This window comes from Pelodiscus sinensis, chromosome 1, assembly GCF_052426305.1.
Source record: "Pelodiscus sinensis isolate ZL-2025 chromosome 1, ASM5242630v1, whole genome shotgun sequence".
NCBI classification, from domain to species: domain Eukaryota; kingdom Metazoa; phylum Chordata; order Testudines; family Trionychidae; genus Pelodiscus; species Pelodiscus sinensis.
Window position 1 is genome coordinate 210,374,148 of NC_143052.1, and position 287,623 is coordinate 210,661,770.

The following is a 287,623-nucleotide window of genomic DNA, read 5'->3' on the forward strand; positions in this document are numbered from 1 at the left end:
TTGGACTCGCCTGGCACTGGTATAGAGGGAAGGTTGGGCAGACCGTCGACCAGATTTTCAAATGTGCTGCCTAGAGACCTGAGTCACAGAAGAGCGTGTGTTTGGGGCTCTTCTGGATTGATTTTGTGGTCAGAAGCGGTTTTGTTCAAATGGTTGATACTGCTGTTGTCTGTTAAAGGTTGTATCCTTGTGTCTTTGATAGGGTGCGTAGTGCTTCCTTCAGTAGGGGGGAGTGTACATCCCCAATGTGTGTAAGGTGGTGCATCTGTCTTTGCTGGAATGCAAGGCTTCATCTGTCCCTGCAGCAAACAATTTGGCCTTATCAAATGGTAGGTCATCTACTTTGGCCTGGAGATCCCTAGGAACACCTGCTGCTTGAAGCCAAGATGCACATCTCATTACTACAGACGTTGCGGTAGCTTTTGCCGCAGTGTCTGCAGCATCTAGGGCCATTTGTAGAGCTGTACGGGATATAGTATAATTCCTCTTTAACGAGGGCTTTAAGGATAGGTCTCTCGTCATCTGGGAGATGTTGCATGAGTTCTGTTAGTTTCTCACAGTTGTCAAAGTCATGATTGGCAAGTAGGGCAGGGTAGTTGGCTATGCGAAGCAGAAGGGTTGAGGAGGAGTACATTTTCCTCCCAAACACATCCAGGCATTTGTGATCTTTGTCTTGTGTATGTGTTTTTTGTTGATGATTTTTAGACCTTTGATTCACAGCATCAGCCACTAAAGAATTGGGTTTAGGATGTAAGCATAGAAAGTCCATACCTTTTGATAGGACAAAGTACTTCTATCAGCCCTTTCGTTAGTTGGTGGGGGGGAATATGGCTGGCGTTTGCCATACTTCATCGGTTGCTTCAAGTATTACTTCATCTAGAGGCAGCGTGATTTTGTAGAGGGCTGAAGATTCTTTAAAAGCCTATAGTGTTTTTCCTGCCCCTCTGATAACACAATCTCTTGTATGACAGCCACTCTTTTGAATAAATCCTGGAATTGTTTGAGGTCATCACTAGGTGTTGGGTCATTTGGGATAACTGCTTCATCAGGAGCAAAGGAGGAGTTATCATTTGGTGACGTGTTATTGTTGGATGGTTGGCTCATTCTCAATCTGCTCTTCCTCAAGTTCTGTGCCCTCAGACAGAGAATGTGATGGATCTGTATGTACAGAGGGCAGCGATCTCTGGGAAAGTGTAGGAGAGGCAGAGGTGGTGTGTTGCGGTGCCCAGTAGTGATAGAGAGACCATTGGCTATTTTGCTAGGAATAAAACTGCCAGTCGGGCTGTCACAGGGGAGGAGATGTTGATAATGCAGTAGGCTGTATGCCCCGTATGATGCATGCACTCTGCCTGGGGAGAAGTGTTGTGAGGAGAAAACACTCCTTGTGTCCCCAGTTGTGATACAACAGGTGAGCGTGGTGAGGGCAGAGAGCCTCTCATTGATAATGAGTGAGAGCAGTGTCGTGCCAAAGATTCAGCAGGAGATCTGGTTCTAGTTCTCCTGTCACGTATTGGCAGAACATGGGTTTTGTGCCTTGGGGAACAGTGGTAGGTTGATGACTTGTGCCCCACTGACGAGTCCACCAGTGCCTGCGGAGGAGGCATAGGTGCAGTTCATACCCCAAGAGATCTGAGGTTAGTGTGAGGCATGGGAGGGCAGTTAGAACTAGTCCTATCATTTCTTGGCATCTGAGGTGAAAGCTGTGCCAGGAGCTTGCACTGTGCCAGGGATATTGACCATGCCAGTTGCATCATGGGTGTCAGTAGTGGCGGTGGTGTGTCTGTTAATTCGGGGCCCTTAGGGCCATTTTTGATGGCTGAGTTGCTGGTTTCGCAGCCTGTTTACAGCACACTTGAGAGTTAGAGAGTGAGGAGGCTCGAGATTTTGCCAGGCCCGAGCTGCCAGGTTCATCTCCTTTACTCATTCATGGTAGGAGGGCTTGTGAGGGTTTGGTTTTTGAGCACACTAAGTCAAGGGCGTGAGAGGCCCCCGAGGGGACATCGCACCTGAGCCCTTATTGCCCCCTTTTTAGCTATGGCGGGGGGGGGGGGCGCGGGTAGGGCTCTGTCAATGGATGATATGTTTATTCTGAGCTCCCTTTCCTTGCAAGCATACGCTGCAAGCTGTCAGACTGTGACAATGGGCACTTTTTGTGAAACATGCGTATCCCCCAAATAGCATAGGCATTCACTGAGACCATCAGAGGTTGGTATAGTCTTGACCAGTGGTCCCCAACCTTTTGGGACTGTCAGGCGCCCGGGGCGGGGCTGCTCACACGCTAGACACCCGGGGGCGGGGCCACACATGCGCCTGGGAGCAGGGCCACCCATACACTGCGTGCCCGGAGCTGGCGCCACCAATGCACCGCTCCCCTGGGGCTGGTGCCGCAACTGTGCTGCACACCCAGGAGTGGGGCTGCCCACATGCCCAGGGATGGAATAGCCCATGTCTCGTGCTTCCAGGGGTGGGGCCGTCACCGCCCCCGCCCATGCACTGCGTGTCTGGAGCCAGCGCCTGTGCCATGCATTCATGAGCTGGCAGCGCCCATGCACCACGCGGCGGGGCCACCCATGTGCTGCGCGCCCGGGGCCGGCGCCACCCATACGCTGCAAGCCTGGGGCTGGCACAGCCCTCGTGCTGCACACCCGGGGGTGGGGACACTTAGCCGCTCCACGCCTGGAGCCGCACCAACCATGTGCTGCGCAGCCGGGGCCGGGGCCGCCTATGTTCCCAGGGGCTGGCACTGCCCATGTGCCACGCACCCAGAGACGGGGCCGGCCCCAATCTCTTGGTGGGCACACAAAAATGGCCCGACAGGTGCCGTGGCGCCTGCGGGCACCGCTTTGGGGACCACTGGTCTTGACAGTTGTTGCATCTTTTGATTTTAGAAAAGCCTGGCAGACTATGCCACTTGTAACTGTAGTTATGGGTTAAGCTGTCTGTTTGGTTTCTGTTTGTTTGTAGTTTGCTATGATTTGCTGCTGCGTAGTAATAAACTGTTAATCTAACTAAGCTATAAACAAGCTGAAGAAAGAAGTTTTTTTTTTTTTTAAAGTTTAAACTGTATTAACATGGAAATAATTAGTGGGTAAGTCAACACTATCCATCTAACTTTCTCTTCCTTGTTTTTCAGAAGTGCGCTGAGGAGGAGAGGGTTGGAACTCTGTCTGTAGCCAAGAGCAGCAAAGGAGAATTGGGCTGCGGCTGCTAACTTCAAAGAGGGGAAATGCCGCGCACCACTCACGCATGTGCAGCCCGACTGAACACCGCTTTAAAAGTCCCCAATCCGTGGCACCAGGATGAGCCCAAAACCAACAGTGGTGCACCTACAGTGACATCACTCGAAGAAGAAATAAATTTCCATTATCAGCATGGTACCTTATTGCTTTCAAAATGTAATGTCCCCAAGAGTTCCAATATCCTTCCACCAAATCTTCTACATTTAATACCTTTCTAGGAGTCACAAGGCACCCAGAAAAACAAGCATTGCTTAAAACCTGCATCACTATATGCATACTTGAATTGGCATATTTTCAGTATCACCAGAACCAATTAAATAAAAAGACTATGGCTAGGTCTACACTGCAGGCTTCTTGCGCAAGACGACTTTTGCGCAAAAACTTATTGCGCAAGAGCACATCCACACTTCAAAGTATATTGCAAAAATGATGTGCTTTTGCACAAGACAGCATCCACACAAGATGAGATCATGAGATCGTCAGTGCTTTTCCGGAAATTCAAGCAGCCAGTGAAGACAGCTGGCACGTTTTTCCGCAAAATCAGATGATTTTGCGGAAAAACTTGCCAGTCTAGACACAGCCCACAGGTTTTTGTGCAAAAATGGCCATTTTTGCACAAAAACCTTGCAGTGTAGATAGAGCCTAAGATATTAAATCCAAATGTAAGGTGAGAGCTACATTATCTCTACTTACATTAGGCACAGCCTCAGTACTGCAAACTGGTGAGCTCATCTTATTTGCAAGCTAGTGTCTCATGAAAATAGTTTCACCTTCTCCATTCCATCCTGTTCCTATCCATGCAAATCACAAATGATTACAGTACTTAGTTTCTTTACAGCCATAGGTAAGGGAAAATAAAAACTCATCAGTACTATGGAAGTTAATAAGCAATTTGTTAGAAGTAAAATGCAGTATTAGCAGGAATGTCAAGAAACATAGATCTAAAATCTGCAGCACTGACCTAAAGAAAAAATACATGTATTTAAGTAGAGCTAACCAGTGATTATAGTATCTGAAAAATGCCAATATTCTGCATTTATCTACATAAACATTAGGCAGTATTATGCTGCAACATCCTGAAGATCTAGTTATTAATGTAAAAATAATTTAAAATAGTTGTTTTTTAAATTGAAGTGTTTAGACATGTTAATGTTGCTTTTATAGAATAGTCTTTTAGTCATCTGGGTATCTACAGTTTTTGTTTGTATTTTTCAGGTAGTGGGGGAGAGAATGAGAAAACCATCAGGGATCAGGTAAAGTTACTAAAACGGCCAGATTTGTAAAAATTTTCACATGTGCCTATGCATCTTACTCCCAGTGAAATCAATTGGTAAGTCATCTAGGGGCTTTTGAAAATCCCACTGCACTCTTATCTGTATTGTTGGATTCCCAAATACCATTACAAATCTGGCCCAGAACTTTTTTTCCAACAGTGCTGAATTAATATTATCAGGGATATACTGTATTTACAGTGCCAGTAGCCAATTCCACTTTTTGATGTTTCTCTTCCCCATACCAACAACCAAATTTCAATACTTTGATTGCAGAAATAACTCCCAGAGGTGAAAAATGCTGTGTCAGTCTTTGAAACAGCCAGAAATGGTGACTGTTGCTTTTGTATAGAACCACATGTTGGGCAAGAACATGGAAATCAAGTAATACTTAACACTCATCCTGTGTTCGAGGCTCTCAAAATATTGTATAAAATTAGTAAATTTAGTTTCAACAACCAGTGAGGTAGAGGAATATTTACAACATCTGAAACAAAGTAAAAAATATTCAATTATTTGGGCTAATGCTACAACCAGGTTTTTGGCACACTAGGCATAGAGCCCAAATTGCATTCTCACAGTCTAGTTTAACTAGTAAAAGTGATTACTTTTTTCAAACACAAAGGTATAAAAACCAGAAAGCAAATAAAATAGGTTCTGGAAGCGAACACAGCATTTCATAACATGAGAAAGGCTATTATTAGATCTAACTTACCTAGCTAATACAGTAGATGCTCATTTGCAGCAACACCTTGTGAGAGTTGTCTCTTACGAGCAACATTTCCACTGGCCCATTTGATCATGGATTGTCCACTTGGAAACAGCAACATAGCCATCCCATGAGAGCGACATTTGTGCTGTTATGATGTCACATCAAAGGGCAGAGATTTGAGGGGGAAGAATGCAGGGCTGCTGCCCCCCAAATTGCATGATTCTACTCCCTTCCCACCCCAGACTCTTCTGCACAGTTCTAGAGCACAGAGCCCTGTCCACTTGCACTGTGAGACAGAGCCTGAGTGGAGTGCAAATGGACTGGTGTGTTTGAGAGGGAGGGTCTGAAAGAGGGATTTTTTTTTCTAGGAGGGGGAAAACGTGGGGTTGGAGAAGCAGCAGGGTGCAGATGGAAGTTGTCCTCTTCCTTTCCTCAGCATCTGGCTTGCAGGTGGGTGTGGGGGATTGCTATTTCGCAGTGGTATGGGAACCTGCCTCACACACCAGTGCATTGAGCTGTGTACTCCACCTCGGTTGCTGGCAGCGGGGTGTAGGTGTGCTATTTAGACATGTTAGACCAGCCTCCCTGCCTTCAGTCTCCCCGGGAAGGCACTGATCTGTTCCCCCTCCACTGTAGGTTTCCCTGATACCAGCACCAGGCATCCATCTCTTGCCAGCAGAGCATGAAGCTGCCAGTGGGAGCAATCTCAGCCAGTCCCAGGTAGCCAGGCTCAATCAGATGTTCTGCCAGCTGAGAACTGCCCTGCCAAACAGAGTTCCCCTGCCCACTACCCCAAGCTTTGGGTAACCCCACCCCGCAACTCCTTGCCACACAACATTGCTGCCCCACCCCTGCCAGAACATCTGTTACTCTTAATATGTCTTTGGATAGAAGACATTCCCCATTACAGCAATAGTCATGTGGGAGCAATATAGCATAAGGGCACTCATATGCTGCTAACAAGTGTTTACTGTATTATAGAAATCTTACACCTACCATTATGCACTTTATCACATATCACAAGTGAAATTGAAATAAAGAAAAGCAATACCACCTAAATGGATGAAGTGTTGTAAGAACTGTTTGGTGTCTCGAAGAATCAGACTAACCAACTTTAAACTGAAATACACAATGTGCTTTCTTCTTAATTTGTCAATATTCAACAGGCTAATTGAGAAAGTGATTTTACACTTACCATTCAATTAATATTTACAACAGTATCTGCATCAACCTGATATTTTCTAAACAAACATCCACTTCTACCACCCTTCCTAGGCATTTCTAATATCAGCTCACCCACATAAAATACTTACCTAATCAACTAGCCTATTCTAATAGTTAAATAAGTTAGAACAATGGTTTTCAACCTGTTGTTCATGGATCCCTGGGGTCCAAAGACTATCTTAGGTGTCATTATGCTGTGTCAAACATCTTACCAAGCACGTGCAACATTTTTAATTGAATTCTGTTCAGTCAGTTTTCAGTCTAAGACTTCAATGGTGGGATCTACAGACTTCAGGTTGAATTTCCAAAGGAGTCTGCACCTCCATTCAAAATTTTTAGGGGTCCGCATATGAAAAATGGTTGAAAATCACTGTGTTAAGAGGTAAGCAGTTCATTCTTCCATGTGTCAACCTACATATAGCTTTCTTTGAATTTCTGTCTTCCAGGACTAATGAGTCACTGTTAGCAGCCTAATACAAAATAAAGCACCATTCACGAAGAAAGAATTAAGACACATTAAGAAAGTGTCTGCCATAAAAAGCTAGACAAACATAACTAGGTGCAGGGTAGAAACAGGGAATTGGTCTTCAAAGAGATTTTATTTTCTTTGTAAATTCTTGTACTGGTTGAACAATCTTTGCAGCCTTTCACTATCAAAGGATAAGAATTAATGAAAAAATAAGAAGCAATATTTTATTTCAAAACAGGTTTTGTGGTTTGTGTTGTACATTGGGGTGGCTTGAATGATATTCAACAGATCTTTGCAAACAAATTAACATAAATTAGATATGGCATGAGACAAAATTAGTTTCTGCTAAAATGTGGATAGTTAGATCCACCTCTATGCCAATTTTTACCCTTTAATTGGATACTGACAAGTATTTTAGTAAGAGGGTAACTTTTCAGTAAAATATCTGGGACAATGGGAGCTGAGAGATAAATTTCACTCAAAAAATGTACTCCCCCTAAATATATGGAAGTAGGCATTCCCATCTCTCAAAATGAAGCTCTTATTTTATTTTTCAGTCATCATCTATTGTTGGCTTGATTGTCACTCCTCTTCTTATTTGACCCCAGCCAATTAAACTGCAAAATGAAAAACAAGTTGAAGTTACCTGTAATTGTGTTTAAAAATATCCAGAATACTCACATAGGTTTCTGATATTCCTGAACTTCCCCTCCCCTCCCCGACACTGCAAAATCTTAAAAGACTGGCTGCTGGAAGCATAGGATTGAGGAGAGTAATGGAGAGAGCACAAGTAAGAAAAAGTCCTGTTTAAGCTCTGAGTCTTTTAAAAATGTGATATTAAACATAAGCACACACTAAGGTTTTACGTTTCCATAACTGTCTAGTTGAAGTGAAAATACGTTGATAGTTTGCTTGCTTTCCAGCCTGCATAAAGGTTTGCATTTTTTAAAGGGAAATCAGAACATCTTAAAGGAATACAACAGTTAAATATTTGAGGTCACAGCATTTCTCAGAGTGTAACCTGAACACTGAGCTGACACTCACATAGTTTATACCACTTGTACAAGGTTATGCAAAATCTTCCCTCTTCCACTTCCCTTTACACACCCACTGCTTTATTAAAAATCCACTCTTTCCATTAGCTTAAGGTGCAGAGAAAGTTTTTAAAAAGACTGCAACATCACATTTTCAGCCAAGAGGTGATGCATATAATTGATGCAACTGCCTTTAAGATTCTCTCAACTCCTTGAAGGGAGCCATGTAAGAATTGGATATTAATCCTGAACTTGTCTGCCACAACTCTAGGCTCTCACACCTTTCAAAATAAGTCCCAGAAAAATAGTAAAACTGATAAAAATGGAATTGAAGTAATTAATCCATCATTTCTAGCAGTTGTAGGCTGAAGCCCAGTTATAGCAGAGCCATACTCAGGCCCTATATGTCCCTAGTGTGGGGTTGCTGCATTATGCCTATTTGTCCATTGTCCTTGTTTTGACCCATGTCTCTTGCTGTACAGGATTTTACTTTTATATCCCAACTGCCACGCCCTCTGTGCTCTCATTCACTGCCCTAGAAAGCCTGAAGGGAATGTCAGAGGCAGAGTTCTCTTCCCCTTTCTCCATACCAGCTGTGTCATTCTCTTCTTCCTAATTAGATCGACCCAGTTTCTTTGTTCTTTACCCCTCCCCTCTATTTCTTCCCTCTTTCAGTTCCTTCCTTGCCTGGTTGTTTTTTCTCCTTCCCCTACTACTACAGTACAGTTGGCAACACATGAAAAAATATGCTACAAACAATTCTAGTAAAAGGGCACCTGAGAGTGCCAGCACCAACAAGACGACATCTGTGAGCATTTTGGTGAAATAGTTTTGTTTCAGAGGGAAGAAAAACAAAGGAAAGATGCACCAAATGCATATAAAATCTAATGGCTAACAAGCCACAAATTTCACAATTCATTGCTGGAAAATGTTACTTATCTTCTACTCACATAGCCCTCTTTCAGCTTCCTCTATTTCTATCTTGGTGCACATTCTTTTCTTGTCTGCTTAGAAAGTGTTTGCTCCTCCGCTAACTACTTAGTAGCTACTTCAATAGTCTCTACTAGCTACCTCTCTACTGAAGGCATGTGGTTCCCATCTCTGCCTGCTGCGGAGCTCACCTGCAGGGACCATTACAGAAAGGGGTAGCTGCCAGCCACAGGGATACAGAAAACTATCTGACTTTCTCAGGTGTTCAAAGCCCAGTATTCCCTAGCCAGATGAGTACCAGGAAGTATGTGACCATACCTTTATTCTACTTCCTTCAATAGGAAGTCTACACAGAAGATATAGGGGACAGGACTGCAGTGTTTCTAGGCTAGCTTTATTCTCTTACTAAAATATTTACCCAGCATTGCTCAGGTCCTTAATTTTTGTTTTCCTTCATTTGAGTCATTGCTCTGGGGTGGGGCTGGGGATGAGGGGTTCAGCATGCAGGCTTCCCTAGGGAGAGAGAACTATGCCAGCTCTCTTTCACCATAGCAGCTTGGGACCAGGTGAGAAGTGCCTCTTCATTGCCACTGCAGATACAGTGGGCATAGCTGAGGGAGGAATACATGTCCTCCAGCTGGGGCAGGTTCAGGTTCATCTGCCCCCTGTTCTCCTCAGATTGAAGAATGGAGAAAACTATGCATTTTCTCCTCGCTCCCAGATGAAGGGGCAACAGCCAGCAATATTCCCATATGAATGTGGAGGGAGACTCGGGACTGGATGCCCCCAGCGAGCCCCTTTCATCTGCCTGGTGATTGTCTCTCTTTTCTGTATGGTTTTATGCATTCGCATACGCATGGGAAGGGGAGCTTCACCTCCACTCAACCAAACCCTTACCATGCTTCTTATGATAAGGAGCTGTATGCTACGTTTGGTGGTCCTAGCGCTTACCATTTTGGAGGAGTTCTTGAACAAACAGATGGGTGGACAGACTAGCTCGCTTGCTCACTAACTCTCTCAAATATATATAATAGATGGGATCACAGAATATACATTCTAGGAGGCCAGTTGCTTGAAGAGAAGCCAGGCAATAAGCTTAACTAAGACCCATCAGACATATAGCTCCCCAATTCCTGGGATCCTATTACAGGATGCTTTTGGTGCCCCACCAGCCATATTATTCTTATCTGTGATGGCCAATAAAATTGATACCTCCAGAGAAAAAGTTCCTTGGAAGAAGTCAGTGTCTCTTTGTTTCCTTGTCCTGTCCACCACACACACTTTGCGAAGTGGCAGTAGTAGTCACAGGCAGCTGAAACTGCTGAGCCCACATCAGCAGACTGAGAATTACTGCTTTAAGACAGACCCAGTCTTACAAGGTACTGTATCCTTAACTTTAATTTGGTCTTTGGCATCACTGGGTTAAGAGTCCCCGCTGTTAGTATTACTGTAGTATGACATCAAGTCACAATTCACAGCATCCGAAAGTTTGAGCTTAACATTAAGCAACACACAGTCTATGAAGTACTGAATTTTTCTTACTCCCCTTAACATTTTTGAAAAAAAGTGGTGTCCCATAGAAATTGACTAGGTGCTTTGAGAATTTACAGGAATAAAAATGAATTCTACAGCAGAGACGGACAGTATTGGTATCAGTGCAACACAGTAGCATCAAGGGTTATTTTGTCATTATATTGCGAACTTACCGCCAGTGTTTCTCAACTCTTCTACTAAGGGCAATTTTTTCTCCTACTTCTGTGCACACGGGGTTAGTCAGCACTATCTTGCCCAAATCAGCCTTCACTGCGCTAACTCTTCCTCCAGTAGACAAGGATCCTATATTTACCATTAGAACTTCATTCTTGGATAGTTTTTGCACCTAAAGCAAGATATAAAAAATTCTGTAAATTTTATTTTAAATATGTAAGTAGCTTAAGATGTTAATAGCGTTTTGCAGATAATACTTTAAACGAGAAAAAAAAAACAAAAACATGTTCTCTCACTGCTACTGCCTGATTACCAAAGAAAAATACCAACAGAAAGGAAGGCAAATATCAAAATGTCAAGCACTATGTCCCACAAGGGGCTGAGGCTCAGGGATTCCTCCAACAGCAGAACAAACCGACACTTGCACTCCAGCCCCATGGAGGGGCGCCAATGCTCAAAGACTTGCTAAGGGGCTGAAGCACGAACACCACCTTCACCCCGCTGCCGGGAGAAGATCCGAGATTTGGTGACCCCCCTTTCCCCCAAGGGGAGATCCAGCACCTCAAGTTGTGATAGTGGGGAACAGGTCAGTGAGAGTTTATTTGGGGGGTGGGGGGAGGGAAGAGAAGAGAGAGTTCTCACTCGTTCGTGGGCCCTCACCTGCTTTTTCTGTGAGTCAGGGTAAGGATGTAAGCAACTACTCAACTACCTGATAAGCACAGGCTTATCAGCTAGTTGAGTCACTACTCAACTAGTTGTTCTCCCCCCACTGCCACCTCTGTACTGGAGGCAGCAAGGGGCGGGGGGGAGGAGGGAGGAAGGGAGAAGAGGGGGAGAGAGAGCAGGAGCTGGTTCCCCCCAGCACCATTTCTGCAGGAGAGCAGGGAAGGCAGAGGTCCAGTAGGGGAAAATGGCACAAGGACTGAAGCACTTGCACCAGGTCCCAACTGCTGCGCCTCTGCCTTTTAAATGTAGTAAGAGCCACACAGGGCTGCTTCAGTCCTCGCTTGCCCCAGGTTCCCTGTTGCACCTCTGCCTTTTAAATGGCAGAGGCACAGAGGGGATGGCAAGTGCCCCACCCCCTTATCCACTAATCAATTAGTTGATAGAAATTAGTAGATGAATTTAACATTCCTAGGTCAGGGACTCCTGACTGAAGAAAGGTTCCCCTTCCCCAGTTTTAAAATAGGTAGAAATAGACTAACCTTTGCAGCTTTCTTGTCTCCCTCAGTGCGCACACCTAGCAGTCGCCTAAGCAAGAAATAGGAAATTTCTAGCTCTGTGAATATTTCAGGGAGTGCTCCAACTGCACCAAGAACCTGTCCCACCATTCGATCAGCCCGACATAAAGTTGGGTCAATTTTAGTGCCCACACCTATTAGAGAACAAGATAACTTCTGAGGAATAATTGAAAATTAAATATCAAATTTACATGCAAATATATTTAAAGGAGACCTATACATGCAATTAACCATTATTCTTAGCAACATACTGAACAACCCCATTTCCCAGCTGAAGATGGACGTTAAGAACATTAGGAACTGAACTACCTTGTGTATACTATTTAACAGCATAATTCTAACCAGCTCTAATATAGTGTCCCAGGATTCATCATGCTGGTGGCAGCACAGACAACAGAGTTTGATGAAGCTCAACCAATGTAATTTAGATAAATAGCTAAATTGTACACTGTTTGGCACTATTTTATAAAGCTTCATTACATACATATATATGTAATTACATTTTATTTATTTTTATATATATAATATAAAAAGACATATTACATACATATATATATAAATAAAAGTACACAACTGTTGTGGGAATCACACATTAGGATTTAATGTACATTTTAATATTTTTTTTAATTTTTCCCCTCTTTTTAGGAAACGTACTGTTATCAGAAACTCTCCAAGTTTTCAAAAAATTAGCAAGAGGAGAAAAATGTCTTCATTAAACAAACACTCTTACCAATTAGGCCTCCTGGAGCAGCATACTGTAAATCATTATGTTCTGCAAAAAGTGATACAATTTTGGAAAAGATTGGCTTGCACATGAGTTTTCCTTCACTGTCCTTGGAGACAATACCAGGTCTGACTTCAAGTTCCTGGCCTACCTAAGTATAATGGAGAAAAGGTGGTCAGATATTTCTGTTTTACCAGAGTACAAAACTAGCTGTGGTGAGAGAGAAGAGTTATTTTTCCAAGAGTCACATGAATATTAACAGCAGTGGGCTGTTGGATCATACAATTACAAGTACTACCTGGAATATCAACACAACTTTTAAAAAGCTGTTACACCCAGGTAAAAAAAAGGCAGCTATTCTCCCTTCAAATGTTAAATAGGATGACAACTTAAAATTTAAATGTTGGGCCTAAAACTAATTTATTTTAAATTTAAAATGTTTTCTTGCAATCCGAAACACTTAGGTCACTGAACTAGTGTACCAAAAAAACAGAGCAACTAAGAAATTGTGTAAGAGGTGTATGAACTTTATCATTTTAGTTTTCCAGCTTAATAATCAAGGAATACGGATGTTATTTTTAATATACAGAAGAGACCTGAAAACTTGTTTTGTTGATAGTACTCCATGCCAAAGCAGAGCATTCAATCATGCGTACTTTTAATGTGGAGATTGAGTGCATAGCTAACACACACTCCTTATCTTCATTTAGATTTATCAGCACCTCTCTAACTCCACCTTTTTAAATAATTTACTAAACAAGTATGCACATGCAAGATGGAGAAACTGCACCCTCATATTCATTGTAAGGCTTAGATATCAACTCTGAAAAAAAAAATCTCTTGTGTCAATTTAAAAAAATATATTACTAGTAAAAAAACTAGGCATGTTAACTATAACAGAGATAGAAAACTTTTTTGGGGGGGGAGGAGGAGAGGCATTGGGCATGGTCAGTGTCATTGCTTCAGCTTCCAAATAGCAACAAGGCAAAAGGAAAACATTTTAGAACAGGACTGTAAAACCCAGTGGTTTAGCTAGGACAGGAAAAGTGAGTGGACCCAACTTTCAGGAGGGTAGGCAATGATAGGGGGCAGAGGAGGAAGGGATGGAGGGCCCAGAGAGGGCAGGAAGGATCAGGGACCCTAGCCAGAGGGAACAAGGCTGAGTGGGGCTAGCGCTGGGGCTACAGTGGTGAATTGGGGGATAGGGCAACCTCTGAACCCCCAGGTAATCCCCAGGCTCGAGGTGCTCAGGGGAGAAGACTTCGGGCAAGGGGGTGGATTCAGGATGGGGGGAGTGAGGGCCTGCAGCAGAGGGGATTGCCCCAGACTCCATGTCCCTCTGGGAAAAGTCTTGGGAGCAGCAGTGCATGGCACTGGTGGGGAAAGCGATGTGGTCAGGCTGATGGACACACAGCCAGGGTCAAGAATCCCAGCCTGTGGGTTGGGGGAGCTCTAGTCCTGATTTGGGTGGGCCAGGATACTAAATGGGTGGCCACAGCCCACTAAAGGCCACCTGTAGCTACACCCTTGGTGAAACCACAACCAAAGTCAGGGCAACTTAGGAGCAGGAAGTACTTGAAGTTATTTTTAATTTTTTTTTTTTTAAACCACTATATACCTTTAAGTTGCTTTGTATTGTCCATGACCTATTATGCACCTATACCAGGGGTGGCCAACCTATTAAACAAAGAAAGCTGAAACAGCGGCCGAAAAAATGCGAAGAGCTGCACCAAAATTGTTGAGCAAAAAAAGAGCTCCCCACATCAGGCTCCCGCCAGCCAACACCATCTTGCCAATGCCATTTTGCTGTGCCGCACGGCTCCCCTGCGCCTAGTGAGGAGCTGGGAGCCGTCTGTAGGGGCGCATGGGGCGGCTTAGCGAGCCACACTTTCAGGGGTGAAGAGCCACATGGGGATCGTGAGCTGTGGGTTGGCCACCCCGACCTATATGATTATTACTATAATGAGGAGTTTGGCGGAAAGCAGGGGGGAGGAGTAACTGTTACCTTTAATACACCTTTTAGAATACTACCACCAGCTACACCTCCCTTAAGATCATCTACTTCACATCCAGGCTTGTTGACGTCAAAAGATCTAATTACTGAAAAGAAAAAACAAACACCATTATAAAGATATACATATGCTTAACTAGTGATACTTGATATGATGTTTACAATTCTTGTCTATTTTTTAAATCTACTTGCATCAAATAATGATGAATATTCTGCCCTGTATTCACCATGCTATTCAATCTGTTATATGCAATTATACAGATTAACACTACATGAAGTATGGGTCAAGTTAAACTGGTTACACCCAAAATATGTTAACACATCCTGTCAAGGAATATCTACTGTACTTTAAATACAATTGTAATTAATTTAGTTGTCAGACACATTTCTCAAACTAATTCATATTTAAAGATTATTCCCTGCGCCATATAATTATTAGAAATATCAGTGCATAAGGGAGGAAATAATGATACATCCAACGTTACTGGAAAGCAAACTATTCACCAAGTGGAAGAAGATTAAACCAGAGAAATATTATTTGCAAGTTTCTAAGAAAGCATTACAAACAAAATAAAGCAAAAGTAGTATTCCAGAGGTGGCCAACCCGCAGCTCTTCACCCCTGAAAGTGAGGCTCGCGAAGCAGCCCCATGTGTTCCTACAAACAGCCCCTGGTTCCCTGTGCTCACCAGGTGCAGGGGAGCACTCTGGTGTGGCAAGATGGCAGCAGCCGGCGGGAGTCTGATGTGGCCAAAAAGCCTAACCCGTGGGGCAGCAGTCTTTTCTTTGAGAAGGAGGAGCGCGCTCAACTCTAGCTGGTGGGGGGGCTCTTCTTTTTTTTTGGCTCAATTCTGGTGTGGCTCTTCACATTTTTCTGTGATTGTTTTGGCTCTCTTCATTTAATGTGTTGGCCACCTCTGTAGTAGTCTATAAGCACTATGCTACAATTTATAGTGTTCAGAAGTGAAAGGACAATATTTAAATTCCTGCACGCTTACAGTTTAAGTAAAAGTAATGGAAGAAATGCATGCTTTAAATTAAAAATCTAAACACAGTCCCATTGATATAGGAGTTTTGCCGCTGACTTCAGCAGGAAAACTCTTTTCTAAATGTTTTCTATTACATACTTGCCTGGTTTAATCCAGATTTTTTTTCCAGGAACTGTATTCTATCAGATCCTTTTAAAAATGCTGAACACTTAGAGACTTGTAAAAGACAACGACTGTTGTTTTTAGCATGATTTCTAACAGACTGACTTGAAGTTCCATATCTATACAGACTCTAGATTTCAGTATTTCATGTAAAAGACAGCTAAAATGGATGAACTGAATAGGAAGATGTTCTAGACATGAACAAAACCCAGTACTTAAACATTTATGCCCAAGTGACATGACATAATATTGAAGTGTGCCACTTAGAAAACAGACTGGAAAAAATGGATGCCAACTTATCCCACTTCTTGTGGCCTTCAAGTATACCTGTTTATTTTCAAGAGTTAACACTGCAACAGAATACAGCTCAATTTTCAGACACCACAAGTTTGTCAGTGCTTAACAGAATAATCAAATGTATGAAGAGCAAACCTGATTTTAAAAAAATTACTGCTTCCTTCCCCAGCCTGAAGAGCACTGTACAGAGCTTGAAAGTTTATATCTTCCATGAACTGAAGTTAAGGGTGTTAAATTTAGACTAACTAATTGAATAGTCAATGGGATTTCCATTGACTATTTGATTAGTCTATAAGGGCGCCTCCGTCTTTGAACTGTAGCAAAAGCCCTGCCGGGATAAGAGTGTGCTCTGTAGGGCTTCCACTTTTGAACTGTTCAAGAGCCCCATTAGGGCTCTTGTACATTTCAAAGGCTGAGGCGATGCAAGAGCCCCAGTGGAGCTCTTGTACATTGCAGAAGCAGCATCACAGCAGCAGTGGCGTGAGCAGAGACCGCTTCAGTCTCCACTCACGCCAGTTCCTGCCCCCTGCACGGACAGTGCTGGGGGGAAACCGGCTTTTGAGCCAGCTCCCGCTCTTCCCTCCCTTGCTGCCTCTCTCTGTAAGGGGCAGCAAGGAGGGGAGGGGAAGATTATCGGATAGTTGACCAGTTAGGAATGTAAGAGACTAAAGTTCTTCAAAAGAGATTACCTCAACTATCTTGTTTCTAAATACCTCATTTTCACTGCTGTTTCCACATTATATCCACATTTAAAATGCCCAAATAAAATATAATTACATAAATGAACTGGTTTAAGAAAGAGAGAAGCTTGAAATTGAAACTGTGCTAAACATTCTTCGTACATTCTTTAGAGCATTCCCCCAATAACAGCATTGTAATGAAAGGATGCTTAAATGTACAGGTGAACTTTAAACATTTACATACCAATAAGCCTTGGTTCTGATGTGAAGTCTCGCAATGGGACTGGAATTTTCTTTACTATATACTCACAAACCACCTCAATGTTGTATTTCAGCTGTGCTGAGATTGGAATAATAGGAGCTCCTTCTGCAACTGTACCTACAGAAAAATAAATAAATACAGGTTGAATCTCTTTAGTCTGGCACCCTTGGGACCTGACCTGTTGTGAACCAGAGAATTTTCTGGACCATGTGAGGCAGCATTACCAACACTTCCACTGCTTATTAGGCTGTTACAGGACATTTAGGGGTAAATTAGAGCTAACAGCACTGAACACAGAGCTAGGACTGGTGTCTGTAAACAAACTATATGGGACTGTGGGAAACTCAGCCACACCCCAAAACAGTGGACATCCGGCTAACTCAATTCATTCTGGATTGATGTTTCCAGACCAAAGAGTTCTGGACTAGAGAGGTTCAATCTGTAGTTTTACATCAGGTTTTATGGTAGCATATACCAAACTGTATGAGTGGTCATTCCATATTACAATCGCAAATGAAATTTCAGGGACAATTTCTATATATTTGTCCAAAACATAAAAGTCCATAAAAATGACAAGAGTCAGGGTCACCATTTTTTCTATTTTTTACTCTCCAAGGTAGTACAATATGGCATGTACATTGCCTATGTGTAATTCTGTGTATTTTAAATGGGAGGCCTATATAGTTTGTTCTCCAAGTCAGCTTTGGAGACAGCATTTTTCTCGGCTTCTCGTTTGATGATCAGAAGTGGTATGACATGAGTTTCAACTAGGGCTATCAAGTGATTAAAAAAATTAATCACGATTAATTGCATGTGCTGCCCATTCGAAACGCTGCAGCGACGTTTCAAAGGGGCAGCACCGCAGAAGCCCAGGATCAACTGGGCTCCCCAGCTGACCCAGACTCAGTGCAGCGCTTCCCCTTGGAAAGGCTGCACTAGGTTTCCAAGGGGCAGCACTGTGGGACCCCAGGGTCAGCTGGGGACTCCAAATTATCGCCGGCTCCACATTCCACTGCCCTTCTGAACTACCGGAGTGGCACTTCAAAGGGGCAGGGCAGCATTAACGCTTGTAATTAACGCGTTAATCCTGTCCTATGTTAATTGCAGGCGCTAACACAAATAAATCGACAGCCCTAGTTTCAACCCCTTAACCGGAGATGAACAGCGTATGTACTGAATGGGAGAAATAAAGTTGTTTATGCATGTAACGAACAGGCAGTTACCACAAAGAGGTACAAAGCAGACCCTTTGAGAAAACAGATTTGGACTTAAGATCTTAGCCCCTTGCCAACTAGACTATAAGGGCTAGTCTAAACTAGAGTCAATACAACAGTGCAGCTAGTGTGCACACTTTATACCAAAGGGAAAGAGCTTTCCTATCAGCATAATTATTCCAGCTCTCCAAGTGGTGGTAGTTATACTGGCCAGAGACCTTCTCCTGCTGACAGTACTTTCTACACTGGTGCTTAGGTCAGTGTAACTTGTGTTGCTTGGTGGTAGCTTTTCCACACCCTTGAGCAACTAAAGTTATACTGAAGTAAGCACTAGTGTGTACAAGCCTCAGGTTTTAAATTCTACAATGTGGCCAAACTGCATTGTAACCGAAATGTGGCATCTATATCTGGATGAGGGTTGTGAAAAGTGAGAGGAAACAGAGCAGACAACACGAAGACGCAATGACAGGAAAAAACTGAGATAGCCTAAAGAGAATGAAAGATTGAAAGTATTTGATGCATCAGTAGTGATTACATAGTTAAGATTGCAATGAGATTTGCATTTAAAGACAGACTAAAATGCTTTATTCATACTTTATGAATTTAATTTAACTTTCAAATCTGGCACAATAATTCCTCAGACCAATGTATGTTCTACAGTTTTTAATGAAATATTACATTTGAAAAAGATTTAAAAATTCCTCCTTTATTGAAGTTTCTTCCTGGCTTAATCACATTTGTTTGTTTCTCTAACTTCAGTTTCCACTAATTTCAAAATTCCCACAAAAGTACCTTAGACTTAGGCCACTTATGAAATTTTAAATACATGAGAAGTTGTCTCTCTTACGCAAGCCAACAATTCTGAGCTACGCAAAGGTTATATAACAGGACTTCTCAGACCTGTCAATCACATCCATTTTCTGATTCTGTTAGCCTGCTTCTACAGCTGGGCTTTGCATATACCCCTGCTGTGCCAGGGAGCAAGGCAAAGTGGGAAAGACTCTGGGGAGATGGGAAATAAAAATAAGAAGGGGTATTAGGAAAGCAGAGGGATAGGGCAGTTTGCAGGGGTACGTGGAGTTTGGGTCCAAGGCACATGGGGTGAAAGTCCAATATTCCTGAACCCAGGTTTCTACACCTGAGAAGACTCCCTTACACCTGCTGTCTTGGTCCCAGTGTGCCACAGCAACAGCATGATAGGAAGCCCACAGTATTGAGAAGATGCATGGGAATAAGGTGGGGTTTACAAAAGTGAGGATAAGCCAGAGACCGTGAAGTTCACTAGAGACTCAGATCATGTCTATACTTACTGCGCCAGAGATCAATCTCCTGGTATTTGATTTAGTGGGTCTAGTAAAGATTTAGTGGGTGCCCTCAGTTAGTGCCAGTACTTCTCAATTCACAAGGGAAGTCAACGGGAACATTTACTCCTGTCTACGTCCTACTGTGGAGACGGTGCGAAGTTCGGCTTAAGGTACATCAACTCCAGCTATGTTATTAACGTAGCTGGAATTGCGTGCCTTAAGCCAACCTTTCATGTCTAGAATAGATCTTGCCTTAGCTATTGCTATTGGTTCAGGTATTACAGTGATAGGTAGCAGTACAAATCCCTAAGATATATAGTTTGAGCTTGGTGGGCCTTGAGTGGAAGAGTAGCCGAACTCTGACAAGTCATTTGGCACTAAATGGACTATGTGTAAAGGGAAACCCAAGGAAATCTGCGAGAAAGAATATATGGGGAAGAACTAAGGACTGGCTAGAATTCAAGGTGCCTACTGGTTGAGGTAGTGAGAGTGGAAATAAGTGCCTATCAACAGGAAAAGCATCCGCAGTAATGAGAAGGGGTACTGATGACTAGAGCTCGCAAAAAAACAATTGGTGGGAGCACTTAACTGGGATACGGAAGACTAAAGTTTAAGTCCTTGCTCTGCCTGATCCTGGAGCTGTTTAATTATTATATATTCAGAAAGAGACAGACAGACTCTCTAGCCTAGTGTTTAGGTCATTCAGGTACAAGTCAAGCCATTTTATACCCAGTGAGGAGGGTCCCCCAATCTGTATGTATCTAGGAACAATTCTTAAAATCCACTCATTGTAGCACTGTGGAAACAAAATATAATGCTACTAAATCTGAAAGACAAATCTTTTTGAAATAACTAAACAACACTACATTATATTTTAAAAAGCTACAAAAGCCTGACTCATCTGCTAATTCTCTAACTGGAAGTCAGGTTGTCCTAGCCAAATAGTCTGTCATGAAATATTTTAACCCCCAGGTTGAAAAAGTTACATAGACCTGCTAGCAAAGACTGTATTTCTGTTTCTGAAAACTTACCTTGTACAAAGGCAAGAATCTGTTCATACTGTTCTTTGGCCTGGCTCTCCTTTACCAAGTCAATCTTATTCTGTAGAATTAGAATGTGTTTCAATTTCATTATTTCTATAGCAGCTAGATGTTCAGAGGTCTGGGGCTGAGGACATGACTCATTACCAGCTAGAAAGGGAGGGGAAAAAGTGATTATGTACAGTTTAATAAAAATACATAAAACCTTCAACTGAGAGCATCTACCACCTCATTGTGTGCTTTAAAAAAATTACTTGCTAATTTTTTTAATTGTTTAATGAAGAGCATGCACTAAATGCATAAAGACAAATGCCAAAAACCATAAACTTTAACGATAAGCCAAAAATTCAGGAAGCACTATTAAAGTTATTAATATTGTTTGGGTTCTACTCCCTAGGTAGTCACATTCCCCCCAACATGCTGTTACAATATTAAAACTCACTGGGGATTTGATCTATTAATATTGGGGAAGGCATTAGTGGAGGGCTCTGACAACTAGCCATTACCTTTCCTATCCCTTTGGTTTGAAAGTATTAGCACATTGGCGTTCAGGGGTGTCTAGATATCTATCCATTCAGGTTTTTTTCAGAAGTGGTGACTGAGAACTATGTTTAAATTTAGATCTCAACTTTACATTTCAGTTGCGTGTAGTTTGACACTGGGCAGTTTCATCTGGCAGTTTGTTACAAACACAGATGCAAGTTTGAGTACGTTCTAAAAAAAATATACAGTAGAGGCCCCTTTATCCAATCCTCCATTATTCGGCTTTCTAAATTAACCAAACAACTAGGGCGCACAGGTCTAGAAGCAAGCAATCTCTTGTGTGGCCACTAGAGGGTATTACGACAGTGCACTTTCCCATTCTCCAGATCATCTGAAATTCTGAGTATCCAATCTGGCCCCAGTCCAAATCAGAGATGTTAGGAAGCGAGTAATCAGCTAATCGTGTAGTCATTAGAAATTCTACCACCATCACAATCCGATACTGCAGGATTAACACTACCCCCCACTGCAGCTTTGCAGTTTAAAAGGTGAGCAGGCAGCCTGGCTCTTACTACATTTAAATTGCAGAGCTGGGGTGGAGGCAACTGCTGGACCTGGAACGAGCCAGGCTTGCTCAGTTCCAGTTTGCGCTGGGTTCAGAAGCCCCCGTCCACAGGTGTCCCAGCAGCCAGCCCGGGCTGCTGTGAACAGAGGCTGTTTCAGAGTGAGAAGTGCGGGTGAGGTGGAAGGGAAAGATGCAGTACCACAGAGACAGTGCTGGGGGGGAACTGGCTTACTCCTCCCTCCCTTTGCTGCCTCACTTACATCCCTAGTCCAAATTAGATAGAGCAGAACCCTGTTTATTCAATCTACTTCTGCCATTAATTTGCTGTATAACCATGGGAAAGTCACTTAACCTCTTAACCTAGGCTTACTGGTTAATCCAAATGACTACTCACAACCCCCACCTTCCTGCCTCTCTATCAGAGGCAGCGAGGAGGAGGGGAGAGGAGAACACACTGCTGGTGCCTGTGAGGAGCTGGCTTTTAAGCTGGGTCCCCATGATTACTGGCTCACACAGAGCTGCCTCCTCCTGCCCCTGCTTAAAGGCTGATACAGAGGCAACAGGGGGGAAGCGGGGAGCTGTCTGTGGGGAGTTCAGGCCCCCATGGACAGGGGCTGCTGCTGCCTCTGTATCAGCAGTATCAGTGTGGAGCAGCAGGGGGCTCACCGGGAGTGGGGCTGGAAGCGCACAGGCTACGTCCCCACCTCTAGGGAGTATTTTAGCAACTTTTTTGCGGCTACACTAAAATAAACATTATCTAACATCCTTATTATAGACTGTGTAAAAAGACAGTCAAGCGTCTGTACACTCTATTTTGTCAAGTGTCTTGGTGATCTATAGATGAAAGACTAATTAATTAATACATAATTATGTCTGATAAAACCACATCATAATACACAGTTGAATTTATTTGGTGTTACACTAATCTGATTTGAGAGCAGGTGCGTAAGTTCTCCCTAAATCAATCTATCAACAGAAAGACAGGCCCAGATGGAGTCCTTTAATTCTGTTCACATCACAATCGTTTTATCATCACTTCCCACCTCACCCCATCCTATCCCCTCCTCTCTTGGACATTGATACTACATATTTATACTAATAGCAACGGCAGGTAAAATAGCTGAGAGAAAAGCCTGCTCAAATAAGCCTAAGCATCTAGATTTATCATACAAGTAAGAACAGTCCCAAAATTTCATCTCAACCCACCACTTGCTTGCCATCATACCAATAGCTAAATATCGCTTCAGCTATTGAACTAGTGAAGGTGCTAAAATTCTGTTGCACAATTTCAAACCTATCTATTAAGATGGTACGATATTCTCTTCATAACAGCTTTTCACAAGATTTAATGACAATCACAATTTTTCTAATAGCTGGTCCTCATTACCTTTTGTATTTTATTTTCAATATTAAGTTATTTATAACATAATACAACATGAAGCTCAAATTCTATGCCCAAATTTTACCTATCAAAAGTAGCGCTGCATCCATGACTGCCGCACCGTTCAGCATAGTAGCCATCAAGATATCATGGCCCGGACAATCAACAAAAGAGACGTGTCTATTGCATAAGAATGGCAAACACAAAAGCCAGTTACCACCAATTGAACTGACTGGTTTGCATGAAATGATGTGTAAGCACACCATTAAAGTATGTACAAAAACTGTACAATTGAATTAGAACAATTAGATCAGTCACCTGACTAGTTTAAAATTCCCTTTGGTCCCAGGAATGTCTGTAGTGAACTCATCTGGCGTATTACTTCCACAGGACCGATAACACTCTGGTCGGGAGCAACTGGGGTCATCAAGTTTGTAGATCTGTAAGTATAAAAAAAGGTGGAAAAGAGGCTTAACCCAACAGTGGTCAAATAAGTACTTTCACACAGAACAGCCAAACTAGGTACTGTACATTTAGTTTCATAGTAATGACGACTAACCTTAGCGTTGGCATAACCCAGCTTGATAGTGATATTTCTTTCCAGTTCATTTTTGAATCTAACAGTGTGAACTCCAGAAATAGCTTTTACTACCGTTGACTTTCCATGGGCCACATGACCAATTGTGCCTACATTTTAAAAAGCAAAAATTAATCAACGCACAGTTTGTGCAACATTCTTCTACAAATAACACACAGAGAATTGTCAATCTTTCAACATCAAGGTTTGCAGTTTGCACAGGACGCTTGTAAGCATAGTCCTGCAGGGTATAAAATTTGTATCCATATCCGCATCTGTATGCACAAAAACGAGCTGTGGATATTAGCATCCACATCCACAGATGTGAATACCCACAGATATCCGCATATTTGCAGGGTTCTGGGTACAAAATCTGTATCCGCATTCGTATCTGCAAAAATTAGTCATGGATATCTGCATACACATCTGTGGATGCGGATATTCGTGGATGTAAAGTGGATAACCGCAGATCTGCAGGGCTCTATCTGCAAACCTTTGGATCCTATGAGTCCAGAGCTTCTATTGTAAGCATGTACAGATCTCTTAACTAGCTTTTTACAGCAACTTAACACAGTAACCTACTGATCTTGAAATGAGCTGTGTGGACAGAGCTGTACATTCACATGGAGATCATTTCAAGATCAGGACTTTACTCAGGCAAAACACCTTTCACTTAAGAGCACTCCTACCAAAACCCCCAACAAAATGCCACCTCCGCTTTAACTAAAAAATGTCATTCCCAAGATCTTATACTGCCTTAGTCACCTTGTTCTGTAGTGGCCTTCCTTCAATGTAAGAACTTGACAGGTTTCCTTTGGCAGGCTGTTAACACTCATATTTAAAAGAACACTGCCTATTAGTGTAGGCCTAATGATCATTTTTATAAAAATAAATGTCAATACAAGTGTTTATTAATTTTCTGTTTTATTAAAACAGTTTTTCTGTTTGGATTTTCCTGAGTAGAATTTTTAATTAAAACTTTCCAGGTCTATGCACAACAGTAGGTATGCGTTATACTAATATTTGTGATCAACTTTACTTTTCTTACCTATGTTAATTGTAGCTTGTCGGCTGATGACTTCTGGCGAAAGAGGCGTGAGCTTGGAAACATTCTACATAGAACAGATTTCATAATTTATTTTCAACACACCTAAGTGTTCAGAGACTGCCCAAAAGGCAGACACAACATTTATCTAGTAATTATTCTGTTTAAAGTATTTATAATATCTCTAAGAATTCATAATATTAGGGATTCCCCTCCCCTTTTTTTAAAAGGGTGAAAGGAAGAAACTTCAAAAAAGGGTAAATATATGCTACCCAGCATATACAAATTGAAGAGGACAAAATTAGCAAGCAAACTTTTAGTCTACAAGAAAAAACAAACCAATGTGGATTGTTTAAAATAGCAGTTTTTCCTCAATCTGCTTATTCCCATCTGATGTAGCATAGACAAGTTTTGTCATCCAAAAATGTCCTATCTTATAGAATGCTTATACGGTCCAAAAAAACATATATAGCTTTGCAATATATATGAATTATATCATGAAAGTGCTGGCATCTATATGAGTGTCCTCTTATTTTACCTTTGAAACTATTCATAACTCATGAGGTCCTGATCTTATACCATGTTCCATGGGGGTGAATCCTTGGACCTCCTAGTGTACTCTTGTAGCCATCCAGAGCCCTACTCAAGTCAACAGAGCTCTGTATGAGCCAATGTCAATGCAGGATTGAAGCCTCTGTTTGTACGTTAGTGGGATGTGCAGGTAGAAGCAGGTGGGAGCCAGTGCTTGAGGAAGCCAGCTTTCTCCCTGGCTGTGTCTAGACTGGCAAATTTTTCCGCAAAATCATCTGCTTTTGTGGAAAAATTTGCCAGTTGTCTACACTGGCCGCTTGAATTTCCGGAAAAGCACTGACGATCTCATGTAAGATCGTCAGTGCTTTTCCGGAAATACTATGCTGCTCCTGTTCAGGCAAAAGTCTTTTTCCGAAAGACTTTTGCGCAAAAGGGCCAGTGTAGACAGCACAGTAGTGTTTTCTGCAAAAAAGCCCCGATCACGAAAATGGCGATTGGGGCTTTTTTGCAGAAAACCGCGTCTAGATTGGCCACGCACGCTTTTCCGCAAAAAGTGCTTTTGCGGAAGAGCATCCTGCCAATCTAGACGTGCTTTTCCAAAAATGCTTTTAACGGAAAACTTTTCCGTTAAAAGCATTTTCGGAAAATCATGCCAGTGTAGACGTAGACCCTGTGAGTACTTTCTCCCCTGTGAATACTGTCCTCTGATACACAGGCAGGAGGAGGCTCTGTAGAATCGGTACATGCAGGTAGCTGGCTTCCTGTATGTACTGTCTGCCCTCCACCCTCTGCACTGCTGCCTCTCTGGGAGGTAGCAAGAGGGAAGGGAGACAAGGGGCTCCATGGGAGGTGGCATGCACAGAGAGGCATTTTAAAAGCTGGCTACTCGTACATGTCAGCTCCCGCTTGCTGCCTCCCTGCACTGCTGCCTCCGTGGGAGAAGTGGCAGGCAGCTCCACAGGAGCCAGCACGTGCTGAAGCTGGCTCCTCTTCTCCCCCGCCACCTCCGATACGGAGGCAGCAAGAGTGTTATGTGTGCATGTAGTAGTAAGGATTAACTGATAAACCCAAATGTATCAGTTAATTGTGTAAACGATTACATGATAACATCCCTAATGGACACATACATTCACATATAAGGCTGCTGATGTGGACTGCACATCGCAGGCACTAATGATGTTTATTTGGGAAGGTATGGAAAGTTCTATGTAGAGTATGAAAATAAGTTTACACTTAACATCAGTTGCACAAGAGCCTGAGATTATTCATGACGTTTTAAAGGAAGCCACCCATTTAGTAAGTTCTTTTCTTTACTGTAAAATAGATTTTGTCCATTTAATGAGCCTGTTCAAAGAAACACATGCTTACTTAACCTGCCATGATTAGTCAGTCTCTAAGTGTAGGAAGTGTCCTGCAAATGGCACTGTGCAGGAAGATGACAAGTTGAAGAGAGGTAAATTTTGTAGTTATTGAGACTATTCACAGAACATTAAGTTAAGCATGTGTGTACATTTTGCCAACAGTGGCACTTAGAACTGGACTTAAACTAGCCCTTTATAAATCTGAATACAAGTATGAAACAAATTTGGGAAAGGACTTGAAATTTCAGATATTTCCAATCTGACTTCCTAGCTACACACATCATCTCTCTTCACTTCACAGGAGCATTATCAGCGAGGCCTGGGGAAAATTTAAGATCCCCCACAAAAGAATCATGACTACACTCGCATTTTATTATTTGTTAACATTAAGCATACTTGGGATGTTGTACAACATAAGAGTCCTTACCCCAAAGATCTTATGAATATTAATTTATGAACTACTGAAGACTATTATATAATGGAGACTAGCTCAAGAAATAAACAAGGACACCACCAGTTCAATTAAAGCCCACATAGGTAGCAATTGAAAGGTCTTCTGATATATTTGAACCTCTTTAACCTGGGATACAGTGTATGCCAGATTGAAGAATTTGCCAGGCCAGGGAGGGGTCTGCACATGAGGGGGACAGAAGTGAGGCTCCCTGACACTCCCAGGCACCACACTGCCCATGCTATGGGAGCAGAGGGGAAAGGCCTCAAGGGAAACGCATCCCTGCACTGCCATTCCCCCAGCTGAGGGGGAGAAGCAGGAGAGCAGTGGTAGCATGCAGAGCCACTTCCTCCTCCATAATAAGGGTGTTCCCAGATTAGGGACACCCAGTGTATGGAGATTTGTGTGTGTGTCTATTACAACCTATATGACAGATTGCCACATTGAAATTAGACTAAAATTGTTCATTTTGGTGGCCTCAGTGGTGTCCCAAACGGTTGAACAGACTCCATGAGTTTCCCCAGTACATTAGGGTAAAGGATAACTTTTAATCATCACTAAATACTGTATTTTCTGCGGGTTAGAGGACTTCCACTCTTGCTACTGTCAAATCAGCACTAAGAGCACCACTCGCACACACAGGTTGGAAGATAAAAAGGTGCGGACACTAATGAGGGTCCCATAAGACAAAACGCGCTCTCAGCACCATGCAGCCTTCCTCGTTACGGATGGGCTCTGTCACGACTAAACCCTGGCGTCAGGCCTCGCATCACGCCTCAAACACCCCAAACTGCAGATTTCTCCCGGGCAGCCTGGGCGCTGACACCCCCCCCCACCCCCACCGCCCCTCCGATGTTATTACCAGCCCCACCCGCCCCCGCCATGATTCGTCAGCCGCAGGATCCGCGCTCCCCTCATCCACCCACCCCTCGCCGCCCCCCGCCCCCACCATTCGGTGGCATAACCCCCCCCCCCCCCGCGGCCCCCGCCCCACACCCCGGCGGCGCGACACGGGGCCGGCTCCTCGCCCACCCCCAGACGGGCCTCGCGGCGGCAGCTCCGCTCCCAGAGCGCGCGCTGGACCCCCCCCGCCCCGCTCCTGCCCCCGGCGAACAGGACCCCGCACCCGCGGGCCCGGCTCTCACCAGGGTGGCCAGGTCCTGCCGGGAGAGGTGCGGCTGCCCCAGAGTCACTCCCGCCTCGTCCCCCGCCATCTTGCCCAAGAGGAAGTGAGGAGCCGGGCGCGACCGCCTGAGCCCGGCGCTCTGGGGGCTGGAAGCGCCGCCCGCTCCGAGTTCGGCGCGGCGCGCTACGCGGGAAGCTCCTGGTCCCGGCCTCGGCCCGCTCGGCCCTTCGCTGTACCACGGCAGGAGCGGACCGGCGCGGTAGTGGCGCAGGCGGGCGGCGGGGCAGCCCCGAGAAGGCCCCCGAAGCCGGGTGATGCAACCGGCGCCGGGAAAGCGAGCAGCCCCACGTGCGCGCGTCGCGAGATCGCTAGACGCCGCAGACCGGGCGCGTGCGCTGCCTCAGTGCGCAGGCGTCGCTAGCCCAAGCTCCTCAGCTGAGCGCTAGGGAAAGCGCATTGATGGCCAAGTGGCGCCTTGCCACGCGCGTCCCGAGAGCAACGTGACTCCTAGGGACAGCTTTGCACCCCAAGGGGTGGCCGGGGGACCGTGTAGTTGAACTCTGTGTATTTGAAGCTCACAAGTTGGGTTCCTCTCTCCCTCCAAAAACATTAGCCCAATTTAAAAATCGTTTAAAATAATAATAAATTGTGTGGGCTATATACATAGTGGTCTTCTGGTTTTCGAGCCTGTTGGGTTCGCGTTTTTAGTCTTCTAAGCAACCCTGGTGGGATGTCAGACAGGTGGGTAGACATTAGGCCTGGTCTTCACAAGCAAGTTAGATCAATTCAACTATATAGGTCAGCCATGGTCAACCTGCGGCTCAGGAGCCACATGCGGCTCTTCCACGCCCCCCTTTAAAGTGCAGCTCGCGAAGCCTCTCCCGTGACTCGCAAAGCCACCCCTAGAAATGGCCCCCCGTTCCCTGAGCTTTTTTTTTTTTTTGCTCATCTTTTTTCCTCTGGCTCTTTGCCTAAAATGGGTTGGGCACCCCAATATGGGTCAAGAGTGTAAAAAATCCATACACACTCCCATCAACTTTATTAAGCTTGTCTCTAAGGATACGTCTATACTACAACACTATTTTGAAATAACAAGCACTATTCTGTGTAGACTATTAAGTGTATTCTGTGTAGACTAATAGTCTACTGTGTAGGCTATACAGTAGGCAAGTTAAGTCTATACAGTAGGCAAGTTATTTTGAAATACAGGCAGTCCCCGCGTTACGCGGATCCGACTTATGTCGGATCCGCAGATACGAACGGGGATTTTCTCGCCCCAGAGGACTGGAGCAGCGGGACGCCTGGTCCCGCCGCCCACCTCCTCCGGGGCGAGAAAAGCTGCTCCCCGTCTCCCTGGTCTGCTGCGGGAGACAGCAGACCAGGGAGACGGGGAGCAAAGCCGCGCAGGACCCGGGCCGGACCCGCGGCCGCTTCCAGATCAGCTGGAAGCACCGCGGGTCCGGCCCCGGGTCCTGCGCGGCTTTGCTCAGCGTCTCCCTGGTCTGCAGCTGGTTCTGCAGCGTCTCCCTGGTTCAGCTGATCTGGAAGCGGCCACAGGTCCGGCCCCGGGTCCTGCGCCGCTTTGCTCAGCGTCTCTCTGGTCTGCAGACCAGGGAGACACTGAGCAAAGCCGCACAGGACCCAGCCGGACCCGCCCTGATCAGAGTTAGAAGTGCAGTGGAGAACAAACCTACAGTCCCTATCTTGTACGTAACCCGGGGACTGCCTGTAGTGTGAAAATACTGACAAGCTGGAGGACTTTTCTAACTCCTGTAACCCTTATTGTATGAGGAATAAGGGAAGTCAGAGGAAGAGTGCTCTATTTTGAAGTAAGTGCTGTGTGGATGCTCCTTATTTTGAAATAAGCTTTTGAAATAAGATATTCAATTGACGTAGCTCAATTTGCATTGCTTATTTTGAGTTAAGCCCTGCAGTGTAGACGCACTGTTAGGGTATGTCTACACTTGCACCCTCTTTTGAGAGAGGGATGCAAATGAAGACATTTGAAATTGAAAATGAAACCAGGATTTAAATATTCCACACTTCATTTGCATATTTGCATTATGGCGATATTTTGAAATAAAAGATGCTGTTAAGATGTGGTTATTTCGAGAGAAAATCCCTTCTCTCGAAATAACCCTTATTCTTCATATAATGAAGTTTACCAGTTATTTCGAGAAGGGATTTTCTCTCACAATAACCGTGTCTTAAGAGCGTCTTATTTCGAAATAGCGCTATTTTGAAATAGCATCATAACGTGAATATGCAAATGAAGCACGGGATATTTAAATCCCAGCTTCATTTGCAATTTCAAAAGTCCTCATTTGCATCCCTCTCTCGAAAGAGGGGACAAGTGTAGACATACCCTAAATCCCAGTGGAGACAGTGTTAAGTTGATGGAATACTTCTGTTGACTTAGCTACTGCTCCAGTATGCCAATGGGAAAGCCTCTCCAGTTGGCAGATGTAGATCTACACATAAGCACTACAGTGGTGCAGCTTCTGCTGTTGTAGCTTTTTCAGTATAAGACCTCCCTCCACCCTTATTTAAAGTTGCGATTCTCACCTGATTTCTACAGGAAGAATATTAAGTACTGTTATTTACAGTATTGCTGTAGATGTGTTGATCTCGGACTACCTTTTGCACACCTGAAGAAGAGCTTTGTATAAGGGCAAAAGTTAATCTCTTTTCTTTAAGTTGGTTCAAGAAAATATGCTACCTTGCCCTCCTTGTCTTCCAAATATGAAATTTGGTATAAATTCATGCTTATCTGTAGTGAAGCTTTTTCAAAGTGAACACATTTATATGTGGTAGCAACCAGGGACCTCAGAGCAGGATCACATATTGTACTAGGTGCTGCACAAATATATACATGAGAATCCTTGTCCCAAGGAATTTACCATGTAAGTATGTAATGTGACTTTTTTAAAACAGCAATTGCAATGAAGTGTGTCAAATTTGTATTAAAAATTGCATATAATAAAAGAATAAATATAGTACAGGGACTGCTCTTGACAGGATATAAACTATTATACAGTAAATTAAGATATATGGTTTTTAGCTTGGTTCTATACATAGGATACATTACATTACAAAACTGATGCTTGCTAAATGAGCATTGTTAAACATTCCAGTTATAAATACTGTTATTTCACAGGTGAGTCTTTTGTATCTGATTTCTTGTTGATTGGGCACTATATTCTTCATTTTTATTACTTCAGCACCCACAGGATTAGAGGCCCATTTTTCTGTGTCCATCAGATCAAACCTGGTGCTATAGTCTGTCAGAGTATCTCTACACTGCCACCCTAGTTCGAACTAGGGTGGCTAATGTAGGCATTCGAACTTGCAAATGAAGCCCGGGATTTAAATATCCCGGGCTTCATTTGCATGTTCCCGGGCAGGCGCCATTTTTAAATGCCCGTAGTTTGAACTACCTGCCCGTGGCTACACGTGGCACGGACTAGGTAGTTCAAATTAAAGCTGCTAATTCGAACTACCATTATTCCTCCTGCAAGGAGGCAATGTAGACATTGGCAATGTAGACTAGGGTGGCAGTGTAGACATACCCTGCGTGAAGATGTAGCTGTGGCAGGCTTAAGGGCTGGGCCTAGTCTAAGGCAAGATTCAATAGATGAGTGTAACAAACAATAGGATGAACTATTGGTGGGAGCATGAGGATAAAAATTATAGCAACAGTTGGTTACATACATTATAGCTATGAGCACATCTGGACTGAATCATGTAATTTAATTTATGGTATTTATAAAATAATAATTACACAAATATATATTAGTAATTTCTGATGGCCATCTATCTGATGTCACTTTTAAATATCAACTTTTTTCTTTTACTATTTCAATTATTACTTATTACAGTATTATTACTACTGTGGTTGGCCATGTATAGAACATAAAAGAAGACATGGTCCCTGCCCCAGTTTACATAATAATATGGAATATTTAAAATCAATCTAAAACAACCAGATGCTGAAAAAAGAAAAACAAACTAACACCTTTGTGATGCGATTCCTGGGATGAAGCCAGGAGCTGTGGGACTGCTTGTGCCTGCTTCACTATCCAGGCTAGGCTGTCTCTCACAATGCTTTGCTTTGCTTTGCTAATGACAAACACCACACCCCTCCAGGAACTTTTATCACTGAGCACAACAGCATGTGGAACCCCACATTCCTCAAGAGGAGCACTGCAAGTTTATGAATTGGTTCACTATTTCATCAATGGAAAATGGTCTTTGTAAACCTGAACAGATTTACCAAATGCTTCAGGCAAACACAATAGGAAAGATAAACAGTAAAACAATGTTGTTGATTAAAAAAAAATAAAAAAAGATTTAAGTGATTACTAGGAGGCTACACCCTCTGCTTGCTATGCATGCCTATCCCCCTCTCTCTGATTGCTTTCCCTTTGCTAAGAGAGCCTGTTGATGCTGATGACATCATTCTATCGTCTGGCAGGAAAAGCTTTTTTATATATATAGTGAGAGATAAGTGATAGGTCAAAAGTCAGAACAATTACCAAAAGAAAAGGAAATATAAGTGCGCACACAGTCTAAACTCTCAACCCTATTAGACTGGGTAACAATTAAATTAAGCCGTTTTTCTCACCCTACTGAATATTGCAGTTCATAGAACACAGGTTTCACTCTTGAAACCTGTGCCAGTCTCCTCTGTCGGCTCCTTCAATCTTCTCAGTGCTTTTGTTGCTTGAAGCATAGGTGGGGAAAGGTGAAAGGGCATGTGTGGAGTTACTGTATTTTGTTTTATATCCTTAATCCATGTGCTTGGAAAACACAGCTCCAAGCATATCTGGTGAACATTGCGGAGTCACCAGGCACGGTTGAACAATTCCCCTTATGTGGCCTTGTGCAAGTGAGTCAATGCATTATTGCTCCCTTGCTGGACAATGGCTATTGATGGTTGTTCAACACCTGTACTAGTATTGGTTACTTTCCTTGCTGTTGTCTCTCCAGAGCTTAATAGCTGGCCAATTCCCCAATTTACAGCATGCTATAGTGACAAAAAACATAACTTCATAACTTCATAGGCACTAATGATATATATATTTAGATGGAACATAGGTTTCTATAGATCATAATCTTTCCCTTGGTCATACCTCACATAACATGCTTTATAGGCCATATCATAATTATACAAGATGAAGAATATGGGGATTTTAGGGCACTCCCCAATGTATAGATTGCAGCCCTGATCTTGTAATAGGAGCTGTCTGGGACATTTAATACAAATACAAATGTCTGCCTAAACAGATCTGATTGCAAGATTCAGGCCAAAGCAGGCAACCCTTACACTCAGAACTCTTGCCTTTCTCTTGTGAAATAACTAACTTCTCTTTCTTGATTTAAATCCATCCCCAAAACAACTTTTTTCTCCTCAAATCCTGTTTTGCTAATCTATCTCAGTGAGAAATATTAAATGGAAAATTAAAACTTTATGCACTATCTTGAAATTAATGCTGGACACATGTAATTTTATTATTTAAATATGCTGCTTAATTTAATCTAGATCTTAATCTTGCACTTCTTATTAAGCACTTGCATAATTTTCTGTGTGAGGCCCTAAAATGTTTAAATTCAAGATGGGCATTTATTCACATTACACGACTACCATAACATTTAGTTATACTGACAGTCTGAAAAATTTAATTCTGCATATGTTCTGTATCACCAATTTTGCATATGCACACATTTGTAATAGAAAGCCAATGGGACTCCTCACATACATAAGAATGGTGCCCATATGTGCAATAAATTGAAGTCAATGGAGAAAATATGGATATGTTGGGAATATGCAATTGGACTCTACAACTGAGATGAGGTGGCAGAAGCTACCACAAAACTGGTGGTGGAAGCTACCACAAAACACTCTCCTTTCTCAAAATTAGTGTGGGAAATTAATTATTTTATACTTAGAGGAAGTGTATTATTGATAATCTTTCTTAAAAGAAAACTAATGAAAATGTAGCAAAGATCATCATAACAAGTTATAAGTGAAGATATTGCTACTGATAATAAAATGTACGTAATCCTGCAATACATTTGGATAATTTTGCACATAACATGGAAAATATTATTTAATATCTAACTTTTCATCTGACTATAAGATGCAAGTATAATTTTCTTTAAATGGACTGATTGCTGCCAGAACCACAATTAAAACATGTAACTGGGATGCATAAAGTGTAGTGGGAATATGATGCAACACTTGATTGTAGTTGCCTTACTGTTTGTTTCTGTGCACATATAAACATTGTTTTGAAATATTATGGATTGTTTAGAATTCCAATCTAAATCAATAAAATTGCCTCTTAAATATTTAACTATATAGTTTATACAATGATGCCAATAAAGTATGAAAATTCCAGAAACAATCATATATTGCATTTTGGTTGAATAAAGATGTTATAAATAATTAATCCCTGTCAATGTATCCATCCAACTTTGGAATGGAAATATATACTAGTTATCATCCATTAAAGCTGAATGTTTTGTAGATATAACGGTAATAATAAAACGATTCAATATCATTGCTTTGTTATCATTCACTCATTATAATTTGGAAGGTTGACAATATGAAGAAAAATACAGAAAAATAAATTCTGAAACTATAAATGTTCTTTAAAGACAAAATAAAACTCATCACCAGAAACTGCCAACACAGCCTTAGAATTCATTGGTTTTATTCCAGTCCTAAAAGCACTTTTCATGTCTGTAACTTTACACATGTGAACAATGCCATTTAAATTAATGGAAATACTCACCTCAGTAAAGTTATACATGTGCTTAAGTCAAATTCTAAGAAACGTATCCAATTTCTGAAATAAACTGAATACTCATACAGGCAGTCCCCGGGTTACGTACAAGATAGGGACTGTAGGTTTGTTCTTAAGTTGAATCTGTATGTAAGTCCGAACTGGCATCCAGATTCATCCGCTGCTGAAACTGACCAGCGGCTGACTACAGGAAGCCCGAGGCAGAGTTGCTCTGTCCCGGGCTTCCTGGAATCAGCCGCTGATCAGTTTCAACAGGCTGACTCTGGACGCCAGTTCTTACATACAGATTCAACTTAAGAACCCCAGGCGTCCCCAAGTCAGCTACTGCTGAAACTGATCAGCGGCTGATTCCAGGAAGCCCGGGGCAGAGCAACTCTGCCTCAGGCTTCCTGTAGTCAGCGCTGGTCAGTTTCAGCAGCAGCTGACTTGGGGACGCCTGGGGCAGAGCAGCTTGGGTGCTGCTGGGTTGCTCCAGTAGCGCCGAGGAGCGGCGGCGCTACTGGACCAACCCAGCAGCACCCCAGCTCCTCTGCCCCAGGCGTCCTGAAGTCAGCCGCTGCTGAAACTGACCAGCAGTGGCTGAATCAGGACGCCTGGGGCAGAGCAGCTGGGGTGCTGCCGGGTTGGTCCAGTAGCGCCCAGAGCGGCGCTACGGGACCAACTGGCAGCGCCCCAGCTGCTGTACCACAGGAGTCCGGAGCAAAGCTGCGGAGCACTGGGGCAGCGGGACAGCCCAGACGCGCCACGGCTGTCCTGCTGCCCGCGTGCGCCGTGGCTTTGCTCCCCGTCTCCCTGGTCTGCTGGTGTCCAGCAGACCAGGGAGACGGGCAGCAAACCCCGTTCGTAACTGCGGATCCGACATAAGTCGGATCCGCGTAACTCGGGGACTTCCTGTATTGACTTCACTTATAGCTAAATAGAACCCCAGATAAACAGGCCTGCTCAGTCTTTTCTCTTGCCAAGAATGTTCATTTTGAGGCAATTTTTAAATATTATTGTGTTACAATTATATATTTTAATTTTAAGTGGAGAGTCAAATTTGTCCAGGAAATGCTATTTAAAAAACCCAAGAGTGAAGTATGTTAAGTATATATTTTTTCTTCTCATTTGAGATCTTCCTCCTTCATATTATGTAGGAGAGACACAGGCAGTCCCCGAGTTACGCGGATCCGACTTATGTCGGATCCGCAGTTACGAACGGGGCTTTTCTCGCCCCGGAGGACCGGAGCGGCGGGACACCCAGATGTGCCGCAGTCCGCTGCCCCCGTCCTCCGGGGTGAGAAAAGCTGCTCCCCGTTTCCCTGGTCTGCAGGGAGACGGGGAGCAAAGCCTTGGAGCACGCCCGCAGCGGGACAGCCCGGGCGCGCTTGAGCTGTCCCCCTGCGGGCATGCTCCGCGGCTTTGCTCCCCGTCTCCCTGCAGACCAGGGAGATCAGTTTCAGCAGCAGCTGACTTGGGGACACCTGGGTTTCTTAAGTTGAATCTGTATGTAAGTCAGAACTGGCATCCAGATTCAGCTGCAGTTGAAACTGATCAGTTTCAGCAGTGGCTGACGCCAGTTCCGACTTACATACAGATTCAACTTAAGAACAAACCTACAGTCCCTATCTTGTACGTAACCCGGGGACTGCCTGTACACAAAAATAATCTCATACCTCAGCTTGAGAGATACTTGAGAGATCCTGTAAGAATCTTAGTAAGAGGCAGATTTTTAAAAATAGTAATTTATTGTGTGAGATAGTAAATGGGAGAAACAATAGCTTCCTTCTTTGACACTGAGTAGGATGAGAGTCATGCATCATTGCATGATAAAGTGAATGAGGTAAGAGTCAGGAGCTTCACTGTGTAAAGCAGAAAATGGGGCAGGTACAGCAGTAGCAAACTCAAGACAGGAAATGGGATGGGGGAGTTCATTGTATAAGGTAATAAATGGCATAGCTATAGGAAATATGTAGAGGCAAATTGTGTGAGGGAATGAATGGAGTGGTGTTGCAATAGGAAGTGCATAGTGCAGGGGAGTCCAAACTTTTTTCAAAGAGGGCCAGATTTGATGAAGTGAACATGCGTGAGGGCCGACCATTTTGCCTGACATTCTTTGAACCATTAAAATTAAATGCAAATTAACTATTTTATGCAAAGTTTATTGCAAATGGCATACTTTTCATTTCGTCACATGGATGACAAATCTAAACAGGTGTTAAATCACTCTGCCTTTCATATCTGAAGGCCAGATGAAAAAAAAATCTAGGAAGCTGAAATATATGTCAGGAACATTGTAAAGTACATTACATATTATTGGTAATAAAGGTTGTCTGTCAACTTTTAAGTTAAAAAAATATGAACAGGAACATAACACCAAGTATACATGTTGTGTCCAAATATATTTATAACTGATTTAGACCAACTGACATTAACTGAGATTTTACAATGTATTCATCTCAATACATATGGATTCGTTGGGGGCCTTAAAAGATAGATATTGCCAAATTACCTGTGGGGCCGTATTAAACCAGAACACGGGCCGCAATTGGCCCGCGGGCCGGACTTTGGACATGCCTGGCATAGTGTGACAGAAAATGAGGTGGTGTGGCAAAAGGAGATGCAGTTTGAGACAATGAAGGAGATGAGATAAAATTAGGAAATGCAACGGAAGGGATGGCATGGCAGTGCAGTGCAATGCAAGGCAGCGAAAGGGTTGTGGCGGCAGTTATAGTGCAGCAAAGGGGTGAGGGTGGAAGTGAAGCTGTTGTGTGGGAGACAATGGCAGTAGCAGTACAGTGAGAGGCAGTGAAGGGGGGAACAATGGTGGTGTAGAAGGTAATATAAGGGTGGGGATGCAGTGAAGGGCAGAGGTGGCATGGCAGATGCAGTGTGTGAGGCAGTGAATGGGGCGGGATATCTGTAGGAGATCCAGTGTGAGAGTGGCAGAAGGTGTAATGAGTGGCAGTGAAGGGGTGGAGGTAACAGTGGTAGTGAGGCAATGAAAGGGCGGGGGTGGGTGGGTGCAGTGAGAGCAGTAATAGGGTGTAGTGTAGTGAGGCAGTGAAGGTATTACCAGAGTGTAGTGAAACAGTGAAAGGGTGAGACGCAGTGCGAGGCAGTAAGGGGATGACAGAGGTGATGTAGTGAGGACATGACAGGCAGTGTAACAAGATAGTGAAAAGGGGGTTCTATGAGAGGCAGTGAGGGGTGAGAGGGGCACTGCAGTGTGAGGCGGTAAGGAGTGACAAGGGTGGTGTGGTGAGGGGTAACAGGAGCAATGTAGCAAGACAATGGAAGGGCGGGATGCAAAGAGAGGCAATAAGGGAGTGATGGGGCAGTACAAGGCAGTAAGGGATGACAGGAGTGGTGCAGTGAAAGGCAGTGAGGGGGTGACATGGGAAGTGAGGTGACGGGCAGTGCACTGAGAGGCGGTGCAGTGAGGGGTGTCAGGGGCAGTAAGATGCAAAGAGGGGTGACAGGCAGTGGGGTGACAGGGGCAGTCCGGCGAGGCAATGAGGGCTGATGGGGAGGTGCAGTAAGGGGTGACAAGGGCTGTGCAATGAAGGACAGTGAGGTGTGACGGGGGTGGTGCAGTAGGAGGCAGTGGGGGGCGGGGCAGTAAAGGGCGGGCTGCAGGGAGAGGCCGCTGCACAGACGGGGCACGCGGGGGGGGGGAGGCAGTGGCGAAGCTGGGCGCGCGGCTGCTGACCCCGCCCCCTCCCGCGCTCCCTGTCTCTCGGTCCCGCAGGTGGCGGCGGCGGCGGCGGCGGAAGTGACGCGGGCCCGTGGTGGGGGAAGATGGCGCCCCTGGCTGTGCTAGGCAGCGCAGAAGGTAAACAAGTGTGAGCTGGGGGGGGCGAGGCCCGGGCCCCGGGGGCGAGCGAGGGGCCGGGCGCGCTGGTGCCCGGGCAGTGCCGGCGGCGTCTCCCTCGCAGGCGCAGAGGGGAGGAGGGGCCCAGCAGCGCCCCCGGCCCCCCCGCGGGCGTCGCCTCAGCCATTGCCCCGCACTTCAGCCCCCTGTGCGCGCCGCCGCCCCGTCTGTATGCCACACCGAGACCCCCCGCGCTGCAGGCTGGGCGGGCGGAGCTGCGTCTTCAGTGCTGCTGCTGCTGAGAGGTAGGTGACGCCGCTGCCGGGACGCCCCTCCCCCCCCGGCCCCCGGGATAGAGCCGCTTCCCTGCCGGTTTACACACCTTGCTCCCCTGCCCCGTCTCTGATGGGCAGAGGAGGAGCCCCCCTTCCCCCGCCGCTCAGCCGCCTTTGCCGTCCGCTGTGACAGGAGGAGGGTTGTTGCGTGTCTCCAGCAGCAAGGGAAGGGGGATAACCCGGGGGGTGGGTGGGAGTGTTTCTAGCGTAACTCTCTGGGGCGGGGGCGGGGGCGCTCAGGGGTTGTGTAACTCGCTGCTGCAAGGTTGCGTGCGCCTCTGGCCTCAGTGCACGTCCCTCTGGTGGCTTTCTCTGGCCTGGCCCTGCTGCCACCTCGAACGTGTCGTGAGAGACGAGATACCCCCGCCTAGGGTTTTCCCTGTTCTCCTATTTCTCCTCACCTTTTATTTCCAGGGAGAGACTGGAGTGGCGAACAGTCTTTCTCACTCCCTCCCCTCCCCCCACGAAAATCGTCAATGGAGAGCACAGCGTGTGGTGAGGATATGAAGTGGTTAGTGCTGATGCACGTCTCCAGGCCCTGTTTGTGTTTTTGGTTTAAATCTCTCCCTGATTTAAAGTGAGGTTAAAATTAGCGAGGGGATAAGCCCTGTAGACTGAACCTTTCTTTCCATGGAACACACGTGGCGTGCCCAACACAATATATAAGTTTTCCATGCTCGTCTTTCCGGTATGCATCCTCTTTTGGAGCAGTGTCTTCTAATTTGGTTTTCATTTTCATTCAGTCCAGGCCTGTGTGCTGAACTTAGCAAAAGGGTTGGGTGACCATTCTGGTGAAGGGCCTTGTGTTGCAAAAATTGTCCATTTGGAAGTGGATTGGAATCAACAATTAACTTTTAGTCTGTTTGCCTGTTTATGGAAAAATCCAAAGATTTTTATGTCAGCAATCCATCTCCTGGCTCTGAAAATTGATACTCTATACACATTGTGCCAACTTGATATTTAATGTTTGATTCTGGAATTGTGTTAAATATGTCAGTTATGTAAATTGTGGGTATCTCCCCAAAACATAGTTTAAAAAAAGTCTGCATAGCAATAGAGAAAGTAAACATTTTCTTAACTTCTGTGCAATTTGTAGGATTAGTAAATATTATTAAAGTATTTAAGCAAATACCAGAGGAAAATTCTTAAAGTTTTCTTTCTTTCTAAATGGACTAAGAAAATGTAAAATATTAAACTTCTGCATATTGCAAAGCAACCCCTGTCCAGAAGAGGTCCCAGTGGAGAGCTGGGAATCTCCTGTGGCCAGGGGCTGCTGTCGGAGCAGCCTATGTTCACACCCACCCCTGGCCACTGCAGATGGGGCTGCTGCTGCGACAGCCTGGGCTGGCTGCGAACAGAGGCTGCTCCAGTAGCAGCCCTTGGCTGTACAGGGGTCCCAGCTCCCCATGAGGATCCCTTGTGGACAGCGGCTGCTGGACCCGACGAGAGCTGGGACTGAGCAAGCCCAGTTCAGTCCCGGCTTGCGCTGGGTCCAGGAGCTACCGATGCTGTAGCTCTGCATTTTAAATTTAGTAAGAGCCATCCAGCTCAACCTCAGAATCTGCTTCTTGACCTCAGCCTTTCTCCCCCAAGCAACAGGGAACCCATGTTGCTGCTTGAGCCTTGCAGTTGGTGCACAGCCATGAGGCTGTAGCACCAGCTTTGGCTTCTAGCTCTGGGAGGAGAGGAATGAAGAAAGCAGACTCACCCCCCCATCCTGCCAGTGTGGGCTGCAGAGTTACAGATGGAGGAGTGCCACCCCGTTCCCCTCCATGGGAAAGTCTCACCCGCTGCTGGGTGTCCAAGCTCATGGTTGCCATGGTAACAGTGCTTCTCTCGGTTGCTCCCATAGGGCAGGCAGCAGGTTGGGCTACGTCGGGCTCGGCAGGGCAGGCTTATGTGGTGTGCGAGCAGCTGGCGCCCTCCTCTTTCCCCAGCAGCAGGTTAGGTTGTGCTGCTCCTGGTGGTGGTGGGAAGAGGCGGAACTGGGTCTGAGGATCCCGCATGTGCAGGACGCAGGTTGGGGCTCGTGGCCCTTTGAGGTTTTGCACCTGCAGGGACTTGGTCTGTGGGGAGGGGTTGAGCTGCCTCTGCCCTGCCCCCCAAAGGCGCCCTGGACTGGACCCCGTGGGACCCTGTCCTCAGCAGCGCTGGACACCCCCAGGTCACTTTGCCCCTCACCTTTATTCCCAGACATTCCATGCCCCCATCTCTCTGGTCCTGGTCAGACACCTTCCCCTAAGCTCCCTCCTGGCCAGATACCCTACCTCCAGTCTGCTCCTGGACCCTCCCTTGCTCTGCTGCCTGCCCCGGCCAGATACCCTACTCCCAGCCTGCTTCTACCCTAGGGATGTAAGTGACTAGTTGCTTATCCTGCTGATAGAGGCAGCAAGGGACAGGGAGCAGGAGCTGGTGCTGGGGGGAGCCAGCTTAGAAGCCGGTTACCGCCAGCACCATCTCCAGCAGGGCTCTTGTACATTTCAAAAGCATAAGCCCGGCAGGGAGCATAGAGCCAGCAAGGACTCCAGCTGGGCTCTTGCTACAGTTCAAAGGCAGAGGAGCCCTTATAGACTGATCAAATAGTTGATGGATATCCCATCGACTATTCAGTTAGTTAATCTAAATTTAATGTCCCTATTCTGCACCCCAGATCCTGTACCCTATATCTATCCCACTCACTAGCAGCTCTATCCTGCACACTGAACCCTTCATTTTTGTCCCCACTCCAGATACTAAGGGGGAGGTCCACAAAATCCACCAACTCTGGAACCCCGGAAAAGAAAATCTGGCCTATAGGCAGCCTTGAATCTCAGTCCTCCCTGTGCCTTTCCCTTACCCCGTGGGGCTTGAGTGCCAGAGGAGTGAGGTGTCTCAGTTGGGGGCCATATCAGAGAGTTGGACGTTTTGGGAGGAGTTTTATTGCTTCTCATTTGTGTGGTCCGCAGCTGATTTTTCTGTGGGCCAATGGCCCTCACCACAAAAAAGATTCCCCACACCTGTCATAAATAAAGAAAACATTTAAGCCTTTTTTTGCACATAAATTAATATTTTACTTTCTTTAAAATGAAGTTTAATAAACTAACATGAGAAAGTTAAAACGCTTAATCTGTTTAATAATTTAAATTAAACCATTCTCCCTAACTGCAGCACTAGCAAAATGGCTTGGGCATAATTATGCAATTAACAGTGAGTTTCCATAGCAATTGATCTGCAGAAAGGTTTATTACATTGAGCCAGGTGGTCCATGGGCCAAAAAGTTTGAGAACCACTGGTATAAACTGATCAGTTTAGGAATTTAGGGCTCTAAGTATGAAAGATTTGTCTTACTACTTATTTAACTATGAAATTTGATCTAACATTAACAGAAAATATTAAAATTGTAACATTAAACACATTCACATTGAAAGGGTCATTTCTTTTCTATATTACTAATTTATTGTTAAATCTGATTATGGTGTTCATTGCCTGGCTTTGTGAATAAGCAAACACTAAAATAAATAAATTACTGCTGGGCAGCATAATATCATATCCAATATCTAAATATTTTAAAGGAAGGCAAATATATGTTGTTTAGGGTGAAATTGTATCTCCATTGAAAACAGTGGCAAAACTCCTATTGACTTCAGTTGCATTAGTACTTCACCCTTGAATATTGATAACATGATCTGCTGATTTTTTTTGACCCATAACTATTGTTGTGTTGTGAACCATTTCTATGATCCATATTATTTATAATCTTAAAATGTTTTTTAAGTTTGTTGCAGAAAATTTTAATGTGTTGTGAATCATGTTATAAAATGGAAGTGCTCTGACCATGTGATAATATGCTTTTCTTATCTGAAGTCCAGATTTGAACTGTTTTACCAAACAATATTGCACTTCTCATCTTTTTGGGACTTCTAACATGGTTCAATTTCAGCTGCTCAGGCATGACCAATTTGGGTTATGAAAATATAAAATTCCAAAAATGTAAGTGTGTAAATTTTAAAAAATGCCTAAGTTGCAATTTTCCCGTTATCACATTTCAAATGGAGTTTTACATTCTTCATCAGGGTTTTAGTGTGGTTGTATGATATATAACCATATTGGACACAATTCATGTTATGTTTATGTAATGAGTTTTGGAAGTACTTCAAACATAAGTCTAATGGTCCCATGTGTAGTTTGGCAATTTTCTGAAATTTTTCGACTGTTGCTAATTTTAATTCGGCTAAATCTGTGTTAGGGATCTTGATAGCGCTTGTGAGGAGAGCCTGCCAGTTGCCATTATAGTTTTAAGCACCATATGAATTAAACTACAGGAAATGGTTTTAGCAACTATGGGAAACTTTTATAAGTTGGGGGTAACATTTTCAAAAGCACCTAAGTTCAATTTTTAAAAGTGACTTAGATATTTAGGACCATGAGGCCCACTGACTTTCCATAAGATTTCGGTTCCTAATTCCTTAAGTTTGCTTTTGAAAACCTGACTGAAGGCTTTTAAGTCACTTAGGCATGTTTGGAAATTTTCCCACTAGGATCAGTGTGTATTTTGCCAAAACTTGTTAGGGAACCCTGGTGTGTGCAGGGATGAACTGTCCTTGAAAGACAAATTAAGTTTCATAGCATAGCTTCTTAAGCTGTGTATGTGCCAACATATTAGAGTGACAGAAAATTTCAAGTAAACAGTGTAGTTCTTAAGTTGTGTAGCAGTTTGGAGCTCTTGTGTAGATCAGTTATGAGAGGCAATTACTGTATTGGAGGTAGCGGTGTGGGTTGGTGTAGGCAAGCTGGTCCACCAGGGAGCCAGTTTAAAAACCAGCTCTCTGCACAAGCCAGCTTCCTTTTTGCCCTGTGCTGCTGTCTCTGATACAGAGGCAGGAGCCTCTGTCTTCGCTTGTCCGAGCTTCCTGCGGACAGAGGATGCTCTGTGGGATGTAGGTGCAACCTCTGTCGCTGGGGAGCTCAGACCCCTTGTGAACAGGGGCGGCTGCAGCAGCCCAGCCTCTGTTTGCTGCAGGCCCATGGATCCCTGCTGACAGAGGCTGCTTTGTAGGATACTGAAGCAGCTTCAGTCTGCAGGGAGTTTGGGCCCATTGTGAACAGGTGCAGGCTTGCCACGGGCAGAGGCTGCTTTGCAGCAGCTTCCCCTGCCACCCCAGGCTTCTGGATCTGATAGTGGCAGCAGTTGGGGGGAGGTGGCACCAGGAAGCTGGTGGGGGTGGAACTGGCTTTTAAGCCAGCTCTGCCGAGCACCAGCTCCTGCCTGTCTGCCCTCACTGCCTCTGTATCAGAGGAAGCAAGGGAGGGGGGAATGTGTGTAGTCAACAAGATTAACCAATAAGCACAGGTTTCAGTTAATTGTGTAGTGGACTACACGTTGATATTAATACTTAAAATGCCACTCCACTTATTGCTGCCACCAGATTTTGAAGAAAAACTGTCAACAATGCCTTATATTGACAGATACACCAATGATAAAGAACAGATTCAATTCTCAATTTTTATTTACTTATCAAATTTTTAATGTTTCAGTTTACAGCAGACACAAGCCTTATTTTCAAAGATGTGTTTAATTTTGAATGTCTAAAAGAAAGCTCGCCCCTCCCCCCACCACTGCTATTCTCATTACAGATCAATTTGCTTAGATGAAGGAAATGTGAAGTCTAAATGTTTAATTTTTATTGAAAATGTGAAAAAGTTCATTTTGTTATCTTCTGAGAAAATTGGCTGTAGTACTTGCATAGCAAATATAATTACATATAAGTTTGCAAATGTGTGTATATTGGAGGAATAGAAAAATGCTTTCGAAAAATAATTGCATCTGAAACTTTAATCAGCATTATAATTATAACTGTATTATTGGTGTTTGCATTAGACTGAGGATATCAGCAATATAAATGAAATTTGTAGCAATTTCCCTTGTCTTTGAATTGTCCAGTTTTCTTCTCCCTCATTCTACCTATTAGTCTACCCCATGTTTATTGCTATTTATCTTTGTGGTACAGTCAGATTTTTTTTGTAGCTCTTGTGCTTAAAAGGGGGAGGGGCTCTGCATACCTATGAAAATGTATTGCTATATGGCAAGATATTTATTTAAAGGGATAGAAAATGCCATAGCTTTTATTTTTTGTTTTCTCTCTTTCAGTACAAACTGTGTGAAAATAGTGGGCCTTTAAGGCTTCTTTACATTGTGTTAAGATGGAGGAATCTCCTTCAATATCTTTTCTCCCACTTTTTAAAAAATCTGGTTACAAACATGACAAGCAAGTTTAATAGTATCTGACACACAGAAAGCAAAGTTTTATGGGACAGGTAAATGAAGATTTACTAAAATAATCCTTTGTCTATCTTTGTTAAATGTTCTACATGTTAAAAAACAGCACTTGTAATGTTAACTGTTTTTGAAACACTAGATAATAATTGTGCTAGGGGATTTGCTTTAGCGTTATTGAGTCTTAAGGTTCGTTTCCAGTTTGAGGCTCTCATTTTCACAGGACGGCAGATGTTTTGGAGATTCAAAGATGTCAGTGGAATTTTAGCAGTTACTATTTGAAGACAGGGTTATTTTTATGTATTGTAGGAATATTTTCTACATCATCTTCATCCATCCTACTCTTCAGATAAAGTAAATTCAGAATTCGAAGGGGGATACTTTTTTCCAAGTGCTTTCGGTTATTTAACGATCACAGTGGAATGGACGGATGAAAATCTTGAATGTAATCACTGTGCTAAACTGTAAGCACGTTTCCCCCTCTTTTCTCTGAATCTGTTTGCAGGCAGCAGTTCAAATCAGCAAATGCTCCTTTGAACTTGGTGCTTTTGTGTGTCCCTCGTCTTTCTGCTGGTCTCTTCCTGGGTGTTTTCACTCGTTTCGTTGTCTTCCAATTTTCTTTAGAAGAGAATTATGAAGAAGTATTTCAAGTCATCCTGTAGTTACCCATTTCATTGCTCCTTTTAACTCCAAAGACCCTGCATTGTGATACTTGGGTATTAAGTGAACCAAGGAGAGTGAGCCTCTTGCTTCCATAGACCCTACTAACATTGCTCCTTCTGACTCTGTATTTTAGTGGGGAGAGGACTTAGGTTGTTTCTGTTTTCTGCTCCTTTCCTTTTGAGATGTTGGTGATGGTGGGAGTAAGGAGCTTGGGACATCTTTCTTAGGAATGTTAGCATGTACTCGTTTACATGATTAATTGATAAGCCTGGGCTCATGGCTAACACACATCCCCCAACCCTTGCTGCCCCTGTATCAGCTGGCTCCCACCTGCCCTCTGCATGTAAATATGTGACTGCTAAAAAAATTTAGCGGTTACATGTTTACACAAATACAGGTCCTCCCACCTTAGTGCTCTTTCTCAAATGTTTGTCATAGTAGTTTTCCTTAGTAGGAGGAGCAGATGAGGGAAAATAAAGTGACTTCAGTTCTAATTCTGTTGGTGGGGACATGTTATATGCAGGAACGGCAGAGGTACAATGTCCCACGACTATAAGTGTTGAGATAGTGATGGACAGTTTGTTTTCTTTTTCAAGTGTCATGAGGGGGATCATTCCTGTTCTTCCTTTGGCCACCTGAATGTAGCCTGTCCCCCATCATGAATAGTGGAAGGAAACTTTTATTTGGATAATTGTCATTTTTACTCAGCCGCTGCTACTCATGTTGATGGAAATTTTAGTACGCTTGTGGGATTAACCTGTATTTCATGAAGCATACACTTCTGAGATCAGTGCTGCTGTGCCTGAAGATTGCCAGCAGGATCCAACAGTGGGGAAATAGCACTAATGTTTTTGGACATGGCTGCAGGCATCCACTAATCCTCTGTCACATTTGAACCTGAGGTAGGCAAATGGATGGTTGCATTTTTTCCATGCTGTGCTATCAGGAATGGGGATTGTGAGCTGCATACAGAATCTCCTCTAGTAATTTTCAGTTACAATGTCAGCTGTCATGATATGAGCTTAGCGGAGTGGCACGAACATTCTCACTATGACTCCACCAGATTCACAATCCATTGGGTAAATTTCACAAAGGATTGAAAAATATCTCAAATTTAAATATTTAAAACTGTGTTGTTGTGGGAGTCCCAACCCAAAAGAGGGTAATGGGGGTGTTGCAAGGCTGTACAGTGTTGCTGCTGCAGAACTCTAACTTCAGAGTAAGGCAGCCAGGAAACTGGCTGCTGGCCAGATGCCCAACTCTGAAGGTAGCACCCCCACCAGCAGCAGCGAGAAGGAAAAGTGACAGTACTGCAACCCCCTATGGTAGATTTCAGCTGGGAGACCAGATCATGGTCCATGATACATTTTTCACAGTCACGAATTTGGTAAGGCCCTAATTATGACCACTACCTTAAACTGAGATTTAACAAAAGAGCTGTCAGCCATTTTTGTGTCGTCTTAATACTTTAAAATTATTAACTGATTATATTTAAGTTTTGTATAGAAATAATTCTCAAAAATAAGTGCATTTTTCAATTTATCAGCACTGTAACTTAAAATATGCTTGTTTTAAAGTGATTTATGCCAACCCATTTAGTTCTGAAATTAAATACAGAATACTAATATGTAATGACTGTTGAAGGAAATTCAGAGTTAAGGACAATTATATTACATCAAAGTTAATGGCTTGGCTTGGCTTAAACTGGAAAAGGCAGACATTTCAGTGTTCAGCTGTAACTCTTTCCCATTTAAATAAATCCTAGATATTGAATATGATCTTTTTTTGAATAGGCATCTTCCCAAATCCCTCTAACCTGATATCCCATCATCCTCTTACTTTTTAAAATTTCCTATTCCCATTAGGAATGTCAAAGATACCCAGTTACCTGCTATGCATTAAGATTACCAGACTACTTACCAGGTAACTGGTTGGATGGCCAACGATGGCAGGCTGGAGCAGCCCAGGCTGAGTCCAGGAGGCTATGTGGTGGTGGCAAGCAAAGCCATGCCTGCACAGGGTTGGCAGGATCCTGGCTACTCTGGTTCAGCCTGGGCAGCCCTATGGGGCCCCAGCAAGGCAACCTGGTGTGGATACAGCCACTGCTGTGGGGCCTGGGTGGGCACATGGAAACCCAGACTTAGCTGCCTGCCATCGGTTAACCAGTTAAACATTATGGCTGTGTCTAGACTGGCAAGTTTTTCCGCAAAATCAAATGATTTTGCTTGTCAGCTGTCTACACTGGCCGTTTGGAATTTCCGCAAGAACACTGACGATCTCATGTAAGATTGTCAGTGTTCTTGCGGAAATACTGTGCTGCTCCCGTTTGGGCAAAAGCCCTCTTGCACAAATCATTTGCACAAGAGGGCCAGTGTAAACAGCACAGTACTGTTTTCCGCAAAAAAGCCCCGATTGCGAAAATAGCGACTGGAGCTTTTTTGCGGCAAACCGCGTCTAGATTGGCCACGGACGCTTTTCTGCAAAAAGTGCTTTTGCGGAAAAGCATCCTGCCAATCTAGATGTGCTTTTCTGAAAATGCTTTTAACGGAAAACTTTTCCGTTAAAAGGATTTTCGGAAAATCATGCCAGTGTAGACGTAGCCTATAATTTTAGTTGTTTAACCAGTTAACTATTTAAACAGTTATTTATATCCCAAGGTTTAGGGCTTACATCCAGAGCTGGATTAACTCTTTTGGGGGCCCGGTGCTAGTGGATTTTGTGGAAGCCCATTAGGCTAAGGAATAAGGCCAAAAATGAAGGGTCCAATATGTGGGGGTGCACTGCCAGGAGAGCAGGCTGGGAGTGAAGGTTTGGAGTCTGGGTGGGAGGTAGAATTCTGGAACAGACTGGGGGTGAGGGTGCAGGAGTGGGGTAGGGAGCAGGCTCTGGGCGAGAGGGGGCAGAGGATTGAGGCATCTACCTGGCACAGTTCTGGGGGACACAGATGTCTCCACACAGCTCTGCACACTGCAGAGAAGTGCTCTCTATAGGCATCCCCCCCCACCACCCTCCACCACATGCGGGGGGGGCGGGGGATGCTTATAGAGCCGCAGCCTCTTCCTCCCTGCTGCCAGGCAGTGCAGCCCATAGTTTGCTTAGATTGGGCCAGCGAGGCTTCTGACTTGCCCCCCACAGTGCCAGCCTGCTTGCATTGCTGCGGAGGAGGGTAAAGTCCAAGCTGTGGGCGGTAGATTTTCTACCCCTGCCTTATGGGGGTCACTGTGGAAAGAAACATACAATGTGATTAGCTTTTGAAGACGTTACGTTGTTATCTGACGATAGATTGATCTAAAATTTATTAGAATATGTACAGTATTTCATTTGCATATTCATCTGCTTCTAACACCAGAAATTTGAAATAAGTGTATCTTGCACTTGATATCAAGAAACTTTTTCTGGTTTCATTTTTGTTTGTTAAATTGATTTTTCAAGGTTGTAAAACAAGATGCATGATTAAAAATGGATGTTTTCTGCAAAGGGAAGGCCACATAAGCATTTTTGTTGTAGATTTGTTTTCATTTATACTAATTTATTAAATATTAATGTTAGGCTCATCTGGTCTGGAAAAGCTTAAATTCCATAATCTCTTAGAAATAACACTTTCTGCTTTGATTATTCTTTTCAGGTGATTCATGGCAGGGGACGTGGAAGGGTTTAGCTCCTCCATCCATGATACCAGTGTCTCTGCTGGGTTCAGAGCACTGTATGAGGAAGGATTGCTTCTTGACGTCACGCTTGTCATTGAAGACCACCAGTTTCAGGCCCATAAAGCGCTGCTTGCCACCCAGAGTGATTACTTCAGGATTATGTTCACAGCCGACATGAGGGAGCGGGATCAAGATAAAATACATTTGAAAGGTCTGACTGCTACCGGCTTCAGCCATGTCCTCCAGTTCATGTACTATGGAACCATTGAACTGAGCATGAACACTGTTCACGAGATTCTGCAGGCTGCCATGTATGTTCAGCTTATAGAGGTGGTGAAGTTCTGCTGCTCTTTCCTTTTAGCAAAAGTCTGCTTAGAAAACTGTGCAGAAATTATGAGACTCTTAGATGATTTTGGTGTAAACATCGATGGCGTCAGGGAAAAGTTGGATTCCTTTTTGCTAGAGAATTTCGTGCCACTCATGTCCAGACCTGACTTCTTGTCCTATCTGAGCTTTGAAAAGCTTATGTCTTATTTGGATAATGATCATCTGAGCAGGTTTCCAGAGATAGAGCTGTACGAGGCTGTTCAGGCTTGGCTGCGGCATGATAGAAGACGCTGGAGACATACCGACACCATCATTCAGAACATCAGGTTTTGTTTGATGACACCATCCAGTGTTTTTGAGAAGGTTGGTGCATTTGAAAGCAATAGGCAGGATTCATCATTTAGCTAGGGCAGCATGCCGTTAAATAGGTAAGAGTCCCAATCCTGTTAGGAGGGGGAAAAGACACAGAGCATTGATTTCTACTCCTCCCCTCTCGTCCCTCCCCCCCCCCCCCCCCCAGGAAAAACACACACAAACAGTCTAAAATCTGAAAGCAATGTCTTCTACTTTGAGAAAATAGCATGTTTTATAACTGGAGAACTGGCAGGCTTATAGTGTTGTTTGTTAAATGATTTCTTATAATGAGGACATTTTAAGCAAGCTCGTCCACATGAAGTTTGGTCTATTTCATACTTCTTATTACTCTCCACATCTTGCTGCTTGATTTTTTTGGAAACCCTTGAGAGACCCAAATTGGATAGGGCCTGTATTATAACTGAACATCAGCATAATCAAGATTAATTTTTGTTATTGTGTACATGGTTGTTTTTTTTAAATGCAGTTTAATTGAGGTCACTGTTATCCTCAATGGCCGATGGGTACTACAAATGAATGTTGTAAAAGAAAAAAACTATACCTATTGCTCAACATTTGGTCTGTTAAAATGGTAAGGTGAAATTTTCAGAAATCCAAAAGTCTCATTAAAAGGCAATGGTATTTAGGCTCCAAAGTCACTAAGGCATTTATTGTGGGAGAATCTCTTTGAGATTGTATGCATGCATTCATGTGTGCACCGTGCCAGATCCTCATTTCTTGTATGTCAGCGTAACTCCACAGACTTCAGTGGTGCTAAAGAGATTGACATCAGATCTGGACCAGTATAACTTTTAAAAAAATCATTTATTAATTTCCTGAGAATTTTAAAAAAATCATTGCTTTGGGTTAGGCAGAAAAAAAAGGGAAGTCCTATTTCAGCAATTAACCCGATATTCCTGGGCTCTTAATTTCTATGAAGTCAGTAGAATTTGATCTATTTGATATCTGTTCCTGTTGCCACTTCGCTCTGTTGATTTGTTTCACTATAAAGACAGCTATGCATACTCAGGGAATAAAATTTCAGGTAAGCAGCTCTGAGCAAGGAAAAAGCTTCTGCAAATTCAGTCGCTACTTACCAGCTTAAAGGGGACAGTGCACAATAAATACTATTTTTTTTCTTCAGATTTTAATTTCAGAATTACTATTATTCTAATCCATTATAGTTAAATATTTTAAAATCTATACTTTTTATGCAGTTAAAGTTAAATTATTTTGTATTGCCGTATAAAATGTATAGTACAGAAGAGATTATTAATATTTAACCTTTTGTCTGCACTAAAATGTGTACAGTTCTGAAGACAAACTTTGAAATAACTTGGTGTTCTCCATAATGGATTTGTTCAGTTTACAAATAAAATGTATTTTTTTCTTTTTTAAAGCTTGGAAATGTAAATTAACACTTGCTGTGGATTTTGTCTTCTGCTTCAGTACTTACAGTAAATATTCAGAAATTGAGAGTAAGAGTCTTTGCAGGATCAGGACTTACACACATCCCTAATCTTGCATGCTGCATATACTCTTCATTGACATTTTGCTAACAATTTTGTTGTGTATAGTTTACTTATATAGGTTGGATCTCCCTGGTTTGGCACCTCAGAATCTGATGATTTTTGCTGGACCAGGAGAGGTCATTTCTGTCCCTCCCCAATTCCCTCCCTCCCCCCGACCACCAGTCCCCTGCAGCCCTGGCCTCCTGGCCGGCTCCCCCCTCTCACTGGCCCCCACTCCCTATCAGCCCCTGCTGCCCTATTGAGCAGTCTGGCCGCCTCTGCGCACACTGAGCTCCCAACCCTGCTGCTGCTGTGCGTACCGGGTTCCCACAGCAGTGCTCAGTAGTCCTGCTACCTCTGTGCACCGAGCTCCAGCACCCCTATTCCTGCTGCTGCTCCAGGCAGCCCCATTACCTCTCCACACCAGACTCCTGCTGCCATACTGGACAGCCCCATTACTGCCATGCATCAAGCTCCCGCTGCCCTGCCAGCCTGAAGGGCATCCAAGCGCTAGCTCTCCACCAGGACTCTCTGGTCCTGGAACATCTATGGTCCGTCAGGACCACGGATCTTGCTGGATCAGAGAGTCCCGGTTAAGAAAGTTTCAACCTGTAGTTCCTTTGATACCAAAGTGCTTCACTGATCAAGTCAGATTATCATACATATCCCCAAAGATCGGAAGAGGAGCCATTAATTGCCAAATGAACAGTGTAAAAGATGAAATGTTACTTGCAAATGTAACTTCTGAAAGAGCAAGTATTTATCAGTAAAAGAAAATTACAAAAAGAAAGCAACTCGGTGTTGATGAGGGACAAAAGTTTGTAAAACATGGATATTCAAAATAAGAACCCTTTTAATTGAGCTGATGCTAGGGTTTTTTGTTTTCTTTACCATGACATTAATTTTGTACAGTCAGTGATAACTTTGAATTTTGTTACTTTTGCTAAATTCACCTTAGATTAGTATATTTGTGTGTGTTTTTTTTAAATGTAATTTGCTTTTGTGGTTCAACTTTGGTCTCTGGTAAATACATTGATTAAACTATATTTTTATTTATCCAGGAGAACTGTTGTTAGATTCTCACAAAACCTTCACTTAAGTAGTTCCAAAACTTCAGTGGGGATACATGGGTGAAAAAGGTTTGCAGGATTGGGCCTCTTCAGTGTACACATTTATATTTAAGCCCTAACTATACATAATGTGCATTGTAATAATTGTGCCTATACTAATCTGTAGGTATATAGAAACTAAATGTAGTAATTTTAAATAGTTTTAAAAAAGTGATTTAAATGTTTGCATTAGATTAAAGAGGCAAGGTTGGTGAGATTGTTTTAAGACCTGGAAAAGACAGAATATTTCAGCTAAATACGAGGTGGAACAGATTATTTAGCAGAAGGCCACAGTTCTCAGACTGAGTTGGGATCCCAAAGTGGGTCATGGCCTCCTTTTTAGTGGGGTCACCAGGACTGGATTAGACTTTCTGGGGACAGGAGCTGAAGTTTGTCCCACCACCCAGGGCCAAATCCTGAGGGCTTCAGCCACAATACAATGATAGTGTTTAAAAAAAATGCTTCAATGCTTTTCTGTTCAAACCCTACATAAACATTGACTAATTTTCACAGTACTCTTGTGAAGAAGGCAAGTATTTTGCAAATGGGGTAAGTGAGGTGAAGTGACTTGCCCAAGGACAGTTGTGGTTGCAAGAGAATTTTTTATACTGTTTATAGACTGTTTTTTAAAATTAAATTTAAACTTAAATAGATGACAATTTTCATATTATTGTGACATCAAGGTTTTAAATACATTTAGAGTTTGGCCTGAGACATGATTCCAGACTCAGACATTTTCACAGTTAATGGGGTTATTTAGATCTGGCGTTTTGATTCAGATTCATCTAAAATCTGGGAGTTCATCGCAAGTGTAAGAAACGTTTTCCAGAAACTTGACTCAGGCCTTCAGGACTCTTCAAGTCCTTGTCTAATTTAAGTATTGAGATGTAATATTTGTGTTGCTAACAGTTCAGGAGTTTCCATCAAACCACTTGTACACTTACAATTAACAAATTGTGCTATAGTTTTGATATGCCAATTGTCTAGCTTACATTGAGAGAAAATAAAAAACCCTCCATCTCCTTACATAGTAAGAATAACAGAAAAACCTCTTGGGCCATGTCGTTTGATCCCCTGAATTACATCACTTTGGTTGGCAAGACAAATAATTCTGCATGTGAACTGTGTTGTGCAGTGCTTTCAATAAATTATAGTATGGTGCATGGATGTCCTCTGCTTTAACAGAAGACCTGAAATCAGGAGATATGGATTCATTCCTGTGTCTCAAACTTTCTGTGTGACTTTGGAAAAATCATTTAGAGTATTATCTACAGTTCAATGTAGCCCAAGTTTAGTGGGACTTGAGCCAGCTGACCCATGTTGAGGAATCCTGGGCTTGACCATATACATTGTAGCTTAAGCCCTACATTCAGATTTCTTCTTAAATCATGCTCAAACATAGGGCTCTACAGTGTACAGACCCGCATCAAAGTAATCATATATCCCGAAGTCCCTAGCCCATCTTCCCTGCCCTCTTCTCTCATCTCCCACTACCTTTTCACACCTTGGAAATGAGGCTCCTGTAGCCCAGAGACCATGCTGCACTTTGCGAAGACATTATTACCTGTGCTGTGCTTTGCCAGGAGCAGCTTGCTTTGCAAAAGTCTTGATTGGTTCACTTTCTGTTGCAAATCTAGGAAAGTGCTTGCAGATCAGTGATCAGAAGAGACTGGGATAATCCTGATCTGAGCTGCTGCTGTTAGCAAAGGGGAAATGACTTTGGTATTCAATTGAGTAGATTGACGATTGATGGGCTAGAGAGGACTACAATTTTGGTTTACTTCCTACTAACTCTCAAAATCTAAGCCAAGAAGGACTACAAAGCAAAAAGGCTTGCACCCTGGCTCCTGACTTAACGTTTGCCTTGAACCCTCTAGCCCTGGTCTGAGACCTGGGTTAGTGCAATTGTGGTATAGATGCCAGGAAGGTTAGGCTTGTGTCAAGGCTTAACTGATGATTTATGTTGCAATGTAGGCTTATCCTAAATGATCTTTGCCTCTGTTTCCGACGAGAGTGGTCCCAGCACTGGGAGGAGAAGCAATAAGGTGTAGCTTCCTGCCTGCCTTCCCCAGTCTCTGGCATGACAACAGCAGGCTGGGGGAAGGAACCTGGGGGACTCTGCTGGGCCAAGTATGGCAGTATGAAAAGACATTGCCTTCCCCTACCTATGATACCCACTGTCCATGCTGAGGGGGAAGGAGGCACCTGCTGATGACGTGTGCTGGTAGTGCTGACTGTCACAAGCCCTGCGATGGCCAGCTGAACAAGTGGGAGTCAGGTGCACACGCCAGAAGACGCAGCAGTATTGTGGCTTGGGGCAATGCTGGTTAGCAAAGATTTTTTTGGTTAACTGAGTGCCAGATGATACAGCTTTCACTTCATGTCATTTTATTTGAAAACTAAGAGGTCTTCATTGATTATTATGTGTTAATACGGGGGAGACGGGGATATACAAATTGATTTTTAAGAAAGAGGATGATTTGGGAAATGATTTTTCTGAGGAGGAGTAACTGGAAGAAGTATAGAGAATATGTATCTTAAAACATTTTTAGTTTTCTTTATACTGTAGAAGTTTAGCATCCCCTCTTTGGAACAGCCGTATTTCTTTTTCTGCTTCTGTTTATGTAAACCTCTGTGGTTTATGATCTTCTAGAAAGGTGGAACCTGCCTATATAGCCTGTGGTCTAGGGGCTTGATTCTGAATCATTTAAATGGGTGTGTTAGAAGTTAGACTTACTGTTCCGTGAACTAGTTTAGCATGGCGATATTTTTTTCATATCCTACTCTCGGGAGAACTCATGCCACAGCATGTCCTACACTTTCCCAGAGGCAACTTTAAAATGAGAAGAGTGCATGCACAAAGAGAAGGGAGATAGGCCTGAGCAAATTTAGTAGTGTTGCTCTTCAGGGTGGGGAGTCATTACTCTTCTTTGTTGTCAAGCCTTTTTGATCATCAGGGGAACAGAGAAGCCCTTAAATTTTAAAGAATCTTTAAAAATACAATGTAAAGTGTGCTCTGATTTTTTTTAAAAAAGTCAAATTCAAATTGACACTGTTACTTTAAACCAAAAGGCATACCCTCCCCCAAGAGTTATTGAAACATCATGTTTTTTCCCATATGTGATAATGGTTTTGCACATCCTAAGTTTGGGATTTTGTCAGACAAATCTTATTCAGACCTGATGATGAATTGCTGGTGGCTTTTGTTGAATATTACTATTTAATCTATTACATAACTGTTTGTTGTAAGAATATGTTTTGGATTTCAAAGCCAAGGACAATAATTCCCATAGTGAGATTGCTATGGTGATATAGGTCCCAATTCACGAAGCATGCATATAACTTAGGATATGTCTACACTACGGCATTTCCCGAAGGTATCCTGGAAACTCTGCTGCATCCAGGAAAAGCGTCTGCTCTTCCTCAAAAAAAAAAAAAAAAAAAAAGCAGAAGAGCAGACACTCTTTCAGAAGCCCTGTCTTCCTTCTCCCATGAGGAAGAAGGGCTCCTTCGAAAGAGGGTTTTTTTCCAAAATTTGGCCCAATGTAGTCAGAGTGCAATTTGCGTACCCTTTTCTGATAAAGCCCCGTAGTGTAGACATAGCCTTAGTTACACTTGTGCTTTAAGTATCTCTCTAAATCAGAGGTTTAATCTATGTTGCTGTCCTTTTTCAACTACATACAGAAGTATTTAAAAAATATGGTCAAACAAGCTTATAGGTTATGATGTATATTTGTAATTTGTTTCTCTTTAGGACAGTGGATAGATAAGGTTTTTTCCCAGACACGTCCTTATTTTCTCATTGTACTGTATAATATGAGCATGACAAACCTCTTCAACTTTAAAAGCTTCAGGGGGTAGCTGAGTTAGTCTGTAAGAGGAAAAACTTAAACAACAAATAATCTACAGGCAGTCCCCGGGTTACGTACAAGATAGGGACTGTAGGTTTGTTCTTAAGTTGAATTTGTATGTAAGTCGGAACTGGCGTCCAGATTCAGCCGCTGCTGAAACTTACCGCCAGTTCTGACTTATATACAGATTCAACTTAAGAACCCCAAGCGTCCCCAAGTCAGCTGCTGCTGAAACTGATTAGCGCCTGATTCCAGGAAGCCTGGGGCAGAGCAACTCTGCCTCAGGCTTCCTGTAGTCAGCGCTGGTCAGTTTCAGCAGCGGCTGACTTGGGGACGCCTGGGGCAGAGCAGCTGGGGTGCTGCTGAGTTGGTCCAGTAGTGCCCAGAGCGGCGCTGCGGGACCAACCGGCAGCACCCCAGCTGCTCTGCCCCAGGGTCGGGCAACAAAAGCCTGGTCTGCTGGGGGGGGCGGGCACACTAGCTGCGCCCCCCCTCCAGCAGACCAGGGACACGGGGAGCAAAGCCGCAGCGGCAGCGGGGTGCCGCGCTGCGGCTGGGGCTTCGCTCCCGGTGCCCCTGGTCTGCTGGAGACCGTCTGGCAAAGCCTCAGAAGCGCGGGAACCCGCCGCTGCTGCGGCTTCGCTCACGGTGCCCCAGGGGCACCGGGAGCAGCTTTTCTCGCCCCGGAGGTCGAGGTGGCAGATCACTGCCTGTGAGCTCTGGGGCGAGAGAGCCCCGTTCGTAAGTGCAGATCGGACGTAAGTCGGATCCGCGTAAGTCGGGGACTGCCTGTAGTAGCGCCTTAAAGACTAAATAGTTACGAGCCTCTTTAAAATAAGAGTACACTTCAACTTTTTTTCCTTCTGCCCCCCCTCCCTCCTTCCCTTATTTATTCTTGGATCTGGACTTCTAACACTCTTGTCATCTGAAGAAGTGGGTTGTCCCCATGAAAGCGCATGATAGCTTCTACATGTTTTGTTAGTCTTTAAGGTGCTACTAGACTATTTGTTGTTTAAGTTTTTCCTATTCATCTTTGTCTGGTTTCATTTTTGTCAGTCTTTGCTTTGCTGCTTTTATCCATGTGCATTGATCCTGCAGGGTCTTCCTTTTTCTGTTTTATTTCTGGTACTCAATTTTTTCCAAATGTTCCTTTCTTTTGTTTATTAATCAAAAGTAGCACTATAATGATATACATCTACTATCATCTTCAGAGGAAGCTAGTGTCACTGAATGCTGTTTTACATCATCAATCCAAACTGTTTTCAAAATGCTGCCTCTTGTTTAGATGAATTGGAGGAAGCTGCATTTTCTGTAACACAGACCTTGTGCATAAGCTATTAAACAAATTGATGCTTTTATGGTAACATCAAATATTTTTATGATGTTGTTTTAAAGGAAATAATGAAGGTCAGAGAGGTAATTAGAAGACTTCAATTAAAGCTGTTAAACTGGTAGAGTAGTATTCTTAGGAATTTTAATTTTTTGTCTTTTTAATCAACGTACAAGTATCCAAGGATTGGATAATCTGATATCACTGTTTATTAAAATGCAATAATAATAATACCTACTATTGTTATTAACTTACTTCCACCTTTCTTCAAATTCTCATACCAGAACTACTCCAGCATAACTGATTTTGTTCAAAATCCATTGATAATCAAATTTTGTTTCTTGGGTTTAATTTAGAATTACTGCGAGCAGTCAGTACTTTATATGAAAAATTATTTTTTTAATTCAGTTTTAATACTGAAAGAATGAGGGAAGTATTATAGCTATTCTGTGTACTTCTGTACAAATCTGTAGCATTTTCTTGATGGGTATAACTTCGATGTATTTGAGCTTTTATAAAATCTCATCTTGTATGTAGGTGGAATACAATTCATAGAGTTAGGTGAGATCAGCATGGATTAAATTCTTGAGTTTATAAATGTAGGTTTTGTAACTTCTGTATTCTGTAATTCTGTATTCACAAGATGATTGAACATGCAATTTGGAGATAATTATTTACTATAGAAACAAAAAAAGGAGACATTTGTTATAAAGTTTCTGTGACCCAAATTATATGGTAGTTAGGCATTATTCCTTTTAGTATTGCATTGCTTAATTGATTTAGGAACCTAAATCTCATTTTTGAAAGAGATTTAGTGACTAAGGTACTTTCACTGAGACTTAGGCTTCTTTTGAAAATGAGAATTGGTCTGTTAAATAGAGCAACATCTACATACCTTTAAAAATCTGGGACTTGTATTATCCATTTCTCTGGCTAGCATTTTTAAGTTAAATTCTTCACAATAGGTATAACATTCATGTTCAGTAGTTTTATGTATGTGTTATATGAAGATATTCTTAAGTAAAAAAAGTATACATGGTACTGTGGCTATAAAGGTTTCATTAAATTGGAATGGCCACATTACTCAGCAATGAGGAATCTGCAGATGACCTCTGGAGTTCATCTTAATCAGGTGCTGATAAAATAATTATCTTGACCTAATATATTCTCTGTATGCTACGTACGTTGTTGAAAAATGGTTTTGGAGAGATTTTTAAAACTGAATTGGGACTATTTTTATTGGTACCTCAGTTACAATGAGTTTAATTGTATACAGTGCAGAGGGAGAGGAAAAATTAAAACACATACACTTAAAATGCCTATAAAATATTCTAATCTAAATTAATTTATAGGAGAAACAAGTCACAGCTTTTAAATCTGATATTTTGGGACCTTACAAGTACTATATCCCTCAATGAGAAGATGAGAATCTCTCCTTTTTTTTGAGAATCTCTCCTTATGGCAATAAGTGTCCCATTTCTGGCTCTGAAGAAGTTTTCAAGATATCGAAACTTAAACTTGTAAATCTGTCTTTGATGTTAGGCTGAAAATTTCCCATTTTGGACTTTGGATTAGTATAATTTTGGGAAAGAAAAGAGAAAATTGTATGGCCATATGACTTTTGAATTTCTGTCTGAATCTGCTCAGATTTTGCAATAGAAGTAGTGATAGAGATGGCAAAGGTGCATGAGAAACTGCATTTATCACATGGCTCTAGCCATCATGTGTGTGTGTTAAATGTTTCATATATATTATATTTGGAGCTTAGTAGCACTTCATAGTTGAGTTTACCTAACATTCTATTGTAAGATCTTGCTTTTTAGTTGCTTATAACTTTGCTAGATCTTTCTCCTCGTTGTAAATTGGTTCCAGGCTAAACTTGTTTGAAATGTTTCTATAAAAATAGTTCAGCTATTTCCGACAATGTGATCAGATAAAAATACACAATACAGCCATTCCATTAAGAAGGCCTTGAGCCTCCATACTTTGGAGAGGAGGAACTTAACTTGCGCCAGGGGTAATTCTCGTGCAAGGGTTGTGCCTCTTGCAGGCCCCATAAAAATCTACCTATATTTGACTCAGGCTTGGCCTCTGAAAAATGTTTGCACGTGCTCAATAGAAGTTTGTGAAAGGTTGGCAGCATTGTACTTATAATATTATCAGCACTAAACATGCTTCTTTCCCACACAGCTTCTATGTGCTGACCAAATTGAAAATGAACCATCCTCACAGAGTGACTGACATCCATTCCAGGGTTGCCAGACTTTTCCGACAGTTCTTCTTCCCAGCAACTTGAGGGCCACCATGGTGACAGGCACTCAAACTGAGAACAGGGAGAATGACTGTCTTTATGTTTTTAAGGCTACCCCTGCTGATGTGTAGATAGCAACAAGGAGATGGAGGAACCAGACTGAGCTGCTCAAATGCAGTGGGAGAGAGAAGAAAATGAAGGTGCAGGCTGTGCAGAGATGGGAATAAGGAGGACAGGAACAAAGCTATGTAAGGGTGGTAAAGCAGAGGGCCCAAGAATATAACAAAAGAGGACAAAATAAAGAAGGACAGTAGGGTTTGTAACTGCTAGAATACTCTTCCCCTAGAACCAGGAATAGAATCAAGATTTCCTGAGTTCCAACGTTCCTTTGCTGTCAGCAAATAGCCATGAAAACATAGCAAAATGTGTCATGTTTTTCGAATGACTGTAGAGGTACTTCTTAATCTCTACTAGTTTCTCTATGGTTGAAGGTATTAGAAGTCTATGCTGTGGGTATAAAGATTCTAACCCTTCTGATAACCTATGAATTTTTTTTTTCAGTTTTCTTTACAAATCATTGGCACTCACCCACAGAAAAACTGTTACAAGAACTTTGTTACAGCTGCAAAGTCAAACATGCAAACATTTTGCAAATTCCAGAATTAATGTCTTCCCTGGAAAGAAAGAAAGTGTTATCATAAAATCACAGACTGTATCATAATGCATGCTCACAGTGAGGGTGAATTAGTCTTGAACAGGAAACTTTAGTTCTGGCACTTTATAATTTTTCAGTGCTTGACTTTGCAATCTTAACTTTAATATAGGTTGTTTTCTTTGATAAAATAACAATAGTAGAAAAACTTAGCATTTTATAGTTCTTTAATTTGTAGATCCGACTGTGCTTTACAAAAGCAAGCAAGTAATATTGCTATTTTAAAGAGAAATTTGTGTGCATATACTTTAGTATTGGTAATTGATGCATACGTATGTGATACAGAAACTTGAAACCTACATCAATGTGATTTAATATTGTAAAGACCTAAAAGATTGGAAAAACAATCCTTGTAGTGGCATTTTTTACTTACAATGAAAGGAAGAGAGAAATTAGTAATAAAAGCGAACAAAAGTATAATGAGACCCTGCTTTATGCAATGAACATTTACATTATTCTCAAGATAGAATATTTGTTTGACTTCAGTTGCAATCATTGTATCATGCAATCCAATGTTTACACTGATTTTTCTTCCTTTCTGGTCTGATGGGAAGTATAGTGCCACCTGGTGCTGCCTTGTAGTTACTTATGTAAGAAGAAGTGGATGCTAGGAACTAAATTTTTAAATTTAGGTGCTTATCTTCTGTGCTTAGGCACTTCAGTAAAAGTGGGATGGGTTTTTTCAGCAGTACTGACATAGCTCTAGTCAAAGTCAGTGGGATTGAAGGCACTCAGAATTTTTGAAAATCAAGTAGGGATGTAAATATTGATCAAAACAGTAAACCAGTTAAACTAATAAAATTACATTGCTTAACCAGTTAACTGCTGGTGAGGGTAGGACATCCAGAGTGGGGGGGGGGGTGTCTTACTGTTGCTGATGGGTTATTTACTGTTGCTGATGGGTCTGCTGCAGCTTGGCTGGGGCCGTGGCTGTGTTGCGGACAGGGATGGGGCCATGCCACGATTGGTGCCAAGAGCCAGAGCCGCAGCTGGGGCCTAGATCCAGAGCCATGGCTGGGCTACAGCTGGGAGCTGGGACCAAGACTCAGGACCACTGCCGGAAGCTGGGGCTCGGGGCCACTGCAGTATTACTGGGTCTGGGCTGGGAGCTGTGGTCAGAATCTGGAACCTGGGACGGCTGAGGTATGGCGGGGTCCAGGGCCGCTAGAGCTAGGAGCAAGGGGCCGCTGGGACGGCTGTGGGTGGGGCTGCCACGACCGGGATCTGGGGCCACTGTGGCACCACTGGGGTCCCACCTGCCTGCCATGTGGGCCTGCCTACTGCTCTGATATGACAGGGTTCCTGCTAGCCGGCTCCACACGGCTGACAGTCGGGTTAACTGGTTACCAAGTGAGCATTCCGGTAAGCCTAATGTTTACTGGTTAAGCTTCTACATCGCTAAAATCAACCCATTTTTATTTAGGTACATAGTCATGGGATTTAGAAAGTAGGTTTGAAATCTTTGGCCTCTGTCTCAACCTCAGTAATACGTTAGGGAAGAAATAATGTGCTGGCTAATTACAGTTTTATGTAGCTTATCTGTTTTAGTATGTAAACATAATTGTCCACCAGGTTTCTCAGAATTAAATTAATCATTATCTTTAATGACTTAGAGCAATTGGGTGGCTCTCTGTTATTTTTATCAATATTTTAATTTTTTTTTAAATGTGTCCATAGGTAAAAACATCAGAGTTTTATCGATACTCTCGGCAGCTGCGGCATGAAGTTGACCAAGCCATGAATTATTTTCATAGTGTTCACCAACAGCCTTTGATGGAAATGAAATCCAACCGTATTCGTTCTGCCAAACCCCAGACTGCAGTATTTAGAGGAATGATAGGACACAGCATGGTAAATAGCAAAATTCTTCTTCTGCACAAACCAAGGGTCTGGTGGGAGCTAGAGGGCCCTCAAGTACCTTTACGACCAGACTGTCTTGCCATTGTCAATAATTTTGTATTCTTGTTAGGTGGGGAAGAACTGGGGCCAGATGGTGAGTTTCATGCTTCCTCCAAAGTATTTAGATATGATCCTAGACAAAACACTTGGTTGCGAATGGCAGACATGTCTGTTCCACGTTCCGAGTTTGCTGTTGGTGTTATTGGGAGGTACATCTATGCTGTGGCTGGGAGAACAAGGGATGAAACATTTTACTCAACTGAACGGTACGATATCACTGAAGACAAGTGGGAATTTGTGGATCCTTATCCTGTAAATAAATATGGACATGAAGGAACTGTGCTCAGTAACAAGTTGTATATCACTGGTGGAATTACTTCATCTTCCACTTCTAAGCAAGTGTGTGTGTTTGACCCCAGTAAAGAAGGGACGGTGGAACAGCGAACAAGGAGAACACAAGTGGTTACTAACTGTTGGGAGAACAAATGCAAAATGAATTATGCAAGATGCTTTCACAAAATGATTTCCTATAATGGTAAACTTTATGTTTTTGGTGGTGTTTGTGTGATCTTGAGGGCCTCCTTTGAGTCTCAAGGATGTCCTTCTACAGAGGTTTATGACCCAGATGCTGATCAGTGGACTATTCTAGCTTCTATGCCTATTGGAAGAAGTGGTCATGGTGTAGCTGTTTTGGACAAACAGATAATGGTTCTTGGAGGCCTTTGTTACAATGGTCATTACAGTGATTCAATTCTCACCTTTGATCCAGAGGAAAACAAATGGAAAGAAGATGAATACCCAAGAATGCCCTGCAAGTTGGATGGTTTACAAGTTTGCAGCCTGCACTTTCCTGAGTATGTACTGGAGCATGTTAGACGTTGCAACTAAAAAAGCACCATTCAACCCCATGAAACACACAAAGTTATCTCTAATTTGACAAGAAAACAAAGCAGAGTTAAATAATTTAAAGACATTGGTTTGTGTGTAAAACAGCTATTAAATGCATAGAGAAATGGGATGTACAGGGAATGCACCTACTACGTTAATTAGAAATGCCAAATCTGTGGTCTGGTATTGTAAAGGTTGTGTTTTGTTTTTGTTTTTTTAATAAACAAACATAATTGCTATAATGGTAGGGGGAGAAAAATATTTTTCAGCGTTTACTTTTTTTCCTTTGTGGCCTTTTATGTTCATGCAATAAGTTTATTCTGTGACCATAACAGCAGCATCTTTCTTCGAACCAGTTGAATATGATGGAGAGAAGGGAGACAGAAGAATAAATATTTTGCATTTTAATTTTCATTAAGTGTCAGGAAAGGATTCAGCAGCCTTACTGGGAGAATACCTGATTTAAACTCAAGTGCAAGGGTTTCATTTTGTTCCTTTAAGCTGTGTTAGATATTTTTATTTTCTCCATTTATCAGTACTTACAGTCCACTTTGTTTTTTCCCCGTACATACATTTTAAAATTATCTTGATCTTTGTGCATGGCTTTTCCCTGGATTTGTACAATAATATCAGTAAGTCTGCCAAAAATGCAAGTTATACATTTTCTATTAAATTGACAATGAAGCATTTTTATACTCAAACACTTGTTTCTATGCTGCCTTCTATTGTCTGCATTGTGTTTGGTGAGTAAAATATATACACAACACTGTAAGATCTATATAATGCATCTTTTTATGTGCAATTAGGATATATTTTTAACTTGGGCACAGATTCAGCCATATCTGTTGAATTTTAGATATAGTAGCATCCTTTCTTGAATTAAATAATACAAAATTCTTAAGTAACTGGAGGCCTAGTTTGGTATCAAGCCTATCTTTGGTATACACTGATTCATTCAGTAATATTTGAAGTGTTTATATTAAAACATAACTGTTAACAGTTTGACATTTTTATATATTATTTTAAAAAAGTAACTACAGCTTACCCAGTTACAATCCTTCACTTTGAATATGTTGCCTTGTTTTTAATAAAAATCAGAAATGTCAGTAAGCAAGCATGAACACTGCAGGAACATGCGGCTTTTTTGTCAGACCTGGATATACTATTATTTAATAATGGCATCGCTTGTAGTTGTGTTGAAGTGATGTAATCTAATAATTTTTAAAGCATCAACTAATAGGAACTGCTGTCTTCTGAAAATGTGGGGTTAGGCAGTTGGGGACAATGTTTACCATTTCTGTAACCTTTAAAATACAAACCTACAAAACTATAGCTACTGACCTCATACTTCCTGAAATAAGACCTGTGATCCAAGAGGGCTTGAATAACTGCACCATGTTTGAGCACTTTGTTAACTTGTTGACTTTTACTGACTGTAGATTGGTGAGACTATTCCTCAAGATAGATATAATTATAAAAATAAAGCATTAAAATCCTAGTTTTTTCACACTAGTGTGACATTAGCCTCTAATGCAGTCAAGAGGAAAAACATTGTCCCTCTAAAATTCGAGGCTAATGCTGAGCTCAAATACGCAGGGACAAACTGCTGAGAAAAACTGTAAAATCTGCATAGCTTGTAAAATCATCTGCTTACATGAAACTCTGCAGCATTAGATTTTTACAAGATACATAGTAATGGCTGAGAATCCATTTCTCTTTCAGCACCTCCCAACCAGAAGTCACTGTAGAAAAGGAATGTACAGTACTCAGGGAGTTCAAAAGAATGCACTTATAAGGGACCAAATACACCCTAAATTTGCTGTGATAACTGGTAAGAAGTTTGTTTGGCTAAACAAAATTAGAAATGAATAACAAATATTAAAATGTTTTGTGAAATGCACCATGCTCACATTTAATGGTATCTTTTTTGTCTTTTAGTAGTGTTCTTTCAAGTTCTGGATTAAGAGAAATGGGAGGACATGGAATTATATTGCAGTTTTTTTAATTAGCAATAATTTAGCAAAGTAGATTTGATTATTGTAAGATTTGATGAGATGAAAACATTTACACCACGGTAGCTGGAATGAAGAAGCATGTTTAAGCCAGAACATTCAGTCTTCTGGTGTTCACCACAGCTTGTAGCTAAATGTAATTCTTTGCTTATTATTTCCCTATATTCTCAATTTACAAGAATAAAATTTAATTTTCTTCATTTGTAACCTGAATGACACCTTTTTTGGGCTAAATCATGGCCTTGTATGTAGATGGATTCCTGCAGCCATGTGGGCACCCTTGGCCTTAGTGGGCCCTGCGCAGGTGCATACTTCTGTGTGTGTATATTTCATTGCAGAATCAGAATTCAAGACAAGTTATCTTACTTTACACCTGTTTTGCTCTCTTTGTTAATAGCCTATTTTTGGTATGTTATGTAAAAGGGGCAACAAAGAGTAGTAGTCCTGCTGTCTAGGTAGGCTTGTACAAGCCTATTGTGAATAATAGTGAGCATTTAGGGATGAGCTAGGGGAACTATTGTTGATCTGAAAACTTGGTCTTCCATGATTTAAGTATAATGGGATAAAGAGATTTTACAAAAATGGGTGCCTAAAGTTATTTTCCTAATTCTGTACTTCAGCACCTATTTTTAAGTGCTGAGCACCCAGCAGCTATCAGAAAAGACAAAGGGAATGTGGGATGCTTGGTCTTATTGAAAACAAGGCTAGTTAAGGTTTCTGTGCCTCTTAGCCCTTTTAGGTACCCAGTTTTCAAAATCTTGTTTAAGGCCTGTAATACTAGTCATTTTGTGAAATTTGAACTTGAACTAACTGTTGGTTTCAGCTTCAGCTGATGTGTTGGCTGTAACCATTTAAACATTGAGAATGATTTGCATTTGCCTGGTTTAGAATGTATAGGAGGCTGGGAATGTTTTGTAATTTACATTTTCTATCATGCTCATTATCTCAATCAACAAATATTCAACTAATCCACTTTATCTTGCATTTTTTATATAGCTCAGAGGATTGTTTTCTTTTTCATTAAATCATTTTGTGTGCATTTGCCTTTAGTACCTATGCTTCCAATAATTAGTCAGTTTAAACAAACAAAACAATTAATGCTAGCTAATCAGACTTGCATATCACCATTGAGATCTCTTGAATATGATTGACGTTTGTTCTAGGGGTTTTTTACCAGTTCAGTGCGCCTCTAGTTTAGTGTTTCTTAAACTGTGGTCCACGGCACACCAATGTGCCACAATGCAGTCAGAGGTGTGCTGCGGAGAACATAATTCAAAATGGCTGCCCTTAAAGGGGCAGGCAACTTTTTTTCTCAATAACTTCCCTCCTGACCCTTCCCTCTCCCATCTCCCACCTTTTTTTTTCCCCTCAACAAAAAAATCCTTGGTGTTCCTCATTAATACAAAAATTGTTTGGTGTTCCTTGGTCTTAAAAAGTTTAAGAAACACTGCTCTAGTTAATGAGGAAGAAGGTAAACCTAGCCCTTTACAGTAAATTTGCTCATTTGTATTCCCCGTTACTTTTCTTTACTTTTTTAAACTTGACACATAATCTGGTTTTAAACAGCAACAGTACTTACATTGTAAAAAAGGACAGACATACTTAGTCTAATCTCTTTTTCTCAATTTTAAACAAGTTTGATGTTGGATTATCTGGCTCTCTCAACTTTCTTCCTGGTTCAAGGAGGAATGCTATTCCCTTATTAGGGGCCAGAACCTGTAAGGTGTACTGTCCACTTCATGAAACATGCTGAGCATCATGAGTTCTCATTAGGAGCCCAACGTGTTCAATACCTTACCAATTCAGGCTCATTTGAAAAGCATTCAGCTCCCATTTAAATACCAAAGTAATTGGCCAGATTTTCAAAATTAAGCTATTAGCACTAGTTGCTCTGACCACTTTTGAAAGTCTGGCTATATAGATTCAGCTGGAGGGAAGCAATTACTGATATTGCAAAAAGAGTCTGCCATTATTTAAAACTCACTGACAGACCTGTGGTAATCCACTTTCATATGCTTAATACCACTGGAACATTCAGAATCCCTGCTTTTCGCCACTATATAGAAGTCAATAATTCTTAATCCTCATGTTTGTTACTTTAACTTGTGGGGTATGTCCACGCAGGAATAAAAGCTAATGCAGATCAGCTGACTTGGACTCAGGCTGTGGGGCTAAACATTGTTGTGTAGACTTCTGGGTTCAGGATGAAGCCTGAGGTCTAGGACCTTCCATTCTACACAGCATTTTTTTCAGTCCTAGAACCTAAGCCCCATAAGTCCAAGTCAAGTGACCTGAGCCAGCTATGAGGTGTTTTTTTTAAATCCTTGACCAGAGATACCCTTTAGGCCCTGAAGCTTGCGGTCCTGTTTTGCTCTTGGGACCTTCTTTCTACAGCAGCAAATGCTGCCTTTTTACTAATAACATAATCATCAACATCAGAGGTGGAGCTTCATCTTACACTTGGGAAGCAAAGGATAAAATTAAATTAGGTTAAAAAACAATATTTACCATGCTGATCCTTTAACTCAACATGACCTTTTCTCCACAAAATTAAAGTTAGGTTGAGAATCTGATACTAGCTGCTTTTTCTAAAACACAAAGCTCTGCACCTCATATCTTTTGTTTCATAAAGGACTAGCTGAAGAGAAATCAAACATTTTTAAAATTGGGATGTTATTTACAGGAATGTTTTGTCTTTACTGAAATTTTTTCTTGACAAAGAAAGTATGAATTGGGCTCCAGTTCTTCAGAAATAGGCATCTTTTTAGCTTTACATAGATGAGTAGTCCATTGAAATAAAATGGAAAGCTATGCCAACTGTTTAAAAGTAAGTCTATTTACATGTACAGTTAAGTGTATGCCAAAATCTTGGCAAGGATTGGGGCCTTATAGAAAACTTGCTTTGCCTCCACCTCTTTCTAATGTAGTACTTTGTGAAGTTATTATAAGCATGTTTTGTCACTCACTCAAGTAGTGTGGAAAGACTAAAGAGGGAAACACAAAAGAAAAATGTCAGCTCTTTAAAACATGTTTTATAACCAACAGTTTGAGATTTTAATGTTTGTAAGACAATCTGAAAATGTTTAAAATAAACCCTGCTTTTGTTATGGCCTCTGTATTTTATTTTTCTTGGGTTGCTAAGTAATCTATAGTTTCAACATATGTAAAATGTTAAAACAGAGTACATACTGTGTTTTGAAGTAAAACTAAAGAAATGATGTTGATGGCATCTGTAATCTTGGCAAAATATACTACTGTTACGTGGGTGGCAGAAATGTAGATTGCTGAGCACAACTTCCCTGTAATTTCCCTCTTCCCAAATTTAAGGTCACATTTCCATGCTTTTAAAAAAGTTTTAAAGATCAAATTAAAAATATTTATTGAATTGGTAGCTGGGGGAAAACCACTTTCTACTTGCAAGTGATATTCCTGATATAGAGAGAAAGAGACTGGTGTAAGCATAAAAAATGAAAGTTACATAGAACTGCAATGTTACCTATACTTTACATGAAGGTTTTATTTCCTCAGTGAACCCACCTAACCAGCATTTATTGTAGGTTATAGGAATAAATTGAGGTAATAGTAAACTTCCCAATCTGATCTCTTTTCCTATGTATTTTGCAGAGCTTTAAAAAATGAATTCTCATAGGTTGAAGAATGTAATTCTGCTGTAGTCCCATTACTTTCCAGTCCTGTATGAGATGGCCGTGTTTTGAAAATGTTTCCAATAAGTTGATGGGAAAAGTTATTTTCTAGTTGTTCTGTGTGTGCTGTAGCAATTGGAAGTATTCTACCTATTAAAAATAGTTTAATGTACATTATTGGTTAATTGTCTAATATCCAACCCAAAGCTGCTATAAAATTCTTAGAATAATTTAAGGTTTGCCTTTTATAACTATTTAAAAAAGCTTTTGGTTTTTGACAGAAGGTAACTTTTCCTAGCTATGGATACAATATGTTCAGACATGCATATGTGCCCTGTTCTGTTTTTAAACTGAAAAAATGTACAAAGTGTGTATAAGAAAAGTGTAAATAAAATATTTTTAACCTTTAAACACATCCTTCTGTAATATCTAAATGCAGTATTCTTGAGATCTTTTTTTCCCACATAAGACTTATGGATCCAGCTGAATAAGTATTATCTTAAAAAAATTCACAAAGCTTATTAACACCCTAAGAAGTTTCAATAAGTCAAGTTGATTATATTTATAAAGAGAACGAGCTTTGCCTTTTGGTAGCTTTTTATAATCATCCCTTTTCAAATCACCCAAAATGTATTATACAGGCAGTCCCCGACTTACGTGGATCCGACTTACGTCGGATCCCTAGATACGAACGGGGTGAGGCAACTCCCGCACATGCGCAGCAGCATTCCCGGGGCTCGCTCACCTGGGTCCTAGGATCCTCCTGCTCCTCGGGCCGGCTCCCACTGGGGTCCCGCAGAGCTGCCGGGCAGAGGAAAAGTGCCTCCCCACGCCCGCTGCCAGCAACAGGCTGCCCCCTCCCCTGAGCAACAGGCTGCCGAACAGACAAAAGCAGCCTCTCTGCCCCTCCTCCCCTCTATACATGCTGGGCTCCCTGAGCGCAGCAGCGTCCCCGGGGCTCGCTCACCTGGGTCCTAGAATCCACCTCCTCCTCCTCTTCGGCCGGCTCCAACTGGCCTCTGCCTGCAGCAGCTGGCCACAGGGACAGGGATCCCGCAGAGCTGCCGGGCAGAGGAAAAGTGCCTCCCCACGCCCGCTCCCCCCCCCCCCCCGCGGCCTCGCATCCTGCACGCCTCCCCCCTCCCCCCCTGCCAGCAACAGGCTGCCCCCTCCCCTGAGCAACAGGCTGCAGAACAGCAGACAAAAGCAGCCTCTCCGCCCCTCCTCCCCCTATACATGCTGGGCTCCCTGGGCAAACAAAGACTCCACCAAAACAAACAAAGTGCTGGCCTCATTGTGTTAGCAAAAAAAGGACCCTCCTCCTAGAACCCTGGGTGGTGTGTGGAAATAAAGCTATTAGCTCAAAGCATGGTGCAGAGCTGTTTGGTATTTGATGAGTTACTCCTTTAGTCCTGAGTTTGTCACAGGGACAGAAATAGATGTGAAATCTTCTGAACAGGGGAACAGACAGCAAAACAAACATTAGAGGGGAGTTAACCTTTCCCTATGCTATCCAAAACTAAAAAAAATGTTTGGCTAGAGTTTCCCCTACAATATGTACCAGTTCCGACTTACATACAAATTCAACTTAAGAACAAACCTACAGTCCCTATCTTGTACGTAACCCGGGGACTGCCTGTAGTTTGTTCATGTTCTCTAAGGCCTAGCCTCAAATCCCCCACTGAGACAATAGTGCCTTTCAGTTGTCTCCACCAGGCATTAGATTAGGCTCATACAATGTCAGAAGCCATACCAGCTGAGATCAGTTTTTATTAGCTTCCAAAGTTGCTGTTACCTCATCTCTCCTCCTATAGAATGTGACTGAAATTTTCTACAACCAACTCTCTTGTCTGTCATTATGACTCATTATTGCCTTCAGGGGTTTTGTTTAGACAAAAATCGTATGTATCCCAACCCAAGATACAGGAATCCATCAGACTGAGATATAGTGAACAATATCTAAAAAGAGCTCTCAAGAACTACATGTCTAGTCCTGTAACAATTTTAATAACTTAAAAAAAATAAAAAAAAATAAAAATAAAGCCAATCTGGATATCGAAACTAGAGCATAAATATAACATGAGAATGGCTATACTGAATCAGTTAAAAAAGTCCATCTAGCCCAGTATCCTGTCTTCTGACTGGCCAATGTCAGGTGCCCCAGATGAAAAGAACAAAACAGGTAATCAAGTGATGGATCCTGTCACCCATTCCAAACTGACAGAGGATAGGGACACCAACCTTGTCCATCCTGGCTAATAGCCATTGATTGACCTATCCTCTATGAGTTTGTCTCTTTAAAACTCTGTAATTGTCTTGGCCTTCACAACATCCTCTAGCAAAGAATTCCCTAGGTTGGCAGTGCGTTGTGAAGAAGTACTTTTTTGTTTGTTTTAAACCTGCTACCTATTAACCAGAGGCCAAGAGAGGAAGAGAATCCATCTCCCAACAATGTTTTTAGCTATCCATATTGCCAGTCTATTTTAGGATACCAAGCTTTTGGAGCCCAAAGTTCACAGAAACCTAATTGGTTTAAAAGAGCAGAAGATTTACCAGTAGCAAAATTCCATGTCCATTTCAGCATTCATTTAATTAAAGTTGGACAGTGCTTTATCAGTATTGGAGAATAAGGATCAAAACATACTAAAAGTAAAGACCATGACCTCGCTTTGTTGTCTGCTCAGTTAACCTGATTTAGCGGCCTTCTCTGTCAGTGTTGTTCACTTCACTTTCTAACCTTTTTTTCTTACCGTCCCAAAACAAAAGCCACGGTATTTTATCAAACTCTGTTCACCTCCTTATTTTTGTTAGGGAGACAAAGCAGAAGGGACACTTTTGCCTCATCCCTTTTCATCTTAATTTTTTCCATTTCTCTGATGTTCCTTACTTGATCATTCATGTCATGCTTCTACTTTTAGATACCTTAGTTGCCTCTTGAGGAGGGCACATGCCTGTTTGTGATGGACACATACCACAATGAACTCTCCCTCTTCAACTACATCTTACACTCTCTTGGGATTTATTCTTTCCATTTTGTTTTATCCCATTTATTTCTAAAATTCATTCTTTTCCTGCTTGTCTCATTCAGCTACTTGGTGTAATTACCTTACTATAGCAGCTTCTGTAAAATAGTATGGTGTCTGGACTTAATGCTGCTTTTCCCTCTCTTCCATACAGTACTTCACACTGGTAGCCAGTATTGATTCCCTACCTGCTACTTGGGAATATTCCATGCTATTCCAAAACCACCCAATCTGATCTATCAGCAATTCCTGTGACTAGCATGTTACTTTGCACTCCATCTGTTATCCACAAAGTAAGAAAGTAGAACTACAGCCCCAAATAGCATTTCAGCTCTCCACCTTAAGCAAAGGGTGCTGCCCTGCACACTGTCATGCATGAACACCTGTTCCCACTGATCTGTTGCAGTGATAAGCTAGAATGAAGTGAGATTGCAAGAGAAACTAAAAGGAACGTTTTCAAAAGGTACCCATGTTAGTCTGTTTGGCTATGTCTAGACTACGGAGAAGATTCAAAAGAGGAAGCTTTTGAAAGTGAAAGTAGTTTAGATACAGCTTTTTCGGCGAACACCCTTTCTCAAAAAGCCACTTTTCCTCAAAAAAGGCTTTTCCCCCTTAGAATGGCAACTTGCAAGTTAGTTACCCACTTTTTTTTTATGTTGCCATTCTTGATGTCTGGTTTGCATCCATTTATTCTTTTGTGCAGAGACAGTCTGATTTGTCCAATGTACACAGCAGAGGGGCATTGCTGGCACAAGATGGTGCATATCTCATAAATAATTTGCATGGTATAGCTGATGTGATTAGGTCCCGTGATGGTGTCACTGGGGTAGATGTGTGAACAGAGTTGGCAATGGGGTTTATTGCAAGGCTTGGTTCCTGGGTTAACCTAGCTGTCAAATAATACTACTACATTCAAGATAAGAACCAGTGAAATTATTTGGAAGGGATGGGAGGGTACAGGAAAGCAAACTCATAGGCAATATCAATGTTTTGATACAAACTATTAAACTGCACTATTTTATAGCACTCCCTTAAAGTAAGTTTTCATGTATTATACAAAAGACTGCAGATACCTTCTGATGTATATGAGACTGGCATCTACTTCTTGTAGTTTTTCAGAAATTCTATTTTCTACAGCTTTGTATGACTCTGGTACTTTAGAAAAAAAATCAATATTCTTTACTAATATTTCTCCTCCAGGGATAAAAAGAGTGCTTTTGTAGTTAACTGAGGCAAGGAGTAAGGGTGAGAAGTTAATGCTGCTGTATTTATAGGATAAAATAAGAGTGCCCAGCAGCTACCAGTATTGGTAACCTTTCCCACAACTTATGGATTCTACACCTTGCTTTGCCACTGGTTAACACGGATTTTAAGTGTGTATTTTCGTATTAAGGCTGCATGGATAGGGTTGGTTGGAAAAAGCCAGGTATTACAGGTTGATTCATCTAAATCTGGCAGGTTCCAATCAGGTGCTCAATGTGTAGAGCCCTGCAAATCTGCAGATGTGGATATCCACAGCTCATTTTTGAGGATATAGATGAGGATACAAAATGTTGTATCCACACAGGGCTCTAGGGATGTGATCGTATTCTCTAAAGGACTTGATGGGCTACTACACGTACCTTTGTTAAGGAAGACGAGTATCACTGGTTTCAAACCCTATCGCGAAAGAGTGATGGCATTATGTGGAGCTCTGGTGAGTGCTAAGCACACTCATATTTACCACAGCTGCAATGCAAAGGAGGACAGTGGGGGGTTGTCATATGATGCTAGAATCACCATATAATTGATTAAGATTGCTTTGGTCCCAAAATTGTACAATAAAACCTTAATATAACCCTATATCTTTAAAATTGCTTATAGGATTTTGTTTCAACCTTCCCAGAAAAATTCTACCTTGGAATGGAATGTTGCATGTGAATTTCCAGGGAGAATGGTTTCATTTTGGGAAGCAGGGAGCAGAGGCTGGAATGCAATCTTCACCACTAAGTAACTACTGTAGTATGATTCTATAATGAAGGTGAAATAAGCAAAAGTACAGTGAAACAATTACTGTAATCATACACAATATACACTGTTCCCAACTAATCTGGAGGTTGCTCAAATTCTAAATCTGTTATACCCAAGGCAAAATCAATGATATATATAAAATTCATGTTCTCGATCAAAATTTGTAACACATTTTCAGCAGCATAGGAAATATTTGAAAACATCTAAAAATGTTTTCTATTTACTGTTAATGTGAAATAACCATTTTAAAATTCAGAAATTAAATGTGAGTGAAGATACTCCAATGTCTTCAGGAGATAATGCCTGAGACCAAGCATACAATTTAGCGGCTTCATGCTCCCACTCTTCATCTGAAAAGCTAGAATGATCTTCAGGGTTTTCAACTGGTGCAGTCATCCTTTCTTGATGTTCATTTGAGTGACTTCTATTTGTAACATCCAATTTCCAATCCTGAACATTATACACACTATTTATTATATCAAAACAGCAAGAATTTTCTACTTCAGATCACATTATATAGCTTTGTTATGGTAAATTCAGATAAACCAAACAGAACTCAACAGTAGAGATTTGATATTTCTCACTGTTACATGAGTGTGAAAACAAACCCTAGACATGCATTTGTCAAGTCTAGAGGAGCTGATTCTGTGACAGGATTGTGTTGCAGTTACTAATTTACAGTATGAATGTTAAAACATAAGTTTAAAAAGTTTAAAACATTATTGTTGAAAAAAATATTTGAGTGTCTTACACTTTTTTTTTTCTTAAAAATGTTAATCTGTTCAGCTGGTGCTATTATGCATGGGGCTGTAGCACAGGTGCACTTATCAGACCATCTTCTCAAGTGAAGAGAATGAGTAAGTGAATAAATCAGACTTGCTGAGAGATAAAGAACATGTAGTCATCCTAAAGAGAAACTCAGTCTAGAGAGAGAGAAGAGGGCACGAGGCATTAGATGACAACTCTCTCAAACTCTTAGGCAGAAGGTCTAGGGGAGAGATGTGTGAAGAGTAGGAGAATTTTGGGGAATAATCCTGAACTGAGAAGCCTTACTGGGTGAAAAGCCCAAGTTATAAGAGGTCTACAAAGGACTGAGTCAGAAGGGAAGGCTATAAGAAAAGATGATGAAGAGCTGGAAAGACTTAATTAGAGCTGGGTGAATAACTGCCTCTTTTTTGTTTGGTTGCAGTTTGAAAATATTATTGGTTTGAGTTGAATTGAATTTTTTTTAAAAAAACAATCTGGCGAATCAAAAGTTGGAAAAATATGAGTTGAATAAAATGTTGGAGAATTTCTTTTGTATCAAACTGAAACATTTTATATATTTTTTTAACCTTTTTAATAAGATCAAAAGGAATTGAAGGGCTAAGATAGTGATCCTCAAAGTGGGCCATGGGCCCACCTTGAGAGAGCTAAAAGGCCAATCTGGTTTCTTCACTTCATGGCTTTGCAGCCAAGGAGCCAATAGGCAAACAAACTGGAACAACCTATTAGCAGCTTTTTCAAAGCGGCCAGCCCACTTTGAGAAACACTAGACTAGATGTCTAACCAGTCACTCTCCTAGTTCTTTCACTACCCCATCATAGTTTCCTCATCCCAGTCTTATTCTTAGCCTAATTTTTCCATTTTCCATTTTCAAACTTCTGCTCCTAGACTTAGTCTCACCCCGTCAGACTTCTTGCCCACAGCTCCTTGCCCAGTTAGTTCCTGTTCCTTCCCCAACCTTGACATGTTTCTCCAGTTGTCTGTCCACGTTGTGTCCTGACTGGCTCCCAATCTCAGTCTCCCTTCCTGCCCTTTTCATATGTGTCCTCTCCTGCCCCAGATCCTTGTTTCAGTCTCTTAATCCAGCCAGACCCAGATCTCCCCCTGCATTGTGGTTGCTTGTCTCATCACTATTTTCTCCCACCTCATTATTTCCCAGTCACTTTGCTCAACCAGCCCCACCTCTGCCTCCTTATCAGATTTCTCCACTCTGCCCCATCTCACTGCAGTTCCCAGCCTTTAGTCACAGCTCCTTGCAGTGCCTTATGTCTGTTTTATTCAGGCTACATTTAAATTAGATGGTTTCCTTCTACATGCTGCCTGAGTACCTGCCTATAACTGCAGACCAATGAGTATTTCCTGTATAGACATGGTAGAGTTTTGTTCTGGAAAAAAAAATCAGTGCATTTCCTATTTTGTATCATTAACACATCAGTCATTAATGATTTACCTCTCTCTTTTTTTCAAGCTCATAAACTTTTTTCATTTTTGCTACCTTCTGTCGAGCTTGGTGTGAGCGACGTGCTGAAGGTCTAGGCAGTAAAGAGGGTCGATAAGACCTACATGAAGAGGTGGCTGTTGGAGGACAAGGTGTAGGAGACCTAGAAAAGTTGAGCATTATGTAAAGAACCCAAATATGAAACATCTTGAAAGGTATGTTCTATCGGATGCTCTGCTGAATTCTTAAACAAATCAAAGATTAAAAAAAAAGCCTAGACCACATACATAACTGCAAGAACAAATTATGAAGGCATATTCATGATTTCAGGTAAAAATGGCTAGAAAAAATGTTTAAAAAATAGAAAATTCTATGTTAGTTTTAAATCCTTAGGATCCTTTCTTTATCAGGAGTCACACTTCTTAGTAAATCCCATTAGCCTGCTGAGCCCAGAGGTATTCATGTCCCTGTGCCATAGCTTCCATGAGATTGGTGTGCATGCATCAGACATCAAAGATGGCATAATAGCTGCATCAGTCAATTGTTATCTAACACACACACCTTTCTCACTGTTCCTTCTCCTGGCCTCTAAAGTTCCTCTCGTGTGGCTCTGTTCCAGACCCCACAAAACTTACAACTTTTCAGACTGTGTCTATCTAACAGTCTTTCCCTCACCAAAAAAAGTCAAGCACCAATGTTCACTAAAATCAAAGGATATGTCTACACTGCACAGAAAATCCTCCAGTGCTGAGTATCAAAGGCCAGGTCAATTGACTTGGACTTGCAGGGTTCAGGCTGCAGGGCTAAAAATTTAGTTAGTCCCACTTGGGCTCTGAAACCCAGAGCAGGGGAAGAAAGGGGTCTCAGGCTCCAGCCTGAGCAGGAATGTCTACGTGGTTATTTTTAGCCAGACAACAAAAGCCCTGCATGCCTGAGTCAATTGACCAAGATTCTGAGAATTGGTACGGTGGGTTTCTCTCTGCAGTGTAGACCTACCCAATTCACAGCATTTGGTGTGGAGATGTGTGTGACCTACTTCCACCCTGACTTGATTAGCTTCATTAACACAAGTAATTTCTTCCTTGTATATACCCCTGCTTCTGTAGCTTCCACTCTATATCACCTGATAAAGTGGGTTTTTCCCACAAAAGTTTGTCCAAATGAATCTGTTAGTCTCTCAGGTGCCACAGGACTCCTTTTTTTGTGTTTGTGGGTTTGTTAGGCTGTATCTGCCCAAAAAAAAGCCCAAACGTAGGTACCTTTGAGACTAGATAACTTTTAGTTTGCACCACCACCATCCACATGGGGGAAGTCACAACACATTGGTGCACGTTGCAATTCACAGCCCCATGCTCTGAACTGTGAGGCCATACAGACAAAAGAATCTGTTAACCTTCGCAAGGAGTTGAACTGCATGGTTACCTGTTGTCACAATCAAAGTTGATCAATGGGATATGTGATTTCATTCCAATTATTAGTGAAGAGATGATCACACTGGAAAATTACCAGTTGTGGCAGTAACTGACACATCTCTCCTAGTAGCATTGACAATCCTTATAAGTATGCTATACTATTATGCAAAGGAAAGGGGTTGTTTGTAGCAAGGGAATGACATAAGAGTTCACGAATTAAAGCTGGGGATTGCTGTGGAGGAAAGATAAGGAGATGAGATGGCAACAATTGAATGCATTTAACTAGACAAAGTATAACTAATTAGATGTGTGTCTCATCAGGTGGATTACTTTCACCCTTCATCTACCTATATAATTTTAGATTATAAACTCTGCATTGCAGAGACTGTCATCCTCCGTGTTCGGGGAAAGCAGCTAAGCATTCTGGGTGCTGCCACAACATAACAGAAATCACAGTTGAATGGGAATAAAAATCCAACTACTATTTCACATAGTAGATCTCATTCCTTTGAAACACTGAGATCAGTGAGGGAATCAGAGGGCAATTCACATGATCACTGCCTATACCTATGCTGTAAACTACTGGTTGAACAGGTGACTTCATACTTGATGGCTGTCAATACAGTAATAGCCAACAATGTAACTTTTATAGGAGACAGGAAGATTCCTGACAAATCTGACAGTAATCCTTTAATGAAAAAAAGCTGAAAAAGTCAGCTTACTTTTAAAAAGACCAGAAAAATAAATTCATAAAAAGATGTGCTGGCAATCAAAATAAGAATGACATGACTCAGTGTTATGTTTTCCATTGCAGCGAACATACTTAGGGTACGTCTAGACTACCGCGTTTTGTCGATGGAAGTTTTGTCGACAGATACTGTCGACAAAACTTCCGTCGACAATTTGCGTCCAGACACATGGAGTTCTGTCGACAAAGCAAGCCGCTTTGTCGACAGAACTCCGTAGTCTGGACGCAGTGTTACAGGCAATAACACCTTCTGTCGACAGAGTTCTGTCGACAGAAAGTGTTATGCCTCGTAAAATGAGGTATACCAGCGTCGACAAAACCGCGGAGTTCTGTCGACGTTATGTCGACAGAACTCCGCGGTAGTGTAGATGCTGGTATTGTTTTGTCGACAAAAGTCCACTTTTGTCGACAAAACTAGGTAGTCTAGACACACCCTTAGAGAAAAGATTTGGATTAAGGCCTCTTAAAACCAAGTAGATTTGTGATTTAAAAGAGTATATCAAGACACTTGATATTGACACCAAATATTTCCCAGCATGTGTTAGTGAGAAACACACTGATGGTGGAAGTTAAAAAATGTTATCGGTAATTTTAAAGCAAAATCCAATATATAAAGCAAAATCCAATTTTTCTCTTCTATAGGTGGAGATTTGTGGCACGTACTTGTTATATTGCCAGGAAATGATCATGCAGACCTTTTTCTACAAAAAAATTAAAATGTTGTTGGACCATCTGCAAGACAATATTATTTAGCTGATAATGCAAAGGACTACGAGTAACTCCTGGGTTCTACTCTTGACTCTGTACTGATTTTGTGTATGAACTTTGGCAAGTCACAGAATTCCTCTGTGCTAATTTATCCCCATTTTACAAATGGGTAATTTTACCACTGTCACTGCTGTTTTGTAAACAATAAGTATTTTGAGATCCTTACAATAAAACAAAGGATAGAAATTAAAAATAAAAAATTAAGCTTATTATGGATAAGTTGTTGGGACTTTTTACCTGACTTGAGAAACAGTCATGAGTTGATCATGCCGTGTCTCTTCATTCTGTGGCCTCAGGAGCAGAAATGTCAGTTTCTCCTTAAGTCGGTTTGACAATGTCCCAGACTGTGCATAATCCATTATGTCATACATTATCATTGTTTTGGGAAAGTTTTCCAGAGATAATTTTCTCCAGCGGTTGTCTCTGCCACCAAAGTATGCTGGGGTCTCATCCAGGTTACTGATATACTATAAGGCCACAAAATAATAATAAATAAATGCTTGCTCAAAACCTAATGGAATCTCAGTACAAATCAAAGTCTCCCCCATTCATATGTTCTCATCCTCAATCATTTTGATGATGAGCTTGCACATTAAAGAAAACCTTATTCAGAATAAATCAAACAGTTGGAACCCCAGAAATGACCTACTCTGCTTTAAAATTTCTATAATACAATGACATCTATTCTCTGGATCTATCTACCCCTATTACATAAAAATATATACAATTACAACAGAATCACTAAATTTAAACTGATCACAAAAATATGCTTATGCACAATATCAGTGTGAATATCCTTCACTGTTCTAGAACCACCAATAATTAATTGAAATTAAAGTATTGTTTAACATCTTTATGTGCTACCATCCTTCCTACATCTGAGTGGTATATAGCCAATCCTCCAGGATTTGGCTCTAAATTTTTATAAAACAACAATTAACCAGAAAAGGTTTCGCTGCACTAAAACATCAGCAAGTCTTGGTGATAATTTTTCTCTCACTTATATCACTGTAAATCAGACGTAATTCCATCAAAATCACTTCTCACTTATTCCATTTAAAGAGTATCAGAGTATCTGTTATCAGAGGATGATTTTTACCATCCTTGTGTAACCCTGACGATACATATTATAGGATCTAATCCAGACAATTTAATAATTTCTCTGGGGTGTCAGAGAAACACAATCCTAGAGTTTCATTCCGCAGTGTCTTGGATGAATCTCAGATTCATTCACATCTATGCAAGATGGATGTAAAACACTACTAAATCAAATTTCTGTGCTCACAGAGTAGTGTTTTATGTACCTTTTACACTCATTTTGAGCTGATGTTAATGACTGCACAAGTTGTAAGCAGTTAAGAATTGGATCCTTACATTTTCATCTTCCAATTATAGACATGATCAGAGTGACTTTTTCCTCCCAGAAGGGTTTTATTTTTATTATTAAAACCTGTAAGAAAATATTTGAAAACATTTCTTACTTGCATGTAATCTTTCACTGTAGCAACATCTGTTTCATCTATTATTTTGTGGTTTTGGTACTGAAGTTCATCCCATATCATTTGATCATAATATTTCCGATGTCCCATCAACTTGCAAGCATCAACTGCTGCCTAAAAAACCCAGGAAATATACTGTAACTACAAAACAAAACCGTGCACGCACACACTAAAGTCCTCACACTTCATCTCAGGAAAAAGCTTTAATGCTACTGAAATACCAGTACTCAACAAAAAATTAAATAAGGCATTCTGGTTTGTACTCAGAAAGCTCACAATGACTGGAGATGGATTGTCCACTCTGCATAATAAATACTATTATTTATATACTTGTACTATGTAGAAATTCTAGTCATGGTGCAAGAATGCTGTGTCAAGTGCTGTACAAATAGACAAGACAATCCTTGCCCCAGACAACTTACAGTTTAAGCATAAGACAAGAGACAACAAATAGAATACAAGTAAATAATGAGAAAATAGTGGTCCGCATAATGGTGAAACAATTCAGTTGCAAATTTGAAAATAATGCTTTAGTGACATGGCTGCTTCCCCCAGATGCATCAAGTAACTAATCTAGGATTTACATTTTTGATGGAAAATTAAAAGTTAATTATTCAGCCTCCTAATCATTCTTATTTCATTCATGTAAGCTTTTACAGTGACCATTTAATTTGCCTCCCTCTGACAGTATTATTGCTGGAGTGGGTAACAAGCACTACAGTTAGGGTCTTTACTAGCTTTTTAAAAACCTTCATCTTTGTGGCTGAAACTTATCAAGTCTGATTTTTGCCTAATGGTGATATTTGTTTGTTTGAGACTCTGTTTAGAACTGATTCAGAAGGACTGATTTGGTCCACATCTTCACCTTGTATAATTTTCATAGCACTATTCCAGAAAGAATGGATCACAGATCAGACATGAGAATGATAAAAGAATGAAAGGCACTCAAACAACAAGTCAACCAAGCAAAAACAAGAGGCCAGAAACAAGCTGCATCATCCAGATACCATGAAATCACTGAGGAAGTAACGAAAAGTGCCCGTAGGGATAAGAGAAATTTCATAGATGAGACTGCAGAAAAAAGTAGAGGCAGCATCTAAACAAGGGGACTTGAAAACCCTGTATAATACAACTCTAGTCTTGAGCAGAAGGAAGAGAAACCCAAACAAACCAGTCAAAAACAAAGATGGTCAGCTACTTACCACAGTGGGTGAGCAGCTAGCCAAATGGAAGGAGCATTTTGAAGAAGTGTTAAACAGATCACCACCAACAAATTCACCACAGCTAGAAGCAGGAGAACCCCTAGACATTAACACTGGGGCAATTACAAAAGAATGGTCCAAGAATGCTGTTGTACAAGGCAATAAGGAACCTAAAGAATGGCAAGGCAGCAAAACCTGATAATATTCCGCCTGAAGTATTAAAAGAAGGAGGAGCTGCTATAGTGGACAAGCTACACAGTTTGCTAAATCTGATATGGACAACAGAAGAGATTCCAAAGAATTGGAGAAAAGGGCTGTTAGTGAAACTCCCTAAATCCGGTGATCTGTCACTGTGTGAAAAGTGGAGGGGGATTATCCTCATGTCCATCCCAAGCAAAGTATTAATCAGAGTCATCCTAGAACAAATGAAAGATTCCAAAGACCACAAACTACAAGAAGAACAGGCAAGTTTTAGGAGAGGACAATCTTGCACAGACCAGATAGTAACACTTCAGATCATCGTAGAACAATGCATTGAATGGCAAGCACCACTCTACATCAACTTCATAGACTTTATGAAAGCCTTCGTCAGTGTGGACAAGCAGTCCATCTGGACCATCATGCAACATTACGGAGTTCCAGGCAAACTGATTACCATAATCAGGAAACTGTATGAAGAATACTCCTGCCAAGTCATCCATGATGGAAAATTATCAGAAAAATTCCAGGTCACTACAGGTGTACGCCAAGGCTGCCTTCTTTCTCCATTACTCTTCCTGATTGTCCTAGACTGGGTCACAAAAACAGCATATACTGACTCAGGAAGGGGAGTCCAATGGACTCAAACTAGGAAACTTGAAGGTCTAGAGTTTGCCAATGACTTAGCCCTGCTTGCAGATAAACTAGAGCGTGTACAAGAGAAGACGGATGCCCTACAGGAAACAGCTGAGTGAGTGGGCCTTAAGATTAGTCAAGAGAAGACCAAGTTGATGCACATTAACAACAGACAGGAAGATGAAATTACAATTGAAGGAAAAGCAATGCAAGAGGTTGACCAGTTTATATACTTGGGGAGTCTTATCAGCAAGAATGGGGGAATTGAAGAGGATATCAGTGTGAGAACGCGAAAGGCACAACAAGCCTTTACCATACTATGACCAGTCTGGGGTACATGAGCCATTTCAATGAGAACCAAACTACGCATTTTCACTTCTAATGTGAAATCTGTGCTGCTGCATAGCTCGGAGGCGTGGCGTGTTGTCCAGGGCAACACTAAGAGAATTCAGACGTTTGTCAATAAATGCCTTAGACGCATTATCCAGCTAAAGTGGTATGATAGAATGCCAAATGAAACCTTGTGGACCAAAACAAATCAGAAACCAATGGAGGTCCAGATTAAGAAGAGAAAATGGCGATGGGTAGGCCACCTCCTGCATAAAGACTGTGAGGAATGTATCATGAGACAAGCGTTAGAATGGAATCCAAAGGGAAAGAGGAAAAGGGCATGTCCCAAACAAACATGGCGATAAAGCTTCCTGGACAAAGTAAAAGCAGCTAGCTTAACATGGGATCAAATCGAGACTATCGCTAAGGCTCACAAAAGATGGAGAATGACTGTGGAGGCCCTATGCTCCATTAGGAGCCCAAAGGACAAATAGATAGATAGATTGATTGATTTAAAGTCAATGGAGGTATGATTAGGATATGGCCCGTTAAATATAAAAAACACTTTGCCAGTGTAAAAAAAAATTGATTCTTCTAAATGCTGATAACTTTTTCAAACTGCTTTTACACATTAGTAGTTTGGAATAGACACTAGTACTTTAACATAGAAAATATCCCACAGCCTTCCCGTGAAAAAATGTTTTTACTTCACTTGGCATGACTTTGTTTTTCATTTTTTAAAAACATTTTTTTTGTGTGAACTCCCAACATTGAGTGATGTTATAGTACGTATGTTGAGTGGATTTTCTCATTGCCACGGGATACCCTGATCATTCCATCTCTCCCCTCTCGCAATAGAGTACTAATTGCCTATTGCCCTCTCATACAGAAATGTCTGTATTTCAATGGTTTATATCTATAATTACTAGGCCCTCTTGGTAGTAAAGAAGTTGAGAGGTAAAATTATTATAAATAAAAAATAATTGAATTGATCAATGGCCATACCCCATTTTTCTGGTAGTGATTTAAAACCTCTTTTACTCAAGACAATACAGTAAATAAGGACTAAGCCATTTGAAAGGGGGAAAACACACTAGTATGTGCCTTCAGAAATCCAACCTGAAAACCAAGCTTCACCACACAATTTCGAAAAGATTCGTCTGGTTTTGGTCCAAAATATTTTTTGCTGCTTATATTACAGGAATAACAAATACTAGAGTATGGATTTGCTTCTATGCTTGAAGAAAAACAACTTATTATTTGTATTACTGCAATACCATCATGGACCAGGGCCCCACCATGCTAATCTGTTTTCAAATGCAGAACAAAAGGAGATCCACACCCCAAAGACCTTATAATCTAAATGTACACAGTATATCTTTATTGGCACTTATACTAGAGATGAGCATTGTACAGGAAATTATATCAAATAGAATTTATTGTTCAGTGTATTAGAAGTTAAGGTTTTGTTTTTACCTTCATCAACACTGCAAGGATAACCTCTCAAAAGAACATGGTTAAAGGAGTTCAGCAAACTTATAAAAAACAAATCTTTTGATGTGACTAATTTTAGGGGCCTAAAAGTACAGTTTTAGTGTCTATTTAAATAAAGGCAGATTTGAACTTCAAAATAATTGTAAGAACAGTTATACAGAACAGTGTCTATGATGACTAACTTTCCTAGAAAAAAATTAATTCCAAAAAGAATATTGACTTTGATGTACAAAGAGTTTTATATACTATCCTGAAAATATAAAACAATATTGTGTAACGAATGAAGCGGCTACTTATTAGAATTGGAGATGTGTGTGACTGAGGATAAAGATGTTATAAGATTTTGCAAAATAAAGTTCAGAGACAAGGTATAGATTAAATGTAGTAAGTGAAGAAAAAATCATATATAAACATCTAGTAAGTCACCTCACTTGCTGGACTTATTGTTCTTTTTCCACTTAGGTACTTGCTGCCTTGGCCTCCAGTATGGCGAAAAATCTTAAATACAATGAAAGGTGGAAACTTATGACCAGCAAATCTAAAGAAACAACAAACAAAGTTAACTGACACCATAAAGATCAGATCCCTTATTGTTTAAACTGGAAGAGATAACTCTTAGTTAAACACTCAAGATTTCAAACCATCCTCTAAAAACTGTAGGGATAAAAAAACAAAACCCAAATTATAAAATTTAAACATGATTGCCAGCACACAGTTGCTGTGGTGACCTGCACTATTGTAACTCCCTTCAGGGAGAGTGGGGCTTTGCAGCCTAGGTTACGCTGGGGAAACTCAGACCTGAATTCATTTATAGTAAATATACATAAAGACAAAAATGTTGTTAGGGTTAGGTAAGATTGGAAATATATATATATCAGTAATTTAAGAAGTGGAGAAAACTTGACAGATAAGACTTGAAAAAATATTGAAAAGCTAGGAAATGAGATGTGATAAAAATTAAGGAAGAAAAACTCACAATCCTGCATTTCAGACAGTATGGAAATACAAAACCATGATATGTAATTTTTATTTTGTATCCAACATACTGGAGCTGCCCACATTCATGAGGCAATCTAATGTGTGAAGATGAATCGTGTCATATCTATTTTATGAAAAGAAAATGACCCCAGTGTTTTTGTAAAGCATGCATTAGCTGCATTCAATTCTCTAGATACATTTAAAACAGACCAATATGTTTTAAAAAATCCCCAGAATCTCTTCCAAACTAATAACAGGAACAACTGTTGTCAAAATAAATAGAATTTGTACATTCATGCTAAATGTTTGATCAAAAGCCAAAGAACATCTTTTTTACCTTTTTTTAAAAAGGAATAAAGTTAGCTACCTAAATCTACATGCAGGTTTCTTAGTGACTCATGGAAGCTGCAGAGTGTTCTGAACTCTGAAAACCTGGTCACATATTTAAGTGGCTAAATGGGGATTTAAGAATCTAAAATTAGATCTTGTTTCTGGAAGTCCTGGCCTGACAAACTCTCTTTGACTTGAATGGAGCAAGATTTGAGACACTCGGAAGGAATTTTATTATAGAATTACAAAGCAAGGACTCAATCTGTCATTTTACAGTACAGGATCAGAACTTGGGTTGCCAACTTTCTAATTGCAGATCGAGGACGCCCTTGCCAGCCCCTTTACTGAGGCCTCATCCCCACTGACTCCATCCCATCCCCCCCATCACTTCTTATCCCACATACCCTTGCTCACTTTCACCAGGCTGGCACAGGGGGCTGAGGTGCAGGAAGGGGTGCAGGCTCCAGCTGGGGGTATAGACTCTGGGGTGGAGGTGGGGCCATCGGGTTCTGAGTGCAGAAGGGGGCTCCAGGCTAGGGTGTGGGAAGGGATGAGGGCTCTGGCTGGGGGTGCACACACTGGAGTGGGGCCAGGAATGAGGGGTTGAGGTACAAGAGGACACACAAACGTGGGGGTGGAGCTGAGGGGTTCGCAATGTGCTCTGCAAAGGGCACTGTTCTTGAGGGTAAGAAAATGTTAACTTTCTCTGGTTACTCCGGGTTAGGATAGGGAGTTGGGATGTAGGAGGGGCTATGGGAGTAAGCTCTGGGGTGGCCCAAAAAATGAGGAGTTCCAAATGTGGGAGGAGGCTCCAAGCTGGGGTAAGGGACTGAGGTGTGGGGGATGTGAGCTCTGGCTGGGGTATGTGCTGTGGGGTAGGGCCAGGGATGAGGGGTTTAGGGTGTGGGAGGGAGCTCAAGACTGAAGCAGGAGATTGCGGTGCAGGAGGGAGTGTTGCTTCTGGACGGTGCTGATCTCAGTTGATCCCAGGGAAGCAGTGACATATGCCTCTGCCTCCTAGGCCAAGGAGCGGCCAGGGGGCTCTGTGTGGTGTCCCCATCTCCAGTAGCTGCAGCCCCCAGAACTCCCATTAGGTGCAGTTACCGACATGGAGCCTGCCTGCCTTGTTGCATCTGACCATATTTTAGTGGTCCAGTCAGCTGCGCTGACTAGAGCCAACACGATCCTGTTTTGACCAGGCATTCTGGTAGAAAACTGGATGCCTGGCAACCCTAGTCAGACCATTTATGTGTTGTAAACTTCAGGACTGGAATCTTAATTCCTGCCAAAATGAAATAAGATAATTGAAGTGCGGTCACAGTTTACAAATAGTAAAACACTAGAATTCTTTTTAAAAAATATTTAAATGTTGAACATGGCTATTTGCATTTAGCATTTAATTTCTTTTGTTGAAAGGACAAACTCAAATCAAATGCATTTGTTTGACTGATCACACACTGAATAAACCATACAAAATTCAGATTTCGTAGGGGGCACTTGGAAGCGGTAACTCCGTCCAGAGGACATGGCAGTTGCAGAAATGCATGCTATCTCCACACCCCTTTGCTGAGGCATCTGTATTTGGTTAATGCAGACTAGCAAAAGAAAGGACTTGAGCAATGTAGCTTGTGAATATGCTGATTCAGCTCATCACATGGTCAGGCTCCACTAAGGAAAGGCTCTCTGTGAAAGTCTGATTGCAGTTTAAAGCTGTTCTCCTCTTCCTGAAGCCATGGAGGGAGTAGTGGAAATTGCAAATATCACCAGCTTCCTCAAATGTTAATTTCCACAGAGGACATGACTTATTTCCAAAGTGTTATTTGAATGTTTAAAAATAACAATTAGTGTATATCTGGAGTGTTGTAGAAAAGAAAAATAGCAAAAAATAGTGATGTGGTGTGGTGCAGAAATAATTTCTAAATTAAATGTCTTCAGGAATGTATTGCGCAAGAGGATTTTTCTTGCGCAAGAAGGGGCAGTGTAGATGCTCCTTCTTGCGCAAGAGCCTCTTCTGCAAAAATGGTGGCTCATTAGATATAAAAATGAGACTTGGCGATATTCCACGCTTACCCTCATTTGCATATTTCTGGCGCAAGATCGCGCCAGTATAGACATAGCCTTATAGTTTAAAGTGCTGTTGCAACAGCACTTTAAACTTTAAAGTGTAGACAAAACCTAAGTGTAATGCTGTAATACAAACAACTAATGACACTTTTTTGGTTAACTTTAAAAGTCATCCTGTATGCTGGGTTGAAATAAATATGCATACTTTACCTGAATCTGACTTTACACTGCATACTAGGATCTTTTATAAGTTCAGCTTCTAAAGGACTCACTCTCCTCACAATTTCATATGTAATACAATACTCCTGAAACAGATACAGACATTATTCAAAAAAAATTGAGCGGTTTGGGTTCTTATAATACATTCCAAACCTGTTTCACATAGGAGCTGAGTGTTAATATTTTAAGATGCTCTGATGTTCTTAGATAGCAATTACTATAGAACTGCGATATTTGTTGTTTCTTTTTATGACTCATTTTATTCTTTTACCCCATTATTCTTTACTGAAATTCTTATCTTTTTGCCCTCCTTTTCCAATTTTATAAGTTTTATTTTCTCAGCTTTGCACTACATAAAACAAAAACAAGGTTGTTTTCAATAAAAACAACAAACATTAGGAAATATCTTGCATACAATTTTAGCTCCTCTCTTTTACTCAACCCCACCCCCCAAACTGTCTAGGTAAGTGCTCTCTTTTTTCCTTCTCTATCTGTCGTTCCTTTGCTCTTAAACGATCATCAATCTCTCGCTTTACCCCAGAGACATTACTGAACAAGGGGAAAAAAATTCTGATTCCACTCCAATATTTTCTGTGCTCAGTGACAGACTTATGAGAGCAAAGAATGTGCAGAGCAGTCCACGGCCAAGTCTACACTGGCACTTTATGTCATTGTAACTTTCTGGCTCAGGGGTGTTAAAAAATACCAGTTTACTGTATCACAAGTTATACCAGTGTAATTCCTTGAGGGGTCTTTCCCTTCCCCCTATTTCAGTGGTTCTCAACTCGTTTCAGTCCACGAACCACCAGGCCAATCAAAAAATGTTCACGAACCACCTCCAGCACATGAAGCACAGGACAAATGACACAGAAACTGCTCAGCACAACGGCGGCAGCTACACTGATGCTCAGAACTTCAGATGGACGTTACCAGCAACACAACGCGGTTGCGTCCTAGGTGACACTATGGATGATGCGCCACATGCTTGTGAACACAGCGTAAACCATACTAATGGTGGCGCCTGCTCGCACAGTGTGACTTTGGACAATGTTCCTGTAGACCACCAGTTGAGAACCACAGCCCTATTTGGTTTACAGTGGGTTCTGAGCTCATTCCAGAAGAAGAAGGTCCCCCTAGAAGAGTAACTGCATCAGTAGCCAAGCAAAGTTGTGTGGGTAAGTGTCCCTCTGTATCAATGTCCTTGTCGTGGGTAGTTTACAGCCAGGAGGGGAAAGGCTTTTCCAGAGGAGCATACCGCGGCCCGAATGGTCTGTGTTAGCAGCCTGAACAGCCTCCTGTCGATGTGACTCCACCAAGCTCGCTGAAGAGTTTTAGCTGCCAGCTCCTCTTCTGTCCTGACAGCCAAGAGACACGAGATCAGCACCCCAACCCCCTGCACTTACAATAGGGGCCCATGGGTCTTGTTTTGGCCAAGGAAGCTTCTTTTTTAAAGCCCCGTCCCAGCTGCCCTGGCGTTTTAAAAGTGGCCAAGTGTCCAGTTTGCCGCCGTGCTCAGCTGGGACAACCGGCCCTTGTTTCTCACAGAGCGGCGGAGAGAGCAGGGGCACGGGAGGGGAGCAGCCAGCCCCGCAGCTGGCGGGGGAGGGGCTCAGGCGAGCAGGGGGGGGGATATGCCCCCCCCCCAAGCAGAGCAGAGACAGCGGGACCGTTTGGGGGAGCGGCAGCAGCGGGGACACGGTCCCGGCACGGAGGGTGACGTTGCGGGGGGGGGGGGAAGGGAGCGGGTGCCCCCGAGCGTCCCCACGGCCTCCCTGATGGTGGCCTCGGCCTGCCAACGCCGAGACCCCGCCCCAAGCCGGCGCGCGAGGGCGGCGAACACGCGGGGAGGGGGCGAGGCGGTTACTCACAGCCGCGCGGGGTACCGCGCCCCGCTCAGCATCCTGACCCGGCGCCTCCTGGTTGCCTAGAGACCAGGGCACGCGGGGCCGGGACAGGCCACGCCCCCCCTCTTCTCTCCTGCCCTTCCCCCGCCGGTGTTTGTCGTTGGACCGCCAACGCAGCGCGTGCGTCTCTGACGTCATCGCGCAGCGACCTGGACGGGAGCAGCGCCGCCGCGATGTTCAAGGTGAGAGGAAAGTCCCGCGCGCGCGCGCGGGGTCCGTGTCCCGCCGCCCGCCCGCCCTGCGGGAGCCTCCTGCCCAGCGCGCTGCTGCCGGGGCCCGGGCTAGGGAGCCACCGCTGCCGCCAGCCCCGGCTGGGTGACTCGTGTGCCCGGCCCCGCCCGCCCGCGCCGAGCGCTGGCCCCTGCGCGACCTGCCTGCGGCGCCGGGTGCCGGTGCTCGCTGCGTGTTCCCCAGGGCTCCCTCTGCTTCCGTGCCGGGCTGTGCATGGGCCTTGCGGGCACGGGCGGCCTGGCAACAGGGGGGGCGCAGGATAAAGCGGTGCCGAGCAAAATCCTCTCCCGGTGGGACTCCGATGACCGGCAGCGTTTGCTACTTGAGATGCGGCCTCAGTTCTGCAAGTCACCGCAGCCGAGCGAGTGGAGCCGCACTCTTGTGGCCGGCACCCGCAGGTGTGTTTTCATGATGTGGTGCTATAAGCTGGGCGGAGGCCTGAGCATGGCTGTAAACCTGGTGCCTCCGTTTTGAGCCCAGCTTAGTAAGCCATTTGCGCTCCAGCACAGGCCTGGGAACAGCCTGCTAGGCAGATTGGTTGAAACAAAGGGGAAGAAGACATGGTTCGTTCTCAGAATGGAGAGAGGGAGTGTCCTCCAGGAGTCTGTACTGGGACTATTGGCGTTCTGCAGTCATAAATAGTCAGGAAAAAGAGGTAAACTGGTGGCAAAATTTGCAGGTGATACAAAATTTCTGTAGCTAATACAAAGTATAGTACAAAGCAGACTGCAAAGAGTTACTAAAGGATCTCCCAAACTCTATGATAGGGCAACAAAATGTTAAGTGAAATTCGGTGTAGGGATGTGAATGGATAACTGGTTAACTGCTTAACAGGTGATGCCTACCAGGTAACCATGAGCAGAGGGCCATTCCAGCCTGCTGGCTGACAGCCTCCCATGGGGCAGGGCTGGCAGCCCTCCAAGCAAGCTGATGGCTGTGGCCAGACTGAAGCAGCCCCTACCCACAGCAGATAGGGTGCTCCAGCTGCCCTCCTTTTAATCAGTTAATTGGTTAAACACCATGTTTAAAGATTTTACATCCCTAGTCTAAACTACAGAATTAGGTAAATGTTAGGCAGCTTAGCACAACCATTTTGAGTACTCTTCAACATCGACATAACTCGAAGAGGCACAGGGCTTTTATTGATGTAAAGCGACATAGTGTCCTTATAGACCAGGGAGCGGCAACCTAAGGTAGCAAGTGCACCGCCTGAGTTCACACACTATCTCAGTGGGCCACAAAATTGTCGTCATAATAAAGATGGTCTCCTGAAATAGGGTAGTTTTGCCAACCACTTCTGTATCTAGAGTTTTTGAGGTGTGCCAATTGCACACAACATTGTGAGAACTGTGTGCTCCATCTGCATCCAGAGTGCTGCTATAGTTCAATCAGCACGCACCTCACTTCATGTGCCCTTGCTTTGTGTGTATGTCACTTTTGTAATACTTGTAGGGAAAAATCTATGCAGATTGAAACCAGTGGAATCTGGCAATGCTGTTCAAGAGCAACAGTGAACAAAATATCTCATGGGCCTCACATAGAACCCCAATGAGCTGCAGGTTGCCTGCTACGGCTATAACACTGTACTTATACTGGCTGTTAGCCGTCATTCTTATCAAGAAAGCTGGGCTGTCACAGTTGCAGGGAGCCCTTGTGCTGCATGAATAATCCCAGTTTCCCACTCCCTTTGGGAAGTGCTGGAACTTTGTGGATACTCTTGGTTCCTTGTTGCCAGGCACACCTCCAGGCTCTTTGTGCTCCACTGCAGCTGGGCTCCCAGCAGGGAACTCTGTGTCCTAAGTCTGGGCTCCCTGCAGAAAGCCTTATGGCAGCACCAGGGCTCCCTGTGGGGAACTCGGGCAGTCTGGTGGGGAGCCAACAGCCCAAGCTATCAGTACTCCACACTACCCCATAAGTCAGCAGAATTAATCTTGGAGAGATTGTGCACTATTGACAAAAGGAGGGTAATGTGGATATGAATCAGTGCACTGATTGCTACTGTGACTATAAGTCAGTCTAATATAGACAGACTTCTATTTCTATATGCATGTGCGCTAAGACTTCATATTTGACAGTTTCACATGATAAGCTAAGTCAGGATATCTTCCTCTGCTGCTATATTTTCTTAATGAAATCTGCCTCTTCTAATCCACTTCCAGTTAATTCATGCTGTTTGCTGCTGTGTTTGGAGCAACTGGTAAACAAATAGCTCCTCTGGAGAGAGATGTTCTGTAAGCACCTAATCCTGGAAAGTCTACACATGTGGAAAGTTAAGCACATGTTGAAATTTAAATAAGAATGGCCACACTGGGTCATACCAATGGTCCAACTAGCCTAGTATCCTGTCCTTTAACAGTGGCCAGTGCCAGCTGCTTCAGAGGAACTGAACAGAACAAGTAATCATCAAGTGATCCATTGCATGTCGTCCAACTCCAGCTTCTGGCAAACAGAGAGTAGGGACATCCTAACTAAAGGCCATTGGTGGACCTATCCTCAGTGAACGTATCTAGCTTTCTTTTGAACCCTGTTAAAATGTTGGCCTTCACAGCATCCCTGGCAAATAATTCTACAAGTTGATAGCATGTTGTGTGTAGAAGTACTTCCTTTTGTTTGTTTTAAACCTGTGTGATTATTAATTTCATTGGGTGAGCTTTAGTTATTATGTGAAGGATCAAATAATGCTTCCTCGCTCACTTTCACCATAGCAATTGAGATTTGATAGACCCTCTGTCATCTCCTCCTTTAGCCATCTCTTTTCCAAGCTGACCAAGTCTAAGACATTTGTACTATGTATTTCTTACTAATAAACTAGAAAGATCAGCCCTTAAACACTGAAATAGTTTTTAAGATCTTAAAAATTTATGAATTTACCATACAAATCTTTCATTGCCTATCTTTTACTTTCTACTAGCTAGTTTACAGACTTCTAAAAGTTCCAAAACACTGTTGTTCCCAATCATTTTTGTCACTTTGGCTATGTCTAGACTGGCATGATTTTCCAGAAATGCTTTTAACGGAAAAGTTTTCCATTAAAAGCATTTTTGGAAAAGAGCGTCTAGATTGGCACGGATGCTTTTCCGCAAAAGCACTTTTTGCGGAAAAGCGTCCGTGCCAATATAGACGTTCTTTTCCTCAAAAAAGCCCCGATCGCCGTTTTCGCGATCAGGGCTTTTTTGCGGAAAACAAATCTGAGCTGTCTACACTGGCCCTTTTGCGCAAAAGTTTTGCGCAAAAGGACTTTTGCCTGAACGGGAGCAACATAGTATTTCCGCAAGAAGCACTGATTTCTTACAGTAGGAAGTCAGTGCTTTTGTGGAAATTCAAGCGGCCAGTGTAGACAGCTGGCAAGTTTTTCCAGAAAAGCGGCTGATTTTCCGGAAAAACTGGCCAGTCTAGACACAGCCTTTCTGTTTAGCAACTTTTACTTGCTTGTATGGTTGTGAAATTAACGCGTCTTTGCTTACTATCCTCTGTAGCATCTGAAGCACTTTTATTCATGTATTCCATTTCAGCTGTGGCCAGCACACCTTAGGGAATGTTTATAACTACTGCACAACTATCTTAAAATAACTGATTTTTAAAGTGATTAATTTCACATTAGTTGCATTGAATGTTTTACCGGACTTCTGTTGCTCATAATGATATTTTCATATAATTGTGTCTGGTCAGATGTATCAGAATAGCATTTTAGATGTTTTTTCTAACATTCTCTCCTTATGCAATCTTTTATAGTTAGATACTGAGAGTTAGTTAATTGGAGCTTGTAAATAGCTTGATTACCAAGTTTGTGTCCCAAGAGAAAGTATGTTACAATTATACCTTCAATTAATGTTCTGAAAGAATTTATGTTCATATATTTCAGAGAGTTCATGTGGTTCTTTTAAAAAAAATTAAATTGAACACGACAGTAAATTACATGTCAGATTTCATAGACTCATAAGGCTGGAAGAGACCTCAGGGAGTCAAGTCCAGCTCCCACCCAAGGCAGGACCAATCCCAACTAAATCAACCCGCCAGGGCTTTGTCAAGCCAAGACTTAAAAACCTCTAGGAATGGAGATTCCATCACCTCCCTAGGTAACCCATTCCAGTGCTTCACCACCCTCTTACTGAAATAGTTTTTCCTAATATCCAACCTAGACTTCCCCACTGTAACTTGAGACCATTACTCCTTGTTCTGCAATCTGTCTGTACTGAGAACAGCCTCTCTTCATCCTCTTTGGAACCTCTTTGGAAGTTGAAGGCTGCTATCAAATCCCCCCTCACTCTTCTCATCTGCAGACTAAATAAGCCCAAATCTCTCAGCTTCTCCTCATAGGTCATGTGCTCCAGCCCTCTAATCATTTTGGTTGCCCTTCCCTGGACCTTTTCCAGTGCATCCATATCTTTTCTGTAGTGGGGGGCCCAGAACAGGACGCAGTACTCCAGATGTGGCCTCACCAGTGCCGAATAAAGGGTAATAATCACTTCTCTAGATCTGCTGGCAATGCTCCTCCTAATGCAACCTAATATTCCATTCACCTTCTTGCGTACAAGGGCACATTGTTGACTCTCATACAGCTTTTCATCGACTATAATCCCCAGGTCCTTTTCTGCCGAACTGCTACTTAGCCATTCATTCCCCAGCCTGTAACAGTGCTTGGGATTCCTCCATCCCATGTACAGGACTCTACACTTGTCCTTGTCGAACCTCATCAGATTTCTTTTGGCCCAATCTTCTAATCTGTCTAGGTCTAATCTGTCTAGGTCACTCTGGACCCTATCTCTGCCCTCCAACATATCTACCTTTCCCCCTATCTTAGTGTCATCTTCAAACTTGCTGAGGGTGCAATCTATCCCCTCATCCAGATGTTGAATAATAATAAAGATGTTGAACAAAACTGGTCCTAGAACCGATCCTTGGGGCACTCTGCTAGAAACTGACCGCCAACCTGACATTAAGCCGTTGATCACTACCCGTTGGGCCCGACAATCTAGCCAGCTTTCTGTCCATCTTAAAGTCCATTTATCCAATCCTTACTTCCTTAACTTGCTGGGAAGAATATTGTGGGAGACTGTATGAAAAGCTTTGCTGAAGTCAAGGTATCCACTGACTTTCCCATATCCACAAAGCCAGTTACCTCATCATAGATGCTAATCAGATTGGTCAGGCATGACTTGTCTTTGGTGAATCCATGTTGACTATTCCTGATCACTTTCCTCTCTTCCAAGTGCTTCAAAATGGATTCCTTGAGGATCCCCTCCATGATTTTTCCAGGGACTGAGGTAAGGCTGACTGGTCTGTAGTTCCCTGGATTGTCCTTCTAACTTTTTTTTAAAAGATGAACACTACATTTGCCTTTTTCCAGTCATTTGGGATCTCTCCCAATCTCCATGACTTTTCAAAGATAATGGCCAAAGGCTCTGCAATGACATTTGCCAACTCCCTCAGTATTCTCGGATGCATTAAATCCGGACCCATGGATTTGTGTATGTCTGGCTTTTCCAAATATTTCTTAACCTGTTCTTTCTTCACCAAGGGCTGCCCTCCTCCTTCCCATACTGTGTTGCCTGGTGCAGTAGTCTGGGAGCTGACCTTATCTGTGAACATAGAGGGAAATAAAGCATTGAGTACTTCAGCTTTTCCCACATCATATATCACTAGGTTATCTTCCTCATCCAGAAAGAGTCCTGAAAATGAATTTTCTTAATGGATTTATTTTGAGTGAGTGTATTACCAATGTTCAGGATAAATAACAACTAACTATAGATTTAAGATATCATATGACTTGCACTTCTACTTAACAATCTACAATCTTTAGTGGAATTGCTACAGAAACCACACTTATAAATGTGGTTGTTAAAAAGTGTAGTATTTTTTTCAATGCAGCAGGAATGGTCTCTAGTGCCATCTATTGATACGTAGTAGGAATTGACTGAGGAATATTCCACAACTTTGGAAAAAAAATTAGTTCTGGCTTGGAGTGACATGTATAATTTGTAATTTCCCACGGAAGGGGGAGTCTAGAACTCTTGGATTTTTTTAAACTGTGAAAGGAAGCAGAATCTAGGCACCTAACAATCCCAAGCTTTGAGGCCCCAGTTCAGCCGTGGCTCTGATGACTTCTAGGCTCCTGTCAGGAAACTCTGACCAGAATTTCTCATTGCTTCCTGACTCCTTACTTTGGAGCCAGGCATCATAGCTCTGCTGCAGAGATCCAAAAATTTCCTGGGTCCCCACCCCTGGGGCACTGCACATGGCAGAGGTTCCCCAGAGCTGCAGACCCAGGAAGATCTGGGGCTACTGACAAGCTGGCAAAAAACTAGGTAGGATTCTGCCAGAAGAAGAGCAACAAACATGATATAAGATTTAGAAAATATGACCTTTGAGGAAAGATTAGGCTGGTCTGTGCTATATGGCAGGGGAGAGCAATAATTTTTTATGGTAGAGCCACTTGAAAGAATTTTGTAAGTGGTCAGAGGGCGCACTTTTCTTTGATATTAATCAAGGTGATGTGGGATGGAAGTTGGGTACAAGAAGGAGCTCTGGGTAGGGGACTGAGACACAGGAGGGGGTGTGAAGTCTGAGAAGGGGTTCAGGTTCAGGAGAGGAATCTGACATTGGAGAGGGGCATGGGAGGGGTGAAGGGTCTGGGAAGGAGTTATGACTTGAGGCAGGGGGTATAGGAGGGAGTGCAGAGGATTTGTGGCCTGAGGCAGGGAGTTGGAACAGGGGAGGAGGTGTTCAAGCTCTGGCTGAAAGGCATTTACCTTAGGCAGCTCCTGGTCAGCAGCCCAATGGGAGCCTTGGGCAGGCTCTTGCTGCGACCGGCTCCTGGGGCCTGCTTGTGCATCTCTGAGTGGCATGCCTCGGGGAGGGGGGGGAAAGGGGACAGTTTCTACATGCAGCATGTGCCCATAAGCATGGCATGGGTACTTCCCATTGACCAGTTTCCAGCCAACAGGAGCTGTGAGGATTGTGCTGGGGGTGTCTCCATGAGCTGCCTCCACCCTGGCTGCAACTATTGCGGCAGTGATGGCTGCCAGAAGTCTGCGTCCTTTAAATCACTGCTGAAGTTCCGCATAGTGCACTCTGGGAAACAATGAGGGCGGGCTGGAGGTGGAGGGAGCACAGCATGCTCCAGGTGGCATTGAGGGCTGCTTGCCCCCAGTCTCGCCCCTTCTGTCTGAGGCCCTGCATATTCTAGAGCACAGAGCCGCTACCCCCCCCCCCCCCCCTTTTGCCCAGAGGCCCAGCAAGGCTGTCAATCCCATGCCTTTCTCATTGCTATGTTGGCTAGAAGGTGGATTTAAAAAAAAAAACACCCGAGTGGCATAGCTATTCCAACAAAATTTGCAGCGTAAGACCTGCCTCTTGAAAAAATTAGGTTTGTTTGGTCTGAAGGGAGAGGAATTGATTTTCAAATATGTAAAAGTTTTATATTAAAAAGATAGTGATCAATTGTTTCTATGTCCACTGAACATAGGCAAGACATAATCTTCATATTTGCAGCAAGAGAAATTGCTTAAAGCAGCATTTTTCTTTTGCATAGCAAAGTATCAGAGCAGTATTAAGTCAAGTGTTCTGCGGTAAACTTTTGAAAGAACAACCATAACTTCATAATTATGTAATTTTCTTAACTCTGAACAAGAACAGTTCATGCCAAGGTATTTTCAATCCTGAGCTTCTATTGCATGTGCTCCTTAGTTGTGAGGGATGATAGCCAGCAAAGTGGGAATTTGAAGTGAAAGCCTTAATTGTAAAATGGCTTATCAAATTCAGTCCGGAAAATTGAGGTGTTTAGAGTGGTAACTCACTAATTTTTGCATGAATGCCAGTGGTTTATTCTCAGAGCTCTGATATATTGGAATTATCTGTCCACTTTTAACAATGTTATTTTGCTGTTGCTTTTCACTTTAAAAACAGCTTCTTGTTAGGTTCAATATCAGACTGATTTTTAATTTCACTAATCTTAAAGTTAATTACTGTTACCCTTGATCTCTTGTTATGACTACATTAAAATATAAATAGTGCAAAATATTAACCACACTTTAATATTTAAATCATATTTTTCTTTCTTCTATCTACTTACTTTCAGTACTGGTTCAAAGTAGATTAGGGTGTGTATACTAAGGATATTAAAAGGCGAGTAATTGGGTAATCGTGTAGTCGATACAATTTGTATTGACTACACCAGGGGTCAGCAACCTTTCTGAAGTGGTGTCCCAAAATTTAATGCTCCTGCCCTGGGCCATGCAGCTGTCTTTCAAGTGGGGAGGAGCTCTCTCCACCACACGCCCCACTTAGTCTCCTGCCCTGGGCTCTGCTCCTGCTTTTCCTGCAGGGAAGGGAGGAGCAGTGTGCACATGCTTCCCCGGAAGTCGGATGAGGCGCAGAGCCTCAGGGGTTCCTCCCTACGCAGGAAGCCAGCATTGGCTCTAATCTTACAGGGGGGTGTGATGGTGGATCGCCAGCACGGGCTGGAGTCAGGGTGGCTTGTGGGGCTTCTGGGAAATGAGAGAGACAGGAGTGGGTGGGTGACCCCATGGTGTCCAGCCCTGCTGTGGGTGGGGTCCTGTGGGGGTCTGGTCCATGGTGCCCTCGCCTTCCTGCCAGGGATTCAGGTGCCTGGAACCAAAGTGGCTTTGGGGCAGGAGGATTTCCCATGTGTTTACCTCTCCCCTCAGCTGCCCCCTACCAGTACCTAGCCCCTGAGTTGCAACCCGGCAACTTACCCTATAGCAAAGTTGTTCTCAAACTTTTTGGCCCATGGACCACCTGGCTCAATGTAAACCTTTTTGTGGATCACCACTTGCTAATGGAACTCACCATTAATTACATAATTATGCCTGAGCCATTTTGCTAGTGCTGCAGCTGGGGAGAACAATTTAATTTAAATTATTAAACAGATTAAGCATTTTAATTTTCTCATGTTAGTTTATCAAGCTTTATTTTAAATAAAGTAAAATATTAATTTATGTCCAACACAAAAGGTTTCAATGTTTTCTTTATTTATGGCAGGTGTGGGGAACCTTTTTTGTATCGTGGTCACTGACCCATAGAAAAATCAGTTGGGGACCACACAAGTAAGGAGCAAAAATACTCCTCCCAAAACCCCTAACCTCACTGATGTGGCCTCCAGCTGACACACCTCACTCCTCTGGCACTCCAGCCCCACGTGGCCCCCCTGCACTGTTGTTTCTGATAGAGGCAGCAGCATGAGGGAGCAAGCAGCACTGCAGAGACGGTGCTGGTGGGAACTGGCTTTTAAGCCTGCTCCCCCCTTGCTGCCTCTGATATAGAGGCAGTGGGGGCATGCAAGCAGTTGACTAATCAACTACTCTTTTACCTCCCTAGTACATTCATAGTGTACTATGGGTTTTTAAACTTCGGGGGGGAAAAATTGTGCTGTGCCCTTGATGTTTGTTGTTTCTTAAAACCATGCATTTTCATTCGTGCCTGTTCCTCATTCCTCAGAATAACACACAATATTTCCAAATGTTGGCACATTCAAAGTAGGGATGTTAAATATCGGTTAATTGAATAGTCAACCTTGTGAATTCTTATTGGTTAGTCGACTATTCTATAGTGCCCAGGCAGCTGCTGTCTAGGGGGGATGGATCTGAGCTCCCGGACCCGGCACGAGCCGGAACTGAGCTGGGCTGCTTGGCTCCTAATACACAGGGCTCGCCAAGCGGCGGCGAGCCCCGCTTGCCAGCTGCGCGGTTCTGCGCATGCGCAGATCACTCTACGCCGGCTCTTCCGGGTAGTAATCTACTCGCCACGGGTGAGTAGATTACACTATTTGTCGAGCACTGCTCATACACTTTAAATGCAGAGCTGCAGCGGCGGTAGGTCCAGGACACAACGAAATCTGGGACTGAGCTGGGCTGATGGCCAGCCTGCTAAAAAATGTACTGAAAAGGGGTGGGAGAACTGTGGGGGGTGCGTTCGCACCCTCCCCGGCACACGGACCTGTGCAAGATCATTTTTTCAATTTAAGTGCAATGTAAGATCTACCACAAACCCAAATCCCCTTGCCCCACCTCTTTCCTTCCCTTTCTTTGAGGCCTTGCCCTTGCTCCACCCCTTCTCTCTGAGGCCTCACCCTGCTCACTCTGTCCCCTTACTTCCCTGAATCTCATTCACTTTCACCAGGCTGGGGTAGGGGATTGGAGTAAAGGCTCTGGTCTTGGGCCAAGGAGTATGAAGTGCGGGAGAGGCTCCGGGCTTAGCTCAGGGCAGGGAATTAGGGTCCAGGAGGGGTTTCGGGATGCAAGCTCTGGGAAGGAGTTTGGGTGCAGGGGTGACTCATGCCTGGGGCAGGAGAATGGGTGCAGGAGGAGGGTCAGGGCTGGGACAGCGGTTCAGGAAGTAGGCTCTGGCTGGGCACCGTTTAACTGAGATGGTGGGTGGTGGAGCAGTGGGGTTGAGACAGGCTTACGCCTGGCCCTGCACCACTCCTGAAAGCAGTTGGCATTTACAGCAATGGCTTAATGGCATCATGCACTGCCCCTCTTCTACAGGCACTGAGCCCACAGCTTCTATTGGCCACGGTTCCCCATTACTGATCAATGGGAGCTGCAGGAGTGGTGTCTCCAGACAAGAACAGCATGTGGAGACCCCCTGCTCTGCCTTTTTCCAGGGGCTGCAGGGACATGCCAGTCACTTCCAGGAGCAGCAATTAAAACAGAGATAATTACTCCAGCCATGACAGGTTTGGCATTTTAGAGCTCACTACTCAAAGAATTATATTTAAGCATAAGAGAGAAATCAAAATTATGAAATACACACAGTCAAAATTCAAAAATAACCCACTTTGCAAGCTGTAAAAGAAGTAACAACAATCCCCACATATGTTTTTGGTCGGGAGATAAGAGTGAAGGACAGCGTGTGTTAGTGAGAACGACAGAGATACACACACTGTGTGAGAGTGACAGAGATTTGCATTGCCAAGCTCCCTCCATCCCCTTGTCCCTGTGTGGAGATAGGGTATAGGAGTGGGGGGAGGAGGGACACCCTGACATCAGCTTCCCCCCTCTTCTCCCTCCCACACCGTGCACAGCAAGCAGGAGGCAGCTCCAAGGCAGAGGGCAGTGTGGAGGCGCAACACTTGATAGCTTCCTGGCCAAACCTGTCAGGATCACCCGTCAGAGGCTCCAAGATCTACTGGTAGAGGAGAAAAATTGCCAGTGTCTGTCAGAAAAACTAAGATTATGTAAAATGTATATAGTTTGTTTCCAAATAAATTACTACATGATCAATCCACTTGTTTTAAGAATTTGTTAAATTGTATATAAATGAAGAAACCAGTGGCAAGTAAAGGAAAAATAGACTTTCTAATGTATTTTTGGACAAATTTCAAGTTCAAAGTTTAAAAAAAAAATTACATTGATAAATTTACAGCAGCTAAACTGGAAATTTTTTCATTGGTTAGATTCATATCATGTGTTGGACTGTTGTTTTTCCCCCTTGATCTTTACACAGTCACTTCCTGTCCTTCATCTCTGTAGAAGTAATTGCTTCTAGCAGAAGATTTTTCTCTAATTTACGCATGTCATTCTAGAACACAAACTTTGTGTCACAAGATTATAGTAATTGGTAGTCATATCTTTACCAGAAGGAGGTCTGAGGAAACTGACCTAAATGATCTAGTAGTTTGAACATTCGGCTTTGTTTTTGAGTGCTTTGTTTCTTCTTACAGGGCAAGAGGACATGTATTAGCTCTAAAAATCTTGAAACTAATACTCTTGCATACTATATAGAAGAAAGCATAAACTTTAAAATGTCAATGTAAAACATTTAGTTTTACAGTCATTTTATATAAAAATCTGTTTTTAAAATTACATTTATGCATGGTGCTTAGATATGTCTCTCTCCCACACAAGGCAGGTATGAAATATTTTGATTGTGAAACTGCAGCCTCTTCTTTCCATTTAACAAGAGAGGGTGAGAAAACACAACTTTCCATTTTAATTGGTTAACCTGTTAAAGCGGGAGATGGGGAGCGCTCCAGCCTCCCACAGGTTAACTGTAAATGGTCAGCCTCAGCCATTAAGGGTGAGGCTTACTGGTTAATCTTTTACATCCCTACTTTCCACCCCAGAAGGCTCTGATTGACCTGGGGGCAGCAGGGGAAAGCATGCTAAATCTCCTCCCACTGCCAGGGGCATTGGTACCTAGAGAGCACCACCAGCTTTTCAGAACAATTGGTGGTTCTCTCAGGGGGGAAGGCAAAGACATTGATGTGGGGGTGGGAGAGTGTGGAATCAGGGTCTATTGGTGGGGAAGCATGTGTCCTGGCCCCGCCCCTTCTGCCTGATGCCCTGCCCCTTCTGGGGTGGCCAGGTGCCACTTAACAATTTCTGAAGTAGCCCCCAGTAAAAAATTATTGCCCACCCCCTATAAAGAGACACCAATCTCAGTGGTCAGTGAAGAAAATGAATGTCTGAAGGATATTTTAGGAGAATAAGCTCTGCCAAACAATGTCACATGATGGTCCATTTACTCTAGTATCCTCTCTTACGGTAGTTAGTACAGATGTTTACTTTAGAGGAAATATTATGCAGCTTTGTAGAAAATTATGTATGGAATATTTGGTTCATAACTAATGTTACCTTAAGATGGGGAAATACCAGTGCCTAAAACCAGCCCCCTGACTTTATGCAATGAAGAAATGGCCATTAGTTCATTCTTGACCTTTGTAGTCCAGGATGCAAGGGTGGGAAGATCATCTTCTCTGTTCCCAACTGCTGGTCCATGAACCCTTGCTTGCAGGGCCATGGCAAATTGCTTGGCCACAACCCCAGCTTTTGATTAGCCTTGCCTGCTGGGGTTCCCTATAAGGGAATTCCCTTCTGACCATTTCACCATGCAGCATCAGGGTGAATGAGGCGGAGGGCAGAGCAGGGGCAGCCTCACCATGGCCCTGGTTCCAGCTCCGACAGCCACTACGTGGCCCAGCTGGCAGGACTGTGTGAAGAGTGGCTGTGGTGCTGGGGGGGGGGAGGAAGCCACGGCCACATGGTGAGCAGCCGGGGGCAGGGCCTGTGCCACAGCTGCATGGTGGGTGGGTGGCTGGATCCTTCTCTGGAGGAGCAGGGCTCGGGCCTGCCATGTCTTCATAGCGGGGGAGTGTGGCGTAGTGGGGGTGCTGTCTGCTCTGTGACCTGGGGTCCCCCTGCGCTGTGATGTGAGATTCTCACTGACTCTCCCAAATGCGTATTAACCCAGACACCCAGGCTCAGCTTCCCAGGGAGAGAGACAAAGGGAAGAAGGCGGAGACCAACACCTGGCTGAGGGGCAAGGCTGGAAGAGAGTTTTAGTTTCTGTCTGGAATCATGGAGGAGGCAGCCGAAGCAAGGGGGCTGGGAGTTAGGGGCCCACTCTCCCCCATCTCAAGGGGGGCTGAGGCATCCTAGGCCTGGCCCTGTAACCAGATTACATCTATGCTGTGCTGTATCCTGAAGAAGCAATAAACTCCCTCTATTCTACTGGCTGGTGGAGTCTGTTCGTGCCACTACTGGGGTGCAGGAGTCGGGGAACCCCGACGCGCCATCACAGGGAGGCCGAGGCTTGCTGGGGAAGGGTCTGGGACCTACTGCGGGGATGAGAGAGATAGAACCTACTGTGTGGCGGGGGGTCGGGATCTGCTCCATCCTGTGGGTGGCTGCTCTGGATGCCAGGCCAGGGCTGAATAAAATAATATGGAGTTTGGAGTGTATGAAGGATACATATTTTAGTGAACAGAAAATGTTTCATTTACTCATTTACATATTTACTATTTGCATAATGAATATGCAAATGTTGGTCCACTGCAAGTTTGGGTTTTCTGGTCCCCGGTATAAGAAAGGTTCAGAACCACTGTACTTGGGCATTGATTGCTCATCCTTCATTATGAGTGCATTTAAATTTTTCCAGCTTTGACAGCTTGACAGCTTAAAAAAAATAAGGCCATCCAGCAGCCTAGAAGCTTGTTTACATGAACGTGTAGTTTGCTGGAGTGCAAATGTATACTGACTGCACCACTCTGCAGTGCACTGTATTTGTGTGGGTCCTGCTGTACACAGAAGAAATCATCACAGCAGAAAGCTCCATTTTGTCCCTTAGCTCCTTTTTCCTGTTTATCTTGTGAGGCAGAGTAGGATTTATTTTTCCTAAGGGTATTTTTAAAATTCTTGTTAAATATTTTGAGACTAGAAAGAAAAACAAAACAATGGAACATGAACCAGTTTACTGATAGTTTGCCTCCAATTCTAGTGTCTACAGCAGTGTTTTCCAATTTTATTTGGCCATGGAACCCTTTTAAACTCATAAGAATTTTGCGGAGCCCTAATAACAGTGTTATATATGGAGCTGAAAAAGTAGACCACAAATAAGTAAGGATAATAATAAACAAATGATAAACAAGGTCACGAGATCAACATTTAGTTTAATTGCACATCATTTTTTAAAAAAATCATAAAATGTTATTGTAAAGGAATTTTCTCGCTGAACCCTTATTTTCTCTTCGCGGAGCCCCGGGGTTCCATGGAACACCATTTGGGAAACACTGATCTACAGATACAGCTGAATTCTGCTCACAATTTGCAAAAGCCACACTTGTCACTGTATTTTCATAGCCAAAAAAAAAAGACAAAGCACTGTCGAGAAAATTTGTGCACTTATACAGTACTTTTTGGTAGGCGCTGAATAGCAGTAAGAGTGAAGCAAGTTGAAGGTACAATTAATGTCAGAAAGCTATCTAAAATAGATGTTAGGAGTTATTCTTAGTACAGTATTACAAAATCCGTTTAGAAAGTAAATTCTGAAAATGGGACAAGGTAAATAGTATTATTGATTAAGCATTATCAAAAGTAAATAATGTTTCTAAAGATATAAAACATTTTCAAAAATATTTGTGCCACAATGATTTTGTGTAGTACAAACTCTGCTGACAGTATAAGGCCATTGCAGTGTTGCTGTGACTGGAAGAGTTCCCTTTCTTTAGTAGTGGCAAATTAATGTATTCTTGTAACTTAAATTTGTTTTTGTTCTTATAAAATAAATAAAAGCTGCCCCTTTGAAAGTGCCTAGTGCACTTCCAATACTAACACAGTATAAACAAAAAATCTAATTCCCTTGCTCTGTCTGTACCCCTATAAATACTGATTCTTATTTGAGAACTGAGGTATTCTGCCAATTTGCAGGGTGGGGGCCATAGAATATGTATGTTGGTAAAACTTTGTATATAAAAAAATACAGTATAACCTCAGACTTATGAACTAACCAGTCAACCATTTACCTCATTTGGAACCAGAAGTACAGGCAGTCCCCGGGTTACGTACAAGATAGGGACTGTAGGTTTGTTCTTAAGTTGAATCTGTATGTAAGTCGGAACTGGCGTCCAGATTCAGACACTGCTGAAACTGACCGCCAGTTCTGACTTAAATACAGAATCAACTTAAGAACCCCAGGCGTCCCCAAGTCAGCTGCTGCTGAAACTGATCAGCAGCTGATTCCAGGAAGCCCGGGGCAGAGCAACTCTGCCTGGGGCTTCCTGTAGTCAGCGCTGGTCAGTTTCAGCAGAAGCTGACTTGGGGACGCCTGGGGCAGAGCAGCTGGGGTGCTGCTGGGTTGCTCCAGTAGCGCCGCTCCTGGGTGCTACTGGACCAACCCAGCAGCACCCCATCTGCTCTGCCCCAGGCGTCCTGATTCAGCCGCTGCTGAAACTGACCAGCAGCGGCTGAATCAGGACCTGGGGCAGAGCAGCTGGGGTGCTGCCGGGTTGGTCCAGTAGTGCCCAGAGCGGGCGCTGCAGGACCAATCGGCAGCGCCCCAGCTGCTCTGCCCCAGAGTCCAAAACAAAAGCCTGGTCTGCTGGGTGGGGGGGGGGGGGAGCACACTAGCTGCGCCCCCCCCCAGCAGACCAGGGACACGGGGAGCAGAGCCGCAGCGGGGTGCCGCGCCTCTGAGGCTTTGCTCTGGCAAAGCCTCAGAGGCGAGGGACCCCGCCGCGGCTGCGGCTTCAGTCCCGGTGCCTGTGGTCTGCTGGGGACGGTCCCCAGCAGACCACAGGCTCCCGGACTGAAGCCGCAGCCGCCGCGGGGTCCCGCGCCTCTGAGGCTTTGCTCTGGCAAAGCCTCAGAAGCGCGGGAACCCGCCCGGTGCCCCTGGTCTGCTGGAGACTGTCTCCAGCAGACCAGGGGCACCGGAGCAGCTTACAAACGGGGCTTTCTCGCCCCGACCTCCGGGGCGAGAAAGCCCCGTTCGTAAGTGTGGATCCGACGTAAGTCGGGGACTGCCTGTACACAATTGCTGCCCCGGAAGGGGTGGGGCCTCAGGTAGAAGGGGTGGTGCTCCCCTGCCCACAGACCCTAATTGGCATGGGGATGGGGAAGCATGTGAAGTCTTTGTCCCCACCCTCTCCCCACCTAGAGAGAAGTGTGCTCTGAACAGCTGGTGGTTCTCTCTAGGCACTTGCGCCCTTGGCGGCGGGAGGGGAGACTTTATGTGTGCCCCCCAACCCCCAGGTCAATCAGGGGCTGGGGGCAAGGAGAGCACGGTAAGTCTCTTGCTCCCTTCTCCCACCCTGCAAAGGGAGCACGGCACTTAGAGTGCACTGATGCTTGGGCCAAGGGCTGAGGAGGGTGTGGTTTGGGCTTTGGTTTTGAGGCAAGGGGGCCACTTACCAGTGGCCAGCAACATTCAGAGCTCTGCCCCCAGCCGGCCACTCTCTTACATGTGTCTCCACCAATTTGTGGTAACTCTGAAGTATAACTGTTCTCTGCCCTTGCTTCCCCCCTATGGTCATTCCAGAGCATAACTGTCCCTGCTATCAGACCCCTCTCTTTCCATGTTATCGAAAACATTCGGAGTCCAAGAACATCTTATTGTCCTGGCACAACCAAACTTCTACCTTGCTTTGTTATGATAAGAAGGAGCAGCATACCAAATTTGGTGGTCCTAGCTTGTATCATTTAGGAGAAGTTCTTGAACAAATGGACTCACAGACAGACAGTTTCTAAAATGTATGCTAAGAAGATAACTACTTGTTTATACGTCAGTCTGCTGCCTAATAGTACAGTTGATTATTTGTTTTCTTAAACTGTATTTGTCAAGGAACTGAAAGAGAATTCAGTGCAAGCAGCTTTTATGTAGATACAACGTGTTTCTACACCGAAGACTCGTTGCAGAGATTGGATTTAAGGCACAAACATTGTATTGCCACACACTAAATAAAGGAAAATGCATTTTTCTGCATAGTGTGCCAGAGAATTGGAGAACCAATTTGGAATTGCATTTTTGAAGTTTTATATCACAAAGGAATTTATCTCCTGTTTACTGATTTCTTTGAAGTGTAGTAGTTCATGGTTAAGTAGCTATCATAATAAAACTGTTTAGTTTATTATTACTTTTTGTGGAACGTATGGCAACTTTAAATATTTGTATTGTTCATTATGGTTTTGGAAAAACTGATATTGAAAAATCCCAGTAAACATAATTTTCTTGAAACTGCAGTTTAGATTTTGTTGGCTTAAAGGCAAAATAGAAATAAATGCAACTTCCAAGTAGCCCAAAAAGAATGAGGAAATGCACCCTATAGTTAATCATTGATGTTATATTCTTGTCAAAGCCTATTAATTTGTACGTAAAGGCTTGTCATCTTAAGCAAATGTTTTTTATTAACAAAATAGGTCACATATTTGCTCTGCTGTGAAACAGAGTTCATGGTTCTGGCAAGGGTATTGTTTTGATACAGAGCTGTGCTAGCAAGGCAACAGTTACGGCTGATAAAGCACTTCCATTGTAAGCGCCTCTAGGCATCTCTGAGCTTGCTGCATCAGTTCTGGAAATAAAAAAATTGCTCGAGCCTGGCACCTTCCTTACTAATTTACAAGGCCAACCCTAGTGTCGCTTGGGGGAGCAGAGCTGGCTGGCCTGGGGCTTAGGACATGATGGCTCTGCTAACTAAGCACTGCCTGTTGCACTTTTAATTCAAGGCTTCCATGTGATTGTAGGTCAGGGGTGGGCAGTAATTTTCAGAGAGGGGCCACTTAGTGAAATTTGGTATGTGGTTATGGACCAGCTCTACCTCTGGAACAGTTGGGGCCTGGACAAGAAGGGCCGGGGAAGGGGACTAGCCTCCTCTCAGGGTTGTCTGGTTTATATATACTGTCTGTATGGAAAGTGTTCAAACCTACTTGTATAACCCATTTTCAGCTGACTGCATAAAATGTATAAAATTGTTTATTGTTTTTAGGTAATGCGTCTGGGGGCTGCACCAGCTAGCCTGAGCTTCCTGTCCCTCCAAGTATATGCTTCATCCTCAGAGAAGGAAACTCCAAAAAAAGAGTTGCTAAAAATTGATGAGGTGAGGCCCTGCTATTCCCCCATCCCTATCCCCAGCTTAATCTCATAAGGCTCTGGTAGATGAACCTCTGTCCATTCAAGTGTGTTTACACTGACAGGGTCTCTCCTTTAACTGAGTTGAACACAGTCTGACTTTTCTGCATTCCCACAATAATTACAAAGATTGGTGATCATCAGGGCTCGACAGTTAATGTAATCTATTCGCTCGTGGTGAGTAGATTACAAGGTGGCACAGCCGCGCAGCGTGATCTGCGCATGCGCAGCGCACCGAACCACGCGGCTGGCAAGTAGGGCTCTCCATGGCTTGGTGAGCCCTGGTGATCATATTTCACAATTCCTGCATTTAATATCAACATAATTAGTGATCCCACAACAGCCAAATTGGTTAAAATGGGCAAAACATCATTACAGTGGTTGAATATCTAGCAGGCCTAAGCAAACTGAGCGAACTGTATTTACATGCACACGTGCAGAATCTCATTCTTTAAAATGAGAGTTTGTGCCAGGTTCAGCATGGACTTTCTTCTTTTGCATTCCCCCAATACAGTAAAACTCCAATGCTCCGGCACTCTTGGTGGTCCGGCACCATCGGGAACCTGGAAGTGCTCCAGGCAGCCGGACAATTGGAGCTGCTCTGCGCCCGGCTTCCTTGATTCAGCCGCTGCTGAAACTGACCAGCAGCTGAATCGGGGAAGCTGGGGGCAGAGCAGCTGGGGAACTCTGCCCCGGGCTTCCTGGAGTCAGCCGCTGATCAGTTTCAGCAGCAGCTGACTTGGGGACGCCTGGGGCAGAGCAGCTGGGTTGCTGCCGGGTTGGTCCCGCAGTGCCGAGGATCAGCGTTACGGTACCAACCTGGCAGCACCCCAGCTGCTCTGTCCCAGGCATCCCCAAGAGCAGCTGGGGTGCTACCGGGTTGGTCTGACAGCGCTGATGGGCAGCGCTACCGGACCAACCCGGCAGCACCCCAGCTGCTCTGCCGCAGGCATCCCCGATTTAGCCGCTGCTGAAACTGACCAGCAGCGGCTGAATCGGGGACGCCTGGGGCAGAGCGGGACTATTGGAAGGGGGGGCTATGAGGGGTCTGGGGTGGCATCCCCCCCATCTCACCCCAGACCCCTCATAGCCCCCCCTTCTGATAGTCCGGCATATCTGATAATCCGGCACCCCCTGGGTTCTAAAGGTGCCAGATTATCAGAAGTTTACTGTAATTACATCACGATTTGTGATCCAACACAAGCCAAATCAATTACAATGAGCAAAACACCATTGTAACAGCCGAATATCACATCGAAGAAAAGCAGGGGCAAACTATTTACATAAACACACCCAGGATTTCTTTCCCATTCCAGCTGGCTGTAACAGAAGCATTGATTCAGACCCTGCTTACATAAGTAAAGCAACAAAGACAAAAATCTGTCTGTCTTATAATACAACTATATTTATCATTCACTGTGGAGATGAAATATGGTCCATTCCCTCTATGATTTACAGTCCTGCAGTTCAACGTATTGTACTATCTTGCAGTTCGGCATGGTGCAGGGATCTCCACACTGCATTGAAAGATCAAGGCTTAAATATGAACAACAATGGAAAAAAAATAAGGGTCAAGAACAGGGTACAGAAATAACCTGTGGGCCCTTTAGTTATACATTAATCTTGGTAGTCGTTACTACAAACATTTGTTTATATGCTAAAACTTCATATAAAATTGGCTGTTATCTCTCTCTCTCTCTCGCTCTTTTTTTTTTTTTTTTTTTTTTTTTTTTTTGAAACCTGATTGGCTAGTCAAAATGTGAGGCTTAGTAAGTTGATCTAGTTAGGAGTAGAAACTGATCATGAAGTCTGATATTTTCTTTGACATCTTGTTTATTCACAGGGAATGTGCAAACATTCTACTTTCCAAAATGCAGGGGAACAAAATAAACCAGGCATAGCTTCTTTGCTTACAGCACAAGTCTAGTTAGCCAGCCCAAGATCCAAAGATCTCTTTAGGTTTTTTGAAGAGGCATGCTGTGCTTAAACTGGTGCACGCCTTTCTTGCCCTCTTCAGAATCTCTTTGTTTCTTCTCTCCCTGTCTGCCTCCCTGCTATCCATCTTTTCCACAGATGCATGAAATTGGTTTGGGACTAGGGATGTAAAAGCAGTTTAAAAAATACTGTGTAAATGATTGCAATTCAGTTGGTTACACGGTTAAACTTTGCGGGCCTGTCGGGTTGGTGGCAACTGCTGGCATTGTGAGCTCTCACCACCACTGCTCTGCAGGTGTTTAACCATTAATTGGAACTCATAAGCATCAGGGTATCCGTTAACCAGTTAAACTCTTACATTCCTAGTCAAGAAAGTAGCCTATATAACCCTCCATGCACATGTTCTCTAGTTTCTGGGCAGACTTTATTATGTCTTATTTCAAAGTGACTTCTTGTCTCCAACAACTGTCTTAAATGAAGGGTGCATTCACACACAGGTTTCAAAAAGATTTAACTGAACTCATAACATTATAGAGCAAACTTCAGTGTTCCTGAGAAACCATCAGTAGCTCTAATACATTGAAATGTAACCCAAAGACGTATTGGGCATTGTTAATTTATAAATTAGAATAGGACAGGCTGTCATGCTCCAGCCTAAAGTGTGGATCTTTCAAGAAAAGATTTGGCTATTGCCACATATTGCATTTCCTTTGAGCAATTATTAGACTGCAAAGTGTTCCTATTTTTTTAAATGTTAAAAGTATTTTTCTTTCATATAAGTAAAAATGGCTCTAGATTTGTTGAAATTTAAGAGGCTTACGTAAAAGTAGTTTGAGCTAAGACTAGGTCTGAGAAAAAGGAACTGCTTAGAGTACTATGAGGAACTGAACTTAAGGTATGGAATTAAATGACTGTCAAGCTGTTTATGTATTATGTCAGAAAGTCTGCAGTTAGTATTTCTTATTGCTTTAGGAAAATAAGTGTCGTCATACTTCAGTTAAAAAGTGCTAATCATGTGAGAGAAAGCATGTCACTGTTTTAAATGTAAAGTCCAATAAACTGGTCATAAATCTCTGCCAAAACTTCTACAGCTTGTATTAAAGAAAATACACAATAAAACACAACAATAGCATTAGAGCTGTTAAACAGTAAGGATACTGATAAGCATGATGAGGTATGCATACCAGCTAACCGACACTTGCCAGTTAACTCCGCCAGCCTTAGGTCAGAGCACCCCACCCACAGGACTTCCCAGCTGCAGAAGGTTAAAATGGTTGACTATTTTAATATCCCTAAATAGCATGTAAAATAGAATGAGTATTAAGATATCAGTCTTCAGGTAGTGTGACAAATTTACACTTATAAAAGGCTAATGATGTTAGACATGTCTTCATTATGTAAATACTACTACTTTAGATGACAGTACAGGTTGAACCTTCAGCAGGACCATGGATGTTCCTGGACCAGAGAGCACTGGCAGCAGGAGGGCTGGCTGCTGGGAGCATGCCTGGACTAGGAGCCCAGCCCAGTTGGCAGCAGGAAGGCCAGCAGCTGGGAGCCCTAGGAGGCAGGCAGCTGGCAATCTGGCTGGGACAAGCAAACTCTCTTGTTCAAGATTAGTCCAGTCCCTAGGGTGTCAGACCAGGGAGGTCAAGCCTGTAGCTAATGATGTCTGTTACTAGTGTGGGTAACAGTCTTCTGTAAATCTCAAATTGTCTGCTAAGTAAAAAGCTCACCAATCAGTTTGTTTAGAAACTAATTAAAGTTTTTAATAATGGCCTGGACAAATGTAGAAAATGGCTGCTTTAGGATGCACTTAATACAAGCATTGAGAACCAGTATTGCTGTTAAGCATAGAAAACACTTCTCAAAATTTTGTGCCCTTTTGACAAAATGAGTCTGATTACTCTGTTTCTAAACCTGTAACTTCAACTAGCCATCAACTTATTTGGATAAACAGAAGAACAATTAGTAGTGTTCTACTCATAGTGTATAATTATTCATTAATTCACATAGCATTCTTATAGCTCTACTATATTTTTTATCATGCCTAGTAGAATAATATATGCTGTGTGCTGGGCTTTTTTGAATTATACCACTGTTTCTAAAACTGTGTTCCGAGGTACACCAGTGTGCCGTGAGGCAATTGGAGGTATGCTGCGGAGAACAACAGAGTTCAAAATGGCTGCCCTGAAAGGGGCAGGCACCCCCCCCCCTTTTTTTTTGTCTCAACAAAAAATGCTTGGTGTTCCTCATAAAAAAATTATTGTTTGGTGTTCCTCAGTCTTAAAAAGTTTAAGGAACACTGAATTATACAGATCCTGCCCTGAGGACCTTCTTGTACAATTCTATCTTTTTAACCTCTTGTTTGCTTATATTCACAGCTTTCACTGTACTCCTGTCCAATTCGTGAGTCTAAATATGTGGAGGAACCACAAACCCAGTTGGAGGAAGGGATTTCATATCTGCGTCATTCTGTGGCACCATACACAGCCTGGTGTCAGGTATAGCAATTTTATCTTACGGAAGTACAGATATGTTTCCATAGTTTAGGATGATTGAGGATTTTGCTTATGACAGGACATTAAAACATGACTGGATCCAAATTTTTGAATTGCTTTTAAAAAAACAAAAAAGGAAAGACAGACATATCTCAGGGGCCTGAATATGAAATGATATTTTAGTCTTTAGAAAGTTTTGCCAGAAAAAGAAATTATTTTTTTTCCTGCAGTTGCCCGTGTTGTATTTCACCAAATCTTATACCCCTTTTTGCCCCCTCCCAAAATCCAACAAAAAAAATAAAAACCAAACCCAACAACTTTAGAATCCCCCACACCTTCAAAATTTAACCTTGATCTCCCTTGTTTGAGTGACAAAGGCTTTTATTCCCCCAATCTTTTAGCTTTTTACATTTTTTAACATGTTTGCTGCCCTCTAAGGCCATTCTACAGTATAACTGTTTCCCGTGCTTGCTGCCCACCCCACTCCCAATAGAAATTCTGGAGTATAACTATCCATGCTATCACAGACCTCCCTTTCTATTTGAAGAGAAGCAACCACATTCCATACACATCCTATTGTCCTGGCACAACCAAACCTTGACCTTGCTTTATGTTATGATAAGCAGAAATTTTATACTAAATTTAGCTCTATCATTTAGGAGGAGTTCTTGAACAGACAGACACACAAACTCTCTCATAGAGCAGATTATTTTAAGTTGTCAGTGTGATACTGGCAGATTAGATGCAAGCCCTTGCCAAAGCTTTAGACATCAGCCAAGCACTGACACAATCATTTCTGGAAACCATTCTGTTTCACCTGTGTTTTAGTATGGTTAAGATGGCATTTATAGCAAGTTATTTAAATGTTATGAAATGCTTGTAAATTGTTGCATGCATTGAATCTCACTTCCAATGTCTGTATCGCATACTATAAGCTAATATTTAAGTTTTTGTTTTGTAACTGTAAAAAAAGGTTTGTTCTGAAATTGTTCCCCTGAGACCATTGTTCCTCCTAAACATCAAGAAGGTTATCAAAACTAAGTGGGTAATTTTGAGACATTACGGTATAAAGACTTTAAATGCCTTTATGCCCAGGAAGAGGCTGGGTGGAAAAGAACTTGTCCCATCATCTTGAATTCTGGAAGAAGGAAATGAAAGTAGCTGCCAAGAAAATTTTCCCCTCTCTTTCTCTTTTTTCACTGTTTGAACTCTCACAGAGCTATAGTTACAAAACCAAAGCAGAAATCCCCAGTGTCCATTTGGTTAGCTCTAAAAGACATTCCGAGCTGATTGCTTCAAGACTGTCATCTTTTAAAACCATGGACTGTAACACATTTGTGTTTAGAAGCTTGCCTGCTTTAATGTTCTAATAATTCTCTCATTTCTTAGTTAATAATAAGTTTACTACAGTAAACTTCCGATAATCCGGCACCTTTAGGACCCAGGGGGTGCCGGATTATCAGATATGCCGGACTATCAGAAGGGGGGACTATGAGGGGTCTGGAGTAGGGTGGGAGGGGATGCCACCCCAGACCCCTCATAGCCCCCCCTTACTATGGTCCGGCTCTGCCCCAGGCGTCCCTGATTCAGCTGCTGCTGGTCAGTTTCAGCAGCAGCTGAATCGGGGATGCCCGCAATAGACCAGCTGGGGTGCGGCCAGGTTGGTCCCGCAGCGCTGAGGGGCGGCGCTACGGCACCAACTCAGCAGCACTCCAGCTGCTCTTGGGGACGCCTGGGACAGAGCAGCTGGGGTACTGCCTGGTTGGTCCCGTAGCGCTGCCCCTCGGGGCTGCGGGACCAACCCGGCAGCACGCCAGCTGCTCTTGGGGACGCCTGGGGCAGAGCAGCTGGAGTGCTGCCGGGTTCGTCCCTCAGCGCCAAAGGACGGCGCTGCTGGACCAACCCGGCAGCACTCCAGCTGCTCTGCCCCAGGCGTCCCCAAGAGCAGCTGGGGTGCTGCCGGGTTGGTCCCGCAGCCCCGAGGGGCAGCGCTACGAGACCAACCTGGCAGCACCCCAGCTGCTCTGCTCCCGGCTTCCCCGATTCAGCTGCTGGTCAGTTTCAGCAGCAGCTGAATGGGGGAAGCCTGTCCGGCTGCCCCAGCACTTCCGGGTTCCTGATGGTGCTGGACCATCAGGAGTCCCGGAGCATTGGATGCCGGACTAATGGAGTTTTACTGTAGATAGTTTACTATAGAATTGGCTACCGGCATTGCCTTTTGTATGAGATCCTGGGTACAAATTGCCCAGGGTAAGTAACTGGTACTTTGGTAGCGGGAGTATCCTGAACATTGTTGTGATTTTTGGGTGTAAAGTGACTCCCTATCACTAAATCCATTTTGCCAGGATGGCAAGACAGACTGGTATGCACCAGGGGAGAGTCTGAGACTTCATAGCAAGACGGGCAACACTTTCTCCCATCTTCAGTATTCAAAGAAAGTCCTCATTCTCGCTGATTAGGTGGTCACTTATGTCGCTGAAACGCGCTCCCAGATGCAGACTGGGTGTCTGATACCCTTCTTGACAATGGAACTCTGCAGTCTGGCTTGTAGACCCCAGAATCTGTCCCCTACCCCTCTGGAGCTCCCTGTTGTTTAAACATGTTCACCTGCTGTCATTGTGCTTCTGTGGGTTGCAACTGAGAATACTAGATTCAGGACAGACTGCTAAGAAATAAAGCAAGCACACCCCAAAACTGGCAGTTATTCTTCTTTAAGAGAGATGAAACCAAAGTTTACTTTTATTACTGGTCTCACCACAATGATTAACAAGAAGTCTGAAATGCAGCCTTGTTGGGTATCCCAGTCCTTGCATCACCACTCAGATACTATATTTAATGATGAGTGGTTATTGAAAAACCAGTTTCATCTAACAAAGGGGCCTTCTGATCTCAAAGGATCAGCCATACACCCAGGTCAATGTAAAACTCAAGATCTTACCTAATAATAATCATGCTGTTGCCAGTCCTTTAGTATCTAGCATCTAAAGGTTTATTTATAAGAGAAAATAAATAAGTGAGAGTTAAAGTTGTTGCACTTTCTCAGACCTGCTGAGGAACAAACCCAGACAAAAGGTGGGCTGGAGCAGTATTGCTTTTGGGGTTGTTTATTGGTACAGATTCTTAAGGGTAAGGTGATCTCACACATACACACACCACATTCATCCTGGCAGTTTGGAGGAACTGCAAGTGCAGTGTAGATTACTTTTGATTTTGCTGGTGTTTGGAGTGCTCATCAGTTGTCAGATTCCTGTAGACTCGACCATGAGGTTCCTTGGGAGATCTCTTTGGAGCTGCAGGAGGCTTTACTTTCTCCAGACTGGTCCCGGGTTTCTGCTGTGCTGTTACATCTTGTCCGAGAGTGATATTTTCTGGCCGCTTGTCAGTTAATTTATCTGCTTGCAGGGTCTTTGCCTTAAAAGGTTACAGATCTTAAATTGCCTTTCCATTAGGTGTTTCTCATTCACACTTCACACTCATTCCCAAGGCTACATGCATATTCATAAACATACATTAAGCAATATGGTGTTTAGGCAGAGTCTGGCCTTTATGGCCTTGATGTAACAACAAACCTAACCATAAATTGCATTGCTTGACATACCAAAGAATAATAAAGAACTAGGGCTACATATGCACTGCACAGTTATTTCAGAATAAGCTATTCTGGAATAGTTATTCAGACCAATTCTACAAGCCAAATACACAGAGAAGGACTGGAACTTAACTTCATTAACAAGTTTAATTCTTATGCTAATAGTCTGAACCGGGATATAGGGTTTCTCACACACTATCTTCCACCTTTTAATGACTTAACCAACCAAACAGTGGAGATGCTAATGGTTCTTAACAGCCTCTTGTAACTATTTGAACTATCTACTCACTCTCTCTCTTTTTCTTCCTCCCTTCTCCTTTTTCCTCTTCCAACGCCCCTCCTTCCCTTATTTATTCTTGGATCTGGACTTATTATACTCACGTCATCTGAAGAAGTGGGTTTTGCCCACGAAAGCTTATGATACCATCTACATGTTTTGTTAGTCTTTAAGGCTACTAGACTGTTTTTTGTTTTTTAAGTTTTTCCTGTTACTTACTAACTCCGCTACCCCTCTGAAGCTTTTAATTTCTGTGTTCTATTTGGTTGCCTGCAACAACCAGTGTAAACATCTTGCTAGGAATGAAGTATCAGAGGGGTAGCCGTGTTAGTCTGAATCTGCAAAAGCGGCGAGGAGTCCTGTGGCACCTTATAGACTAACTGAAGTGTAGGAGCATAAGCTTTCGTGGGCAAAGACCCACTTTGTCAAATGCATCTGACGAAGTGGGTCTTTGCCCACGAAAGCTTATGCTCCTACACTTCAGTTAGTCTATAAGGTGCCAAAGGACTCCTCGCCGCTTTTGTTAGGAATGGAACTTCAGAGAGGACTGACCTGTCTGGAAGTTCAGTTGGATTGACTGTGTTTAGTGTTCTGTTCTGCAAGGCTCTATGGTCTGTTAAGCTCCTATCTTGCCTTATTTTTATTTATGACTCACTGGTGATGTATGTATTCCACAATTTTTCAGGACCGATAACTTTCCTGTATGCAATATATCTTCAGCCTGTGGTGTTTTTTTTTTTTTTTTTTTTTTTTTTTTTTTAACAACACACACAGTGGAAGGTTTTAGGGCCTTTATTCAGAGTTTGATATTAGAACTTTTCTCCTATTGTGTTACAGAAAATAGCATTTTGGAGTGGCTCCAAAATTTATTTTAATCCAGAAAAACAAATGAAAACCAGTTTTAAGTAGACCTATATGCCATGCACACCTTTGATAACTATAAGCTGTTAGAAAAATGCTTTAAAAGATTACTTTAACTATTCAGAGCTGTAAAACAGAAAGCATCATACATTGCACGACAAGTTCAGGCTTTTATTAACATAATAAACATTAATTTAATTAATAAAATTAATAAAAATGTAGGCCTTGCTATTTTATAGTAGCTGATAGTATCCAGCTCTCCGGAGCTGATTTATTTATGCTTAGCTCTTCCCCATGTGATTTCTTTTTCCATCGTAGAGTTTTTGTTGTGACTGCTGCAAATAAGGAAATCAGAGTTCTAAAGATATTCTTCCCTTATCCAATATGCTAATTGAGTGCTTTCATTTCTCTGTACCTGAAATTTAGGGTATAAAATTGTTTAAATTGCATTGCAAGATTGTTCTCCACATTTTAACTCTAGGAAAGTGTGGTTACTTATTTGTTTGCTTACTGCACAAAACTACTCCCAGAGGAGTATCTCCATATATATTAACAATTTGTATGATTGCTTCTCAGTTGCTGAAAGATAAAAGCAGTGTGAATTCTTGCTTCATGAGCTCAGGTCAGTACAGGTGGAGTCTGGAAGTTATTCCTGCAGTTGGGACAATCATTGGTAGCTCCAGCACTGAGCCTCTGGACTAATTCACTTTTTTGTTAATTAAATTGACCGGTGTGCATGTTTAACCCTCAAAACCTCTAAAATTATTGAGATACCAATTTGTCATGGTCTGGAGAAAGAGAAAATAACTGCATCCAAAGTCTGCAAAGCCTCTCTATGGATCACAAAGAATGACTTATTGTATAGCTATGTTGTCTTCCTTTTCCTTGGTAACTCTTCTATAAAAAAAAAAAAAAAAAGACTAACCTAGCATTGTTTGGGTCCTACAGGGCAAAGGGCTGACAGTGTGGAGAGTGCAGGAGTCGGGGCAGGGCCTTGGGGGTGTGGTGGGAGGGTGAGAGAGTGAGGGTTGGGGAATGAAGAGGGGCTCAGGGCAGAGGGTTCCATCTGGCAGGGTTTTGTCTCCATACTCAGTTTTCTTGGCCGCTAGGGGTCTCCTATGTCTCTCTCCCCTCCCGTTCTGTCCCCCACAGGCACCAGGGGCCTCCTGTCTCTCTTTTTCCACACTCCAGCTCCTGGAGCCACCAGGAGCCTTGTGTGTGTCTCTCCTCCTGGCCACCAGGGGCATCCCCTTCTTCCCCTTTAGTGCTGCGGCCAGTGGCCAGAGGGGATGGGTTTGGGCCATGGAGTTTACTTACCTAGCCCCATGGCAGGCAAGATGGTGAAGCCCTGGCCACAGTTGGCCGCTCTCTTGGTGGTGTGGCTGCCCCCAGTGGTCTCTCTGCAGTACAGCTCTCCCCTGCGGGCTCGCTGCCTCCAGTGGCCACTCTCAGTATCATGTGCCTCCTCTCTGTGCTCTCCCCTCCCCCCCTTTCCATATTCTGGAAAACAGTCTGATTCCCAGCACTTCCAGTTTTCTTGGCACAACCAAACCCTTACCTTGCTTTAAGTTAGGAGAAGAACAAGCTACATACCAAGTTTTGGTGGTCCTAGCTCTTACCGAATAAGAGGCGTTCTTGAACAAACAGACTCTCAGACAGATGGATACAGAAGGATGCATAAATCTCTCTCTCTCTCTCTCTCTCTCTCTCTCTCTGTGTGTGTCTGTGTGTCTGTGTATATATATATATGCCAAGATACCTGAGCATGCTGTGGTAGCAGAGCAGCTGCATGATTCTTTAATTTCTTCACTATGATCAGGAGTTTGGTGCAATGCTAATTAGGAATGTGAAAAGTTAACCAGTAAGCATCACCTTTAACGGGTAATGCTTACCAGTTCCAGTTAACTGTTAACCAGTGGGGGCTAGAGCAGCTCCCCAGCTACTGTGTGCAGGGACCTGCTTCGGCATGAGGGGTCTGGGAGCCCTGGAGTGACTGCTCCAGACCAGCCTTGGCAGGCAGGGTGAGCACTCCCACCTAGCAGGGTGGAATGGTGCTGCTGTCCATGTCCCCATTAGTAATCTAAACATAATGTTTAACCAGTTAAATGGGATTTTACATCCTGGCTACGTCTACACTGGCCCCTTTTCCGGAAGGGGCATGTAAATTTCACTAGTCGTCGTAGGGAAATCCGCGGGGGATTTAAATATCCCCCGCGGCATTTAAATAAAAATGTCCTCCGCTTTTTTCCGGCTTTTAAAAAAGCCGGAAAAGAGCGTCTAGACTGGCCCCGATCCTCCGGAAAAAGTGCCCTTTTCCGGAGGCTCTTATTCCTACTTCGAAGTGAAATTTACATGCCCCTTCCGGAAAAGGGGCCAGTGTAGACGTAGCCCCCTAGTGCTAATTTTTGTTTTCTCTTCAAGTTTGAGGCAGTGGACACAATCTTCATTCAGAATTTGCACTTGAAATATTACTTGCTGTGTTTAATATAAAATATAATACTAGACAAACATAACTGTGAATGGAGAAGGGAACAGGAGAAGGGGACAGAAGAGAAGAGGTCTTGGGGGCATGGATGAAATCAGAACTGCACATATATACCAAAGAAGTCCCTTTATTTTTCCAAATATTCTGTTGGCCGAGGTTATTCCATTAAAGAGAGAATAATGCTTGAATTTGTCTGCAAATGTGCTCCCAAATAAAAAGACCTGCAACTGTATTTGATAGTCTCAAACATGCAAAGTTACTGTGCTTGAATTAACATGGAATGTATAAAACTATTGTTCCTGCTCATCAGGTTATTAATAATCAACAATTACTTCTTTTTTGCTACTGTATATTCATTCATTTTTTTTTTTTTTTTTTTTTTTAGGATCTTTACACTAACACTATGCCCAAAGTAGAAAGAACTGTTGAACGTGGTAGAGGTAAATCCCTTATTTTTTTCTTAACTAATTGGTGAGATGCTTGATAGGGGACAATTATGATGCAAGGCTATCGTTCTATGTGCCTTCTCTTAGCTCAGATCTCCACTAAACATTGTTCAGCACATTGTATGAGTAATTAAAGGAATTTCAGATATTTCTGCTATTTGTGCGATGAGTTTCTTGGTTTTCTTTTGTGCAGCATCATAATATGTTTTTGATAATTAAAAAACATAGTCCTGTGTATATCTTAAATAGTGCAAGAATAAGGGCTGGTTTACATCAAAAACTTAAGGAATATAACTGGGTTGACATGGGGGTGTAAAAAATGAACACCTCTGAGAGACACAGTTAAGCAGACCAAAGCCGCAGTATAGACACATCTAAGTCATTCTAGCTTGTTTTTCTCAAGGGATTCGGTTAACTACAGCAACAGAAATACCTCTTCTATCTCTGTGGCAAGTGTCTACATTATGGCACTATACAGAAATGCCTACAGCATCCATGGTGTGGACAGGTCCCCTGGGGTGGGGAACCTTTTTGTGTCAGGGAGCCTCTGATCCACATTAAAATCTGTTGGATACTGCACATAAGTGAGAAACAAAAATATGTAAAGCAAACCCTCACTGACGTGCCCCTGACTGAGAAGCAGAAAGACACTCTCAACATTTTCCTCACACACTAGAGCCTAGGAGGGCCCAGGCTAGTAGATTATGTGTGCTCCAGCCCTGCGAGGTGGTAGCGGGGGAGGAGGGGGGGCTGGAGCACCAACACGGGCTCCCCATTGGTGGTGGTGGGGGGAGCCCTGAGCTTTGTGGGCCAGATCCAGACAAGTCAGGGACCACATCCGACTGCCTTAAGTAATGGGACCATATGAAGAACATCCACAGCATCGGTTCAAGGGGCGTATAGGATAATTGGCTATGTGGGGAACAAGGTGCTATCTGTTCATGGGCAGCCACATTGAAGCCAGTGCAAATCACTCTGTGACAATAGTAGAATCCACAAATAGCTTTATTTGGCCTTACCCTGTGTCATGCGAGATTAGCTGGACAAACTCTGACCTCTCTGCTCTCACTGTGAGCTTATCTGCATTTGTGGGACATGAGAGAAGAAAGAAACCACTTACATGCTAAAACTAAGTGCACTTTGGCAGTGTTCTCAAATTAATATAAGCTGTTTTGAACTCAGTAATTGAATCTGCTCATTTCTCATCTCTCTGAACTAAACTATCCTATTCTTTTGAACATCTACAAATGAAATTCTTCTTGTATTTCTAGATTACTTTCTATTTCTACTATAACTTTGAGATAGGGTGACCAAAAGAGACTTCAGTTGAGTCACTACATGGGCTTAGGGTGTCTGGTCATGCAGTGTTGGGGCCCAAGAAAGGATGAAATAGCTTTTAAACCATTCTTGATCTTGCATCTACATCAGCCTCTTTTATTTACCGGTTCGTGTACTGCCAGGTCAGGGAGATGTTCAGTTAAATTGAACAGCCACAAACATATAGAAGGAAATGCCTTTTACACACTCCCTTGCCCCAAGATTATTTTGAGACCAAAAATTCATAAAAGAATAATATATTTATATTAACTATATTCACCCTAAATAAGCTGATAAATGTTATAGATATAACATTTCTATCTTCAAAGCATAGATGAATTACTAACTGATGATGCTATAGAAATGTTCTCTAACGTCAGTTTATTCCCTAACTATACAGTTTGTGCATCTCCTGAAGCATCTTGTACAAGTCACTGTTAGAAACCAGATGTTGAAATACTGCTCTAGTCTGGTAGTTCCTATGCAACAATGAAAGCAAGTCTCAACTTTTAAATTACTTTAACTCCGAGGTCTGGTGCAGCAAGGGATTATCTAAATTTATTTATATACATTTACAAGTCAGAAGGGGAAACACCTTTTTATGTTTTATACTTTTAACAGCAAGTTAAAGTGAATGTTTGGATTTAATTTTTAAATGGAATTGTGCAAACGGAAATAAAAAAAATGCACAGTTGTCTTGCTGGTTTTGTCAGCTGATTAAAACATACGGCATAACAGATGACAAAACCACAAGAAGTTTTGTAACTGAGAATTGCTGACAGCAAACTGCAGGAAACTCATCTAACGAGGAAAATGAAATTGTTTACTTAACCAGGTGGCAACAGGATGTAAATGTAATTGTTTTGAAAATATCAGTACTATCTCTGGAACCAATGAGAGTATAATAAGATAAAACTGAGTTATGGATTGATTCCCTCCCTCCAAAGTACATTAGTTTCTGAAAGCATTTTTTGTGCACTAATTTTAACAATTATTCTACAATACTGATGTTCTGTTAAGTGGGTGGCAGGAGGTCAAGGGAAGGGGAGCTCCTTCTGGGTTAATGAATGTCAGTAGATCATTGTATTCTAATACTAGTGTTAATTATTAGTGTGGAGCGCTTGAATAATAATACTGTCTGGAAATCTCTGTAAAACTGTATTCTGTTTTCTGAAATTGAAATTCTGTTCAGACTGGAAAGAGTGAAATTCTTTAAATGTGCATACAAAAGCAGTTTAAAAAAGCCAAATGCTGCTACAAACATTCTCTTTTCTAAAGGCAAAAGATAACATGTAACAGTTTGCTTGAAAATATTTGCCTCCCAGAACATTCAAGAAACATTTAATGTTGTTTCAGTTAATGTCTCCCAAACAATGAAGCAAAAGCATGCTAGTGCATCAACAAATAGTTGACACATGTCAGTAGGGAAGTTTACTGAAAATTTGCTTTTTTTTTTTTTTTTGCCAAAAAGTATATGACAGAATAGTGTTAACAAAACTTTGTTTTGTAACACTTGGTTGTCTGTGTTAGGGTGCGTCTACACTGCACCTGCAGCTTGAAATAAGCTATGCAATTTGAGCTATGCAAATTGCATAGCTTATTTCAAGTCAATTTCGAAATAGTTTATTTCATAATTTCTCACTGTCTACACAGTGCCAAATTTTGAAATAACCCACTGTTCTGAAACGTCCCTTACTACTCATGGAACGAGGTTTACAGGGATGTTGCAATAGCAAATCCATTATATTTCGAAATAACGAGCACACTGTTAAGACGCAGGGTAGCTATCCAAAATAGCTCTGCAGTGTAGATGTAGCCTTAATGGTTCATTTTCACCATAAGGTCTTTCTATTACATTGATGCATTATGATCTGATTTCATTTTAGAAAGTTGTGAATTTCTCAAAAATCCTCCTCCGGGATTTTACCCAAGGCTTGGTGTGATTGGTTTTGCTGGAATTGTTGGACTGTTTCTTTCTAGAGGTAGGTCCTCTTTTCAAATAGCTTATTTTATGATTTTATTGGATGTTAAATAATTTAAACTAAAAATGAATGCATCTTTACCTACAATATGTGCAGTTAGATCACCGCTCAGAAGTGTATCTGGCTGCTTATTGTGCCATTTGCAATTTTTTGTTAATTGTTGTTTAATTTCTTTGGTGTTACGATTTATAGATTCTGTGGTTATAGAAAGGTGGTAAATAAGATATCAGTACAGTAGTGCTGATGGTAAATAAATAGAGCAGGCGCAGGGTGGGGGTGAGAGTGTGGCTTCTGGGCACTGCAGGGAGTGGGGTGAGCCCTGAGCCTTGTGGACTGGATCAAAGCAGGTCTGGCCTGTAGGCTATAGGTTCACCATCTCTTAAAAGTTCCAACTTCAGGAGTTATGTGATTATGTAAGAATCCATTTTCATTAAAAGAAAAAAGAAAATGTGTGGCCTTTGGGGTTGTGGAGAATGTGTACCCTAAAGGCTCAAGAACTGGAAGATATATAAAAAGATCCCACAATTTTATCTTTTTAAACCTGTCTTATGATTTTGGGTAAGATTTGAAATGGAAATTACTTTCCCACAATACAAGAATCAAAGCACTTAATTTTCGTATCTGAGTTTGAAATGTCAAGAAGCTAGTTTACAATGAGTTTTAAGCTTGAAATATAGAATGAGACCAACAGCATGAAAATTATATCACAAATGTACATGTGGGAGAACTTTATGGTAGCTGGTAAAAGCTACTCTGTTACTCCCAATATACTCAAACAGTTCTGCTTGATCTGCCAGATTGGTTCTAATTTAGCATTACTGTTCTTTTTAGAAGCATTTACATTAATTTCATGACAGCAGTTTCTATAATTCTTGTAGAAACATTTCTTTAAAAATATGAAGTAAAGGTTTGGCTATTCCTTTGCAACTTATTTTAATCTCCATATTAGATTTACTTGTGAGGTAATTTTCACTGAAAAGTTCTATAAAAATTACTTCTCCAAAGAGTGAAAAATTAATGTTAGTCTAATATGATTGAAAAGTCTCAGAGGGGGCAGCTGTGTTAGTCTGTATCTTAGGAGTCCTGTGGCACCTTAGGCTAAATCTACTCTGCACACTTATTTCAAAATAGCATATCCACAATGCAAATGCCCATTGAAATAGCACTGAGCTATTTGGAAATAGAGTTTCCACACTGATTGGAGCCTGAAATGCATTTAAAGCCCTGTTAGGCCCTGGAAGCACTTCAGGCAAGGCATCAGGACAACAATCACTTCCTGCAGCTGCTTTCTGAGGCTCGTGCTTAAAGGGACCTCCTGTACAGTAGTGTCTCAGGCTCTTCACCTTTGCCTACTTCCTCAAGGGACAGGAAGGCCTTTTCACTGCCTGCTCTGATTGCCCTTGTGGACACCACAGCACTCAAGCATGGAGCCAGACCAGCCTCAAAACAGTCGCCAGCTCTTAGACTCCATGCCACACCTCCTGGTGCAGTTACTGCAAGCTGCCCTCATGGCCCTGCAGGAGTAGGACCCCCAGCTCATTTCTGGGCACTTCCTCTCCTCTCTCCGGGTAGCAGCACGACCCCCTCTGTCCTCTCCTGCACGCTGTGCACTGCTGCTTCTGGCAACGGGACACCACTTCTGACTGGTGGAACAGCATCGTCATGGAGCTGTGGGACGACCAGCAGTGACTCCAGACGACCAGCAGTGACTCCAGAACTTCCGCATACGGAAGGACACTTTCTTGGAGCTGTGCAAGTGGCTCATCCCTGCCCTCAGGTGATGGGAAACCCACATGCAACCCTCCATAAGTGGGTCACCATCGCTATTTGGAAGTTTGTCATGCTGGACAGCAATCCCTCTGTAAGAAACCAGTTCGGTGTGGGGAGATCGACCATCGGGGCGGTGCTCATACAGGTATGGCTCTCTCGTGCTATTGTCCCAGGAGGGTGGTGAACTGCTAGAATGGGATTCTCAAAGGGAGGAGGTGGGGAAGTGGTGGAAGCTCCCTCCCTGGAAGGTGCAGGGGGATGGGGCAGGTTGGGGGTTGCTGCTGGTGTGTGTGGTGGGGGGAGAGAGTTGGGCTCAGGGAACTTCTGAGGATCCTGGCAACCCTGTGATTCCCTGTTTGTCTCCTTCTGCAGGCGGTGAGAGCCATCAGCACCATCCTGCTGCGCTGGGTCATCATCCTGGGTGATGTGGACCTCATCATTGCCAGCTTTGCTGCCAGGGGCTTCCCCAACTGCAGAGGGGCCATTGATAGCATCCATATCCCCATCTGGGCCCCCACCACCAGACACCAGATTATATCAACCACAAGGGGTACTTTTCTGTGGTCCTGCAGGCCCTCATGAACCACCGAGGCCAGTTCACCAACATTAACATCGGGGAAGTTGCATGACGCCTGCATCTTCAGGAACTCCAGCCTCTTTCAGAAGCTAAACACTAGCACTTTTTTCCTTGACTGTTCCATCAGGATTGGGAACGTGGACATATCCATGTGCATCGTGGTGGATGCTGCCTACCCTTTGCTTCCCCCGCTAATGAAGCCCTACACTGGAACCCCAACAAAGAACGTTTTAATGCCAGGCTTAGCAGGTCCCGCATCATGATGGAAGGTGTCTTTAGCCGTTTGAAAGGGAGGTTCCACTGCCTTCTCGCCAACCTGGATCTCAGCATGCAGAACGTCCCCAAAGTGATGGCGGCCTGCTGTGACCTCCACAATATATGTGAGAACAAGGTGGAGACATTCCTGCCAGGGTGTAGGGCAGAGGCTGAACCAGTTGGCCAGGACCTTTGAACAGCCATGCATGGCTGACATCTGGGCGCATCCAGGAGATCCTGAGGAAGAGTTTCAGACAAGGATACCAGTGAGATTCTCCCCGGACCTCCCTACAGGGGTCCTTTGCATTGCCCCGTGTGCCTCTCCTCCACCACACCTCCCTTTCTCTGCCCTTCCTTCCTCTCCATCCCCTCCCCTTCATCTGTTGATAAAATAAATTAGACCTTTTGTTTTGAACCAATAAACTTTGTTTTTTGTTTAACTGGTGTCAACGTAACTGGGGAGGGACTGGAGGAAGAACCTTGGAGAGGGGAGGAGAGTGGTGGGTGGAGGAGAGACTCAGGGGTAGGCCTGGGACTGGCACTTCCCTTTGGTGGTCCTATCACTTCATGTGTGGGCTCTTCACAGCAACGGGGGGTGGGAACTGGGGTGGGAGCAGGAGTGGCCACCAGGCAATTGATGGCAGCCATGTAAGCTGTGCACGTAGTCCAGGCCTGGTGCAACAGCTCCTTCTAGGTGTTGCGGTGCAGCTCCAGGTCAGCCTCCAGTCTGTGGGCTTGCTGGCCAGGAGACTGCTGTAGGGCACACAGGCAGTGATGTGCTCCTGCTGCAGGTCTTCCTGGGGTCATCTTTGCCATCAGATACTACGGGGTTGGGAAGCTGATACAGGAGGTGTGGCTCATGCTGCACTCACAGCTGATCCATCTGTGAAGAAAAGTGAGAAGGGCAGTCATCCCAGGAGACAGGGTGCATGAAGCCTTGCCCTCATTTCTGAGGTGACTCCGAAAGGCCTTGTGTCAGATGAAGGTGATATACTTGGAGCAAGGCCATCTGTGGCCTGGACCCTTTCCTGTAGGGGCACAGATGTCCCAATGTGGGCCACGCTACCCCTATGCTCCAGGGACAAGCAGGCCTGGGAAGGTGTCAGCCAGGATGGGAGCCTGTGGGTGGAAGGGGGGTGACAAAGTGGCTCAGCTTCCCTCCATGCTGCACACACGCTGGGGTCCAGTAATGGCAGCGTCCCACAGGCAGAAGACTTGTATCCCTGCCCGCTGGAGGAGGAGGGGAGGGTATTGGGGAAGGTTTCTGTGGGCTGCGAACACTGCTTGCTGGGGAGGGTGCTGTTGGAGTCCCCTCCAGTTCTTCCCTCTCACCAATCTGGCAGGCTCCGCTGGCAGGGGACCAGTGTCCTCTGCCTTGCCACACTGGCCCAGGAGCACATGGTGCCCCGAGAGTGTGGTATGCTGTATGCGTCCATGGCCCTAATCTCCATAGTGGTGGCTGGTGGTGGGGAGGTGTCCCACCATGGGGTGGGGAGTAAGACAGGCCTCTCCAGAAACCCTGTGAGCAGGAGTGTAAGGTTCCTGAGTGGCTGCCTCATTGTGGCTGTCTGCTCTGGACTGGCGCTCCATGTGCACAGGCTGCTGATCCCCAGACTGAGAAGGCTGGACGAGGAGTGCGCAGCCCCTCGTCACCCACTGCCTCTCCCCATGTGTGTCCAGGAAAAGTAACGCAGCTCACCTGATGGGCCTTCCCTGGCATCGCCAAGCCCTGGGTGACATCCTGGGCAGGGGTGTGTGTGTACCGGCTCCATGGACAGGCAGACCTCTTGGCTAGTGGGCATGGTGTCTATGGTGGCCCTCTCCTCCTCCTCATTATCCTCCTCCATAGCCATGCCCTCTGGGAGGCTGATGACTTGGTGTCTAGGTTGGAGATGATGATGAAGGGAGGAGAGATGACCTGCTCCCCTCTCAGGATGCCATCCAGCTGGGTGAAGAAGCGACAGGTCTAGGTACTGCTCCCGATTGGGAACTTCTTTCCCTAGCCTTGGCATAAGCCTGCTGGAGTTCTTTTATTTTCATTTGCACCTTGTCAGACTGCAACTATGTCCCCTCTGGAGCAGGCTATTGATCATCCAGACATAGATGTCCGCATTTTGCAGTCTGACATCAAGATCCTGGATGTTGGAATATTCCCGCCAGATCTCAATGAGATTCAGGATCTGCACGTCAGTCCATGAAGGTGCCCTCCTCTTTTTCCCCAGGCAGAGTCTTGGGAGGTGGCTGCCTACTTCCTTGCAGCTGTGGGGGGCTCAGAGGGAGCATAGGGATCCGTCATGGCAGCAGCAAAAGCAGTCAGGGCTCTGCTGTGTGGCACGGCATGAGCTGGGTCTGCTTTTGCCACAAACCCTTTTCCCTGTGGCTTTGAAACTATAGAGTTCTGATGCGTGTGGACAGAGTGGCCACTGCGCCTGTGAAAATCCTTGCAGGGCACTTAATTCGAAATAACTTCAGATGCACTGTCTGCATACGCCCTATTTAGAAACAAGCGTTATTCCTCGTAAACCGAGGGTTACAGAAGTCGGAATAAGAATCCCGTTATTTCAAAATTATTTCAAACTAACGCGCTTGCTGTGTAAACGTTCACTTTGTTATTTTGAAATAATGCTGCTGTGTAGACATGCTCTGAGAGACTAACAGATTTGTTAGGGGAAGCTTTTGTGAATAAAATCCACTTAATCAGATGAACTGGAGTGGAATTTAGAGGGTGTGTGTGGGGGGAGGGGGTAAAGAAAGAGGGTACTTGTGTAAATGAAGCTAATTGAGTCAGAATGGAAGTGGATGATTCACAGCAGTTGATGTGGAAATATGGATATCAAGGGAGGGGAAATTGCCTTTGTAATATGTTAACCAGTTGAAATCCTTATTCAGATTTAGGATTGAATAAGGATTTTAACTAGTTAATACATTACAAAGGCAATTTCCCCTCTCTTGATAGCCACATTTCCACATCAGCTGCTGTGAATGAGCCACCCTGATTTGATTAGCCTCACTTACACAAGTACCTTCTTTCTTTAGTTGTCTCTACCCCTGCTTCTGTAAACTCCACTCCAATTCATCTGATGAAGAGGGTTTTACCCATGAAAGCTTATGCCCTAATAAATCTGTTAGTCTCTAAGGTGCCACAGGACTCCTCTAACATGATTATATTTATTAGGAAAGTAGTTGATCTAAACAGTAACTGATGTGATAAATGATAATATGCTCAATGAACAATTATACATAAAAATATATCGTTAACACTATCCAAGTTTCTGCATAATGTGTACTCTAACAGAACATATTTTCTTCTATGAAACAGGCTCAAAAATAAAGAGGTTGGTGTATCCACTGAGCTTCATGGGCATTGGTGCCTCCCTATATTATCCACAACAGGCTGTTACAGTTGCAAAGGTCAGTGGTTACATTTTTAGATGTCGGAAGCCTACGTGTGGAAAGCCTATTTTACTTCCTGTCACTTATTTCTTCATTGCTTCAAATTAGTTGGTAAACCATTTTTATTTAAGGGTTGTCTGTGTGCTTTACCTTCATAAAATGAAGACAGATACCTTTCTTCTTTTATGGAGCTTTCATTTTTATATTGGACATAAAACTGGTTGATCAAAGTAATTTAAATCAGCAAGCAGGGCACCTTGATTTAAATAGTCAATTTTAATTGTGTTTTGCATTTGTACTGTTACTTTTTTAAAGAAAAGTCCATCCTCATTGGTAAGTATTAAAGCATAGTGATCTGCAACTATCTATAATATTTACATTAAATTTGGTGCTTGTTTTTATTCACTAATGGGATACTCAGCATCTCTACACACTTATGTAAGAAATTATAGAACTTGAATTTATTACATTTTTTCTTGGGGTAGAAAATGGTGAATGATGCATTTATGTATTAGATGATTAATTTGACTGTGATTCATGTTAAACGCTATTTGAATTGTGCTCTATCGACTAATCAAATAGTCAGTGCAAAATTCATCGACTATTACTTGCAATTTGACATTCCTAGTCTCTTGTAGACCTTGTAAAATCTTGAATTTCAGAGTGGAACGGATTCTGGTTAACTGGGAAACAATCAATGAGAAAGTGTTATGATGTTATGTGGTTAGGTTTGTGCACTGGATAAATGACAAGCACATAGCGCTTGTATAAACATCAGTTCAATGTGTTTTTGAATGCTTATTGCATTTAAAGTCGCTGGATCTTTCTATATCTTCTCTGGAAGTATACTTAGTAGCAGGAGCAGCGCATCATGTATTTATAGATAACAAATCTGTCTTTGCAAATGATACCGTTCAGAAGTTTATGGAAAGTGTGGGCAGTATGTGTCCACCATTAAGGCCTTGGTTCCAGGATAGGAACTCAGCTTAAACTTAATACAACTCATGGATCCACCTCATGAGTCCCTGGCATGTAGTTCTTTGTTTCATTGATCTGTTAAGCCTGCTTTTACATTGCCAGTATTTCAGCCAGACAAGACAGCAAGTCATACGCCTTCATGGCAGACCCCCCCTCATTCACTATCCTTCATAAAGTTATTCTTAGACTTCATCGCAGATATCTTCCCAGAGTGGTTTCTGAATGTTATATTAATTAAGCAGTTAACTTGCTGGTTTTCTTTCCTAGACCTCATACCCATAAAGGGAATCAAAATTGCATACCTTAAGCATAAAAAACAATAAATAGTCTTGCAGCACCTTAAAGACTAACAAAACATGTAAATAGCACTTACAACTTTAGCTTACTTTCTTAATAGGGACTAAAGAGTTTCCATCCCTAAACTTTTTTAGTTCCTGTGCAGACAACCCTAAACACTTGCTATTTCTTTAGTCGTTATCTAGGTGGGTTAGATGGTATAAAGAAGAGGGATATTGGATTACATCTGTTTTACTGCAGTGAGACCACAGTTACCTCATTGTAGATGTAGCTATTTCTGTCTCAGACATTTTACTATGGAAGGTTGCCAAAGGCTGCTCTAGTTGTATCTTTATAAAACACTATTCCAGGGCTGGGCAATAATTTTTTTAAGAGGAGCCACTTCAGGAATTTGGTAAATGTTCACGGGTCACATTTTTCTGCGTGATTAATGGAGAGGATGTGGGGGTTTAGGAGGGAGTTTGGGTAAAGGAGGGGGTTTTGACGTGGGGCAGGGGAATTGGGATGTGGGGTCTGAGAGGGGCTATGGATGCAAGAGAGGATTCTGACCTAGGGGAGGGATGTATTAGGAGGTGCAGGATCTGAGGGGGAGGATTGCAGGAGGGGGTGCAGCAAGTTTGGCTTGTGACCTGGATGCAGGAGAAGACTGCAGGCTCTGGCCGGGAGGCGCTTACCCTAGGTGGCTCTCAGCCACCAGCCCAGTGAGATCCTCGGGCAGGCTCTCTGCCAGTCACACCCCCACTTGCCGCTCAAAGTGGCAGGTTGGTGGGACCAGTGTGTGTGTGTCTGCACAACATGTGCCCTGAGGGGAGATGAGCTTTGTGAGCTACCTGTGCGCATGACCAAGGCAGCTCCCATTGGCCTATTTCCAAAGGTTTAAGCGATGCACATGCTGGTCTCAACCGCCGGCTGCTTTGAACAGCATATAGGAGATGCCTGAGGATCCTGCTGTGCCATTGGCAGCCAGGAGGAGCATGGCAGGCTGGATCCGTAGGCTGTATTTTGCCCACCTCTGCACCATTCCCTAGATCTGGCATTTAGATCAGGTCCTCAGTTCAGTAGGGCAGCATTCCAGTTCTTAGTCATGAGAGTTCCCCATATCAATTCATGGAGTATTAATTACGAAACTCGTCACTGGATAAGACTATATAGAGGACACTCAAAGAAGAAATGGAAGTTAATCACTTGTAACCAGACTTCTTTGAGAGGGACTCTGCATATTCACACTCCTTCAGCCCTCTTTCTCATTGTCTTTGGAGTTGGACAGGATGGAGGGGGTAGAGTATCCCTCCCTCTCTGAAGGCTGAGGGAACAGGGTAGATAGATAAGCACTCTAACAGGCAGTGCTGTGGGAAGATAGCAGCACCAAGACAGCACATCCCATGAGTGTGAATATGCAGTCAATTTCTAAGAACTCTGGTTATTGAAACTACTACTTCTGTAGCTTGCTGGTTGGGATTGGAGAAAGGGGGTTGGAGGAGGAAGTTGAGATCTTACTTCCACTTTTCCTTCTATTCCACCCCTCTTGTCTAAAACAGTCCTCTTACACTCCCCATTTCTGTATTTCCTTTCCTCATTTTATGTGTTGGACTGTGTGTGTATCAAGAAGAGATTTTAGAAAAGCAAATATATAGTTTTGTAGAGATGTTTTTATTTAAAACAAACCATTCTAAAAGCCCAATCTAAGTTTAAGATTGATTGGCAAGACATAAATAAAATTAACTTGGTCTTCTGTTTCATAAATGTGAGTCCTTTAATTTGGGAACAATCAAAACTTCCCAGTTCAAACTTCAATGCTTTTCTAACATGGCTTTTTGGAAAAAGGTGTTTTTGTTTGTTTTTGTTTTTAAAATGTGTATTATACTGTATTGAATAGTTACCATTCTGAACTTACTTGGGTGTCAGAGTCCTGATGTTTGTACACTCTGTTGAATATTGCCAAATACCTAAAAATGAAAAGGAGCACATTTTCTCTATCAGAAAGCCTCAGTTAAGAGATAAGTTAGATCATGAAAAGAACTAGGAACTATACTGAGCAGAGTACAGGGTATGGTTGTGATACAGGTCCTGCATATCTGGCTATGAGGAAAAATCACATCCCTTTCAGTTACAGTGTTTGTTGAATGAGGTGCATGGTGACAAGCTCTCGAGTAGACCACCAGGAACACAGGAAGTACAGTAGCAGTTTGACCTGTTCCATGGCTGCTCTACAAGTTAAATGGTTAAACTTAATTAATGGTCAAGGATAGTTTCCAGGCATTACTTTCTGTAATGGGAAATCTAAAAGACTTTCTCCGTGCACCATTCTTATGGAGAACAAACTTGTAGCTATTTAGTGCAAGATTGCTAAGAGATATTCCTTTTGCCTTTTGGGGCACCTTGTTTGTATTGCTTGGAACAAAATGTAAAGCTCTGTGTAGGGAATATGTGTTGAGCTGTCTTTTATCTGCACCCAACAGAAAAGCTTGAGCAGATTGTTCTGATATTTATGGCTTTAGCAGAACATCCGCTGGTGTTTTAAAGCTGTTCTGCTTTTTATCCAAGATAAAATACAGATTTGTTATTACTCTTATCTGTATTTTACACTTCCCTATGGTTCATCTCAATCTGGAAAAAGCATTTGCTACTAAACTGCCTAAATCAACCCTCTTTGCATCATAGAAGTTTTCGATCATATTTTTACTAATCCTTCTCCGTACTGTGTCTTCTCAACTTGCATATTACAGCAAACATATTAGGTAGGGTTTTTTTTATTCATATTCATTGGCTTCCTGCAAGGAAAAAACGTTCAATGCACAGTAAGGATGTTAAATTTCAGTTACATGGCTAATTGCGTAGTCCGGGGTGGAGAACCTGTTTTGGGTCGGGGGGGGGGGGGGAAGAGAGAGACTCCCCACATTTCCCTCACATATCAGAGCCTAGGGAGGTCCAGGCTAGTAGATTTTGTGTGCTCCATCCCCACGGAGGGATGGCAGGGACAAAGGCGGCAAGTTATATGGGCTTGTGGTGTCCATGCTCCCACAATATTCAGAGGTGGGGGCCTTGCTCCACCAATGTTTGGAGCTGGGTCTCTCCCCCGGCCCTACCTGGAGTGGGCTCCAGCCTCCATCTGCCGCCCCCCTCCCGGGGGTGAACGAGACTATCCGAGGGAGCGCATGCCGCTGTACAACTGCTGAGTGGGGAGACGCCAGGTTTGCAAGATATCCGAGGGAGCGGGGACTCTGCTCAGAGCAGAGGCTGGGTTGGGATTTTTTTTCCTCCTCTGGTTTGAATGTGCATCTGTCTCTCCGGTTTATTTTAGCAACCCCCGCCCCTCCCCCGCTTGGGAATAACCCGCATGCTCGGGGGCCAGCTGCACTTGTCGTCAGGCCGGCTTTCGTAGTTTTGACATGTAAACACTCAGTGCCAGTCCGGCATGGGAGGCTTTGGGCTCCGTTCAGCCCTGAGCCAGAGCCTCAGCGCTGGCTGGGAGACGCTGCTCCCTGCCCGCCTAGCAACCAAAGGGATCCACCGCTGCTTTGCCCCTGCCCTCTGCTTGCTTGGCTGCTCCCACCTCCCTCACCGGGCCATGGCCAGGACCCACCGGGCTGGGTGCCCTGTAGCTGCCCTGGGCGCCCTGTAGCCCGCCAGCCTGACCAGCTCAGGGAAACAGTTTGTCAATGAATAGGCGGCAGAGATCCCGGGCGTGCTGACCGCGGCCATCGTGGAGGAGCTGGAGTATGAGCTGCTTGGACAGGTAATTTTTGGGTGCCGTTCCGCTAGCAGCGAGTGCCCAGCTTTGCCAGGACTCGATCCCTCTTCCCCACATGCCCAGGCAGAAAGTACCCAGCTCCCCCCTTTTCAGCCCAGGCTGCCTTGAAACTCTTGCCCCACAGGGAGTTGTAGCCCCACCTGTGCCAGGGAGGCTGGTTCAATATGGCAGCAGCAGCAGCTATACGTGGCGTGTTTAAACTCCCGCGCAGCAGCAGAGAAGGGAGACACCTGGGCGGCCGTGACGTCAGGGCTCAGGACTTTAAAACCGTATGGCCCAGCTCCAGGCCTGGCCCATTGTCTGGGGCCACAGAAGCAGCCGGGGCCAGGCCCGATCACAGAATCAAACTGGAAGGCAGAAGGTGGGAGTTTGGGGAAAAATTAGGGGTAAGGGGTGGGAGAGGAAGGGGCTTGTGCTGAGGGGAGGGGGACAGGTCAGGAGAAGAAAGGGACAGCGTGGAGGAGAGACAAATGCCAGGGGGCCAAGTGGAGAAAATGAGGAAAAGGGCAGGAGGGGAGGTGTCAGTGGGAGGGGGGACAGGGTGATGGTGGGAGAGCAGAGGGTAAGGGTACTGGGGGCTAGAGGGGGGAGGAGGAAGTGCCGGGAGAAGGCTTGAAAGAAGAGGAAGGCATGAGGAAGGTGGGGATGGAGCAAGGCATGTGTGAGGGCATGAGAGGAATGGGGGCAGAGAGTGGTGAGGGGGTGGGCATCAGGGGAAAAAAGGGGCAGGGTTCAGTGAGAGAAGGGGGAGGCACAAGGAGGGTGCAGGGCTAAGGGAAGGTGCAGGTACCATGGGATTCTGGGGGTGAAGCAGAAGGGCAGACACCTGCAGGGGAGGGACCAGCACCGGAGGAGAGAGGCAGGGCAGGTGTGTAGAGGGAGGTGTTAGAAGAGGGGATGAGGAGGGTAGCTCACATGAGCAGAGTGGGGCTACTGGAGGAGTGGGCACAAGGGGGAGAGAAGGGCTGGTGGAGGGGGGCAGGTTGCAGGAAGGCTGAAGGCAGTGAGAAGGGCAGGAGTCAGGACAGCGGAGGAGGTTGAGGAATTGGGGGGACAGCAGGTACCAGAAGAGCTGATGGAACAAGGGGAGGAGACATGTCTGCAGAGAGAAAAGGTAAAGGTTTAAAAATATTTATTAATAACTTGGGTGCCACAGTGGCACATCCAAACAAGCCACATGAATTCAGTACTGGTGCACAACACAAAATTCATTCTGCTCATGGGAGGAAACTCTTAGGCTATGTCTACACTGGCTGTTTCTTGTGCAAGAAGTCTTGCTCAAGAACATGACCACACTGCCATGTGCGACGTGAGCATCCATGGCAGTGTGGACGCTCTCTTGCCCAAGAAAGCTCCGATGGCCATTTTAGGCATAAGGGTTTCTTGCGCAAGAAATCCCTGCCGAGTGTCCACACTGCCCTCTTGCACAAGAGAGCTTACACCTGTTAGAAAAGAGCGTAGATCTTGTGCAAGACACCCTCTCTTCCACGCCGTACTGTAAATTTCCTTGCGCAAGAGCAGGTGGGCAGTGTGGATGCTCTGAGGGTTCTTGCACAAAAATGGCTGTACTTGTGCAAGAAGCTGCGAGTGTAGACATAGCTTTAGAGGAAACACTTCCCCCAGCCTCTCTGCCCCCGTGTTAATGTCACACACATTGAATTAATGCAACTGCAGGATAGTTGCATGCGGGTGGCTTGGTGGGGGCCAAACTAATCCCTGTCTGTAGGAGGATGGTGGGAAAAGCCCTTCGAGTGGGGTGATACGACACCTTTTACTTCTGGTCATGTGTCCATCTTGCCCTGAGCATGTTACCTCCAGAGGAGTGGCTAACTGAGGATCAGGGGGTATGGCTAACGGGCCAGAGAGCGTGGCTAATGGGGCACCACCAAAAATTATACAAACCTGCCGCCCTTGGACAGGGGGGCAGGAACGCCAGCATGAGTTCCCCAATGCTGAGGGGAGGGAGGATCCCTGAGTCTTGGGGCTCAGATCCAGGCAAGCCTGGGACCACATCAGACCCTTAGGCCTTAGGTTCCCAACCCCTGGTGTAGTCAATAACGGCCACTCTGCAAAGCCATAGTGGGGTAGCTCCCCGATAAGCTTATTGGGGTAGTTGACTACTCGCTAACATCCCTAGTGTACAACAGTTGTCAAGATATATTCCCTTGACAATAAACTCTATTGACATAAATGCTAAGAAGTCAGCAAATTCTCATATAAGATTCCCACAAGACTTTCCTGATACAGTCATTATCCTAACTTTTGCTTGATAATTTACATGTACAGGCAGTCCCCGGGTTACGTACAAGATAGGGACTGTAGGTTTGTTCATAAGTTGAATTTGTATGTAAGTCGGAACTGGTACATATTTGTAGGGGAAACTCTAGCCAAACATTTCTCCAGAGCTCAGTTTTATTCTCCCACACCTCACTTCCCTCAGTCTTTTATTCTCAAGCTGAGGTGTCTGCTGAGAAAAGCCGCTCCGCGTCTCCCTGGTCTGCTGGGAGAGGCACTAGCTTCGCGTCTCCCTGGTCTGCTGGAGGGAAGCAGCTAGTGCAGGGTTGCCTCACCCCGTTTGTAAGTAGGGATCCGATGTAAGTCGGATCCATGTAACCCGGGGACTGCCTGTAGTGAAGTAGAATAGTTAATTTTGTATGTACACAATAAGAAGGGGGAAGCTGGGTATGTGTTGATAAGGTAATAAGAAATATCCATCATGCTGCTTAGGCTTACAGTAGAACCTCAGAGTTGTGAACATCAGAGTTACAAACTGATCAATCAACCACATGTCTCATTTTGAAGGAAGTATGCAATCAGACCGTGGGGGTGAGGGAGGGAGGTGAGGGAGAGAGAGAGAGAGCCAATACAGTACTATGTTAAATGTAAACTACTAAAAAGGAGGGAGCAGGATTTTTTCTACAATAAGGTAAAGTTTCAAAGCTTTATTAAGTCAATGTTAATTTGTAAACTTGAGAGAATAGCCATAGTCTTTTGTTCAGTGTTACAAACATTTCAGAGTTAAGAATCCTATCCATTCCTGTTCATAACGCTGAGCTTCTACTCTATTGCCCTAAGCAAAGAGTAAATGGGAGTAGTTGACTAGATTAACTGATAAGCCTAGGCTTATTGGTTAATTTGTCTAGTTGACTACTTGTTCATATCCCTGTTACAAATGGGCAACTCCCATTGGCTGAAAATAGGCCAATGGGAGCTGTGAGATTGTGCTGAGGGCAGGGGTAGCAAGCCTCTTCATCTGGGCTCATAACATTCAGAAAGCTGCTCTGAGCAGTGTGTGGGGAGAGGGCAGGCAGGGAGCCTGGTTGAGGCTCCAGCAGGAAGGATCTCTCAGCTTGGTGGGCTGCATCCGGCCGGTATTTTGCCTTCCCCTGTTGTAAGTGCTTTTACCTGACAGAAGCTTTCCTGGTCCATCTTTGAATGCTTGTTCACATCCATTCCAATGAAGGTGTCTGCATGTCACATGTAGATGTCAGAAACGTTTCTCTAGCAGCCTCCGTGGGGCCAGCTGAGAGATTCTTTCTTACCATCTGTGCCAGCATTTGGAACATCGCTCGCTTGCTCTGCAAGTACGCCATTCCCTAGCTTAGTTAACTTTTGTTGTTCTCGCTTCAGTGTTAATTGTTGTAGTATGACAGCTACCGCCAGTCTCAGGCAAAGTGCGTGCCACAGCCCAAGGTTTCAAGGCTTGCAGTTCTCGCTGTAAGCCTATGCCAAATAGTGAATAGCAAATAAAGAGGATGCAAAAGAGAACCGGTGCTGTATATCAGCAGTGCCATAACAAGACCTAGTGCTTTGGCACCAATCAGCCTCCCTGGTGCTTAAGAAGCAAAAGAAGTCTGATAGAGGGTGCTCCACTCTTCAATCAGCCAGCCCTCCCTCGGATCATGAAACCTTGAGGCAGAGGGGGGCAGTGCCGCCAGCTCTGGCACCTCAAGCGCCATCGAGCCCAGCACCAGGGGGCTCCTCCCACCAATCATGAAGTGGTGGACCTTGTCAAGCCATCAATGCCCGATACATTTGAGATGGCCAGAGACCTCCATTGAGCTCGCAGCACCGCAGCATCAACAAGCGGTGTCAAAGGCTGCGGTGCCAAGGGGACTGGTGTCAAGAGGGAAGCCAGCTATGATGATGAGGCACTCGCCTTCACCTGACCACTGCTGTACCCCACTCTGACCCAAATCATCGATGGCTTGGTACCATCCCAGGACGCCTGCTCCTCGACTCCACTCCAAGAGCCATATCATGCCCTGGCACTAGCGAGGGGCATCCACCACTCACCAGCACCTGTACCAGCTCTTGCACTGGCCCATCCATCAGCACCAAGGCAAGAGGCATCATCCCCAGATGTCAGGCCGTGGCACTGGTCCTCTTCGGGTTCAGATTCACGGCACTGTTCATCAGCACCGACATCCCATCGGCGCAGGTCATGGTCTCAGAGGACCTATGGGTCCTCTCCATATTCTCCCTGGTACTGCTCATGCTTGTCTTCTCAGTATCAGCCTTGCTGTGGACTTCACCCTCAGTGTCACTATTGGAGAGTGAGTCCACTCAATCCAGGATGACCAGGAGAACCTCTCTCTACATGATGGATCGCCAGATATACTGGCAAGTCCAATGGCCTCCTTCTCTGGAACCTCAGCCCAGGATTACTGGGGGAAACATTAATGCTCCTGTTCATCTTGCGGCAATCTTGGCATTCCAGCCAGGGGAAGATGGCCACTTGCTTTTCATAAATCCCCATGCAGGGCAATTCCTGAGGGGATTGGATAGGTCCATCTCTTGGGGTTCAGCGTGGGAGTCCCCTTCATTTGGAATTGATGTGGACAAGCACTCTAAGTTAAAACAGTTACTAACCTTTCATAACTGTTGTTCATCAAGATGTGGTGTTCATGTCCATTCCAATTCCCACTCTCTTTCCCCTCTATCAGAGTAGCTGTCATGAAGGAACTGAAGGAGGGGTGGGTCAGCAGGGTCATATATAGCATAGGGATATTAGTGGCTAGCTGGCTAACCATTTAACCGATAAGCAATTACTTATCCGTTAATTGTCCCTGTTAACCACAAACCAACCGTCCCCCTCCACTCTGCATTTAAAATTTGTGCTGGCGGGTTGGCTCAGTCCCAGCACGCTGGTCCGAGTTTTAAATGAAAAGCATGCAGGGGAGCTGGAGCCAGTTTAAAAACCTGGACTCACCACAGACAGAGGCAGCTTTGTGGAATGCTGGAGCAGCCTCCATCCATAGGGAGCTCAGGTCCACAATTTTTAAACAGGTTCCCCTTGCAGACTGGTTCCTGCCTGCCACCCTGCGTTGCTGTCTCTGATACAGAAGCAGCAGTCCGGAGTAGCAGGGGGCTCCCCGGGTGTGGGGCCTGGGAGCCAGGAGCACACAGGCTGCTGGCCCTGGCCCTAGGGGGAAGCATTTAGTAACTGTGTAACCACAGTTAGAATGGTTGTGGCTACACGATTACGAAAATAATGTTTCTAACATCCCTAATATAGTGTCATATGCCATTGCCACTCCAGGGGACTCCCTAGCTGACCCAACAGAAAAGTTTCTTACATCTATGTACATGATACACTCACACCTTCATTGGAATAGATGTGAACAACACATCTTGAAGAACAGCAGTTACGGAAGGTTTAGTAACCATTTTTTCTTACTCATGAAAGCATTTCAAAATGTGAAAATAAGGCCCATTTCTGCTGTTGTTGTACATTCATAACTTCTTTGAGTTCCACGAACTCAAGATAGTGAACTTTGAGATGTTTACATTTGCAACAAACGGAGGACTGAGTCCATATGCAGCTTGAAAATCTTCAGTCATTCCTCAGTTTGTAAGAGTACTTCAGTAATTCATGGCCTTAGAAACAATGCAAAGACACAAAATAAGAGATTAAATCAGTACTTCATCACAGGTGACAGTTTGCTGTATATAGAGGAGAAAGCATGTACTGTAGAAATTTTTATAAGCAGCTGCTGCCTACAGGCAGTTGTTGGTTTTCCATTATCTTGTTTTGATAGCTGTGTTCATTCCAGACAGAAAAAAGTGTTTATTTTTACTCTACTAAGTCTGTGCTTCTTGCCACTTTCTAATGGTGACCCCAGCATTCTGTGACATGACTACAGCATTCTATGTTCAGACAAAGCAGAATCTCTTCCTAATGAAGTGTTAGCAATTTCTGAAGCAAATTTCAAGTTTCTCTAAATATTTGGAGATAACATCCAAAAGCTAGACGAGAGTACAAAGGTTTATACCTTCACTGCTTGTAAAGATTTTGGAGAGACATAGCACATTCTTTGCCAGGTCTCTGGGTATTTGTTTTTTTCTTTTTTTACTGCCCTTATCGCAATCAAACATAAATAAAAATCTTCTTTCTCTCACTGCTGCATACCAACTATCAACATATTTATACCTAAAATTTGACCTACTTTAGTGAGTTTAACATGGTGGCCAAACAAGCTAAATATGGGTTTCCTTTTTTTTAACACAGTTTATCCAAAGGCTGCCCGCATCTCAGATCTACTTGCCTGACTGGAAAACTTTCCCCCCCCCCTGTGTTCAAAGTGAATCTAGTTTTTAAATAATAGAGTTGTTTGTAAGTACAGTATATGGATATGACTTCCTGGTGGATTTCCTTTTGAGTCCATTTTCCAATTCTAAATAGTAATATGGTGTGTGTTGTTAACCACACACTGACATTGGGTGTAGTGTATGGTGAAGTCTTCTCTTAGCTTAAACAGCAAAGGTTAATGGTGCATTGTGATGAGGGTCTGAGAAGGATCTGTGCCATACAGGGGTGGGCAAAAGCTTCTCAGCGGGCCACATCCGGCCCACCTAGGGCTTTGATCCGGCCCGCGAGGCAACTCTAGGCCCTGCTCCCTAAAGGGCGTGCTCAACCTGTCACAGGTGTGCCACGGGGAAGGAGCTCAGCCCCACTCCTCTTCTCCCTGCGCAGCTTCTGGAGACGAGGCAGTGCTGTGGCTGAGGCTCCTCAACAGCACCTCGGCCATGAGGTCGAGGGCCAGCCCTGGATGCGCTGCTACCGTAGCCATACATCCCCAGGCCACCCTGGAGGTGCCATGGCCTGGGACCAGCCCCAGAGACGCCACTGCTGTGGCTGTGTGGCCACCATACCAGTGCCTCCAGGGTCAGCCCCAAGCCACGTGGCCCCAGTAGCAGCACCTCTGGGACGGCCCGTGACCACGGTGCCTCAGGTCCAGCCCCAGACTGTGTGGCTGTGGCGTCTCCTGCCTCCAGCACTGGCCCGTGGCCACAGCAGCAGTGTATTCAGCCTACCGGCCCAACCCAGGTCCGCAGCACCTCTGGGGTGGCCTTGGCTGCGGCGCCTCAGGGGCCGGCCCCAGGCCACATGGCCACGGCATCGGTGCCTCTGGTCTCTGTGGCCTGCCCATGGCCATGGCAGTGGTGCCTCCGGCCCTGGACTGCATGGCTGCAACAGTGGTGCCACTGGCCTACAGGTCTGACCCATGGCCACATGACTGCGGCCGTAGCGCCTCCAGGACCAGCCCTGGACTGCATGGTCATTGCGACATGGGCTGCAGCTGTTGCTGCAAGGGGGCATGAAGCCAGGTAAGGTTCCCCCTTATGCCCAGATCCCCCTAACCCGATCCCGTCACTTCCCTCTCCCCCAAGGCCCGGCACCCCCACCTTTCTCCGACACCCTCCCTTGTTCCTGCACCCTTTCTCACGGCCACATACTTCACCCTCCCTTGTCCCTGCTCGCTCCACCTGGCCAGACACCCTACTCCCAGCTTGCTTCTGCACCCCTGCTCCTTCCCAGATCCTGTAGCCCATCCCTATCCTACTTTCTGACAGTCCTGTCTCATGCACTGTACCCCTAATTTTTGTCCCTACTCCAGAGCCTAAGGAGGTCCATAAAATCCACTAACTCCAGAACGCCAGAAAAGTAAATCTGGTCTATGGGAAACCCTGAACCTCCATTTCCCCCTTCCTTTCCCCTCATCCCGTGAGGCTGGGGCACCAGAAGAGTGAGGTGTTTCAGTTGAGGCCACATCAGTGAGCGTTGGGGGGTTTTGGAGGAGTTTTTTTGCTTGTGTGGTCCTTAGCTGATTTTTTTTGTTGGTCAGCGACCCCCAATCCCTGCCAGAAATAAAGAAAACATTGAAACCTTTTGTGTTGGACATAATATTTTACTTTATTTCAATTGAAGTTTAATAAACTAACATGAGAAAGTTAAAACACTTAATCTGTTTCATAATTTAAATTAAACCATTCTCACTAGCTGCAGCTGGTTCAGAAAATAAGGTCACCATATCCAGCAGGGTAGTTTTCAACCCCACCCCTTCCAGCTCAGCCCACAGCCACTTCCGAAATTTGTGGGGTGGTCCCCCTTCCAAAATTGTCCACCCCTGAGCTATGCAAAGGTTTTGCCAGGAGTACAGGAGATTGGACTTGATGACCCTTTGGGGTTGTTCCCAGGTCTATGAGAATTTAATTTGGTTTTAAAACAGGAGGAATGTTACTGTATGTTGTACATTATTTTCACTCTTTCAGGGATAGGTAGTGAGTTCATGAGATCTTGTAGAGAAGCCGATAAGCTGTTGATCTGACCTGCATCTCAAAATCTTGACTATTTTTATTTGAATGGCAGATCTGATACCAGTCAGAAAAGGAAGAGTGATCGATCGGTCTTATGTACTCTACAGAGAAATCCCTTCTTATTGCAGTTTGGATGGACTACACAATGTTGTAATCCATACTCCTCTAAAAATGGGATGCATATAATTTACAACATAGTCTAGAGCGGTGGCTCTCAACCTTTTCAGACTAATGTGTCCCTTTCAGAAGTCTGATATTTTTCTTGTATACCCCAGGGTTCACTTCATTAAAAAATGATTTGCTTACAAAATCAAGAATCAAAACAGAAAAGTGTCACAACACACTGTTACTGAGAAATTGCTTACTTTTTCTTTTTACCATATACTTAAAATAAATAAATCAACTGGAATGTAAGTATTTTACTTGCATTTCAGTGTATGGTATACAACAACTTGTCTGTATGAAAATTTAGTTTGTACTGACTTAATTAGTGCTTTTTATGTAGTCTGTGGTAAAAAGAGGCAAATATCGAGATGAGTTGATGCATCCCCTGGAAAACCTGTGTGCAGTAGGGTTGTGAAAGTGTAAATGTGTACACAGTTACACACAGCCCCCTCTCCCCATGCTACTGCCTTTGTTAGAGGCAGCAGCATGGGGGAGGGAGGTAGGAAAACATCAGCAGTTACACGTTTACCTAAATAAATGCATTTTAACATCCCTAGTGTGTACCCCTTCCCCAAAGTACATGTAAAGACCTCAATACGTTTCAGGACTCCTTTGTGGTTGCCGCTGTACAAACATCACAAGATAGAGTCAGTCTAAAAATTGTATCTAGTGGATGTCTAGGCAAACAGAATGTTCATTTATTTTGTTTGCCGTATGAAAGAAAGCCAATGGGAGGCTGTGTTTCATTTTCAGCCTTAGGCTGGAGACATGGGTGAATGGTTATTGTAAGTCAGGGGAGAATAAACCTCCCCAGACAAGATGTGGCACACCTCCCTCAGGAAATGTACTACTAGCCTGGTGCCTTTGGAGCACCATCACCAAAAGAGTTCTCTGAGCCATAGCCCCTCTCATGCTCTGCTTCAAGGCCCCACTCTCACATCCTGCTCTATCGCTGTGTCTCCTTGCCACTCCCACTTACTTCTCTGTCCCTTTCCCTCAGGTGCCCCCATTTCTCTGCTCTCATTTCTTCACTGCTTTCCACACAGCCCTGCCATTTGCACCCTCAGAGGCAGAGAGGTGCAGATGGAGTACACTTGGGAGGAGAGGGATGGAAGTGGGGAAAGAGGAGTGGGGCATGGGTTTAGCTTCAGGGAGAGGAGGCTGAATGGGAGCAGACCTCAGGGAACAGAAGGGGCTGTGCCACAGTCCAGGTGTGGGAGGCACACTTCTAAAGAACTTGCGCTGCTCAGGCCCAGCCTCCCCAGATGCAGAAATCACATGTCATCCAGGGCTGGAGATCAGGCTAGAGTTAATTATAGCCCTACAACATGTTGATGCACGTGTGATCAAGCACTCTTCAGGTGTTTCACTTCCCAAGACTGGGATTTTTGGATATCCTGGTTTGCTGGGCAATAGGGTTTTTCCTGTCCTGGTCCAAAATAGAATTGAAATGTGCAAGAGTTCCAAAACCCCTATCCTGTTTACATTTTGTAATTGCTTAAGATTATTTTAAAATCCACCTCTTAATTTTTTTTTCAAAATACAGTATCAAACTAAACCACTTTTCTGCTTTTCCCTATTTTTAGGGTGGTTTTTTTTTTTTGCTGTCATCCTTTTTATGGTGTGTTTTCAGTAAAGCTGTACATTCTATATGTGAGCAGCATGAATGTTTTGTAAAGAACTCCTGGTTAAGGATCTGGGTGGATTATGGGAACTGTAATATAACAGGTTGTCTGGGGGCACTACTGAGATGGTCAAATCAGGACAAACTGATTAAAACCAAGGCTACTTGCAGTTCAAGACTAGGGTTCCTTTTCTATAAGGCACCACACCAGTCACACACAGCACTTCAGCTGCCATTCTAGACAGCATGAAGTTGCACAAACAGATCCCCTTAGACAATCCAGCTTTACCAGTGCCACAACCAGCACCCACCTCACACTGATGAGAGGTTATGAAAACCATTTTCACCAACTACAAACAGGTTCACCCAGTCCCAAAGGCATAGTTCCAGGTCACCTCAGATCTTACCCAAAAGAGCATGCTGTGCCAGTCCTTTAGAATATAAAATGTAAAGGTTTATTAATAAAAGAAAGAAAAGGTTGAGAGTCAGATTGTTAAAGAAATCACATTACATACATCAATCATCAAGTTCTTGATGCAGGCTCTTACCAGAGATGTAACAAACTGCCAACTTAAAAGTCTCTGGAGCACATCCTATGTCAGGATGGGTCTACGAATCCTTCTGGGCCCTCTGTCCTTGGCAAAAGAGCTTCTGGAGCGGAGGGCAGGAGCAAAGACAAGATGGAGGCACCCCAGGATACATTTATAATCTTGCCCATGTGGAGGGAAATCCATTGTTCTCCTGGGTGATGCCTCCCAAAATGGGGCTGATCACATGATCACCAAACCAGTCTATATCCTTTTTAGGCAAGGAGCCATGGAATTCCCAGGTGTGTCCTCCTCAGGTCATTGTGTGTTCCTCACATATCCATTGGCAATCCTTAAGAGCCATTATCCATACAGCATCGAGAAACCACCCCTCACAATAGGTGGTTGATGCGTTTGCTGTCTCCCACACAGAAAACATTAAAAATATAAATACAAAGCCCATATTCACAACTTTACACACACAGATCATACAAGTATATGGGTATCCTAGACACTGAGCCAGAATAGCTTTCATTTGACACCTAACATGGCCTATTTTGCACTGAATTTGCAATAGCAAGTACAACAATGATCTCTGCCTACTCACGTTAAAATTCAGTAACGTGACAGGAACTATTTTAATTGTAATAAGACTAAATCCTTCTTAGATAGTTCTGATTAATCTTCTGACTTCTTGTTTTAAAGGTCACTGGTTTGAGGTTGTATGACTGGAGTCTGCAAGGATATGTAGCTATAGAATCTCTCTGGAAGGATAATCCTAAAAAGAAGAAATCTGGAAAGAAAATAAGTGACAAGGTAAGAAGTCCAAATGATTTAATTTCCAAATAGAGGGTAATTGTAAAGGTTCAAAATTTATGGTCAGGGTACAGAATGATGGATTAAGATTCAAATTTCTCTGTTTACAAACAAACAAAAAGTTGATCTATGTCTCTGAAGACAAAAAAAGGATACTTTCTTAAACTAGTTCCAATCTAGGCTTCCCAAAAATTTTGTTTGGAAATGTTTTCTCATGGCTAAGATACAATCAGCTAATGGTATTAAGCAGGGCTCGACAAATATGCTTGCCTGTGGCGAGTAGATTTTACCAGCTGGCAAGTGCAGGGACGGGCTGGCCGAAGCCCGCACTATGGGTGACGTGGCCCCATCCAATCTGCCAGCCGGCGGAGGAGCAGAGCGCCACTGGGGAGGGGGAAGTGCAGCGATTCTTGTCACCGGGGTGCCTGCATAGCTCTGGCGTGAGGAGGCGGGGCGTGAGCCAGAGGGCGGGACGCTGGCGGGACGTGGCCCCGCCGATTTTAAAGGGCTGTGGCAGCTCACCTCTGGCTGCGTGTCCCTGGGAGCTGGCTGTGGTGCGCGGCACAGCCAGGCCCCGCCCCCCGGCTCCAGTCCTGCCATGGTGTGACGTTGTGGGGGTACCTGGCTGGTTTCTATGCTGCTGGCTCTGGGGTAACCCCCACTGGCTGCCGTGGGTACCACGACCTAGCAAAACAGGATGAGTCACTATGCAAACCAATATGGCCAGACACCCCCCATGGAGAGGAACAAAGGAAGGTGGAATGCTGCCCTGGCTGGGGGGCAGGGCTGGAAGAGAGTTAGTTAGTTGCTGGCTGGAAGCATGGAGGAGACAGCCTAGGGAAAGGGGCTGGAGTTGAGGGGCCCAGTCTCCCCCATCTCAAGGGGGCCTGAGGCAGCCTAGCCCAGCTCTGTGACCAGATTACATCTGTGCTGTGCTGTAACCTGGAGAGGCAATAAACTTCCTCTATTCCACCGGCTGGTGCAGTCTGTTTGTGCCATTTCGGGGTGCAGGAGACAGGGGACCCCCAACGTGCCGTCACACATGGCCCCAGCCCCCTCGCCAGCGAGAGACCGCTCCCTGCCGACCGCCCCGCTCGCTGCGCCCGCCCCGCGCCCCTTTGTCTCCTCGCCGCTCGTTCCCCAAGCCGTCCCTGCTCCCTTGCACCCCGGATCGCCTGCTCTCCCTCTTCCCTGCAACTCTCTGGCTCTGTACCCCCTTGCACTCCGCACCCTGCCCCCCCCATTCCTGCCCCGCCATCTCTGTGCTGCCTGTTCCTTGCACTGCCCCTAGACCCAGTCCCCCTTGTCCCATTCTCTGTGCCTCCACTGCATCCTGCTCCCCTCGGGTGTAACACACACACACACACACACACACACACGCACACACACACACACTGCCCTGACCATTGGCTGACAGACCCGGGCCCTCCCTCTCCACCGGGTCCCAGCCCAGGGCTCTATAGGCAGGGACTCTTGCTGCTGCCTGCTCGGTGGGGACTCCAGCCGATACACACCAAGCTGTGTTAGCAACCCCTTTCCCTGGGCTGCTTCCTACCACCCTGGCATCCTTCCCAGCCGTCTGCCTCGGCAGTGGTCCTTTCCGTGGCTGGGGCTGGAGGCGTAGGAGGTCCGGTCCTCAGACGGGGTTAGTTGCTGGCGGTCCTCCCGGGGGTAGATGTGGACCCTCGCTCTGGCGTCAGCTGCTGCAGGGACACTGGGAATGCGGCCTGGGTCCTCCCTCACTGCCCCTGCCTCCTCTCCTGCTGGGCTCCCTCCGCCTTTATATGCTGGCTCTGCTGGGAGCATGCCCCACAGGGCTGGAAGGGCAGGGCTCTTTCAGTCAGCTGGGCCTGGGCTACTCCCAGCCCTTCGATGTGGGGCCTGTTCGCCCCATCACAAGGGCTACGGGGGGGCTGGCGGTGGCCAAAAAATGCTTTGCTTGGGGCAGCAAAAAACCTAGAGCTGGCCCTGGGGGAGGGCAAGGGGCTGGGCTGGACTGGACTGTGGGGAGGGGAAAAATATGCGGAAGGGGCTTGTGCTAAGGGAAAGGGAAGGGAGGAGGTCAGGAGAAGGAGAAAGAGGAAGGCACCAAGGGACAGGGGTGCAGGAGAGACAAATGCCAGGGGGCCAGTGCAGGCAATGAGGAAAAGGACAGGAGGGGAGGTATCAGTGGGAGAGGGGAACATGGGGGATGCTGGGAGAGGAGAGGGTAAGGGCAGTGGGGGCTAGAGGGGGGAGGTGCTGTGAGAAGGGTTGAAAGAAGGGGTGGGCATGAGGAAGGTGGGGATGGAACAAGGCATGTGTAAGGGCACAGGGGCATGAGGGGAACGGGGGCAGAGTGTGGTGAGGGGGTGGGTATCAGGGAAAAAGGAGGCAGGGGCAGTGAGGGAAGGGGGAAGCAGCAGGAGGGTGCAGGTGCCAGGGGATTCAGGGGGTGAATTCTGGGAGGGACCAGCACCTGAGGAAAGAGGCAGGGCAGGTGTGTAGAGGGAGTTGTTAGGAGTAGGAATGAGGAAGGGTGGCTCACGTGAGATGAGTGGACACAGAGAGGAAAGGAGGACTGGTGGAGAGGGGCAGATCTCAGGAAGGCTGAGGGCAGTGAGAAGGGCAGGAGTCAGAACAGCAGAGAAGGGTGAGGGGTTGGGGGGCAGCAGGCACCAGGGGAGCTGATGGAGCAAGGGGAGGAGATATGGCAGCAGAGGGAAAAGGTAGAGGTTTATAAGATATTTATTAATAACTTGGGTGATATTTATTAATAACTTATTAGTAATTACTGTTCTTATTCTTATTAGGAATTTATGCCATTAAAAAAACACTTTCTGGGGGGGGGAGGGTGGCGAGTCCCTTTTTTTTTGGCGAGTAGGGTTTTCCATAATTTGTCGAACCCTGGTATTAAGAAAGAAGTGGGGAGTGCAACAGCCCCCTAGCACTTGTGGTGTACATGTAGCCTTAAAGAAAAGTTAAGAATATTAACTAAGCACAGTGGGGTTGAAACTGCATCTTTGTTAGAGCATAGTGAAACTTATAATCACAGGAGAAATGTAAGCTGGTAAGGATTTGTGGGAAAAACCTCTTCTAAAGTGCTTAAGTACATGAAGAGTTAAAAAAGAAAATGCCCTACCTGTTTGAAATATTACAATATGTGCCCACAGGGTTTAATTTTGTGATATAAACTGAAGGATTTCAAAGAAACACCTGACTCTAAGTCAGAGAGAAATGTGAGGATTGACATGACATCAACAAATAATCATGCAGCATTAGCACAAGGGAACAGGGAGCCACAGCTCAGCAGAGCTGTGGAAGAATGACTGACCTATAATTTTGCACCAAAATTGTGACTCTGCCTTCTCTTTGAATGAGTCAAATATAAATTGCAACAAGTTGGGTTATGTCGAAAATGAAAGCTGTGTGACAACTGGTATTTGGTAATTTGCATTGGCTTGTTAAGACATATGAACCTTTTTAACAGGTACTTCATGAGGGAATGTCCAATTTGTATTTGACATCTTGCCTAGAGTTTTTGTTGCAGGGAGGGGTCCTGTTAAGCCTCTTGATGTTTTGCTGGGTTCTTCTAGCTAGTAGAAATTTAAATACCCTTCATACAGACTAATGGTCTCTAACAGCTTCATCTCTATATTGTATGGCTCACAAAACAGATTAAACAAATTTGTGATGGCTAAGTAGTGTATGTGGACAGTTTAGTGAAGCACAGTACTTGTAAAAAGCAAAAACAATTATTCTAGGGCTGTGGTGTCCAGCACGCTAGCCGCTAGCCACATGAAGCTATTTGGTTCGTTTGTGTGTGACTAGTTGGCTTAAATAATGTGGCCAGTGCGCTGTAGCATTTTCAGAATAATGTGGCTAGTTTGCTATAGTGGCTACTGCTTCAGAACTGGTTAGACACCATGGTTCTAGGGGGAAGTTTACTTAGAATTATGTGCAGGGAAGAGAGTCTGTGATGTCAGATCACTGTTTTGATTTTATAAGAAATATAAATTCAGATGAATAACTTAAAGCTACTGTGTCTTTGAATTCATGGTCAGTTGCATCTCTAGACTTGAGTCTTACGTTCCTGGCCCTTTAAGACTGAGGAATGCATTTTGTGGCTTGAGGAGTTCTGTGACTGACTGTCTGTCTGGGACCAGAGCCTTGAAGCTGTAGGTGCAGCAAAGCAGCTTTCTCTCTGAGCTATCTGGAGGGAGTCCTGGGATGTGTAATTCTAGGAAGGACTGCTGGAACATGTGACGGAGCATGCTTGGGGTACGTCTAGACTACATGCCTCTGTTGTCAGAGGCATGTAGTTTAGGCTACCAGACATGTAAATTTAAATGAAGCGGCGATTATTTAAATCGCCGCTTCATTTTACTATGTCTGGTAGCCTAATCTACATGCCTCTGGCGACAGAGGCAAGTAGTCTAGACGTACTCCTGGAATGGGGGCAGGAGCACAGGTTCCTTCTCTGAGAGCAAGAGAACTGGAGCTGCTGTCAATCTCCCTTCGGATGTCTGGGGACAGCATGGATCCTCAGCAGAAATGTCTGGGAGAATTAGTTGGAATTTCATTACAAGCCTGGTAATCCCATTTCTTCAGATTTTATTGCTAAACTTTAAAGAGTTGGGGCTCTCTGGAGGTAGAAACTCACACCTGCTAAGGATCTGTGTTAGTCAGTGAGCACGGCCCTTAGTGAACGTGTGCCTGGAGGATTGGAAGGAAAAGGAGGCACAGCCCCAGTGCGTACTACATATATAAAGAAATACATTATACCGTCCAGCTGAAAAATGCCTTTCTGCAGACACACAAACTTTTCAAAGAAATAGAGAAAATGGTTTGGGGAAACGTAGCAAGAGCCTGTTGACAGCTATGCAAAAAGAAGCTGAAACTTTCTTTGTGCACACTAAAAAAATAACCTTCCCTGCAAAATCTGGCAGGAGTACACACAGATTTTAGAGCACTTTGAAATATTTGTTCTTAACCCAGTTGCTTTTTTCTCAGGTTAAAGCTTGAAGAATGCAGGTGGAGAATGACTAATGTGCATCACATACATTCTCAAAGAATTACTGACAGCACTTCTCCAACTTGCAGTACCTGTGTGCTACTTGGGTTCAGTGCTTACAGCACGTTTATTTGAGTCACTCAGGCATGGTTTACACTACATCATTAGGTTGATGTGAAACAGTTTACATCAATCTAATTATGTCAGTGTACACACAACAGCCTTTCTCCTGCTTCTGTAAGTGCTCTAACACACCAATATAATTCCATCTCCATGAGAGGCATAGGGCTTATGTAGGTGTAGTTGGGACCATGCAGTGCCTCCTGTAGAAAATGTTACCTACATTCAGTGGTTGTCACTTTTGTCAATTTCATCTCTCTCCTTGAGCTGTGAAATTGACAAGAAAGCTGGCTCCCAGCTCCGCAGACAAGCTGCAGTCTAGTCTCCACTTTGAGCCAGGCTCATGTTTCTGCTCACGCTCCCAACCTCCTGGGCTCATGGCTTCCCGCTCCCCTGCTTCCTAGGGAGAATTTAGGAAGGCAGAATGGAATAAACTGTACTGGGAGTAAAACACCTGTTCTTGCGAAAAGTGACTGACCTTTGTTAGCTTTTTTTTGAGAATCACAGGCTATGGTGGTATCTGTTACTTTAATCCTGAAGAAAATGTAATTCTCAGTCAGGGGTCAGCACCCCGCAGCACCTGAGCCGATTTTTATTGGCACGTAGGACGGGAGCTCAGCCCTGTTCCTTCACCTTCTCTCTTCCTCTCAGCTGCATAGTGGGGAGCTATTGCTGCAGCTCCAGCCTTAGCCGTAGCTTCCTGCTCGGGGAGGGGGGTGGGAGAGGCGTATGTGTGCATCCCTGGGGCTACCTTCTGTTTTGGGAGGGGGCGGGACTGGGCCTGCTCCACACAGCCAGGGCTGGGCAGCCGGCACATGTGGCGCTCTGGGGCCCGGGCTGTGCCGCACTGCTCCCTGTGGGCTACGTGCAGGGGTGGGGAGTCCCTTCCTCAGCGCCCCACTGCGCCTAGTCAGGCTGGAGCCAGCCCTGGGCTCTGCCTGCCCCAGCCTGGGAGCTGCAGGCAAAGGACTGCTGGGCTGGGCAGGGAAGAGACTCTTCCTCCCCACCTCTCCTCGCCCCAGCAATGCATGGATGTGGGGGCAGCAGGGAGGGCAATGAAGATGGGAGGGGACAGGGATAACACTGAGGGATATGGGGGCAATGCAGGAGATCAGTCTGTGGGGGCAGGATGGGAGGGGGTAGGGGTTGTACTGAGGGGCATGGGGTGATGCAGGGGATCAGGCTGGGGGGGATCATGGGACTGAGGGGAGACAATCTGGAACAGAGGGAAGATGTGAGGGGGGATACAAGTTTACTTGGCAGAAGCTGCACTTTCCTTTACTCCCCACTTCTTTGCCTCTTTCCCCAACCAGCTGTTTGGCTGTAATCTCAGCCTCTCCCCTTTTCTGCGTTACTCCCCCAACTTCCTCCCACCCCAAAGCTCCCTCTTGTTTCCCCACACCCTCTCCTGCTGCTGAACTCCCTTCCAAATCCTGCCCTCCTCACCGCTTCCTGCACTCCATTTCCCACCCTGTCCCACTTGCTGGCAGCTCTGTCCTGCACATTGAATCCCTCATTTTTGTTCCCACCCCAGAGCCTAAAGGGGTCCACAAAATCCACTAACTCTGGAACTCCAGAAAAGTAAATCTGGCCTGTGAGAAGCCTTGAACTTCAGTCCTCCCTGTCCCTTCCCCTTACTTCATGGAGCTGGAATGCCAGAAGAGTGAGGTATCTCAGTTGGGGGCCACATCAGTGAGAGTTGGGGGTTTTGGAGTTTTTTTGCTTCTCCCTTGTGTGGTCTGCAACTGATTTTTCTGTGGATCAGTGATCCCCAGGCCAAAAAAGGTTCCCCACTCCTGACATAAATAAAGAAAACATGGAAACCTTTTGTGTTGGACATACTATTTTACTTAGTTTATAAAACTGCATTTTAAACAAACATGAGAAAGTTAAAATGGTTAATCTGTTTAATAACTGAAATTAAACCGTTCTCCCCAGCTGCAACACTAGCAAAATGGCTCAGGCGTAATTATGTAATTAACAGTAAATTTCCATTAGCATCTGGCAGTCCATAGAAAGGTTTCCATTGACCCGGGTGATCCACGGGGCACACAATGGAGAGAACTCCTCCCCCCCAGGAGCGGAATGGCCTAGGGCAGTAGGTACGCCATTTCATCAAGGTTGCTGACCCTGATCTAAGTTGATAGTACAGTCATATACAGTGAAAGAAAGAAAGAAAATTAGTGAATATATCTGATGTAAAGAGGGGAATGCATGAACACATGTTAAAGAATCCATTGATTAATCAGCTTGCATTTTCATTTAACACTTTATCTTCTCTGATACTCGGTGTATTTAAACAGTGTTTCTTAAAATAAAGATATATACTGTCAGTAGCCTTAAAATAAAGATATATTCTGTCTGATCAAAATAGGGGCATAAAAGTAAACCTAGTTATAATGTATACAATTTTGATTACTTCAATATTTTTCTATATATTTTTTTCATTTTTTTAATATGGTTGCAAAAGAGATACTTGAACTCAAGAGAAAAAGTTTCAATTTCATACATTAAAGTTTTGCCTCCACCTAACTTTAAGGGATTAGAATGAGTCTTGTGCAGAGTTGTTGCTCATCTACAGATCCACTTTGGGAGAGCTAATGTACTGTTATTGCACTTCCATCTACTAAGAGATTGATTATCTGCTGACATGCTTTGGTGGTATAATGTCAATAGATTTTTTTTTTAAGTTTAGTGGCTTTATTTGGGGGGGGGGGGAAATTAGCTTAAATTCTGTTTTGTTTGGCATTTAAATAAATGCCACTTGGCTAAATCCACTTGGAAACAGATACAGCGCAGAGAAGTCCGAATGGGTTTAACTGGGATTAATGGAATAAATAAAGCAAAAGCTGAATATCCAGACTCTAGTCCAAGTAGTATGGTCTGTCTTTTTAGAATACTCTCTCAGTGGAAGTTATGGAACTATTCCTAGTGAAATCTATTTATAACTAGATTTGAATATATATTGTAGGGCAACGGTGGGGAACCATATCTTGCTTGGACCTGGCTCTCAAGGCTCAGGGCTCCCCACTGCCCCAGCATTAGGGAACCTGCGCTGGTGCTCCAGCTCCCTGCTGCTTCCTCCCTAGTCTGGAGCACACAAAATCTACTAGCTTTGGCTCCATAAAGCTCTGGTGTGCGAGGTGAATGTGGGGAATGCCTTTCTGCTTCTCAGTCGGGGACCATGTCAGTGAAGATTTTTTGTTGTTGTTGTTCTTTGTTTTGTTTTTTGCTTCTCACTTCTGTGCGGCCCCCAGCTGATTTTTCTGTGGGTCAGCAGCTCCGACCTAAAAAAGGTTCCTTGCCCCTGCTGTAGGGAACATTGTAATCAAAGATGTTTTAATAAGCCTTTCTTGAGTCTTTAATTTCTGGTATTCACTGCAGAGGTAGCGTGAGACCATACTTTCAAAGGGAATAGTATAAAAGGGCCCTATTGTGTAAATCAACACAGAATTCTAAGAATCCACCATGGCAACTATAACATCTGTGGGAAATTCTCTACCTCTGTAATTTACTGAAGACAAAAATGAATCAGATAAAGCATCTTTTACTGAACTTCTGTTCTTCCATTACTTACTGTTACACCAACCACAGGGACATTTAAATCTAGAAATGCTTTGGGAGCAGTTTTGTGTGTAATGGGCAAGAGAGAAAGGGCATATCAGATTGAATGACCATTTCATTTTGAAAAAAGTGGTTGCTCTGCAGTGTAGGTGCACATAAGTCTGGGGAGAGGGGTTTCTCTTGTTTTTAAAATAGCGGTGTCCCTGCCCTATGCTCCCACGTGAGGGTAGAAAGCACTGAGTGGCTATGACCCTTCCTAAGTTCCTTCTTATCATCCATACCTGTGAGATGGAATCTAATCGGGTTGCAGTGTCTGGTCCAGGGGTTGGCAACCTTTTCAAACCGAAGAGCCAAACTATATCAAAATTCAGAACAAGTGGTCAACAAAGAGCCGTATAAGAATGTCCATTTGCGTGACTGAAAATATACAACTTAATATTAGTGATAAAGTAAAATATTATGTTCAACACAAAAGGTCCAACATTGATTTTTCTTTGGGTCAGTGGCCCCTAACTTCAAAAAGGTTCCCCACCCTGCCATAAATAAAGAGAGTCAGGGACCACACAAGTGAGAAGCAAAAAAACAACCTCTCCAAAATCCCCAACCCTCACTGATGTGGCCCCCAACTGAGACACCTCAGTCCCCAGCACTCCAGCCCCGTGGACAGGGAAGACTGAGGTTCAAGGCCTCAGCCAGATTAATTTTTCTGGGTTTCCAGATTAATAGATTTTGTGGGAGCCCTTAGGTTCTGGGGTGAGGCAACAAATGAGGGGTCCAGTGTGAGGGATAGGAATAGGGGTGCAGGATCTGGGCAGGAGGTGGGGTTCAAGAGGGGGTGAGGTCTGGGTGGGAGGTAGGAACAGACTGGGAGTAGGGTGTCTAGCCAGGGGAAGGGGAAGGGGGTAGGAGCAGGCTGGTGATACAGCATCTGGGCAGCACTTACTCTTTCTTTTCAGTGTCTGTAACAGGGTTTATTAAACAGATGCAAGTCACTCCTATGTGGCAGCCAGCTGCTGCTCCACACGGGTCACAAAATAAATTAGTGGTCCAAGGGCTGTGTGTGGTCCAAAAGCTGTGTCTCGCCAGGAGTGCAAGGAGTCCAGCTGGCAGTCGCACTTATTGTAGCTCTCCAGACTACTGGCTCCAGGAAGGCTTCATGGGTAATATGGCAGCCGGGTCTGCTTGCCCCCCATGCTGCTCTCAGTCTCCCTATAGGTAGCCAATCCTGGGCTAGACTGTAGCATTGGCCAAAGTTCTTAATTTTTCTGAAACTCTTTGGAATGATGATAGAGATGCAGCCGTGTTAGTCTGGTGTAGCTGAAACAAAAGACAGAACTATGTAGCACTTTAAAGACTAACAAGATGGTTTATTAGGTGATGAGCTTTCCTTTTGATAATTTAGTCCTAAGCCTCTGACTGGGTATGAAGTTGTGCTGCCCCACATCTTAGAGCAAGGGTGGGCAATAATTTTTGATGGGGAGGACACTCCAAGAATTTGGAAAGTGGTCAAGGTATGTACTCTTCCATGATATTAATGAAGGAGGTGTGGGGTTGGGATAAAGGTTGGGTGCAGAAGGGAACTTGAGGTAAGTTAGGGTACAGGAGGGAGTGTGGGGTCTGGGAAGGAGTTTGGGTGAAGGAGGCAAATTGTGACCTGGGACACTGGACTGGGGTGCAGAGGGTTGGGTTGTAACCTAGGGCAGGGAATTGGGGTACAGGAGGGAGTGCAGGGGTTTGGATTGTGGGGCAGGGGATTGGGTGCATGAGATGGACAGGAGTGGGGGCAGAGGGTTGGGGAAGGGAGGGGCTGTGGTGTCAGAGGCAAGCTCTGGCCAGGAGACTCAGCAGACATCAGCCCAGCAGTTTCTCAGGCAGGCAAGTCCCATCCTCACACAAGTTGCAGCCATGTGCTTTGTGAATAACTACAAGCCCTGGAAGGAAGGGAGTGTGGTGATTCATGGCTGCCTGTTATTCAAACTGGCAGCTTCCATTGGCCATTTCACTGGCCAATGGGATTGTGCTGGGGACTGGAGCAGCAGTTGAAGCCTTCCCTCCCCTCTCTGGGCTCAAGAGGTTTTAAAGAAAAACCATCCCACAGCCACGTTTCTGAATGGTGTGTGGGGTGGGGCAAGGCAAGCAGGGAGTCTGTCTGGGGCTCCCTGAAGCATCCGTGGGCCCATATTTTGCCCAGGCCTGACTTAGAGGGAACACTGCCTGCCATCCTATTTGTACATATAGAATACCATCATGGCACTGTTGAGGCTATTAAAGCCCACCAGTTCATAACAGTTGTGAATCCCATGACTTTGTTAGCAAGACTTCAGTCACCGGACTACAGAGAGGAGAAAGCTCTAAAGCTGGATGGCTCTTTCACTGTCTGAGAACCTCTTCTCATCATTGCTGAATAAGGTGGTAGCTTCTGCAGTGAACAGTCTCAAGGCCTTTTAGGAGTTTCTGGTGCAGACTGCAGTCCCCTTGGTCTCTCTGCAACTCTCTGGTATGGAGAAAGAAAAGAGCTGAAAGATGTCATAAAAGGAAGGTCGGCTGGAGGTTAAAATTGCCTTCCAGGCAGTAATAGATTCTTTGGACCTACTGCAGCCAGGCCTCTGGCCATCACAATGATTATGCAGCTATCACAAAACCAGGATCAAATATTGCACCCAGTCCCATAAATGCTCCACATGTGGCTGGATGAGCAGGACCAGGAAGTTCTTTTACAAAGTTAGTAACCTTCCACCAGGTAGACTCTGCCGAAAAGTGGAAAAGATTTACCATATGGATAGCCTAGAACTATGTGAATTCAATAGCGGCTCTAACAACAAACATTCTGGTCTGTATACTTCTCTTGATACAGCCAGGTCTACAGTCCAGCTCCTTTAAAGTCCAACTTGAATCAATATTATAGGCATGTTATGCTCCAATACAGGCTTATTCACTTTTGTGTGCCTCCAGGGTACTCTTCGTACTTGTTCTTCATTTAGGGTGCGTCGACATTGCAGGGCTTAACTCAAAATAAGCTATGCAAATTGAGCTATGTCAATTGCATAGCTTTATTTCAGAATAGCTGATTTTGAAATTGAGAGCATCTACACAGCACTTATTTTGAAATAGAGCCCTCTTCCTCTGACTTCCCTTACTCCTCCTACAATGAGAGTTACAGGAGCCAGAGTAAGAACTCCTCCAGCTTGACAGTATTTTGACACTATTTTGAAATAACTGCCTGCTGTGTAGACGCACACTAAGTTATTTTGGAATAGTGTTGCAGTGTAGACGTACGCTTAGAGTCCTGACTCCCATATGAGAGCTTAATATTTTTCTCCTACAGAGCTTCTCTTCAAACCATTAGCACAATGTTCATTAAACCAACTCAGTATCGTGATGCTGTTTTTTGTATTCATCACATCACAGAGAGCCAGTGAACTGTAACTTCTTATGCCTAGATTTCCTTATGCATCTTTCCACATGGGCAAGGTGGTGGTGAAATCACACTTAAGTTCACCCTTAAAGTGCTCTTGGAATTCCATTTGACTATCAGCATTCCCTCTAATTTTTTATGTCCATGTACAGAATGAATTATGTGCACTAATATGGAGTGATGGGGGGGCTGTGTCTCCCTTAGCCCAGGAGCATAAACTGCAGCTTCTAAAGCCCTTTCTTAATCTGGCCCTGCTGCTGGGGCTGAAGAAGCACGCAGCCCTCAGCTCCTGCATGGAGCTTATTGGACAGCTGCTTGGCCATGTGGCTGTTCAGTTTAGAGCAAACCCTGCTTACTAGTCTTTTTGAAACCACGCTAGTCATTCAAAGAAGCTTTGCACTCTGGATATGTTCAGGGTCTTGCTTTATCATGTTAACAGGACCAAGCTTTTCAAATTTTCTTTGTCCTTCTTTCTGGCCATGTGCAGCATACAAAAGGCCTAGCCATCTCATCCCTGAGAATCTCAAAGGGGATCACATGGTGTATTTCCACTTACTGTTAGCTGACTGGTGAGCTTCTCCCTCTGAACCTCCAGAAACACTTCAATAGGACATAGGCAACATCTGCAGCCTGCTTCAGAAAAGTACTGATCTCCAAGATCTGCCAGGCAGCCATGTGGAGCAGTCCATTGGCTTTTACTATATCTTGACATGCCAACCAGAGCATATGCTAAGTTTGAAAGAGCTGTTCTTCAGTCAACTATTTGATAGATACTCCTTACTTGCATGTCTGGAGAGGATACTGCTTGCCAGCACCTGTACTGGGAATCATACCAGAAGGGGAGATCAGCACTAACAAAGGTTATGACTGAACACACACATCTCATGAGTAATCATGCCCCATTTTTACAAAGTGACTTTTAAAAATACAGCTGCACTTTAATATTTAAGTATTTCTAATTACTGTATTTAATTCCTGACAATTCCAAAATAGACTGAGTGACTGATTCATAAACATTATTTCATACTTTAACTGTATTAATACAAATGTATTTATTTACCCTGGAGTACCTATGGTTCTTCAAGGTGTTGTAGTCAGTGTGGATCCCAGAGCCTGCTCTCTCTCCCAGCTTTTTGGAGTCCTCAGCAACACAGACTTGGGAGGAAACTGAAGGAAAACTGTGGCCACCTAGTCCTGTATGCCTTTGGACGAAGAGATATAAACACACACACTTACTGACACTAGTCTTCAAAAGAGTCCTGCCTTGTTCACGTGAGGTGTATGTGCACCTACACTGGAATCCACACTGACTATATCTTCTTGAAGAACAACAGTTACTGTGTAAAGTAAGTAATTGTTCTTTTTTGCTCTTGGATTGGGTTTCTGTTCTGGCAGAATTGTTTACCGTGGGTTGGGCTTCATTTTAAAGAGTGTGTTTTCTTTTTAAGTCTGAAGCTGACAGTGACAAGCCAGTGGAAGTGCACATCAGTTCAGGTGAAGAAAGAACCATGAAGTAGAAAGCACCGTCACTTCCCATCAGACAGGTAACGGACAAGGAGGATTGGTCACAATTGTTTCTCAGAACAGTCTAGGCCAGGGGATATCAAACTGTGTTGTACCGTGACCTTCTTCTGACACCAAAAATTACAACAAGACCCAGGAGGGGGACCCAAGGCCAGGCCAAGCCCTGCCATTCTGGGCAGGGGAGGCAAAGGTGAACCCCACTGCTTTGGGGATGGGCTGAAGCTTGCAGGTTTCAGCTCTGAATGAGAGGGAGAGGCTGTAACCTGAGCCCCACTGCCTGGGGAGAGGGGGAGTTAAGCTGAAGCCTGAGCCATGTTGAAGCCAAAACCCTTGAGCAATGGGGCTTGGAATTTAGCTTCAGCTCTAGGCTCCAGAAAGTCTAAGACTAGCATGGGTCATGGGTTAGAGGCTGAGGGAGGCTGCCTCCCCAAAAATCCTGGTGTAGCCACCTCACTCGTGCTCTACCTTAGGCCCCCTCCTGCAGTTCCCAGTGCTCTGCCGTAATTCAAGCTGGCTGGCTTGCTGTGGGAACTCGGGGAGGCTGGCATCAGGGCTGTGCCACCTGCCTGACACTCCAGGGTTGGCCACGTGGGTTTTGAGTGCTCTGGGCTTCAGTAGCGGCAGCAGAGTGGGAGAGATACAGAAGGAAAGGGACAGGGCCTCAGACACAAGGGGAGGAACCAGGGACTGGGCTCCCCAATGGCCAGGTCACTGGTTGTCCATGGAAGGCAGTGTTGTCTAGTGCTCAGAACAGGAGATGTTGCAAGTGACTTGAGTTCTGTTTCTTACTTTGCTAATGATTCACTGTATTATTGTGGGCAAGTCACATGACCACTCCATCCTTCAGTTCCACGTTCCTGAGATGAGGATAACAACCAACCTTTCTAAAGCAGTTTAACATGATAGACAAAGAAATGCTTGGTAAATGAAGAGTATTTACTGATGTTCACTGTTAATAATGTGGGTTAATTTGTGACATGAATGAGGTTTGCATTAAGCTCTGCTGCCCCAATACTTTCATTTGATAAGATAGTGGACTTGTTTATTATATAAGCATTATATAGCTAGCCATTTTTAAGTGCTGCTTTTAAGTTTGCAAATGCAGTATAAAAACGTTTGGTTTGGTTAGGTTTTGTCTGCAAGATTGATGGTTCAGTTGACTGATGCATTGTCACTTCTCAAAGCTTACCTCCCAGTATACTCATCTTTACTGTTTTCATCTGGTTACATTAAAGAATGATTTTAAAGTGACTGTAAAAATGATATTGTGGGATTTCATGTTTGTTCCTCAAAGACTTATGTATCAAATAAGTTCAGTTTACAATAAAATGTTCCTTCCTGTCCTCCCCCCCCCATTCAATTACCAATTCTTAATTCCGCCTTGGTTTGAAACCTCAGCTTGGTCATTGCATTTCATGAGTCATCGGCACTAACAAAGGTTCTGCAGATATGACTGAACCCACACCTCCTGAGTAACAATGCTCCATTTTTACATAGTCACTTAAGAATAAAGCTGCACTTTCATGTTCCATTAATGTATTCTTAATTACATTCTTAATTCTGTAGTTAATTCCTGACAATTCCAAAAGTAGGCTGAGTGACTGATTCAGAGACATTGTCATACTTCAAATAAAATAAAAATATATTTACCTTTTTCAAAATAGTTATATAGAATAGAAATAAATAAGAGAAAAAAAGGCTGGTCCTGAATTAGAGACATGAGGGAAAACAGAAAGGAAGAGGATATGTTTTCACTGTGACTTAGGAAAGATTTAAATGCTACAAAAATGTTAATATTGTCTTCTGCATATAAACATGAATAATGTTTGATATATATTAATGAGAGTCTGCAAGAGTCAGGTTAATCAGAAACATTAAATTGTCCATCTAGTACTGCTAGATTTTTTTTATACACAAATAGATCTATTTTCAGCTGTTTTTATTTCATCTTTTGAGAACTTACCTAAATTATCTCCTTCTAAGCAAAGGGAGGAGAAAATCATATTCTTAAGGTTCGCTTTATGCATTTATGTTTTTCCAAGCTTCTGTTCCCAAAATCTGTCTGTCTCAGTACTGGACTTATACTTATACTATGGAAATAACTTGGAAGAACATCTCCAATGCAAGCTGGTTTCTGAAGTCCTGATTTGTGAAGTGTCCCTGATGTATAATTTACTCTATTTACTTAACTCTTTTAAACATTTAATTCTTTGAATGTCTGAATGATTAAACAGGGGAAGTGTGTCCCCTAAAATAGCACTTGCTTTTCCACAGGTTGTCTGTAGAGAAGCTACAGTGAACTTTTATAAATTGAGTCACTTAAAAACCTCTGTCTCTGACCTGAGAGAAACAGATGGCGCAAGCTGACTTCTGTGTCTGTTGTCAGTGGGGGTGAGGAATGGCTAGTGATATGTGATCATTACTTAGAACCTTAGACTTTGAGTCAGAGTATTTTGTTAGATTTGGGGAATCCAAATGCTGGAGATCAGTGCAGCAGTCTTTTAGCAAGACACATTTCTTCTATTTATGCTGCTTAGGACATATGCTTAAGTATGTCTTTTTCTTCCTCTTTCATTCTTCTCCTAAGTCACCTGACTTATCAGAACTTGCTTTAGGATAGGTCTTTGGGTTACGGTCAGGACAGAATGACTTTGCAGCAGTGCTGTTGAGACCTCCTTTAGCAATGGTGGGTCCTGGGAAGGATTTTGGTGCCTCAGAGGCATGTCCCCAAATCTCACAATCTCAGTTCCCCCTGGCAACAGCCAGTGCTAGCGTGGAGGAAGCAGACAGAGGCAAAAAGTGGATAATCAGCAGCCACATCAATCATGGCTAGTCGTGGGAGGATGTCATGATGTATGCACACCCTGTCTCTTGGGAAAGGTTACCCAAGGGCGTGGATGCCACCTAGTCAGCCGTTGGACCACCGGCAGTCTCTCCCATAGTCTATGAACCCCGCCCCTTGGTCCAGGATGGTATATGCTGGTAGCTAGAGTCAGTGAGAGGTGACCCCCTGGCTCAGGGTAGCACAGCTGGGTGTCCCAAGTCATGCAGGCCCTTGGGACACCCAGCTGTGCGGCACAGCTGGGTAGCTCAAGTTTATAGGGTGGTGGGGGGTTAGGGCCCAATCGCCTTGCTAGGGGGACCCAGGCTCAACTTACTCCATCAGGTCCTGACCCAGGGCCCTGTGAGTGGCAGAGCGGTCTAGTACTCCTTTCGTGGAAAATCCAGTTGAAAACATGCCGAGTTTACCTGGGTGGGAGAGGCCTCTCCTGCACCCTCCCTGGGTCACTTCCTACCGGCGCTGGTGGGATGGCGTCCCATTAAGTGGATGGGTCTTCTTTTTCCCCGCAGCTGCTTCTCACTGGGGTTGCTCAGGAGCTGTGTGGCAGCATTCTTCTGGGGCTCTGTCCCCCTCCGTCTGGGTCACTGGCTGGTCGAGTCCAGGAGCTCCGGTCGAAGGTCCTTCTCTTTCAGTGCTCAGCCCAGACTGAGCTGTTTTGTTGCCTTTTATGCTGCTCCAGCATTTGGGTCATGCCCAGTCTGAGTGAAGGGGTGAGACTTCCTCTACCCACAGAGTTTCAGCCCCACCTGTTTGTGTGGGTATGCACAACCTGTCAAAGAGGGAAAGGTGGCCCGGGGCTGCAGGAGGGGCAGGGCTGGGAGAAGATAGCATGGGTGCTGGAAGGAGCTGAGCACAGGCTTGGGCTGAGACGGGAAGAGAGGAGTCGGGGCTGGAGAGGGAACTGGGAGTTAGTGAGAGGTAGTGAATTAATATTTACTATTGGTTCTTCATCTATATAATTTTGCTAACTTCAGTACAGTTGCTCTAGATTTTCACCAGTATAAATGGGTATGTCTACACTACCCCCCTAGTTTGAACTAGGGGGGGTAATGTAGTCATACGGAGTTGCAAATGAAGCCCGGGATTTGAATTTCCCGAGCTTCATTTGCATAAAGCTGGCCGGCGCCATTTTTAAATGCTGGCTAGTTCGGACCCCGTGCCGCGCGGCTACACGCGGCACGGAGTAGCTAGTTCGGATTAGGCTTCCACGAGACGTACAGCTAGTTCGGATTAGGAAGCCTAATCCGAACTAGCTAGTCTGTGCCGCGTGTAGCCGCGTGGCACGGGGTCCGAACTAGCCGGCGTTTAAAAATGGCGCCGGCTGGCTTTATGCAAATGAAGCCCGGGAAATTCAAATCCTGGGCTTCATTTGCAACTCCGTATGACTACATTACCACCCTAGTTCAAACTAGGGGGGTAGTGTAGACATACCCAATGGGAATAGAATGAGCCCAGTATTGTGGCAAGGTCCTCTCTCAGGCCGCTTGTCCTGGGACACCTTTTGGTCCACAAATCAACCAGAGACCCCTTCTGGTGCAGTCACTCCAAGCCTTTTATTGTCAATTTCCCACCATCTTCTATTTAGAAAGCTTTTGGATTATAGCAAACTCAGCTAGCTTCTCCTTCTGCCCGGGGAGCATACTCAGTCACACCTTGGATTCTTGCTCTCCTTTCTCCCTCTCCGAGTCTTCTCTGGCTGCCTTTTATAGCCCTCTGGCTAGTGAGGCCCACAGCTGCTTCTAATAGCCCTTCAGCCTGGGTTTGCATAATGTTTACCATCAGCCTTTTCAGCCAAGCTGTAGCCACAGAGCTGTGGCTTAGCCATCAGTCCGTCACAATATATTTGCCACATGTGAAAAGTTTTTCAGTGATAAAACATTGATTACTCAAATTCATGCTGGGATGTATTGTTATGGAATGCCTTCCCCATTTCTTATGTTCACAACATTCCCCAGCCATCAGAGTAAAGTTCTCTATGACTTATGTGATAGTAAAAGCTCTTTGCAGAAAGGATTACTGTGTGGGTTTGTTCAGCACCTAGCACAATGGTTTCTACAACAGAACAAATAAGTAAATCAGTATACTACAATGATTAGTACAAAGATTTATCGCTATGTGCTTTGAGCAATTATTGATTACATTGTAAACCAAATTAAGTGTGTTTTATAGCAATTCAGCAGTGGAAAAAAATAAGTCTGTGATACTAATTTTATTTCCTCCCCTTTTTTGGACCCTTTTTTGGTGCGTAGAAGATTTAGGCGAGATCAACATTTCTCTGTATACATATATATAAAGAGAGAGCGAGAGAGCGAGGAAGGTGACTGAAGAATTTGTTTTGATTACAAGTTTAGTTAACCTGCGTTGTGCTTCAGGAGAAACTGACATTATCTGGTATGGATTCTCAGTGAATGGACCTTGCCTAGAATCTGTCAGCTGGAAACTTTTAGGCCTTCGTCCTACAACAGCATCCACAGAGGTTTAAGGGTCTGCCCATGAAGATTCTACTGGAGGATCAACCCAACGAGCAGGAAGCCTCAAAACTCCTCAATCTCTTGTTTCTATTTATATACATAATTAAAAATCAAATTACATAAATTTGTTTTGCTGTTGTCCTTTTCTCACATACTTTGAATGAACTTAATATCTGATATTTTCAGTTTCTGAAGGGAAGTAATTAGAGTCTCGTGTTTCAGAGGGATAACTGTGTTAGTCTGTGTCAGCAAAAACAACAAGGAGTCCAGTGGCACCTGAAAGACTAACTATTTGATTAAGGCATAAGCATTCATGGTGATCTGCAACCCATGAAAGCTTATACCCTAATAAACTTGTTAGTCTTTAAGGTGCCACAGGATTCCTTGTAGAGTCTTATGGCCAGTTAACAATGTTTATTTCTTTAAACAGGGAAAAAAGCCTAAGTAGCATGTCAGTAGTGTAACACTGCTGAACACTGGTTAACAGATTACCAATGAACACAATTACAACGACCCTCTGTTTTGTCTGAGTCTTCCCCCTTTTTTATACAAATCTTCTGCCTCATCTGTGCCAGTGGGAGGTATATAATGGAGCATCTGTGAGTTGCTTTCTAGTAGATGGATGGGAATGAGTTGTTTATATTTGTTCTCTCTTTGCTTGAATGCACAGCTCAGTGAGGATTGGAATGTTGTGTTGGTGGGAACCAGCCATAGCATAACCTGTGATTGTTTCCTTATTCTCAGCCAGGCGGAGAAGAGAGCTGTGGAATAAAGGAAATGCAAACGAATATGCAAGATTTTTAAATGGTTCTGTGCACAGTTGATACCCTTTTCATTATTTGCTGCCACATACACGAATCACTTTCAGAGTGAGGGATTCTCTGAAGATTTGATAAAATGCCGGTAGCTCACCATCTAGACTTTGTTAGTGAAACTTAAAATCTTGCAAATTAACCCTAGATGAGTATATGTAACATACCCATGTCTTTTTAGGCATGACTTAAATCAGATTGGATCAAAAAATATTCAGTTTCTATGGCTATGTCTAGACTGAAGGCTTCTTTTGGAAGAAGCTTTTCTGGAAGAGATCTTCTGAAAAAACTTCTTCCGAAAGAGAGCACCTACACAGAAAAGCACATCGAAAAAGTGATCTGCTTTTTTGAAAGATAGCGTCCATTCAGTGTGGATGCCATCTTGCATTTAAGCTGTGATTACTATGGATGGAATGGCCTCCAGGGCACCTGTGCTTTTTCCTCTTTCGAAAGAACTCCCTCTTCCCCATCCAGACACGCCTTTTTCCAAAATAGCTCTTTCGGAAAAAGGCTTCTTCCTCGTAGAAAGTTTACCAATGTTGGAAATCCCCTTCCATTCTTTCGATTTTTTTTTTTTTTTTTTTTTTTTTAAGAATACAATTGCAGTGTGGATGTGAAGTTTTTCCAAAAAAAACTGGGCAGTGTAGACATACCCTGTCTGACAAATGTCCTTGCTGAATGTATTCCATAGACAATGAAAAAACCCAAATTTTGCAATCCAGATGTTAGCCTGTGGGGAGATTTTAACCAGGGCCACTGCTACAACTCATCCCAAGTGTGTGTGGTTATCTAGGTCAGCAGAATTATTTAAAAGAGAAATGTTTCGCACGTTTGAGCAATTTATGCTGGATTGGCTGGTTTTGTCAATTCCCTGAGGGAAGCAGAACCCCTTTTTTAGCATGAAAACTACACAGCAATCTTTTGTTTTATCAGGCTATAAAGTCTTGAGGTCATGTTTCTAATGTTAGCATATTTTAAAAGAACCACACAGGCCAATTCAGCTACATTGCTCAGATATATGAAAAAGCGATGCTCCTGAGCAGCATAGTTAGACTGGCCTAACCCTTGTGTGGATAGCACTTGGTCAACTGAAGAATTCTTTCACCAAAGTAGCTATTGCCTCTCAGGGAGGCAGATTATGTACGGCAATGGGAGCACTTCTGTTGGTATGGGGAGTGTCAGACTGAAGAGCTGCAACAGCGTAAGTGCAGTGCTGTAGCAGTGCCCCGGTGCATTTCAAATGTTGACAAACCCTCAATGTACTCCCTCTTCCATCTCATAAGTATATTATACACTCCCTGATTTGTTGTGGTGCACTTCAGTCCAGTACAAACACAAACTGCTGCTTCTCTTTTTCAGGAGAATAACATCTTGTATTGTCTAGTTTTTCTCCCAGAGAAAACAATTTGGCCATGTCTAGACTAGCTACTCAATTCACGTAGCTTTTTCCGATTGCTTTTCCAGAAGAGGCTTTTCCACCATTTGGCCCAGTCTAGATGGGGCCAAATGGCAGAAAAGCCTTCTCTTTCGGCAGCAGGGGCGGATATAGAGCAGGGCGAGCGGGGCAGCCGCCCCGGGCCCCGCGCTTCAAGAAGTCCCGCGCATGTGCCATGGTGCCACTGCGCATGCGACGTGTCAAAGGGGGGGCCCTGCAAAATTGTGCTGCCCTGGGCCCCGCAAAATCCTCATCTGCCCCTGTTCGGCAGAGCCCTTATCCCTCATGGAATGCGATATACAGGGCTCCCCAAAAAAGCACGTTTGCTCTTCCATGAAAAAAAACGGAAGAGCAAACATGCTCCCTGGACACGGTGGGGTTTTTCTGGGATATCAGAGGTATCCCGGAAAAACCCCATAGTCTAGACATAACCTTTGTTCCCATTCAGTTAATTAGAAACACAGATGTAGGTGCATAAACCTTGTTCAGTACTGGTAGGCATACAGTTTATAAGACCTTTGTTCTTGATGCAGAATGTAAAACAAATACTCTGTGTATTATTACATTATTGTAAAACAACATCCAGGTGATTCAGACATTTTGAATGAGTATTTTAAGAATACTATGGCTTGAAGAATCTATAACTGTAAGATTTTTGTATAGTGCCCAAATCCCAAAGAGGCTTGAAACAATGTTGTCAGAACGTATTTTCCTTCATCTCCCATATTCTGATTTGTTTCTGTAAATTAACAACTGTTTTGTGTCCAGTGTTGTTCAGGTGTGTAGGTTGTGGAGGGTTAAAGCTATTGCTCCTAACAACTTGTGATAGTTGGCCATTAGTCTGACTTGTCAAAGATGCTTGATTTGTGACTGGTTGGCTCCATCTATAATTAGCCATTCCAGATCTTTCTTTAGACTATTTTATAGTCAAAGTCACACAAGCTGCCTTACCAGTCTGGTTGTCTCAAGGTAAAATAAATGTGTATTGCCTTGGCTTACTCTGTTTATTGAGAAGGACAGGAAATGAAGTTTAGCACTAGAACATAGATGCTTAGATACCATAAAGATTCATGTGGTATATATTACCGACAAAAACTGAACTGTTAAAAACATAAAGATTATTGTGGTTCAAATGTCACTTTCTGGATGTAACTAATAAAAGGCTGCAAAAATAACAGAAGGAATGGCTGCAAGATGCAGGTACCTAACTTAAAAATGTAGCTTTGCTTGCAGCAGTGAAGGAACTGCAGTGACAAGGAGCAAAACTGGAGCTGCTGCAGATTTTGAGATATCAGTGTTGTGGATGCAACTCCATTTTTCCATTGGAGGGAGGACAGATAGACAAACACACCTGTGTATAGCAGAAACTTATGAGGATAACTTTTGTGGGGTACTTCTATACAATAGGGATGATCTAGATTGAAGTTAATAAGATTTGAACATTTAGCCCTTGTGTTTGTACAGCAACTTAAACTTTCAATATCTCTGTGGGCTTGCCATGGTGGCTTTGTTGTTATGCGCTGTCACGCTGATAACAATTAAGGTGAATTGCCAGAAATGTGCATCCAGACCTATTAACTTGAAATATCTTCATTCAATGCTAGAGCTCAACATCTGCTTCTGCAAAGAATTTATCTCCCTACCTTTCAGAGATAATTACCCACACCTGCCACTGTCTCTTGGCACAGACACTAAGACTTGTACACCAGATATAGGCTTGTTAATATAACACCATCCATATCTATATTCAGTCCATTCACAGGGAAGATGTTCCAAAAAAGATGGCTAGGGTTTGGAGGATTGTAGAAAACCCTCCTTTGTGTTAACTAGCAGTATAAGGTGGGTGGAGAAGAGAAAGAAAGCTTTTTCTTTCAGAAGGTAGGTGATGGAGCAGCAAACTTAGGGGGGTAACTCTTGTGAGCTAGTCAAAGGGTGGTATGAAAGATGTAAGTTGCAATGGAGAAGTCCTTTCCCTTTCCAACTGTTTTGGTTTTAATTTGTTTTAAAGTTAAATGCTATAAAAAAGCTTGCTAGCTTTATTTAATCAGAAGGCAAGAAAATAGTTTCCTTTTGGGGGAGGGGTTGAGTTTACAAATTGATTTATGTAAATTTAGCAACTTGCAGCCTCACTTCCCTTTATAACAAAGCCACTCTCTGAGCATTTCCTTCTTCATGCAGCATAGCTATGTGCAAGCTGTACTTTCCAGTTTATAGCATGAGTCAGAAAAGTAAACTTGGTTCAAAACATCATGCTTGGGCTTCACTGATGTGTACAAAGAGTTGTAACTTAACACACAGTGCACAAGATTCTTCCTTGAGTTCATGGGGAATTGTACCTGCTAAGTGTCCAGGCTGAATTTGGCAGTGTTTTTAATATTGATTGTTTGCAAATGGTGTCAACTAAAACTGGCTAGTGAAAACAATACAGCAGCATGTGTACCATCACATACCAGACGTGACATACTTTCCATATCCTGCTAAAGAAGTGACTAGCTCCATGCACCTTAAAAGAGTCACGAATGTCTGTGGCAGGAATGCCCTGCTCATAATGTACTCCCTGCTATCAAGTTCAGACAGCCATGTGGCTCAACAGTGTTGTGTGCACTCTAAAAGAAAAATGAAGAAGACAGATAACTTGAATAGTTACTGAGGAAACGCGTTGTGGTATTAACTGTAACAAATGGCTTACTTCGGTGTCTGTAGTTTGTTGTTAGGTTACTGATAAAATGGTGCGTGGTACCTTGTCTCTCCTCCTGTCCTCTTAGTTTGCACCTAGCAATAACAAGAGGTCAACTGGGACCGACTCAATTAAGTAACAACATGTGGCTGCTTGGCTATCATCCATCTCTTTGCCAACCAAGTTCAAAAGGAGCTAGAGCCAAATCATACACAGTCTTTTGCTGCCTAGTAATTGAATAGCTCTTGTACAGCATTCAGCCTCCATAAGGACATAAGGCCTTACGGATGTTTTATTTATTTATTTAAATATTTTTACCCTGCCTTTCTAGTTAAAATATTCAAGGTGGCTTACAAAAAAACAAAACCACAATACAAATATATATAGAAATTTAAAATATGAGACCCCAGAGGGACATAACCAGCTAAAAACATATAGAGACTGCATATTGGCCTTCCAGGAGTGAGATCAGTATAATCTCTCTTTAGAGCAATTATTTTAGTTCTCTGTTGAGCAAGCTAAGGATGTAATAAAAATATGAAGAGATCTTATATAAAACTCCAGTCTCCTGCATTAATCATACTTTGTACTTCTAGAACACATTTCATGCAAGATATTAAGTGCTTTATTAGCATTCATGTATTCACACTTCTCTTAGCTAGGGAAGTGTAAACTAGCCCTGTTAATAGTAATTCTGTAGGATTTACCATTTGTGGATAGGCCCCTGTCTGTTTTTTGTGGCATTTTAGGAACAGGGTGGCATGTTTATAATTACAGTTATTTTGATTTGAAACAGTAAGTGGAAAACCAAAGCTACTCCCAGAACTTTCTTTCTAGAGCCCTAGTTTTGGTTCTAGTTTCCACAATAATGAATGCTCCTTTTAGAAAGTAACCTACCGTAAAGAGGCTGGGAACAGCCACAAGATACACCTGAATGAACCAAAAAGCCAGGCTAATAAACAGCTGAGATGAGGCAGCCCAGAAGTGTGGGAAAGTAAGATGGGAACTTCCCAAAGGAATGGAAGGACTTAGCCCATACCTTCTAAAGGCAGTTAAAACCCCAAATAAAGACATGTTATTGTTTTATTTGATTATTCATTTCCTCTATTGCATAAGCTTGCTCTGTTTCCATTTTTTCCTGTTTAGCTTCTGTCTGGGTTTCCCGTTTGTCCTCGAACTCTCTCCTGTATCCACCTGACTTCCTTTTCCCTCATTCTTAGCGCCTCTCATCTTCCCCCTGATTCCTCCCCTACACATGTCCTCATGTCCCCTTGTGGCACTGCACCCTATCTTCTTCACAATGATTATATTATTATGACATAATCATGGTGTATTTTGTATAAGATAGATGCAATGTGAGATTCATTGGAAAAGGTACAATTCACTTAATATGATTATCCTGTTTGTTTGTATGTATGTATCATTTTTGTATCTGAAGTTATATATACTGGTACTATGTCTGGACTTCAAATGTAATTACACTTGAGTAATGTCCACTAGACAAGATGCTTTCAGCCTAGATAGCTGGTTGGGAAGGGCCAACTGAGGGCGATGAGCCATTAGGGAAAACAATAGGCCTCAGGACAACCTTATCCCCATTGGTGAGATTTCCTGAAAACACTGTTATGACTCTATAAGGACATGTGACCAGATCTTATGATTCTGGACTCCATCTTAGGATGTCTGTATTTTTCCACAAACTGATCTGAGAACCAAATACTGAAACAATGGGTTCCCACTATATGCTAAATATGTGTTAGATAGGGAGTAACGACATCTCTTGTTTTCCACTCCCCACACAAGAAGACTCCTGGAAACCCCTCCGGAACAAAGACTGAACTGGGAAAAGGGCTGGACCCAGGCTAGAGGGATTTCTAGCCTGTTTATGAAACACATGGAGACTCCATACTGCAAAGCAAGTGTAGCTTGTGCCATAAGAGCATGCAGCCTGCTTATATCATCTATCGGGGGAGAGATTCTTGAGTCAAATGCTTTCCAGTATGTTAAGCTTAGTTTGTGTTTTTGTTATTTAGTAGGTAGTCTGCTTTGATTTGTTTGCTAACACGACTACTTAAAATCTATCTTTTGTAGTTCATAAATGCATTTTATTTGAATTTAAGCCAGTGAGTTTGGAGTAAAGTATGTGGAAAATGTAATTCAAGAGGCAAAGAATATTGCATATTCTTCTCCACACTGGCGAGTGGGAGGACTCTATGAGCTTGGACTGTGCAGTGCAAGATGGTATAATTTGGTGCTTATGCTCCAAAGGGGCTGCATGTCTGGGGAGGTAAGATTTACCTTGGCTTTTGTCTTGCTGCTGTTGAGGGAGAGAGTCTGCACATAACTGCAGGTGGGTGTGTCCCTCCCTGTGTGTATGCTAGTGGAAATGTGAGACCAGGAGCATGTCTGCAGCTTGTCACAGCAGCACAGCGTGAGAGGGAGCCCAGGCTAGTGGGTCAGAAAGTACAGTGGTACCCCAATGCCTGGTGGCACTTCCCTAGGCGAGGTGAAAACTTACACACCTCGCGTAAATGAGATCTGTTTCGGGAAGATGTTTGAGGGTGTGAAGTTGCAGTTGTGGGTATCCCTACTATCAATCTATTGCTGTTGGACTATTTAGTTAGTCCTTTTCCCCCCCTAGGTTTTATTTTAAATTTACCGACTTTTGCTAATATAAGTCAATCAGCGTGAAGTACACACTCCTGGATGTCATTATGCATGTGAGATGTACTATCTTTTTCTAAGTTGTCTCCTCAGATTTTAGCCGGTGCTCCTAGATGAATGGTGTTACTCTGAGTTTCCTGATAAGATTTCCAGAGAGGACTGAAGCTTAAACTTGGGGGGTAAAATTTTTCCCTCTGGGTACAGGCAATGCACATTTTTAATCTGGTCCCCGACTGGACAGCCCTCGTGACGTTCCAATGGGACGTTCTTACATGAGATGTGGTGACATGCCCAGATGCTGGCGTGCTTACAAGTAGTAGGGTCCTCATCAGGGCAGTGAAGAACCAGCATGAGATTAGGCAGCTTGCCTGAGGTCATGCAGACAGTCGGTGGTAACACCATAAATAGAATCCATCTGTTCTGGTTTCCAGTGTGTTCCTGTAGCCATGTAATCCTTCAGGGAAAGAGGCCAAAAAGTTGTATCTTCCAGACATTTCCTCTGAACTTTGGCTAGAAAGTACACGCAGTAAGTGTCCAGCTGAAGGAGGTAACAGCCAAGCTCCTTGTGCTTTATCAGACTCAGAAAAAGAGGACAGGTTGGAGTGCTTCACAAATGAAATAAATGAGAAAAAATAAGGCACCAGGAAGAAATGAATACACTAAGGGAAAACAAATGAAAATTTGTAGAGTGAATGGAAGATGAAAGAGGAGAGGACTGTGAAGAGAGAACAAAAATGGCTAACTTTAAGTTTAGTGCCCATTATTTATGTTTTGTGATTTTTACCGTTTTCCTGACTGAGGTCTACTACCTACCTCTGACTTCTCTTCCCCATCCCCCTGCTCAACAGCACAGTCGTAGGCAGTCACAGACTTCCTTTGAAGCTGAAGATTGTGCATTTTTTAGGGACTGCAGTTTTTAAGAAAACAGGTGACTCATCACACTCTAGCAACCTATCCTGATGCTTAGCAGCTTTGAATATTATAGTAGAAGGGATCATTCCCCAGAAGCTATGTGTGGAGGGGATAGTGCAGTTGCATCTATGGCTACAGTCTTTCCAGGTCTTGCAGAAGTTGTAGGGAATGGGAGAAGAAAGGAGAATGTACCCTGCCTTTCAGGCAGCCCCTTGTAAATCTGCTAAAAATTAATACCTGCTGAAGCAGTACTTACTCCATGCACCCCTCTTTCAGGCTGTGCTGTCACTGAGCTGGAGAAAATGGCAACTTTGGCAAGAGACACTGCAAAAGTTTAGGGTCGCTGAATGTAAAGCCCTGTTGCTTCCAGTGGTGGATGTGGAGATGTTTTTTTCTTTTTTTAAAATAGTGAGTAGGAAGACTTGTTTGTGGTGGGAAAGCAAACCCTGCCCCTCTGAGACAGCAGTTTGGGAGGGAAACCGAATGGAGTTTTTCTCTTCTTCCCAGATGGATATTTTTTCTGTAAGAAGGTGGCAATTCTCCTCCATGCTTATCGTGTGTGTGTGTGTGTGTGTGTGTGTGTGTTTGTGTGTGCGAGAGAGAGAGAGAGAGAGATTTGTAATGAATGTGAGAACTTGATCTATCTTTTACTTTGTTAAAATGCTCCTTTGAACTTCATTTATCTTGAACATTCTATTGCTTGGAAATAGAGGGAATTCTTCCTTTCTCTCTCCCCCTTTCTTGGCAAAACCTCTTAAAATGATATGCCGCTTTAAGATCCATTAGAAAACTGAATGTGTTTTTTAATGCCCCCAGAAAGAGCTGGTTTATTCTCTGGAAACAATTTGATCTGTTTTAAGAAATCTTTTTATCATCATAGACCAAAAAAACAACAACAAAGAAGTAATGCAGACTGGGTTGTAGGACCAGTTCTCTCTCACTTATGTTCATGTAACCCCACTGACTTTATTCTCTTTATAGTCTAACTAGTGAAACAAAACAGAAAATAAAACAAACAAAAACTAATCCATGTTACTGAATACTAAAGTACACATACCAAGCCATATTTTGTTAATATGATAATTCCAGCCTGGATTACCAAAGCATCTCTTTAAGGATGATTTGCAGGATGTATGTTTGAAGATTACAGCTGAGTTGCATAATAATTTTTGTGTCAGCCACAGCAAGGGAAAGGACTTCCTGTTGAACTCAGAATTGCCAGGACATACTGTTCACATTAAGACTGACTCAATGAGTAAAGATTGCGAACAAACCCGTTCAGTAATAGGGCAAGAAGGAACAGATCTATAGAGCCCTGCAAATGTGCGGCTATTCGCTTTTTATCCACGCGTATTCACATCTGTGGATATGGATGCAGAAATCTATGGCTCATTTTTGCAGATATGGAGGCAGATGAAGATACAAATTTTGTATCTAGAAATTTGTACATATCTGCTTTATATCCGCATTAGTAGATGTGCAGGTGAACTAGCCCATGATAGTGTGTTAGGTGTCACTAAGTTGTGATGGTGTCAGTAAGGTACATGTGCAGGCAGAGTTGGCAACAGGGCTTCTTGCAGGGATTGGTTCCTGGGTTAATATTTCTGTTGTGTGGTGTGTAGTTGGCAGTGAGTATTTGCTTCAGGTTGGGGGACTGTGTGTAAGTGAGGGCTGCCCTGTCTTCCAAGGTCTGTGAGAGTGAAGGATCGTTTTGCAGGTTAGGTTGTAGATGGTTGATGATGAGTTGGACAGGGTTTAGCTGATGAGTTGTATGTAATGGCCAATGGTGTTCTGTTGCTTTCTTTGATGGGTCTGTCCTGCAGTAGGTGACTTCTGGGTACCTGCCTGTCTGTGTCAATCAGTTTCTTTACTTCTCTGGGTGGATATTGTAGTTTGAACAATATGTGGGTAAGATAGAGACTGTGTAGGTGTTTGCCTCTGTCTGAGGGATTAGACAATGGATAATGTGATATGTTTGAATGAAAGCTGAAGGCATATAGGCAAGGTCAGTAAGTTTCTGGTATAGGGTGCTGTTTATGTGACCATCACTTATTTGTACAGTAGCGTTCAGGAAGTGGATCTCTTGTGTGGGATGGTCCAGGCTAGGTTGGTCATGAGGTGGAAACTGGTGAAATATTGGTGGAATTCTTCAAGGGCCTGGGGGGGCCACATGATGTAGATGTAATCAGTGTAGCACAAGTAGAGGAGGGGCACTTGGAGATGAGAGCTGAGGAAGCATTGTTCTATGTCAGCCATAAAAATGTTTTATTGTGGGGCCATGCAGGTACGCATAGCACTGTTGCTGACTTGAAGGTAGAAATCATCCCCACGTCTGAAATGGCTGTGGATGAGAAAAAATCACAAAGCTCAGCCACCAGCTGTGCCATGACAGCATCAGAGATATAGTTCCTGACAGCTTGTAGTCCATCTTTATGTGGAGTGTTGATGTAAAGAGCTTCTGCATCCATGGTGGCCAGGATGATGTTTTCGGGAAGATTTGTGATGCTCTGTAGTTTCCTCAGGATGTCAATGGTGTCTCAAAGATAGCTAGGAGTGATGGTAACGTAGGGCCTGATGAGAGAGTCCATGTAGCCAGACTGTAAGGGTGCTTATGTCTGAAATGATGGGGCATCCAGGATTTCCAGATTTATGGATCTTGGGTAGCAGATAGACACTCCCCTAGAGCCCCAACCAGGGGTATTCTGTGTAGATTTGTTCCTGTGCTTCTTCAGGGAGTTTCTTGAGTAGATGGTGTACTTCCTTTGGTACTCCTACGTGGGATCAGAGGATAGTGGCCTGTAAAACGCAGTGTTGGAGAGTTGCTTAGCGGCCTCCCATTCATAATGCAACCTGTTCACGATGACTACAGCACCTCCTTTGTCAGCTCTTTAATTTTGTCAGAGTTGTTTCTGAGGCTGTGGATGGTGTTGCATGCTGCACAGCTGAGGTTGTGGAGCAAGTCATGCTGCTTGTCCACAACTTCAGCTTCTGCATGTTGGCAGAGCATTCTGTGTTGAAGTCCAATCTGTTGTTTCAACCATAAGGAAGAGTCCATTCAGCATCCTTCTTCTTGTAGTGTTGGGAGGGTGGCTTCTGTGGGTTAGTGTGCTATTCCTTGGCATGGTGGAAATATTTCCTGAGTCAGAGATGGCGAAAGTAGGCTTCCAAGTCACTGCAGAGCTGTATCATGTCCCCAAGATAGGGCAGACTCTTCTGCCGGGCTAAGTGTGTAGCTGGGTAAATTAACAATATTGGTGGGTAAGTTACAAGTTCCATTGTCGTGGCCCCTTGTGACATGTAGTTTAGATAGTTTAATGTCCTTTTACCTCTGTAGAGAAGCAAAGTGTGTCTTGTAAATGGCTTGTCTTGTTTTGTAAAGTCCAACCACGTAGAGGGTTTGTTTTTTATGGGAGTTTTTTTTATGGGAGTCGCCAGTTAAGAGAGCTCATTCTTGATCTTCTGTTTTCTGCACAGGATGGTGGTTCTGCAATTTCTTTGAGTGTGTGTGGCGCAATCTCTTGCCATAGTTTGTGTAGTATACTGAGTGAAATGGATTTTTCACCTTCACTCCATTTGGTATGATGTCCATCTGTTTGCACTTGGAAAAGAAAATGTCTGTCTGTATCTGCATGGCTTTGAAATGGGACATACTAAATATATTATTTAGTGGAATTGGCTAGTACTGATTGGCTCTCCCTGGGCCAGTGCTCCCTTGCTGGCTGCCCATTCCCAGGCTCCTTTCCTTGGGCCTCCCTGCCTTGCCACTGGCCCCCCTAACAATGGCCCAGCACTTCTCCCCATCCTGGTGCCCGCCCGCTGCCCCAGGGTCTTCTGGGGTTCCCAGCAGGGACCGGTTGGCCACTGCTGGCCCCGCGGCCACTGGTGTTCCCAGGGTTGCCAGCCGGGGCCACTCAGTCACCGGCAGGGGGTTCCCCAGCCAGGGCTGCCCAACCTCACTGTGCCGCTGCTAGGGCCACCCTGCTGCTGCTAGGGATTCCAGCCACCTGCATCCTCCAGTCCTGCTTCAGCCAGGGATTCCCCACCAGAGACTGCCCCGGACACCGGCCCCACTGCCACCAGGGTTTGCTGGGATTCCTGGCTGGGGCCTGCTGCAGCCAAGGGTTCCCCAGCTGGGGCCAGGACTCCCCAGTCACCTGGCTCTACTAATGCTGGGGATTCCCTGGCCAGGGTGGAGGCTCCCTAAATGCTACCTGTCCCCGTTGATGCTGGGGGTTCCCTGGCCATGGCAGAAGCTCCCTAAATGGCAGTTGGCCCCATTGATGCTGGGGGTTCCCTGGCCAAGGCAGAGGCTCCCCAGATGCCGCCTCGCCCAGCCGGGGCTCCTCAGCCCCTGTGTTGCTCAGAGGCTGGAGAGGGATGGCAGGAGACAAATTGCTTGATCATTGTCTTCAGTCCACCCTCTCTGGGGTACCTAGTGTTGGCCACTGTCGGCAGACAGGCTACTGGGCTAGATGGACCTTTGGTCTGACCCAGTACAGCCGTTCTTATGTTCTTATGTTATGTTCTTGCTTCCACCTCTTCCGGGGCCCTTTGGTCCATGGTTCTGCCAGACCACAGATGTTGCTTGGACCAGAGAGTCCTGGTTTGGGAGGTTCATCTTATACTTACAATATGCAGTATATAGAGGTACATCATTCTTTACAAGGAGTTACAATGAGCTTTTATTTAAATCTACAATAATACGGTTACTTATGTCAACAGTACAATATTGTGAATAAAATACTTAAGTCCATGGCATCATCTGAATTGAATAGACATTTCTGAGCTGGTGGGGCAGCAATGTACCAGTTGCCTTGCATGTGCCTGACTGTGAAACTGTATTTCTTTTTGAAATCAGTAGGATTTGCCTAGCAACAGCAGAATCACACTTCTTACACACTTACCACTAGTTCATATGTAACACATTCTATATGTCATGGTGGTATAAAAGTTTTATTGGCATAAGTTTGCAACAGTCATGTTACTGATGAAGATGGAGAAGACCCAAATGAGCTATGCATGTCAGCCCAAACACATGCCTGGACATTACATCATCCTGTGGTTAGTTGTTTGGGTTGTTTTATGTCACGTACAGAGTGTTATTGAAACTGTTTTGTTAGTTTTTATTCTTTCATATTGTATTACTCCACTTGTGAGGTCATGATCCTGAACACTTGTTCACGAATGAAACCACTGATGATGAAAATCAGTGTCAAATTCCACTTCTGGAAAGAAGCATTCAGCGAAATCCAGTATTGCTCAGTGTGGCCAGTGTGTGTTACACCTGCGTCCGATCCAGTATGTGATTCTCTTACAGGCTGGGCTACAGACCCTGGCTGCAGAACATAGAATACAATTACTAACCGTTAAGTTTGAAAATCATCAAAATGATCCAACTTGAAAAAATAGGTTCCACTATTAGAATTAAATTATAGTTACAAAAACTCAGTTGAAATGAATCTGAGTTAGTGAGAGAGAATTTTATACGGGTTACATTCTGTCTTCCGGCTAGACTTGTGCTAATAATATTTGGATATGGGAGGCCTCTTATTCAAGTAATATCTGGATACCTGAATATTAAACTGTTTATTCCAAATCCGTTCCAGAAGTACTCCATCCTCTGCCACTTTTCATCTGAGCCCTTTCTAGTGCTAAATTGAATAGGCCACCTACTTGACCATTCCAGTAGTGCCCCAGTGCTATAGTAGCAGCAGGATTTAATTCTAATATATTTGTAAATCCTGAATATTTGCTTAGCAGAAAGATTTTGACTGGACTACTTCAACCTGGGCCTCACTTTGTTGTCACTTGGCTCTACCCACTGCGTGAGACTATGGATTTCATTTCTATCTGCCTTGTTGATAGTCTGCCATCTTTCAAATATATGCAGTTAAATAAAAAGGGTTCGCTTCTTGTAATGAGAGGAGCAGTATATGCTATAATCTTTCCTTACAGTTCCCAGTTCATAGCTATTTTTGTTGAGAACTGGCATACTATCAATGTAATTTCTTTGAATGTGGCACATATGGCCGCCTTCCTCTGCCAGTTGTGTCCATTAATTTTCAGCAACAAGTAACTCTTGTTCTTAAACAATTACATCATTATCTGGTGTGTGCCGATCTACTGAGCTATGACTAGTACAATCTCACAGAAGTACAAATAATAAAGTGAGGGGTAGCAAAATATCTTGGATGTCTCTATCTCAATTATTCCCGATTTAATTTGGGTTTTAAATGTGCTGTTTCTTCACACCATTCCTTCCACAGAGCCCATAGCTGGTTGTGTGTGCCCAGCCAGCCATTTCTCATGGAATTAAGGAATGTGCACGTGAAACTGATGGCACGTCTACACTATAAATTTAAGTTGACTGAAGTCGACATCCAGCCATCTCAGTCATTTCTGTGGTTTTTGTCTGCGCTGCCCTTCTTCCGCTGGTGGAGCATGACAGGAATGGTTGCACTGACTTAAAAGGAGCCATTGGAGGTGGGAGCAGGGCTTGGAGCAGGTAACCTGGGCAGCTGCTAGGCTCCCTGCTGAGAGTGAGAAGTCTGGGCAAGAGTGGGAATGGGGAACCTTGGCAATAGCCAGGCTTAGTGCGGGGATCCAGGAGGCCAAGTGCCAGCAGAGCTCCCTGCGAGAAGCTGGGCAGCAGGAGCCTTCCCCACACCCAGTGACATTGACAAGAAAGGCAGCTAACTGCAGATGTAAGTAACACGGTGTCTACATAGACACTGCATTGCCCTAAATCAGCCCCGAAAGGTTGGGAACCATTGTCCTAAATGCATCGACATAAGCCCTGCGCCTCTTGTGAAGGTGTGGTCGGGCACTGCAGCAGCAAGGCTACAGTGTAGATACTGATGTAATTAGGTTGACATAAGCTACCTTATGTTGACTTACTCTGCAACATAGACCAGGCCAAATTCCTACATTCCAGACTGAGGTCAGACATAAGTCACCCATTCCAGTAGTCCTCAGTTCCTCTTTATCAGCTGGTAGTAGAATTCGACTTTTCCCTACTCTCTGTCACAAGAGGTGCTGTGCGCATGTTGCAAATGGTTTGGCTGGTTAACTAAAACATATTCCTCCAGTGAGCTCTCATGGAGATCAACTGAGTCAGCCGAGTTCTGTTTGGGTGCAGGGCTCCTCTGTGCAGAATTTACCTCCCCTGTGCAGACTAGACTGTGTTGTTTTTTAAATTTTTCTTTAGTTTTAGTCCTAACAGGACTGCTATCAGCATGATTCTTATGTACGATGTGAGACTCAGTGACCTCTGGATTGGTGAACTTCACGTATGGTGAATCAGTAATCCCTCATTATATTACACTTGGCTATCCAGCTGGGAAGGAAGGGCTGAATTGACTAAAGGGGACTTGTTTGGCTTCTTATTAACCAAATTAATAGCTCTTTTGTTGCTGGCTTGGTGAATCTAATTATGGAATAAACTACCAGTTTGCCTTTTTCTTGCAATCTAATGAGAGCATGGCATTCTCATTGTGGCAATCCAGGGAACCTGGTCATGCACATTTATTTACTGCATATAGTTTATGAAGTGAATGTCTATGCAAAGATCAATCTGTTAGTTATACGATGTAATGAGATTATTTTGCAAGACCTGCACAAAGATCTCTGCTTCAGTTCATGTCATGCAAATAAAATTTTATTTTACTTCTCACAAATGTCACAATGAAGATGCAGAAGCAGTGCTCTAGTAACCAGTGAAAGATAGTTAATGCTAAAAAACTCTGTAGGCTGACATTTTTCAATTATTTCCCAGATTTATGTTCTATGCACAGCTAGCCTTGTTTGCAACCTGATAAATTAGACCAAAATACTTCACTGGCTAGAGTGCATGTGCAAATGTGCCATGACTAAAATAGGCTACGTGAATTAGGGAAATTCTACACATGCACCTGAATTTTAAATTTAAAAACTTAATTTTAACTACCAATATTTTCTAAGAAAAATGGGGAGGAGTACTTTTTCCCCCTCTCAAGAAATGTAACAAAATATTATGGATTACATAATTAGTGAGAGTGACACAACTATCAAGGATATGAAAACTGACCAAGGTAGAGGACAGAAGCTTGTTTTTGTCAAGACTGTTTAAAATTATTGGGTCTTGCTAACATCCATTTATTCCCAATTTGATAAACACGTGATGAAAGATTTAGGATCCCAAGGTTTTCAAATAAGGGTTCAGAAATATTCTATCCCTAGTTTAAAGGATTTAGCTACTGTAGTTCCAAACAAGTATTAAATTGGAATGTAGTATAAGAAGGAACTTCTCAGACTCAAGTGCTGGAGTATTAATTGACATGCAAACACCTTTTTAAATTTTTGATAAAAGGAAATCACTAAAAAGTTATGTTTATTTTGACTTAGTCTTCCCCCCTCAAGAATGACGTTAGAACTATCTAGCTACAACAATATGAGCTACAGTATAGTGAGACGATTTCTGTCCCAACACAACTTACACAGAAGGCCTACTCTACAGTCAGAAGTTTCTTTATCACTTCCTTCTGCCAGTCTATTCAGTGTAAAGTTCAGCTAGTTTCATAATGACAAGTTCTCCCACATTCTAAATCCGTTTTACTACCGAACAGTTCCAGTAGCAGACGAGCAGTCTTTGGGCAGTTGTCCAGTGCATAGTTACAATTTTTTCAAGTTTTGGTATCTTTCAAGCAGCTTCTTTAAAAAGGACAGCAGCTAGTTTTAAGTAGACCCAGCACCTGTTCTTGTGTTTAAATTGGTTTTAAAACAAATTTAGATAGGAGTATTTATGCACAAGCTTTCAGTCAATTTAAGCATCATTTTTCTTACAGTGGTATGAATTTACAGTTAAAACAATATAAATCAGAATGAATTGATGTGTTCAGTGTTTTATATCATCTATAACTTATTTTAGGTAAGGCCTCTACCTACTGATGATAGTGTAACTTCTAATCATTTACATTGTGAGAATGGAGTACACACTAATTTTCCCTTAGTCAGTTTTTCTTCTTTTGGGGGAAATAAGGTTTTGAAAAACAAAGCTACAAAATTGGAAGTGTGGACAGGCGTATAGCAGCTGTTACCTGCATTAGTTGCAAGAAAAACTCAGCTTTCAAGTCCACGTAGTGCTGACTGGCTACTTATTGCTGCAGAAAATAAGAGACCAAATGAAGGCCAGTTACTTGTAAGAATTCAGCACACCACACTTAATGGTATTAAAGTGAAAATACTAGACTTTATTTTATAAAAGGAAGTTAAAACAAAAACCCTGCCAGTGTGTACATTGTACACATTTGAATGACACTCACAACAATGAAGTTTTATTGGATATACATTGAAAGATCACAAGTCCACACTGGGAAGGATGATGTTTACAAGCAAATCAATTGGACTTCACAGATGTCACTTCCTGCAAAACGATGTTTCAAATTCAAATAATAGCAACGATTATACTACAATGGCATTGGAAACTTGAGCTTTTGAATTAGTATCCATGCTATGTATTCCACTACAAACTGTACAGAAAGCAAGGCAAGAATTTATTCAAAGTATGATTCATGGATTTGTCATTTGCTGGAATAATTCCTCATTCTTCAGTTGCCATTTTCAACAGATGTTCTTTGTCAATTTTGAAGAGCCTCCATCCTTCCTCAGAGGACAGATCAGAAGCACCTCTTCTTTTGTAGAACTTGATAGAAGGTTCATTCCATTCTGCCACTATAAAGTGCATGCTGCTACAGCGGCATTTGAGAGCAACCTACAAACACATGACCAGTATATTTATTAGGTGTGTAGCAATTTTATTAATTGCATATGGAAATCTATTCCTCCATTACCGATAGGCAAGTCTCTCCACACATATTGCTGAAGTGAAGACTGCCATTAATATTGGCAGCTGTTTTAATCATAGCAATTTCCTTCAACCCACCTTGGTCTCGTTGGGCACAATGGAGATGAGGGACTGTCAATTCTGATTCTATGAAGTACTGACAGATACTAAACCAGTAGGATTTTACAGAATTTGATAAACCTACCCTATATGTCCATTTGTCCCTTTTATTACCATAACTGAATCACTCATTTTCAAGTACTATTGAAGGGTAATATTAATTGAGCTAAACAGACTTGCTTCTCTGCTGTGGTCTTGTGCTAAAAATCTGACAGAGAATGGAACTATTTACCTGACTCAGATTCTTCAGAATTTCTGAACCAATGCCAAGTCCTAAAAAGTCAAGAAAGGTTGGTTGTAATTTTTAAAAAAATTATAGAACAGTCCATTTTGAAGCTATTTGTTAAAATATACCTCTGAACTCTGACATTACAAAGAAATCTTCAAGGTACAGCAATTTTCCAATCCAAGGGTCATAAGTGAAGTAATACATGGCAAAACCCACAATAAGATGTCCTGTAACAAAGAATTACATCAGCAAAAATACCCTTAAATTTGAAAAGCAACAAGATTAGTATATTTCAACTTGCATGCATACAACCTAAATACCTAGGTTTCACATGCAACCATTAATGTATTAACTGTCATAAGCCTGGTTCAAGGATGGAAGTTTGCAATAAGCATACTGAGTTGTAGGTAAAACAGGAATTCTGATAGCTTGAGATGTGTTGTGGAATGAAGATTATCTTTCTAGCTCTTGGAAGGCAGTGTTTACGGTTATAGCGAACAATGAACATCTAAGGCTTTCTGCTACAGACACATTATACATACCCTATTATCAGTATGTCCACTTTGGAATATAAAACTGGCTTACATTTAACACGGCAGTTCAGAATATGCTGGCACTTTGCTCAATTCTGCTTTCTTAAAAATTGTAACACAACACTAACAGTAAATCTAAAAACTACACCTTTAAAAGACTGTTTTCCAATCAGTATCTCTCAAAAATTACTCAGTGGGAAAACCAGGAGTGCTCCCAGGAAGCCATAAGTTAACAATGGCATCTCCAGCACCTCCTTGGATTGTGTTCCCATTAACAAAGTGGCAGTCTGTATCCTGGGCACCAGAAACATATCTACTTTGGCCAACAGCTTTCCTTGTTTGCTTGAAACAACTCTATGGCTCACTCTGTAAGAGTAGCCAACTGTCAGGTGCAAAACTGGTACCCTCTTCCAATATCATCCCACTCAGTCCTAAAACCTTGAGACTTCAAATCATGTTGTTAGCCATAGTAGTTTGCACATACTCATAAAAAGAGAGTGCATACAGGATTTCTGATCTACCGTGTGTTTTTTGGTAAATGTTTGGGAATAGTACTTGTCCCTGTTAGACCTTACCTCATGTATCATGATCATCTACTTTATTGTGTAACGGATCTTTTAGTTACCTCCCCGCCCATCCATGTACACGGAAGGGCCATGTACATGGCGAAGCTAGAGACTGTAACCTGAAGATTGGGGACAAATTAAAGAAAAAATGTGATTCAACAGGATTACATTAAGGGAAATTAGGGTCAAACAAGAACAAACTAATTAAATGGAATTACTGTGTATCATATATATTATACCTGGTCTCCAGTGTCTTCAAAATGGCTGATCATTTTAGAAAAATATCACAACTCTTCAATATCAATAACTGTATTTTAACTTTCTTCTTATCCAAATTCCCAGCTGGGGCTTTATGTATAATCAGCAGCTTTAAATAATGTGTTACATACATCCTGTGCATTTCTTATTTTAAAAGAGTAGCAGGAAATCTTACCTTCAGCGGTCCACTGTTCTTCTGGAACTTCTGCAACAAGACAGTGGTAGAAAGGGTGCTCACCAAAGCCATCTTCAAGCAGATCTACAAAATGACAATAGGCTGACGTGTATTAAATATTAACAGTAGTAGGACTACACCACACCAAACTCTGAGCAGCTCATGTTACCTTTTTCAGTTAGGACTACTTGATCCTCCATATCCTCATATTTAGCTAGTTCCTGAAAAAAATACATGCACAGATATACATTTATTTCCATGCCTCAAGGAGGCATTTCTTATCCAAGTGCTATTTATACACAGCAGAGCAGAGAGGCAGCCACTTGCCCGCTGCCAAGAGCGAAGAGCCCCCGCATGCCCGTGAACTGAACACAAACAACTTGTTTTTGCCAAATTAGGAGTTCTTGGTTCTGGGCGGACAAAACTGACACTGGAGGAGTTTCGAGCCCCCCCCCCCCCCCCCCCACAACCGGGGCAAAGGTCCTGGGTAGGAGATTTAGGCAGAAAACAAATTTTACCCCCCCCCCCGCAGCAACAACCCTCCCAGTCCCCCCCCCCGCAGCCCCCCCCCCCCAGTAAGCCCCGCCCCGCCGCACCCCTCCCCCCGCCGGCACCTTGATGAGGCGCAGCAGGTCGGGGCAGTCCTCGGGCCTTGCGCTGCGGATGCGGAACGGGGCCATTTTCGGCGGCGCTTCCCCCTGCGGCCCCCCCGGCTGGCGAGTCCCCGGTACGTGAAGAGGAGCAGCAGCCGCTTGTTCATTCGTGTGCCCGGCGCGGCGGCTCAGTCAGGCTCCGAGCATGACGCGGACACAGGACCCGACCCGACGCCGATTCCCCCTCTGCGCCCCCGCAGCGCCGTGTGGAGGCGGCCGGCCGCGCGGCCCCTCTATATATCAGCAACAGGCTCCGCCCCCCCGCCAATGGCCTGCCCCCCCGCGCAGGTCCTCGGCCAATCACTGCGCTCCTGACCCAAGCATTACCTCACTCTTCCGGAAAGGGGCGTGTCTTGCCGGCTGCAGGCCCCGGGCGCGCGCGCGGAAGCGCCCCCTGGCGGGCAAAGGCCGCCCTGCTCCAGCGCCAGCTCCGCGGGAGGGGGAGGGGTGAGAGGGGAAGTGCCAGCCCTGCCCCAGTGACTCCGGCCCTGGGAGACGCCCCCCGGGGTGCCAGGAAAATGGCCCTGCCCGGGGACACTAACCGCTGCCTGCTCTGCAGCCCCACCCATTTTGGCCTCCCCCGGGCTGGGAAGTGGGAAGCGAGGCTTCCCCACTTGCACTGGCACCACCCTGAGCTGGGGGGAGAGAATAGAGGCTGGGACCAAGAGATTCAGCAGGTGGCATCTACCATCTCACAGAGCTGCAGTGGCATCTACCATCTCACAGGGACCTTGAAAGGTCATTGAGTCCAGTCTCCTGCCCTCATAGCAGGACCAAGTACCATCCCTGACAGATTTGCCCCAAAGCCCTAAATGCCCCTCCCCCGTAAGGATTGAACTCTCAACCCTGGGTTTAGCAGGCCAATGCTCAAACCACTGAGCTATCCCTTGGTGGAACAGGTAGGTGGGGTACAGAGATAAGGACACCAGCCCAGGGTGCAGACTGAGGTGCGGCTGGGTTTGAAGGCAGGGAGAGGGCTGAGGGGTGCAGACTCCAGACAGCACTTCCCTCAAGCAGCTCCTGGAAGCAGGGACGCATTCCAACTCTGGCTCCTAGGTGGAGGTCCAGCCAGGTAGCTCTGCTTACTGCCCTGTCCACAGGACCAGGTGCTACCCAACAGCTCCCATTGGCCGTGATTCCTGACCAATGGGAGCTGCAGGGTCAACTGTTGGGTCAGGGGCAGCATGTGGAGCTCCCTGGTTGCCTGTATGCATAGGAGTTGGAGGGGTGACATGCCCCTGCTTCTAAGAGATGCTCAGAACCTGCATTTCCACACAGCGTTGCTGACCAAACTGGTCAGCAGTGTTGTCTGGAGCCATCAGGGATTCCTTTCAACCTGGCATTTTGATCAAAAACTGAACACCTGGCAGACACTAGAATTCCCTTCCAGTGCCAAAAGCACAGGCTCCTTAGAACCACAGGAGACTCTCTGCCAACTGCTCGTAACAGTGTCAGGTCCAAGAGTGGGGAGTTATATTCAGAGGTCCTGCTTCAACAAAGTTTGGGGCTGGGTTTTCCCCCTGGTGGCACCTAGCCTTCCACCTGCTTCAAGTGCCCCTGCTGTTAGTGAGAGTTGCGGGAGTCATGCCTGCCAGCGTGCCCCCCTGCTTAGAAGCTACTGCCAGAGGAGGTGCCTTAGATAAATGCTATATGCCACCTCTCTACCTACATCCTCTTCTGCCCCCAAACATCCTCCCAGAGCCTGATATCTCACCTCTTCTACACCCCAATTCCCTGTGCAAGTCCAGAGCCTGCACCCAGCACCCAAACTTCCTCCCATAGCCTTAGGCAGGTGGAAGAAGTGAGTTCTGGGCACCAACAACATTTCTACAAACTTGCCACCCCAGCCCAGGGAGACTTAACAGTGAACAACTTGTGAGGGGAGAGGAAATGTTTATCTAAAAGCATCAACCTCCTATTTTCCTCCAATGAAAGTGCCACAGATGTCTGTAATAACAGCATGCAGCACACAGAGGACTTTGATTTGTAAAAAGTCTCATTAGAGAGTGTTAATTAATACAAAAGACTGCATTTATGGGAGGGACACCAGGGCCTTCCACACGTTACCTTTCATGTGATTCCATCCTGCCCTCAACCTTCCTCCCCCCACTCTCCTCGTGTCCCATCTCAGAACCTCATTATCTGGTGATAATTTTATAACTGGTGTGTGTCTGTTGAATAGATGCAGTTGTTAAATGATGATCTGGTTTCCTAGTATCATCTGTACTGTACTTCCAGATGTCAGTGAGAATCTAGAAGTATCCCACAATGGAAATTTCTTAAATGAAAGACGATGGGAAGGATAATCTCCCTGCTTTCTTTTAACACATTATAAGTGCCTCCATCTTGGGAAAACTAAGCTTCCACCACCAGGAGTGGCCCGAGGTGGGCTGCGGCAGCTGGTGCCCCAGGCAGAACATGCGATTGGCGCCCCCGCCTGCAGGGCCGTCAATGGACAGATGTCAGCATCGGGCACCCCGGGCGCCGCATTTAAGATGGTGTCCTAGGCAGCAGCCGAGTCCGCCTATAGTCACGGGCTGCCTCTGTCCATCATCCAGCTTGCTTATGGAAGAATCCCAAGCACAGCTACAGTGGGGAGAGGGCTAAGCAGCAGTTCTGCAGAAAAAGACCTGGGGATGAGTGGATGAGAAGATGAATAGGAGTCAACAGTGTGCCCTTATAGCCAACAAGGCTAATGGCATATTGGGGTACATTAGCAGGAGCATTGCCAGCAGATCTATGGAAGTGATTATTTGGCACTGGTGAGGCCACATTTGGAGTATTGTATCCATTGCAGAAGAATGTGAACGCATTGGAGGAGTCCAGTGGAGGGCAACAAAAATGGTTAGGGGGTGGAGCACATATCTTATGAGGAGAGGCTGAGGGATTTGGACTTATTTAGTCTACTTAAGAGAAGAGTGAAGGGGGATTTGATAGCAGCCTTCAATTACCTGAAGAGGGGTTCCAACGAGGAAGGAGAGAGGCTGTTCTCAGGGGTGACAGATGGCAGAACAAGGTGCAATGGTCTCAAACTGGAGGTCTAGGTTGGCTATTAGGGAAAACTATGCCACTAGGAGGGTGGTGAAGCACTGAAATGGGTTACCTACAGAGGTGGTGGAGTCTCCATCCCTAGGGCAGTGTTTCTCAAAGTGATCCACGGACCCATTCTGAAAAAGCTGCTACGGGGCCACTCTGGTTTGTTTACTTACTGGCTCTGCAGCCACGGAGCCTCACTGCTCCCATTAGCTGTGGTTTGCCATTTGCAGCCAAGGGGAACAGCGGGAAGCAGAATGACCTGGGCCACTACTTCCTGCAGATCCCCTTGGTTGCAAATGGGAAATTGCAGCCAATGGAAGCCATGAGGCTCCTTGGCTATGGAGCCAGTAAGTAAACAAAGTGGAGCAGCCCAGTAGCAGTTTTCTCAGAGTGGGTCCATGGACCACTTTGAGAAACACTGCCCTACAGGTTTTTAAGTCCTGGGCTGACACAGCCCTGGCTGAGATGATTTAGTTGTGACAGATCTTGCTTTTATGATCATAACCCTCAGCTTTTATGATCATACCTTCAGCCTCCCCTCAATGACCTTCTGAGGTCTCTTTCAACCTTATGATTCTGTATTTATGTCTTGCTCTTCCAGGAACTAGGAAAGCAAAGATGCGGTGACATCTGGGTTTGATGGAAAAGAGTAAGAGGCATAGAACTGTGTGTGCTATGTGCATCCATTTTTATTTAAATCCCTGCTTCATTGATTACGTCGGTATGTCTAATTTACATGCCTCAGTCGGCAGAGGCATGTAGTCTAGACATGCCCTTGGAGAGGAAAGAACAAAACCATTCCAGCCAGGGATATGTTACTTATGCCACAGGTATCAAATGCAGCAGACTTGTGAGTAAGTCAGCAGACATCCGATCTTTGCCACTTGCAAGGGAGAAATCAACAATCAACGAGACTAGAAGAATCTCTGTACAATATCCAACTCATTTTCCCCATAGCCCATTGCCCATCCCTCTCAGCTGCTTGTGGCTCATTCATCCCCCCTAAGGCCCACTCTGCCCCTCGCTTCTATAGGCCCAGTGGAAAGCCAGACTCAGCCTAACTCAGGACGGTATAGTAGTGAAGCTTGAAGGTGAGTCTTGGGGCATCTGTGCTACTGCTGTAAAAGTTCCACTGCTGCCACCCTTGAAGTGCCAGAAGCAAGTGAAAGGTGAGCAGGTGTGGGGAGGCTCCTTTGAGTACGCACTGAGTCACTGGCCAAGAAGAGCCGGGACGCTAGCACCACCTGGGCTGGGAGAGATTCGAGATGAGCCCTAGAAAGGGACAGTCCCTACCTAAGATGAACTGCTTCCTCAAAGATGCTTGAGGATCCCTCCTGTTTGACTCTTCTTTCTGGGGTCCTCAAGCATCTTTGCCCTGCCTCTCCCCACTCTGTGTTAGGAAAAGTCCATTAAGTCAACTGTAGATAGGACAGGTGTATTCCAGGGTCTACTGCAGGGATCTCAAACTCCCAGCCCATGGGCCATCTCCTGCCCCTGCAGAGAGTATGAGGGAGCCTGACTGCTGCTGCCATTCCACACCAGGCCCCACCTAAAGTCAGATCCTCTGAGAATGGGTGCCGTGGGGTGGGGAGAGGGCAGGGCAATGGCAGGAAGGGGCAGGGCTTGGGGAACAGTAAGGAACAAGCCCGCTGGGATTCCCAGGCTGGATTGCGCAACTGCTCTGGCTGGGGATGACCTGCAGGCCTGGAGTTTGAGATCCCTGGTGTATTGTGAGCTAAGGGTTCCTTAATGAGCCATTCGACTTTACTATTGACTTGTGCCCTGTCTTCATGTACCTTGTGGGCAATACCACAAGAGCAAACAAACATACAGCACAAAGCTGGAAAATGAGGTACAGGTTGAACCTCCCAAATCCGGGACTCTCTTGTCCAGCAACACCTGTGATCCGGTAGGGCCACTGATGTTGCTGGACCAAAGAGCCTCGGAGGCCAGGAACAGGAGCCAGCCAGGAGAACGCAGGGCTGGGGAGCCCTGGCTGGGTCAGCAGCGGCTGAGCCAGGTGGTAGCTGGGGAGCCCTGGTCCCTCATGGGAAACCCCAGTGTTAGTGGACCAGATAGGGAACGGGGAGCCCCTGCCCTATCCAGGCAACCCCCGGCGTTAGCCAGGCCAGGCAGCAGCTGCAGAGCCCATGGGAACCCCCAGCAGGTGCAGGACTTGCACAGGCAGTGGGGTGGTTGTGGCCAGGCGGCCTCTGCTGGGGAAACCCAGGAAACACATGGCAGCAGGCTTGAATGACTGGGCGCCCTGGCCAGGGAGCCCCCCATCACATGTCAATGGGTCCAAGCAGAGCTGGGGAACTCCTGGCGGCTGCAGAGCCAGGCGGTGGCAGGGGAGCATTGGCTGGAGAGCCCTTTGCAGAGTGTCCCCACGTATTGCAGCTGGTATAGAGCATGCTAGACCTTCTGCGCTCATGCAGAGATGAGGGAACAGCACTACAAAATCCAGCAGTGTTTAAAGGCATACTCCTACATCTCTTTATCCCCTGCATTCCTAGTCTGCTGCATGTTCTTATCTGAGTCATCCATGTTTACAATATTCACTAAATTTCCCCACTATAAAAATAATTAGCATAGTTAGGGTGAAATAACATTGAGAAATAACTTCTATTTAAATGTAGTTCAAGAGCACATTTATAATTTTACTGAGTCTGTTTCCTGTACTTAGTATTTAGATATATCCTAAAATGAATCCTTTACTACCATTTCCTGTTATTGGAATATGATATGAGTATTAATGACATTCTTCCCACTTAGGTAAGCTAGTCTTTTTTAAAGTACTGTATATATATAGAATCATTATAACAAGGACATTACATTATGACATCAATTTGGGAACTATACGGAGTTTCCATTTCCTGATATTGAAAATTTTCTAACTGCAGCAACCTTGCTTCCAGCTCTCTCCTTACTAAGTTCCCCGTCTTTGTGAATCTCGAGTATTAGCTGTTAAATAATAGTTTTTGAATATTTGGAAATAAAAGGCTATCTGCTTTCTGAACATAAATACTTCGCATATAATTTCTTTCCTGCCCAAATTAAAGAAATAGTACCCTCTTCTTTGTCACTTGGTAAGGAACTGCCATAAATAAACAAATGAATGATGCCACATGGGTCATAAAAAAGTATGTTTTCCCCACATCCCTTCCTCAAAGATAAGAATACTGTACAGGCATGAACTACAATATTAAATAATTAAATAAATAAAATAATTGCAGGCTCTCTTTTAAACAGTGGCACAGAAAAGAATTTGGTTTAGGGGATTTATAGCATCACTGAGATGATTTGCATTGATATAGTATCCTGACGTGAATTTTCCCTAAATTTGGGATGCAAGTAGAAACGTACAGGTAAGATCCAGAATTGGTTTCTTCAAAGCTAGAAGTCAATTGTACAAACTCTGGTTTTTTTACATTTCTTCTTAAGGAAGATTCCATGAACCCCTATGTGAACACCTCTTTTATGGGCCAAAAGGTTCTGTGGTTAAAACAAATAGAATGGGGAAGAGAGAGAACATAGGGTAGGCTTTTCGTAACCCACTGTCTATATTCAATTGAAGATAAATAATTTTTGCACACCAGTGTTGTGTGGCTCTATACAATTTTAATCCAGTTTATTTCTCTTCTCAAATCATTAAAGTGGCATAGAGGAAAATCTTTTCAATCATATCAAAGATCTTGTCAGGAATAGCTACAAAGGCCTTTTTGAGTTCTTGTCTGACTCTAGTTTTTGGATAACAGTCACCACAGACTTAGTATTATCAACTACATAATCTCTTCCTTTGACAGGAAATAATTATGTGATTTATGACTGTTTATAGTCTCTCTGCCAAGATTTTTGTTAGCAGCTTGCAGTCACAGTTAATTAAAGTCACAGGTCTATAACTCCAACATGAAGTATTAACAGAATTTTAACATAGTATTGCAGAAACACTTCACAGATTGAGAAAGGTGCTAAAGAAACAGTAAGTAAGAATCTTATGTGATAAAACCATCTAATATTCCCTAAACTGGAAATAAATTGGCCAGCTTTTCAGGCACTGATTTCCATTTTTGCAATCACAATTCTCTTGGGATACAATTTATGTCAGTACTGTCAGGAACCATGGAACTGAGTTTTTCCCTCGGGTTATCCAGTTTAGCCTTTAGGTAGGTTAATAAGACCAGCTTGGCTTTAGCAAAACTGCTAGACTGGCTGGCCAGAAGGTCTGGATTTAAGTTCAGCAGCAGCACCAAAGGGTTATCTGCTCTTCAGTGCTTATGTCTACAGTTCTGAGTGGGTCTAGCCTTGTTTTAGTCTGACTTAGCCCTGCTTCCTTGCCAGACTTCCAGCTCTGGTCACTATCTCCTCTTGGCTTGATTCATGGTTTTTAACTCTGGCTCTAATCCCTAGGTCAGACCACCGATAGCCTAGTCTTGACAAATAGAGACCCACTCCTGCTAATTACTATGAATGAACAGATGCTTAGCTTGTCTCTAATACTTTGCTAGATTGGGTCATTAGGCAGTCAATTAACAATTTTCACAAATTACCTAGTGTGAATACAAATAATGAGTAAAAACTGGGTTGAAAACCTTCCTTGAAGTGCTAGCAAGACTTCTGATATTTTTACACATATTTTTATTTGTACAGCTGATGTACCTTTGGCTCTGACAGGATACTTAAACCAGTGTTTCTTAAACTTTTTGTCCCATGGCCCACGTAGGTCAATGCAAACCTTTCCACGGACTACTGGTTGCTAATGGAAATGCACCATTAATTACATAATTATGCCCGAGCCATTTTGCTAGTGCTGCAGCTAGGAAGAATGGTTTAATTTCAATTATTAAACAGATCAAGTGTTTTAACTTTTTAATGTTAATTTATCAAACTTCATTTTAAATAAAGTAAAATGTTAATTAGATGTTTCCTTTATTTATGGTGGGGTGGGGAACATTTTTTGTGTCAGGGACCACTGACCCACAGAAAAATCAGTTGGAGACCACACAAGTGAGAAGCAAAACAAACAAAGAAATCAACCCTCCAAAAAAACATCCAACCTTCACTGATGTGGCCCCCAGCTGAGACATTTTACTCCTCTGGCACTCCAGCCCCACCAAGGGAGGGGGAAGAACAGGGTTTCCCATAGACCAGATTTACTCATCTGGGGGTTTCAGGGTTAGTTGATTTTGTGGACCCCCCCCCCCCCCCCGCCCAGGTTCTGTGGTTGGGACAAAAATGGGTTTCAATGTACAGGACAGGGCTGCCAGTGAAAGGAATGGGAATGCAGGATCTGGATAGGAGATGGAGTGCAAGTGGGAGTGAGGGTGTGAGGTCTGGATAGGAGGAAGGTTGCTGGAGCAGGCTGGGAGTAGGTGTCTGGCCAGGGGGAAGGGTGCAGGGGCAAGGGAAGGTGCAGTGTGTGACCAGGAGGGAGGGAGCAAGAGCAATGGTGGATGCAGAAGCAGAGTGGGGGTAGGTGTCTGGCCAGGAGGGAGGTGCAGGAGCAAGGAAGGATGCAGGAGCAGGCTGGAGGTAAAGTGTCTGGCCAGCTTGGAGGGTGCAGGAGCAGGTTAGGGGTGCTGGGGCTCAGCAGGGTAGTGGTGCATGAGTGTGTAGTAACCATTTGATTTTTGTTTAGGGTCAAATTTTCCAATTTCCACCAAGTGGGCTGGTGATGTGGGCATCTGGGCATGAGGGGGTGGAGGGCACTTACTTGTCTTTGTGCCCCACACTGGTCCCAGGTACAGTCTCCGCTGCTCCCATTGGCCGGATTCTGTTGGAGTGCCAGCACCGGGTTCCTGTGGGGGTGGGGAGAGAAAGTCCTGAGTCTCACTGCGCTATCTGGTTCATGGGGAAGAAGTGCTCTCCCTCCACTTCCCTCTAGTTGGGGGAACAGCAGCATACCTGCCGGGAATGGGAGAAGAGGAGCTCTTTTTCCCTATGACCTGGATCGTGCAGTGGGGTTTGGGGCTTTCTTTCACCTCCACAGGGGGAAGGAAGCCAGCACGGGTGCTGCAGCCTTGCCTTTTCCCGGTTGTGTAGGAGGAAATTCTGGTAATCTACAACATGGGTACGCTATTTTGGAAAAGTAAAAACAACAACCTGGACTCCATCTTGGCTGCCCTTGTCATCTTCCCATGAGGGTGTTTTCCCCCTCTTAGCACTTTCTCCCTCTTTTGACATTTTGGGAGGGAAGCTAGATAGACACGTGACCTTGGTTCTGCCCAGCAACGGCAGCTTATTTAAGGACTGCCTCTTTGGTTCTAAGGGGCTGCCCTTCTGAGTGGCAGAGTCCAGATCTACTTAGAAGTGTACGCCAGCACCACACAGACAGGTTTTGATTGCGGGAGGGTGAACTTACCTGCACACAAGGGGTATGCTACTAGCTGATGACATACACACAGCCATGATGGCATAGGGAGGAGAGTGGGCTGACAATCGCTGGAGCAAATCGGACACAGCCTGATTGTCCTTTACCCTGTGTTACCATCCAGAGATGGGATCTGGAGCTGTCTTACCAGTCTGAGGGTTCTCAAGCTGCAGGATATGGTAGTGATTTCATAATCCTCCACTTCCTTACCTGGGTCCTGTCCTGGGGAAGGGAACTCACCTGAGTCGCAGTCAGTGCATGTGTAACTCCCACACCTAGACTATGTCTACACTGGCGGGTTGTTGCGCCAGAAATATGCAAATGAGGCTAAGTGTGGAATATTGCCGAGCCTCATTTGCATAACTAATGAGCTGCCATTTTTGTGGAAGAGGCTCTTGCACCAGAAGGAGCTGTCTACACTGCCCCTTCTTGCGCAAGAAACACCCTCTTGCACAATGCCGCTACGCTGATTATTTTCAGGAATAAAATAATAGGTTAGGCGCCAGCTAGCTTTTAGCTCAGCGGGTAGAGGCACCTATACTCTGCTTCAGAGGTCCCAGATTCAAATCTGCATGGTGGTGATTACACGCAGCCTTTTGTTACTTACTTTTAGTTATGGTGGTCCATGTTCTTTACCTTTAGGTTTACCTTTCATTTACTTTATTTGAACTGTTAAATAAATGCCCTGTTTGTTAGCACTCACATTCTATCCAGTTTTATTTCTCCTAGGGGGCTGAGACAAAACCCAATGATAGAAGTGGGTAGGAAGACGTTCCTTTAGACTGGTTTGCTTTTCAGCCAGGCATACCAGTCAACAATTCGAACACCAGCATTGGCTTCCCATTGAACCAGGGGGTGGGATGAAAGAAAACCCAGAGCCTCGCTGCGCGATCCGGCTCATGGGAAAGAAGTGCTGCCTGCATGCGGCTCTTCCCCCAGCCGGGAGAGGCAGAGGGGCAGCACTTCTTCTCCACAAGCTGGATTGCCTACCAAGACTCCAGGCTTTCTCTTCCCCCCTCAGGGGGAAGCTGATGATGGTGCTCCAAGTGTGCAGAGGGGAGGGCAGGGGAAGGCGGGAGGGTGAGGCTGCAGCACCCTCGAAGCTGCCCTTTGTGTGGCATCTCAGGTGGCTGGGGTGTGCTCAAGCCATGGACCCAAGAACTGCCATGAACAGTTGGTTTCAGCTGCGGCAGCTGCCACAACCTGACAGCCAGTGGTTTGTGGACCAGCACTGGTCCGTGGTCTGGCGGTTGGGAACCACTGATCTAGATGGTCAAACACTTGTCTCACCCTAGTTTGTGATTTGCTCTGGATCTTAAGCAGGAGATAGATGTTTGGACATGTAAAGGAAGAAGACTGTGTAGATGCTCAGAAACAGAAATTTAGACACTGAGAAAGCTTTTAATCTGACATTTTATGCTCTTGAGTTTAGGTGCTTATAGGGTTCAGAGAGAATTTTGTGGATAGCAGGGGAGCCAAAACTGGGTGCCTAAGTTTGTTTTTTGTGGATTCCACTGCAATTGTCTGAGGCCTGCTTGCAAATTAATTGGTGTTCGAAGAGAAGAAATATTTTCATAGAAACCTACCATGCTGACCACAATTGTGCTCCAAATTCCAGCAGGTTTCTAACAGTCTCTCAATACAGTTTGGAACTGAGTGTGAACAGACCATATTTCAGTCACATATGGATTAGCACTGCCAACCCAAAATGTTCAAAAATCTTGTCAGCTTCCCCCCCCCCCCCAACAAATCGTGAGATGGTCTTAGAAATCCTTAGACTCTAAAACAATAAAAAGCTGGGTTGACTTCTGGTTTCTGAGGTTTCACAGTACACCTGGTTCATGTTTTCAAGTTCTTCTTTGCAACTATGAGTGAAGATGCTACTCTTTTTTTTAAATGAAAGCTGAAATTATCCTGGAATCTCTTGAACCTTTAAGAACCCTCCTCCCCCACAGTTGTGAATTTGTGCTAGAGTAACAAGAGTTGCTGGCAATAAGTCTCAGAGGGGTAGCTATGCTAGTCTATATCTACAAAAATGAGGAGTCCTATGGCACCTTAAAGACTAAGGCTACGTCTACACTACAGGCTTTTTGCGCAAGACCAACTGTTCTTGCGCAAAACCTTGCAGAGCATCTACACTGCACATGCATTCTTTCACAAGTAAATTTACAGTACAGCATCAGAAAACAGGGCTTTTTCCAGAAGAGTTATTCCTCTCCCCATGAGAGCTCTTCCACAAGAAGGCAGTATAGACAGGCAATGGCCATCAGAGCTTTCTTGTGCAAAAGTGTCCATACTGCCATGAACGCTCTTGTGCAAAAGCACATGGCAGCATGGACACACTCTTGTGGAAGATTTTTTTGCTCAAGAACCCTTCCTCAAAAGAGCTCTTGCGCAAGAAACCGCCAGTGTAGATGTAGCCTAACAGATTTATTTGGCTATAAACTTCCCTGGGAAAAAACCACTTCCTCAAATTGCAAGAGTCGCCAATAGCGGCCAATAACTGGTTGACATAAGTTCAAAAATATTTACAGGGCCAAATAAGATCAGGGCCTTAAGGTAGGCTGAAAAGAAGGAAATAAATTGATGCAACACCGGACCCCAGCTGGACAGAGGATGCGGGGCTCACTGGGAGGCACTGACTGCAGCGGGCAGGGTTAACACGGGGCTGCCGGGAGAGGTGCCACCAGCAGGGCGAGGAGTAAAGGGCACGTGCAAGGAAGCAGCGGCCCGTGTACGGCTCTGCGCTTGCGCAGCTCGGCGCAGCCAGGGCGAGAGCAAGCCAGAGCGCTGGGTGAGACGGCCTTGCGCAGGGGGGAGGGGCGGCAGCAGCAGCAGCGGACGGAAGGCGCCAGAGACCGGAAACAAAGGAGCGGCGCTCTGGGCCGCTGGCGCTGCGTGTCGATGGTGCTGGAGGACCTGAGCGCTAGCTGCGGGCTGGGGCGGCGGCAGGATGCGGGCCCTCGGGTCAGTGCGCGGGCCGGGCAGGGACACAGCACGAGCAGTGCAGGGACACAGCCCGCCCGCGGGGCTCGGCAGGGCTTCCGGGCGCGGCCTGTCGCGGGGAGGGGAGGTTGGTTCCCCCCGGGGCGGGGCGGCGGAGTCGCGGTGCTGCCTGAGGAGCCGCCGCTCCCTGCCCCGGTGCCCGTAGCGCTGCTGCGCGGGGGCGGCGGGCGGGGCTGCAGTCGGGTAACGGGGCGTTGCGGCAGTTAGCACGGGGCTGCAGGGCGCCTCCGCCCCATCCCTGCGCTGCCCTCACTTAGCCTGGCGCTGGGGCCCTTTGAACCACGCAGACCCGATTGTTGCATCGTGATCGGGCAAGCTACACAGCAGGGCTGCCCAGCGCCGGGTCAGGCCGCCTACATATTAAATTAGCTGCTTTGTAAATAGCACGTGAAATTTTTAAGACTGAAAAATGCGTTTTTTCGCCGTTAATGCTGCTTGCTTCTTGTTTTGTTTTTGCATTTCACTCAGCTTAGACAATGAAAGTGGAAGAGTTAGTTGTTTGTCACTTCCCGTTTTTAACCTCATTTTCCAGTTGTGAACCTGAGTTGAAAACACTGGAGAGGAATGTTTAAATCCAAGCCAGCTGTTCTAACTGAAATGCAACTAAACCAAGCAGGCAGATTTTGAATCCTTTTCTAGTAATTCATGTCGCTACATTCTACTCTAACTTATACCCTGTGCAACTCTGTAGATGCCAGAGGGTGGTACAGAGTGTCTCCGAGGCCAGAGTATTATCTTAAATATTGTTTGTTTTTTCTCCTAAAATACTTGCCATTGCACTTTAAAATCTTGTAGGAATGTGGACCGAGTTAAGCAACAGGTCACCTGGGGATTGTGCTAAAAGACATGTCTATTGGAGTCAAAGGCAATCTGTGGTATAGGATGTTTCCACCATTAACACTAGGGTAATTCCCAGTGCAATAGTCTCCAAACTTTTTACAACTCACTCTCTTTCCCCCCTTTGCATCTGTGTTCACACTTCCCTGGGAGCCTTGGGCCACAGCTGTGGTTGGGTGTTGAGGCTAGAGCTGCAGCCTGACGAGCCCAGGGCTGAGCTTTGGGCTGCAACTAGGGATGTATGCTTATATCAGGTAGTCGAGTAGTAACTCAGCTAGTCGCTCCCCCCCACCCCCCGCCCTTGCTGCCTCTATCAGAGAGGGGCAGCAAGGCAGGGGAGCAGGAGCTGGTGCTCGGGGAGCCAGCTTAAAAGCTAGCACTGTGTCCGCAGGGGAGCATGGGAGGTAGAGACATAGTGGGGAGGTCCAGCTGTGAGCCAGGAATCAGCTGATTCCTGTCTAGTTCCCAGTCCCAGACACTGTGCCTCTGCCTTTTAAATGTATTAAAAGCCTCCAGGGCAGAGGCAGCAGGAGGGGGTGGAACTGGCTTGCGCCCAGTCCCCCTGCTACGCCTCTCCCTTTTAAATGTATTAAGAGCCTGGCACCAGGCTCTTAATACATTTAAAAGGCAGAGCTGCAGCAGGGTTAACTCCTGGAGCCAAGAACTAACTTTGCTGCTGCTTTGTAGTTTCCCCCCCTTATTCAGTAATTGAGTAGTGGATGGAAATTCAATTAAATGCAATTTAACATCCCTAGCTGCAGCTAGGACAGATTTGGTCCCAGCAGTGAGGCCAGGTGTGGAACTGTGGCTGGGCTGTGGATGGGGGCCAGGGCTTGGAATAGAGCTGTGGTCAGGGACTGAGGCTGTGGGCTGAGTTGAGGTCATAGCCAGGACTGGGATGCTGCAACTGGTCCATGGTTGGGGCTGGCAGCTGGGTCAGTGACTGAATGCAGAGCTGCTGGCAGGATCTGGGGCCCTGGCTAGGGCTGGGCTGGAGAAGAGCTGGTGGCAGAGCAGAACTGGGTGGTACTCCCTGCCTACTGTGCCCCCCTCCAAGAATGTTTCTCTCTTCCCCCCCCTAGGAAGGCTAGCTCCACAGTTTGGAAACCATTTAAATATTTTTACTGTCCTGTTAGTTAAATCAGGCAGGTGCAGGGGCTCCAGTGCTGTGGAGATAGATGATATTTATATAGCAGAGGGGTAGCCATCTTAGTCTGAATATGCAAAAGTGGCGAGGAGTCCTGTGGCACCTTATAGACTAACTGAAGTGTAGGAGCATAAGCCATGCATCTGACAAAGTGGGTCTTTGCCCACGAAAGTTTATGCTCCTACACTTTAGTTAGTCTATAAGGTGCCACAGGACTCCTCGCCGCTTTTGCAGATGTTTATATAGACAGCCCTCCCCTGCCCACCTGGCTGAGAACCCATCTGTTTTTGAAGTGAACCCCATTTTCTGCAGGTGGTTGAGGGACAGGCAAACTCTGTTTCTTGACAGGACAATATGAGGGATTGCTGTGAGAACTGTAGCATGTATAGGGACTATTTGCCTATTGAGATTAATATGGGGAACATGTAAGTATAAATAATTTATTTTATCAGCTTATTAGAAAAAGCAGTGTTGCCTTGTGATCACACTATGGAACATGATGTCAGGTCTCAAAAAAAATCTAGCAACTTTGGTGCTGACTCACTGTGTAACCTTAAGGAAGTCACTTAAGCCCAGGTCCTCAAAGGTATTTAGAGTCCTAACTTCAGTTGATTTCAGCAATGAGTATCCACCCTAATGTTAAGCAACTTGTGCTCAGTGAGACTATCTGACCTGAAATGACATCACTTTTTCACTAGGAATATCAATGTCTCCTTTGTTGTTTGTGTTGCTTTTCCAAATTAAAATCTGTCTTTCTGCAATAAAACAAAACCTTTATTCCACTGAATTTTACATTTTCCCTATTAATGTTACATTAAATTATTTAAACTCATGTTCACTTAGTAAAAATATTAACTACTTCCAGGAATCTCAATACTTCAGAAGTGTTGCTATACAGGCAGTCCCCGGGTTACGTACAAGATAGGGACTGTAGGTTTGTTCTTAAGTTGAATCTGTATGTAAGTCGGAACTGGCGTCAGCTGCTGCTGAAACTGATCAGTTTCAACCGCGGCTGAATCTGGACGCCAGTTCTGACTTACATACAGATTCAACTTAAGAAACCTTGGCGTCCCCAAGTCAGCTGCTGCTGAAACTGATCAGCGGCTGATTCCAGGAAGCCTGGGGCAGAGCAACTCTGCCTCGGGCTTCCTGTAGTCAGCTGCTGGTCAGTTTCAGCAGTGGCTGACTTAGGGACGCCTGGGGCAGAGCAGCTGGGGTACTGCTGGGTTGCTCCAGTAGCGCGGCTCCTCGGCGCTACTGAAGCAACCCGGCAGCATCGCAGCTGCTCTGCCCCAGGCGTCCTGATTCAGCCGCTGTTGGTCAGTTTTAGCAGTGGCAGAATCAGGACGCCTGGGGCAGAGCAGCTGGGATGCTGCCGGGTTGGTCCGGAGCAGCGCTGCAGGACCAACCCGGCAGCCCCCAGCTGCTCTACCCCAGGGGTAGGCAAGAAAAGCCTGGTCTGCTGGGGGGGGGAGCACTAGCTGCACCCCCCCAGCAGACCAGGGAGATGGGGGTGGTGGAACCGCCCAAGTCCTCCACGGCTTTGCTCCGTCTCCCTGGTCTGCTGATCTGGGAGACGTGGAGCAAAGCCACAGAGCACTGTGGCTTTGCTCCCCGTCTCCCTGCAGACCAGGGAGACAGGGAGCAAAGCCTTGGAGCATGCCCGCAGGGGGACAGCCCAAGCGCGCTGCAGCTGTCCCACTGCGGGCGTGCTCCCAGGCTTTGCTCCCCATCTCCCTGGTCTGCTGGTCGGGAGACGGGGAGCAAAGCTGCGGAGCACGCCTGCAGGTGGACAACTCAAGCGCGCCCGGGCTGTCCCGCTGCGGGCGTGCTCCAAGGCTTTGCTCCCCATCTCCCTGCAGACCAGGGAGACGGGGAGCAGCTTTTCTCGCCCCGGAGGATGGGGGTGGCGGATGGACCGCGGCGCATCTGGGCGTCCCGCCGCTCCCGTCCTCCAGGGCGAGAAAAACCCTGTTCGTAACTGCGGATCTGCCATAAGTCAGATCCGCGTAACTCGGGGACTGCCTGTATTTATATTTTATAAATGAATACATTGAGGCACAGAGATGTTAAGGCTCAGATCCACCAAGGTATCTAGGCTCCTAACTTCCAGCTGCAATCTCTCTGTCAATCAAGCCCCTTTAAGGTGCCTTAGATGGCCACCTAACCTCATTAAGCACTTCTGCAAATATTGGCCATTGTTTATAAGTTTAATTGACAGCTTCTTTCAACACAATGTTATGAAGAATTCAGCAGTTTCTTCTGTGGGAAAACAACTTTTGGCTTTACTACCCTCCCCGCCTTCAAAATATTTTCACCATACAAGTAATGAAAACTTGATCACTTTTATTAATTCCCTGAAAATGTCAATTTGTAGTTCAGCATACTCTATATATAATATGTTAAAACTCTTGTGTTGTTTGCTTCTGAAAAAAACCTTATATGAACATGATGAAATGAGTCTCTCAAATAGTGTATGCCTTCCTCATTTGTTTTCACTGCATTCATTTTGAATGATACTTAATTTCTTTCTTGTATACAGATGGTGTACTGTAAAGAAGTCTCCTTTTCTGGCAAGAGCACTGACATCCATGACTAATGGCTTCCAATCTCTTGCAGACATGTCTGAAGGTAATGTAACTGGTTGAATTTTGAAAGATCATGTAATCAAGGGGTTTTATTCTTTCTTTTTACTGTTGAGTGAAAAGCACTGTCCTGTCCTTATTCATTACTAAGTTAACTAGTTTAATGTTTTAATAATACAATGTTAGGACAATATATTACTACTTCAATCAAGCATAAGACATAAAGTAGATATAATGACATTATTCTGCTCTAAGTTAGCCTACTTGTACTCCAGAGCAGTGTTTTTGGCATCTGGTCCATTTTGGTGTAAGTCTTGCATTGTTTTGCCTCCCTTTGTTAAACACATTCTTTATGCCTTATTTTGTAAATTTGTGCAAGCACAAATGATTAAAACTACCTAGTCTGTGAATATTCCATTCTAAACATGTTTTCTAATAGAGTTTTAGCAGAATAATAAAAAAGTGGTACTTTCTTAGCTATCTTTTTTTTTTATCCATTGCTTTCATGTGTTCATTATTTCTTTCAACTGTTATATTATTACATATCTGCTTCTTATGGTCTTGGAGTTTCTAGCTAGTTTTGTCCAATCAATTTTTATCCTCCCTAATTTGTCTTGCCTGCTTGTCTACAAAATTACACATTGTTTGTTTCATTTTGTCTAGTTATTGACACAGATCAAGAACCCACTGTAGTTAGGATGTAAACCAGCTTTCTGATTTCTTGACAACCTTTGAAAGCTGTGTCAACAACACACAAAGCAGAAAAGTTCCCATTTTACAGTGTCTTACAACAATATGTAATATCTATTTCTCTAACAGTATTATTTAGTGTAATTCATATTATTTAAGACTTAATTTCTGAGTTCCTTTTGTTTAAAATTCTTGTTGGTGTGTTGAGCTAATGGTTAACTGTGTACATTCAGCATAGAAACACAGGTTCAGGATATACATGTGTTCCTTTTTTCCTGGAAAAGCAGAAAGCTCATATCCATTTTATAGACAGGCACCTTTCCTTTTTCCCTGAGGATGCATTCTTTATAGAGGCTTACTGTAAGGTGGTGACATGGACAATGGTGAAGGATGGGTGAGAAGAGGGAGAGCAAAGTGAGGAATAGAATACAAATATCTACCGAACAGCTGCCAGGTTTTTATAAATTTAAAAATTATATATGAAAATCCTTCAATCAGATCTGAACTATGGATTATGAGAATTCACACCAGTATTATTTTATATTAATCAGTCATCTAATAAATATGAAACATGCCGCATTCATGTTTTAATTTTAAAACTAAAGTAAATGCAAAGAATAAGTACGGTTAGGCAGCCCAACAAATAATTTTAAAAGCAACAAACAAAAAAGACACAAACGGACAGCATTTTTTAAGTACATCAGAAGCAGGAGGCCTGTCAAACAATCAGTGGGACCACTGGATGATTGAGGTGCTGGACGAATGCTCAAAGAACACAAGGTCATTGTGGAAAAGCTAAAGACTTCAGACCATGTTCCTTGGGGCTGCTCACTTGTGTCAGTTAAACATGTATACATATTTGTAGGATCAGGGCCATCTATTGCAAGCTCTTTTGGGTGGAAAGGGACTATTGTCATTATTGGTGCTTAACAAAAATTAATACAGCAGCATGCTTTCTTGTTAGCAGCATAACTGATACATTAATTTGAAATGTACAGTGGCAGCAAGTAATGTACACCAACTTTTAGTAGAGATGTAAAATGCATAGCAGTATATCTTTTGACTGTATGGGAAGAAAAGCACTAACTTAGCTGAGTTTGACATACAAATATGTTAACTGAAAACTATGTACAGTAAAACTCCATTAGTCCAGCATCCAATGCTCCGGGACTCCTGATGGTCCGGCACCATCAGGAACCCGGAAGTGCTGGGGCAGCCGGACAGGCTTCCCCCCTTCAGCTGCCGCTGAAACTGACCAGCAGCTGAATCGGGAAGCCGGGAGCAGAGCAGCTGGGGTGCTGCCGGGTTGGTCCGGTAGCGCTGCCCCTCGGGGCTGCAGGACCAACCCGGCAGCACCCCAGCTGCTCTTGGGGATGCCTGGGGCAGAGCAGCTGGAGAGCTGCTCTGCCCCGGGCTTCCTGGAATCAGCCACTGATCTGTTTCAGCAGCGGCTGAATCGGGGACCCCTGGGGCAGAGCAGCTGGGGTCCTGCCCGGTTGGTCCCGCAGCGCCGTCCTTTGGCGCTGCGGGACCAACCCGGCGGCACTCCAGCTGCTCTGCCCCAGGCGTCCCCAAGAGCAGCTGGGGTGCTGCCGGGTTGGTGCCGCAGCCCCGAGGGGCAGCGCTGCCGGACCAACCGGGCAGTGTCCCAGGCGTCCCCAAGAGCAGCTGGAGTGCTGCTGGGTTGGTGCCGTAGCGCTCTATTGCAGGCATCCCCGATTCAGCTGCTGCTGAAACTGACCACCAGCGGCTGAATCAGGGACTCCTGGGGCAGAGCCTGACTATCGTAATGGGGGACTATGAGGGCTCTGGGGTGGCATCCCCTCCTACCCCACTCCAGACCCCTCATAGCCTCCCGCCCCCTTCTGATAGTCCGACATATCTGATAATCCGGCACCCCCTGGGTCCTAAAGGTGCCGGATTATCGGAAGTTTACTGTAACTGAATGAAGACAAGTTGGATACTAATGTGCAAAGTGGAATTTGAAGGGGAAAAATAACTAGACTACTCATGATTAGAAGTATACTCTTTTTTTTCTTGATTTATTGTGGTACTGATTTTCTAACTTGTTTTTTCCACTCCCTAGGACACTTACCCATTCATGTGAATAATGGTGTGTAGTGGTAATCAGCATGCATTTTAATGTTTATATAACTGCTTCAAGCCTTTCTTGCTACTATTCACTTTAATGAGGATCTGTGACCAACACAACAATTTTCTTTATTTACTTTCACAAGTAATCCATCTTGTTGTTATAACTATGACATATGAATGGTTCCAGTTTTATTGGTAGAAATATTTTCACAGGACACATATACGCTATGCTGATTGATAGAAGAGCATGCTAGATAACTTGTATTTTTAAAAAAAATCTGCTGTTACTAATACAAAAATATGTATTTTAAGGCACAAATCTTGTGGTACATATACATGTAAATTTCTCATAGACAAAATTCTTATTTAAGTCCAAGTAGGAACTTCAGGATTTGGCCCTAACGGTACAAACAGATGAATGCTCAGGAAAGCCCTCGTAACACATTTTTCCAACATAAGTGCCTGAAGTCATGTTCTGATATTCATATTTAAGAATGTAAGGAGCCTTACTTTTTCAAAAGTTTTGAGTGTCCATATCTTCCAGGAATTGTAACCAATTAATACTCTTGAAGATTCAGACTGTTTATTTAGGACCCTAAATATGGATTTTGAAGCCTAACTTTAGGGACTCAGTTATGAAAATATTTGAATTGGTAGTTGAAGCAATGTTGATAACTTAAAGAGATTCTACTTACAAACTTTTGTCCGCTTTTCATTAAAAACTTAAGCCAAAAGCCTAAAGTTTAACTTACAAAACCTCATTTGATATCAGAATAAAAACTTTGAATTCAGATGTTCTGAGTACCTGCAACTCCTACTTAAATCAATAACAAGGTCTGCTTAAAAATGATGGCCCAGTATTGCATTTTGTTTGGGGTATCTTACTATGTAACGTATTTAAAACTAATCGCAAGCTTACTCTAATTTTTAATAGAAATTAGATTTCGGTGCCTTCAGAAAATCCTGTTAACAGCCTCGGCCTCTAATTATCTCACATTCTCTAGTGTGGCCATGTCAACACATACTGGGGGCACTTTTTTAGTGAGTTTAGTGAAGACCCACTAAATCAACAGCACAGTGCGCTCCTGTTCATTCCTGTACTTGATGGGAGAATGTTTCCTGTTGATGCACTGTGGTGTAGACACCAAAATAAATCGATCTAAGCTATGTCAACTCTTGCTATATTATTCATGTAGCAGGATTAGCATACTTTAGGATGACTTACCACAATAGTGTAGACAAGGCCTGTTTCTCAACCTTTTTGATTCGAGAGACTGGCTTGCTGTTTTCCTAAACTTTCTGGCCTTGTCTACACTAAAGGTTACTTAATTCTAATTTACAGTGCTCTGAGGTGTGACTAATCTACACTCTGGAACAATGTAAGATATCTCGACCTAAGCACCAGTGTAGACAGCACTATGTTGATGGGAGAGTTCTTCTGTTGACATATCTATGGCCTCTTGTGGAGTCTAGTGTTCTTAATCTGACAGGAGAGTTCTCTTCTGTTGGTTTAAAGCATCTCCACCACAAGCACTACAGTGTCATACCTGCATTGGTGCAGCTATTCTGCTGTAAGAGCGGTGTTGTAGATGTAGCCTATGCCAGGGATATCTTAGGAAGTAGCACTGGTCCTTGGACCAGTTGCTGGGAGACACTGTCAAGTGTTAGCAGTGCAGATAGAAAGCTATTTTCAGTACTCTACTCCAAAGAGCCCTTTTCCTGTGTGTTGTGCAAAAGGTTCTATACACACTGAAACATTGGAGTTGGTTTTCCTTGCTGCCAGCTGTCTCTGAGACTACTTTAAATTTCCATTTCTTCAAACTGAAGAAATCTGTATCTTGCTATTATCCCTTGTTGAGCCACCTCAGCTTTCAATTTTGTTGCTGCTTACTGTTGTCTCTTGACCTAAGGAATGCATAGTATTTCAATTTATGCTATACAGCTTTAGTGATTTTTTTTTTTTTAAGTTAAAAAGCCTTTTCAGGTTTGAGTGAACACTGTTACAAAGAAACGCTAATGAGGGCTTTGAAACTGAAGTCACTTTATTAATATGCTATAGAATGTTGTGATCTTACAACGTTTGTCACAAAGTAATTGCTTTAAGGAATGATTTACTAATATTTTCTGTTCCTAAGAGATTAGAGTGTGTAATATAACAAAACAGTCAATCAAGTACGAACGTTTACGTAACATTATTTCTAATTACTTGAAAACTGTTAAATGAAGATGGGAATAGGTAAATAATAGAATTTGTTTGGTGAATGAATTATAAAATATTATTTGGTTTTAAACCTGAACATTGGAATGGATTTGGTTTGTCCACATTTTGATAATATTCATTATGCATATTTATCTTTTACATTTTATGTAATCAGAAATAAAGTGCTAAGCCTCCTAACGTGCAAACACTTGGGCATTTTAAATCTGAATAGTTGCACAAAAGTGAATGGGACTACTTGCATGTGTAAATCTTTGCAAGATTGGGGCTTAAGTCATTAAGAGCCAGGGCTCGACAAATTCTGGAAAACCCTACTCGCCAGACAAAAAAGGGACTCGCCACCCTCCGCCCCCAAAAAGTGTTTTTTATAGCATAAATTCCTAATAAGAATAAGAACAGTAATTACTAATAAGTTATTAATAAATGTCACCCAAGTTATTAAATATCTTATAAACCTCTACTTTTTCCCTCTGCTGCCATGTCTCCTCCCCTTGCTCCATCATCTCCCCTGGTGCCTGCTGCCCCCCAACCCCTCACCCTCCCCTGCTGTCCTGACTCAGCCTTCCTGAGACCCACCCCCTCCACCAGCCCTTCTCTCCCCCCTGTGCCCACGCCTCCAGTAGCCCCACTCTGATCATGTGAGCCACCCCTCCTCATCCCCTCTTCTAACACCTTCTTTTACACATCTGCTCTGCCTCTCTTCTCTGGAGCTGGTCCTTCCCCTGCAGGTGTCTGCCCTTCTGCTTCACCCCCTGAACCCTCTGGCACTTGCACCCTCCTGGTGCCTCCCCCTTCCCTTACCCCTGCCCCCTTTGCTCTCTTTTTCCCTGATGCCCACCCCCTCACCACCCTCTGCCCCTGTTCCCCTCATACCCCTGTGCCCTCATATATGACTTGCTCCATCCCTGCCTTCCTCATGCCCATCCCTTCTTTCTAGCCTTCTCCCAGCACCTCCCCCAGTGCCCTTACTCTCTCCTCTCCCAGCATCACACTGTCTCCCCTCCCACTGACACCTCCCTCCTGCCCTTTACCTCATTGTCTGCACTTGGCCCTCTGGCATTTGTCTCTCCTGCATCCCTGTCCCTTGGTGCCTTCCCCTTTCCTCTTCTTCTTCTCCTGACCTCCTCCCCTCCCCTTTCCTCCCCTTAGCACAAGCCCCTTCCCCATATTTTTCCCCTCCCCACAGTCCAGTCCAGTCCAGCCCAGCCCCGCCCCTTCCCCAGGCCCAGCTCTAGGTTTTTTGCTGCCCCAAGCAAAACATTTCTGGCCGCTCCTTCCCCCCTTTTTTTTTGTTGTCTTTTACACGTTTGCATTTTGCATTGAGTTTTTTTGTTGTTGTTTTTCATTTTTGTCCCACTATTTTAGCCCTGTAAATAGCAAATTGCATTTTCATTTGTTTTTTTTCTGTAAAGGCAAAGGAGCTTCAAGTGAACTCCCCCTTTCACTTGCTGCTGGACCACAGCAGCCTTTTCCCTGCCCTGTCTAGCCCCTCCCTATGGACAAGCACCCCATTACTCCCGACCCACAGGGGAAACAGGGTGCAGGGACAGCACAGAGCCAGAGGGGTGCAGGGAACAGTGGTGGGGGGATACAGGGGTGGTGTGGGGAATGGGAGGCACAGAGCCAGAGCGGTGTGGGGTGCGGTGGAGGCACGGGGAATGGGACACGGGGAACAGCAGGGGCAGAGGGATCGGGGCCTGGGGCAGTGCAGGGAACGGGCAGCACAGAGCTGGGGGGGCAGGGATCGTAGGGGAGCATGCAAGGGTGGTGCAGAGCCAGAGAGTCACAGAGAAGAAGGGGAGCAGGGATGGTGTGGGGAACGGATGGCGTGGAGACAAAGGGGTGCGGGGTGGGTGCAGTGAGTCGGGTGGTCGGCCAGGAGAGGTCTCTCACCGGCGAGGGGGTTGGGGCCATGGCAGGACTGAAGCCGGTGGGACGGGGCCTGGCTGCGCCACAGCCAGCTCCCGGGGCCACGCAGCCAGAGCCAAGCTGCCACAGCCCTTTAAAATCAGCAAGGCCATGTCACGCCAGCGTCCTGGTGTCTGCTGGCATCCCGCCCTCTGGCTTGTACCCCACCTCCTCGCGCTGGAGCTGCACACAGGCAGCCTGGCGCTGAGAATCACTGTGCTTTCCCATTCCTGGTGCGCTCTGCTTCTCCGCCTGGCTGGTGGATCGGATGGGGCCGCGCCGCCCATGGTTAGGGCTTTGGCCAGCCCATCACAACCACCTACCGGGTCAGTTCACCCCTGCACTCGCCAGCTGATAAAATCTACTGACCGCGGGCGAGTGCATTTGTCGAGTCCTGTTAATAGCTATTGCCTGACTCTCTTTACAATTAGAAATTGCCACAGCTTTCTCTTCAAATCAAGGCACAGAAATTCTAGGTGAAAGCATTCTTTTTTTTTCAGTCTGAAGAGTTGTACAGATATTAAGCCTTATGTGGTTGTAGCTGTTGTGAAAGTAATGCTGCTTTCTTTACTCTACTGGATATTATGACAAGTTCACTGCTGGCTCCACCAGTGGAATTTGATTGATGTCAGTGGAGTAGTTCTTATATAACCAGGCTACTGATGAGGTTTCATTTAAATTGTAAGCAGTTTTTTCTGGCTGAGGTTTACTGGTGTAAAATTGGTCATTAAATTTTCCTTAATCCAAAATATACTTCTGACAGTTGTTGGTGCCTATAGCCTTGAGTGTTCAATCTGGAATGTACAAAGCCAGACTCTAATGCTTTTAATTGGTTTGTATAAAAAATGTGAAGGATCATCCGCTGTGCTGTGCTGTCAGTGGCAGAATTTGTGTCTTGCTTGTGGTTTTTTATACAACTATGCCAAACTAAAACTCACAGCATAGAGTCTCTAGATTTGAGTAGATCTAGCTTCAAACTGGCAGACCCAAATGAGAAAAGTGCAGAACTGTTCATCTGCCTCTACAATCTAAATTTAAAGAGAGCTCACATCCTCATGCAGGCACTAAAGCTGTTTCCCTGGTGCGGGCAATAGTAGATATACTAGTGTAGATAGGCTGCCTGTGTAAACTCTGCTAGAGCTGGATTTCTACATGAATGAAGATGAGTCTCTGCTTGCTAAAGCCAGTGCACTGACCCTTCCTGTCCTCATTTAATTGATTAAAAAAGATAAATCTTCCTTTTTTTTTTCTCCACCCCAGCTGCACTGTTCACTTTTGGGTTTGTCTTCCCACTTCTCAGTCTGTGAATTAGCCAGGATTTGTTTGTGTTTAGTTGAAATGGCCCCATATTCCAATTCCCTAGGTTGATAATGATTTGCCACATTTTTCAGTTATTCAGAGCACTAACAACTTTTTCCTTTTGCATTAGTAAACTTTCTGAAAGAAAATTCTGAAAGAATTTTCTGTAGATGCTATCTGTACACAACTGGTTGTAGAACCGTTTTACTAAAATAAAAACAATCCAGGTTAATTACATTATTAATCTGTGGGAAGTCTAGTTAGTTTATCCCAAGATCTTGACATACCTAATAAACCCAGCAGTGAAGTTGGCCAACAATGTCTGGTTTTCAAGCTACTGTTTGCATGACTTTGCTTGATCCTTCCTATTCTTGGGATAAAGATTTCACCTTTTAGCATCAGGCAACTTCACATTTGTCACTTGACTGATTTGCTTTGATTTTGTTTCAGTGCGAAGCAGATTGAGGGCTATAGTGGGAGCTTCTACCAACTGGAGGTACAGTGTACATGAATGTGTTTTTCTTTAATTTCTGATACTTTTGAGAGAGTTCACCTTCACAGCAATGACGGCTAACAGCAATTATATAGCTAATTGGTAGGAAAACACTTGGCTAAGGCTGAAAGAAGCAAAGAAAACTGAAGGTTTTAAAATTGTAAATTAGTGGCTAAGGTTTGAAGTGGCAGCTCATGTAGACATACTTGAGTTAGCTTTGGGACCAGAACTGTGAAACTACAGCAGCGTATGCTTAAGTGCTGGCTAGCGGTGTAAATAATTACCCAGGTTTCTGGGCAGACTTGTATAGCACTCTGAAGCACGTGCAATTTTATCTTCTCTGCTGATATCCACAGTAGCCAGATTAACCTAGTTCAGGTATGTTTATGTGAGCTGCTATTATACTCATTGATTGCAGTGTAAATATACCCGAAGTATGTTGTAATGAAATTTTGGTTCATGAATCTCTTGTGGAAATCAGTGCCATTTTACATTACAAAATCATTCTTATACAGCTGTCTTGTTTGTGTATGTAGGGTTTATAATATTTTTGGGAATATGAACATAGGGTACGTCTAGACTACGTGCCTCTGTCGCCAGAGGCATGTAGATTAGGCTACCAGACATAGGAAAATGAAGCGGCGATTTAAATAATCGCCGCTTCATTTAAATTTACATGTCTGCCGCGCTGAGCCGACAAACAGCTGATCAGCTGTTTGTCGGCTCAGCGCGATAGTCTGGGCGCGCGGGTGTCGACATCAAAGGTATTTGTCGACCACCCAGGTATACCTCATCCCAGGGATGAGGTATACCTGGGTGGTCGACAAATACCTTTGATGTCGACACCCGCGCGCCCAGACTATCGCGCTGAGCCGACAAACAGCTGATCAGCTGTTTGTCGGCTCAGCGCGGCAGACATGTAAATTTAAATGAAGCGGCGATTATTTAAATCGCCGCTTCATTTTCCTATGTCTGGTAGCCTAATCTACATGCCTCTGGCGACAGAGGCATGTAGTCTAGACGTACCCATACTCTTCTTACCCAATGACTATAAAAGTTGAGAGACCGTTTACATCAATGCTGGGGTGTGTGTGTGTGTGTATATATAACTATTATATATATTATGATATGATTCAACTCATGTGGAATTCAGTAGAAATAAATCGACTCTAGTTGGAGTTGGATTGGGTCTGGACCACAGAACATGTACAAGATTGCCCTCTACTTAATGCATCAATGTTGCTGATGTGAAAAGTCTACATGTAGCTTTTACAGAGTGATAAAGTGGGTTGTAACATTTTTGAGGCAGTCTATTATAGCATTAAATGATTATCCTATAGTATTAACTGATTGTGCTTGATCAGATGTTTAGTTATTCAAAAATAGAAGAGTTCCTTTGAGAACGTTTGTCATCTAATAGTTGATACAAATACTCTATTTGTGTATCATATTTCAGGAGCAGAATATTGAAGATTTTGAGCAATATTATTTCCTTATAATACCTGATAACATAACTCCTAATATAAAAACTAAATATGGAAGTGTGAATTTTTCTAAAATTTTAGAGGTCAAAGTCTGGTTTCATTGAAAGCAATAGAAGTTGTGCCATTGACTTCAATTTGTCTGTTTAAAAAGTGCAATGTAGGGGAAGGGTAGAGAACAGAATATAATTGGATCTTGTTCAGTTGCTGCCTATTTATAGACTGTTGAATTTGTACCCGTGACTGTCATTTCATTTAGACTTATCCTTTAAACTTTTGCATTTTCTGTGAAATATTTCACTGATAGTCCAACCTAAAGATAAATCCTCAGGAACTAAAGAATAGAGTGTCTTTACTTTGCAATTTGGTGTGTTCCATGTCTGTACAACTGTGTAATTTAGAATGTAAACCCTTTGGGGTAGGAACTACATCTTCCTGCTTTGTGGATTCTGATATACAATAGGATCTGTTTTAAAAAAAAATAAAAAAATTATGAAATATTACTTCTAAAGCAGTGAAAGTTTTTTTTTTTCATTTCCACTCAATGTGAATTTGAATTTTTTTGGTTTCTTTCACTAACATGTTTAATAACATCTTGTAATGTTTTTGAAAAAATTTCAAAATAAGTTTTGGTTAGGGGAAATGTTCTCTCTGCTCCCCATTCTTTCCACTGAAAAATGGGTAGAGTGTAAATGTTTGAGAAAATTGGGGGTTTTGCAAAACCCCATATTTTGGTTGAAGAGATAGGAATTGTCCAAAAAATTCCAAATTCTTGTTAAACTTGTGACCAACTTTACAATGTTGCATAGAACTCTACTGTAACATGCACAAAAGGAACATGCTGCACATTTGTGAGTGATACAGATCCATTTTGTGCCATAGATCCACTGTGGGATTTAAAAGTAGTTTCATGTGTATGCTCCATGAAACAAGTTAACATTTTAGAGAATAATCTAACAGATGTATAGACTTAGTATTTGACACATAATATATATATAATATAAATAAAATATGCTTTCTAAAGTTAGGGGATGGAACTTCTGATCTTCACAAAAGTGTGATGTTTAGGGCAGAAGTTTTTTACAAAATGCATCTGCATCTCTGCAGGGAAGTAAAATGTGATGAGGTGTTTCCTTATTCCCCTGTGGAGACTACCTGCTTCATGGAAGACAGTGTTGTGGGGAGAGCACCCTTATAGAAGCAGTGTGCCCTTTTCTGCATTGGTGGATTGGGGGATGAGTAGATTTAGTTTTCCCCTTCCATCAGCACAGATGAGCTGGTACAGAGGGGACAGTAAACGGTTGTTGGTATAAAACATTGGCAGGTTATTTTTCTCCTGGAACAAAGTGCTGTTGGTGAATGGGAGAGAGAACTGAAGAGGGAATAGTTATGAAGACACAGTTCCCTCTCTGGTCTCCTTACTCAAGGCAGACTGTAAAATAATCATTGCACTTAGTAAATTTAACACATTTGTTGTGTTGGAAGAGTTGAGCTATCATAAATGTAAGTCATGACTACAAAAATCATTAGGTTAAATTATGTTTGCTTAAAATAAAGTATGTGAAATCAAGTGTTTTTAAAGGATGATAGGGTTTTTAAGTAGGGATGTCATTATGTAGTTGACTACACGATTAACCAGTAAACCTAGCCTTATTGGTTAATCCTATCAACTATTGAAAAATCATATAACCGATAATAGTTGGTGTGGTTACAGGATTATTTAATTACACAGTATCTAACATCCCTATTTAACAGCTTTGTATCATTCAGGACTGGACATATATTTTTATTTAAATAATTCTTCTACAAAGTATGCTATCTTCATAGAGTGTTGCAGATTTTCATAGAACTGGAAGGGACCTCATCGAGTCCAGTCCCCTGCCCTCATAGCAGGACCCAGTACTGTCATTTTCTTACAGTTGAATAAAACCATCACATCCTGTTCTTTAAGAGTTTGTACATAGTTAGGGCTCTACCAAATTCACAGTCTATTTTGGTCAATTTCGCAGCCATAGGATTTAAAAAATCACAAATTGCATAATTTCAGCTATTTAAATCTGAAATTTCAGAGTGTTGTAATTATTGGGGTCCTGACCCAAAAAGATGTGTGTGTGTCGGGGGGGGGGGGAGCAGGGAGTTGTGGTACTGTTACCTTTAATTCTGCACTGCTGCTGGTAGCAGTGCTGCCTTTAGACCTGGGTAGCTAGAGAGCAACAATTACTGGCTCAGAGCCTAGCTCTGAAGGCAGAGTCACAACCTGCAGCAGTGCAGAAGTAAATGGCAACATCATACATGTTCAGAAGCTTCAGGGGATAGCTGAGTTAGTGTGTACAGGATAAACTTAAAAAACAACAAATGGGCTGGTAGCACTTTATAGACTAACCAAACATGTAGATGGGATCATGAGCTTTCGTGGGCACTGGTCATCTGAAGAAGTGGGCTGTGCCCATGAAAGCTCATGAGATCATCTACATGTTTTGTTAGTCTATAAAGTGCTACCAGACCATTTGTTGTTTTTTAATATCATACATACCACTCTTACTTCCGAGCTTCTGCTTGAGAGCTGGGCCCACAGTCAGCAGCTGACTCTCTCTAGCTGCCCAGCTCTGAAGGCAGCAGTACATAAGTGAAAAGTGGTACTGTGCTGCTATTGATGGGGTGCTGTCTTCAGAGCTGGATGTCCAGCTAAGAGTTGCTGCTTTCTGATTGCCTAGCTCTGAAGGCAGCGCAGAAGTAATAATGGCAATACCCTCACCCCCCTAATATGACCATGTGACACCTCCCCACACACCTCCTTTTTTTGGGTTGTGACTCCCAATATGAGAAATGATTGTCTCCCTTGTGAAATCTGTATTGTATAAGGTAAAAGCACACAGAAGACCAGATTTCACAGAGTGTTGCAGATTTCGCAGTCCATGATGTGTTTTTCATGGCCATGAATTTCGTAGGGCCCTACACATAGTTAACTTGCTGTTAACATTTCTGTTTGTGATGTATTGTGTGTCTCTTCTCTCATTATATGTGACGCTTGGTATAATATCTATTTTTTTCTGACTGCTGCTGGGTTTTTTTTTCTTTTATATATTGATCTACAGCAGGGCTACACTTGCCTTAATCTTTGTATTTATGCCCATCAGTGTGAAAGAAGCTATTTGCATATATATATATTTGCATGTATATTCAACCACACTTAAGTTGTGGCCCTCAGCATATGCTGCGAGTATCATTGTGGCCCCTAAGGCTTTCAAAGTTGAGTAGCTCTGCAGCATGGCATATTTTGAGGGGAGTTACATTCTGTATTCTGTTGATTTTACTCAATTTCTTTTCTTCTTAGTGACCATGTGCAAGCAATGCATGAAAGAAAAGACCTACATATTCTATTGGCCGAAAAGCAGGAAGACTTGCCACCTAGGAAAATGAAAGATAGCTACATAGAGGTAGCTTTACCTCTTGGAAGTCAACCTGAATTAAGAGAAAAATATCTAAATGTACACAACAGTGTGAGGTAACAAGGCAATCATTTTATGCATATGGAAATAACAATTGCCTATTTACTGTTAATATAGTAGTTTAATTTTTATGTAACATTTATGTCCTAGGTTTGGAAGAATTCTTGAAGATCTTGACAGCTTAGGAGGTATGTAACTATATTTATACATTTAATGGACATCTACTGTTAACTGTATTAGAGCAAGGGATAGAATATGTCAGTTTGAAAATGTTTTGGCTTTTGTATTGTGTGGAATGAATTTCTTTGGAACAATATAGTATAGTGGTGTATTCTTCCTGTGAGGATGTGCTATCACCCCCAAAAGAACAAAGGAGGGAAATCTAATACTAGTTAAGACAGGCAAATGTGGGAAAGAGTAGCTAGGGGCAAAATGACTCCACTGTTTGCCTAAGCTAAATTTAAAGAGTAGAATGCAAGTAAGTGTTCAAAAAAGAGGGAACAAAGCCCAACTGGTTTGTTTTACATGGGATGGGATGTATGAAGAACACTGCTCTTGGGAAAGGGCTGCTTTTGATTATTTTTTTTCTCACTATCAACCACATCATGAGGAACTCATTCACCTGCATATCTTCTAATGTGATCTATGCCATCATGTGCCAGCAATGCCCCTCTGCCATGTACATTTGCCGAGCTGGACAGTCTCTACACAAAAGAATAAATGGACACAAATCTGGCATCAAGAACGCTAACTTACAAAAACCAGTAGGAGAACATGTCAGTGTCCCTGGACAGATTTAAAAGTGGCCATCCTTCAACAAAAAAAACCCCTTCAAAACAGACTTCAAAGAGAAACTGTAGAGCTACAATTCATTTGCACACTTGGCACTATTAATCTGGGTTTGTATAGAGCATGAGAATGGCTGGCTCACTGTAAAAGCAATTTTCCTTGGCATTTCCTTCCTCTTGGTATTCACATTTCCTCTTCAACAGTTGGGAGTGGGTCACATCCACCCTGACTGAATTGGACTTGTTAGTGCTGGTCCTCTACTTGATAAGTAAATAGTTTCTTTTCATGTGGTAGTATATTTATTCCCGCTTCTGTAATTTTTACTCCAATGCATCTAACAAACTGGGTGTTTGTCCACGAAAGCTTATGCCCAAATAAATCTGTTAGTCTTTAAGGTGCCACGGAACTCCACATTGTTTTTGCAGATACAAACTAACACACTACCCTTCTGATACTTGCTGTATCTGAGTATCACTTTAGTAATACCAGTAGGACAAAAGCTATGTGGCTGGAAACCAGCAGAATCTGCCAACCCTCCGCATGGGCAATGGTAAGCAAAATGTTTTGCAGTCCACACATAGAACCTCGCGGGCTGGGTTGCCCACCACTTTACTATGGTCACCCTTTGCTGGAGCAGTCCATCAGGTCATCCTGAGAACAAGAATGTAGAAGCAAGAAGCAGTGCATAAGTCCCAGGACAATACCATCAAGCAGCCTTCAACTGCAGATTACAAAGCTGCTCAGTATTAAATTGTCTGGGTGGGATATCAACTGTCATTGTTGCGAGATGCTTAAAGAGGTAGATGCTTGTATACCAGCAGATGCCATCATGTTCCAGCTCTTCAGTTGCCTTTGTGGAGAGACTTTGTGACATCAAGCTTGCTATGAAATTTATGTAGACCCATGGTTATATTGTTCCTCCATTCCTCAGTCTGTCTGGGGAGTACAGGGAGCAGACAAGCCTGCACCTGCTGTACTTGCTGGAGCTGCAGCAGCCATGGAGAGGTGCTTCTCACCCAGCCCTAAGCTACTGCAGTGAGAGAGGCTGGGGTAGTCCTCTATCCCTGTGAAATCTTGCATACTGAATCCCTATCTCCAGCCCCACACCAGAGCAATGCTTTAAACGAAGAAAAACAAAAATTAATTGAGTTAGTGAACTAAGCAACACTGGGTAAATCTAGTATATTTCTAAAATAAATTAATTGGAAAGCGTTGTACTTGCATTTCAATATAATGTGTAGAGAGCAGTATAAACAAGTCCTCTGTGTGTAATTTTAGTTTGTATGTAATTTGCTAGTATGTCTATATAGTCAAAAATAAAAAAGGGTATGTTCTTAACGTAGTTTAGCTGTCTCAGGTTATAATACCAGTGAAGGCGTAGCAATTTGGCTTTTAATCTGGGTTAGCATCTTGAATTAAAACCTATAGAAGAGCCTGAGGATGAACTCAGTCTGCTAATCTGAGTTACTACTATTTTAACTGTGGTAACTAATCTGTGTTAAGAATACACTTTTTTCGCAGTGTATGCATATCCTCAGTTACAAAAATCTCCTTAATGTCTAAATTGTATACGCACTGAAAAAATCCATTGCAATGTGGAATTGATCTCTAAGGAGCAGATATAGCTGAATGATCAGCTCAAATTAACTTAAATGTTGCTCTGGGCAACAGTATTGTAAACAGATTAATTGTTTTAACCATTAATCCTTTTCAGGGTCTTGTTTGCCCTCAGTTTTGTTTAAACTGTACATGTGGCCTACATTAAGTATCACAATGACTGCATTGTGAAGCTTGTTCCACGCTTTACTTGTTCTCGGTATATTTTAAAAGAGATTGTAACAGATCAGTTCTTTGATCTTTCCACAGTTCTCATTTGTTACATTCACACCAAGCATGAAGCTTCTCAGAGATCTCCTTTGTCAATAGTTACAGCCCTGGTAGATAAAATAGGTAAGTGATCATTTAATCAACTAAAAATCATGGTCTATTGTATTAGCACTTAGAAATTAGCTGCTTATCGCCAGCAGAAACTGTTTTTTTTTTTTTCTTCCTCTTTTGTTTGTGAAATTGTTTGGCACTAATTCTGATACCTTGCATTTTCTCTTAGATACTATTTTGCCTTTTCTGATGCTTTTCTTTGCAAACACTAAATATTTCATGTTTCATGTGCTTCTGTATTCAATTTTGCATCAATCAAGTCAATCTCCTAGATATTGACAAGCCAGTGTTTCATGTCTTCTGAGAAGGAGGCTTATAGATTCAGCTTTGATTTTGTACAATATGTAACCAAGCACATTAATGATACTTAAAAATAATAATGTAACTCTTTGCCAACTACATCTCTTTTAAATTAAGATGACTGAAAAGTGACACCAACCGTGTGTCAGTAAGTCCCTTGTTGATGATTCTAAACCAGAGCTAATCTTGGTTTTAATACCACATAGCTGCCATAGAATCAATTTATTGTGTGAACAGGAAACATCATGGCCCTGATTCTTTGCCACTTCAGAGCTGCGTTTTGAGTTGGTCTGCAGGGAACCAATTTATAGGGATATAGGGTCCCTAATGGAAAAACAATTATACCAGTGGAGGATGGTTTGTAGTGGAACTTTACTGTAATCTGTCATGCTTCTTCCTTCTATGTGCTGCCCAAACCTGCTTCTTCCCTTGAGGTTAGGAGGAGAGTGGCTTATATAGAAGCTGGTTGAGCTGCCTCCGCCAGCAGAGAGTTTCTGTTTACTGGGTACAATATTGATTGGCTGTCTCTGGCTGCTTTAAGTGCTCTGGCACTTTGTGCTACATATATGAAGTAGCCTCAGAGAATTTCAGACTCTGGCTTTTTAAATACTAAACTTCAGTTATTTTGCTCTAACACAATGTCATGTATATTCTAGATTTGTGCAAGAAGGTCATATACCCAGATTGTGATATCAAATTCACTGGAAATGTTTCTTGGGTTGGGAAGACCTCAATGGAAGTGAAGATGCACATGCTTCAGGCTGGGGTCAGTGACCTGTTTCTTCTATAGCAGAATACTCTCAATTTCTCCCAAGATACCTTCGACACTTCAGAAGAAATTGAGTGATAACGTTGGAAACCTAAATTGCACTGTGGGTATCATCTGTTTTAGAAGGTCTGCCAACCCCTGTGCTTCAGAACCTAAATGATTATCAGTGGTCTGAGATTAGGAATATAGTTCCCTGTTCTCTCTTCTCCAAAGCATAGTTGTTTATGGCAGGTGTATTTATATCTTCTACAGAAAGATCTGATAGCATTGGAGACAAGTTGGACCATTGGTCTCATGCAGCTTGGCAGTCTCTAAGCCTTTATTTTCTCCTCAGACAAAGGGGTTCTCCTTCCTTTCTGGAAATGTGTTCTTTATTTTAACATCAAAAGATGTCCATATTAGAGTGTCAGAGTTTGATGTTGAAATGAGATATAATAGAAACTTAGGGTTGGAAGAGACTTCTTGAGGTCATCTAGTCCACTTTCACCCTCCTCTGGCGAATTGAGGATGGAGTAAACCTAGATCATTCCTGACAGGTGTTTGTCTAACCCATTCTTGGGAAGGGAATTTCACAACCTCCCTGAGAAGTTTATTCCAGAGCTTAACTACTCTGGTAGTTAGAAAGTTGTTCCTGATATCTCATCTAAATATCTCTTGCTTCATGTTATGCCCATTACTACTTGTCCTATTTTCAGTTGACATGGAGAACAATTGATCACCATCCTCTTTGTAACTGCCTAGAAAGGGAGGGTAGTTTTTTAAGTTAAGGGCCAGTGTTGGCACAAGAACAAAGGGATATAAATCTGCCATCAATTAGTTTAGTCTTTAATAATTAGAAGCCATCTAATTTTGAGGAGTGATGTTCTGGAACAGTTTTCCAAGGTAAGTAGTGGGAACAAAAATTCCAATTTGTTTAAAGATAAGATTGGTAGATTTACAGAGGGATGGCGTGATGAGATGGCCTAAGCCATTGTAGATAAGGACTACACTAGATCCCACAGCTTGGCTTATGGTATGCAACTCCAGCTACATAGAATACATAACTGGAGTTGGCTTTCCTTAAGTTGAGCTTGGTGGCATCCCCACAGCAGGAGGGCGATGGGAGCATTTGCTCTTCTCGGCTTCTCTGACCTTGCAAAGGCAGGAGTACTGAATGCCGGCAAGGTCATCCTCTGAGTTGGATTTAGCAAGTTTTAACTAGACTTGCTAATTCAAACTCCAGAAGCTCAATTGCAGCAGTGGCAATCTTCCTTTTAATGTAGACAAGGTCCCATTCTTTTTCAGATGGCTGGTTGGTGGGTCTTGCCCATGTGCACAGCGTTTAACAGATAACTATATTTAGGGTTAGGAGGACATTTTTCCCATGGTTAGAGACTATGGGATTTTTCGTATCCCTCTGTAGTGTGGGAGTGGTTTGAACTGGAGGCAAGGCTGGATTCTATGTAATTTGAAGACTTTAAATCAAAATTTGATGGCTTCGGTAACTCCAGTCCATAACTTTTGGCTATCTCGGGTTATGTGTGGATGTGGACTGCAATGTACAGGATGTCCAACTGGATGATTCTGATAGTCCCCTCTGGCCTTGAAGCCTCTGAGTCTGTGGATGAGAAGGTAGTGTATTTCATCTCTTTATAATAGCACTTAACATATTTGAAAACTACTATTAGATCCTGCCCCCTGTCCTTTTTAAAACTAAGCATGTCAGTTTTTAACCATTCCTCAAAGGTCAGGTTTCGTAACCCTTATTTTTATTGCTTTTCTCCGTGTTCTCCATGGTTTGCCCACATCTTTCAATTGCGGCCCGCGGTCGGATTTAATACGGCCCCCGCTTCTCCCGGCTCCCCGGTGCTCCTTTTAATTGGCGCGCGCAGCGTGCCGCTTCGGGCCGCGCTGCCGCCGCGGTCCTAGACCCTGCCCTGTAGGGCACGTCCGCAGCCCCGCTCGGCTGCGGGTTCGCCCTGCCCCCAGGCTGCCGTGAGGCCAGCGTGCCCTGCACTCTCTGACCCCGCGGGCCCTCCGCTTTGGGGCTGAGAGTGCGGGGACAGCCCCCGCTTCCTCCCCCTCTCCTGGCTCCCCGGCGCTCCTCTGAACTGGCGCGCACAGCACGCCGCTTCCGGCCGCGCCGCCGCCATCCATGGCGGCCGCTGTGGTCCTAAAGCCTGGCATGTAGGGCACATCCGCAGCCCCGCTCCCCCGCTTGGCTGCGGGTTCGCCCTGCCCCCGTGCCGCCGTGAGGCCAGCGTGCCCTGCGCTCTCCTGTGCTGCAGTCCAGATCTCAGTTTCACCCTTCACATTAGTGTAGGCAAGTTTTTTTTTTTTTTTCAATTGAGATGAATACATTGTAAAATCTCAGTTAATGTCAGTTGGTCTAAATCAGTTATAAATATATTTGGACACAACATGTATAGTTGGTGTTATGTTCCTGTTCATATTTTTTGAACTTAAAAGTTGATAAATATGTAATGTACTTTACAATGTTCCTGACATATATTTCAGCTTCCTGGATTTTTTTTTCATCTGGCCTTCAGATATGAAAGGCAGAGTGATTTAACTCCTGTTTAGATTTGTCATCCATGTGACGAAATGAAAAGTATGCCATTTGCAATAAACTTTGCATAAAATAGTTAATTTGCATTTAATTTTAATGGTTCAAAGAATGTCAGGCAAAATGGTCGGCCCTCACGCATGTTCACTTCTTCAAATCTGGCCCTCTTTGAAAAAAGTTTGGACACCCCTGATCTAGACTATTGCTATTTTGGGACACTTCCACTATCCCGAAATAGCAATGCCGCATCTTTAAAAGCACCTGGTATTTCTCAAAATGATGGGCGCACTATTCTGGTGTCCCTGTAATCTTTGTTTCAGAAAGGTTAAGGGATTTGTCAGAATAGTGCCTTATTTTGAAATTTGGTGCGTCTACACAGTTGCAAATTTCAAAATAAGCTCTTTTGAGCTAGACTCGGAATAAGCTATGCAGTTTGCATAGTACAAATTTCGTAGCTTGTTCCAACAGAAGGGTGCTGTCTAGATGGACGCACCCTAAGAGAGAATTCATGAATGTCCCTGGAAACAAATGAAGGCCTGTGATTAAATAAGATACTTTAATTGGAGTACAGTTGGTCTACAAAAATATACATGGTTAAATAATGGACAAATTATTTACTAAAAACGTGTGCCACTGCTGAATAGTTGCATTGCAGTTCTGCTGAAACAGAGTACAGTAAAACTCCGATGGTCCGGCACTCCTGATGGTCCGGCACCATCAGGAACCCGGAAGTGCTCTGGGCAGCTGGACCATTGGAGCTGCTCTGCCCCCAGCTTCCCTAATTCAGCCGCTGCTAAAACTGACCAGCGGCTGAATCGGGGAAGTCAGGGGCAGAGCACCTGGAGTGCTGCCGGATAGGTCCTGTAGTGCTGCCCCTCGGGGCTGTGGGACCAACCCGGCAGCACCCCAGCTGTCCACGATTCAGCTGCTGTTGAAAATGACCAGCGGCTGACTCCAGGAAGCCTGGGGCAGATCAGCTCTGCCTCGGGCTTCCTGGCGTCAGCCGCTGATCAGTATCATCAGCGGCTGACTTGGGGACAGCTGGGGCAGAGCAGCTGGGGTGCTGCCAGGTTGGTCTCCAGCACCAAGGGTCAGCACTACCGGACCAACCCGGCAGCACCCCAGCTGCTCTGCTGCAGGCGTCCTGATTCATCCGCTGCTGCATCCCCCAACCCTAGACCCCTCATTGCCCCCCCTTCCGATAGTCCGGCATATTTGATAATCTGGCACCCCTGGGTCCTAAAGGTGCCGGATTATCAGAAGTTTACTGTATTATGTTGAAAACTTCTTTGTCATAGGTCTAATGCAAGAGAACTGGAAAGGGGTGAAATGTAAAAGCAAACAATATTGTACCTGTGCTATTAGTATGAACTGTGTTTCTTATTAATCAGTGTTGCCTATGTAGACATTAACACTGGATTTGTTCCTTCTGTCTTAGTTACATGATGGTGCTTACAGCCCTGTGTTAGATGCAACCTTTGTCATGGTAGCCCGTGATCCAGAAAACAAGAGGTAATTTATCTGTAAGGGACACCGTTGAATACTTGTTGCTGGAAATGACAAATGTTGTAACTTTTATGTGCGCTTTAGTTATAAGTAAATCGTATACTTGCCTCTCTCTTTTTTTGGGGGGGAGGAGGAGGGAGGTTAGGACCGTGGTGTCCAGCTAGTTCTGAAGCAGTAGCCATTAATTGTTCAAGTCAACTAGCCACGCTTAACCAACCAAATAACCACATATGGTTAGTGGCTTGCATGTTGGACACCATGGGATTAGGAAATAGGCCGTATATTTTCAATTTCTTTTGAGGAGAGCTTGAGGGAGAGGAGGTCTACAGCTAGCTTTACAGAACTGTAGAGAGTACTGTTTTCAAACTATAATTAGCGTTAGACTCATTTCTAGAAATGGGTTTTCCCTGTTTAGACCTGATTACGTGACAAAAGGCAGTCTCATCTAGAACCAACCAGGGCTACGTCTGGATTGCACTGTTAAATCAGAAAAGGATATGCCATTTGCAGTACTCAAATTGCATATCTTTTTTTGATTTACTTTCGAAAGAGGCTCTTTCAAAATTTAGCACACTTACACGGCACCAAATTGCGAAAGAAAGTGCTCTTTCGAGCCATCCCTTATTCCTCGTAGAACAAGGTTCATAGACATGGGAAAAGAGCACATTCATTCTTTCAAAAAAATTTCAAAAAAGTGGACGCATTCCTTGGATGAGGCATTGCTTTTTCGGGATACATCCAGTATCCCAAAAAAGCAGTGCAGTCTAGATGTAGCCCAGAAATCTACTGTAATCATGAAAATTAATACCTCCTTGTATCAGTGGAGGGAAGGGCTGATCCTCATCTTGCAAATGGTCACTCTCAAATATAATTTTAATACCATACTGAGAAGGCTGTGAGTTCCTTAGAGGACTCTGTCAACACACAACGGCTGTGTCTACACTGGGCCACTTATTCCGGAAAATCAGCCGCTTTTCCAGAATAAGCTGCGAGCTGTCTACACTGGCCCTTGAATTTCCGGAAAAGCAACGATGCTCTACTGTACAAAATCAGCCGCTATTCCGGAAAAACTGTTCTGCTCCCGCTCGGGCATAAGTCCTTACTCCGGAACACTGTTCCGGAAAAGGGCCAGTGTAGACGATCGGGGCTCTTTTCCAGAAAAGCGCGTCTACATTGGCCACAGATGCTTTTCCGGAAAAGCAGCCTGCCAATGTAGACGCTCTTTTTCCGGAAATACTTATAACAAAACTATTCTGTTTTAAGCATTTCCGGAAATTCATGCCCGTGTAGACACAGCCAACTTGTTTAAGTAATAACTGGGCCTGTTAATGGTTCTGAAATTAGAATTTTAAAATTCTAATTTACATTCTCCATCTTATTTCCCACTTTATTTTGCTTGGTTATTTAAGCCAAGCAAACTGATTTTCTCTTTTGCCTTATATGGCACTAGTATTACTGGGGAAGGTTTAAGTAAAACTTTTTCTTCCTTGTTTAGTTTGCAATTTTCAAAAATCTTAAGTCTTTCTATTCATAATAGGTTTAATAACTTTTTCTATGAGTAATAATAAAAAGTGTTTTTGTGATTAAGATAATGCCATGTCTTTGACATAGTAATATGGACATGTTTATTTTTTTAAAATTTATGAAGTATTTAGCCTTGTTACTTAATGGGTCTTGTTACTGTCATCTCTGAGCACCTTGCAGTCTTTAATGTGTTTATCCTCACAACACCCTGTATGGTAGGAGGTGCTGCTGTTCCCATTTTTCAGATAGATGTACAGAGAGATTAAGTGACTTTACTAAGACATACCCGGATGGTTGGGTAGAATAGTAATTGGCCAGGGGCAACTCAGGTTGTAGGCTATTTCTCTAATGACTGTATCAATTCTTCCTAACTTCAGATATGAGTAATTATGAAATTGTGTGCATGCACGCGCACACACATTATCTAAAGAGACCACCTCAGCCCAGCTTCATCATGCATAGTCAGAGAACAGAAAGAGAGAACCTAAGCTTTTCAGCATGTTTGGAAAGTTAGCATATCTGGGATTTGGCAGAGCAAAGAGGAGAGAATGCTTCACCAACAGCCTCTTTGAAGGCTGGGGAAGAGTGAGAAGCTGCCTCAACAGTATAGCATGATGCAAACATAACATGTATCATGTATGTTTGTATTCAATCTGAACGTAGTTTAACAATTTAAGAACAAAATTAACTTCTCCAGATTATGGAGAGGGAGAGCTCTTTAAAGTAAAGAGTCATCTTGCTTTTTGAGAGATTTGTATGTGAATTTGATCTACGTAATTAGGCATTGAACATTATACATTTATGAGGCACAACAAACATAAGAAGCTGCCTACAGTCCAATTCATATGTTCTTATTTGGTAAACTGTATGCATAGTAAACAGCTTTTGGTTGCTGATAAGGCCACTGCTGAAATAGATAGATTATGGCAAAAGGCTTGCTACAAGTTTTTTTGAAGTTATTTTATTTCATTATTTTAGACAACTCTTACACAGTTATTATAGAGAATCCTAGATTACAGTTTACTGTACTTCTAAATGGTTTCAGTCTGCAGTAACCTTTTGTATGAAAATTTAGGTTATAATTTAACTTTATAAAAGAATAAATGCTGAGGTCTCATTTTTAATTCTGCCTGATAGCTATTAACAGTTTGAAATCTGCTGAGCAATGAAACCAATGGGTGACCTTCCAGGATCACCAGATGTTTTATGAAATTTATTTCTGTAGAAGTCATTTTACCCGTAAAAAAGCTTTTTTTGATTTTATGTAAACAAAAATGAAGGAGTATCTAGTGACTTTTCCCACTGTGCATTTATATGACTTTTTTTTTCTAAAGCATCTCACTTCTAAAATAATTCATATCCATAGGCCAGCATTTGTTAATCCCTTAATTCCTGAGGGCACAGAGGAGGAAGAAATCTTCAAGAAAGGAGAATGTATGTAATATTTCATGTATGCTTTATGGTGGTGGGAAACTCTATATAGATTCATTGCAGTAACTAAGTGGAGTTCAGAAATTCTGCTAGCAAGACTTGCTTCTAATTTATTTAAGATCAAATTTACTTCCATCTCACACATGTGCTAGTACCTGGAGATAAGTCCAAACCATGAATTTTTAATCTCGATTTTGAAACATTCCCCCCCCCCCCCCCCCCAAAATCTTATCTCACATGCAGGGATTTAATTTAGACCATATCTAGTTGTATCAATTTTAAAATACTATTGTAGTACAGTAAACTTCTGATATTCCGGCACCTTTAGGACCCAGGGGGTGCTAGATTATCAAATATGCCAGACTATCGGAAAGGGGGGCTATGAGGGGTCTGGGGTGGGGTGGGGGGGATGCCACCCCAAACTCCTCATAGCCCCCCCTTCCAATAGTCCGGCTCTGCCCCAGGCATCCCCGATTCAGCCGCTGCTGGTCAGTTTCAGCAGCGGCTGAATCGGGGACGCCTGCGGCAGAGCAGCTGGGGTGCTGCCGGGTTGGTCCAGTAGTGCCACCCCTCGGCGCTGCGAGACCAACCCGGCAGCACCTCAGCTGCTCTTGGGGATGCCTGAGACAGAGCAGCTGGGGTACTGCTGGGTTGGTCCCACAGTGCCGAAGAGCGGGCGCTACGGGGCCAACCCGGCAGCACCCCAGCTGCTCTGCCCCAGGAGTCCCCAAGTCAGCTGCTGGTCAGTTTTAGCAGCGGCTGAATCGGGGAAGCCGGGCACAGAGCAGCTCCAATTGTCCGGCAGCCGGAGCACTTCTGGGTTCCTGATGGTGCCAGACCATCAGGAGTGCAGGAGCATTGGATGCCGGATCAGTGGAGTTTTACTGTACATCAGAAGTGGTGAATAGCTAAACTGAGAGTGAGGAAACTGTGTATATGTTAGTTAAATAAATCATACTTCCTGAACTGCTGCATCTTCTCTTGTCTCCATATTTGGATTGTAGCACAATGAGGGCTATACTATCTAAGTTGAATCACATAATATCTTCCCCATAAATGATATCCTGAATAGGAGCTTTAAAGCATATGCTTAATGTTAAATGTGTAGGTAGATGTCATTGCCTTCAGTTTTTGGTGCTTTAATCTTAGGATGGCAATTGGACACTAAAGGGCACTGATTTTTAACTACGGGATGCTCATCACTATTTTAAAATTGAGCCCTTTTAGTTATCTCAACATGGGCATCCAAAAACAGTGGCAACCAAAATTAATCATTGTTGGTCTGTTTCTTTATTTCCTAAATATATTTCACATCATAAAACATAAATAGAGACGAAGTCATAGTTAACTTTTTGTATGTGCCTGGTAAATCTTTGGGGTTTGTGGCAGCATATACTATCTATGTTTTTTCTTGTACTTTCTTCACTTATTTCATTAAAGTTTGCTTCAAAAATACCTTGGTTTTGAGCAGTTTTTAACAGCTTTGAGTTCAAATAATCAACTAAGTTAAAATTGTGGGTTGCAATAACTGGTTTAATCATAGCTCATGTCCTTGTGAATTTGTCACCACAAGCCTCTTGATCTTTTTCCTTAAAAGGTTTACACTATATTCAGTAAATATTTAGGGTATTTACTGCCAAATGATACAAAAAGTAGAAATGTCATTCACTCTCTGTTACTTTGCATTCTTTATTATAAATCAGTCTGTAATGGTTAAATAAATATCCTGACACTACTGTGTTTAAAGGGCTAACACATTCCTTTGACACACAAACTAAGTGACCATTTAAAACTAAACACCTAAATAAAATGTATGGGGGGAATCTTCGCTCCAGAGGAATCAGTTGTAAAACTCCCATTGATTTTAGTGAGGCAGATTACACTATATTTTTTCTTTAATGCAGACAAATATTAAAAGCAAGTTTCTGATAATAGTCTGTGAATACAAAAAGCATTTAATCTGGCGATGAATTTTAAAATGGAGAGTTGACCCTTTTGTAAAGCAATTTAAAACCGAATGATGTTCTGCAATCTCTGCACTTTGATTTATTTTTTCATTAGTGAACAAAACAAGAAGAGTTGATTTCAACACTGCATCCTTACTGAAAATGGCTCCTACTGCGGAAGAAAGAACCATTGTTCATAACATATTCCTTAATACACTGGACACAAGGCAAGTAGGGAAAGCACTAATAACTTGCAAGAAGGGATGGTAATGAGGCAGTTGAATGCTCAGTTGTAAAGGTAGCTACTTTTTGCTTCCCCATCTCATCACTTACAGGAGACAGCATCCAAGAGTTTATCGGGCCCAGAGTGCCATCAGTATATTGATATATCACATATGTTCCCGAATGGAACTTTGTGCCATCTAGGAAAGCTAATTCTATGCCGCAGCTGCAGTCAAGAATAAAACAAAGAGGTTACAGTAGAAGGCTTCTGAAAAAGCAGCATAAATAATCTTAAGAAAAGGGTTATTACTGCTTAACCACAAGAAAAATTTAACCCCCTGTGTGGAGCTATTGCACTGGCATTGCAACCCTGTGCCTTTATGACTGGCTAGATTTCTAAAGGGAAGAAGTGTTCATTGGCTATATTTTGCACCTGCTGATCCAGGATTCTTATTGTGTGCTGTAAACATAAATTCTGCTACCCTGTGAGACTAAATGCTTAGCATACTAATTTTACAGCTTATGATGCGATTGGGAAATAGAGACACAGAGAGTTATGTCTTATAGACAAGAAAACCAGAGTGAAAGATTAAAAGTGATGGAGTAAGTAATCTGAAAAATGGCAGAATTAGAAAAAACAATAGAGGGAAAGGAAAGCTGAAAATGTAATTCTTGTACAATTAGTAATATTTTTAATCTGAAGTGAAACAAGATTCTGAAAAGACAGCAGGAAAGTCAAAATAAGATACAGAAAGTGAAGTGAGAGAAAGGAAGAAATGACACAAAACAGGGTAAGGGAAATATTTTTTTATTGCCATTTGTACGTTTAGGAGTTTTTAAAATCTCTCTGTATGCATGGTATCTTTATCTTTCTGAAGGAACAACTGCAAAGTTAGCTGCATGCACTCTGAGTCAATGTTGACCTAATTATATTAATAGAAAGCAGGAATAACAATACAGAAGAAAATTCTGTAATGTCTAGAAGAAACATTAGCTGAGCCCTTATGTAGTCCAATAATTAATATATAATGAGTTATGTAGTTGAAATTTTCAAGGCTACTTAATGGAGTTAGACGTATTTTCCATTTAAAATTAGCAGAGATATGTGCAAATAAATCCCTAGATAATTTTGAAATCTTAAATTAATCACTGATACATTGTTTATCTGGCAATTCACATCATCTTATATCCTAATACAATGGTTTTCATCTTTTTAAATTTTTGAGCCCTTAAAAATTTTGAATGTAGATGTGTGTTCCTTTAGAAATCTTAAAAGTCTGCAGACTCCCAGTGGTCCACAAACCACGGGTTGAAAACCATTGCTTTAATAAATAGTAGTAATTGTTTGGAGACTATGGAGTGGTGTGTTTTTTCTGGTTGGCTCAGGTTTTTTGCTAATTAAGCACCTCAAGTCACAGGCCTTGAGAGAGGTTTTCATGGTCTTATGATCAATGGTTCCTCCTTAGGCACATACATAAGCATTTTGAGCATTAGAATCTAACTTTACTCACGTGACTAGTTCCACTGAAATGATCCACTTTAAGTTAAATGTTTGATGGATTGGGGCCTTAGACTACACACTTGCGTTAATCAAGGTGTGGTTTTTGAGGTTTGTCAGAAACAGCATATGTTTCTTGTGCTTCCATTTGAATCCTGGCTTACTTGGCATTTGTGCATACATGTGGGCTATGTCTACACACTGGCACCCTTTTCCGGAAATGCTTAAAACGGAACAGTTTTCCGTTATAAGTATTTCCGGAAAAAGTGCGTCTACATTGGCAGGATGCTTTTCCAGAAAAGCACTTTTTCCGGAAAAGCATCCATGGCCAATGTAGACGTGCTTTTCTGGAAAAAAGCCCCGATCGTCATTTTCGCCATCGGGGCTTTTTTGCGGAAAAGACTACTGTGCTGTCTACACTGGCCCTTTTCCGGAATAGTTTTTCCGGAAAAGGACTTTTGCCCGAATGGGAGCAGCATAGTTTTTCCGGAAAAGCACTGACAATTTTACAGTAGATCGTCATTGCTTTTCCGGAAAAGCAAGTGGCCAGTGTAGACAGCTTTCAGGTTATAAGTGGCCCAGTGTAGACACAGCCATGGGGTTTTTTGTTTTTGCAGTTGTAGATTGTTGAACACTGTTGGAGCTTGATATTAAGTGCATTGCAGGGGTGGGCAATGCAGTCTACAGGCTGGATCTGGCCTGTCCTGACGCACCTCTCATCCCTAGGCCAATCGAGACCTGGGGGCAGGGGAGTGAATGAAGTCATTCACTGTTCAAAACTGCTAGCATTTCTCTCTAGGCACCACATGCCCCTGGGCAGGGCAGGGTTAGAGGGGCGAGAGACTTAGTGTGCTCCCCTGTCCCCAGGCTTCATGTGCAAAGTCTCCTCCCTGCTCCAGGGGCAAGCGGCCTAGAGACCCCACCTTTTCTGGGGGGGAGGGGTGACAGGAGCTGGTCCACAACCACTTACCAAAATTGGTGAAGTGGCCCTCCTGCAAAAATTGTTGCCCACTCCTGGTGTATTGCCTAAACCCCGTTGTTTCTACAGGACTGTAAGTTTTCGGAGTCGTGTGTTACCACCCAATTCAGTATGGATGGAAGATGCAAAACTTAAGGGCTTGGAGATCTGCCATCCACAGGTATTTGAAGGAGTACTAATGTGTTACAAAAGTCCAAATAAGTTCTGAATCATCTTTAAGGTTGGCAGATCTAAGACATTAAACTTAGGCTTTTTTGTTTTTTGTTCTGACACTTAAAATATAATTACCTTCTAAATCTAAAACTTTTAGTACTACTTTTTATTATTCAGGAGATGTATCTTATGTAAGGCAATTCCTCCACAGACATCTGAGAGCAATAGGTATTGTTCAAAGGATAGTATTCATCAGTTAGTCTTTGGATTGCCACCTGTCCACTTCTCATTAATGTAGTCTGGGTTTCGGCTTGTGTGTTTGGTGCCATTTAACAAGCCCTGATGCTTTTTTTTAAAAAAATTTGAGGGTGAAGGAAAAGGCAGATCAGGCATTGGGGGCCTTAGTGGTCTTATTACCAGTCATTAAGAAGGTGGAGACCCTAGTTAGTCTTGCACTTTCAAATTACATTAAACAGTTCATGTTGTGTTAACACCTTTTGTCTACCATGAATAATTTTTTAAATTAGCATTTGATTATACAAGCTAACATATATGTGCAGTGCAAATCCTAAAGTTACAAACATTTATCTGTAGGGCTCAGGAAATGTACAATACAAATGAGAAAACACCTGGCATATTCTGAAGAGAGTGTTTAAGGTGGTCTGACCTCAGTTTTGCTTTGTTTTTGTTTTGTTTTTTTTTTGGATGAAGTGAGCTCTTGCGTAAGCAAGTTGGGTCATTTAGACATCTACATATTTTAGTTTGCTGTACACCTGCCAAATAATATAAGAACTGTGTGTACACTCCCATAAACAAGAATACCACTGTGTTGTGTGAGTACATACATATTGTTGCCAGTTTTCTGTTTGTTTTTCTAATGCAGGAACGGAACATTTTCAATAGAATCTTTGGGGGATTTCTCATGAGGAAAGCATTTGAGCTGGGATGGGCTACAGCCTGCAGTTATGGGTGAGTTTCAGGTTTTCAGTATTTGTGTAATCCAGAATATTTTGTGTGTGTATTAATGGAGTGGGGGAAACCAAAACCAGCCTACAAAATAACAGTTCAGAAGTCAGTGTAGTTGGATTAGAAAAGGGGTTGATATTTGAATGTCTGTTCAAACAGCAATTTTAACCTAATCAAGGTCAGAACACACCTTTCATTGTCACTAAACTCTGAATTTGCATACTAGAGTCCTGGTGCTGATTTTGTTTTATTTTTAAAGTATCTTTCTGTCCTTTTATTACTAACTCTTGTAGATACACATGTTGGCTGAAAATTATAAACATGGGTTCTTTTAGGAATTACATGTTGTTATATTGGTGTTTATGAATTTACAGCAACTTACTGTTAGAAACTGATAAGGTCCCCAATCCTGAACTTTCAAAGTTGCAAAATTTGAACTCTGAGTCTGTGGCAGTAAGCTAATACTGAAAGTTAAATATAAGCTTGCAGGAGTGAGGTCTGTGGAAAAGACTAGACAAACCAAAAAGCAGCAGAAGATGTGTTTTGACTCTTACATAATGTTTCTATACTATGTGGTGTAGTAGAAGAGGATGGGAGCCAGAATGGTGATAGGAGTACATGTAGTAGAGATGTTAGTGTATAGATGTTTAAATGATTAACCGATAAACCTGGGCTTATCAGTTATTCCAAATGATTACATGCAACCCGTCTCCTTGCTGCTTCTATATCAGAGGCAGCAAATGTGGGGGAAGAGAAGTGGGAGCTGGTGCTCATGGGGAACTGGCTTTTAAGATGGTCCCTGGGTGTGCTGGTTCTGTGGAGGCACCCCTCACAGAGGCAGTGGGGTGGGAGGAAACTGGGAGTCAGTGCTGCCTCTATATTGGAGGCAGCAGAACAAGATGCAGGAGGCTCCTGGAGAGTGGAGCTGAGAGTGCACTAGTTGCCACCCTCGCCCCCGGGGAGCATTTTAGTAACTGTGTAACTGCTAAAAATTGTTGTGGCTACACAGTTACTAAAATAAATGATATCTAGCATCCCTAACATGTATTGCCTCTATTCTGACATTCCCTCAGGAGGATATTTTTTTGGCATTCTGGAAGTGTTCTTTAGCAATTCTTATTTCATATATTTATGTGGCACAGTTTCAGATACATTTTGTATTAAGGATAATTGAAATTGATTCAACTTGTACAGAGACAAGTACCTGCTCTTGAGTACAAAGTGTTTTTTTTTTTTAAATCTGCCAGAGGTTCCAGACCTTTTGTAGTAGCAGTAGACGATATCATGTTTCGAAGACCAGTTGAGATTGGGTCCCTATTACTGCTTTCTGCACAGGTAGGAGATGGTCTCATTTCAAACAATCAAAAGGTTATTCAGCTTGATGTTTTAATTATCAGTCACTGGCAATGAGTCAGGAAAGAGAAACTGACTTCCAAAGTCAAGCAGTGGAATTAACTGTTCTCCTCTCAGTCCCTTTTTCTTGAGTGTAAATGATAATAAAGGTGTCTCCTGCTCTGTCTAGGTCTGTTATACAGAAAAAAACTATATCCAGATTAGAGTACACAGTGAGGTTTATGATTCAGATACTAGAGAGCACAAGACAACCAACATCTTTCATTTCACATTTGCATCAGAAAGAGAGGTGCCAGAGATTGTCCCGAAAACATATGGTGGTAAGTCACAATTTTAAGGCATCATCCTTGGACGGAAATGACCTATTTTCTGTCTGCTTAGTGGAGCATACTTAATTTTTAATAGACTACTATTACTAGCAGAGTAAAACAAAATGCTCCTTAGTGTTAAACTGTATTTATTCTTAACCCTGCCATAATTCAAATGTATTTCCTGTTGCTTATCAGTTGTGGTCGTCTGTGTCATTTCCAATAGGCTCCTGTGGCTCAGTTTATAAAGTAACTATTTTTAAAAATACTCTTCTTTCCTTTTTTCCTTTCATTTCAGAATCCATGTTGTATTTAGATGGGAAGCGGCACTTCAGTGCCACCATGAAAGAAACCAGAGAAATGGAGAAAACTACTGCAGCACCTTAGAAAAATATTTGCTTTGTAGCAACGTCTGCCAAAGATTGCTAGCTTCCTATGCACAGTGTATCAGTGATGGCATTCCTAAAATTTAATGTACTGTGGTAATCAGTGTAGGCATATTGAAAAGTGGTCTGGCTTTGTACAAAAAGGCAATCATTTAGCACTATTTATACAGCTAGCTGTAGGCTTCCTATTCCCTTTAGCACTTCCATGATTAAGATGTATAGCTTTTTAAAATTCTGGTATGGTAGGCTGTTCATGGTAATATAGAGGGAAAACTTTACAGGAATACTACCATTGAGAAATCTCAGTTTTGTTACCTTTTCCATCTCTTCTCTCCTACTACACCTATGCTTGTTCTTTGCACTATGGTCCCTGATACAGGAAAGCTATCATCTCTAAAAGGAGGACTGCATATGTTGAAACCCGGTGTGATTATTTTGTGCAAATCTGGACCAGGTTCCTGTCTGAGTTAGTCAGACTCCTGTTGTTTCGCAGGAACAGGTATATCTGGACAATGGAAGGCCAGTGTGAGGTGAACACAGTCCTAGCAATCATGTATGTATTTATCTGTTGATGGGATTTCACAAGGTTACTGTGGCCCTTGTTTTGAAGAGTTGATGCTGCGTGTTTCCTATTTCTTTTGTGGATATGCTGATTTTTACAAAGAATGAAATGGCCAAATGTGAAGTTTACAGATATCTGAGAGAGATCCCACCAGTTCTGCATATTCTTTTATATAAGTGGTTCAGTGGACGAAAGGTGACATAGGACAAGTTCCTGAGAGAATTATTCCTGAAAGCTTTTAGCCCAAATATAGTACAAATGCTGTTGGCAGTGTGTTGTACATTTGTTGGAAGGGGAGGGAGGCTTTTTAGAACAAAACATTGTTCCATCTTTATGTGAAAGCTGCTAGAACAGCAGTGGATTGAACTGTTCCATTTCAGAAGTCAGGGCCCATTGACCCTGGTGAACAGTTTGCAGGACAGATCGCGGGGTGGAAAGATCGCTGTGTTCTCAGATCCAGAAAGATTCCAAGATAAGAGTATTGCTAGAAAAAAGAATCCTGAACTGGACCATAGGCTAGTTCTTGGTGGAACGAAGATGGCCTGTAATGAAGTACTACACATCTTCCCCATCAGAGCACCAAAGGGTTATTTGGAACATATGAAGTAAAAAGAAATGTTGTTGCAGATGGACTCTGACATCAGCTGACATCTCAGAGAAATAATGAAAACTCTAGAAGATGAGTTACAAAAGGAAGTCCTAGATCTGGGTGACAATGAGATAACTGTGCAGGAAGATGGAACAGTCTCCATGTAAGCCAGGGGTGTCCAAACTTTTTTCAAAGAGGGCCAGATTTGAAGACGTGAACATGCGTGAGGGCCGGGTCGGAGGCGGGCGGAGAGCGCAGGGCACGACAGCCTCACGGTGGCCCAGGGGCAGGGTGAACCCGCAGCCGAGTGGGGGAGCGGGGCTGCGGACGTGCCCTACAGGGCAGGCTCTAGGACCGCGGAGGCCATGGGCGGCGGCGGCGGCGGCGCAGCCGGAAGCGGTGTGCTGGGCGCACCAGTTCAAAAGAGCGCCGGGGAGCCAGGAGAGGGGGAGGAAGCGGGGGCCGTATTAAATCGGAACACGGGCCGCAGTTGGCCCGCGGGCCGGACTTTGGACATGCCTGATGTAAGCACTTTAGAAAAGCCTCCTATGTGGCAGCAAAAGAAGAAAAGAAAAAATTCTTGTGGAAACATACAGCGTAGAAACTGGCATTTGACAACAGAGAGAGGAAGATCAGAAGGAACAGATGTGAAACATGGATATCCCATTCAGCAATTACTGAAAGGGAGCCACCACAGAGTAATAGGGATAATAGAAGTAATATATGTAGGCTTTTGAATACTGTGCAATATTGATTTAAAAATTACCATTATGCAATACCAATAAAGCACATATTAAATGGGTTAAGAACTAGCTAACTGATGGATCTCAAAAAGAAGTAGTCAGTGGTGAATCATCATCAGATGTGGGGTTTTCTGATGGGATTTTGCAGGGCACAGTCCTAGTCCTGATACTCTTCAATATTATCATTGATGAGGGAATAAATATAAAGTCACTGCTAATAAAGCATGTGGGTAACAAATGAGGACAGGGCATTCATACAAAACTATCTGTGTCATGTTCTAAACTGGACCCATTACAACAAATGTGTTTTAACACAGTCAAATGCAAGGCCATTTAGGAACAAGGAATGTAGGCCATACCTACAGAATGGGGGCCTGTATCCTGGAAAGTATTTAGGACTCCTAGTGAAGCTATGGGTATATAAACAGTGAAGTAGAGAATAGAGGTGGGAGGTGATTTTACCTCTGCATACAGTAGCAGTGAGACTAATGGAATACTATGGCCAGTTTTGAAAAATTGGAAAAGGTGCAGAAAAGTTACAAAAAAGATTTTGCAAACTGAAAAGCATATTTTACACAGAGACTCAAATAGCTCAGTTTTGTTTAGCTTAATCAAAAAGATTGGGATGACTTGATTATAGTGTATAAGGGAGAAAATACTGGCTAATAACTTTTTAATCTAGTAGACAAATACACAAGAACCACTGGCTGGAAGACGCATTCAAATTAGAAAAAAGGCACCAATTTTTAACAGTGAGCGCTATTTAGCCATGGGACCAAACTACCATGGGAGGTGGTAGATTCTCCATCTTTTGATGTCTTCAAATCCATAGTTGGATGCCTTTCTGAAAGATGTTTTAGCCAAACAAGTTATGGTGTACAAGATAGGGTTAACTGAAATTCTTTGGCCTGTGTTGTTCAGGAGGTCAGATTAGATGATCTGTTGGTCTTAAAAATCAATGAGTCTAAGGTCTTATTCACAAAGTGATTTTAGTGTGCAGCAAGCTGGAGTGTAAATCTATATTGCAAGTAATGTTGTCTCTGACTCAGCAGTCAAGAAGGGAATAAGTTGATAGAATTAAGTGCTATAGTAGTATCTTATTTCCTGATATTAGCATTTGAGGAATTCAGAATCCTGGCCAGGACTGTCTCCCTCCCTGTAGTAAAGCCAGGCCATTGTTTTTGAAGGGAATTTAATTATTTCCACTAATATAAAAAGGAAAAAAAACGCCTGTACATGCATTGCTGTGGCATACTGCAAGGTATAGTCTGTCTACTGCTGAACACTTGTGTTCCCTCAGTTCTTCAACCTGGGGTGCCTTTCACACTGCTTTGGTCTGTTCTTACAGTCTCAAGCATACAGAATTACTCACAGCTGAATGAGTGCTGTAGCCAGTCACTCTGAATTATATTGCAGTGACACTAGCAAATTCTCAGTTCTAGACTTTCCCCAGTATTATGCATCTTGCACTGCCTAGCTTTTCCTTCTGTGCAGTACAAACTCATAGAAAGTCTGTCATTTTAATAAAAAAAAAATATGCACAATCCCTAGTATCTCAAAAGATGTTCCCAAACGCACTGGTTTATATAAAAGAAGTTTAACAACTACCGAAAGTGGTTATGAGTACTGAGGCATAAAAGAATTGGTTAAAAAGAAAAAAGTGATTTGTCTATTTGATTTTTGTGGACAGCTGCCTGAGGCATTCATTTGCCTTTCTCTCTGAGGAACTGGTTTGGGCTGCTTCCTCAGAATTGGAATACATCTTAGTAGCATACAATATTTCTCAGTAGAATTTTATACCTGTACATATGATATTGCCACACATTTTTTACCAGGACAGTAATGATCAGTGAATTATGAGTTTTAAAATACTTCACAAGGCATACTTTGTGTAAAATTTATCTTAGTTTTGTAAAAGTGGTGACCCTAATAGTACAGTGTGTCACAGTTACCTCTTGGTCATTCCTGTCCAAGCTGTTCTTGTTTATGTAAAGAGAGGGTGAGACAACATTTCTGGAAAAGTTAAGTCAGACTGATACTATCTAGATTGAGTTACCATTTGCATATATACAACCTCTTAACTTTTCAGCCAACTTTCTGTTGAAACTTTGACAATGTGGTGATATTCAATACTTTTTATCCGTTTGATACTGTACGTACCTTCTGGTTGTATTCCAGATAAGAGGGCAATAAAATGTACAGACCCTTTCAAAGCTAAATGTGTTTGATCTATCCAAAAGTCTGTCAAATTCTCTGTTTTTCCTCCCTCATAAGTAGGAACATGGGTGGATGTCCAAAAATAAATAATGTGGCTGAGAATTCAGAACTATCTGTATTCTGTCTGCTTCTTACACTGCATTGGCACAATATGTTGTTACTTGCATAACAGTAATGTGTTAAAGTGGATACCCAATTCTGTCCCTATCTTTTTATACTTAAAGCACCATATTTTCCAGCTTTGTGTCCAGTGAATTTTTTTTAAAATAAACAAAAAAGAAAGAAAATGGAAAACTGCCCTCAGTAGCTATGGCCAAAGTCCAAAAAGCTAACCTAGCAAATACAGAATAGAATGGAATGCATAAGGGTACCCATGTGGGTTCATAAAATTTCTGGTGACTTTGATTTACAGATGGCCCCCAATCAGAATGATAGAAGGGTATGAATAATCATGTGTATATTTTACTTAAATGAATTAATAGAAATACAATATTTGTCTGGTTATTTCAGGCACGTTAGTTAGGAAGTATGGTTGTCTCCAGACTGGGTCATGTTCAACATATTAGTATAGTATGTACTTGGAGTTTGTGAGAGATGTATTGTCATCTCTGACGGTAGCTCCAGCTAAAGCATATCTGCTTAAACTTTGTTAAAATTTGCATGTCATGTTAATACATGTGTGTGTTTTAGAGATGGCCACATATGAAGTCAAATAATTAGTTAGTTAAATACTGTTGAAATGTAAAAGATTTATTTGTTGCAGGAAGTGAATTTTGCATTTTAATCAAATATTTAAAATTTTTATATAAAGTGTTTCCCAATTAAATGGCCAAAATATTGTCCTCACTCCTACTTTAAAATGACTACCAATACCAGATAGGCCTATGGGATAGTAATAGTAAATCATATACAGGCAGATCCGACTTATGTCGGATCCGTACTTACGAACAGGGCTTTTCTTGCCCTAGAGCTCACGGGCGGCAGGTCGCCACCCGTGTCCTCCGGGGCGAGAAAAGCTTCTCCCGGTCTCCCTGGTCTGCTGGGGAGGTCCAGCAAAGCCACTGGACCCCCCCAGCAAACCAGGGACCACCCGAGCAAAGCCGCCCAGGCGGCGGGAGTCCCACTGCCTGGGCGGCTTTGCTCGGGTGTCCCTGGTCTGCTGGGGGGGTCTAGTGGCTTTGCTGGACCCCCCCAGCAGACCAGAGGGACAGGAGCAAAGCTGCGGAGCACGCCCGCAGGGGGACAGCCCAAGCGCGCTTGGGCTGTCCCGCTGCGGGTGTGCTCCGCGGCTTTGCTCTCCGTCTCCCTGGTCTGCAGGGAGATGGGGAGCAAATCCTTGGAGCACGCCTGCAGCGGGCGTGCTCCAAGGCTTTGCTCCTGTCCCCCTGGTCTGCTGGGGGGGGGGTGCAGCTAGTGCCCCCCCCCCCAGCAGACCAGGCTTTTCTTGCCTACCCTTGGGGTAGAGCAGCTGGGGGCTGCCGGGTTGCTCCAGTAGCGCTGAGGAGCCGCTACTGGAGCAACCCAGCAGCACCCCAGCTGCTCTGCCCCAGCCATCCCCAAGTCAGCTGCTGCTAAAACTGACCAGCGGCTGACTACAGGAAGCCCGAGGCAGAGTTGCTCTGCCCCAGGCTTCCTGGAATCGGCCGCTGATCAGTTTGGGGACGCTTGGGTTTCTTAAGTTGAATCTGTATGTAAGTCAGAACTGGCATTCAGATTCAGCCACGGTTGAAACTGATCAGTTTCAGCAGCGGCTGACGCCAGTTCCGACTTACATACAGATTCAACTTAAGAACAAACCCACAGTCCCTATCTTGTACGTAACCCGGGGACTGGCTGTATATAATAGCTCAGTTTCTGAGAGTCTGTAACGCTGATGTACATGACCCCACCCACAAGGAGGCAGTGTAGACAGGCAACGGGTTTCTTGTGCAAGAAAACCCTATGACTAAAATAGCCATCAGAGCTTTCTTGTGCAAGAGTGTGTCCACACTGCCATGGATGCTCTTGCACAAAAGCATATCTCTTCCACAAAAGCATATGGCAATGTAGATGCAATCTTGTGGAAGACCTTTTGCACAAGAACTCTTGCACAAAAAGCCTACAGTGTAGACATAGCCTAAAAGTTCTAAGTGTTGTTAAAAGTTAACAGCTAACACTAGATCTTTTATTAATACAAAAATGGTGTAGCTCTGTTTTTCAGTTGGACTGTGCTAACTAACTCTTGCTAAGATCTCATTCTTAATGTTAGAACAAAGAAAAACTCAAATGTTTATTTTCCAACTTCAGACAAAAAGGACTTTTAGTTAAGTCCCTTTAAACTTTTCTTGGCTCTAGACTTCATTACAGCTCACTGTTATTTTTTTAGAATATGGTATCTGACTCATAGTGAACAAGTGTTAAGTGGCAATTTCTCAGCTGCAGCGTCTAAAATCTCATCAAAAACAGAAAATTAAGACTTTTATATAAAACCAGTGGGAGGGATATTCTGACATCTATTTGGAAAAGAAGGATCTTATATATTAATTTTTGTGGGAATTAAATCACCTATCCACACTGAGATTCCTAAAGTTAAGTCCATGTAAGTTAGACAATGATATAGTATATCTAGCTATACAGCTTTTTAAAATGGATGCAAGTAACACAGATTTATCAAGTGCAATTTCCCTGCTTATATAGTGTCATGGTAGTGCATCCTACACTCCTCATATGAACTCTAACTAGATGGAATGGAATAAACACAAGCTCCAATTTTTAGCCTCTCTTTAGGAGGCCCCTACAAGACACACTATTAGTTTTTTCAGCTGCTGGTAGTGTCTGCACCATGGATATTTGTATTCTGAGAAAGCAACTACAAGTGGTATAGTTACTATAAATCAGCCAAATACCTGGAAATAACAAAATTAATGGAATTTTATTGACAACTTGGAAATTGCATGTGCATTGCATAACTCAGTAGAAGCAAGTTTCAGTTTAGTTTATCAAAATACTTCAGTTTTCCAGCTGGATCTGGGATTATCTGTGTGAGAGAAAATGAAAGTGTTGGTCTAAAAACAAAAAAGAAATACTATCTACATCATATTCTAGCATTAAGGGTCAGATACTACATTTAGAAATTACCTTTCACCTGTTCATATCTAAGATTACTGCTTATTTCTAACATGCTAAACAGTGGAGAGGTAGAGGAAGTAACAGTATCGGTCCAGTTCCAAGGCTGTACTCTGCTCTGATTTTCCCTTAAGTGAATCTGGAATTATTTCCATTAATTAACATCTGTACTCAAAAGTGCCAGTTTACTTACAGCTCTTCTCTTGGCCACCACAGTCTCATGGCAGCTTCAGGTTTGATCTAATTAAATCAAACACATTTAGATAGCATGGCTACAGATGTTAATATATTTTGAAGAGTGCTTTGTGGAACTATTCTGCTTTTTAAGTGCACTGTACCTTTTGCATGGAAAGTAAAGAGAACATCTTATTTGTATTTACATCAGTACTATATTTACTGAGACCTGATATTCTCAGCAATGACTCAATTGACAGCAACAGGCATACTGAGACAGCAGATGCCAATAGCAGTAATGTATTACTTCCTCAACTTGTCTCCCTTTTATTAAGTGTATCACCCATTCATATAGGCTTGACCCTTCTTAGAATGGGAAATCAACTCATCAGCTGCAAATAGACAGATTATTCAGTTCAGCCAGAGAAGTGGATTTCCAATGTGTCACACATCATCCTATAATCCATTTTCATCATAAAATGTCTCCAGTTTTTCTCACTAAGACAAATCTCAACTAGCCCATGAATAGATTTTCCCAGCATCTGCTTGTTTTTGCACAGTAATACAGAGTTCTGTTGCTCTGCAGCAAAATTAGCTAAGTAAATGTTGCCAGTTGCAACTTTTATTAGAGGCTCTCTCAGGGATGGGCAATTCTTACAGGGGGTCATTCTATGAATATTGGTAAGTCGTAACCAGTCACACATTTATAGTATATCAAAGGAGAGGTGCAGGATCTAAGAGGGAGTTTGGGTGCACAAAAGGGGTTCTGACCTTAGATAGGGAGCTGGGATTAGAAGCACAGCCCTGGCCAAGAGGTGGTTTGGGTGCTATGCGGAAGATACCGGCTTATCCATACACACTGGCTCTGAGGCTGCGTCTAGACTGGCAAGTTGAAAAACTTGCCAGCTGTCTACACTGGCCGCTTGAATTTCCATAAGAACACTGACGATCTAATGTAAGATTGTCAGTGTTCTTGTGGAAATACTATGCTGCTCCCATTCGGGCAAAAGCCCTCTTGCGCAAATACTTTTGTGCAAGAGGGTCAGTGTAGACAACGCGGTATTGTTTTGTGCAAAAAAGCCCAGATCGCGAAAATGGCAATCGGGCTTTCTTGCGCAAAACCGTGTCTAGATTGGCACAGATGCTTTTGCACAAAAGTGTCTGTGCCAATCTAGACGCTCTTTTCCGCAAATGCTTTTAACGGAAAAACTTTTCCGTTAAAAGCATTTGCGGAAAATCATGCCAGTCTAGAGACAGCCTGAATGTACTATTTGAGGTTTTGTAAATATATATAATTTAGGGACTATCCTTTAATACAAGTCAGTACAGTGACTATCGTGATAGGACTTTGGTTAGGCACTGTTAGGCTAGGCACTGTACAGAGAAGACAGGTCCTTCCTCAGGGAACTGCCAACTCTATTTTCACCTGCATTGCAGGATGGGAGGGAATATTCTCTCTTTAGTTAACTCTGTGGTGCTTGGTTTTGATCATACATTGGAAAGTTGCAGGAGAAAGAAATGCCTGATGTGAAAAGAGTAACTGTTGTTCTACATGAAAAATGAAATACTGAAAACATGATATACTGTAATAAATCAGTCAAAATTCCAATGACAACAGATTAAGAACTTAGTACAGTAAAACTCCGATGGTCCGGCATCTGACAGTCCGGCACTCCTGATGGTCCGGCACCATAAGGAACCCGGAAGTGCTCCGGGCAGCCGGACCATTTGAGCTGCTCTGCCCCCAGCTTTCCCGATTCAGCCGCTGCTAAAACTGACCAGCGCTGAATTCAGGAAGCAAGGGGCAGAACAGCTGGAGTGCTGCCGGGTAGGTCCAGTAGCGCTGCCCCTCGGGGCTGCGGGACCAACCCAGCAGCGCCCCAGCTGCTCTGCCCCAGGCGTCCAGATTCAGCAGCTGCTGAAACTGACCAGGGCTGACTCCAGAAAGCCCCGGGGCAGAGCAGCTCTGCCTCTGGCTTTCTGGAGTCAGCCGCTGATCAGTATCAGCAGCGGCTGACTTGGGGACACCTGGGGCAGAGCAGCTGGGGTGCTGCTGGGTTGGTCCAGTAGCGCCGAGGAGCGGCGCTGCAAGACCAACCCGTCAGCACCACAGCTGCTCTGCCCCAGGCGTCCCCAAGAGCAGCTGGGGTGCTGACGGGTTGGTCTCGCAGCACCAAGGGTCAGCGCTACCGGACCAACCCAGCAGCATCCCAGCTGCTGTGCTGCAGGTGCCCCTGATTCAGCCACTGCTGAAACTGACCAGCAGCGGCTGAATCAGGGACTCCTGGGGCAGAGCTGGACTATCAGAAGGGAGGGCTATGAGGAGGTCTGGGGTAGCATCCCCCCACCCCAGCTCCCTCATAGCCCCCCCCCCTTCTGATAGTCCGGCATATCTGATAATCTGGCACCCCCTGGGTCCTAAAGGTGCCGGATTATCGGAAGTTTACTGTATCATGATGCACAGGGCCTGATATTGTACTGCAAGTTAATGGGAATTTTTCTTTTGCTTTCAATGGAGATAGGCCTGGATTCCTCGTTTTATTTAATCATGCAATATAAATATGCTGAATATAAATATGGACTTACTGTTTCACTGCCAGGTTTCCAACCAGCAGGGCAAACTAGAAAAAAAAAGTAAAAATTGAAGTTCTCACTAGAAAAGAAATTAATTCTCTCATATTTGGTTTTCTGGCCACTCTTGAAAAACCTATCTTTGAATTTTAAGTAAAATAGTTCAAAGGTGCCACATGTAAATATGCAAAGTTCTTATTTATCAGACAGTTTCCCTAAAACATTTATATTGGTACTACTTTCAGGGCTGGTTGGATTGTTCCATTCACCAAAAACTGGAAATCCTTGCTTGGTTGGGTATGTGTGTGTAGGGGTATATACTGATTTTGATTTTCAGTTTATTAGTTAAATTACTACCAAAGTAATAGAACCTCCAGTTCTGAGGATAAATCCCCATTCCAGGAAGACACATGATGCCAAGATAAGAGTACAAGCATTTCACTACATGTAAATGGAGACGGGTATAACTTTCTTTAGAACTAATGCTATTACTTTATTGCTGTACCAATGAAGAAAAATTAAAGCATGCTCTACAAAGTGACCGTTTGATATCCTGTTTAGGGGACAAAAATATTAGGATGATCAAAATAAGTATTTGCCATTCTTACAATTGCTCAGTTGTTCACGTATAACTTACATGAGACCAGGGAGAGTTTCACTGGTTTTGATGAGGCTCTGCCCAGGCTCAAAGATTTGCTTGCGGAGTTGGGATTACATAAAAGGTGCACAGACATTTTATCCCCTGCAGACAGTGCTGCCAGCTGAAAAGTGGTGAACTTAATAAAAACCTTGGAGGATTTTTCCTTCCAGCCTTTGCAGAGTCCAATTAAATATACAGCTATTGCTACATAAGTCCAGCAAAACCCAACAAGATTCCACATGCCTCTCAGGGGCTACGTCTACATTGGCCCCTATTCCGTAATAGGGATGCTAATGTAGCACTTGGGAATAGGCAAATCTGCGGGGGATTTAAATATCCCCTGCGGGATTTGCATTTTCAAGGCTGCCGCTTTTTTCCAGCTTGTGGATAAGCCGGAGAAAAGCGCCAGTCTGGACGCGATCCTCCGGAAAATAAGCTCTTTTCCGAAGGATCTCTTACTCCCACTTTCAAGTTTCAAGTGGGAATAAGAGATCCTTCAGAAAAGAGCTTATTTTCCGGAGGATCGCGTCCAGACTGGCGCTTTTCTCCGGCTTATCTACAAGCCGGAAAAAAGCGGCAGCCATGAAAATGCAAATCCCGCGGGGGATATTTAAATCCCCCGCAGATTTGCCTATTCCCAAGTGCTACATTAGCATCCCTATTATGGAATAGGGGCCAATGTAGACACAGCCTGGGAGACTCTAGTACTTGGTAAGCTGAGACATAGCTTTATTTGAGGCTGAACAAAAAGGACTTGACCTCCTTAGTCAAAATAGAGCTATGTTTTATCGCTGAGCCTCATTTGAATACCTAATGAGCCACCTTTTTTTCAGAAGAGGCTCTTGCGCAAGAAGGAGCGTCTACACTGCCCCTTCTTGCGCAAGAAAAACCCTCTTGTGCAATGCCGTTACACCTATTACTTGAGGAAGAATGGCATTGCGCAAGAGGGTTTTTCTTGCGCAAGAAGGGGCAGTGTAGATGCTTCTTCTTGCGCAAGAGCCACTTCTGAAAAAAATGGTGACTCATTAGGTATGCAAATGAGGCTCAGCGATATTCCACCCTTAGTCTCCTTTGCATATTACTCGTGCAAGAAGCTGCGAGTGTAGACGTAGCCCAAATGTATTAAAGTACCGAGCCTGATTCTTCACTGGCTAATGCTTTGTGTGTCATGGATGCTTATCAGTGGAAAATGGGCATAAATGCTCCTGTTTTCATTTGGTAGTGTTACAACTACTTTGCATTAGCTTAGACTCTACCCTAGGTGTAAGGCAGGGAGAATCAGGTAATCTTGAATGAGGGGAATTGAAAACTTTGTACAGTAACAATTATGAAGCTAGCAAATGTTGCAGTATGCCTTGCTTCCTCAGAACTAAAAAATACTTTCCAAACTAAAGAAAACCTCAACATAATTCCCACTGCCAAAATATTGAAAACAGGTACCTTCTCCATGTTTGTCAGTGTACTGGAATGCTTGTACTAGACGAAGTGTTTCATCCACTGATCTGCCTACAGGAAGATCATTCATTGTTATCTGTCGAAGGACCCTCTTATCATCAATAATGAAAAGGCCTCTGCAAAAACATGGAATTTCTTTTAGACACAAACCTAATGATCTTGATCTCTATTACACACATTGTGGTGCCCAGATATTGCAGCATGACCTCAGAAGTGGCTGCCTCTCTCCAAGCACTACCCAGGCAGCGTTTCTGTGATAACTGTGAGTTTCCTTGGCAAATCCCTTCACATTACTTTTTCATTCATAATGTCCCCAGAATATTAAGACTCTACCTTCCCCCACATCTGGAGTTTTTCAATACCAGCCTCATTTGTAGGAGATGCTCTCAGTCTGCAGTGTACTCAGATCCTGCTGTAATCTACATAAGGTCAAGTCAGAATTAAGAAAGCAATAAACATAAGAATTGCCACACTGAGCCAGACCAATGATCCATCTAGCCCAGTGTCCTATCTTCTTAGAAGCAGCCAATGCCAAGTGCTTTAGGCAGAATGCAAAGAACAGGCAATCGACACATGATCTATCCCTTGATGTCCACTCCCAGCCATTAAAAGCAAGGGACAGCCAGATGTTGGGATTGCTTCCTTGACCATCTTGGCTAATAGCCATTGATGGACCTATCCTACATAAACTTTTCTAGTTCTTTTTTGAACCCCATTATATTTTGACTCTCACAACATCCCCCGACCATAAGTTTCACAGATCATGTATTTTGTTTGTTTTTAAACTTGCTTATTAATTACATCATGTGATCCCTGGTTCTTGTGCTATGTGAAGAAGTAAATAACACCACTTTCTTATTCACTTTCTTCACATCAGTTATGATTTTAGACCTCCATCATATCTCCTCTTCGTTGTCCCTTTTCTGAGCTGCAAAGTCCCAGTCTTCTTAATTTCTCCTCATGTGGAAGCTGTTCCATGCCCTTAATAATTTTTTGTCCTTTCTGTGTATCTTTTCCAATTCTAATATCTTTTTTGAGAAGAGGTTACCATAACTGTACAGTATTCAATGTGTGGGTTTACCATAGATGTATATAGTAGTAATATGTTATTTTCCCTCTTATTCATTTCTTTCCTAATGTTTCCTAACACTGTTAGCTTTTGTGACTGCTGCTGCCGACGGAGCTGGCATTTTCAGAGAATTATCCATGACGACTTCAAGATCTCTGTCTTGACTAGTTAACAGCTAATTTAGATCCCATCATTTTGTATATATGTTGTTTGTTTCCAATGTACATTAATTAGATTTACCATCATTGAATTTCATCTGACACTCTGTTGTCCGATTACTCAGTTTTGTGAAATCTCTCTTGCAACTTTTTGCATCTTCATTGATGAAGTAATTTTGTACAGTTTGAAAATTTTGACACCTCACTGTTTAGCCCTTTTTCCAGATCATTTATTAATCTGTTGAACCACACTGGTCCCTGACATCAGTGGGGGGACATTACTATGTTCATTCTGAAATCTGACAATTTCAAATTTTTTTTGTCTTTTAACCAGTCACTGATTAATGAAAGAAACTTCCCTCTTATCCCATAATTGCTTACTCTCTTTAAGCGCCTTTGTTGAAAAACCTTTTCAACAGGGATGTAAAATCCCAGTTAACCAACTAAGGAGGATCAGGACTGGGGACTCCTGCAGCCCGGCTAAAGCAGCCCCCAGTCCGTGGGGCTCTGTACTGGCTGGCTGCTGGCTCCCAAACCCACGTGGGGACTGGGACTGTCAACTGCTCCTAGGCCCTGCCAGAGCAGTGGGGCTCTTAGGCTCCCTGTGGACAAAGGCTGCTCCAGACAAGAGTGTCCCCTGTTCCTGGTGGTCCGGAGCAGCCCCCTGCAACAGGCGAGGAGCTGCTCCAGCCCTCACTGGTTAACTTTTCACATCCATACTTGTCAAAGGCTTTCTAAAAGTCCCAGTACATAAGTTTGCATTTTTCTTCAGTGCTATTATGATGATGCTCAAGAACTTTTTTTACATGCATTTTTGTATGAAGTCTTGAACACTATTTACCCTTAACTATGTAGCTTGGTAAATAGACCATGGAATTTGCAACATTGTCCAGACAATAGCTCTAATGTCTCAAAACACGTGATGTTTTCACTATAGGATAAGGAAGAAAAAGAAAGTGACGTGTGAGAGAGACTGACTTTTTCAAAATTCTGCAAAGCAGCAGCAGTAGCAAAGAACACTGAAAATGAATGGGCAAGAAATACTGCTGTATCAAACAATGCCACAACTACCACTAGACAAGATTTACATACTTCTGATCAGCAGCAAGGTGGTCAACATAAAATATCTGACAGTTCTTTACCAAATTTTGAATCCATGGTTCAGTTTAATTTAATAAAACACTAGGGCTGCATCTAGACTGGCAAGTTTTTCCGTAAAAGCAGCTGATTTTGTGGAAAAACTTGCCAGCTGTCTACACTGGCCGCTTGAATTTCCGCAAGAACACTGACGATCTCATGTAAGATTGTCAGTGTTCTTGCGGAAATACTATGCTGCTCTCGTTCGGGCAAAAGCCCTCTTGCGCAAATGCTTTTGCGCAAGAGGGCCAGTGTAGGCAACGTGGTATTGTTTTGCGCAAAAAAGCCCCGATCGCGAAAATGGCAATCAGGGCTTTCTTGCGCAAAACCGCGTCTAGATTGGCACGGACGCTTTTATGCAAAAAGTGCTTTTGCGGAAAAGCGTCCGTGCCAATCTAGACGCTCTTTTCCACAAATGCTTTTAATGGAAAAACTTTTCCGTTAAAAGCATTTGCAGAAAATCATGCCAGTCTAGATGTAGCCCAGATGTAATAGAAGAAAAGATCAGACCGGGGAGTTCAGATTCTGACAGGACACAGCATTTCAGCTTATCTTTAAATCTCTCAATTTTAAATGCATAATAGATCATTATGGATTAACTTCTGAATGAAATAAATGTTTCCTTGTGAACTAAGAGCTTTAATATACAATTTCAGCCAAGTTATCAACAGTCGGTGGAAAAAAAAGCCCATATAATAGATATTATGAATTTCTGAATGGGAAGCTTAAATGACTGTTGTTTTATTTCATATAGCTTATAGCATTCTGAACATTTTCCTTACTACTCATTCTCCCACTCATCAGGTATGTTCAATTGGTTTGTTATTGTATATCTTCACATGCTGGCCTGTTGATCTGTCTTTTTAAGAAAAGTAATTTATCCATGTAAACAGACCCAGTATATGTTCAGATATTATATACTATGTTCATCATAGTAGATATAAGAGAAGAGTGCCAATATTAAGTGTCCTTTTAAACAGAACTGATAGAAAGCACTGCTATTGCAAGATAGAATGTAGTGACAGAACATAATACCTAAGCGTATGTCCTTGGTCCTCTAGATATACTCCATAATCCTTAGAAATCTGGTGTGTCAAATCAGAAAGAAGAGGGATCTTCATTGGTCCAAGTCCTCCTTGTTTTCGTGGAGTATTAATCCTTTAACAAACAAAAGAAATGCACATTTATTCTTCAGAGATTTTTATTCCACATACAAATAACTTTTCCATGTAGCTTTTGTGCAGAAGGAATATCTATATTTGTTTTGTTCTTTTTCCTACTTATTTGTTCCAGCTTGCTTCCTACACTCTTTCAGTGTATCCATTTACAGCTCCCTTACACTCCTTTTCATGCCTCCTTCCATGCTTCATTTGCACTTGAAACACCTTCCTTCTCTGTCTGTGGCCAAACTATCCCACCTTTCTTCCAAATCCCACAATTAAAAACAACACCCCAGTGAAGATTTTTTTGGTGTTAAACTGTCACAGAACGTCTGATCATAAAGTTGGATGCATAATTTGTAATGAACAACTATCAGGCAGAATAGGAAAATCTGGGGAAGCAACCCATATCTTAATATGTATCCACCAATAATTGACTACATATTTGAGTTTGTTTGTTTGTTCAAGAACTCCTTCTAAACTGTAAGAGTTAGGATCATCAAATTCAGTATACAGCTTCCTCTTATTGTAACTTAAAGCAAGGAAAGGGTTTGGTTGTGCCAGAACAATGAGATGTGCTTGGAATGGGACTGCTTCTTATAATACGATATCAGGACTGGCCCAACTCCCAGCCTTTAGGGAGAGCAGGAGGGTGACTGAAGCTCCCCACCTCTGATTCTGTTGTGAAAGTGCACAGTTTGCTGCATTCCTTTCTGGCTGGGGAGCGCAGGGAGCAGACGAACCTGCACCTGCCCTAACTGGGGGACATGCACTCCTCCCCCTGCTCTGCCTGCTGGAGCTGCAGTGGCTATGGAGAGGCACATCTCACCAGGCTGCTACCTGCTGCAGAGAGAGGGGACTGGGGTAGTCCTCTCCCAGAGGCAGCCTGCATACTGAACTCCTCATCTCCAGCCCCACCCCAGAGCAATGATTTAAATGAAGTATGTACAATTTCATTTGATTTTTGAAAAAACAAAAATTAATTACGGACCCGAGCAATGCCCATAAAATCTTCTAGTTTTCTATAAAGGAGTCATAGGTAGGCTACATACCATGCTAAGTGAGTGAATTGTGAGTCAATAGAACAAGCTACCACTTCAGTATTTATTGCTCTGAATTCTTCAATTCTGTCACTGAAGGCGATAATTTCAGTTGGACACACAAATGTGCTAAAAAATTGAAAGTGAAGTAAGTTCAGAAAATTCTCAGTATATCCAGGATTGACTTCTGTTAGCTCAATATGTAGGTAAATTAGTTTCTACAGAGAAGCTAGATATTGACTGAAGTATTTAAGATAGATAAATGATGAATTACTTAACACAATTACTGCTTTTATTTACACGTAGAATCCAATGCACACAAGTGAATAATAATTTACACTTTACAAGTAACTGCATTCCTAATAGCATTCATAAATGTGTTCACAAATGGATTATCTATCATCAAACCCTGAAGTAAATTGTCAGTGAATTGTGAATAAGACTGAAAATGCAGTCAGTGTTGACTTAATATTACATCTTACAATTTAGATATAGTCACAATTATTCACAGATTTTAAATTTGTACATAAATTACTGAGATTCAAGAATGACACACCAAGTTTCAGAGAAAATAGTAATGCAAGTTGTAGCTATTTTGCATTTACCTCTTCCTGCTTCTTCTAGACACAAAATTACACTTTAGATCACAATTGTTGAATCTTTGGGCACGTCTACACGGTAGGGTTAAAGCTGAAATGAGCTGTGCAACTTGAGCTATGTCAATTGCATGAATTAAGTCGAAATAGTTTATTTTGGCTTTTGGTGCTGTCTACGCAGTAGGGAGTCCAAGAAAGAGCACTCTTCTTCCGACTTCCCTTACACCTCGTAAAATGAGGGTTACAGGAGGGAGTAAGAAGTCTGCCAGCTCACCATTATTTTGAAATAAATATTGGTAGTGTAGACGCAGATTATGTTATTCTGAAAAAACACTGCAGTGTAGGAGTACCCTTTGAGAGTAGGAGGAAAATAAATCAGTATTCTAATTATCAGTGCAGCTAACTGTCTCTACTACTCACTAGGGATGTTACATTTTAATTAATCAGCTAATCAAGTAGTCGATAAAGACGGAGGTGGGTGCTCGCTATTCCCACTGCCTTTCAAATGTAGCTGATAGAGGCAGCAAGGGGGGAGGGGAACGACTAGTCGAGTAGTGACTCAACTAAGAAATAAGCATATGCATATTAGGTAGTCAGCTACTCAACTAGTCGCTTACATCCCTACTACTCACCCTTCCTTTGTAAAGGGCTTTGAGTTCTACTAGGATGCAAATATCTATTACAATAAATAACCAGATAAACAATTAAAATTATATTGTTTAACTGGTAAGCTGTTGGTGGACCAGCATCTGGGGCTGGGGTCCCACCTGCCTCCCCACTCCAGGCCATGCCAGTGTAGCAGAGGTTGGGGTCTCACTGCCTGTTACCTGGTAAGCATTCCAGTACGCCTAATGCTTACTGGGTAACCGGTTAACCTTTTACATCCCTAAGTTCTACCAAAAGTGCTAGATGAGTTATTAATATTACTAGTTTGCTTTGTTCCTCATTTCAGGAAAACAAGGGTCTTGATTCTCCTTGGTATAAATCAGAAGTGAGGCCGCCAATTGAGGAGTGGAAGCAAGGGAGCAGCTGCCTCAGGACCCAGTGATTTAAAAGAGCCCAGGGCTCCCAGCTGCCACTACAGTGACAGCTGCAGTGGCAAGAACCCTAAACTCTTTAAATTGCTGCTGGAGCTCTTGGTGGCACTGAAGGGCTGGCTGGGGGAGATCAACCGCAGTGCCACCTCTTCCACCAAAGGCCCCATTCCTTTTGGAGGGGCCAGGAACCAGCTCTCACCAGGGCCCAGTGAAGTCTCTTGTCAACCGTGATCAGGAGTAACTCTATTTTCTGCAGTGGAGTTACAATAGTGTAATGAAAGTAAAGTCCATCCAATAATATAAGTTAAATGCATCCCATAACATGCTTGAAAGTCTGTGAAAGAAGAAATATCTTGCAGAGCATATGAAGTGAAGACATAAGAGACAATGTTATTCTTTCCTGTATGCAGCTAGTCCTGTGATAGCAAAGATTGTAAACATTGCCTACTAAGATGCTACAGAACTACAAAATGTCAAGTGCAGTTGCAATTAACATCTTAATGCTTCCTGATGCTAATCAACACATTTCCAAAATTCAGGAAGGGTGGAGTAGGAAGTGTACATCTTGGTCTGTCTGCATCAGTTTTACTTACAAGTCAAGAGGGTAGAAGAAAAAGACAAGGTATTTTCCTTTATAATCTGTTAATTTCAGCTCTTTAAACTCTCCATTAATTACCGCTGTTCCTTCCCAATAAGGTGCTGGCTTGGATACTAGAAATAAATATAGATCCAAATTGAAATATAAGAATAAAGTGAAATGTGTACATAAATGAGGTTGTTCATCAGCTAAAATATGTTCAAAGACAGTTTTCCTCTCTGGATGGATGTCTGGTTCTTTACATTTTAAGACACACAATTTACAATCACACTTTTAATTAATTTAAACCTTTCACAAGAGAAAAGTATACCACACAATGGGGTCATTCTGTGTTCAAAAAATGTACATTTCAAGATGCATCAAATGTACAAAACTTAATAGATTTGTGTTCACAAATTTCTGAACCATCTGAAATGTTGCCAACGATAAGACTACAGGACAGAAAATGCTGCACACATCTAGCATCCCCTTAACACATTACAAGAATTTGCAGGGTGTTCTGATTGAACCGTAGAAGTGCTGAGTGGATGTAGAAGGAAGCTCTCACAGTCAGGCTGCGTCTAGACTGGCATGATTTTGCAGAAATACTTTTAATGGAAACGTTTTTCTGTTAAAAGTATTTCCGCAAAAGTGCGTCTATATGCGCAAAAGCATCCGTGCCAATCTAGACGCGATTTTGTGCAAGAAAGCCCCGATCGCCATTTTAGCCATCGGGGCTTTTTTGTGCAAAACAGTTCTTTCCTGTCTACACTGGCCCTCTTGAGCAAGTATTCTTGCGCAAGTGGGCTTTTTCCTGAGTGGGAGCGTGAAAGTATTTGCGCAAGAAGCACTGATTTTGTACATTACAAAATCAGTAATTTGCGCAAAATCTTGCCAGTCTAGACGCACCCTCAGTGTTGTAGGCAAACAGCATGCACTTTACTTTATGTGCCCCCTTGGTTTACGTGCGTGTCACTTTAGTAACACCAGTAGGGAAAAAATAACAGATGTAAACCAGCAGAATCTAGAGATTCTGCATGTAGGTAACAGTAAACAAAATTTATCATGGGCCAAACACCCCTAATGACCTGTATGTGGCCTGCCAGGTTGTTTACTACTGGTATAAATGTTAACTTATGACTTATCCATTTATAGTGGGGGTAGGCAAACTTCGGCCTTCGGGCCGCATCTGACCCATCAGCCATTTTAATCTGGCCCTTGAGTTCCCATTGGAGAGCAGGCCCCAGGGCTTGTCCCACTCTGGTATTCCCGCTAGGGAGAGGGATCAGGGATTTTCCCTGCTCCACACATGCCTCCCGGAAGCAGCCTGTCCCCACTCTAGCTCCTATGGGGAAGAACACTCAAAAGGCTCCATGTGCAGCCCCCACCCCAAGCACTGCCCCCCCACTGCTCTTATGTGGTGGGAACCATGGCCGATGGGAGCTATAGGGGTGGCACCTGCAGATGGGGACACATGCAGAGCAGCCTGGCAGTGCCTCAGTGTAGGAACCTGAGGGGGGGAAATGTGCTGCATGAAACCTGCACCCCTGACCTCCTTCTACACCCCAATTCCCTCACCCTGCCCGAGCTCTGATCCCTTTCCTATTCTTGAGCGCCCTCCTGCTTCCTAGCTCCTCACCCCAGAGCCTGCACTCCAAACCTTGATCCCAGCCTGAGCCCCCTCCCACATCCCAAACTCCTCATTCCCAGTCCCACCCCAGCAGCCCCCGTTGTGGTCCTCATCCCCTCCCACACCCAACCCCAATTTCATAAACGTTCATGGCCAGCTGTACAATATCCACCCCTTGATGCGGCCCTTGGGCCAAAAAAAAAATAAAATAAATGGTTCACCCTTGATTTACAGCTACGGGGATAGGAGGCTTTTGGGCCACGGTACCAAACACATTTCCCCCCTTCCCTGTGAAAATCCTCAGGCAGGATCATTCTGCTTTTCAGATCCCTGAAGCGCTGGCAGCCGGGGAGCTCCCCCGCACAGTTCACACCAATGGGCTTTATGTGACGTGGCCTACTCCCCCCGAGCGCGCTGCCTCCGGCTCCAAACGCAGACAGCGGGAGCCAAGGGAAAGCGCTTTAGTCCGGCCCACGGCCCCCCCCCCGCACGCACGCACAGCCCCCCCCCCCCGGACCCAGCAGCGCTGCCTTGGCCGGCCGGGGCCTCGGCGCACTGAGGGCTCCTCGCAAAGCCGCGGAGATGCTGCGGGGGCGGCTCAGGCAGAGCAAACCCTCCCAGCGCCCCTTCGCGGCACCAGTGGAGGGAAACTGAGGCCGGTGGGAAGCAGCAGAGAAACTTGGCCCCGCAGCCAGAGGACGCTTCAAGGGGAGGGGGGGGGGTGGCCCCGCCCCGGGGGGGGGCAAAGCAGCAGGCGGGGGGGGCCCGGAGCGGCGCTGGTTGCAGCCCCTGCGCTGGGCAGAGTGGACGTGGCTCCCCCCCCCCCCGCTACCTACTCTTGGCCTGGCTGAGGTGCAGCGAGTGGTCGGAGACGGGCACGCGGGCCGCTTCCCCCGGGTAGACCTGGCCCCCCGCGTAGTAATGGCACTTCTCCTCCTGCGCCGCCCCGCGCCCCGCCAGCGCCAGCGTCCCGCACAGCGCCAGCCAGCGCCGCGCCGCCTTCATGGCCGCCCCGCGCCGAGTGCGCCGCCCGCGAACAGCCGCGGCCAGCCAGCAGGGGCGGGGCTCTGCTCCCGCCCCCCAACACGTACACACTCGCCTCTCTCCGCCCCCTGCACACAGCCCGGCCCCGCGCTGATCCCCCCGCACTGCCCGGCCCCTCCCCACACGCTGCTCCCCCCTATTGCCTCCTCTGCCCCCCCCATCCCCGGGTGACAATAACTTCCATTTCTGACACCCTGGTGGGAGGTGTCCCGGGCAAGGGTGCGAAACAGCAGCACCTGTAAGAAATGTTAGGGGGTGGGGTGCAGTGGGGAGGGGGGCTCAGGGCAGAGAGTTGGGCTGGGGATGCAGGAGTCGGGCTTGGTTGATGGGGGGGGGGCTCAGGGACGGGTGTGTGGAGGGGGTGCAGGAGACTGGGAGATGTAGGAGCGAGAGGTTGGGAATGTCTGCTGAGGGTGAAGGCAGAGGCTGGGAGTGTATGAGTAAGGGTTGGGGCCATAGGGGGACTCCGGGCATAAGCTTGGGATGTGAGGATGCAGGCGTCAAGGCAGGGGACTGGGAGTGTGGGGGAGGCTCAGGGCAGGGGCTGTGAGAGGGTACTGGAATTGGGAGGAGGCTGTGTGTGTGTGAAGGCCCAGGGCAAGGGGCTGGGGATGTGTAGGAGTCAAGGCAGGGGGCTGGGAGTATGGGGGGAGCCTCAGGGCAGGGAGCTGGATGTGTTGTGTAGGGGAAAGTGAAGGGAGGGCTTGGGGCTGGGGTAGTCCCAGTCATGGCAAGGTTACCATGCCTGGCTGATGGACAGATACTTGCTACTACTCACTGCATTGCCAGGAGGGAGCTGTGGGCTGGTTGTGTTAGGGCACTGCTGCAGGGAAACCAGCAGCAGTGCAAGAGACCCCCCTGGCCTGTCATTCTCTTCCCCTGGCTTTTCCCTATGGACCACTGTCAGCAATGTACCCCACAGACTGCACATGTACTGCTTGGCTTCCAGAAAGAGAGGGGCCGCAGAACAGGCATTGATGCACCAGGAGCCTCGTTGGGAGTGCCCACAGCTGGCCCCTTTTACACTTGCCTGCCTCACCTGGCCACCAGCAGGCATTCTGGGAGCCAAGCTAGGAGAGCCCACCCAAACTTCTCAGCATGCACCTACAGTGGAGTGCTGATGGCTCTTGCTCAAGCGGTGTGCAAGGGGAAAGTTTTAGTAATCAGTAACATGTATACGCCATTTTGTAAAAGTACAAACAACAACATGGACTCCATCTTGGCTGCCCTTCTCCCTCTCCTCAGGGCATTTTCCCGCTCTTTTGATGTTTCTGGCGGGAAAACTAGGCAAACATGTGACTTAGGTTCTGCCCAGCAACAGCCAAGGGCTGTCTCCTGAGTTCCAAGGGGCTGCCCTTCTGAGTCCGGAGATGCTTAGAGGACAGGCTAGCACCCCTCAGATAGGTTTTGGTTGTGGGAGGGTGAATTTACTTGCACGCAAGGGGTGTGCTACCAGCTGCCACCCTTCATCAACAAGGCCATACACACCCCCATGATGGCGCTAGGAGGGGAGTGGGCTAACCATCGCTGAAGCAGAGCTGATGCAGCCTGATCGCTGTCACCTGAGATACCATCTGGAGCCGGAGTTCTACCTTTGTGAGGGTCCATAAGCTGCAGGATATAGTAGTAGTTTCGTAATCCTACATTTCCTTACCTGGGTCCCATCCTGGGGGAAGGGAACTCACCTGAGTTGCAGTCATGCATCACCTTTGTGTCACTTACCTTTAGTCCTGGGGGTCCTAAAGTTACGTGCTCTACCTTGTTTGAACTGTTAAATAAATGCCCTCTTTGTTAGCACCCACATCTTAGTCAATTTTGTTTTTCCTATGGAGCTGAGACAAACCCTGATGACAGAAGCAGATAGGAAGATGTTCCGTTAGGCTGGTTCCCTTTTTGGCCAGGCATACCAGTCAACAGGTGCACTGGGATTTGTCACTTTAATTTCACCACTTCACTGACTTCCTCTCCCAACACTCCCTCCCCCAACAGTCCTGCCCGCTCCTTTCCCCTGCCTTTCCTTCCCCTTCTCTACCCTCCCATATACACAATGCCCCTGGGGCCTACTCCTTTCCCCACATTGTCCTTCTCTGCAACCTCCCCAGAGCCTCTTCCTACTCTCTTTGGGTATGTCTACACTACAAAGTTAATTCAAACTAACAGACGTTAGTTCGAATTAACTTTGATAGGTGCTACACAGGCAAACCGCTAGTTCGAACTTAATTCGAACTAGCGGAGCGCTTAATTCGAACTAGGTAAACCTCATTCTACAAGGACTAACACCTAGTTCAAATTAACTAGTTCGAATTAAGGGCTGTGTAGCCACTTAATTCGAACTAGTGGGAGGCTAGCCCTCCCCAGCTTGCCCTGGTGGCCACTCTGGGCACCACCAGGGAAACTCTTCTGCCCCCCTCCTGGCCCCGGAGCCCTTAAAGGGGCACGGTCTGGCTACGGTGCCCATGCCAGGTGCAAGCCTGCTAGCACCCAGCCAGCAGACCCTGCACCTGGCACAGCGCGAGCCAGCCACCCGCTGCCACTCAGTCCTCCGCTCTTCCCGGGACCAGGCTGGCGGCTCCCAGGAGCCTGCCCGGGGCCGCAAGAGGCGGGCACCCGCCTGGTCTAGTGTGGACATCGTGGACCTCATCCACAACCTCCGCACTAGGCACAGGAAAGTGGCTGTCTGGGGCAGGATAGCTGCCAGCCTGGCCACCCAGGAGCAGGTGTGCATGAAAATCAAGCTGGTCCAGTGAGATCCCCGACCCTGAGCTTAGAACGGCCGTACTGGGTCAGACCAAAGGTCCATCTAGACCAGTAGCCTGTCTGTCGACAGCGGCCAACACCAGCTACCCTGTAGGGGATGGACTGAAGACAATGACCAAGCCATTTGTCTCGTGCCATCCATCTCCAGCTTTCCACAAACAGAGGCCAGGGACACCATTTCTATCCCCTGGCTAATAGCACTCCATGGACCCAGCCTCCATGAATTTATCTAACTTATCTTTAAACTCTATTATAGTTCTAGCCTTCACAGCCTCTTGCACCACAGGTTGACTATTTGCTTTGTGAAGAGTGTTGGCATTCAGGGCACTCCAAGCCAGGACTGCTTTGCTGTCCCTCATCGAGTTAGACAAGCAAGCAGGGAACCCCTGAGAACTGTCTGTCCGGGGTGGGGGTCGGGACCCTTGAAGCACAGCCGTCGGCTAGCCTGAGACAGCAGCTCCACGCTCTAAGTCCTAATCTGATGCCCTGCCGGCACTGCTTCCGGCCATCCTTAACCCCGGTTCAGGGTCCACTCAGTGTGGACATGCTAGTTCGAATTAGCAAAACGCTTATTCGAACTAGTTTTTAAGTCTAGATGCGCTAATTCGAATTAGCTTAGTTTGAATGAACTAATTTGAATTAAGTTAGTTCGAATTAGTGCTGTAGTGTAGACATACCCTTACACACTTCTTTCCTGCTCTCCAACCACACGTACACTGCCCTTCTCTGTCCTGCCACCACACACAGGCACATGCTGCTTCCTCTCTCTCTTCTCCTCCAGCTGATTCTTTTCCTCCTATCCAGTTTCAAACATCAAATGCACCTGCTAATTATCCTGAAAAACTGCAATTTCCAGGTCTTTGTGCCACCATTGACAACGATGATTCATTTCAATGAGACTTTGTTGCCATGACATGCTGTAGAACTGTTGTGAAAGTGTTGGTATTTTAAGCCTGAACCCTCAAGCGTTTGACAGAGCTGCAGTGCATCTATGCTCAGGCTATACACTGTGGCTAGGGTTTCATCCTCCAATATCCATTCATAAGCAATGTGTCGTCCTGGAATGGTGGCACCTCGCAATGTTATAGTGAGTGCACAATGCACAGATCAGGGGGCTCCACATGTGACATAAGGGACACTCACACACATACCAAAAGGTACAGAGATAGGTCTGTGCAGCAAGATTTGGATCCATGTTTATGGGTAGTGTATTGTAAATGGCTGGTCTTCTGTTTGGTCTTTCAGATCAGGTCCCATTTTGTAGTAACCAGAGTTCATCCTGTTGAAAATATCTGTGTCCACACACAAACATACTTCAAATGATTATTAAGGAGGGAGGAAACAATCTCCAATTTACCCCACATTTTGATAGGGTAAGGAATCAATTGATTGTGCAGATGGAACACAGCTGCACAATATATGCACTCTCAATTCTGACAGCTTCAGCAGATGCTTAACCTCTCTCTGCACCCTCTGATCCTTTCAGCCACAATGCCCCTTGCACCTTCTGGCAATCTCCTCCAGTGTGCTTAGCCTCTACATTAGGCAATACATAGCTCCAGCACTCCTGGAATTGTTGTAACAGTTATGAAAGTAAAAAAATTTCTAGTTTTTTTGCTCTGAAAGGCATTTTTCTTAAAATTCTTAACACACAGTGTATCCATCAGGGCTGAAAACAGGACACGGTGAGTGGGGCAGCCCTATGGTGCAAAGACCAGGGAAGGGGGGAGATGGAGGGGCAGAAAAATGTGATGGACCAAAATGTGGTAGAAGGTAGACTCCTTCTAGTGGGGCGACTACCTACACTAGCTGAAAAGTGTTAAAGCAGGCTGGAAGGATTTAGAGCCCTGCATAGAGCCCTAGTGTGACATTACTGGATTTTGATATGAACGTGCAGATCATTGTTGCACCCACTGTTGTGTGTTTGCCCCAAAATATGTGCAAAGTGGGCCAACTGAGATGTCTATTGAAAGCATGTGCTTTGCTGATTCTGTTTATACTGTTCATGCACCCATATGATTTTTGTGTGAGAAGTTATGAATAATGGCTCTGTACTGATATTTCAAATGTTTGTGTCCAGGAGACAGTGGCAGGGGTCACCAACCTATTGTAAGGGGTGGCTACTCAGTGGAAAGCTATGCTTCATGGACAGTGGCCCTTAAGCGTTGCCTATAAACACCTGAGGAATTCTGCTGCCAATCTGCAGTCAAGCAGGCATCCCATGGCTGTTTGCCTAAAAAGGACATGGACAGGTGACTTGCTCATGTGACAAACTCCATTTTGGGAGGTACCTTTACAAAGGAGAACCATGAATTTCCCTCCACATGGGCAAGATTATCAAAGGGGCCTATGGGGTTCCTTCACTAGTCTTCAATCCTGCTCTTCACTTCAAAAGCATCTTGACAAAGAGCCTGGAAGGATTTGTTGACCCATCTTAATATAGGATATACTCCGGAGACTTTTAAGAGAGCAGTTTGTTCCATCTCTACTAAGAACCTGCATCAGGAACTTTGTGATTGATGTATGTAATGTGATTTCTTTACCAATTCAACTCTCAACCTTTTCTTTTTTTGTATTAATAAACCTTTAGATTTTATATTATAAAGGATTGGTAGAATGTACTTTTTTGGGTAAGATCTGAGGTATAAATTGACCTGGGAATGTGGCTGGTCCCTTGGGATTGGAAGAACCTGTTCAGATTTGGTGAGACTGGTTTTCGTAACCTCTCATCTGCATAAGGAGTGGTGCTGGTTGTAGCACGGATAAAGTTGGAGTGTCTAAGGGGATTGCTTGTGTAATGTCTCGTTGGCCAGAGTGGCAGCTGAAATGTTATTTGTGACTGGTTTGGTGCCTGATAGAGGAGGGCCCCCAGTCTTGGGCTGTAAATAGCTGTGCTTCTAAGCAATTTGCTTTGATTTGATCCTCTCAGCGGTGTCCCCAGACCCAGTTATATTACACCTGGACAGAGAGGGGCTTGCTAGGGCAGCCCTGTTGTAAGGAGCTGCTCAGCAGGGTAGAGGGTAGTTGGGTCCTGACCAGAAAGGGTGGAGGTCTGGTAAACACCTTAGAGGGATCAGTGCAGGGCAGGTCTAGGGGAGCGGGAAAGAGGCTCCACTCTGATACCTGTCAGGCTGTGGGCCTTAACATAAGGGCCATGGAGGTGCAAGGGTCATAGAGGAAGCGGCCCAGGGAATAGGAAAGAAGGACAAAGCTGCTGCCAGAAGGTCTTTGGGCTGGAGCCAGAAAGTGGGCAGGCCTGAGTCTTCCCTTACACCGCACCTTGCCACCAGGGAGAGCTGCCTATACAGACTGTGACTCGGCCCTGAGGTGCGGGCTAGACTGGGGTACAGTTGTCCACGGTGGCAGTGGTGAGGCTGAGGACTGCTGATACCCCCAGAAGGAGAGCGAGAGACCAGTGTGGTGAGCACAGGGAATACGGTGTCCTGAGAGGACACTATGGTCCTGGGTGCGACTTGGGTCTAGAGCAAGAGTGTGGAGAGAGCAGAGAGTGGTGACAGGACAGACACTGGCCAGAAGGAGGTGCCCTGCTGAGGACTGAGCTAATTCCCAGTGTGACCAGCAGGAGGAACTGCAGCAGAGAGTCATGACCCCATTACACTCCTGCAACAGAACTGGGATCCCATGGGTTCCTGTTACCATAGCTTGCCAGCCTTACTTCTGTGGTGCTGCTGGTGGCAGTGCTGCCTTCAGAGCTGAGCACCTGGCTTGCAGCCACCACTCCCCAGCCACGCAGCTCGGAAGGCAGTGCCACTGCCAAGTAGCAGCACAGAAGTAAGGCTGGCGATGGCATGCCATCTTTACTTCTGTGCTGCCTTTACATCTGAATGACCCAAAGGATGCAGAGGAGCTGATGACGCAAGTAATAAGGAAAGAAAACAGGAGGCTAGTCAGGAATATGGCTATTTTATGGACTTTTCTGGCTGTATCCAATAGAAATTATCTCCAGTACTACAGCATTAGGGCAAGGAAAAAACCTTAAAAAAGAGATTTAAGTTTGGTGTGACGTGGACTTGCCTCATATTGGTACTGTGAGGGTTAACTCTATTCTTTGGGCTAAGGAGGCCACTGACATGCTGGGCATGCTCAGGTTGGAGACTAGATATAAAAGGGACCAGCATGGCTCATTCAGGGCTGACCGCTGAAGAGGAAGCTCCATGCTGGAAAAGATGGAAGTCCAGACAGTGGAAGCCAGTGGTGCTCAGACTCTGGAGAACACCCACGGAGTGTTGGAGCTGCACAGACAGAGGAGCCCAGAGACCCTGGGGATGGTGAGATGCTGCATCGGGAACAGGGTAGGATGTAGCTCAGGGGATTAGCTACTGTGCCATGTGGGATAAGTGTCTTCTGGATGGCTTCACTGCTGGCCCAGTAGGGGCATAGCTGCCACTGACCAAGCCCTGACCCAAGGAACCAACACCTCATCCAAACTGATGGAGGAATTGTATTGGTTGTTGAATATCCGAGCACTAAAGGCCTCTGTGTATCATCCGCAGACAGGTGGCTTGGTTCAAAAGTTTAACAGATGTTGAAATCTGTGCTGAGGATGTTCGTAGATGGAGGTGCAGGGCCTGGTGACTAGGCGGCCAGCCCCAAGCTGCAGAACAGCTGGCTGGCAATCAGCTGCAGAGCTGATGGAGTAGTGGTCAGCCCCACAGCAGCAGCTGCCCCTGGAATAGCTTTAAGCCCCAGCTTATTTGTCCCTTCCCTTCCCCCCCCCCCCCCCCCCGGTTATTTTTAGCAAAAGTCAAGGATAGGTTGTGGGCTACCATGAATTTTTGTTTATTGCTCATGACTTGTCCTTGACTGTTACTAAAAGTATCTGTGACAGACGCTTAACCTCAGTAATGTCAATAATACTGCTGCATGTTCAAAGTCATAACAAATTTAAGACTTAAAATTCAGTCATTACTTGAATCCTGGCACCTCTAATTGCAAATTAAGCATTACCTCCAGCTCCCAGAAATCCCCTTTTGCTCTGCTTGTACAACTCCTCAGCCACCTATTAGATGGTGATTAGTAGATTTCCCTACTAGCTATGCCCTGGGTCTGACTCTGCAAGTTCTCAGCATCTGGACCACTGTTTATTTTTTGTTTTGGCTAGTATTCAAGCTCTGACAGATTAACTGAGAAGCAGCATAATTGGAGGTGGAGGAGCATATGGGCATTGTCAGCTATTTTATATTAGAGAAAAATCAGAAATTCAATACGTCTGGTAATGAAAGATAATATATAATTACATAGGCCACAGGAAAAGTAAAATTTTAACTCAAATAATTTAATTCCTTGACCTGCCATCCCCCTCATTAATAAGAAGAAAAAATCTGGGAAATACAATTCTTTATAGGATAACCTTTCCAGGAAGCATCTAGCTTTGAAAAAGAGTACTGACTAAAATCCAAGAAAGGCACACTATTATCCAGCTGAAATGAAAGAATGTTGCTAGAAGAGGGGATGGGGAGGAATCGACAGTGCCACTATGAAAACTGTTAGCTTTCAGAAAAAAAAAATGTCTCCTGACTTGACAAGTCAAATTTGGATGAATATAATAAGGCTTTACTAATATAATATCCATATTTTATCAATATTAGCACATGATTACAGTTTCAAGGATGAGGACCTGTGGTTGTACAAATCCCTGTTTGTCTGCATGAACACACGTATAAATCACAGTTCACAGGTAATCTGGTGAGAACTAGCAGGAATCTGTGATGGGGCATTCCACATTCTTTATGGGAATATGGATATGAACCTCTATTTATTTTGTTTGTATGTGTGTATCATTTCTGTATCTGAAGTTACAAATATTGACTGTACGTTTATTATCAATGGGTTCATGTTGGGAAACGCCTATTACCAGCCCATCAAATACAATAATGAACAAGCCAGACACCGAGCTAATGGCTCATTAATTCCTCATTAGCAAGAGACAATGAACTATGTGAGAACTTTGGTTTTCCTGTAAGAGTGAGGACCAGCCTGTAAGAAATGACTATTGGATCTGCAATGACCTGTGACCCTCACTTGATGCAGGAATCCTTCTTGGATTTGGTACTTTTTCCACAAGAAAGAAAAGGTAGGGGGTCAGGTTTGGAAGGTAAAGGTTTTAAGCAAATCTTATTTAAGGGTGGGAAGTGAGGTAATCCTGGGTGTCAGCTCTCAGTGGTTACTGGACCCAAGATGGCTGCTAGAAACAACTAAGACTGAACTGGGGAAGGAACTGGGTCAAGGCTGGAAGGCAGTCTGATTTGTGAAGAGAGATTATTAGAACCTCATTTAGGATGAGATTTTTCCATTTAACTAGTTTCTTTAGGCTACGTCTACACTGCAGGCTTCTTGCACAAGAACCATTTTGCGCAAGAGTTCTTGTGCAAAAGGTCTTCCACAAGAGTGCGTCTACACTGCCATGTGCTTTTGTGGAAGAGATGTGCTTTTGCGCAAGAGTGTCCATGGCAGTGTGGACGCTGTCTTGCGCAAGAAAGCTCTGATGGCCATTTTAGCCATAGGGGTTTCTTGCGCAAGAAAACCCTGTTGCCTGTCTACACTGCCTCCTTGTGGAAGAGCTCTTGCACAAGAGGGCTTATTCCTCATGGGGAGAGGAATAACTCCTGCGCAAGAAGCCCTGTTTTCCGACGATTTACTGTAAATTTACTTGTGCAAGCACGCGTGTGCAGTGTAGACACTCTGCAAGCTTTTGTGCAAGTACAGCTGTTCTTGTGCAAAAAGCCTGGAGTGTAGATGTAGCTTTAGTGTATCTATCTTAGACTGAGTGCTTTGTATTTTTGTAGTAACTTGTTTTGAGCTATTGGCTACCCTTTTGATTATTTAATACAATTAGTTTATTTTTGGTTTATCGTGTAATCCAATTTATGTAATTTCTAACTGGGTGGTGGCGGACGACGGGGAAGGGCAGGAGAGGCTGTGTATATATTCCTTCACATTGAGGAAGGAGGTGAACTTCATTTAAATTTGGGCTTGTACCCTGGGGGCTGGGTGAACATCTGGGAGCTGCGGTAAATCCCTTAAACTGAGTCTTCACAGAGCTGTTCTCAGTGTCTGTATCTGCAGCTGGCAGAGGCCTTGCTTGTGGCTTTTGCTAGTGGAGCCATGAGGACTTTACTTAGCAAGACCAGGTGTGGCAGCATATACACACCCTGTCCCTGTGGGACGTGGCTACCAACAGGTATTGACACCACTTGTTCTGCTGTCAGGCCGGCAGCAACTTACATCAGTCTGTCACCCTGAGGCATTGAGGCCTACTAGCCCGAGACAGTAGTGCTCTCCTTTGGTTACAGTGCAGCACAGCCTCATGGCTAGAGTCAGTAATACAGCCATGGGGTGCTGGGCAGCACAGTTTAAGGCCTAGACTCTCAGGGGTTTGGTGCAGCAGCCCCAGTAAGGAGACCCACGCCCACCCTCCACCACGGCCCAAACCAGGGCGCTGTCAGTAGGGGAGTGATCCGCCATTCATTAAGCAGTGAATCACAACACACTGACCTCATTCGGGTGGGAGATACCACTTGCACATCCTCCCTGGCTCACTTCCTATTACATTAAGCATTGGGCTGATCCATGTGGATCCCAGGTCTAGGTCCACAGCACCAGTCTCTCCCTGAGGCTCCTCCAGCTTTGAAGGGTCAATGCGGTCTCCTGGGTCACTTCTGGAGCTCTTGGTCCTGCTTCTCCAGCATCCAGCTTAGGGTGAGCTGAGCTGCTCCCTTTTATACTGCCCCAGCAGTTGGAGCATGCCCAGTCTGGGTGAAGGAGTGGGACTTCCTCTGCCCACAGGGTTTTAGTCCCTTCTGTCCCAGTGCAGGGTATGCATGCCCCATCACACCAGGTAATAGGGGGGCCCAGGCTGACAGAGAAGGGGGCTCAGTGGTGTCTGAGCACCTCAAATAACATCCCAGAGGTCCTGACCCATCACATACTCCTTGTTAAGTTTTCTGGTACCTATCTTTGATAGAAGGAAATGCCACACATTTGTTTGCTGCTGCTCTCTCCTATTAAGAGGGAATCACCAGTGTTTTTCCCCCCTCTGCATGGTCCCTAAAGGGTAGCTTCTAGAGTCCAGAACGCTGTATAGTCCTAGTCTGCATAGACAAGCTATTTATAAACTTGGACATAGAATTAAAAGATTTTAAAAGGTGTCTCTTATCTGGTAGTATTAGTAGGTCCCTTATCTATGTCACTCTTTCTAGTGGAAGTGACGAGGAGTCCTGTGGCACCTTATAGACTAACTGTAGCTTATCCAATTTAATTCACACCCACAGTACATTTACATGGGGACAAAGCCATCCTGGTGGCTGAGACCTTATCTGCTGGAGAAAATTGTACTGCTGTAATTAAATCAGCTTAGAAATTCATTTAGTTAAATCAATTAAGGTATTCTGATACCTAAATAAAAATGCCATTGAAGGAAACTGCCCCATTTTAACTAAAACTGACTTAGGCTTTACCTATACTTGCAGCTTTAATGCAACAGTGTGGTTGGGGTGCTGGGCACCTGTCTACACTAACAAGTCACTGTGCTGGAACTTGCTGTGCTTAGGGTGGTGATTTTTTCACACCCTTGAATGTGAAAGTTTCAGGGCAGTAATTTGCCAGTGCAGACAAGCCATCATTCAAAGTGGTACAATTTTCTACTATAAACAAGAAAAGAACACCTTTGTAAGTAGAGAAGGTGCTTGCATAGTTTTTTTTCCTCTTCCCTTTCCCTCATCCCTGCCTATCAGTGATGATAGGAATGATGTGAGGATTAAAGTGTGATGCACTTTAAGACACTCAGGGTATGTCTACACTAGCTTCCTAGTTTGAACTCGGGAGGCTAATGAGGGCGACCGAAATTGCAAATGACGTGTGGGATTTAAATATCCCGTGCTTCATTAGCATGTTCCCAGGCGGTTGCCATTTTGGAAATTGACTAGTCCGGAAGAACTGCCTGCGGCAGAGAAGGGCGATTCCAAAATAAACCTCTTACTTCGAATTACCAGCTGCAGGTCTTCTTGCACCCAGTGCTCCTGACTGTGGACCTGCCTTCCCTGTAACCGCAGCTGCTGCTGCTGGTACTCCTCCTGGTTGCGGGTGCGCCTGCTGGCCCGGGTGCAGGTGGATGTTCCAGGCAGGGTGCTGCACCCTGCACTCGCAAGTGCTGCGGCTGTGGTGAAACAAGAAAAGTGGTCAGTTCTCCCTGGGGACACAGAGGGTGAAACCCCTCCCCCCTCTGCAAGGCGAGGACTGCAGGTGTCTGCACCATCATGTCCTGCTATCCCTGGAAGTATGAGCTGGCCCAGGACTGCACCCCCTCAGCCCCTGTGCTGCCTCTAGTGTGGTGTGTGTGTGTGGGGGGGAGAGGAGATGTGCCCTGCCTCTGTGTAGAGGGGGCGTCTGGAGGGAGGGCAGTATGCAGTGTCTCTCCCCGGGGTCAGGAGCTTGTCATGTGCCTTCATCCGTAGACGTATGTGGAGAACAGGCCAGGGCCCCTGCATGGCACCCAGCTGAGGCCACATGTCCCAGCTGGCATGGCAGATGCACAGGTTGCTGCCTGCTCCATGGTCAGCAAGGCCCCTGCGCACGGTCCCTGGGCTCCCCCTTGCTCCCCGCCCCACATAAGGGGACCGTGATGTCACTCACATGTGGAGGCTGCTGACAGGCTCTCCGGTATGGCTTGTGGTGCTGAGTGCAGGGCACACTCCCTGCAGGCTCCTGCAGCTCCTGGCTGCTGTCCTCCTCCTCGTCCCCTGTGTCAATGACCAGCAGGGGGACATGGGCCATCTGACCCCCCCCCCCCCAGGACACGGTCCAGGGCCTTATAATGCGGGCAGGCCTCCAGGTCAGCCCCTGGTTGGGAGGCCCTGGCATAGGCCTGCCACAGCTCTTTGATTTTAGTTTGCACCTGCTCCTGGCTGCGCATGTGGCCTCTGCGCCTAGTGCGGAGATCGTGGGCATTGGAGGCCTCCCCCCAAACCTCTGTGAGGTCCACAATCTCTGCATTAGACCAGGCAGGCACCTTTTGCAGCCCCTGGCAGGCTCCTGGGAGCTGCCAGCCTGGTCCTGGGGAGCAGTGGAGGGGTGGGTGGCAGTGGGTTGCTGGCTCATCCTCTGCCAGGTGCACGGTCTGCTGGCTGTGTGCTGGCAGGCTTGCAACTGGCACAGGCACTGTGGCCAGAGTCTGCCCCTTTAAGGGATCTGGAGCTAGGGGGGGAACAGACGAGTTTTCCTGGTTGTGCCCAGAGTGGCCACCAGGACTCCCTGGAAAGGGCTGGAGGCCCCCTATTTCGAATTAAGTGTCTACACAGCACCTAATTTGAAATAGCTATTTCGAATTTGGCATTACTCCTCGTGGAATGAGGTTTACCAAATTCGAAATAAGCGCTCCGCTATTGCAAATTAAATTCGAAATAGCGGTTTGCATGTATAGACGCTATTGAATTTAATTGGAAATAACGGCTGTTATTTTGAATTAACTTTGTAGTGTAGACATACCCTCAGATAGAAGGCACAAGTGCATATGATTATTAATATTTCATAATTGCCTCCTGACCCCCATTTCTAAAGGCTAGCCCTTTAATTAGTGCCATTTACTTTCTTCTGGTGTTATTCCTCCTCGCCTCCCCCCCCTTTACTCCTATTAGCATCTTTGCACCACCTGTCTTTATTGAACTCTTGCTTCAATTGCATTCCAGTTTCTTCTCTTGTATCCCAGTCATAACTGCCACTCTCAGCTTCTAGCCACATGCTGGTAGATCTACTGTTCATTTACCAAGTAGCAGCCCTTTTCATCTCAGACTCCCTGTTTTGTACCAGTGCAAGCAGTGGCACAGTGGATTAGCTTCCTAAATTCAGGAGGCAGTGAATCATAGCCCTAATAGATTTCTAACCGCATGCACTGCCTGTCTTAATCCTTTTATGCAATGGGAAATGATGTACTTTTACTACAAAAATAACCAGTTCTACAGCATACAACTGCAGAGAAAAATGACTTAAGACAGGCCCTTTATCTACTTTTCTTTTGAGACTGAGTTATTTAGGGCTGGGTCTGTCTCTTACCATGTGCTTGTATAATGGCTTCCATAATGGGACCTGTGTTGTGGCCTCTCAAGGCTAATATGTTACAAATATTAAACAATATTTGACATGTGGTTAAGGGATATGACATCTCCCAGCTGAGTTTTACCTAATGCAGGCAGCAGAAAAATAAATATGTGGTTAAACAGAATTGAGGCTAATAGGTAAATTATCTTTTCATTTTGGATACTCTGATTAAAATTTGGCCTAAATCACATGTGAAAATAATTTTGCCTGCTGCTGGGCAGCCTCTGGTTCCCATCACAAAAAATATTATTTGGCATACTTCATCTCAGCTGTCAGACTACTCGTAAAAGCAGAAGCAAGGAAATTGTAAGCCATGATTTACTGGGAAAGATTTTGAGGCAGCTGATTGCATAAGAATCACTAATATATAAGATCTTATGCATAAAACTTGGCTGTAGCTGCTCTTATTAGATAGACAAGATGGGTACAGTGTTTTAATGGACCAAACTCTGTTGGTGAAAGAGACAAGCTTTTGAGCTACCACAGAGCTCATTTTCAGGCAAGGGAAACTAATACAGACCTTGTCTGCACAACAACTTATTTTGATGTCATTTACATTGCTCAGGGATGTGAATAATTCACAACCCCCAAATGACGTAAGTTATACAGACCTAAGCATCAGTGTGGACAGCATTATGTGGCATGGGAGCTTGTCTCACTGTCATAGCTACTGGCACATGTAGGAGGTGGAGTAATTAAACTAAGAAGAGAGCTTTCCTCTTGGCTTAGAGCATCTTTACCAGAAGCCCTACAGCGGCACAGCTGCATCGGTGCAGATGTGCTGCTGCAAGTGCTATTATGTATATAGCCTCAGTGTCACTGCTAAATATAAGGTGGAACAGATTGCTTAGTGTAAGTAGCTAACATATATTTCAAGGGACCATTCACGATGAAGAGGCCTGTTAACACTTTCCTTTATTAAAATCCATAAAAATTGAAGAGTAAAGCCTTTTTAGTTCCAAGGTAGAAAAGTGCATTTAGATGAGAAACCAAAGAAAGATACAGATTGACTGAGCAAATGAATTTAGCTCAAAGAAGCACTTAGCCATATGTTTTACTCTTTCCATCACTAAGTCACAGATGCTCCCCGTGACTGTCTGAAAACGTGGAATGAATTATTCATGGTCAAAGAAGGAAATATGTTCTCCCTGTACTTAGTATAATTTATCTTTTGTACTAAACTATAAAGAATAAAAGTATCTGTAAAAACTAAATAGATCCAAAACAAAATTGCACAGTGGCATCATAGTGAGGCTTATTTGCTGGTGACAGAGGAAGAAGAGTAGCATACAAGTGAACCCATCATTATGCACCATGATGTGGCTAGATTCCTACTACTTTCTTACCCCTTCTATAAGTCTATAGACAAACTTTTTTTTTAAAGTCGGGTTCTCAAAAAAATTACATTCTGGGAAAAAAATTACAACCCCACAGGACAAGCATATTAGTCAACTAATCTACTATATGATGTTAATGTTGTTCTGTTCTTCCCATTCCCTTATACTTTTCACAGCACAAAGTTTTATTCCTGCTTCTTCCAATTTTTCTTTTAGAATCCCCTGTAAACTCCTCAGGACAGAGATAAGCTTCCCCCCATCCCGTTCCCCCCCCCCCCCCCGCATATAGCTGTATAGCACCATTCATACTAATGACATCGTCATAAACAATAGTGTATCTCAAACAGACCACGTATGGCAATGTTAGGTCTGCATAGTGGGCTGACAGTAGCAGAATCTGATTGTATCTCTTTAAAAGCCTCTTTGTTAGGCAGCCAGGAAAAGCTGATCTTCTTCTCTGGTCTTGCCACTTAGGCTATGTCTAGACTACATGGCTCCATCAACGAAGCCATGTAGATTAGACATAGGAAAATGAAGCAGCAATTTAAATAATCACTGCTTCATTTACATCAAAATGGCTGCCGCGCTGTGCTGATCAGCTGTTTGGCGGCACAGCGCGGTAGTCTGGATGCTCCGCAGTTGACAAGCGAAGCCCTTGTCAACCACCCCTATAAACCTCATTCCACAAGGCATAATGGGGCGGTTGACAAGGGCTTCCCTTGTTGACCACGGAGTGTCCAGACTACCACGCTGTGCCACCAAACAGCCGATCAGCACAGCGCAGCAGCCATTTTGATGTAAGTGAAGCAGCGACTATTTAAATCGCTGCTTCATTTTCCTATGTCTAGAAACCTAATGTACACGGCACCAGGCCTCTGGTAGGTAAATAACTGAAGGTCAATAGGGGTACGTCTATGCCTCCTGGGATGAGGTTTACCTGGGTGGTCGACAAATGCCTTTGATGTCGACACCTGCGCGTCCAGACTACAGCGCTGAGCCGACAAACAGCTGATTGGCTCAGCGCGGCAGCCATGTAAATTTAAATGAAGCGGCGATTATTTAAATCGCCGCTTCATTTTCCTATGCCTGGTAGCCTAATCTATATGCCTCTGGCGACAGAGGCATGTAGGCTAGATGTACCCTGGGTGAAAACTGTTTTTGCCTGCTGAATCTTGTGTAAATTTCATTGCTTTACTCCGTAGAGCCATGTAGTCTAGACATACCCCAAAGTTTCAGAGCCCTCATTTCTCAAGGTTTAAATTGCAGCTAGGATGGGCTCCATTCAGCAAGGCATTAAGAAGTCTTGTCGCAATCCAGCAAACCAACGAAGGATGTGCAGAGTCCCACTGGCACCAAAAGGACTCCTGATCTTAAAATTAAGCATGAGTACTTTGCTAGACTGGGACCTGGAGCGTTGAGTAACTGGTATGGCTGAGCCCTATGGTGAAACTGACCAAGAGGTTCCCCTTCCCCCTGTCCCAATCTATGTCTACACTACACACTTTACGGTAGCACAACTGTACCAATGCCACTGTAAGGTTTCCTGTGTAGCCGCTTCATGAGAAAGTTTTCCTGGTGGAGTAATTAAACTACCCCCACAAGCAGCGGTTACCATGTTGGTAGGAGAGCATCTCCCATCAATGTGGCTTTAACCACACTAGTGTTTTTGTCAATGAAAGGTGTTTGTTTCACACCCCTGACTAACAACAGTGTTACTGACAAAAGTGCTAGTGTAGGCATAGCAGTTTGCTTGCAGGGAACATCAGAGCTGTGCTCTCTCTATTCTAACATAGCATTTTGCAAGATGACTAGTATCTAACTCATCTCTGCTCCTCTCCCCTTCTCCTGATGTTCTGAAGAGCTGCGGACTTGTGCCATTCTAAGGACATGTCTTCGCTACTCACTAGATCGATGGGCAGTGATCAAGTCAGCAGAGGTTGGTTTTATTGTGTCTAATATAGATGCAATAACACAAGTAAATGCTCTATTGTCAACTCCAGCACTCCACCAAAACGAGTGGAGTAGGTAGAGTTGAAGGGAGAGCTCAGCTGTTGACTTACCACTGAAGATACTGCAGTAAGCAGATGTTTCAGCTATGTTATTCATGTAGCTGAAGTTGCATAACTTAGGTCGACTGTCCAAAGTAATATAGACGAGGTCTAAATAGAAAAAAAAGATAGGATTTCTATGTATGTACTTTTCACAACATTGATAGCAGTAACTAAATGCTGAATTCTGGAACACAAATATATGGTGGTATGAAGTCCATTGAGCTGTTCTCCTTTTATTTAGATTGGTGGTGTTAAATTGCTGTCAAACTCGTGTAGAAAGAGAAGAATCAGGCCTTTGGTAGGTAAATAACTGAAGGTCAATGGGTGAAAACTGTTTTTGCCTGCAGAATCTTGTGTAAATTATATTGCTTTACTTTAAGGTTCATATGCTTTTTTGTGATGTAGTATATATAGATAATGGAGATATGGGAAAGAATATTGAAACAAAGCTGCTAGAATGAATTTGTGTGTCTGATTAGGCTACTGTAGAGCTATGAAGACTATTACTTTGTAAAAGCAGTTAACTTTTATTAACTGTTTTGTAAATAAAAGCCAAGATCTTAATATATGATTTCCCCTCCCCTTCTCCCCATCAATAAACAAAAGGGCATTCCCACCATCTTTCCCTAGGGGATGAAGTCCTTGAATTACAGACTGAAATTTAAATGGTTCTAATTAATTTAAGGTGGAAAAATATATTGGCAGAAACAATGGCCTAAATTCAACTTGATTACTCTTGCACTGATGTTAGTAGGGGTTGTCTGAGTGTAATGGAAGGAGAGCACTGCACTTATTTGTTGTTAAAAAAGCAAATACTGTCTTACACCTTATCTCAGCCATTGAAATTTGACTCTCCCTTGCTTTCTCAGTTCAAGTGGTGTCCTTGAAAACAAGGATTTAGGATATTACATTGGCTTGAATATGGGTAGTGAACTTACGGTCACTTTCATGTACTAGTAAAGTACCTTTTTAATTTTAGTTTACCTAATGTGAAATTATTTGTGAAGAAAAAGTGCTTTGTCACCATTTCTTGGAACAGATCCCTGATATTCAATAATACTTTGTTGCAATTGGCAGCTGGTTTTGTCCTTGTAAATTAGTCTACAAAGACATTTTAACAAATATCTGACATTGCTTGTCCTGCATGAAAGAGAACCTATACTACAGAAAACTTTACTGGACAGAAAATGATAGAAAACAGCTGTTTCATAAGTGTTATTGGACTGAATAGAATGACCATAATTAAAATTACCAATTAGAAGAGTGAAATCCTTTTTGGCTCCTAATAAGGCTAGACTGATGGGAACAGTTGTGTGTGTGCTGACTGTAAAGTGCTTCTGAAGCAGGGCAGAGGGAGACAGAAAAAACATACATAAAGAAGTATTACGAGACAAGATCTTTGTTTTGACAGTAAATTCACCCTGACTCTTTCCCACTCCTAATGCTGACAATAAGCTAAAACCATGTAAACTGTCTCATTAAACATAACAGGATTGTTCTTAAATCAGTCATCTTGGATAGTAGAAGTATAACAGGAAAGTTTGTTCTTATCCCATAGTTTAAAATACTCCCTAGTGTGGGGGCTGCGCTCGTGTTTAGAAGTAAATAAAACAGGCCTCCCCTTTTGAAAGAGAAGTTCTATTTAATCTTTTTTCTTTTCTCTGTCTGCAAGTGGGACGTAGCCAGTGCTGACCTCATGTGTTGTAGTTCATCAGAAGCACAGAGAGGCCCATATAGTTGTTACAGAGATAAGTGTTTTACTAATGTTGACTTGGCATATACAGGAACCATAATCAATACTTCCAGCTCTTCTGAATCCTCCTTAACTCATACAATGCTTTATAACATTCCCATGACAGCAAAAGCTTCCTTCTGTGTTTGGCATTCCACTTCGGAGAGTTCTCTACTTACATAAGGAAGATCTGAACTGCTTGACAAATGTCATCTGCTTGCCCCAATGAATTCTATTGGTCTAGTATTAACTGTCACTTGAATTTTAACTGAGGGGGTAAAAGTGTGCATTTATTTTGTATATTGATTTACAGAAAGAAAAAAACCTCTCTCCCTCTTCTAGTCAAATGCAGCACTTGCAGGCACTCCTAGGCTGCGTCTAGACTGGCAAGTAAAAACTTGCCAGCTGTCTACACTGGCCGCTTGATTTTGCACAAAAGCACTGACGTTCTACTGTCCGAAATCAGTGCTTCTTGCACAAATGCTTTGATGTTCCCGTTTAGGAAAAAGTCCTTTTCTGGAAATGTTTTTGCGCAAGAGGACTGTAGACAGCTAAAAACTGTTTTGCACAAAAAAGCCCTGATGGTGAAAATGGTGATCAGGGCTTTCTTGCGCAAATCCGCGTCTAGATTGGCACGGATGCTTTTCCGCAAAAAGTGCTTTTGCAGAAAAGCGTCTGTGTCAATCTAGATGCTCTTTTCCGCAAATGCTTTTAATGGAAAAACGTTTCTGTTAAAAGCATTTCCGGAAAATCATGCCAGTCTAGACGTAGCCCTATAGTTTATAAGGTGTGGAGCAAGGCAGCCAATGCTGTAAGCTCAGGAACAGTTTTAAAGAGTTAATATCACACTCAAAATATGGCTGTATGCATCTTTAAATTAACAAACACTAAAGGCAACTGCTTGGTTGCAGCACTTTAAGCCAAGGCTATGACCTAACCCTGGGGTAACTATTGTCCGCAGACGCCTCAGCCAGCACTCCCAGAAGAAGTGCAGGCAATCCTACTTAACTGACTTGTTGCCTTCTGATTGGTGAGTATCCTTCCTGGCCCTTCTAGGTCTCTGGAGGTCTAAGTCTTATTGGTAGTGCTTCCTGAAAGGGTTTTCCTTCAGTTGGTGTGTCAAGGTACTGACACATCCAGCTGAGAGAAGAAAAGGCCTGCTAGCTGAAACTACTTCCATAATAGGCCTGTACTCAGGAATTTCTGTGTGTATGTGTGTGTGTGTGGGGGGGGGGGGGGCGCGGGGGGGGGGAGGGGTGTAAATGTGGACTGCAATTTTTTAAATATAAAGGAGTTCAAAATAGTCATGCAATGAATGTGCATAAGAGGGGCTAATGAAAAATGTGAGTGGAAACAGTGACTGGCAAAATTATTTTGTTATAACATACTACAAGGCTGTGTCTACACTGGCACCCTTTTCCGTAAAAGGGATGCTAATGAGACACTTTGGAATTGCAAATTCCGTGGGGGATTTAAATATCCCCCGCGGCATTTGCATGAACATGGCTGCCGCTTTTTTCCGGCTCGGGGTTTTGCCGGAGAAAAGCGCCAGTCTAGACGGGATCTTGAGGAAAATAAACCCTTTTCCGCAAGATCCCTTATTCCTTGAAAGTAGGAATAAGGGATCTTCCGGAAAAGGGCTTATTTTCCACAAGATCCCGTCTAGACTGGCGCTTTTCTCCGGCAAAACCCCGAGCCGGAAAAAAGCGGCAGCCATGTTCATGCAAATGCTGCGGGGGATATTTAAATCCCCCACGGAATTTGCAATTCCAAAGTGTCTCATTAGCATCCCTTTTACGGAAAAGGGTGCCAGTGTAGACACAGCCCAAATGTATAGCGTAATAAAGGTTTTATAGAAATTACCTTCTGGCATCATTATTTATTTTCTTCAGGAATACATAGAAAGGTGTGGAGAAATTAGAGAAGATCCAGAGAAGAGCAACAAAAATGAAAACATGGTCTATGAGGCAAGGCTGAAGGAATTGGGCTTGTTTAGTTTGGAAAAGAGAAGACAGAGGGGACATGATAGCAGTTTTCAAGTATTTAAAAGGGTGTCATAGGAACATTGTTTTCCTTGGCCTTTTATGATAGAACAAGAAACAATGGGCTTAAACTGCAGCAAGGGCGGTTTAGGTTGGACATTAGGAAAAGCTTCCTAACTGTCAGGGTGGTTAAACACTGGAATAAATTGCGTAGGGACATTGTGGAATCTCCATCACTAGAGATATTTAAGAGTAGGTTAGACAGACACCTGTCAGGGATGATATAGACTGTGCTTGTCCTGCCATGAGGGCAGGAGACTTGACTTGATGATCTCTCAAAGTCTCTTCCAGTTCTGTATTCTATGATTCTATGCCCTGAAGGTCAACAGTCCTTCGCTCTAAATTAGTGGGAGGCGAAATAGAATACTAGAAACATGGTCCCTTTTCCAACAACACACTAACCAACTCTGAGCTGCTCAAATCTACAGACATGTTACCAGAAGCACCCACCAAATCTCAACTGCTGGGCCAGCCTATGGGTAAATAGCTGATCTCTCACATAGTCAGAACTGAAGACATGGAGAGCTTTCAAGATCAGTATCAGTAAGCTTACCTGTGAGACTCCCCTAAACTGCCCAGTGTCTCTTCTGTCTTATCTAGCTTGAACTTCAACTGATGTTATCCAAGACCCTATCTGATTCAGCCAATGGGAAAATACTGATACTACTGGGTTTAATTAAAACCAAGAGCTCCCTTTCATCTGGATGCTGATGGCATCACAGATGAAATTTCCCATAGTCTTTCCCTAGTAGCCTCATGGACACAGAATACAAATGAAGCCCTATAAAACCCACTCCCATAATTTCTCAGGCTAGACCTGTGTTGTGGTGAAGGGAGATTTGCTTTTTATTTCATTAAAGCTGATGGATGTGGAAGCACCTTTCCTTCATGCTAAATGAGGGAGTGATTAGATGCCTCTGTTTCATGATAACTGAAAAGAAGCTACCATGGCAAGTCCTGAATAGAAAATGAGATATTGAGCTTGGGGTTGATTTTTTTCGGGGCTGGAGTGGAGTGGAAAGACTGGGTATAAATGGAGATGCTGGGACATGACTTTGGTTACAGCTGTCTGTCTCAGTTTATAAAAGGAACCAGAAAGCCATGGAGAAAAAGTAAACATTGCCCTAGAGGGATGCCAAGAGAGAGGGCTTCTTTTGAACACAGTTCTGGACAGAAAGGCAGACTTGGAACTGAGCAAGGACACCGTCTCCTGTTATTTGTTCCTCCTGTGCTAATGGAAACAGAACGTTGTGTACGTTCTTTCTAAATAAAAAGGATTGCACCAAAGAAGCACCTGTCACATATAATCAATTTCTGCTCCTCCTGGAGGCAACCCAGCAAGCCTCATAAATTAGCCAATATTTACATTACTTGAGCCAAGAAGTAATAATAACAATTGTCTCACACCATCCTCTGCAAATGTTAATGTCCTGGCATTGACAAGCAATTATTGTACCTCATGAGATGAGATTTGTCAACTCGGATTAAAAAAAATCTGAGTCAAGGATACATATTAGAATCCCATTGGAATGGCTAAGCCTTTAATGATGTGACCATTTTTCTACATACAGCTTTTTGCAACTGAATTGTTCTTTATCTTGATGTGTGTCTGTGTGTTGGACATATGTGATCAGGTGAAATGATTTTGGTCAAAACTAAGTAAACTCTGCAGATCACATTTACATAGCTCACTAGATGGCAGCATCCTGTTATTTTTTACACTTTAAAATGGCAAATAAGAAAGTGTTCTACAATCAGGTGTAAAAAACTTGATGAGTATCAGAAACGATTTTTTCTAAGATACACACTAGAAGAAAAGCAGCTATACAAAATACTCATTAACGTGGACAGTTGCAATTCCTCAGAATTCTCCCTAGCAGTTAATGAAATCAACCCCATAAAATCTTTCAGAACAAGTCTCCATTATGTTTGTGAGTGAGGAGACTATTTTAATCACACAAATATCCCCATCCATTCGAAGGATATAATAAGATGGAGAGAACCATACAATTATGGGTGAAGGAGAAGGACGTTTACAACAAAAGATACCTGTTAATATGTTCCATCTAGAGCACTGGAATTGATATTGACTTCTAATTTTTGCTTTGACGATGCAAAATGTAAGCCCAGTCTTCTGCAAACTTAAACAGAAGGCTCTCATCTCTAGTCTAGAAATAGCTCAGTTGCCTATAGTACAATGGCCTTCATTCTTATGTCTTAAAATAGCTTTCTTTTTTTTTTTAACTGTTGTAGAAATTGCTGTGCTGTATTTGTAAATATGGGATTGTGTTTCAGTATGGGTAATGGCTGATTTTGTCATTGTGGAATGTTGATATCCTCATTTTTTCCGGATGTCTCTATACTTTGCTATAAAATTGCAGAGACCCACATACTTCAAGTTGTGCCAGGTGATTTATGGTCCCTGATATTTCCAATGCATTCTTCTCCATCCCTTTACATCAGGAATCATGGTATAAATTCGCCTTCACCTATATGAATCAGCAATTCATCTTTACGCGTGTCCCACAGGGTTTCCATAATGCCCCCACTATTTGTCATCGAATTGTCTCCAACCCGTGGAAGAATCTGAAACATGCGAAGCACATATTAAGTTATGTGGACGATATCGCTACTGAAGGCAGGGACACCAATCTGGAAGCTCTAAACCAGGGGTTCTCAACCTGGGGTACGTGTACCTCCAGGGGGTACGAGAAGCTTGTCCAAGAGGGTACGGGGAATATTTGGTAAATAACTAGATTATCCTAATTGAAATATTCCAAAAGTAATAGTGTTAGTGAAAAAAGTTGTGGATTCTAGCGTCTAGAATTTATTTCCTTTCATATTGAATAGGGGGTACGGGAAGGTTCACTAAAAGCCAAGAGGGTACGGGGACCAAAAAAGGTTGGGAACCCCTACTCTAAACTAAGTGTTGGAAATGTTGAAGGAAGCAGGATTTATGATCAACCCGTTAAAAGCGCAACTGGTCCAGAGAAAGGTCACACACCTCGGAGTGGAACTAGGACAAGATGGCCGGAGGCCAGACCAAGCTAGGGTGGAGTTAATATCAAGCCTACCTGCTCCAACAGATGTCCACAGCTTAAGAATGTTCCTGGGGTTATTAGGATTCAGCAGAGATTTCACAGAGAATTTTGGATTAAAGGCAAAACCCCTTTATAAACTGTTAAAGAAATCTCAACAATGAAAATGGGGCAGTACAGAGGAAGAAGCCTTTTCGCAGTTAAAAGCCGCGCTGATGCAGGCCCCAGCACTGGCTTATCCTGACCCTAACCGAGAATTCCATTTGCAGCTATCAATGGGGAAGAAAGCCATAGGAGCTGTATTGATGCAGATGAAAGGAACCACTATAAAACCAATAGCTTATGGATCCAGAACCTTGTCAGAGGTGGAGCAGCAATATAGTGGATGTGAAAAAGAGGTGTCAGCGTTAGTCTGGGCGATACAGCATTGGGAATACCTGATAGGGATGGCTCCAATAATATTGAAGACTTGCCATACACCTGTAAGGTATATCATAACTGGAAGAGCAAACAATGGACAAGTGAGCCATCCAAGAATAGCCCGATGGACGCTGGCCCTGATGAACCACCAAATAAAAGTAGAGCCCTCCAAGTCGTACAATGTGGCACCTGCTTTATTTTGTAGCCATGTCTCTCCCAGTGAAATTAAGAATCATGAGTGTCCTATTCCAGAGTCTAACCCTTTTGAAATAACATCACCATTTGAATTAATAACAATTTATGAATTATCAAGGAACTTACCCAAAATGACACATGGGTAGTGGATGGAAGCTGCTATAGGCACAAGGGTCAACTAGTAGCTGGAGCAGCAGTGTTACATGTCAATACTGAAAAGGAAGTGCTAAAGCCCATATACGTTACATCTGCTCAAGCTGTGGAAATTATCTCAATAATATTGGCTTTAGAAAGCAGTTCAAGAGATAATGACATCACCATTTGCACAGATTCCGACTGGGTCTTGAGAGCTTTCATAGACTGAATGCTTGTATGGAAGGAACAAGGCTTGTGTACGACTAATAACCGACCTGTGGCATATGCTAAATTATTGTATTATGCCTGGAATCTAGCACAGTCTCGTAAGGGAAAAACATATCTGTTTAAGGTTCGAGCACATCGAAAGAACCAGGCGGAAATCTCTAACTTAAACAATAGAGTTGATCAATTGGCCAAAAAGGCAGCATCCTTACCTCCAGACATATCATGGAAAGTTACCTCAGAAATGATTTACTCTATCGAAGGGATGATGGACATTGAGCAATTAGAAGGGCTGGACAGCGAACTAGTGAAGTTATTACAACAGGGAAAATGTAAGAATCATAGAATATTTAAACATCATACTGGTCTAATCATGGCACAAAGACAGACAGATACACTGGGAGAAGAAGTTCCTGTTCTACTTATGCCTAGAGTATTAAGACAAGATTTAATATCTTTGTCACACATGCAAGGACATTACAGAGTTGAGAAAACATTAGACAGCTTTCCACAGTGGCTTGGTGGCCACAGATCAACTCCGACGTGGAACACTTTGTCCAGAATTGTCTGAGATATGCACAGAATAACCCAAAACAGGACACCTACAGTAAACCTTTCAGACATCAACCCGTAGACGGCCCATTTAATAGAATTCAAATCGACTTCATTGGACCATTGCCCAAATCATCAAAAGGGAACATGTATTGCCTCGTGGCAGTGGATCCATTTACTAAATGGATCGAGGCCATTCCTGCACGAAATTGCATTGCCAAAACTACAGCACGCATATTGTTAAATTACATCTTTTCTCATTTTGGTCTCCCTAAAGTTATAGACAGTAATCAAGGAACACACTTTATGGGAGAGATCACTAGGCAACAGTTCATCATGTTAGGGATACGCCAGAAATTCCATACTCCAGGGCATCCACAGTCTTCCGGACTAGTGGAAAGATCTAACTGCACATTAAAAACAGCACTCCGGAAAGTGATAGAGTCCTCTGGAAAAATACTTATTGCTATAAGCAGGGCTCGACAAACCGCTGAATCTACTCGCCCATGGCAAGTAGATTTCAGCCAGTTGCTCTGTGCGCCCCATTCACTGGCGCTTCGTGCATGCACAGTGCCTGTCTGGCGCATGCGTGGTGCAGGGCTGGCAAGTAGCTCTAACCGGACTTTGTCAAGCCCTGGCTATAAGATCAACCAGAAGTGCTACTGGATACTCTCCTCATGAGGCTCTACTTGGTCGACCAATGAGGACTCCAGAACTCTGGTGGGTTCAAGGAGAGTTACCCCCAGATGGATTCCAACCTCGAGCGTTAACTGAGGGATATATTCAACAACTATTGCATACCATATAATCGGTACAAAAATCTATGGCTGTCAATCTAAAGAAAAATATTCAAAAGGTGGATCAACGTTTAGGAGATAGATTACAAATTCAAGAATGGGATGTTGGAGACCAAGTTTTATACCGATTCTTTAGTGAAAAACACCACCCACTAAGTCCTAGATGGATGGGACCCTGCTATATCATTAACAAGACTGGACCAACTGTGTATCAAATAGAATTAACAAGTGGAAAAAAGAAAGTCAAGAAGTAGTTTCATAATTCCCAACTGAAAAGATGGAAAGTAAAAGATCAGACCCCAACATCCAACCAACATCAAGTACCTGAAAACCCCCCATAATACTGATTCATCTATATAATGATTAATTGTTGTTTACATTTCTTTTAGAAAATGAAGGTTCAACTATTCGTGTATAAAGTGTTCGTTAAGTTTCTGATGGGAAGAGGATCGCTATTCCTGGAGAATGAGTACTGGAGGTGTACCGTCATTGACTGACCTCTACGTTTCTGGAATATCCTGAAAACATCTATGATACGCACCACCGCTGCTGTCAAACGAGATATTAATGATCAGAAACTATTTAAAATCTCAGGATGTTTTAATGTATGGGTACAAATTGTATGGGAAGTGCTATTTTGATATCTTACATGAGAGACCTGGCCAAAAAGAACTAGTATTCGCCACCCAGAAGCAAGCTAAGAAAGTCATTGTCCGAACTCCAGACTGGGTGGATATGGGATTGCAACCCCATGGCGGATGTGACTGGGGCATTGACTTCAAACAGATAGGCTGCCAAGAAAAGAAACCTGTTAGATGTGTGATTAACTGCTATAGGTTAATTGGAAGATGGGAAGCCACAAAATGTGTATTTCTAGATGTGCTGAGCCATACTGTAGTGAAACTAGGCCCAAGCAATCTTACAGTCCAGTGCTCTTTCGAAAGCTGCTGCCGCGTTCTTTCGATTTACTTTCGAAAGAACGCGGTAGCAGTCTAGACTCAGGAGAAGTTTTTTTCTAAAAAAGGCCACTTTTTTTTGTAAACAACTTTGTAGTCTAGATACACCCACTGAGAACTGGGGAACATGGGCGGATTGACCATTTACTCCCTCCCCCAAATGAAGCTCCCATTGTACATGAGACAGATAAAGAACTATTCTTCACACACACTGCCTAGCCCCGAGGCCCTAAATGCTATTGCAAATAATTAATAATAACAAATAAATAATGATAATTACAACAAAGTATTTTTGGACACCTCATAGAGATGACAGACAGAAAATAAAAGAGCAGACTACTTAATCTCTACCTATGTGATTGAATTAAAAATACTCTTGTTACCAGTCCCTGGACCAGCCAAGGGAATAACCCAGACAAATGGTGAGCTGAAGCAGTACTAAAGCTAATTTATTAATAAGATTCTTAAAGGTAAGATGATACTCACACACATCGCATTCATATTGGCAGTTGAAGGTAGGCTGCAAAAATGGCATAGATAACTTCCGATTCCATGGAGATCGACCATGAGGCTCAATGCTATCCATGGAGTCCCTTGGATCTGCAGGAGGGTTACTGCCTCTGATTTAGTCTCAGATTTCACATGCTGGTACAGCCTTTCTAAAAGGAGTTCATTTTCCTGGCTACTTGTCAGTTAATTTATCTACTTTCAGGGTCTTTGTCTGTCTTAAAAGGTCACGGATCCTAAACCTGCCTTCTTGGTTGGCTATTTCTTATTCACACCACATACACGCATTCCACAGGTTACATACATATTCATGAACAATATGGTTTCTAGGTAAAATTCAACGTTATGGCCTTAAGTAATCTGAAACCTGCCATAAATTGCACTACTTGACATACTAAAACAGGGTGGGGCCTAAACCAGAAGGGGCAGGATGCTTCTGGGCTTCCCCATCCCCAGACCATGATTGGTCTGGGGGTGGAGGAGCCCCTTTGCCTTCTCCTTCCCACTAGACACCCGTGCTCCTGGCAGGGTGGGAAGAGGCTTCGCATGCTCCCTCATTCCCAGGTTAATCAGGGCTTGGGGGCGGGGGAGCGTGCAAAGCTTCCTCCCACCCTACTCGACCCCGCCAGGAGCACGCGGCACTTCAAAGGGCCACGTGTGCCTCCCAGGGCAGAAGGAGGCTTCGCATCCTTCGCTCTGCCCCTGCCCTGCACGAGTGTATGCACTTCGAAGTGCCACGCGCTCCTTGCAGGGCGGGGGAGACTTCGCGCAGCTCCCCCACCCCAGGCCAATCAGGGCGTGGGGATAGGGGAGTGTGTGACATCTCTTCCCGCCCCACAAGCAGCACTTCAAAGCGCTGCATGCCCCTAACAGGGCAGGAGGAAGTTTTGCATGCTCCCCCTAATTGGCCTGAGGGTGGGGAAGCAGCAGGGCCTCCGTGGGCTGGATCAACCCGCTTGGCAGGCCGGAGAGGCCATTTTTCCCACTCCAGTACTAAAAGAACCTAATGTAAATACTATGGGCTAACAAGCTAAAGGCATGATAAGGACTTAACATAAATCGTGACTAAGAGAACTGAAGTCGTGGAAAAGAGGAAAGCAGAGGAATATGGTCAGCCAGCTAAATGCCAGGGGACAGGAGGAAGGAAGGGGGTTGTATCTGACTAGTTACAACTCTCATAGTACCTTTCAACAGCATTTAACTATCACACCCAGCTGACTGACATTTAATACATCTAATGCTGATTTTTTTTAAAGAAAAGTTCAAGTTTTAATAGTGAGAGCTAAAAACCGGCTTTCAATCTAAAGCTTTTGTTGGGGGCAAAGGAAAAGTGCAAGCAGTAAAGGGTTAAGAATGTCAAACTGTTTTCTTATAATAATGTTAAGATGCTTTTTGGTAAATCTTTTGTAAATGCCATTTGTAAGCTCCCTATTCTTTCCTGGGTGAATGTGGAAGTATGCTTGTGGTAGACACGGGGGCCGCACGGGGACATGAACGCGACAACGGACGCACAGCATGAACTACACATAGACATGCCCAAATATGGAAGACTCAAGAAAGCCAACCTAAGGAATGAGCAGCTATCCATAAATGAGGGAGGGATGCAGTGGAGGGGGGTCAGCCATCAAGCAGACCCTCCCGATGGTGCCCTCTGCTCGGATCTCCTGGCTAGCGAACCAACTCAGGATTTATCACGGGAAGACAGCATGCAGTGGTGCCTGCTAGCATTGGCGTACTGTCCTGAACTGTAAGTGTGCCCGAGAGTGTAAGTCAGTCCCCATTCCCCTACCTGTACTGACATAATCAATAAAGCTTTCACATTTGATAAGATGTGGTACTTTGATAAGATAAGGTACTTTGATAAGATAACGAGCCTTGTGGATAAGGGAGAAGCGGTGGATGTCATATACCTAGACTTTAGTAAGGCATTTGATACGGTCTCGCATGATATTCTTATTGATAAACTAGGCAAATATAACTTAGATAGGGCCACGATAAGGTGGGTGCATAATTGGCTGGATAACCGTAGTCAGAGAGTGGTTGTTAACGGTTCTAAATCCTGCTGGAAAGGGATAACAA

General features: G+C 43.8%; 7 protein-coding genes across 15 annotated transcripts; 3 read left to right on the forward strand and 4 right to left on the reverse strand.

Annotated features, from left to right (window-relative positions):
- Positions 1-7,125: 7,125 nt before the first annotated feature.
- Positions 7,126-28,329, reverse strand: EIF2S3 (eukaryotic translation initiation factor 2 subunit gamma). The gene is made up of 12 exons (XM_075913296.2): positions 28,048-28,329; positions 24,563-24,626; positions 23,497-23,624; positions 23,256-23,377; positions 23,023-23,117; positions 20,500-20,658; positions 16,933-17,067; positions 14,557-14,651; positions 12,558-12,702; positions 11,792-11,961; positions 10,586-10,758; positions 7,126-7,532 (listed from the first exon to the last, which is right to left on the reverse strand). Exons 1-12 carry the CDS (start codon positions 28,114-28,116, stop codon positions 7,469-7,471), a joined length of 1,419 nt encoding a protein of 472 aa, XP_075769411.1. The 5' UTR covers positions 28,117-28,329; the 3' UTR covers positions 7,126-7,468.
- Positions 28,330-49,513: 21,184 nt separating this feature from the next.
- On the forward strand, positions 49,514-70,364 carry KLHL15 (kelch like family member 15). Of its 2 annotated transcripts, XM_014579191.4 has the most exons (4): positions 49,514-50,218; positions 62,651-62,824; positions 65,483-65,591; positions 65,699-70,364. In XM_014579191.4, exons 1-4 carry the CDS (start codon positions 49,514-49,516, stop codon positions 65,722-65,724), a joined length of 1,014 nt encoding a protein of 337 aa, XP_014434677.1. In that variant the 3' UTR covers positions 65,725-70,364. The 2 variants fall into 2 exon arrangements, with proteins under 2 accessions (XP_014434677.1, XP_025045995.1); XM_025190210.2 differs by lacking the exon at positions 65,699-70,364 and having other exon boundaries at positions 62,651-65,623.
- Positions 50,164-90,538, reverse strand: C1HXorf58 (chromosome 1 CXorf58 homolog). Of its 3 annotated transcripts, none has more exons than XM_075913305.2 (8): positions 90,399-90,536; positions 89,786-89,885; positions 88,522-88,616; positions 85,366-85,477; positions 81,062-81,193; positions 79,818-80,047; positions 76,665-76,815; positions 50,164-50,298 (listed from the first exon to the last, which is right to left on the reverse strand). In XM_075913305.2, the coding sequence occupies exons 1-8, from the start codon at positions 90,428-90,430 to the stop codon at positions 50,260-50,262; spliced, it is 891 nt and encodes a 296-aa protein (XP_075769420.1). In that variant the 5' UTR covers positions 90,431-90,536; the 3' UTR covers positions 50,164-50,259. The 3 variants fall into 3 exon arrangements, with proteins under 3 accessions (XP_075769420.1, XP_075769423.1, XP_075769418.1); XM_075913308.2 differs by lacking the exon at positions 50,164-50,298 and adding an exon at positions 74,657-74,899 and having other exon boundaries at positions 89,786-89,880; positions 90,399-90,538; XM_075913303.2 differs by lacking the exon at positions 50,164-50,298 and adding an exon at positions 74,657-74,899.
- On the forward strand, positions 90,484-166,228 carry APOO (apolipoprotein O). Of its 2 annotated transcripts, none has more exons than XM_075913300.2 (9): positions 90,484-90,616; positions 108,886-108,996; positions 113,348-113,467; positions 121,062-121,116; positions 124,326-124,421; positions 130,343-130,434; positions 147,065-147,175; positions 160,716-160,811; positions 165,883-166,228. In XM_075913300.2, exons 1-8 carry the CDS (start codon positions 90,608-90,610, stop codon positions 160,782-160,784), a joined length of 663 nt encoding a protein of 220 aa, XP_075769415.2. In that variant the 5' UTR covers positions 90,484-90,607; the 3' UTR covers positions 160,785-160,811; positions 165,883-166,228. The 2 variants fall into 2 exon arrangements, with proteins under 2 accessions (XP_075769415.2, XP_075769417.1); XM_075913302.2 differs by lacking the exon at positions 90,484-90,616 and adding an exon at positions 90,656-91,063.
- A 17,582-nt stretch (positions 166,229-183,810) lies between these two features.
- On the reverse strand, positions 183,811-187,175 carry SAT1 (spermidine/spermine N1-acetyltransferase 1). Its single transcript, XM_075913309.2, has 6 exons — positions 186,920-187,175; positions 186,475-186,526; positions 186,306-186,389; positions 184,899-185,000; positions 184,777-184,817; positions 183,811-184,352 (listed from the first exon to the last, which is right to left on the reverse strand). Exons 1-6 carry the CDS (start codon positions 186,983-186,985, stop codon positions 184,182-184,184), a joined length of 516 nt encoding a protein of 171 aa, XP_075769424.1. The 5' UTR covers positions 186,986-187,175; the 3' UTR covers positions 183,811-184,181.
- Positions 187,176-199,173: 11,998 nt separating this feature from the next.
- Positions 199,174-237,177, forward strand: ACOT9 (acyl-CoA thioesterase 9). 4 transcript variants are annotated; one of them, XM_075913310.2, is made up of 16 exons: positions 199,175-199,331; positions 203,897-203,985; positions 206,716-206,742; positions 212,599-212,644; positions 217,457-217,627; positions 217,722-217,759; positions 220,227-220,310; positions 221,255-221,364; positions 225,351-225,424; positions 228,309-228,376; positions 230,435-230,546; positions 233,088-233,178; positions 234,055-234,140; positions 235,385-235,472; positions 235,660-235,810; positions 236,097-237,177. In XM_075913310.2, exons 1-16 carry the CDS (start codon positions 199,318-199,320, stop codon positions 236,183-236,185), a joined length of 1,338 nt encoding a protein of 445 aa, XP_075769425.2. In that variant the 5' UTR covers positions 199,175-199,317; the 3' UTR covers positions 236,186-237,177. The 4 variants fall into 4 exon arrangements, with proteins under 4 accessions (XP_075769428.2, XP_075769425.2, XP_075769426.2 ...); XM_075913313.2 differs by lacking the exon at positions 235,660-235,810 and having other exon boundaries at positions 199,174-199,331; XM_075913311.2 differs by lacking the exon at positions 206,716-206,742.
- Positions 237,178-243,187: 6,010 nt separating this feature from the next.
- PRDX4 (peroxiredoxin 4) lies at positions 243,188-257,701 on the reverse strand. Of its 2 annotated transcripts, none has more exons than XM_075913314.2 (7): positions 257,481-257,700; positions 255,031-255,148; positions 252,817-252,933; positions 251,640-251,762; positions 248,226-248,356; positions 246,161-246,195; positions 243,188-243,311 (listed from the first exon to the last, which is right to left on the reverse strand). In XM_075913314.2, the coding sequence occupies exons 1-7, from the start codon at positions 257,647-257,649 to the stop codon at positions 243,261-243,263; spliced, it is 744 nt and encodes a 247-aa protein (XP_075769429.1). In that variant the 5' UTR covers positions 257,650-257,700; the 3' UTR covers positions 243,188-243,260. The 2 variants fall into 2 exon arrangements, with proteins under 2 accessions (XP_075769429.1, XP_075769430.1); XM_075913315.2 differs by lacking the exon at positions 243,188-243,311 and adding an exon at positions 243,575-243,640 and having other exon boundaries at positions 257,481-257,701.
- Between the last annotated feature and the right edge of the window lie 29,922 nt (positions 257,702-287,623).

Excerpts from the sequence above, each read along its gene's own strand:
- EIF2S3 (XM_075913296.2), bottom strand. The coding sequence starts at position 28,116 with ATGGCGGGGGACGAGGCGGGAGTGACTCTGGGGCAGCCGCACCTCTCC. Across the intron at positions 24,627-28,047 it reads GGCAGGACCTGGCCACCCTG|AATGTTTCCAAGCTCACGCC; the intron begins GTGAGAGCCGGG and ends TGTTCTATGTAG. Across the intron at positions 10,759-11,791 it reads GAGACAAGAAAGCTGCAAAG|GTGCAAAAACTATCCAAGAA; the intron begins GTTAGTCTATTT and ends ATCTTGCTTTAG.
- KLHL15 (XM_025190210.2), top strand. The coding sequence starts at position 49,514 with ATGGCAGGGGACGTGGAAGGGTTTAGCTCCTCCATCCATGATACCAGT. Across the intron at positions 50,219-62,650 it reads CATCCAGTGTTTTTGAGAAG|GTAAAAACATCAGAGTTTTA; the intron begins GTTGGTGCATTT and ends ATGTGTCCATAG.
- C1HXorf58 (XM_075913303.2), bottom strand. The coding sequence starts at position 90,430 with ATGCTGAGCGGGGCGCGGTACCCCGCGCGGCT. Across the intron at positions 89,886-90,398 it reads GCGCGGTACCCCGCGCGGCT|GACAGAAGAGGAGCTGGCAG; the intron begins GTGAGTAACCGC and ends CTTGGCTGTCAG. Across the intron at positions 88,617-89,785 it reads CACAGACCATTCGGGCCGCG|GAGTATTGTATTACATATGA; the intron begins GTATGCTCCTCT and ends TATCTGTTTCAG.
- APOO (XM_075913300.2), top strand. Across the intron at positions 108,997-113,347 it reads AGTTGCTAAAAATTGATGAG|CTTTCACTGTACTCCTGTCC; the intron begins GTGAGGCCCTGC and ends TTATATTCACAG. Across the intron at positions 124,422-130,342 it reads TGGACTGTTTCTTTCTAGAG|GCTCAAAAATAAAGAGGTTG; the intron begins GTAGGTCCTCTT and ends TCTATGAAACAG.
- SAT1 (XM_075913309.2), bottom strand. The coding sequence starts at position 186,985 with ATGGCCCCGTTCCGCATCCGCAGCGCAAGGCCCGAGGACTGCCCCGAC. Across the intron at positions 186,527-186,919 it reads ACCTGCTGCGCCTCATCAAG|GAACTAGCTAAATATGAGGA; the intron begins GTGCCGGCGGGG and ends TATTTTTTTCAG. Across the intron at positions 186,390-186,474 it reads AGTAGTCCTAACTGAAAAAG|ATCTGCTTGAAGATGGCTTT; the intron begins GTAACATGAGCT and ends GTCATTTTGTAG.
- ACOT9 (XM_075913310.2), top strand. Across the intron at positions 217,628-217,721 it reads AATGTACACAACAGTGTGAG|GTTTGGAAGAATTCTTGAAG; the intron begins GTAACAAGGCAA and ends TTTATGTCCTAG. Across the intron at positions 217,760-220,226 it reads AGATCTTGACAGCTTAGGAG|TTCTCATTTGTTACATTCAC; the intron begins GTATGTAACTAT and ends ATCTTTCCACAG.
- PRDX4 (XM_075913314.2), bottom strand. The coding sequence starts at position 257,649 with ATGAAGGCGGCGCGGCGCTGGCTGGCGCTGTGCGGGACGCTGGCGCTG. Across the intron at positions 255,149-257,480 it reads GCACCTCAGCCAGGCCAAGA|TATCCAAGCCAGCACCTTAT; the intron begins GTAGGTAGCGGG and ends ATTTATTTCTAG. Across the intron at positions 252,934-255,030 it reads TTCTTCTACCCTCTTGACTT|CACATTTGTGTGTCCAACTG; the intron begins GTAAGTAAAACT and ends TCAATTTTTTAG.